This window comes from Salmo salar, chromosome 01, assembly GCF_965601325.2.
Source record: "Salmo salar chromosome 01, fSalSal1, whole genome shotgun sequence".
NCBI classification, from domain to species: domain Eukaryota; kingdom Metazoa; phylum Chordata; class Actinopteri; order Salmoniformes; family Salmonidae; genus Salmo; species Salmo salar.
Window position 1 is genome coordinate 149042037 of NC_138291.1, and position 243793 is coordinate 149285829.

The window sequence follows — 243793 nt, forward strand, 5'->3', positions numbered from 1 at the left end:
TTTGCTGTGTTTTGAGTCTTTTCGATAACTTCAGTCAGCTAATTTTACATTCACGTCATAGTTTGGGATGGAAGGCCAACGTTGGACAAAGGGTTTCCATTAGAATGTCTCACCTGGACTACCCAGTTTTCTGTCCTTAAGTCCTATTTGACAGTTGCATGTCAACTAACAGAGTGGACTGTCAACCCAGAGACACTGATCTCTATAGTACCACAAGATGACAGAACTCACTCCTCGTTCATCTAGCGCTGTGAAACCTTGTGTCCTTGTCACAGTGCCGTTTCACAAGTTCAGTGTCTCCTTTATCGCATTTCATTGGGTCGTCTGGACTTTTCCCGTGACCCAAAATATTTGTAACCAAGAGTTATATTTTCCTTATGTTGTGTGAATATTTTTTTTTGTCTTTGTACATTATTTTTTTTTCTCCATTGAATTAAAGATTCTAATATGTAGTCATAAAAATTGAATCCTCCGTAGTAATTGTATTACCCTAAACAATGATGTTTGTTTATGCAGGAAACAGACAGTCCCCTAACTCTGAGATAAACATGACTGTCTGCAATGTTTGGACCCCAAAAATAAACACAACATTTTGGAGAACGAACGCTTTTCTGAAGTCACTTCCCTCCGCCGTTCTGCTCACACACTCCAACCCCTGAGAGAATACTTTTCTCTCCTCAGGTTTTAAACTATTCCAAACTAAGGCACATCTTCTAACTTGTCCCTGCTAATGAAGTGAGTCTGTGGGGTTTGTTTCTAGGCAGGCTGTTAACAAGGTCCTTTAACGGGTAGACTCCCCTCTCTCCTCTTCCTGTCCCTAGAGGGGCGGGGGCAGTGACCCGGGACCAGTGGTGGGGATATGTGGAGAGCAGGGGACGTCCGTCATTAGAGACGCTGCTTGTTCTTGTTGCTAAGCATGGGGCCACTGAAGTGGAACTAATACTGAGCAGTAGCAGCAGAAAGGGCATGAGCAGGGAGGTTTGTGTTTTGCTGCTACATTAATTAAGCTCATTCTCAACACGGGACCCGCCACTCTCAGCCAGAGTTAAATAAGTCTAAGGGGGTGTTATGTGTGTGGTTTCATGTTGGCTCCACTTAGCGACCAGAATGTCCATCTAACTAATAGGATTTGTATGATATGGAGTTGATGTGAATGGAGAGTTGTATTGCCCCGTCATTGGTAAGTGAGTCATTTACTGGATCAGTCTGGATGAATCAGATGTCAGTTGAAAAGAGAAGCCTAACTTACACCTGGCTTTCTTCAGCTCGTTTCTTCTTTGTGTGAGACACAGTACATGTGTTGTAGTTGTAAAACCTCGACAGTCGCTTTTTTAGGATGTCTCTCTCCATCACTTATGACACCGTGAGGTGACAGCTCTCGATAATAGTGACAGCGTTGAGTTACAGCTGAGAAAGATTGCCTTCAAGTGTCTGACTGGATCCAGAATCGTACCTAGGACGCTTTCCTCTCCTTTTGAAGGCTGAAGGGCTCTTTGTGCCTTTTATATTCCCACATTTCAGCCAAAAGACAAATGGAAATGACTCATTTAAGTGTTTGCTTTAATATCAGTCTTTCAGAGATCAGAACATGTCATATGCATACACCTCATACCTGACGTATCACACAATGTGTAACAGTCCCTTAAACAGTATAATAGAATCATAACGGCTGCTTTCCATTACTTTATCTGACAAGGGAAACTTAAAGTCACCTTTCTTCTTTGACTAAACTGAATTGTATAGCAAGTGCTGGAAGTAAATACAAAGAGGCTGCTGTCTACTGTATTGTGTCTCACACATAGGCCTGTATCACAGGTTGAAGAGTTCAACTCTTCAACATAGGAATGCTACTGTATCATCTTTGGAAAGATAATCAATCAACAAAGAAGATAAAGTGAGATGCATGTAGAAGGCATTGGCTTACTTTTGTTCTGACTAAAAAGTGAAATAGTTTACTGGCAGTGCACATAATCATGAGTGTTTGTGTTTGTTTAAGTGTCTGTTTGGCTGAGAGTGTATGAGAGTATTTCAGGGTTTGGTTATGCAGAAATTATAATTAGTATTTTATTTGCATTTTTTGTAAGAAATACCGGTAATAACTACTGTGCAAAACCATTAGAATTAATATTTATGTTTCTTGTTATGAAATATTCATTAAGTTGGTATAAAAAAAGAACAACGAACAAGAGTGGGGAGTGAGGTGTGTAGTGTGTGTGTAGTGTGAGGTAGGTAGTGTGTGTGTGTGTGTGTGTGTGTGTGTGTGTGTGTGTGTGTGTGTGTGTGTGTGTGTGTGTGTGTGTGTGTGTGTGTGTGTGTGTGTGTGTGTGTGTGTGTGTGTGCAGTGTGGTGTAAGGTGTAGAGTGTGGTGTGTGTGTAGTGTGTGGTGTGTAGTGTATGTGGTGTGTAGTGTGTGTGTGGTGTGAGGTGTGTGGTGTGAGATGTGTGGTGTGTGTGTGGTGTGTGGTGTGTGATGTGTGTGGTGTATAGTATGTGTGTAGAGTGTGGTGTGAGGTGTGTAGTGTGTGGTGTGTGTGTAGTGTGAGGTGTTTAGTGTGGTGTGTGTGTAGTATGTGGTGCGTGGGGTGTGTAGTGTGTGGTGTATGTGTGTGTAGTGTGTGGTGTGTGTTTTGGAAAGTGGCTGTAGGTCCACATCGCCTATCACACAAGAAAGCTACTGACAAAACCCTTGGATTGAATATCTGACATTTATTAACAAAAGCAGCAGCAATAGCCTCTTCCTCCCCTTGTTTTTTCAACCATCCCTTCCTCACTCCCTCCTCTGCCTGAGGTGATATGAGTCCCCCTGTTCACCCGGTCTCCCCATCTCTCACATTCTTTCTCCCTCTCTCTCTCGCGCATCCCTACCTTTCTCTCCCTCATTTCCCCTTCGTTCCATCTACCCAAATTAAGAAATTAATGAGGGATAGGTTCTTTACCAACTGCCCCCGCAATGTTTACCACTGATGAAATTATAATGTAGGCCTGCTGTATTATTTATAAGCCAATTAGGGGAAGTGTTACTTGATTTGATGGGGAGCCGACACACAGAGTACATTTAACTAATAGAGAGAAAGAGAGTAGAGGAGAGGAAGGAGGGAACGAGAGAGAGAGAGGACAGCTGAGGCTGATGATTCCGTACGATGCTCTAGGATTACGTGGCTAATTGCCCTGCTTTATCTGTCTGTCACGGATAGCCATGCATATTTCAACGTTCCCAAACACTTTGATTGTTTGCACTCATGTTGGGGCTGTAACAAGTAGAGCAGAGGCCAGAGTGGAGTGTAGTTAAAAACTGGCAGCAGGGGAGCTCGGAAGGGGCACGGGGCAAGCGAGGGGGGAGTGGGGGGGCTATTCAAAACTCTGTCATTGTGACAAGTGCAGGGGAAGTTTTGACAGGGAGGAAAGGGCAAAAAATATCTGAAAAGCATACTTCAATCAATCAATCAAATGTATTTATAAAGGCCTTTTTACATCAGCCGATGTCACAAAGTGCTTATACATAAACCCAGCCTAAAACCCCAAACAGCAAATTCAGCTTAAAGGGATAGTTCACCTAAATTACAAAATGGTATTCTTATTCTGTGAGCAGTCCATGGACAAGGTATGACAGCAATCCATGCTTTGGTTTAGTTTCCCTGGCACTGTTTCCATATGCTGTCATTTTAGCATATGTGGCACAAATCTTATTCAAGTCCTGGTACCAATATTAGCATTTTTTTGTGTATGATGTTGAGCCATGTTGAACCAAAGGGCCTCAAAACTGTAGACAGGGATAAATAATGTATTTTATCTAAATGTGTCCTTATATTTTCCCTTGCTGGCTTCCACATGGACATCTATAAGTTTAGCATGTTTTAAATGTGTGCCACCCCCTGCTGTAACATTGTAACATTCTGCTGGAGCCCCAAAGGATAGCTCAGAGGAAGAAGCATCTCTCTCTGACTGATCAGCAATTTGAAAGTCGATCAGACACTTATGCAAAGGAGGGGAAACTGGAGCAAAGGCATGGTTAATTATCTGATGAGGGAAGTTTATCTGAACGGTTTCTTTTCCTCTCCTCTTTTATCCTGCAGGATCACATGGCACCTCTTTACATAACAAAAGAGCTACCTGGCTGACCTGCTTCAGTTAAGCTACATCCTGATCCGCGCGCATGCACAAGCACACACACACTCATCTCGTGTCATCCCAGGCACACCTGGTCTGAGAGAGGCTGTCTTAATTAAATAGGAAATCTAACTTCTGTACTCTAAATTATAACTCTCTGATGACAGTATCTGAATTGAATATCGAAGCTGCTTTGGATGGAAACAGTGTCCACAAACACAGCTCATGTACATGTAAACTAAGACCTGGCTGTTGGGTCTTACCAAAATATTGATACAGCAGTCTAATTAATTCACAATTAAAAGTATTAGTGGAGGCTTTGTGTGCTGGCAGAGGCCGGGTTTCCTCCTTTAGGGAATGAGGGGTAAGAGGATCCACCCTATGTGCCAGGCCATCCTTGTCCTCCAACCTCTCCTATAGGACTGTGGTTTCTCCATTAGAACACATAGGGTGCTTTCAAAATGGCTTCCTACTCCCTATATAGTGCCCTACTTTTGACCAGAGCCCTATGGTCACTATAATGCACTATATAGGGTGTCATTTCAGACCTAGACAAGGGCCCTACACATGGGCACACACGTCACCATGTTGACTTATTCATCCCTCCTAAAGCCCATGTAACGGGATAGCCGTTAATTAATGTAGCTGTCGGGTAAATGGTTGCCGCCGGTCAGATCAACATCCTCCCGTTCCATCAGTAACATTATCAAAGCCTTGTTTTCATGCCAGGCCTTGGGCTCAATTAAGATAATGTTATGCAAACGAGGTCTCCCTCCATTAGCCTCATCACTGAAGGGCCCTTAATGGCATCATTGAGGCACTCCAAAGGACAATTACTATTGCACCGCCCGCGCCTATGAGATCCCCCATCATCTCTAAATATGGCGTCACAGACTTGAGTCGTAACTGGAGGGTGAGGAGTCATGGCAGGGAATCGACCCAGGTGGGTGTCTGCCACCCCCCAACCAGCTGGGGAGCAGGGACTGTGTTGCTAGGTGGAGGTAGGACAAATAGTCCACCTGTAGTCAGGGGAGTAGGGATTGAAGGTGAAAAGGGTTTAATTATGTCTAACCTAAAGAGCTTGTTCCTCTTCCTATCGATCAACAATTTAATATTTTGTAAGCTTACATGCACAGAGAGGATAGTAGGTAAATCCTTTGAATTAATATGAGGACTGTCTGGACCATAGACATTAAGGTCTGGACTAATGAAATATTAGTATTACACAATCAGATTTTAAAAATAGGCTATAAGATGCTGATTCTACTTGCTCTCCCAAAAGAGTAATTACCACCATCTCTACAACACTAAAGGCGTTAGCATGCTTCAGTTCGGCTGGCGGCTAGCCGAACAAGTGTGCTCGCACACTCACAAGACATTCAAATCAAATCAAATCAAATTGTATTTGTCATATGACCCCGAATACAACAGGAGTAGACCTTACAGTGAAATGCTTACTTACAAGCCCTTAACCAACAACACAGTTGTAAGAAAATACCCCCCAAAAAGTAAGAGATAAAAATAACTAGTAATTAAAGAGCAGCAGTAAAATAACAATAGCGAGGCTTTACACAGGGGGTACCGGAACAGAGTCAATGTGCGGGGGCACCAGTTAGTTGAGGTAATTGAGGTAATATGTACATGTAGGTAGAGTTATTAAAGTGACTATGCATAGATATTAACAGAGAGTAGCAGCAGCGTAAAAGAGGAGGAGGGGGCAATGCAAATAGCCTGGGTAGCCATTTGATTAGATGTTCAGGAGTCTTATGGCTTGGGGGTAGAAGCTGTTTAGAAGCCTCTTCGACCTAGACTTGGTGCTCCGGTACCGCTTGCCGTGTGGTAGCAGAGAGAACAGTCTATGACTAGGGTGTCTGGAGTCTTTTACAATTTTTAGGGCCTTTCTCTGACACCGCCTGGTATAGAGGTCCTGGATGGCAGGAAGGTTGGCCCCAGTGATGTACTGGGCCATACACACTACCCTCTGTAGTGCCTTGCGGTCGGAGGCTGAGCAGTTCCCATAACAGGCAGTGATGCAACCTATCAGGAAGCTCTCGATGGTGCAGCTGTAGAACCTTTTGAGGATTTGAGGACCCATGCCAAATCTTTTCAGTCTCCTGAGGGGGAATAGGTTTTGTCGTGCCCTCTTCATGACTGTCTTGGACCATGTTACTTTGTTGGTGATGTGGATGCCAAAGGAACTTGAAGCTCTCAACCTGTTCCACTACAGCCCCGTTGATGAGAATGGGGGCGTGCTCTGTCCTCTTTTTCCTGTAGTCCACAATCATCTCCTTTGTCTTGATCACATTGAAGGAGAGGTTGTTGTTCTTGCACCACACGGTCAGGTCTCTGACCTCCTCCCTATAGGCTGTCTCATCATTGTCGGTGATCAGGTCTACCACTGTTGTGTCATCGGCAAACTTAATGATGGTGTTGGAGTCGTGCCTGGCCATGCACTCATGAGTGAACAGTGAGCACAGGAGGGGACTGAGCATGCACCCCTGAGGGGCCCCTGTGTTGAGGATCAGTATGGCTGATGTGTTGTTACCTACCCTTACCACCGGGGGGCAGCCCGCCAGGAAGTCCAGGATCCAGTTGCAGAGGGAGGTGTTTAGTCCCGGGGTCCTTAGCTTAGTGATGAGCTTTGAGGGCACTATGGTGTTGAACGCTGAGCTGTAGTCAATGAATAGCATTCTCACATAGGTGTTCCTTTTGTCCAGGTGGGAAAGGGCAGTGTGGAGTGAAATAGAGATTGCATCATATGACCAGCCTTTCAAAGCATTTCATGGCTACAGACATGAGTGCTACAGATCAGTGTTCTTGGGCACAGGGACTATGGTGGTCTGGGAGAGGTTGAAAATGTCAGTGAAAACACTTGCCAGTTGGTCAGCGCATGCTTGGAGTACACGTCCTGGTAATCCGTCTGGCCCTACGGCCTTGTGAATGTTGACCTGTTTAAAAGTCTTAATCACATCGGATACGGAGAGCGTGATAACACAGTCATCCAGAACAGCTGATGCTCTCATGCATGTTTCAGTGTTACTTGCCTCGAAGCGAGCATATAAGTTATTTAGCTCGTCTGGTAGGCTTGTGTCACTGGGCAGCTCTCGGCTGTGCTTCCCTTTGTAGTCTGTAATAGTTTGCAAGCTCTGCCACATCCGACGAGCGTCGGTATGATTCGATCTTAGTCCTGTTTCTTATAAGCCTCTGGGTTAGAGTCTCGCTCCTTGTAACGGCTGTCTTCGTCGTCAGATGAAACAGAGAAGTCATCGTTGGAAAAGGTGGACCAATACGCAGCGGAGGATGTGTTCATCATTAGAATTTTAATAGAACAACGTGAACACTATACAAAAAACAAGAAACGACAGCAAACAGTTCTGTTAGGAAAACACACTAACAAAATACAATTACCCACAAAACCCAAAGGAAAAACATGCTCCTTATGTGTGACTCCCAATCAACAACAACGAACTTCAGCTGTGCCTGATTGGGAGCGACACACGGCCCAAAACACAGAAATACAAAAACCTAGAAAAAGAACATAGAACGCCCACCCAATGTAACACCCTGGCCTAACAAAAATAAAGAACAAAAAACCCCTCTCTATGGCCAGGGCGTTACAGTACCCCCCCCCCCCCCAAGGTGCGGACTCCGGCCGCAAAACCTGACACTGAAGGGGAGGGTCCGGGTGGGCCTTCCTACGGCGGCGGCACAGGTGCGGGATGTGGCCTCTGCACCACCCTCGGCATCGCCCTCTTAGGTGGCGGACCTGGCCGCGCCGAAGGTCTGGTGGGTGACCCTGACTGCGCCCGGCTGGCGGGCGGTGATGGTTGCACCCGGTTGGCGGGCGACCCTGTTTGCGCCCGGCTGGCGGGCGGCGATGGCTGCGCACCGGCTGGCGGGCGGCGATGGGTGCGCCCGGCTGGCGGGCGGCGATGACTGCGCCCGGCTGGCGGGCGTCCCTGGCTGCGCCCGGCTGGCGGGTGTCCCTGGCTGCTCCGGTGGCACTAACCCAGGATTCACCAGGCTGAGGAGACATGTTAGAGGCCTGGCCCTAGGCGTAGGCACAGGACTCACCGGGCTGGCGGACGGCTCTGACTGCTCCAGACAGGCGGGCGGCTCTGGCGGCTCCGGACAGGCGGGCGGCCTCGCGGCTCCGGACAGGCGGGCGGCTCTTGACTGGTGGGCAGATCTGGCGGCTCCTGACTGGCGGGCAGCTCTGGCGGCTCCGGACTGGCGGGCAGCTCTGGCGGCTCCGGACTGGCGGGCAGCTCTGGCGGCTCCGGACTGGCGGGCAGCTCTGGCAGCTCCGGACTGGCGAGACCCACTGGAAGCCTAGTCCTGGGAGGTGGCACAGGATGGACCAGGATGGGGAGTCCCACTGGTGGCTTGGTCCTAGGAGGAGGCACAGGACGGACCAGGATGGGGAGACCCACTGGAGGCCTGGACCTAGGAGGAGGCACAGGACGGACCAGGATGGGGAGACCCACTGGTGGCCTGGACCTAGGAGGAGGCACAGGACGGACCAGGATGGGGAGACCCACTGGTGGCCTGGACCTAGGAGGAGGCACAGGACGGACCAGGATGGGGAGACCCACTGGAGGCCTGGACCGAGGAGGAGGCACAGGATAAACTGGGCTGTGGGGGAGCACTGGAGTTCTGGTATGTACGCTCGACATGCTTACTCCAGGCTGAATGCCCACTTTGGCCTGGCACGGGCGGAGAGCAGGCATTGGGCAAACTGGACCCTCCCAGCGCTCTGGAGACACAGTACGCAACGCCGGCGCAGGATAACCTGGACCGAGGAGGCGCACTGGAGACCAGACACGCTGAGCTGGCACCATCCACCCTGGCTCGATGCCTGCACTCGCATGGCACTTGCGGGGGGCTGGTATGTAGCGCACCGGGCTATGCACGCGCATTGGGGACACCGTGCGCTCCACAGCATAACACGGTGGGGCAGCCTCTCATGTCTGCTGCGCTCCCTTTCCTCATACCAGCGCCTCTCAGCTCTCGCCGCCTCGATCTCCCACTGCGGGCGGCGATAATCCCCAGCTTGAGCCCATGGTCCTTTCCCGTCCAGGATTTCCTCCCAAGTCCAAGAATCCTGAACGCTCCTCTCCTGGCGTTTCTCCTTCCTCCGCTGCTTGGTCTGTTGTTGGTGGGTAATTCTGTAACGGCTGTCTTCGTCATCAGATGAAACAGAGAAGTCATCGTCGGAAAAGGTGGACCAATACGCAGCGGAGGATGTGTTCATCATTAGAATTTTAATAGAACCACGTGAACGCTATACAAAAAACAAGAAACGACAGCAAACAGTTCTGTTAGGAAAACACACTAACAAAATACAATTACCCACAAAACCCAAAGGAAAAACATGCTCCTTATGTGTGACTCCCAATCAACAACAACGAACTTCAGCTGTGCCTGATTGGGAGCCACACACGGCCCAAAACACAGAAATACAAAAACCTAGAAAAAGAACATAGAACGCCCACCCAATGTAACACCCTGGCCTAACAAAAATAAAGAACAAAAAACCCCTCTCTATGGCCAGGGCGTTACACTCCTTGAAAGCGACAGCTCTACCGTTTAGATCAGTTGCGAACGTTGCCTGTAATCCATGACTTCTGGTTGGGGTATGTACGTACAGTCACTGTGGGGACGACGTCATCAATGCACTGATGTGGTGTAGTCCTCAATGCCATCGGAAGAATCCCAGAACATATTCCAGTCTGTGCTAGCAAAACAGTCCTGTTGTAAAGGTGGTCTAGAGTTTTTTTCCCTCTGGTTGCACATTTAACATGCTGATAGAAATTAGGTAAAACTGATTTAAGTTTCCCTGCATTTAAGTTCCCGGCCACTAAGATTGCCAGCCACTTTTTCGCTTGAAAGCCGAGAAAGAATAAGCAATAGTACTGTTTGTGCATTTTGAGATGCCGTAACCAGTATACATTTCCTCGAAATAGTCAGAAATAATCTAAGATAACTCAAGAAATCTGTCATTAATCTTAATTGTGCAATTTTTCGTCTATCTAAGATGTTTGGTGCCATATTTCGCAATGAAAAAATGTGCATGAAAATGAATCGTCTCTCATTGAATGACAGCAAAGACTACTGAAGAATCCCTACTGTTGACCAATCAACGACGAAGGGGCGTAGACTTCAGCTAAGGACTTCGGCTTGCCTGAAGAAAAAAAATTGATGTGCCCAAACAACTGAAAAAAACCTTACCCCCCCCAAAAAAAACGTCACAAAATGTTGCCATAATATATGCACAAACCTTTCCAAAGTTTTTCGGCTGGGAAGCATGCGGACTCCTTAAGACATCCTGTCAGTTCTCACCTCCACCTCCACATCTTACACTTACTTCACATCCACCTAGCTAGCAGAGGCTAAGCTGACCAGGTGTCTATCTTGACCCTGGTTTAATGATTCCTCTGATACACATTGAGGCACATCATTCCACAACATAGCACAGCTTTGCAGCTGAAGGCCCACAAACCTCCCTCCTACCTCTCAGAGAAAAGACTGTGTGTGAGCGTGGCTCCTTGGGAATTTTAAGAGTCAAGCCCCTCTAAATCTCCCTGTTTCTACTTTGAAAAATCAATACCATAAATATCCTGTGTGTCCCTCTCGACTCTGCCGTCAGACCAGCACATCCCTCACATCCAGGTCACTGGAGCGGTGAATTTCACCCTCACCTCGGGCTATGTTTAAAATAATCCCTGTTTTTGGGCTTTAAATGGCCAAGGATCTCAGGTGTAGCTTTTGAAACAGGGAGGGGAGAGGGAGAGTCATGTTTAACATATGCTAATGGTGAGTGCCAATGGCTAAGTCCTGGCATCGACCCGCGTAGTGTGTGATTAGGGTAGTGAAGCTGAGCCTATCCTAGAAACAGATCGAACAGCCAAAACTCTCAATATGGATGCGCCTGTGCTCACAGCAGCTCACTGCCAGCCACATCCAGCTGCTTCTATTGATTTCTGCCCTCAATTATATAATGGAAGCTCTGTTCAGGATTTGAGCTAAAATCACATAGTTTGGAAAGCCAACGTCTCCCATAAATCAAGCGTTTTCCCTCATATCAAATTGGATTTTTATCGACAGTGTTTGACAACCTCTACGGAGACTTGTGTGTGTGTGTGTGTGTGTGTGTGTGTGTGTGTGTGTGTGTGTGTGTGTGTGTGTGTGTGTGTGTGTGTGTGTCTGTGTGTGTGTCTTTCTTTCAAAATTAAATGTTATTTTTAGTTGAGTTCTAGGAACAGAAAGAGGAATTGACTTGAAACTTGATCATGCAGTTCAGCAGGCCACATCTGAGGCCTTTACAACAAATATGTTTTTCAAACCCTTGCATTAGTTCTCCTACACACAGCTCTTATTTATAATTGGGGAAAACACATGTTTTGGCTGTTTGTTTGGGCTTTTGATACCTACTAATACAACTTTATTCTATTGTTATTAAAGTCTTCTGAATGAGGATAGTCTCTGTCTATAGTTAGATGAACAAATCAAATACATTTCATACACACCTGTGTTATATTTCCATTTCAGGGGTTTTTGGTATTTCCTGTGATAGTCAGACAAACGAATTGCCACAAACTGTAAACTTATATTGGCATACCCATCCACGTTCATTTAAGGCGACTCGGGACAAAATGTTAAGAGGATGAAATAATGAAAAGTTATAGCACTTGCCCTCGTGCCTCCTGGGAATTTAAACTAAGAGTAACTGATACACAGACAACCAAGTAAACTGACAGGTATAAGCGCTGTACCGTTCCAGCGTGTCCTGCTCATTGACAGCCTCGACCCCATTTCAACTCACTGTCCTTTCTGCAAATGAGAGCACCATCATTATCACATAGTGCCATCAGACACCTGAGGAAGACAGGTGGGGGGGTGGGTGGGGGGGTGGTAATCGGAGATGCTAATCTAGCTACGCCAGGGTTTTTGGAGGATAATTGTAGCCCTGCCGCAGCTCAGGTGATGATGCAAAAGATCCACACGAGTTAAGACCCCCCCAAGATGCTCTGTTTTACTGCTCTTCTTCCTCTTCCTCCGTTCCCTCTTGCCACCCCCCTCCCCCCTCTCTCTCTCTCTCTCCACCTCTGCTGTATGAATATTCTCTGGCACGCCTAACAAACCCATGGTAAGAGGCGGTGGCTAGGCGGTGGGGAAGGGTCGCGGGCGTAGCTTTAGCTGGAGTAATGAGGCCTAATCCCCTGCTGACTAGGGCCTGTTTAAACAGCTACTGCCTGAGCTACCCAGTAATGGAGTAATTAACCCCAGCGCCCTCTCCTGCCCAGCAGCTCTACACCTCCACCAAGTCTTCTCAGCTCCTGCAGCCTCAGCAGCACTACACCTCAACTACCCCTACTCTACACAGCTCCAGCAGCCCCTGTTCCAGCCTCAACCACAGAGAATGATAGAGTAACGGAAAACTGCAAGGGATGGAATGAGAGAGGATCAATGTTGAGGAGAGATAGATATGGTAGAGAATAACCAATGTGAAGGACATCAATATTATATCCCTCACTAACAGGTTCATATATCATCCAGGTATACAGTGTGAGAGGTAGGACTATACAGTTAGTGTTGAAGTATTAGCGTGGTAATGATGGTTAATGGTTCAGGGCTCCCTATTAACACTGTCATGATGATAAGTACGTACATGTTGTCAATGTCTATTACAGGCCAGAACAGGCACAGACAGCTATCCAGGTACAAAGCACATCTCCACTGATCTGTTTTCCATCAAATCCGACACAACATTTTCCTTGTATTTGCTTTTAGTGGGCTCACAAAAACAATGAGGCACAATCCAACAGCGTACACAACACACAATATCCCAGTGTGCCAATAGAAAAAGCCTTGTATGTGTCTGTTGCTATCTCCAGCTGGCTTATGCAGAGAGAGGCACGGGCGTTTGAAGAAAGCAGCCACCACACATTATGCTAGATGAAATGCTATCGTGCGTGGTCGCTGAGTGGTTTGTGTCATTAAGAGAACATGTCAAATAGAGAACTGAACGCACTCATAAACCTGCCTGGCGTTGCTTCTCTGAGGGAAGGCAAGATTAAGGGAATGTTCAGAGGCTCTTGTCTGTCAAGACTTGAAAGATCCCAGCGACACTCCTTGTATCTGCCGGCACGGCGACCAAATCGTGCACACTCTGCCGCCTCTGTGGCTGTCAAAGTTGTTCTGACATCCCCTTTATCAGGTATACAAGCTTTAATCCAGACACAGATAAATAAATCAACACATACAGGGGCTGCTGCTCTCCTTAGCACCTCCTGGTGGCGGGGCAGGAGAACAACAAGGAACGGGGCTTTTTGGTGCCAGAACATCATTAGTATTGCTGGAGGTGACAACAATGAAAGGGCCAATTACATTGTACATAATTGGTGATGATAATAATCAATGGCAGTAGACTCAGACAGGCAGAGTACTGGATTAACGAGCAAATGAGTAAAGCAATATATTTTGGACGATCAAGTCCAATGAGTCCACACGCCTGAAGAAAATAACCTGAAAGACAGCGTCTGTGGCATCAGACAGGATCTCAGCAAATTGGGCTCATCTCCACCCGCGTGGCTTGTGGCATGAAAGAAAACGGAATTGAATTTCAAAGTGTATCTATCAGCTTGTACAAACAGAGGAATGTGTTGCGTTTCCCATTTTTCGGCGGTGGAGAATCTAGAGATCCATTTTGACGCCGGGCGCAACATCTGGAGGAGACAGACGAGAGAAAATAGAAAGAACAGAGAGTGATAAATTAGAGCTGACAAGCCGACATGCAGGTAGAGACGCAGCACATCAGAGCCCAGAGCTGGATGGACGTACCAGGCCTGTTTGGATACCACAATCCTAACTCTGAAAACACACACCAGAGAGGGTTGTCTGTTTGTCTGCAGAAGCAATCTGAGAAATTGACAATGAAACACCAAAGAAGGAGAGAACGGGGAGGAAGAACAACATGTGCCCCGATATGAGTATCATAAGTTAGTCAGAAGTGACTTTGCCGAAGGGGAGAAAACCCCAGGAAAGACACTGTTTTTGTGTATCTGTCTGGGTGTATTTCAGTAGATTCTTTGTATTTAGTTTTAACAGTGAAAGTGAAGCAGACAGAGATCAGCAGCAACCAAAATGATGTCTGGGCTGAAAAGTGAGATCTGTTGTTTCATTGTTCTGTTTGTTTGTTTGTTTTGTTTTGAAGACAGGTCTAGCAGTGGAAGCACATCCCTTTCAGAATACAAAAGATGCCTCAGAGGCAATGTAAGTGCATTTTTATGCTGATGGCTGCATGACACGAATAGGGGTGAAACTGCTACTCTGCTCGGTGAGAGTAGACAGAGCAGGTACAGTGAGGAGAATAACTGAAAAGGATGGAGATAATACATCTAATAGAAAAAATATGAGAAGATGAGAGGACAAAAAAAATCATTTATTTCCTATAAGAGTAGTGGTGGATTACCCAGGGGGCCCTGTAAATTGTGAAAAATTAAAGGAGACGGATTCAAACTGTCCAATTTCCACATCAAACAAGCCATGGCTCCATGCTCCTGGAGAGGCTGCTTCACACACTGCCTAGCCTCAGAAAGGTGCCCCACCCAGCCCCCCTCCCTAGTCCTTCCAACACCACCACGGTTTTATACCCTGCTACCGGTTGATATTCTCCATTTCCTCAGTAACCCCGCTCCCTCTCCAATTCCCCTAAGCACTGTACTGGTTACACTAGCCACTGTCTTTCCCCTGTCTAATTATACCCTTGTGAGTCTATTAATCAACTTGTGAATTATTTAAGAAGGAGTGCTCTTCTGCCTGTAACTTGCTTTGACACTGTGAGGGAGAGAGGAGAGAGAGGAGAAAGGGGGATAAGGTGGGGGAATGAGAGTTAGAGAAAGATGGGGGAGGAAGGACGGGTTGGGTGGAAGGAAGGGAAGGAAGGAAGGAAGGGAAGGAAGGAAGGAAGGAAGGAAGGAAGGAAGGAAGGAAGGAAGGAAGGAAGGAAGGAAGGAAGGAAGGAAGGAAGGAAGGAAGGAAGGAAGGAAGGAAGGAAGGAAGGAAGGAAGAAAGAAAGAAAGAAAGAAAGAAAGAAAGAAAGAAAGAAAGAAAGAAAGAAAGAAAGAAAGAAAGAAAGAAAGAAAGAAAAGAAAGAGGGGGGAGGGAGGGAGGGAGGGCAAAGAATATGGAGAGAGAGATGGAATCAGGGTCTCCCGCATTGGCATGTCCCTCAGGACCACCCTGCCTCTGCCACTCTGTGCAGCGCGGCACCAGACGAGACAAACCTGCGTCAACATTCACTCTGTTTTTTCCACCCTCTGTTTTCATGCATAAGTTTTCATCACAAACAGGAATTCATGAATATATGGAGTGATACAGTGAGAAATAGAGAAAGAGAGATGGCAGAAAGACAAAGAAAAAACAGAGAAATGGGAAAGGCGAGAAGAAGAGATATTGTCAGAGGGCCACAGAGCGCCAAAAAAAGAAATGTAGATGGCACACACACACACACACACACACACACACACACACACACACACACACACACACACACACACACACACACACACACACACACACACACACACACACACACACACACACACACACACACATATTACAGGGTGAATGGGCACCTCCAGTGTTTGACAGGGGCCTGGCTGCGTCTCCCCTGTGCAGGTGTGTGTGCTGCTGTGCTGGTTGTTAGCATGCTGTATCCTCACACTCCCATGGTCCTCTGCTCCTGCTCATTTTATCAGCTGAGAGGTGTGTTACCTCCTTAATGACTCCCATTGCCACTGCCACCCACCAAAAGCAGCCAGGACAAAAAGAAAACATCCCCGTAAGTGAGATCATTATTATTTTCCTAATGCTACGTGCTCTCTGTCGGACCCCTGGTGCATAACACAATGCCCACAGAATTATAATGAATACGGTCAGAGGTTTTTGATAAATAAGTGAGTTTGTTTCACCGAATGTACGACGGTCTACTTGCTCAGTAAATGTGTGTGTATGTGAGAAAGGAGTGTAATAATTCAGAGATTATGTAAAATCTAAAATTGTTGGCTACATCTAGTGTGTGTGCGTGCGTGCGTGTGCGTGTGTGCGTGTTTTTGAGACAAAGAAAGACAGTATGCGTGAGTGTGTATCAGTTTGTATCCGTGGGGTTCATTGTTGTCTCTGGTGGCTGGTGGCTGATGGTTGGTGGTTGGTGGCTGGTGGCTGGTGGTTGGTGGCTGGTGGTTGGTGGTTGGTGGTTGGTGGCTTGTGGCTGGTGGTTGGTGGCTGGTGGCTGGTGGTTGGTGGTTGGTGGCTGGTGGTTGGTGGCTGATGGTTGGTGGTTGGTGGCTGGTGGCTGGTGGTTGGTTTGGTGGCTGGTGGTTGGTGGCTGGTGGTTGGTGGCTGGTGGCTGATGGTTGGTGGCTGCTGGCTGGTGGTTGGTGGCTGCTGGCTGGTGGTTGGTGGCTGGTGGCTGGTGGCTGGTGGAAGGTGGTTGGTGGAAGGTGGCTGGTGGTTGGTGGCTGGTGGTTGGTTGCTGGTGGAAGGTGGTTGGTGGCTGGTGGCTGGTGGCTGGTGGTTGGTGGCTGGTGGTTGGTTTGGTGGCTGGTGGTTGGTGGCTGGTGGTTGGTGGTTGGTGGCTGGTGGCTGGTGGTTGGTGCTGCTGGCTGATGGTTGGTGGCTGGTGGTTGGTGGCTGGTGGCTGGTGGAAGGTGGTTGGTGGTTGGTGGAAGGTGGCTGGTGGTTGGTGGCTGGTGGATGGTGGTTGGTGGCTGGTGGTTGGTGGCTGGTGGAAGGTGGTTGGTGGCTGGTGGTTGGTGGTTGGTGGCTGCTGGCTGGTGGTTGAAGGTTGGTGGTGGCTGGTGGTTGGTGGCTGAAGGTTGGTGGTGGCTGGTGGCTGCTGGCTGGTGTCAGAGTGGAGGAGGCAAATGTGGTTCCACACCAGGCCATCGCTCTGGGATGTTTAATAAATTAATAAAAGTTGCTCAAGGGAGTGCTGCTTGGGAATGCCCTGAGAATGGTCGTGGTTGGCACTCTTCTCCACCCCGCGGTCTGTCGGGGGCCCATCCGTGTTTGCTTTAACTAACTAGCTGTGACTGAGGAGAGTAGGCTTTAGAACTCTACAGGAAGGCCTAGTGGGAGGCTGATGGCGGTGGATGGAGGGACAGAGGAAGGAGAAGAGAGACTGGAGAGACCAGAGAGGGTGAGACAAAGTACAAGTGGACAGAAGAGGAAGAAAGACAAAAAACAGTGGTGATGAGACTTGTTTGTAGCCTAAAATAATATTATCATTATTTAACAGTTACTTTACACAACAGATCTATTTAGTTTTTTTTTGTCCAGCGATATGTTCCAATTAAACACAAAGAAAAAGTCTTGCATTCCTAAAATCTAGAGAGAATCTGCATATTTTCATCTCCTTTCAGGAAAAACAAAGGGAAAAATTTAAATATATTATCATCTCTTAAATATCCTTTTAAAAATAAACAAGACAAACAAAAACAAAACACAACAAAAAAGCCCTTCTCTTCTGTCTCTTCCAATTTATCTCTATTTCTCTTCTATCTCTTTTGGCTGATGAATCTCTGAGGAAGAGAAGCAGAGAGGGAAGTCATTTGCATATAAACTGTGAGAGGCAGGGATTGTCATCGGCGGCACATTAGACGCAAGGAGCGCGAAGGGAGACGATTTCCATGTGCAAATTTCAGCCCCGCCAAACTCTGTGTGCATTATTATTTCATCAGCGCCTAGGAAGAGTCCCTCTGTTCCAAAAGCCCAAGTCCCCACGGACACTTGAAGATTCCGACCAAATCCCTCCGCCTAACTTCTCCCCCATCAGCCCCCACTGACTGTCTGTTTACACTAGGTCCATGACGTTGAAAGAGTCGACCACCCCAGAAATGGGCAGGGATCAGATCACAGGGAAGTCCAGGAATAACGAGACAACAGGTGCGACCAGCGACATTGGTGTTCACACATTAATTGCTTGTAAACTGTGAGACTGGAGGCTAGCAGGCTTTCAAGTTTTAAAGGAGATTACAGCCAATTAGTGGGGCCTCTGAAACCGTGGGCTGCCTGGGGAATAAATGCTGATTCCTAATGTGGGGCAGCGAAGAGCAACAAAGGAACAGCCACAGTCTCCCATTTGGAAACACACACTTTGCACATGTGGGACGGAGCAATTTAGTAACACCCACTCTCACACAAACATGCCAGTGCAAAAAATTCTAAAAAATATACAGATTGATAGCAGCAGTTGATGAAAGTGCTGTTGCGACATTAAAAATGCATGGAGTAATACTGAATACATCAACACACACACACACACACACACACACACACACACACACACACACACGCGTGCACACTCCCAAAGAGACAGATGGAGAGAGACAATGAGATAAATATGTTTTAAAAGGTGAAGGGAACGTTTGTGGGTTGGGGTACTTATTTCATCCTTTTAAATCAATTTGTCAAATTCTCTTAGGGCTGTGTTACCCAGAGAAGTCTGTGTTTCCCTGTTAACTGCCATCTTTAATGTCTTTGTCTGACGTGCTCCACCGTACCACAGCACACTAGAGACTGAGCACAAGGTGATGCAGAGCCCCGATCCCACGTGGAGAGACTCACTGAATGATTTCAGTCTCTGTTGCATGTGTACCCTTCTTCCACCCTGCGCCCCTGTTAAGCAGATGTATGGCCAATGTTCTAGACTCCAGCCTCAGTCTAATGATACTGCATCTCCCATCTGTGGAGGCTCAATGACTGTACTAGAGAGGGTTTCTACCACAGGAGAGCTTCAGGTAGAAGTTAATAAAAAACTGAGGCCCTAACATGACAAAGAGGGAGAGAAGCCAATATAGAAACAAAGGTAGAAAGCAGTGGCACTTTATCACAGGTACTTCCCCTCTCTCTCTGTGCCTCTGCTGCACCAGGGGAGTATTTGTTGTGAGCGTGACCCTCTCAGGAAAGTTAACAGCTGTTTCCAGTCAGCTTTAGTGGTGACAACAACCATCTTTCACCGTGATGGTCCTCGCCTTTAATGCATCGCAATTAACCACTTCCTAATTAGAACTAATGACTGTCTCGTTAAGCTCTCCACAGCTAATTGCTAAACTGAACCACAGGCAGAGAAAAGCCACGAGGAGGCAGAGGAAAAAATGAATAGGAGTGTTGTGAAAAGGAGGGCTGTCCAGAGGAAGCTGTTGGATATTAACCTCCTTATCAAACTGCATATTTAATTAGTGATAATCAATACTCAAGGCGATGGTTTTATCGCAGTTTATACGTCTATCAAGCATCATAAATACTTAATGCTTTAAAAAAGTCAGCTGCCCCCCCCCCAACCCCCCCCCCATGTATATTTCCCAAGTTTACGGCAATCAGGCAAATCAGATATGATTAATTATAAATTAAACTATTATAGCAGCGTGCTTCAGAACCTCACGTTCACAAATTGCATCCATAACTGGGTTGCAGATAGATGTGATCTCTGGGTAGTCCTGCTTCCAGAGCGGAGCAGGGTTCTCTGGGCCTGGCTTATTCACATGCAGGGCCCATTCTGATTCAACAGCACCCTGTAGTTGAATTTAGATTTTAAAATAAGACTCCAATAGATGGAGAATCAGATGATTTCCAGCATATCTGATAGTTTCCGCCTTACCTTGCCTTTGAAAATTCTACCCGAGCCCCGTGCCGTGCACATCTCATTAAAGCTGATCCTCGAATTACAGAAAAAATAACAGAGGGGGAGAAAAATGAAGTGAGAGAAAATACAACAACATCCCCAGATTTCTCCTCTTTGCGCAGGACAGAGAGAGAGGGGGGGGGGGGGGGGGGGGTCAGGTTCCAGGTTCCGTGCCTCCCAGCCTCGCAGGCGACCGCGGGGGACCAGGAGCCACATAAGGAACACACCACGTTAGCACAATGACTGGAAAACCGCATACTTGGGATTTGTTCCCTAAAAATACTCTTTACACCAAGAAGAGCCACCCAGGAACCCATCTCAAACCACGCTGCCTGAGGACTATGCCCCCCAAACCCTCCTAACGGGATAATATGCTCACTGGAAACAATAGAGTTATTCTGGTGCGGAGTGGGATTGAGCGGTGGCATCCCGGGGTAGAGGGCTGGAGGAAGGGGGTGTCAGGGAGGTGTAGGGGTAGGAGGGGGTGCTCTAATGGGCTTGGGGAGGCTGCCAGGGCCTGTTGGAGGCCCACAGGAGGCCCTCCTCTCCTAGCCTGTGGTCTTGCCTTGGGCAGGCCTGCCATAGCAGCAGTCAGGTGGGCTGACAGACTTGAGGGAGGCAGAGGGGCCCGCCCCAAGAGGGCTGCCATCAACCCCCTCCCACCTCCGCCACACAGATGTTATGGTATGGGGAGCAACAAGCTGTGGTGTGTACAAACAAAGACAGTGTGATTTGACGACATTCATTTTCAATGGAAGACATCAAAATAGAAAGAACTGAGAGACAGTATGTACAATCACACTTTTGGCACTAACATAATTATTATATATTTGTATATCATTCCCAAGTAAACAAGTGCAATATTTTTATGTAACAAAATGTCATGCCTTGAGCTGTAGTATGTTTTAATTCCCATTTTAAGCATGTGTTTACACTCGCCCTGCAAGATTAAAAGTGTCATGTTTTCTCATGGAACACGGAGAGGACTTTGAAGTTTAGTGTTCATATTAATAAATTCATATATAATAATTTATGGTTATTTATCAACATGAATTAAAAATGAATTTGTGTCTACCTCCTAACTCGAATGCATGTTTAAAGTATAGCATTTATGTGTGTGGTCAGCCCAATAGTCGTGTATTTTCACACACACACACACGAACACACAGACACACACACACACGTTTATGAGGTCCACTACCATGTCAGTTTTGGACTTGTACACTGCTGCCCTCTCACCTCTCTACCCCTACAACCCTAGGAGGTGCAGATCAGGGCGGGCAGACCCAGCTTTCTCCTCCTGACCGAGCCCTGGGTCTGTGTGTGGAGCCTCTGGTATGACTCTCAGCAGGGGAAAATGCAGCTTTATCAACGCTGCTCAAACATTCATTACACAGCTCTCCTGCAGCGTGTTCCAAAGGGAGACAATGCTGCCTCTCCAGCTCTCACTCTCTCACTAAAGCAACCTATTTACACAGAGATGGCAGGGAGGAAACTTCAAAGTTAGGGCCCGGGGTCCAGATCCACACATATCACAGTGGAGGGACACCACAGGAGCAGCACTCTCTATTCAGCTGGGAGGTCATTACGGGTCCATGTTTACGTCCAGACACTGATGTCTGTTGCTGTTTTAACATTTGGAATTTGCTGCTGCTGCATGCATCCACCGCAGCCAAAATACCTTATGTGGTGGTGTGTGTGTGTGTTGTTGCTATAGCTGTGGTTTTTGTTGGTAGTAATGAAAGAGACACAGTAGACACAGGGGATGACCATGTGAGAAATTATTGTGATTTTATCTCCTGAAGTCGCTGGAGGCTCCGGGCCGCGGATTGTCGCTGGAGGCTCCGTGCAGTGGACCGTTTCAGGAGGTTCCGGACTGTGAAACGTCGCCGGAAGCTCCGGACTGTGAAACGTCGCCGGAAGCTCCGGACTGTGAAACGTCGCCGGAAGCTCCGGACTGTGAAACGTCGCCGGAAGCTCCGGACTGGGAACTGTCGCCGGAAGCTCCGGACTGGGAACTGTCGCCGGAAGCTCCGGACTGGGAACTGTCGCCGGAAGCTCCGGACTGGGAACTGTCCCCGGAAGCTCCGGACTGGGAAGGCGCACTGGAGGACTGGTGCGTGGAGCCGGGACAGGTGGCACCAGACTGGTGACACGCACCTCAGGGCGAGTGCAAGGAGCAGGCACAGGACGTACTGGGCTGTGGCGGCGCACTGGAGACCTGGTGCGTAGAACCAGTGCAGGATATACTGGACCATGGAGGTGCACTGGAGGTCTGGAGTGCAGAGCTGCCACAACCCGTCCTGGCTGGATACTCACTTTAGCCCGGCAAGTGCGGGGCGCTGGCACAGGATGCACTGGGCTGTGAAGGCGCACTAGCGACACAGTGCGTAGAGCTGGCGCAGGATATCCTGGACCGAGGAGGCGTACTGGAGACCAGGAGCGCTGAGCCGGCACAACCCGTCATGGCTGAATGCTCACTTTCGCACGGCAAGTGCGAGGAGCTGGCAAAGAATGCCCCGGGCTGTGGATGCACACTGGAGACACATTGCGTATCTCTGCAAAACATAGTGCCTGACTGGTCACACGCTCCTTAAAGCGAGTGCGGGGAGTTGGCTCTGGTCTGAAACCTGGCTCCGCCAACCACCCCGTGTGCCCCCCCCAAATTTTTTTGGGGGGGGCTGCCTCTCGGGCTTCCGTCATGGTCGTGAACTTCGGAGTCGCCGTTGATCCTCCCTTGCTGCCTCCGTCTGCTCCCATAGAAGGCAATCCATTCCTGCCTGGATGTCTTCCCACGTCCAGGATCCCTTTCCGTCCAAGATATCCTCCCATGTCCAGGATGTCTGCTCCTCCTGGCCACGCTGCTTGGTCCTTTTGTGGTGGGATCTTCTGTTACACTCGTTGTTGGAATGAGACCAAGGTGCGCGTACATTTTACTTTTATTAAAAATGACACCGGAAAAAACAACAAAATACAAACACGAACGTAAAGCTATATGCAGTGCAGAAAGCAACTACACACAAACAAGATCCCACAATCTAAGGTGGGAAAAAGTGCTGCCTAAGTATGATCCCCAATCAGAGACAACGACAAACAGCTGTCTCTGATTGGGAACCATACTAGGCCAACAAAGAAATAGAAACATAGATTTCCCACCCTAGTCACACCCTGGCCTAACCAAATAGAGAATAAAAGGGATCTCTCAGGTCAGGGCGTGACAATCACACTATAGAATGATACTATAATCATACTAATCACACTATAGAATGATACTATAATCATACCAATCACACTATAGAATGATACTATAATCATACCAATCACACTATAGAATGATACTATAATCATACTAATCACACTATAGAATGATACTATAATCATACCAATCACACTATAGAATGATACTATAATCATACTAATCACACTATAGAATGATACTATAATCATACTAATCACACTATAGAATGAAATGCGTGTAGGGTAGCATTGCTTGGTTAGGGCTGCTACACACTAGTACAGATAATTGGCAGCAATTAAATAGATAAATTATTCAACAAGTCACTTCAAATGGCTTATTTATCGCATTAGACTATAATCAAATACCTCCAATGTAGTATATAGTAACATATAATGTCCTCCTCTTGAAGACCCCTGGGTTTAATATCTCAGAATTATTTACAACTCCAATAATAATATAGAAAAACATGAAGATAAATAATGACAAACTGTAACATATTACCCACGTCAAAATAAAGAAAATAAAACATTTGCAATGATAATAAAGTGATGATAACAACATTGAGCACTCGCAGGAAAGGCAGGAAGAGGGTTAAACAAAACCTTGAAAAAGAGTCTAATTCTCTAGCTCCTGCCCCAAATCCTTGCAGTTACCCCCACAAACTTCACAAGAAAAAAGAAAATAGCATGCATATCATTCATTAGCAGCAAATAAAAGAAATTCTCTCTAATAGTGCCCCCAAATCCCCAAGCTCCCTGCAACATGGAGCGGGAAATAAAGAAATGGGGGAGAAAGATGCAAAAGGAAGCCTTCTCCCTCAAGTGCTTGTTAGGCCCAAATTATTATGGCGATGAATAATTTTAAAAATAAATAAGGAAATAAATAAATAAAAAAGGAAACATTTATAGATCTAAGTATTATCAGAGGAGCTGCGGGTTGTTGCCAAGCTCTCCGGGCCGTTTGAAATCTGCCTTTGTTTTTCACTTTGATCTTTAACTGCTAACCTACCTATCCATCGCTTCACCTGATCCCCTGCTAATCCTTTACCCACTTCCTCCTATATCCAACTTTTTAGTGTGCCATGGCACTGCCCGCGCTAAATGGTAATCATCAGCATTAACATAATTATTTTCCTTGCTTGCTTCCTCAACAATCATTAACATTCTGCATGGGGAACCAGTGGAGATACTGTACGCAGCGATAGAAGAGTTGGAGAGAATGGAGAAAGAGTGGAGAGAAATGGAAGAGAAATGACTGCGGATAGACAGACAGTGAGAGATGGACAGAGAGAGTAGAGTGGTGGCCAGCTCCTCTCCTCCTCACACCTCTCTCTCCTCTTCTCCAGGGGGACCCAGGAACCTGACCTGCAGTGCAGGGATGTCCCAGCCCTGAGCCCTAAGCCTGGGGTCTGATTGGTATTGTAATGAGCCAGTTTTACTATCTTCTCTACATCTCCCAGTACCCCAGTCCCTACCGCACCGTTCCCAACCGAAACCCCCTCCACACCCCCCCACATCTCCCTGAGCCCCTGAGCGGCTCGCTCCATTCCGTTTCATCACACATCAAACAGGCCTGACGCTCTCCGCGCCATGCGGTCAGGACCCAGGGACTGCAACATCTGCACAGGGAGGTGAGTGCGGGACACCGGCCTCCGAAGGGGGTGGGGTGGGGGGGGGGGGGAGACACGCCGAGTGCAGAGCAGATGTCATTGGGACCTGAACAGCAGGTTGGGGAAAGGCCGCAGGGAGAGAGAGAGAGACTGTGTCACCACCCACCCACCTCTAGCCAATTCTAGAGAGAGAGAGAGAAAGGAGAGGGGGGAGACCCCCCAGTCCTGTCACACACACCCCTCCCGGCCCTCCAGCAAGGCCCCCGTCCCTCTACCCTCTTTGACAGTACAATTAGGTAATTAGTCACCCCGGCACTAATCATTATCTGTGTGTTTTTTTTATTACAAAAGCCTTGTCCTCCGTGGGCACTCCCTGAGGGTAGGGGTCCTGTCGCGGAGCTGCACTGTGGGGACACAGAGGTGGTGGGGATCCTGTCACGGAGCTGCGCTGTGGGGACATAGAGGTGGTGGGGATCCTGTCACAGAGCTGGGCTGTGGGGAGACTGGGGACATAGAGGTGGCGGAGCAGAGATAGACGTACTCAGGGCCTTTGTCTCAGCATTCCCTGTGGCACAGAGCCAACACTGATCCACCAGCACACAGAAAGGCCACCCTTTAATGGAGACAAAGATACTCCTCTTTGAAGAGGGTCAGAGTGGCTCTCACATCCATTAACACCGGGACTGTTTCGTCATCACTGTCTGTCCTGGCTGGCAGCCCCAGAGCTGAGGGCGAGTTCACAATGATCTGCCCTGTGCAACACTGGCATTTCCCCGCTGTCAATGAGTCATCAAAGTGCTCTGTTAAAAGTAGTGGTTGACGTCAACGATTCCACTAGTATTAACACCAGGTGAAGCATGTTGCATCTTTACAAAAGACACATGTATACAACATTAAAATGTCACTTACAATAAATGCATGCAAATGCATCAACACTCCCTTCTGAAATGGTCCAATCTCATTTTTACATTACATTTTAATCATTTAGCAGACTCTCATCCAGAGCGACTTACAGTTAGTACATTCATCTTACGGTAGCTAGGTGGGACAACCACAGAGCACAGTCATAGAAGGAGGGTATGTTGAGACATTTTTTTACATTCAGCATCACTAAATCAAGGAAATATAGTATTCTTTCTAACAAAGATATCTAAATATATTTCAGGAAGTTGTGTTTCCCTGGAAATAATCAGAGTTCATGTAAACATAACCGTTTTGAAAATATAGCTTATTCCACGAATGGAGTAAATTGAGCATAGGGACAGGGTAAGTTGAGCCACCTTTTGATGTGCCAATTTAACATGGACTCGGGGATAGATGTAAATGTAAATCCGTCTTCTTCCATTTAGTATGATATGTTACGTTTCATATGCTTGTTACAAATTGCAATTCATATATGTTACGAATTGCAATTTGTAGGGGAGACCAGGGTTGGTTGTCACACGTTTGACTAATTCATGTATTTCTCCACACCAGTATATCTTAGAAAACTATTTTAAATATTAGAAGAAAAAATAAGGTCTTGGATTGAAATGAGGACCCATTTTATCCTCATATCTTCTACCAACATGGAGTTAAAAGCCATTAAACACACTCTGTCCACTTGTGACAGCCAGCCCCATCCTGGGATTGATTGACACACAGTATGGGGTTGGTTGTCACAATGTCTGCCATTTGTTTTTCAGCATCAATTGAAGCAATTTACTAAGTATTACAAAATGTAAAGACTTTAATTATTGAACAGTATTTCTATCTAACATAATTCAAAAAAACACGTTTAAAAAAAATTCAACATAGAGTTGTTGAATATTTGCTTTGACGTTGTAGTTCTTACTCCACTCAAATCGTTATATGAATTCTAAAACAAACAACAGTAACCATCTGATATTTGGATGAAAATAAAAGTGAAAGTGGAAAAAGTAAAGCTGTAAACATTTGTATTAACAAATGTTATTTTTGAACAAGAAAGGCTTTTTCAATGAGGAACTGGTGTTTGTGTGTGCGTGCATGCGTGCATGCGTGAATGTTGTTCACTCAGTTGGAGTCATATGACTCACAGTTTTGACAAGCAGGTTCGGACTGGACCAAATCTGAACCAATCAGAGACGTCTATTTTTTATACATTTGGACAGCATAGTATACAGTAGACCACTGCAGTGTACAGTACAGTACTAAAGTAAAGTAACGTATATCTCAGTACAGTACAGTATAGAGTACAGCACAGTAGTATAGAATACAGTATAATGTACTGTATTGTATCCTACTGTATTCTACTGAATTAAACTCAACTCAACTATACTATACTCTACTTTGCTCTACTGTACTTGAATATACTGTACTCTACTGAATTCAACTCAACTGTACTGTACTCTACTTTGCTCTACTGTACTTTATTTGAATATATGGTACTGTACTGCAGTGCACTGCATTGCACTGAACTGCACTGCACTGCACTGAACTGCACTCTGCTGAATTAAACTCTACTGGACTGTACTGTGCTGTGCTGTGCTGTACTGTGCTGTCCAAACTTGTGAAACATAGACATCTTTTCAACATCAACATCATTTAGCTTACTGGGTGCATTGTTACAATGAGGAGGGTTGTCAGACTGTGACAAGCAACCCCAACATCAATGTGACAACTATCCCCAACCACCTCCTAACTCTGATTATGATGCTGGATTTTGAGTAATAATTACTGAGACAACCAATCCCAGTCTCCCCAACAATATGTTACGAATTTGTAATACGTATATTATGTTACGAATTCAACTTTGTTGTGGCTAATGTTGCCTAGGTGGCTAATCTTAGCTAGGATAGGGGTTAGGGTTAAGGTTAGGGTTAAAGTTTCATAGCTCTTTCACACATGTACATGTTTATTTTCTTTTTTTTAATCAATGCACCTATTCAGTGTCATTCGGTCAATTTTTTCATCCCTTTCTGCTGCTCAAATGGACTTCTTCCTTTCTCTCACTTCCTTGGCTGCTCTTTCAAGAACCTCCAGTTGGGCTAGTCCCCTGCTTACAGTTGTATACACAGGGGATGATGATGTCTGCTCTGTAATAATAAATATGCACTATCTTGAGTTCAAATGCTTGACAAATTACAAAAATACTATGCATATTATGCATAAAACGGACAAAATGTATCATCATTTGTATGGGGCGTGTTGAGCCCTTGGCTCAACTTGCCCCTGGACAAATTGCACAATTTACCCAAAAGCAACCATTTTGATTTTATTAGCCAACACAGCTACAAGGATTCACTTTCAAGCTAGGTTCAGGACCTCATATTGTAGCTTATAGGGACCACAACCGATGTCTTAAAACTATCTGCTTTGTTTTAGATACAAGTATCATGAAACCTATACACTATAAATTCATTTGACTTTGTGAAAATCAGTTTTTTGGACCTAAACTGCTTACCACTTTTTCCATGTGGTTTCTTCCTTCACAGACTCCATGAAATGACAACCTCTTCCTGTGATATTTATTTTACTAAGCAAGTCAGTTAAGAACAAATTCTTATTTACAATGACGGCTTACCCTGGTCAAACCTGGACGACAATGGGCCAATTGAGCGCCACCCTATGGGACTCCCAATCACAGCTGGTTGTGATACAGCCTGGAATCAAACCAGGGTCTGTAGTGACACCTCTAGCATTAAGATGCAGTGCCTTAGACCGCTGTGCCACTTGGGAGCCCATGATTTCCTAGAAAAAAAGTATGGTTTCCTAGAAGCAAGGGGTGGCTCAACTAACCCTTTGGCACGACTTTCCCCATTCTCACCTAAGTAAAACATTTTTCTCAATAAAGCCGCTGTCGGATTACTCAAGATACTTTTTCAGGTGTTTTGGAAGATGGGCAGGGACTCAGCTGTCCTAACGTTAGGGGGAAGCTTGTTTCACTATTTGGGGGCCAGGACAGAGAAAAGTTCTTACTGGGATGAGCAGGAGCCGACCCCTCGTAAGGGGGGTATTATTCTCAACAGCAGGGTTGGGAGTAACTGACATGCAATCTGATTACAAAAAAACTGTAATCAGTTATGTTACCAGCAAAAACATTGTAATCAGATTACAGATACTTTTGAAAAACTATATGATTACTTATTGGATTACTTTTAAATTCAGAAAGGATGTTTGCAGAAAAAATACATTATGACACACATACATTTCTGTTTTCTCAATGACATTCAATTCAGCATGAAAAAAAAGGGGCAAGTCTAAGTTTACTCCACCAGAGTGAGTCTGACCACGAGTCAGAGACCACTATGATAAAAAACAAATGCGATTGATGGATCCTTTTTGTCTTCTTCTAATGACGCTTAACGGGAAAGTAATCCAAAAGTAATGGAAAGTAATCAGATTACGTTAATGAGTTTGGGATACCAAAAGTTACGTTACTGATTACAATTTTGGACAGGTAACTAGTAACTGTAACCAATTACATTTAGAAAGTAACCTACCCAACGCTGCTCAAAAATAACCACAAGACTGGTCTGGAGTGAGATTTTGTTTCTTCCACAGAGTTCCCAAAATGTACACCACTTTTGTAGCCTAAATCCAAGCTAAATCATGCTACGTGATTCAGTTCATATTTTGTGGCTACCATTTCTGGACTCATGATGGGAGTGCTTCGGCTCTGAGCTCACTTGTTTACAGAGGAAAGTAGGCTACTGTATCTAATCCTGAAAGTTTGGGAAGGCCTGGTCAGGCTGCTCAATGGGCATGAAGGGCAAACCTGCTTGACTGACCTTTCCCCAAAGGTCTGAGCCAGAGAGACCAGCCAAATATCCCCCCTTCCCTTCTCTTCCCTCCATCCCTCCATCCCTCCTCCACAGACTCCTACTGCAGCAGAGAGCTGGATGAAATTACATAGCACATTCAACTATGCCACAACACCATCCTTCATCCTGCTCGCCTGTTTCCGTTCGTTTTGTTTTACGGTACTTGTCTGGTGGAGTTGTGGCCCTCCACGGTGCACGCAGAGACAGCCGTTGTGTTGTTCTCATTACCATTTATTTTGCCACACAATCGAGCCCTGACTCCCAACAGCTGTTTTCCATGACAGAATAAATAAGGGCTTGTTCTTCTGACACAGAGGAGAGGGATAGGAGGAGGACAGAGGTCTAGCATCTGCACAGATGAGGTAACATATCAACAAGAGGACAGAGCACAATGCTCATTAGTAAAGTCATGGTGGAAAGCATGGTGGTTGTCTGTCAAAAAACAGTGTTTCAGAGGTGGTGTAATTAGGAAAGCTTGACATACAGTAGGAGGCTATATGCGTACACATTTGTATATATATTACATTTCACCATGAACCATGAATAAAACATTCATACTTCATATGCAGTGATTCTTAACTATCAAGACAAGCATCAAACCCCAGAGAGAGAGAGAGAATTAGTCCCTTACTTTCTTTCTCCTCAATAACAAACCAGCACAAATGGTGCACAAGTGCCAGTGTATGTGTATTGTGGGCAGTAACCTTTATTAGACACAGCAACATACAGTACACAGTAGCTGGGGAAGGCGCTACAGCACATTATCACAGTGTGGGTAATGAGAGATAACTTTCGCACCACGGAGGTAGCAAGCGCAGAGCCAGTCAATCCATCACCCCATGCATTTTTTATCAGTCGCAATTAGTCAGAGGCTGTTTCTATTTCCCATTCATTTCATTTGGAAAAATGTACATGAAATAACCAGAGGCCAACTGTAGGGGCTAGCGGCAAGCAGCGCCACAATAAATAGCAGGTTTCTGACATCTTGGGGATTAACTAATGACTAGGCTGCTTGTCAGAAAGGAGGGCTAGTCAGTTACATTTAACGCAATGTAGGCTATTGTAAATTCTCCTCACTACCCATGTCTGTCCGAAGTTTGATGCCTTTACTCAATCAGTCAATTCTCTGAGCTGAACATCTCTTAGATTCCGTAAGTACTATAAGGTTGATTTAATGTGATAATGACAAAAAGCTAGACAATCAATGGTGTGTCCATCTCTCCTTCAGTGTGTCTCTCCCTCGGTGTGTGATAAGAAAGGGAGGAGAGGTGGGGTCTGACAGACTGACCTCTGCTCTGATAGGGTGAGAACAGGGAAGATGTAGCCATTGCGCTGAGAGTTGCCTGTTGTGATTGCCAGGTACAAAGAGACATCAGAGAATCATTCTGTGGGAGCTCCATGTCGTTATGTAGATAAACAATTTAAAATTAAATAAAAGGATACCTACTATAAAGTTCATATCCTGAGGCGATAGCATCATTACCAGACTAAACAAAATAAGTAAAAACAAAGCAATCTTCTTCAAAAGTAGAAAAAGTCAAAAGATGCCAAGCTTAGGGGTAAATCGTCTTTGTCTTAATTATTTAACTCTGTGAGAACGATTTCATTATGTAACCACGAAAAGCAACATGGCTCAAATTTAATGACAGCTAATTCTTTAAACAGAGAGAGTTAGACACCAGACGGATGATGATTATTCTTGACGACTGACGAGTGCTACTGACAGACCTTATATCCTTCATGAATTTACTGTGGTTTCAGGTACAACATTGGGGGGTGGACTACAAAACCTCCCTACTGGGACAACCCTTACTCCCTGAGCAGTCTGCCAATGAAGAAACCAGAGGTAGTAGTCTGGAGGGAATACTTAAGGTCAGTCCACAGAAGAATGCAACAAAAAACAGACAATGAATAAATGGGCCCCATACAGTGTTTGCCAAATCAAATGTTATTTGTCACATGTGCTGAATACTTACTTACAAGCCCTTAACCAACAATGCAATTTTAAGAAAAATAAACTAAAGTAAAACAAATTTAAGAGCAACAATAAAATAACAATAACGAGGCTATTGTCACAACTTGTCACCTGTCTTGTGCTTGTCTCCACCCACCACCAGGTGTCTCCTATTTTCCCCATTATACCCTGTGTATTTATATCTGTCTGTTGCCAGTTTGTCTTGTCAAGTCGTCCCAGTGTGTTTTTCCTTCTCTCTAGTTTGTGTTCTAGTCTTCACGGTTCCGAGCTGTTTTTGCCTGCCCTGACCCTGAGCCTGCCTGCCGTTCTACGCCTGCCTGACTTTTATTAGGATTACTGTTCTCTCCCTGTCCTGGACCTGCCATTTTTCTACCCCTTGTATATAATACATCTCTGAGACTCGAACCATCTGCATCTGGGTCTCATCCTGTGTCTTTATAGTACGTACTGGCCCAGCAGACTCTGACCAGCTCCGCAATGCGGTCTGCCTGCAAGGAGCCACCATTGGAAGACACAAAGCGCTACTTCAGAACCTGATGGAAGGACTCCATACCTTGGCGGAACGCTATGACCAGGGTTTTAACTTTACTGGAGCAATTCCGCGGACTATCTATCGGGCAGCAAGCTAAAACTGAAACCTCCCGGATGCTCAGTAACCCCGCAACCAGCGGTGGTTTTTCCCAGCTTCCCGAGAATCCCGCTTACCTCATCCGGAGCGCTACGTTGGGGATCCTGGAACCTGCCGGGCATTTCTCTCCCAGTGCTCCCTCATCTTTGAGCTGCAGTCCTCTTCGGTTTCCTTCAGATCGTTCGTAGATAGCTTATCTCATAACGCTGATGTCTGGAAGGGCTCTCGCTTGGGCTACAGGGATGTGGGAGCAACAATCCACCATTTGCCTTCGTCTGGAGGATTTGGTAGCGGAGGTGAGAAAGGTGTTAGATTCTCTGGTGTCCGGGAGAGGCGCGGCTCAGAAGCTACTTCAACTATGTCAAGACTTCCATAGTGTGGCAGACTATGCGGTAGACTTTCGCATGTGTGCCTGGAACATAGAGTTTCTGATTGACACCTTCCTTCATGGATTATCAGAGGAAATGAAAGGCGAGCTCGCAGCTCGGGAGTTACCTATGGACCTCGACCCCCTCATAGCCCTGACCATAAGGATTAATGGGATCATTCCGCTAAACTTACCTGTCATCCCGGCTCCCATCGTACCCTGACTTTCATCCGACAACGTTTTTGGTGGCCCACCATGGTTCCGGACGTCTCCGCATTCGTCGCCGCCTGCAGTGTGCACACAGAACAAGACTCAGCGGCAAGCTCCGGTTGGCCTCCTTCAACCACTCCCCGTTTCTCACCGCCCCTGGTCCCATATATCCCTGGACTTTGTCACTGTCTCTCCACGTCAGACGGCAACACCACCATCCTTACGGTTGTGGATAGGTTTTCCAAAGCCGCACATTTCATTCCCTTTCCCAAGTTGCCCTCAGCTAAGGAGACGGACCAGCTTATGGTGCAGCATGTCTTCAAGATCCATGAGCTTCCGGTCGACATGGTCTCCGATCATAGTCCTCAGTTCTCGTCCAGGTTCTGGAAGGCATTCTGCACCCTGATTGGGTCAATGGCCAGTCTGTCCTCCGGGTTTCATCCCAATCTAACGGCTAGTCGGATTGAGCCAATCAAGACCTGGAGATGACTCGTCATTGCCTCGTCTCTGCCAATCCCACCACCTGGAGCCAGCAACTCGTGTAGGTGGAGTATGCCCGCAACACCCTTCCCTGTTCGGCCACTGGTCTCTCGCCCTTCGAGTGTTCCTTGGGTTACCAGCCTCCGCCTTTCCCTGAGCAAGATGAATAAGTCAGCATACCCTTGTCCCAGATGTTCGTCCACTGCTGTCGGTGTACGTGGAAGAGAGCCCAGTCCGCTCTTCTTAAGACCACCTACAGGTATTGGCGACTGGCTCCCCGCGATTGTCTCGGGCAGAGGATATGGCTCTCCACTCGGGATCTGACCATCAGGGTGGAGTCCCATAAACTTTCCCCCCGCTTTATCAGCCCTGTTCCCTATCTCTAAATCCTTAGCCACACTGCTATTTGTCTTTGTTTCCCTGCACCCTCCATATACATCCCACTTTTCATGTGTCTAAAATTAAACCTCTCTCACAGCCCTTTGTCTCTTGTCTCGTCAAGTCGTCCCAGTGTGTTTTTCCTTCTCTCTAGTATGTGTTCTAGTCTTCACGGTTCCGACCTGTTTTTGCCTGCCCTGACCCTGAGCCTGCCTGCCGTTCTACGCCTGCCTGACTTTTATTAGGATTACTGTTCTCTCCCTGTCCTGGACCTGTCATTTGTCTACCCCTTGTATATAATACATCTCTGAGACTCGAACCATCTACCTCGTGTCTGCATCTGGGTCTCATCCTATGTCGTTATAGCTACAGTACCAGTCAAAAGTTTGGACACACCTACTCATTCAAGGGTTTTTCTTTATTTTACTATTTACTACATTGTAGAATAATAGTGAAGACATCAAAACTAAGAAATAACACATATGTAATCATGTAGTGACCTAAAAAGTGTTAAACAAATCAAAATACATTTGAGCTTCTTCAAAGTAGCCACCCTTTGCCTTGATGACAGCTTTGCACACTCTTGGAATTCTCTCAACCAGCTTCATGAGGTAGTCACCTGGAATGCATTTCAATTAACAGGCGTGCCTTGTTAAGTTCATTTGTGGAATTTCTTTCCTTAATGCATTTGAGCCAATCAGTTGTATTGTAACAAGGTAGGAGGGGTGTATATAGCCCTATTTGGTAAAAGACTAAGTCCATATTATGGCAAGAAAAGCTCAAATAAGCAAAGACAAATGACAGTCCATCATTACTTTAAGACATGAAGGTCAATACGGAAAATTTCAAGAACTTTGTTTTTTAAAGTGCAGTCGCAAAAACCACCAAGCGCTATTATGAAACTAGCTCTCATGAGGACCGCCACAGGAAAGGAAGACCCAGAGTTACCTCTGATGCAGAGGATAAGTTTGTTAGAGTTGGCCTCAGACATTGCAGCCCAAATGCTTCAGAGTTCAAGTAACAGACACATCTCAACATCAACAGTTCAGAGACTGCGTGAATCAGGCCTTTGTGGTCGAGTTGCTGCAAAGAAGCCACTATTAAAGGACACCAATAAGAAGAGGTTTGCTTGGGCCAAGAAGCACGAACAATGGACATTAGACCGGTGGAAATCTTTTCTTTGGTCTGATGAGTCCAAATTTGAGATTTTTGGTTCCAACCGACATGTCTTTGTGAGACGCAGAGTAGGTGAACGGATGATCTCCGCATGTGTGGTTCCCACTGTGAAGCATGGAGGAGGAGGTGTGATGGTGTGGGGGTGCTTTGCTGGTGAAACTGTCTTTAATTTATTTATAATTCAAAGGAACCCTTAACCAGCATGGCTACCACAGCATTCTGCAGCAATACGCCATTATATCTGGTTTGCACTTAGTGGGACTATCATTTGTTTTTCAACAGGACAATGACCCAAAACACACCTCCAGGGCTATTTGACCAAGAAGGAGAGTGATGGAGTGCTGCATTAGATCACCTGGCCTCCAACATCACCCGACCTCAACCCAGTTTAGATGGTTTGGGATGAGCTCGAAGGAAAATCAGCCAGCAAGTGCTCAGCACATGTGGGAACTCCTTCAAGACTGTTGGAAAAGCATTCCAGGTGAAGCTGGTTGAGAGAATGCCAAGAGTGTGCAAAGCTGTCATCAAGGCAAAGGGTGGCTACTTTGAAAAATCATTTTGTTTAACACTTTTATGCTTACTACATGATTCCATATGTGTTATTTCATAGTTTTTATGTCTTCACTATTATTCTACCATGTAGAAAATAGTCAATAGAAAAACCCTTGAATGAGTAGGTTTGTCCAAACTTTTGACTGGTACTGTATGTATTTTTTCTCAATGAACTGACCAATAAAGCTTCAACTCTTCCATAAGTTGAAGCTTCCCTTAAATTGGCTGTCAAATTACCCTGGGTCTCCAGCCCTCGCCACATGCCTTCGCCGTCCTCCCCCTTTGACCTTCACCCGTGCTGCGGCCCCAAACGTCATGTATTGATTCTGTTTACTCCTCGTCTGCCTCCACTCCATCCCAGTGTAGGAGAGGAGCATCGTTTGCCCCGAGGCGATCAGCAGGGCCAGGCTTGTTCCAGCCTTTGATCAACGTTCAGCCAGAGGATTAACATATGCATGCTCTCTTCCTCCCTTTGTCACCACGCTTGATCATAAGTCTATGGCCTCCCCTCATTCCCTCTGATATGGGCTGAGCCCAATGAATCAATGGCCGTGCTTTAGGTCTCTTGTTGAACATGGGTGCCAATGATGGATGGATGTCTGTGGGTAAAGCTCTGTTTATTAAAACGCCATGGCTGATTTGTTAGGCCACCTAACGTGAGATAATGACAGAGAACATGTGTGAAATGATACTGTAAATACTGTATACTATTGCATATAACACAGCACACATTCCAAACGGACCATGCCAAAAGCTAATTAAGTCAATAGTTTCCTTAGTGTTCATGCTGGCTAAAATGGACCAAGTATAAAAGACACTGCAGCGCAGGGGTGCATCTGTCTCTGTCATGCCAGCCCTAGCTGTGCAGTAAATGTACTAATTGCAATAATTTGGGCCTACTACAGTCTCCCCAGTTTGTTTGCAGTGCACTAGCTAGTGGACGAGCTAGCTGATAGGCTGAATGGCTGTGGAATTGGGACATAGAGTCCTTATCAGGTGGAGGTTTTCCATTAGCTGAGCTGATACTGCCACGCTTATTACAACCTAATTAAACATAAGGTGTCTAAATGTCCAACATCCTGCCCTGACTACTGTAAATGTTCTCATGGCAAACCTTTTGGTTGTCATGTGAAAAAGTAGCCTCTATAGGTCATAACACTACTAACCATGACTATTGATTCACATGAGCGCCATTTCCACTGAGCCTTTCAATGGAGCCGAAAAAAGGCAAATTGAAATAAGAATTTCTAGGTAGCTGCGCCACATGCAGTGAATGAAAATACAGATTCCAGGCAACGAGGAGGGAGGCAGCCAAAACTGTACGAGCTCTCCCCCTCATCAACCTGCAGGTCTGAGCAAGAACCAAGGTGCTGGAGCCCAGGCCCTATTAAAACTGGAGCCCAGCTTGCCGTAAGGATGCATGTCTTCTCGTCGTGGAAAAACCAATCCACACGCCCCAACAGTGAGACAATCAGCCATGCGCTGCGCGGGGTGAGACAGGAGTGACCTGCTGTTTCCTTCACAGCAGAGGTGAAGCCCACTCTACACACTGATGAGCACTTCCACAAACATCAAACAGGCCGCGGAAGACCTCCCCGCGACCTCCCTCCACTGCCCTGTCTCCTGCTCTCTCCTTTTATTTGGGGTTGATGTGGGAGGACGGATCGTCAAATATCGATCATGGTGTGCTCCGTAAAATTCTCCCTCCAGGTTTGAGAGGTGATTATAGGCCCAAGCCCAGCTGATGCAGAAAGTGGTGAGTGTGTGTATGTGTGCGTGTGTGTGTGTGTGTGTGTGTGCGTGCAATGACAATCTGAAGTTCCTTGTGTCAGAAAGAGAAGCCTAGGAGGGCAGTCCTTATTCTTTTATTCAATCTCAGATGCTGCTACCCAATATGTTCCAATCATCCAGAGGACACCCCAAAGAGAACAACTAAAGGCACAGACGTAAAATACTGTAGGCCATGGAAACACTGAGAATAATGCATACTCTATAGAATCCAATCATCAAAATTCTAATGGTTTGTATCCATCCCACAAACCATCCCCCATAAGATGCAGCTAGATTCCAAGTGTTTGCAATAGGAATGGACTGTTATTAATTAAGGTTGTGGGTAGTTTTTGACAGCGGCTCCCGAGTGGCAATCGGTGTGGATCTTGGCGCTGACCTGGCCCAGCGGGGGTACGCGCTGCGTCTTTGAGGAGAGGAGGGGATAGAGGGGGGTAGGAGGGAGTGAGGCGAAGGGTGGGGGCTGGCTCCATGCCGGCAGCAAGGCCTGCCACGTCTGTGTGCCTGCTTTGAAGTGTCACCTTGAGGGAAGAGCCGATGGCCGGGAAGCAGGGAGGGCGGGAGCCGTGGAAAGGAGTGGCACTGTTGGCATTGCCAGACACGGCGTTTTAATATTACATGGGCTCCCGTCCATCTCTCTACACACACAGGACATTCCTTATGCTTGATTTAGTTTGAAAGTAGATCTTTGGGTTTTTTCTCCTCACCGTGCTGTGGCTCAACACCTGTGCTGGTTTTGTGTTCACTCTGGCAATAACAAATGTCAAGCTCTCAAAACAGAATATCTTTAGTAAGACCTAATATTATGCAGCATAACAGCAAATAGTTAATTTGACTAGATGTTTATGTTCTGATTACTAGATGAACAGTATGTCTACAAAAACGTGGTAGTGGGCTTGAACCAAACATTTAACTTGGCTGCAGAGGTAACATTACAGCCTGGAAAACTTACTCATTAGTTGGAGAGAACTTGAATTAAGGGGTGCATACTCCATTTGATAATGCTGCTGTCATAAACGTAAAATATTTCAGTGATGCTAATTGCTAAGCTAATATTACTCACTTGCCCATATAATTGCTTTTTTAAATGAAAACTCAGTATCATTATAGGAAAAACTCAATCTTTCAGCAATCTTCCCATGTCTCTCCTGGCAAGAATCAGTGTTCTAGAGCACACCAGAATATCAAGCACTGTGTCAGTCAATACACTGGCAGTGTGCTGCGGGGAGAGTGAAGAGAGCTTCTCTGTTTGACTGAAGTTTTAACAGAGAATGAGGAAATAGGTGTTTTGAAGTGAAGGAAAAAAACACTTTCTACCCACTTTAACAACCGTCCCAGTTCACAAATAGCAGTTTTAACTCCCCTGATTAGCTCTGACATCTGCAGCCTTTCATCTTCCCCTCCATCTTGTTTTTTTAATCACATTAACCCAAACGGGCATCCTTTAATGGCCTCTTTTTTAGGAAAGCTGAAAGAAGAAAGATAATTAAAATAATTAAACCATAGGGATTGGCCTGTGCATGCTCCTCTTCTCTCCCTTCTCTCTTTTCTTTTCTTCTCTCCTTTTTTAAGTTTTGAATCTGCTTTGCTTACTGATTCAAGAGCGAGAGAAAGTGGGAGAGCCTCACCACCCTCATTTAATTGCATTAACTCTCCTCTCAGAGGTCCAATTTTTTCCACCAAAAAGAGCACCCAATGTAGAGTCTGATGCAGAGGTGCATGTCAGCTGTCTAAATGTGATAGTGGAGGAAAGGCATGTGTAATAAAAAAATACTTTATAGTGCATATTTATTTAGTCTATTGTAGTGTGTTTTGCATAAGGCCTTGCTTAAAAAAAATGAAAAAGTATCCTCTTTAATGATTATTTATTCATGGCCTTTTAAGCTTTTAATGAGAACAAATGAAGCCGTTTTCCACAGTGTCAGAATGTAGTATGCTTACCAAAAATGTTCTTGTTCAGCATTTTTCTTCCCGTGTGTGTCCATGTGGAATAAACACAAACATTTAAATATAACTAGACTTTTGGAGGGAGACTTAAAACATTGATTTTAACTTGATCCTGCATCAATTCCTTATCTTCAAAATTTCCCTAGAAATTCTGATCCAGCTCTAATCATGATACTTACCGCAGCATTGTATTTTCTGTCTTTAAATTATATTTCTATGAATGTAGATTATTTCAATCATTTAAGAAAAAAGCTCAAATTAGTACAACTGAGTTTGATGTCCAGTGCAATTGAGGGAATGAACCACCTCAAACTCATTACTATAATAAGATTGAAAAGTCTATAGGCACTTGACAAAGTTCTAACAGTCTTACTCGAGGAAACCCTTCTTCTGGACTGCTTCAAATAATCTTTCCTGGTCATTAAATATGCCGTTATGATGTCGTTAGGAAAAGGAGGAATTTAAGTATTGCTAAGTTTTAAACTTCACTGGCCACATGAATCTAATAGATTCACCAGTTCATTTGAAAATGTGGATATAATGCATGAGATAGTTCTGTAAAAAGAGAGATGGCGTCCTGTATTTATAGATTTATTGTCTGCCTGCAATTTAATGCATCAATGTTTTCTGTTGCTCAAGCACCTGTGTTTGAACCTTTTAATAAAAATCTGCAATTTTGTGTAAAATTAAGGTTTGAAAATCAACTGTGTGTTATAGGAAATGTAGCAAAGTCACAGAAATACAGTACACTGCATTACAGGTGTATATTTCTGAAAATTATTAAATCATTTCCAAATAATTATCTTAAAAGGAATGAAACCACAGGACTTTACTGTTGCCAAGAGACAGACATTCTCCTTGGAGCCCAATCCTTACTCTGCATAGCCTGCTGTCTATTTCTCTGCAACTCTTTTCCTCATTCAGATCATTTGTACAGGGCTCATTTCAAGTTGGCAAAAAGAGAAGAATCCCTTTGCTGGAAATACTTAAGATTTATATTTAAATTTTCATGAAATCTTTGAGAACATTGAGGAGCAATTTCACATTTGCACTGACATCTAATTTCTTGAGTACAGTCTGAAATCACAAATTGCCAAGGATTCCCTCTGTGCCCAATTATCCTGCATCAATTTGCCTGACCCCGCCGAGTACTGGTAAATTAATCATACCATTTTTTTTTTATTCACTCATGAAATACATAGGCACACGTTTGATAAACGAATCGTACTTGCTCAGTTATACCCACAATGATTCCCTTCCTTTCCCGAAACGATACACACATAGGACCGTAGCATTAACCCATAAAACTGAGCTTTGTCGACGACTCACACACACTGAATATCTGCATTCAACAACTGTCACTATTCAGTTAATCTCTTTGCCCAATATGTTAATATATGGACTAGAAATGTACAAAATAAAAAACAGTTTCGGGTAATAGGAAGGAGAGAAATGCTGAAATAGGTAATAGGCTGAAAATAGGCAGCCATTAAACTATTTAGGTTGAAGTGTTATACAATTGAGATAGAACGTAATAGCCATGTATCAAACTATGCTGTGTTTTTGTACCACTAATCATCACCATAGATTTGACCAGGAATAATACAACAGCTAAATAACAGAATTTAACATTTTAAATAGATCATGTAGCTACCACTGACAGTATTTTGAACTTGGCAATAATTGTCTAAGGACTTGTTAGCTCCAATCATCAACTATACATCACATCTACCAGACCGGCTTACCTGTTGATTGAACCACTGCAGGAAAAGGCTAAGTGTTTGGAACAACAGTGCTCTCTAGTGGGGAATGAGATAGAGAATGATGTTTAGTGGTCACTTTTACCCTTGGTTGAAGTTAGGGACATATCTACATTTACTGGGGGTGGGTGGCTGGTCCCACATAAATATTGTCACATGACCCTCCCCTTGTACTGTAAAATAAATTGAACACTCTGCCCACTCATAGAATTAACTCCAAATAATGTTTACGACCACAAATAACAATAACGACCCTGTGTTTATAAACATGGATATCTACTTTGCTTTTGTGCAACAGTCAATACCACTTAGGGCTACTGGCCAGAAGGTTGAGGGTTTGCCAACCACCACAGAGGAGCTCACTCTCCCTGCCAGTTTCATTAACTGATGATTAGATCTGGATGCAAACAATGATCAGCTAAGGAGAAATCTGATTTTCAACATTTTGATGCAATATTTAGAATTATATAAAATATATGCAACAACTTTTCCACCAACAGGTTTCTGTGCCAATGCATCACACCACCAATAAACAAAACATACTGACATGGTTTGCGTTTTCAACACCAAAATAAGTCAATCTTGACAAACAGAAAACACATCCCTCCCTACCTTGTAGGCTAACCCAGTATTGAAGGCTTGGCTTGAAAACTCAGAATGTCATTGAACTTTGTGTTTTGTAACAGATGTCTCTTTCCATTCATCAAAATGCCTCTGCAAAGTCTGGAATGATTCATTGTATTTGTCAGTAAAAACAAAAATACATATACAGAAATAACTGGGATTGCACAATAAAGTCGGAGACTTACACTACATGACCAAAAGTATGTGGACACGCGCTGGTCGAACATCTCATTCCAAAATCATGGTTATTAATATGGAGTTGGTCTCCCCTTTGCTGCTATAACAGCCTCAACTCTTCTGGGAAGGCTTTCCACTAGATGTTGGAACATTGCTGCGGGGACTTGCTTCCATTTAGCAACAAGAGCATTAGTGAGGTCGGGCACCGATGTTGGCCGATTAGGTCCGGCTCAAAGTCGGCGTTCCAATTCATCCCAAAGACGTTAGATGAGGTTGAGGTCAGGGCTCTGTGCAGGCCAGTCACGTTCTTCCACACTGATCTCGACAAACCATTTCTGTATGGACCTCACTTTGTGCACGGGGGCATTGTCATGCTGAATCAGGAAAGGGCCTTCCCCAAACTGTTGCCACAAAGTTGGAAGCACAGAAGCATCTAGAATGCCATTGTATGCTGTAGTGTTAAGATTTCCCTTCACTGGAACTAAGGGGCCTAGCCCAAACCATGAAAATCAGCCCCAGACCATTATTCATCCTCCAGCAATCTTTACAGTTGGCACTATGCATCTGGGTAGGTAGCATTCTCCTGGCATCCGCCAACCCAGACTCGTCCATCGGACTGCCAGATGGTGAAGTGTGATTCATCACTCCAGCTGACGCTTCGCATTGCGCATGGAGATCTTATGCTTGTGTGCGGCTACTCGGCCATGGAAACCCATTTCAAGAAGCTCCCGACGAACAGTTCTTGTAATGACATTGGGAACTAGGTAGTGAGTCTTGCAACCAAGGACAGACGATTTTTAGCACTCGGCGGTCCCGTTCTGAGAGCTTATGTGGCCTACCACTTTGCAGCTAAGCCGTTGTTGCTCCTAGATGTTTCCACTTCACAATAACAGAACTTACAGTTGACTGGGGGCAGCTCTCGCAGGGCAGAAATGTGACTCACTAGCTTGTTGGAAAGGTGGCATTCTATTACGGTGCCACATTGAAAGTCACTCTACTCTTCAGTAAGGCAATTCTACTGCCAATGTTTGTCTATGGACATTGCATGGCTGTGTGCTCGATTTTATACACCTGTCAGCAATGGGTGTGGCTGAAATATCTGAATCCACTAATTTGAAGGGGTGTCCACATACACTAAATATACAAAAGTATTTCCATTTCCAGGACTGAATGCATGTCTAATTTACACATCTCCATCTGGCTTTTTTATCAGAGCTAAATCTATGGGCTATTATGTTTTTCTGTCATGAATAATGTGCGGTAGCCCAACCTGGTCTCAGAGCATTTTGTATTATTCTGTAAGTAAATCCGAGACACTCCATTTACATTTGGTAAAGTTACATAAAACAGATGGTTACTTAAGGCAAAAACTAAAAAAAAAAATATATATATATCATCCTCAGCAATCTACACACAATACCCCATAATGACAAAGCAAAAACAGGTGAGATGCTTCTAAAACTTGGAGTCCACCTGTGGTAAATTCAATTGATTGGACATGATTTGAAAAGGCACACACCTGTCTATATAAGGTCCCACAGTTGACAGTGCATGTCAGAGCAAAAACCAAGCCATGAGGTCGAAGGAATTGACTGTATAGCTCCGAGACAGGACTGTGTCAAGGCACAGATCTGGGGAAGGGTACCAAAAATGTCTGCAGCATTGAAGGTCCCCAAGAACACAGTGGCCTACATCATTCTTAAATGGAAGTTTGGAACCACCAAGACTCTTCCTAGAGCTGGCCGCTGGCCCAAACTGAGCAGTCGGGGGAGAGGGGCCTTGGTCAGGGAGGTGACCAAGAACCCAATGGTCACTCTGAAAGAGCTCTAGAGTTCCTCTGTGGAGATGGGAGAACCTTCAAGAAGGACAACCATCTCTGCAGCACTCCATCAATCAGGCCTTTATGGTAGTGGCCAGAAGTCAGCCGCTTCTCAGTAAAAGGCACATGATAGCCCGCTTGGAGTTTGCCAAAAGGCACCTGAAGACTTTCAGACCATGAGAAACACAATTCTCTGGTCTGATGAAACCAAGATTGAACTCTTTGGCCTGAATGCCAAGCATCACATCTGGAGGAAACCTGGCACCATCCCTATGGTGAAGCATGGTGGTGGCAGCATCATGCTGCGGGGATGTTTTTTCAGCAGCAGGAACTGGGAGACTAGTCAGGATCGAGGCAAAGATGAACGGAGTACAGGAGATATCCTTGATGAAAACCTGCTCCAGAGCGCTCAGGACCTCAGGCTGGGGTGAAGGTTCACCTTCCAACAGGACAAAGACCCTAAACACACAGCCAAGACAATGCAGGAGTGGCTTCGGGACAAGTCTTTGAATGTCCTTTAAATGGCCCAGCCCGAGCCCGGACTTGAATCCGATCGAACATCTCTGGAAAGACCTGAAAATAGCTGTGCAGGGACGTTCCCCATCCAACCTTACAGAGCTTGAGAGGATCTGCGGAGAATGGGAGAAACTCCCCAAATACACGTGTGCCAAGCTTGTAGCGTTATCCCAAGAAGACTTGAGGCTGTAATTGCTGCCAAAAGGTGCTTCAACAAAGTACTGAGTAAAGGGTCTGAATACTTATGTAAATGTCATAATTTTTTATACATTCGCCAACATTTCTACAACTTTTTGTTTTGTCATTATGGGGTAGTGTGTGTAGATTGAGGAGAAATAAGTATGTAACGTATGCTATAAAGTGAAAGGGTCTGAATGCTTTCCGAATGCACTGTAGTACAGGTATAGCCTACAACATTAAATTATTTACAAAATGATTATTGACAAAAGTGCGAGATTATTATGTCAATTGGCAGCCAAGCATTGATCATCATGTCACCAGAATAAGACCCTTGATATTTATTGAAAGGAGAATCAACATTATCACTGTGCACTTTCGCCACTCTGTGAAGTTCATAACTTATTTCATCTGTACCCTAATAAACTGCATGCTTTCCCAAGATGTGGTGACATTTATCAGACATGTAGGTTACTTTACTCACATAAAGGTTTGATTGAAACCTTGTTAATGTCAAGCCATTTTGAGGACGCTGGAATTACATTTTGGATGAACAGGTTCATGGCTACAGGAGACTTGAAGTTGCCTTATCAGATTCAAACATTGTGACTGGTTGAGTTTTTGCCACATATAAAAGGTAATACATTAAAGTGAAATGTTAAATATGTAGGCTATAATGAAGCGTTACGAATAGCCGCTTTGATTGGAGAGGAGGCAGTGCATGTGTTAAGCTTTCCTGAAAAACTGGGCCTGCCGGGAGCATATGTGGCCACATTATTTTTGGACGACTTGGGAGAATGATCTGCAAGACAGAACATTCAGTATCAGAAGTAAAAATAGTCAGACTGGCCTGCTAGTGTGCCTTTCTAGTCCTTATAAAAATGTTGTTAGTAGACCAAATTGAATGACATATTCAAATCACAGGGCATTTGCGCCGTTATTCAAATGACATTTTCACTGGAGCCTAGAGTAGGATAGAATGTTGTACTCACTTGAAAGCAATAATGCAATTATTCATTGCATTGTGGTGTTGTAGGCTAGTCTGGATTTTTGAGCTGTGCGTCTCATGTCTTCACTGTTCTTTCATGCGCTTGGCCTCGTGCACTTGGCCTCTCCGCTGTCTATCAGTTATTCCTATTTGTTCTTGTCGAATAATATTTGTTTTTAAATGCAGCTTTGAATGTTGTGTGGTATGACTGCTAGGTAGCCTATTGCAGATCCTAACAAACAATCCACCTACCACGATTGCCACTATGAATGGTGTAAAGAGGGCAGGATGGACTATATTGACCTTTAGTGTAGTAAAAAGGTTAGCACATGGTAAAGAATAGTGCATAAGGGAAGTACCAAAACACCTTGATATAGGGGAGGCGCATGTAAGCAGATACGAAAATGTGGCTAGGATGGGAGAAATATATGGTAAACCCTGCAAAAGAGAAAATGTAAAGGGGAAAAAATTAAATAAATACAAAATGTAAAAAAATAAAAAATACCCTCATTATTGTATTTTTTTTAAATACCTCCCCACCCCCCAGTAAATTGCAATCTGTCCCTTAGTTTTATGATTATAGAACATTTAATGAAAAAGAAAAATATTAAGAGGATCTGTAGTGCAAAACATTGAAGACGATTTTTATTTTTTTATTGTTCACAGTTAAACACAAGCAACTGCTTTAAATAACTTTGTTTTTTGCCTTTTTTCAAAATCTCCAACTCCAAAAGGAGTCCCAACTCAAGCTTTCCATTCAGTTCACGCTTGATTGTACCATCTATCTTGGTTTGTTGTAGTTCCTACTACTATACTGTACTGTTGGCATTAAAGTGGATTGTTGAACATGCTTTTAGATAGCAAGGCAGAGGGAATGACAGCTGAAGTTCAGTGGACAACAGGATTTATGACCATTTCAACACATGGAAGGACCCAACTTTCAATGTCCACATCAAAGTAAAATTCTTCCACTTTTTACTGCCATAGGTCAGTAGGACCAATAAGAATCAATTGGCAGAGACTTCTGTTTTTGTTCTGTTCTCAGAAAACAGATGACACATGTAAACCTTTTATGCAGCATTCGAGAGACACCGAGACACAGGGTTGGGGAGTAACTGATTTAAAATTAACGGTAATCAGTTGCGTTACCGGCAAAAATGTTGTAATCAGATTACAGATACTTTAAAAAACTAGATGATTACTTTGTGGATTACTTTAAAAAGGATGTTGTGAAAAACATGAACATCTTTCTGTTTCTCAACGACATTCAATTCAGCATTGAAAAAAGGCGCAATTTAAAGTTTTGTTCCTCTGGAGCAAATCTGACCACAAGTCAGAGACCACTATGACACGTCAAATGCGTTCGATGGATACTTTTTGTATTCTTCTTATGCCTCTTATGGGGAAAGTAAAATCAGATCACGTTACTGAGTTAGGGTTATCCAAAAATGACATTACTGATTACAATTTTGAACAGGTGACTAGTAAGGGATTACATTTAGAAAGAAACCTATCCAGCCCTCCCCAGATACATAACGCATCAACTAGAATAGAAACACGAGGTGAACGTGTCATTCTGAAATGGTTGTATTTAGTATCTGATTAAAATGTTTGGCACGTTCAAAGTGTCTTTCTGTAAGTGATCTCGAACAGAATACACTGCTTTATACAGGTAGATGTATTGCAAATTATTTGTTGGAATGAACATAGCATGAGTATGACCTAAATTCAAGATGTGGATATCGTGAGCAACATTAGTTGCAGAACCTTGCAGGTATTTTTAACTCTTAACAAAACGCTGTTGTCATATCAATATTCCAGTTTGATAATAAATGTTATTGGAAGTTTCAGTAACGTTCATCAACACTAACAGGAATGAAAATTGAATATTTCCCCCAAATCCTTCTCCTTACAGGTTGCAAAGCCCCTTGCAAGGCTAGGACTACTTGGGGAAGGGAGTGATCATGAAATAATAAATCATTTAAAAAAAACTCTACTTATAAAAAAGCATTTCTAAATGTTGCAAATTTTTCTTATTGCAACTTGACTTAAACAACATACACTTGCATACATACAAATTAGGCACAAACACACTCAGTCTCTGTCTTCAACACATGGGTTGTTCTGCGAAGGGTGCCCTTTGATATTTTAAGTAGACATTCTTTTGCACCGATATTGAATTTCAAAAGCCTGTTATATTAAATGAAGTGCCCTTTACTATAGACCACATGGAGAATTCAATAAATCCAATTTTTTTTATATGAATAAAGACTTTTCAGCATTTTGACATGTCCCTCCGTGCACCTTGTGACTTCTAGGAAGATTTTAATCCACTTAATCCCAACATTTCTCCAAATTTTCACCATCATTGTAATGCCCTAGTTACTTTGACAAAGTAATTTCTGAAGATCATTATTTATTTAATGTGATTGGTGATTAATTTACGTCTGTCCCGCATTTTAAGGTCAACCCTGTTACATGAACTTGAACTCTCGTTTTAATTTGAAACTATTCCTTTTTTTTCTCTTCCCAATAGAAACATTGAACATTTAAGTCAATACAGTGTAAAAGCAGTTGAATTGGTTCTACTCTTTTCTGTCATTTTCTGTTTTTTTGTGGCGGAAAATTGAGTGGGTCAAGCATAACACATCAACCCTGTCACCCTTAGATACAGGCTAGATATGTTTTAACAAGAAGTAAAAATGTGAAGCTTGTATTCAATTACTACTCTGTTTCACACAACAAGCTTCCATTCCTCCTGTCACAAGGGGATTTATGGCTGATTTAAGATGAAATAGTCAACCCTGTTACTTTATTTGTCACTTAATAGGCACTTACTATAGTAATTATTTTATCTCTTTAATTTAACATGTGCTCTTTATGACATAATGTTAAAATTAGGTGAAATCCGTCGTTTTTTTGGCATGGTTACACCGAATTGGTGAAACGACCCACATAAAGGACATTTCTGTCAGGAATGCAGGCCTAATGAAATTAGCATGGAAAAGCAATCCTCTTGCGTTGTATATAAACTATACTGTAGCAACAGGCAAAATCCCTGATTCCTCCCCAAGAATAGCAGAGGAGTTGGAATTACGGACAACAATCCCACGCTTGGTACATCTACTCTCCAAGCCTTGAGGATCACCCCCACCCCACTCCTCACACAACATCGGTACAGGTGCTCAAGAGGGACATTAGTCAACCTAAACCAGGCTTTCAGAAACATCCCTACAAGACTCATTTGTTTTGTGGTTTTTTATAACATCAAGTAACGGATTTGGAAATAGGGTGTCTCTTTATGAAATTGTTTGAAAAACTCCCAAATGTATAAGTGAAATCAAAGCAGATAAAGATAATGTGGTCTCTGCTGGTATATTGTAACATTACATCCTTATTTAAACCTTCCTTCCCATCTTTACATTTGATAAGGGAGTAAATCAAAATCAGTGGTTCAAATCCTGTTGTCCACTTGAGGGAATGGGATAAATAACACTGAATTTAAAAAAGAGCTTTGTCTTGAACTCTTACTGTCTGGAGCTCTTGCTCCGGCCGACCACTCGTTCTACTCTCCATCCTCTCTCAGTTCTTGTATTTTAACTGTGCTTGTGATGCGTTTCGTTGTAGTCCATGATCCTTAGTTGCTGTCTGGGTCGTGCTGAACTGGCCGCCACCACTCCCCCTCCCCTTGCTCCTCCCATCTTCCGTCTGGTAGTCTCCTGCTTGGTAGCTCTCTGCTTGGTTTCTGGCGGGTGCTCCTTGGCGGGCACAGTGAGAGGGGCACCCAGTAGAGAGGCAAGGGCAGGGGAAAGGGTAAGGTTAAGGACAGGGTTAGAGACAGGACACGTCAGAGAATTCCCCAGTGGGGGAAATGAGGGCTCCACACACAGCTCAGTCTTCAGGCCCTGTGATAGGCCGGCCAGGCGGGGGGGTGGCGGCTCCTCGTCACACTGGCTTTCGCTCTTGTTCCGGAACAGCTCTCGCGCCCGCATGCCCAGGAAGCTCTTGGCGCTGGGGTAGGAGCCAACAGTGAGGGGGGTGGCGTCGGCGGGCAGTGGGGGGGCATAGGTACAGGAAGGCTCCACAAGGAGAGACTTGGGGACTTCCTGGGTGCCGTTGACTGAGTTGACAGGGGGCATCTTAGGGGGGTTGTTGGCCTTTGGTTGCCCTGGAGGTAAAGTGCTGCCGTTGCGTTGTGGGGACTGAGGTGGTCTGCCGTTATCTGACCACTCATTGGTTCCTGATGTGACTGGTGCATCTGGCTCCATGATACTGCCATTACCATAGAGACAGGGGAGGAAAACATGGAAGGGGATTACTTTCAATTATAAACTGGGTGGTTCAAGCCCTGAATACTGGTGGCATATCAGAACATATACTACTCTAATTACATTGGTAACCAGTTTATAATAGCAATAAGGCACCTCAGGGGTTTGTGGTATATGACCAATATACCACGGCTAAGGGCTGTGTCCAGGCACTTGCGGCGTGCATAACAACAGCCCTTAGTCGTGGTATATTGGCTACATCCCACACCTCCTAGGGCCTTATTGCTTAAATATACATTTAGCTTCTAAATGGCACACACACACCAATCTGCATGTGCATTCCATAAAGTTAAGCAAAAGGAACTTCAACAGTTTGACTGCCATCTCACCTAGAGTCTATAGGAGGGCCAGGATCGTCACAGCTGCCCCCTGCTGAGGCTGTGGTCAGGGTGGCATGACCCTCCATCTCCAGTCTACTGTAGAGCTGCAGCAGCTCCGTCTGCAGGAGCTGGGTCACTCTCCTCTGGGCCTGGTACCTGCTGTCTGATGCCTGCAGCTCGCCCCTGCATAGAGAAAGATAGACATGATCATATTACACACTTAGAGACAAAAGCAGAACTAGCTGCTGTGCTAACACATACAGTTGTGCATAAAAACCCACAAACCAACTGCGTTGATCCAAAGCTTGACACCTTAAAACAACACAATGAACCTAAATCCCCATTGTAAATAAGTCTAGAGGACTTTTCCACCTCTAAACCCGGAATGCTCATACTTGGCCCGGCCCTTGACGTCGTCCAGAAACTTCTTCTGCTCCACGATAAGGTGTTCCTTCTTGGTGAGCTGTGTCTCCAGCTCGCCCACCCTCTGCTGCGCTGCCTCCAGCTTCTGGCCCTGCTGCAGCAGGCTCTGCCTCAGCCTCTCCACCTCCTTCCCCCAGGACACCTGCACCATCTGGGCCTCCTACAGGGAGAAAGAGGGTGGTGGTGTGGGGACTGTTAAACTAGTCTGGCCAGGGTTTGCTCAGTGGCCTCCATGAGAGGTATCGTCTGGTCATAGAGCCATAGTACCCATAAAACCTAGTGGTCAAACAGGGAAATAGTTGCAATTGTTTTCCACCATTCATTTTTCCGTAGTGGATTTTAGAAACACTTAAAATAAGAGCTGTGTTTCGTGTAGGCTTACCCTGGCGTGACGTTTTGATAACTGTGTAAATCTCCCTCGGACAAGCTGCTAATGCGGCCATCATACAGAACTACAAATGCCATGATGATCTGGATGAAACTGCCGAATCGAGGCAAAGGTAAGAATCTCTGGATTAACTAATGTTAACTACATGTAGTAATGAATAAATTGGCAAAATTTCTATAAAATGTACAATTCTGTGAACGGTCTTGGGTAAGTTTTAAAATTAAACAATACCTGTTTAGCAAAGGTGTCAACTAGAGATGACGTGCAGGAGCTGGAGGGGATTTGTAGTCTTACATGATGTCTACTTTGATGCTAATGAGCATTTTCAAACCTGAGAGTAAATAGAGCCGAATATATATCAAAGTCACCTTGTCTGAGAGAGATTTACACGGTTATCAAAAATCCCCAAAGGAAAAATGAAAGGTGGAAAAACTATTGGAACCATTTCCCTGTTTGACTGCTAGGTTTTATTACGACACATACTATGACACATCCACTGTGGGGCTCTATAGGTTGTTGTGCCTCTCCAAATACATACGCCCCTGACAACTTTTACCACAATGCAATAGAACACAATACGGAAGACAGGTGTTCTGTCATGGCGCAGATATCGATAGCAACTTTTTATTAATACAGCAGTACTGATTCTATTCCTCTTTTCCCCCTAAGTTCCTCCTATATGTTCTCAGTGGCCCTTGGTCCCTTACCATGGCATTGTCTGAGCCTGTGTGCTGCTGCCGCTGTACAGCCAGCTTGTGGGCCTCCCCCAGGAGCAGCAGCTGCTTGTTCAGGAAGCTCATCTGCTGCTGGGTGCGCTCACTGGTGCTCAGCTGAAGGACACATGGGACAACCAATCAGAATGGAGACAAACCTCTCAAAGCCCTCGGTTTGGTTTATTTATGGATACACTATGTTCTTAGTCCCTTTATCTTTGCACATACAGCATCTGATTTACTACAAGTGGCAAGCAGATTATCCATGTTGATTGATTTTACAACAGCAGAGCAAGTAGAACTAGATGAGGTGCCTCACCTTGGTAGTCATCTGGTTGAGAAGGTGCCCCGTGTGACACACCTTGTTGTTGGACCTCTGCAGATCTGCCTCCAGCTCATTCATCTTCTTCTGATACTCATTCAACTGACTCTGGAAAGGATCATCAGAGAGGGTACAATACAGTGTATGGACGATTTGATACACATTATTCTATGTGTGTGTGTGTGTGCGTGCGTGCATATGTGCACGATCTGTGTAAATGTAGTCATGCATCTACCTGCAGTTCCTGGTTCTTGGTGTAGTAGTCGTCCCGGCCCTGCTGGAGCTGGCGGACCTGGCTGTGTAGTCTGGTGACCACGGTCTCTCGATCGTCCCACAGCTGTCTGCAGCGCTGCTGCTCCACCCGCAGACTCTCCTTCAGAGACACGATGTCCACACTCTGGAGGTTCAGCTGGTCCTTCTGCAGGCAGATACAGGGAGAGAGGATGACAGACCGCTCACCGTTTCTGACTAAATCTACATCGGCAAAGGATTGAATAAAACAGTTCATTTGTGAAACTTTTTTTCACCATATGCAACAGAGGAAAAGTACATGAAACAAAGTCGGTGAGTGAAATGGATCAAGAGCAGGCTCCTGTTTTGTGATACTTATCAAAACATCTACTTCATGATACCTTCAAAGATAACCGTCTTAGAAAGCCACGATTCCAACTCCACTACCCCCCAACCAATTCACACTAGTTCTGAGAAGTTACAGGACAAATCCAGGAGGGGAGGATCTGGTGCATTTATTACCATGGCGTTGTTCTGTTCCTCCAGTGCGGTGGCGTTGATGACGCGTCGCAGTAGGCGTCGGTTGCGGACGGCGTGCTGCTCTCGCTTGTAGCGTTCGTACAGCAGCTGGCTGTGCAGCAGGAGCAGCTGGCTACGCAACGTGTGCAGCTCGTCCAGCGGAGCCGAGCCTGGGGGAGGGAGGACAGGCACACAGCAGATTAACAACAACCAGGAAAATGATGACCGTCATAAAATGATCATTATCAGGATAATACTGAATTAATTTGGTTCTTCTCATGCAATGTCAACAAGGAACTTTGAGCACATTGTTTGCGGGAGTTAATTGTTAACTCCACATTGTATAAGTTGTGGTTTATTTCACTGGGTAGATGTGAAGTTTATGATGGATTGATTGCATTTCTGACCCTCTCCTAACGCTATTCTGTGCTCAAACAGTAGTACTGTTCATTACGTAGATATAGCTTTGTTTCTATGGTTCATTAGCTCTAATTTCATCAGGCCCACATACACAGTACATAACACCTACATAAAGTAATATCTTGAACATTGATTATTCATAATCCTTTAGTTATGTATGAAAGTGGTACGACTAGTTCACTGTATGTAGTCACACTAACACTGAAAAAAGGGAACTGAGTAGGTGTATATGAAATAAAACTGGCACCAAGGCCTCTCAGTCATGAGGGAACTTACATAAGTTAACCACAAGCACCATGTGGAGTTGGTTTCACACACACACACACACACACACACACACACACACACACACACACACACTCAAAAATACATGATTTATATAAACTTATTCAATTCCAATGCTCTAACTTGGCAGGCGGAGACGGAGGTTTGGCCCATACACAAGACTGTTATACAGTGATCAGCAGTTGGAGATGGTTAAGACAGACTTTTGTTCCCATCCAGGGAAGATGTCACATAGCAGCTAGGATCATCTCAACTGCTTCTGTACCTTTTTAATACTATTCTACCTAGGAATGCATGATATATCGGTGAATATATCGGAATCAGACGATATTAGCTAAAAATGCCAACATTGGTATCGGCCCGATGTCTAGTTCAACACCGATGTGCAAATCCGATGTCAAAGCTGACGTGCATACCTTTATAACGAAGGTACATGACTTAATGACGCCAGATAAAATGTTGAGCTATATGTGCAACACAGCCTTCCTAACCTAGCCCACAATGTCTGCTGTGTGAATCGAGCAGTCAACAAGTCGAGCAGTCATTTGAAACAGTAAGAACATTTCATTCAGACAACTCAAAAGGCAAAAAGCAAAGATAATGGAATTAATTTCCCTTGACAATCAACCATTCTCTGTTGTGGGTGATGTTGGCTTTCGCCGACTGGTTGACCACCGGTACACATGTTGCCCTACCGGAGTTACACAGTTATAGCGTCACTGCTATTAGCTTCACGACATACATACTATGGAACGCCGTTTGGGTCTTTGCGTGTCAAAAAAAGATTGGTCAAATAACACTATTTGACACATTAAATAAGCTTTTAATTTGACACGTCAAATAACACAGTTCTATTATAGAATGTTGTGTGGGCTGAATTTGCATGTGCAAGCCAGGTGCCACCACTACTATAAGTCGCACTGTCAAAGCTGTACAAAAAGTCTGCAAACACCGGCCACGAATGATGTGTTTACAATACCGCGTTGGTAATAAAGCATTATTTGTTTGACCGCAACTTCTGGGGTAGCTAGCTTTATCTTGGTACCTAGCTAGCACCAATACAACCAGCCTGAAAACAATGACCAGTAGAAAGTGCAGTCATTTTGATTATTGTTAGCAATAATTTAGGAATCCTTGTGAGTAAGTATTGGCTAGGTTGTCACTTGTTGTTCGCCTATTGAAATTTAACTTCAGTTCATGAAAATAGCTAGCCAGCTACTTAACCCTGTTGCCCAAAGCTAACGTTATAAGCAGCCAGCTAGCTTCATCTGGCTAGTAAGGCTTGACTGGAACAGGTTATGTGTTGTGAAGCTAGCCACAATATGGATTAGGCACAATAGTGGAATTTGCGGTTTGCCTTCAAAATAAAAGTACCTCATTGAAAGTGCTGCAGAAGGTTACAATTGGTGGAAACATGCCATATGTAGACTAGATAATTTAAAACAAGGTTGGAATGTGAAGCAATGAAATGGGTATCAGTCTACTCGGTGACACCCACAGAACACAACTGTGAAAAGTTTACGCAAATATTAGCGTTGTAGCTCTTATCGCGGGACTGTGACTCTGTGAAATCACCTCCCCAGTCAGCCTATTGTGTGTATTGACATTCATATTGCACTGTACAGCTTTACCTAAGGATTTGGGATCAAATGGGGTATCAGTCGACTCAATACCCAAGATATATCAGACTCCAAAACATCCACACAGTATTGTTTTTCCTCAGGAATAGTGTTCAATACACATAGGTTGACAATACATGTGGCTCAATTCACAATTGTTTCAGAGTCCCGCAATAAGACCTACGACGCTAATGTTCTCTGGGTGTCACTGAGTAGACTGATACCCAATGTCATTGATGAACAATCCATAGGTAAGGCTGTACAGTGAAATTAGAATTGCATTGAGGGCATACTAAAGTATGATTTCAAGATGTAAAATTAAAAAATTGTCTTTTGTTGATTTTATATAACATTCCAACCTTGTTTAGCATGATCTATTCAATTATAGCATAAATCTACTATTTGTATTCATTTGCATCACTGTCAATGACATACTTTTATTTGAAGGCTAACTGCAAAGTCCACTATTGTGGCTAGCGTCACAGATGGTCCGCCCACCATTAATCAAATAAGAACTGTCTTATAAATTAGGGTTTATTTTACATGACACCGAGCTATTGTAACAGTGTAGGTTCCGTCCCGCTCTTCGCCCCAAACTGGGCTCGACCCTTGCACACATCAACAACTGACACCCACCGAAGCATCGTTACCCATCGCGCCACAAAGCCGCGGCCCTTGCAACGCAAGGGGAAACCCTACTTCAAGTCTCAGAGCGAGTGACGTCACCGATTGAACCGCTATTAGCGCGCACCACCGCTAACTAACTAGCCATTTCACATCGGTTACACTATATAGTTAGCTAGCTAACTATATAGCTACTGAAATATGTCTTTTTGCTATGTTTTTGGGGAAGAACTAGCTTTAAAAATATATATGTTTATGACCAGCACTGTAGGTTCACGAGAGCATCATAGCATACGTATCGATGAATCGTACGACATACGAGTGATAGTGTAATCAATGTGTAATAACAACATAAAAAATGTATGAACGAGCAGTGCAGTCATATTCAGGCCCTGATTGGTCAACAAGCTTATTTGACACGTCAAATAGTGTTATTGACACTCAAAGACCCAAACGGCATTCAATAGTAAGAGAAATCCTGGTTGAGAATGAAACGACTGAACAACGAAACAGCACAGCAAGTAAGTAAAATAAATAGGTTTTGATTATGTTTTACAGGTAATGGGGACATATGTAAATGCCATAAAAATAACTTTTTGGTCAGTGTGGTGTGTGTGTGTGTAACCTTTAATTTAACTAGGCAAGTCAGTTAAGAACAAATTCTTATTTACAATGACGGCCTAGCCCGGACGATGCTGGGCCAATTGTGCACCGCCCTACGGGACTCCCAATCACGGCCCGATGTGATACAGCCTGGATTCGAACCAGGGACTGTAGTGACGCCTCTTACACTGAGATGCAATGCCTTAGACCGCTGCGTCCATGTGTGTGTGTTAACTATTTAACTGTACTAGAATGCTTAAAATGCTGCTAAAATTAAAAATATCATTATCGTTTCTTTTGGTTAGGAAAATATTAGTTATCGGTATCGGCCAAAAATGTCATATCGGTGCATCACTAATTCTACCTCCAAAGGCTCTTATGAGTAGGAGAACACTGTCAAATAGCCTCAGTTTCTGACTGATGTAGGAAAACTACATTATAGTCATTGTAGGGTAAACACATCATGAGGCCTAAATGTCCTGAAAGTTTTATCAGTGTTCCACTGTTGCACTAGCTGAAAGTACAGTGCTGCTGCTGTACTCTGGTGGTGGTTGTTTACCTCCAAAATGTGTCCAGTCAGCTGACTTGCTCGGCAAAGGTAATCTGTAAGAGAGAGGGAGAGTCATGACTATTTAAAATAACTGGGTCAGTTCAACAGTCAGCATTGGGACAGTACATCAGACTCAGACAGCCCCATAGAAAGATCTGAATGGTAGATCCCAGTCTTCTGGACCCATCTGGGCTTGGAGACACACCTTTCTGTGTACGGGGCCTCTGTCCCAGTCAATTACATCCCTCAAGCAGGGCATGGCCTACTATTGAGCTTTGGGATAGATACTAAAGAGGTGGGGGCGGTGGGGGATGAAATGAGCAGAGCCAGATTGTTCTGTGCAGAGCTCCAACTCTGCTGACACTGGTCCCTTCTGTTGTATTATTGGCTTAGGAGCGAGGACAGTGTGTGTGAGTGGGGGGGGGGGGGGGGGGTCAGACAATGCCTGTAGTTGTCCTCAACTGAGTTTTACCCGTGGGCCAGGGCCAATGGACTGGAAAGGACCCAGCCCAGTTCTACACAGTGAGCTCACATCACATACTCTGGCTTTCCCTTGCCTTCAACCTTTACAGCACACTGAAAGCCATGTTCTTGGACTAGGTACTAAGACGACCCATAATCAGATGGTTTTGATGGAGACTAATAAGCATAAAGTTGGTCATGCAGTTGTGATCTCACACAGATATTAAAAGCTGGACCCCTCACCTGTTGAGCACCTTGTCGTGGGCGTCGCTTCCCTGCTGAACAAGACGATCCAGCACCTCCAGGGGGGAAGCCGACACCCTCCCCTCGCCCTCCTCCTCCCTGTCCTCCAGCCCCTCCTGCCGCTGGCACAGCCTTTCGAGAGCAGCCCTGCCCAGGGCCTCCGATGTCCTCCTCCCCACAAAGAGGGATGCGGCCCGGGGCAGAGCCAGGTCAAACAGGGCCTCATAGGGCAGGGAGGGGTTCTTGATGGAGGGGCTGGGGGAGAACAGGCCACCGAACTTGGCCATCTCGTACTCCGGGGCAGAGGGGCTCTGGTGGAGTGGGTGTTCGATGGGGCTGAAGGGACACATGGGTTGGAAAGACCAGGAGTGCTCTAGGGCCGAGCCCCTACTATTGTCCCCACCACCATTAGCGCCCTGGGCATTCTCCAGTGCCTTGTCTGGGGTGGACACCGCATGGTGGGGGTCCCGGGGCAGCATGAGGCCACCCAGTGGGGGGTTGGGCAGGGGCTTCTCCTGGGTACCTGTCAGGGTCTCAGTGGTGCGGTAGAACGGCGAGTCAAAGCCCCTCAGGGCAGCCAAGTCTCGCTTGTCCTCCGTGATCTCCAGGAGCTCCTCTGTGATGGCAGCTAGTGTGTTTTTGGAGAGGTAAAACAGGGGACATGAGGACGCTTGTAGTGAAACAGGCTTTTGAGTCATTGGTGCATTAAGACTATTGCTATGAAATGTATATGGTTCACTCTCATTCAACTGACATTTTATGTCAGCCTCATTTAGACCAGCACGCTCCTTTTCTCAGTCAGTGTACTCACCCTCTTCCCTCTCCTTCTCTGTCCTCAGCTGAAGCTCCAGCTCCTGCTCCTTCATAAAGACTGAAAGTTCTGTCAGCGTCATGGAAATGGGCTCACCACCACTTGCATCTAGTAAACAGAAGACAGACAATAAACATACAGTTTTACATAAAACAATCTTCCACCAGAGAACATGGATCGACAAAGGTTAAGAACCAACGACTTGGTAAAAAGCATACAAATGTAATATCCAACTCCACATTTTTGATGACGACTAACCTCTGTTGTTGATGACCTCTCCACCTTTCTCAGGATCTCTGATTGGTTCTTGCCTCACCAGGCTGGGTTTGGATGCTTCTACAGGGCCGCCATGCTGAAAGTGAACAGTTTTTATTGTAATTTGTATTAAACCTTTATTTAAGCACGAAGTCCCAAGTTCCCTTCTTACTACACTACCAAGGCCAATAATGCCCATCGTGGGCATGGATGTCATACTCTACCTTCCGTGGTGGACTAGCGGTGTTGGATGTCAGGGGGATGGTGGGGAACTCATCAGAGAGGCTGGGGGGCGGGGAGGTGGTGGCAGGAGTACTTGAGGCAGGCGTTCCTTTCCCTCCTGCTTACAGAAAACAGCTATTAGGAACAAATACCAACATCACCAATACATGTAGGGATCACTTTCTAAGCATGATCGTTATATCATAAGATTCAATATTGTTTATCAAATCCATATTAAAACAAGATATTGTAATAGGCCTTTTTACACTACACCGGCTTGAAACCGGTTTCATAGAGAAACTGGTTCCATGACACATATGCTACATTTACATTTAAGTCACTTAGCAGACGCTCTTATCCAGAGCGACTTACTACATATACACAGGCAGTCCAATTCTGACTTTCATGCCCAATTATTGGCAAAAGAGCTGATCTGATTTGTCAAAAGACCAATTTGTTAAAAAAAGATTACACAGACAGCCCAATGTTAAACACCTCCATATTTTTAGGGTGTAAAGATCTGGTTTCCAATCCGACTTCCCCAAGCCACATCTGGACGTAGTTTGGGGGAGACACTTCTACACCACATAATCCCGAGTTGTATAGTGTAAAGACAATGGCTTTCCGACACCACTCTATTTCTATGGTGCAGACACACATGAAGCTATGTAAGGAGTGCAAAAAGATCCGTTTAAAATCTGATATTGAAGAAAGACAGTGCTTCACATATTTTAAAGGTTTCTAAAGCATGTTGGTTATATCATACAAGTCAATATTGTTTATGAAATCTATACTGAACAAAAAGGCAACATGTTGGTCCCATGTTTCATGAGCTGAAATAAAAGATCCCCGAAATTTTCCATACACACAAAAAGCTTATTTCTCTCAAATGTTGTGCACAAATTTGGTTACATCCTTGTTAGTGAGGATTTCTCCTTTGCCAAGGTAATCCATCCACCGGAAAGGTGTGGCATATCAAGAAGCTGATTAAACAGTATGATCAATACACAGGTGCACTTTGTGCTGGGGACAATAAAAGGCTACTCTAAAATGTGAAGTTTTGTCACAACAATGCCACAGATGTCCAATTGGCATGCTGACTGTAGGAATGTCCACCAGAGCTGTTGCCAGATAATTGAAGGTTAATTTCTCTACCATAAGCTGCCTCCAACGTAATTTTAGACCGGCCCCACAACCGCAGACCACATGTAACCACGCCAGTTCAGGACCTCCACAACCGGCTTCTTCACCTGCGGGATCGTCAGACCAGTCACTCGGACAGCTGATGAAACTGAGGAGTATTTCTGTCTTTAATAAAGCTCTTTTGTGGGGAAAAACTATTTTTGATTGGCTGGGCCTGGCTTCCCAGTGGGTGGGCCTATTCCCTCCCAAGCCCACCCATGGCTGTGCCCATGCCCAGTCAAAACTCTATAGATTAGGGCCTAATGAATTTATTTCAATTGACTGATTTCCTTATATGAACTGTAACTCGGTAAAATAGTTGAAATTATTGCATGTTGCGTTTATATTTTTTGTTCAGTATGTTGTATAGATGAATTATCCCTTTTCACCTGATGTGCTGTGGACGCGGTGGCCTGAGAGGTAAGAGGCACTATGGGAGAGCTCTGGGTTGGGTGACATGCCCCTGGAGGAAGGGGGTGTGGCCATTCCACACAGGGAGGAGGGGCTCCACAGTTCTTTTCCCCCACAGGTGGAGTTGAGTTCACAGCTAGAGTTCTGAAGGAAGACATTCACAATTAAGCACCTTACTGGGATTGCTTTCAATTAAAATTGTCAAAAATAAAAAGCATAGTTCCAATAGCTTCTTAGCAAAGAGCATTTTCTCATGCAAGAATTTTACTAGGACTGTCGAAGTGGTCTGAGTGGGGAGGAGAAAACTGAAAACTAGCTGTTATTGGCATAGAGGTTTGGAACTCTTTCTATTGGTATATTGGTCTATTAACTAACTTACCACCTGCCACCAGGCAGGTCAAAACTCCATCCCACCAAAACAGGCGGACATTTCAGGTGGTCTTTTCAAACAGTTCTTACACTAAAATGGCATTATCAAAATGTTCACAATTTCACAGTATTATTCCAACCTCATATTGTGGAAATGCATATAAAAACACAAGAAAATCATGTTTTTGATTGCACAGGGCTTTAAGAATTAATTCCACAAATTGTTGATAATGATGTGATATAGTATTAATTGTACCTGGAAATTAGGCTACATTACTTTTTACAGGATTTCAGGCTCCTACAGACAAATCCTCAGCCAAACAGACAGACTCAGAGGGCTGAACAACACCAGGATGCCCTGCGTGGGCCACTCACAAATAGAGGGACAGACAGCGTCGCCAGGGCAACCAGCCCATGTGACAGACCATGGTGGGATGGCAGGACGGGGGTGTAAGGGCATGTTTTCTGTTTTCTAAAGCCTGACACCACCGCCCGCCAGTCTTGCCCACTCTGATGACTCAAAGCCTCTCCTCCCTCAGCTCTCCCTCTATAAAGCACTCCCTCCCTCCTCTCCAAAAACAAGGGGGCGATTCATAGGCTCGGAGGGGAGAGCGGGGGGGCCAGTGGGTTCAGGGACAAGCGATTGACTAAGAACATCTGACACAGCCAATATATCAAGTGTAAACACCCTCTGCAAAACAACAAGAAATGCATAGAGAAGAAGCAGCAGCAGCAGCTGCTCACTCTGGCTGACACTGGCCTCCAACAAACACTTTCTATCTAGGAACTAATCTGGACACATTTGCTATGGGTCAGTGCAGTGAAAATGTGTGCAACAGAAATGCTGTGTGTGTCTGTGTTACCTGACGTCTGGAGGTCTGGGGGCTGCGATAGGAAGACTGGGTCCCTGACAGAGGGAGCAGGGACAGGGGTGGTGGTTGGGGCTGGCGTGGGGTAGAGAAGGGGGTCAAAGAGGAGCTTCCTGTGGGGAGAAGAAGAGGAACAGTCTGACTCACTCTTACATTGATGTGTTAAATCAATCTCCATTCATTCTCCACTTATCAACAAGACCATAATCACCTCATGACAAATCATTACAAACCAACTATGCCGTCCGGCAGCCAAACAACGCTAGAAACACATTTTTTCAGATGATTGATAGTTAGAATTCACACGACTGAGTGAAAAAACTGGAAACAAATTATGAACATGAACAATACTCCGTGAGAACACCAAACAAACTTATGTCATTCCTATCCACCAAAAGGAGGTGAGAGGTGTGGGTTGGGTGGGGGGGGGGGGGGTGATCTCACCGAAGCTGCTGTGGAAGTCTGTGTAGGGGCTAGAGGCTGAGTCTTGTGGACAAAGCTGCATCTGGGGGTAGAGGTTCTCAGGCATGGTCGCATAGCCCTCCTCACACGACGCTTCCTTGGGGTCCAGAGAGACTTTGGCGCATTCTATGACAATGTCATGGATCTCAAATCTCTTCCATCTGCAGAGGGACAGAACAGTCAATCTAATTGAGAAAACAATGTAATAATAATTTATAATTTGTTCATACAGCAGATAAGCTCTTGATTTGGTTGACAAAAAAATTGTATATAAAACGAGAGTGAAGCTTGAGAGCTATGATTGACTGGCCTGGTGGGATCAAGCTCATGGTCCTTAGTTCCAGTCACTAGTTCCGGGTGAATACGGACGTGTTCCAGCATCGGCTGCAAAAAAAATGGGAAAGAACAAAAAAATAATTACGGAACCATTTAGATACACCATCGTATTATACATCTATGGGTAGAATCTCTTCCTGAAGACAAATCAACATAATAAATTGAAGATTGATCAAATGAAACAGCTGTGATCTCTCACCTTCACCACTTCCTCAAAGGTGTCCACGTTCTCCTTCATGCTGTAGTGGGAGCGCAGGTAGGACACAAAGTTGCAGGGGTACATGCCGTAGAGGCGGTGGAAGAGCGAGTAGACGCTGGCGTGCAGGTGGATGAGGTACACCTCGGAGACGTGGCCTGGTGTAGGCAAGAAGAACAGAAGGAGAGAACATGATGTCAGGTCAGGGGCAGCAATGTAAACAAAAACAGTCCATCTAAAACCATACCTGGCTTTCTACCATTTCCAATATTCTCATAGAGAGAAAAATTCTCTATGAGAGAATTAATTCGCATAATACAAAAATCCGCCGGTTTAAGCTAGAGGTGGTTTTTTTTGGCATTGGATGCGTCTCAAACCACTACATGTGCCAATCTAACATTTCTGCATCTGCGGTGAAAGGTGTCAGAGATAGAGCGGTGTCTGTCAGACTATGAGACATACCAAAAATCGGCCTTCTCACAAAATCGTCGGTAGCCTCCGAACAGTTTGGCCTGCAAACTATTATGACCCCTTTATGGAAATATGACAAGACTTGTCTGAAGGTCCCCCAGAACCAGTTGAAAACATTTATGGAAGTACAGTATGGTGACTGTTTAGTGAAACAAAATAAGGGGTTAAATACAAAAAATGTTTCCTGATCTGTCTTATCTCTCCCAGATATAGGATAGACACTTCAGAACAAACTTCCTTTAGATTTTTTGGGGGGGACTATCTGTTGTTCCATATAGTGAATCTGTTATTCAATGAGTTTGAATGGTCCAATAGCAGTAAGGCCAAAAACTATTTTTCAAATAACTTCAAAATCAAAGAGCAAAATTATCCTTGGTATGACCTTCTTAAAACAATTCCATATAGAAATTTTTTACATTTTAGTCATTTAGCAGACACTCTTATCCAAAGCGACTTACAGTAGTGAATGCATACATTTCATATTTTTATTTTTTATTTTTTTTGTACTGGCCCCCCGTGGGAATCGAACCCACAACCCTGGCGTTGCACAAACACCATGCTCTACCAACTGAGCCACAGGGAAGACCCTGTAGCTTAGTACTGCCCCTGGCTTAGACTTAATAAAACAGCTCCTCAGTCTTTTTTTGATTACCTGGGTTCTTCAGGTTCCAGGAAGCCAGGCGTCCAAAGATGTCAAAGAACTCATACAGGTGTTGTTTGCCAGCCTGGGGGATCATGGGTAGCAGAGTGATCAACACCAGGACTCCAGTTATGAGGACCACAACGTCTGAATCCGTCTGGACACCAAGGAAAGAGAAACATTTAACATGAGGATACAAATTAAAGAGATCCAAGACACTTGATATAATACGCCTGTGCTTCCATGTATTCCTAGAACAAAAAACATCTATTAAAGAGACCTCTGTGGCTATCTTTCCCTCCTACCTACAATAAAACATTTTCAATATTTTTCTTTTTTTATACCTTGAGGCATTTGAGCAGCGAGAGCAGCAGCGGGTAGCGGGCGATCTTGTGGATCCAGGACGGCTGCTTGCGGACCACGTGGCCAAGCAGAGTGAGGGTGGGCAGCCGGCAGGCCTGTTTGGTCATACACTCGTTCATCTTGTCCAGCAGGTGCTGAGGTGGGCAAATTAGAAACAGCATTGGGCTTTAAGACACTCATTCTATTCATTGTTACTTAATGTTTTATGATTTGTTTTGATAAATTATGGAGAGTTAAAGTTACTTAACAACAGATGAAAAATGGGAGTACATTACTCTCTTCAGATAAAGGGGATGGGGGTGTAAGGCAGGTCTCACCTTATCATGTGGCTCTCTGACTGACGAGAGGATATGCATGGCCTGGGCCGAGTTAGTCTCCAAGAAGTAGTCCACCAGTCCATTCAGCAGCATTGACCCTCGCTCTGCACAGAGGGGAGAATGAACATAGTTCCAACATCCACATTAAGGCCCACAATATGGCTGCAAAATAGCATTTGCCATAGCCCTCTATTACAGAGTACAGGATAAAAGGATGACTGACCAAGTCCAAAAACACTATTAAAAGCAGAGTTCTCACCAGTGCTGAGGTGCTCATTGATAAGGCCTTTGATCTCCTCCAGTTGGCGGATGTCAGAGGACTCCAGGAGAGGGAGGAGGTCCCCAACGTTGGGCTGCTCTCTGGCCATGTTGACAGCGGAGGGTGAGGTGGTGGCAGACAGTCTCCGTCAAGGCCTGAGGAGGGCAGGTGTCCCAGTCGTCTCTCTCACAGCGTCCTGCCTGGAGGGCTCCCTGGGCCTCCGGCCAATACAGTCTCCAGGCACCACTACAGGACAGGGCACGCAACAGGACAGTAAAGGGTCAAACCTGACTCAGCACAAGTCAGAGAACTTCAGTGATACTTTTGGTCATTTAGTGTATGTGGACAGCTGCTAGTCAAACATCTCATTCCAAAATCATGGGCATTAATATGGAGTTGGTCCCCCCTTTGCTGCTAAAACAGCCTCCACTCTTCTGGGAAGGCTTTCCATTAGATGTTGGAACATTGCTGCGGGGACTTGCTTCTCTTCAGCCACAAGCACATTAGCGAGATCGGGCACTGATGTTGAGAGATTAGGCCTGGCTCGCAGTCGACCTACTAATTCATCCCAAAGGTGTTTGATGGGGTTAAGGTCAAGGCTCTGCACAGGCAAGCCAAGTTCTTTCACACTGATCTCGACAAACCATTTCTGTATGGACCTCGCTTTGTGCACAGGGGCATTGTCATGCTGAAAGAGGAAAGGGCCTTCCCCAAACTGTTGCCATAAAGTTAGAAGCACAAGCACAAGATTTTTACATCGATACGCGCTTCAGCGGTCCCGTTCTGTGAGCTTGTGTGGCCTACAATTCACGGCTGAGCTGCTGTTGCTCGTAGACATTTCCATTTCACAATAACAGCACTTACAGTTGACTGGGGCAGCTCTAGCAGGGCAGAAATTTGACTAACTGACTTGTTGGGTGGCATCCTATGACAGTGCTACGTTGAAAGTCACTGAGCTCTTCAGTTAGGCCATTGTCAGTACAATGGCCTAACTATGGAGATTGCATGGCCGTGTGCTCCATTTTATACAACGGTCAGCAACGGGTATGGCTGAAATAGCCAAATCCACTCATTTGAAGGGGTGTCCACACCTCTTGGCCATGTAGTGCATGTAGGCTATTAGATAAAACATTCTAGAAAAGCATCAATTGCAGCCCAATACCACATAATTATGACCCTCACATAGCCTAATCTAAAAAGTCATACAGTGTACTGACAAAATGTAGGACATGAGCAATGTTCTAAATGGCCTTTAGACTAGCTACATACATATTGGTATTATTAGGCTAGTTACAATGCAGTTCCTAAGTGCAAAGGGTATAAATAAGGAAACCGGTAGGTAGTGTGGTAGATAGTGTGGTACAATGGTAGTTTTGATAACGCCATGTGAAATCTACCACACTAGTTCTAAAGCAGTGAAACAGTGACAAATTCGAAGAAATTTGCTCTGACCACATTTGGCCCACTGGAACAGACAAAAACATAATATTAATAATCTCTATGATATCATCTACCACAGCGGTTTGTCATAACATTCTGTGAGTGTTTTCACAGAACTTCTCCTTTCAGTGACTCAACCTTTCAAAGGAAAAGAGGCCATAAATAGTCGTAATAGACAGGTCATTATCCCCAGGGTGTCCAACAGCCCTGCTAATGCTTTATAAGGAGTAATGAATCAGCCATAGAGGTCTTAACACCGCTCTCCCCTCAACATCTAGCCTAGCCTACACAGTCTAATGAAGGCAAGCCACAACACAACCAACAGGAGCAGAAAGAAACTAAAAATCAGAAGTGCATACTACGTTCATTGAAGCTATATTCTCAAAATCGGGCCACACCCCTGGTCTCAATATTTTGGACAAAACGGTAAGCATTATTATTAACTCATATTCCCACTCCAGTGACATGATTACGTTAAGCCTATTTCTTACCCTCCATCCTGTAACTAGGCTACTCTCCTGTTTGATTCTTTACTGTGAGTCAGTGTGTGCACCTGCTGAGAAGGTTGACTGGCAGCCACAACTGTTAGACATCACTGTTCTGAGGCTCTCCCCCAGTAGTCTCCAAGTTGTCAATTAGCTCCTTTGTCTTAGTATTGGGCTGGGTGTGTTGAATTAAATTAGAGTGTTTTCAATGTTTGACGTCTTGCAGGGCCAGGGCCACAATCAGTGGCACAAACAGGAACAACCCCCAGAGTGACCTCAACAAGCAGCAGCTCCGGGACACTCAGGAAGAGCCTTTATGCAGCCCCATGAACTTCCACATAAACACCAGAATTTACATTTGGCTGTGTACAAGCTGTTGAAGGGTAGGTAGCACAAACATAACCACATGTAACATATGGATTGGAATTAGTATACACATCAAAAGTCCCAATGCAAAGTTACATCTCACTTTTCTCTTTTTCAAGTTACTACATAAAACTGATCTGAATTCCGAAGAATGCCAAAGTCATGTCGGAAAATGTCAGAAGCCTATTCCCTATAATATAAACTCCAATAGAAATAACTTCAAATATATAACTTCACTCATGACTACTGGTTTCAATAAATGTATTTATTGTTACAACTTGCAAAGTCGCTAGCCAACTAGCCTACTAACGATATGTTAGCAGTGCATGAGTCAGACAGTCGCTATCAACCCCTAGCTTGCAGCTACATTAAAGTAAACCAACGTTTTGGAAATGCATAACTCCATCTTACCAGTTATCAAAGAGTGTTAGCTATATGCAGTTATCTTAGCCAGCATCTTAGACTAGCCAACCACCACAGTTATGGTCAGCAATCTAGAGCCCAACTCCTGGAGACCAGCTAGAACACAAAAACATAACCGCAGATTAAAAGCAAAGAGAGAACAGAGACTTACAGATTGATGGCTGGGGCCTATCCCATGGCAAAACTTTTAAAGGAGCGCAGATTGAGATAGCTACCAATGCAGGGAGGTGGGCGCCCCACCGGGCTGAAGGAGTAAGGGAAATCCAAAATAGATAGACACCAGATGTCCGTGCTAAACCAAGGTGGAAAAAAGATACAAAACTCCCATAGCCTACTTCACAGAGAACATGTCAAAAAGCAGACAAAACAAAAAGGAGAACAGACTAGGTACTACACAATTAAAGCAAGCAGGTATGATTTTCTCCGTTGTGAGCCCACAGCAAAAAGCCATCATAGCCTGTGTTCTAACGGGTCCCCACTAGACAACACAACCATAAGGTCCGTGAAGAGCATGCTGCATGGCCGCACGTGCCCCATCTGCTCCTTGTTTACATCACACTTCCTCGTGATTGGTGGATTGTAACTCACCACAAACACTTGGTCTGAAATGCAATTACATGCTAGCATGGCTAGTGGCTAACATTAGCCAGCTTGAGCTAGCTACCGAGCTAGCGTCTGAACTCTGTAGCACCGAGTACTTCACTGTCTCCGTGGGGAAATTTTGTTGCAGTATCATGTACACATTTAAAGTGCTGTTTAAATAGAGTAAAAAAATAAAATAATTGACAATACAAAATAGCTACATAAAAAAAAATATATATATATAAATATAATGGCGCCGACAGAGATGGTCACCTCGCTTCAGGTCCTAAAGAAACTATGCAGTAATTAGTTTTATGTATTATTTCTTACATTGTTAGCCCAGAAAATCTCAAGTGTTATTACATACAGCCGGGAAGAACAATTGGATATAAAAGCAACGTCAACTTACCAACATTACGACCAGGAATATGACTTTCCCGAAGCAGATCCTTTGTTCGGACCTCCACCCTGGACATGGAATCTTATCCCTGAGGCCGACCAAAAACAGTGCGGTCGCCACAGGAGAGGCAGACGGAGCGGCCTACCGGTCAGACTTAGAAGGCGAGCACACCATCCACCGTTTCCGAACATATTACTCGCCAATGTCCAATCTCTAGACAACAAGGTGGACAAAATTAGGGCACGAGTTGCCTTCCAGAGAGACATCAGAGATTTCAACATTCTCTGTTTCACGGAAACATGGCTCACTAGGGATATGATGTCAGAGTCTGTACAGCCACCCGGTTTCTTCATGCATTGCGCAGACAGAAACATCTCTCTGGTAAGAAGAAGGGTGGGGGTGAATGCCTTGTGATTAACGACTCATGGTGTAATCATAACATACAGGAACTCAAGTCCTTTTGTTCACCTGACCTAGAATTCCTTACAATCAAATGCCGACCACATTATCTACCAGGGTGGAGGGGTGAATGCCTTGTGATTAACGACTCATGGTGTAATCATAACATACAGGAACTCAAGTCCTTTTGTTCACCTGACCTAGAATTCCTTACAATCAAATGCCGACCACATTATCTACCAAGGGAATTCTCTTCGATTAGTCACAGCCGTGTACATCCCCCCCAAGCAGATACCTCGACGGCCCTGAAAGAACTTCACTGGACTCTATGTAAACTGGGAACCATATATCCTGAGGCTGCATTTGTTGTAGCTGGGGATTTTAACAAAGCTAATCTGAGAACAAGGCTTCCAAAATGATATCAGCATATCAAATGCGTGACACGAGCTGGTAGAATTCTGGACCATTGCTACTCAGGTCTATCCAACGCTGGTCTGACCAATCGGATTCCACACTTCAAGATTGCTTCGATCACGTGGACTGGGATATGTTCCGGGTAGCCTCAGACAATAACATTGACGTATATGCTGACTCGGTGAGGGAGTTTATTAGCAAGTGCATCGGTGATGTTGTACCAACTGTGACTATTAAAACCTTCCCTAACCAGAAACCGTAGATTGATGGCAGCATTCGCGCAAAATGCAAACCACCGCTTTTAATCATGGCAAGGCGACTGGAAACATGACCCGAATATAAACAGTGTAGCTATTCCCTCCGCAAGGCAATCAAACAAGCAGTGACACTATAGAGACAAAGTAGAGTCACAATTCAGTGGCTCAAACATGAGACGTATGTGGCAGGGTCTACAGTCAATCACAGATTACAAAAAGAAAACCAGCCCCGTGGGACATCGACATCTTGCTCCCAGACAAATTAAACAACTTCTTTGCTCGCTTTGAGGACAATACTGTGCCACTGACACAGTCACTACCAAAGCCTGTGGGCTCTCCTTCTCCGTGGCCAACGTGTGTAAAACCCTCGCACGGCTGCTGGCCCAGACGGCATCCCTAGCCGCGTCCTCAGAGCATGCGCAGACCAGCTGGCTGGTGTGTTTATGGACATATTCAATATCAATCCCTATCCCAGTCTGCTGTGCCCACATGCTTAAAGATGACCACCATTGTTCCTGTCCAAGAAAGCTAAGGTAACTGAACTAAATGGCTATCATCCCGTAGCACTCACTTCTGTCACCATGAAGTGCTTTGAGACTAGTCAAAGATCATATCACCTCCACCCTACCTGATACCCTAGACCCACCTCAATAGGTCCACAGATGACGCAATTGCAATCACACTGCCCTATCCCATCTGGACAAGAGGAATACCTATATAAGAATGCAATTCATTGACTACAGCTCAGCATTTAACACCATAGTACCCTCCAAACGCGTCATTAAGCTCGAGACCCTGGTCTCGACCCTGCCCTGAGCAATTGGGTCCTGGACTTTGACGGGCCGCCCCCAGGGGGTGAAGATAGGAAACATCTCCACCCCGCTGACCCTCAACACTGGGGCCCTACAAGGGTGCATTCTCAGCCCTCTCCTGTACGCCCTGTTCAGCCATGACTGCATGGCCATGCACGCCTCCAACTCAATCATCAAGTTTGCAGACGACACTACAGTGGTAGGCTAGATTACCAACAACGACGAGACGGCCTACAGGGAGGTGGTGAGGGCCCTCAGAATGTGGTATCAGGAAAATCACCTCTCACTCAACGTCAACAAAACAAAGGAGATGATCGTGGACTTCAGGAAACAACAGAGGGAGCACCCCCCTATCCACATTGAAGGGACAGTAGTGGAGAAGGTGGAAAGTTAAGTTCCTCGGCGTACACATCACAGACAAACTGAAATTGTCCACCCACACAGACAGCATGGTGAAGAAGGCGCAACAGCGCCTCTTCAACCTTAGGAGGCTGAATAAATTTGGCTTGTCACCTAAAACAAACTTTTACAGATGCAATCGAGAGCATCCTGTCGGGCTGTATTACTGCCTGGTATGGCAATTGCTCCGCCCACAACCGCAAGGCCCTCCAGAGGGTAGTGCGGTCTGCACAACACATCACCGGGGGCAAACTACCTGCCCTCCAGGACACCTACAGCACCTGATGTCACAGGAAGGCCATAAAGATCAAAGGACAACAACCACCCGAGCCACTGCCTGTTCACCCCGCTATCATCCAGAAGGCAAGATCAGAGCAGGTGCATCAAAGCTGGGACCGAGAGACTGAAAAACAGCTTCTATCTCAAGGTCATCAGACTGTTAAACAGCCTTCACTAACACAGAGAGGCTGCTGTCTATATAGACTCAAATCTCTGGCCACTTAAATAAATGCAATAAATGGATTTAATAAAAAGGTATCAGTCACTTTAAATAACACCACTTTAATAATGTCTACATATCCTACATTACTCATCTCATATGTACAGTGGAAGTCGGAAGTTTACATACACCTTAGCAAAATACAATTAAACTCAGTTTTTCACAATTCCTGACATTTAATCCGAGTAAAAATTCCCTGTTTTAGGTCAGATAGGATCATCACTTTACTTTAAGAACCCACAACCCTGGCGTTACACACACCATGCTCTACCAACTGAGCCACAGGGAAGCCCATGTGTCAGAATAATAGTAGAGAGAATTATTTATTTCATCCCTTTCCCAGTGGGTCAGAACTTTACATACACTCAAATAGTATTTGGTAGCATTGCCTTTAAATTATTTAACTTGGGTCAAACGTTTCGGGTAGCCTTCCACAAGCTTCCCACAATAAATTGGGAAGATTTTGACCCATTCTCGTAACAGAGCTGGTGTAACTGAGTCAGGTTTGCACTTTTTCAGTTCTGCCCACAAATTGTCTATGGGATTGAGATCAGGGCTTTGTGATGGCCACTCCAATACCTTGACTTTGTTGTCCTTAAGCCATTTTGCCACAACTTTGGAAGTATGCTTGGGGTCATTGTCCCATTGGAAGACCCATTAGCGACCAAGCTTTAACTTCCTGACTGATGTCTTGAGATGTTGCTTTAATATATCCACAACATTTTCCTTCCTCACGATGCCATCTATTTTGTGAAGTGCACCAGTCCCTCCTGCAGCAAAGCACCCCCACAACATGATGCTGCCACCCCCGTGCTTCACGGTTGGGATGGTGTTCTTTGACTTACAAGCCTCCCCCTTTTTCCCCCAAACACTTTAAGGGGCATTGCACTGATAATGGCGCTGACTAGGAAAACGTTCCCGCTGTTCTTAGTGCCAGTCTGCACGTTCAAACTAAAACAATGTAACTAATAATGGCATCTTCATGCTTTTGTTAACAAAATACTGATAAAAATACTCTTTGAAATTGCCAATGTTTATTTAGTTACGGATCCATAACGAATTACTATGGGAATAAATATCACTGAATTACAGAAATATTGGAACAAAGTTGTCTATTGAAGGTAAACAAATTGTTGCTTACTGAAAAATACTCTTTCAAACACACACGGTCACATTGTACAGCGCCATTATGGCTATTAGCAGGTAGCTGGACAATAGACTTACCTAGAAGGAGGGTAGGGGAGAATTATATCGTCAAATGTATTTCTTAGGTTGGCTATATCCCAACCGGCCATGATTTGTTGCAATTTCAGTTTAATCCACCAGAAAAGCCTAAACAAATAATACAACAAAAAGTATTATTACGTATCACAGCCGACTGTGATTGGGAGTCCCATAGGGCGGCACACAACTGGCCCAGCGTTTCTCTCCCTCTAAAAACAGAAATATATTTTTTGGCCTTTACAAATATTATTTGGCCCTTCATTCAGATTACAATCACTCACTTTCATATTTTGGAGGTTATTTTGTTTTAAAAAAAATCGTTATATATTATCAAGTTTAAGAAACAGTCATATAGCCGGCACTTACATAAAGCTGAGTGACTCACTCATTCATAGCTTTGGATCAAAATAAATAAGTACCAACAATCTTTCTGATAGTCTTTAATAAAGAAATGTTTTGGTTATCCTGACCTGGACACCATGTACAGTATTAAAATAGCCCATTATGGCCCATTAGCAGGACAATATACCTTTACCAACGCCTCTCTGTATTTTGATACTTTGTGGATGGGGCCTCCCCAGCGGCACAGCTGTCTAAGTCACTGCATCACAGTGCAAAATGCGTTGCTACAGATACCCGTGCCGGCCGCCACCGGGAGACCCATGAGCCGGCTTTTGATTTAGAATTCACTATATGTAATTATTGGCGGAGAGTCACGTCATATTTTTCAATATACTGTAGGCGACATGAGTCTTACTAGTGTTGAGTAATGTGCTGTTAAAAGTGGTGTAGATCTTATTTAAAGAGCATATTGAAGTTAGAAGCAAAAGGATTTGAAGCAATAGCCTACAACTATTTTAGCACCGTTTCACGCTGCTCTGAGACAAGCATAGGGACTGGTCTTCATAAATCGATGAGATTTTTATTTTGACTGAATCTCCATTTGGGGATTGGTTAGACTACAATTATACAATTAGGGTGTAGAAATGTTATGCTCTTAGTGCAACCTTTATTTAACTAGGCAAGTCAGTTAAGAACAAATTCTTATTTACAAGGACAGCCTACTCCTTCCTCCCCATCGGGGAATTGAACCCCGGTCTCCCATGTGCCCGCACGACACGGGGATTCTTTAGCTTAATAGCCCAGTACTGTAGCCTACTCCCGACAGTCTTGTTGTACAGCGCCATATTTTCCATTCCATCCTAACGGAAACTCAGAGGGTTTTTCAGTTTTTCTTCAAATAGAACACCATAATATTAATCAAATTAATTAAGCAAAATTTCTTAAAATCAGTTCCATATACTATGTTCTATACAGCCACTATTGAAGGCTATCAAATGCTTCTTAAAAAAGGCCGCTGTTGGTCAAATTAGCATTAATGGTACCAGTGGTTGGCACTTAAATAATGTGCCATAGAATTCTGCGGCACCATGCACGCTGTGCCGCAGTACGCTGCCACTTTTAAAGGACAAACCACTGTACAGGGTGTGGCTCAGGTTTAAAGTAATTTTTGAGTCTTGAGGGCCCCGACCTTAAAAATCTCATCCAAGCATGTATATTTCTATCCAAATACCTTGCGTGCTGTGGTGAATCCTTCTTCACATATTTTCCTGGCTGACAGTGGAATTGCCAAACCAACAAACAATACAAAAAGGTAAAATACTATTGCCGAAAGATTTGTAAAACAGAGTCAGTATAGTAGTCAACATTAAAAGTCACCAGCTTTTTGAGTAGAGAAGATCCTCCATGTGACGTTGACAAATAGTACATTGTGGATAGTTCAGAAGATATCCGTAAACACGTTCATAAATATGTAATAACTCAAAAACACAATGTTTGTACTTACAAGTAACCAGATTGTGATGTCAACTAAGTTAGTAAGTCTTTGACCACACTATGACGTTAAATTGGTGGGGTAAAAACTCATGCTTCCTACCGTTTAAGCGCCACCCTCACTCTCTCTCATAAATAAAAAGAAACAAAATCTATTATAATTTATATTTAAGTAGGCAAGTCAGTTAAGAACAAATACTTATTTACAATCACGGCCTACCCTGGCCAAACCCGGACCATGCTGGGCCAATTGAACGCCAACCTATGGGTCTCCCAATCACGGCCGGATGTGATACAGCCTGGATTCGAACCAGGGACTGTAGTGACGTCTCTTGCACTGAGATGCAGTGTCTTAGGCAAGAGGTGTCACTACAGTGCAAGAGGCATCACTGAAGCATTATAGTTAGCTCAATTAATTTGAAGCAGCCATTAGGCAAGTTCTATGGACTCAACTGGACTAGAATTTTATAATAATTCTGTTATTTCCTAGTTGTGCTCTGTGCTCTGCACAACCTGAGACAATGGACCTGATGCTAAGGGAGGGAGGACGATGAGTTAGCTAGGCTATTCAGTGCAATAGACTACTTGCACAAAGGGAGACCCTATCTAGCCTACTACAATTTGTATCAACTTATTTCAGAGTAGCTGTCTGCAGTGCTTTCCGAAATTTTATAGACCCAATTGTCTTTTTCCACATTTTCTTGTTAAAGACTGAATTTAAAATGGTTTAAACTGAGTTGTTGTCACTGGCCTACACTCCATAGCCCATAATGTCAAAGTGGAATAATGTTTTTTAATTCAAGCTGAAATGTCTTGAGTCAATAAGTATTCAACTTCTATGTTATGGCAAGCCTAAATAAGTTCAGGAGTAAAAATGTGCTTAACAAGTCACAAGCTGCATGGGCTTGGTGCAATAATAGTGTTTAACATGATTTTTTAATGACTACCTCATCTCTGTACCCCACACATACATATAACTGTAAAGGTCCCTCAGGTCAGGCAGTGAATTTCAAACAGATTCAACCACAAAGACCAGGGAGGTTTTCAAATGCCTCGCAAAAAAGGGCACCTATTGGTAGATGGGTAAAATAAAAATAACAGACATTGAATATCCCTTTGAGGTATATCCCTAATTACACTTTGGATGGTGTATAAATACACTTAGTCACTACAAAGGTACTGGCGTCCTTCATAACTCAGTTGCTGGAGAGGAAGGAAACCGCTCAAGGATTTCTCAATGATGCCAATGGTGACTTTAAAACAGTTACAGAGTTTAATAATGGCTGTGATAGTAACAACACATCCGCCACGCTGATCCTCAAACGGGGGCCCCGCAGGGGTGCGTGCTCAGTCCCCTTCTGTACTCCCTGTTCACTCATGACTGAATGACCAGGCACGACTCCAACACCATCATTAAATTTGCTGATGACAACACTGATCTCCGACGAGACAGCCGATAGGGATGAGGTCAGAGACTTGGCCATGTGGTGCCAGGACAACAACCTCCCCATCAACGTGATCAAGACAAAGGAGATGATTGTGGACTACAGGAAAAGGAGGGCCGAGCATGCCCCCATTCTCATTGATGGGGCTGTAATGAAGCAGATTGAGAAGCTTCAAGTTCTTTGGTGTCCACATCACCAACAAACTAACATGGTCCAAGCACACCAAGACAGTCGTGAAGAGGGCACAACAAAACCTATTCCTCCTCAGGAGACTGAAAGGATTTGGCATGTGTCCTCAGATCCTCAAAAAGGTTCTACAGTTGCACCATCAAGAGCATCCTGACTGGTTGCATCACTGCCTGGTATGGCAACTGCTCGGCCTCCGACTGCAAGGCACTACAGAGGGTAGTGCGTACGGACCAGTACATCACTGGGGCCAAGTTTCCTGTCATCCAGCACCTCAAAACCAGGCAGTTTCAGAGGAAGGCCCAAAAATTGTCAAAACACCAAACGGTACCGGAGCACCAAGTCTAGGTCCAAGAGGCTTCTAGACAGTTTCTACCCCCAAGCTATAAGACTCTTGAACATCTAATCAAGTGGCTACCCAGACTATTTGCATTGCCTCATCCCCCGTCGACTAACCGGTGCCACCGCACATTGACTCTGTACCGGTAGCCCCTGTATATAGCCTCGTTATTGTTATTTTACAGCTGCTCTTTAATTATTTGCTACTGTTATTTTTTACTTAACACTTATTTTTTTGTAAAACTGCATTGTTGGTTAAGGGCTTGTAAGCATTTCACTGTAAGGTCTAAACCTGTTGTATTTGGCACATGTGACAAATAACAGATTTGATTGGAGAAAACTGAGGCTGAATCAACAACATTGTAGTTACTCCACAATACTAACCTAATTAACAGAGTGAAAAGAAACAAGCCTACATAGAATAAAATTATTCCAAAACATGCATCCTGTCTGCAACAAGGCACGAAAGTAATACTGCAAATAAATCTGGAAAAGCAATTCCCTTTTTGGCCTGAATACAAAGTATTACGTTTGGGGCAAATCCAATGACACACATTACCGTACCACTCTCTATATGTTCAAGCACAGCGGTGGCTGCATCATGTTATGGGTATGCTTGCAATCATTAAGGACAGGGGAGTTTTTCAGGATAAAAAAATATATAGGTAATGGCGCTAAGCACAAGCAAAAACAATGGTTCAGCCTGCTTTGCACCAGACAGTGGGAGATTAATTCCCCTTTCAGCAGAACAATAACTTAAAACACAAGGCCAAATCTACACTGGAGTTGCTTATCAAAAAGGCAGTGAATGTTCCTGAGTGGCCGAGTTATAGTTTTGACTTGAATCTACTTGAAAATCTATGGCAAGACCTGAAAATGGTTGTCTAGCAATGATCAACAAGCAATTTGACAGAGTAAGAAGAATTTTCTCAAGAATAATGGGCAAATGTTGCACAATCCAGGCACCAAATGTGCTTCTGCAAAGTATTGACTCAGGAGTGTTAAAACTAAAGTAAATTAGATCTGTATTTCTTTCCAAAAATTCACTAGAATTTCTATTAAAAAAAAATCATTTTGTCATTACGGGGTATTTTGTGTATAAATGGGTGAAAAAAAAATATTATTTATCAATTTTGAATTGAGGCTGTAACAACAAAATGTGGAATAAGTCAAGGGTTATGAATACTTTCTGAAGGCACTGTCAATCCCAAATACACAAAGAAAATAAATAATGATTATGTTATGGTAGCTAGCTAAGCCTTTTTATTTACAGTTGAATGCAATGAATTAATTAGCTATTGTATGGTCATCTACTGTAGCTAGTAGTGTTGCACAGTATACTGACATTTAGGTACTTTTTCAGTAATAGAACATAAAAAACAGTTTGGAACTAGAATTTGTCACTTTACAATGCAAGAATCCAGCCTACAGCTGGAAGCTAGTGGTAACTTTCCTTGCTTGCTCACAGCTGAAGCTAAAAAATCTATTCACTATCCTAGGACTTTGTGATACCATAACGCAAAATTTGCTGATTTTAAAGCTGATGCCACCAAAACCATATTAATTTGCAGTTGCTCTCTCATGTCTCTTCCAAAGATGATCTATTGTCTCAGCGAACTGACAGAGAATCTCAATTGCATTCAACTCCTCAAAACCAATTGTTTGAGAAAGTCATAGGTCCTTCGCCTCTGACCTTCTCCTCCAATGGGTTTTAAGGAGGCAAGAAGAGAGGAGTATGCAATATGATTCCTGTGTGTGTGGATGTGTTTAACTACTCTTGTGGGGACCAGAAGTCCTCACAAGAATAGTAAACAAACAAAAATTTGATCAACTGGGGACATTTTGTTTGTCCCCACAAGGTCAAATGCTATTTCTAAAGGGTTAAGGTTAGAATTAGGGTTAGGAGCTAGGGTTAGGTTTTGGGGTTAGTTTTAGGGTTAGTTGACTCATTAATGCATACATGCCTCTGAAATGTTGACATAAAAAATTACAATGTAATGATATTTAACTAATATTCTGTGACTTCGGCTAATATGCCTTCTTTTTTGCTGTGGTATCGAGTATTGTGACGTATCAAGTATCCTAGTACTAAACCTGGTATCGAAGTCAAAATGTTGGTATGGTAACAACAGAAGATGCTTAGTAAAATTAGGATTGCAGTAGCTTTAGCCTAATAATGGACTAAAGGAGCCTAACATAACTCTTTATAGTCCAAGGACCTTACATGTTCTGTTTAGAGGTGAATTGACTTTGACAGCCAAAACAGACTAATAGTCCATCTAAACGTGAATCGACTGTCAATTGCGGTACTGTTCTAGAAACAAAGCACTCTACTTCCATATCACATAAAAATAATTTCACAAAGACAAAATATACACTTACTGTAGAGCAAGAGGTTGGTGACACCTTAATTGGGGAAGACGGGCTCAAAGTAATGGCTGTAATAATGGAACGGTATCAAATACATTAACATGGTTTCCATTTGGTTAATACAATTCCATTCCAGCCACTAATATGAGCAATCCTCCCCTCAGCAAACTACTGTGCCGTACACCGTTTTAACTGGTTTTAACACAGTATTTTTCAGGGACAAGTCGGCATCCATCCTCGTTAACACACAGGTGTTCGAAGACGCAGATAGCCAATTAGCAGTTACGAGAAAAAAAAGTATTACTGATATGAAAAATACGTCCCTTATGTTTCCAAAACTGTACGAATTCAATGCGTTTTGACGTTCAGAAAGAACGTCGGGCTCTTAAAGTATCTTCTGGCCGGAGAAGTTATCTTCAATGGGCACTGAAGGTAGTTAGCTAGCGTCTATGAATGGGTTAGCTTTAGCCTAGCTAGCTAGCTTGATGTGAGATGTAGCTACGTTACGCCTCAATATTTGCTCAGGAGGTGACGCAGAAAGCAGCTGCAACATTTCAAGAAGTTGCAGCTGAATACAAAATGGTTAGTTACATCATTCACTGTAACTAAACTCACCATGACAGTCAAATGCTAGCTAGTTGGCTGTGTCGCCAGCAAGCAGGCTAGCTATCTGGAATGACCACTGACTGTCGTAAACAACTCAGGGGAACAATGGGCAGGGTTCTTGTTGTTTTAGCCGATTGTTTCACAGGAATTATTATTGGTAAGCTGAAAACGATTTCAACAGATGCATGTTCATGAAAGTAGCGATGACTCAAACCATTATTGTCAGTGTCTGTAGAAATATAATACACGTTATATAGCTAACGGTAGCTGTCATTCAGAAAAACAAGTCATTACCGACAACTACCAGGAGAAAAAATATATATATATTTGACAGTCATGAAAGAGCATCAGAAATTCCTAATAATGCACATGCCTTACACTAACGATTTTTTCCCCGTTTGAAATTCACCAATATATATTTCTATATATCAATAACTGGACCTGTTTACCTGTTAGAGTCTCTACACTCCACAGGGCGCCGCCATCTTGAACACATCACAGCCCATCCTTCTTTAATCGACCTCCGCTGACTCGCACACAAAGTAATCCCTTATTAGCGAGCCATTCAGAATCTGACACTGACTAGTCTATTTACCTAAATAATGCTACAGCTAGGCTCATTTAAATATTTCCATTCCGCTTCAATCATATTTCAGTGAACCACACTCCTCATGTGCTCACTCCACGATAAATGTGGCATTGTTTTTGTCATAGGTGGAGGGATGAATTTATGTGTACTGCGGTTTTCGCGTGACGGGCATGAGTCAGGTAGTGAGCGCATGCGCTGAATAGAATGGTAACTTTCTAAGAATGGCCGGATTCGACTATGCTAAAACACAGTGTCATTTAAAAATCTTCCCAGTTTGAAATAGTTCCCAATCCTTTTATTTTTATTAACAACAAATCAATACAAAAAGTACATGGCGAACACAAGTATGTATAAATAATATACAAAGGACATCTGTGCTAGGGGGTACCACATCCCATTACACAAGGACCTAAGGGACATAGACACACATTTATAATTCTAACATCTTTTTTGTTGGCAGAGTATTTAATTCAGGGGCGGAAATCGCGGGGGGGACGGGGGGGACACGACCCCCCCATCTTGGGAAAAATATGATTTGTCCCCCCCAATATATCACTGAAACATAACTATGTAATTTAAATAATATTAATAATACGCAATGAAAGCAATTGTGCTGATTATAGACACTTAATAGCGCGTTTTTAAGTTTCAAAAGATTGCGACCCCCCCACCCCTTTCCTCACAATGGTTTGATCCACTGGGAAGGTAACAGAGGGGTCGTAGCCACTGTCTGAAAGGCACTCAATGAACGTAACTGACGTGAGGTTAATCCAGTCAATCGCGCACACACACTAGCTGAATATGCAGAGCTAGCGCGCAAATATGAACTATTAAGCTAGCTAGTACCTATTCCATTTATGTGACCTCGTCAAAGATGGAATCTTTGCTATCGTCAATTTATTCCGAGATCAGCATGCAGATGATGTAAGTTAGTGCTTCAAAGTCCCTGTGATAAGGTTAGCGATAAACTGAAGTCCAAACTGAACAGAACCACACTCTCTTCTACCATTGTCTTAAATATATTTAATGGTCTCGTTGCAAAAGCTAAATTGTCGCAAGGGAACTTTTATTTATTTATTTTATTTAACCCGGGTAGCAAAGATTATAGCAAACACCACTGAAACAGAATTGGTGTTCGCCAGCCAATATGAAACAAACTATTAAAATTACAAAAGGTTGCAGCATATGTTGTGTAAATGGTGAACTCATACAGCTGTCAACTCTTGTCATTTTAATCAGTTTCACATTTGCTAGCTACCTTTTAGATCGAAGCCCAAATAGAATGATAAAAGATAAGATGATAGAAGCCCATCTCCTACTGTAAATAACCTACACACTGTGTGTGTGTGTAGCCAGCCAGCCAGGTAGAAAAATGGCAGAAAAATAAAAGACGGACATCAGAGTATTTTTCAGTACACCAAAACGCAAAGTAAAAACCCTAGTAGCCTAATATCTCAAAGACTAGTTGATAAAATGTTCATAAGAAAGAAATGAAATTCTAATGGAAATGTTTCACAATGATGTCATTAGGCAGAGCAGGCAACAGATGGCACACAGACAGCAGAGTTGGGGACAGATATGCAGGGACAGACTGGCAGAGACAGGGAGTCTCAGGTAAGTTTGTTGAGTCTTTGTTTGGCAACATTATGAAAGGTTCTCCATTTTTTTTACTTGTAAAATAGGAACATAATTGGAAAATGCCATGGATACCCCCACTCTCAACTTAAACTGGTGACTGAACTAAGATTTGTTAAAGGCAATGGTATTGCTGTTGTGAGTAGTTGTGTAGTTTTGGGTACCGGTAGTTAGGAGTACGGCAAACACCTTATTTCTTTGGTTCCTCAATATACATTTACCATATTACAATGTAGGCTATGTGTCACAGCACTACTTTTGGTGTCCCCCTCAGGAATTGCTCTTGAGAAAATTTCATGTAATTGTCCCCCCCCAAAGTTGATATCAGATTTTCGCCCCTGATTTAATTGTCTTAAAATATAGTTCAATTTATTTTTGCAAGATAACAAAATGTGGTGTTTAGTTTGTAAATGTACATTAGTGAATATGAAATTTGGCCAAAAGAATAATGAAATTAATTATATAAGATTGTTTCAACTTATTTCTATCATAAGTAAAGAATCCAATCAGTACATCTCTCCATAATAGTGTAAGATCTTCATAAATGTATTAAATTATAAATCTACTGATGTCATGCCACAGATTCCTTACATTAATACAATGCCAAAAAAGATGCAACACTGTTTCTGTGTGGTCATTACAAAAGGTACAATTTTAATTGATGTTTTATTAAAACATCTTCATATAGTGGTTGGCAGGATAATATTTCTGAATAATTTTAAAGGAAACTTCCTTCATTTGTTTAAAAAGTAGGTGTGTGTGGCATCATCCAGTATAAATAAAAAAATATGCATGAAATGTATGCATTCATTACTGTAAGTAGCTCTGGATAAGAGCGTCTGCTAAATGACTAAAATGGAAAAGGTAAAAATCATCCACACTTTTTCCCAACAGATATTATCAATAAAACCATTCCAATAAGGCATTACATAAGGTATAGATACAACATCCTGTTGAAACAAGGCTCATATGTAGCTCTATTGTTGTTGAATGGACTTAAAGAAAAACAAATCTTTCCTACTGATGAGTCAACAGGGTTGCACCTGAGGGAATGGCATCTAAAACAATTGCAAAATCTTTAGGTGTTGCATGGATCTTGTAAAGTGATAAGAATGCCTTATAATGAAGTAAAATACCCTTACAAGTTGGCTCACCAATTGGATTATTATTTCGGAACCAATATTCTAAAAACGAAGAAGTATTTTTTTTACAATATGTCCCCATTATTCCATATACAATATCTTTTTGGGGAAAAAAAACAATCCTTCATGGCACCGTTCAATGGCCCGTGACGTGATGGGCAAAAACGGTGAAGGAGGAGCACCATTCTCAAATCTAACAATAGCCTAATCTGCGTTATCTCCGTCAAAAAGGCAGCATGGTGCATCGTCCTGAAACATCTCTTTTCCATGAAATACATGTTTGAATTTTCAACTTCATTTTCGTTAGGAAGGCAGATAACGCGTTTTTCTAAAAAGCAATCACATGCATGTGAAAACACAGAATCCTACTAATTAGGCTACTCCACGTTCTTAACTTCGTCACTTTTGTTTTAGTCAATTTCGCCATGGGATTTGAACGGGGAACCTGGTTCCAAAAGAAATACTATCAACGTTCACCCGTTGCAAAACACTCCCGGGCTAGATTAAAAGAATCCCCTCAGTAATGCCGGGTTCACGTGTTGTCGAAACTCGGAAATTCCAGACTTGCTAACTGATTGAACGCCGCACGTGTATAATTACAAGCAGTTAGCAAGTCGGAAATGAAAGAGTTTCCTAGTTCCGACTCCCATTGAAGAAGAAACGTAAAATGGTTTGAGTTAAAGTTATGGTTAGGATAAGGTTAGGGTTTAGGGTATGGTGCTATCCCAAGGATCCCGGAAAGACCATAATCATAATAGTAGACAGGGCAAACTTTTTTCTTTTTAAAACATTTCTGGAATATTATCCAATCAATGAATCATAGCCGATTCTTGTGCTCACAAATTCAAATGTGCAACACAGAAATATTTTCTAAATGTTAGCTGATGGTGTTATTACATTATACAAACCAAGCATCTCTTAATTTATTTACCACTCAAAGCAGTTTAACTATCAATATGATTTCCTTGACCACAGCTATTAGTTTAGATAAAGAAAGATTTGTGAACATAAATCTAATGCAGGAGATCCCAGGTTTTGCTGGAGAGAGGGAGACATGGTTTTATGGGGAGGCATTGTTTAACTGTTCCATCAGATGTTGCCTCCCTATAAAACCATGCCTCCCTTCTTTCTAGCCTATTAGTAGCTTTCTATGGACATTACATTTGATTAACTAAATGTTGTCGTGAAAAGTGCACAGTAGGCAAGGGCTACAATGTAGTAGTGAACAAACAATGGCAGCATAATGTTGTTTATGAATTTGTATATTTAAAAAGAAGCTTAAAATAATACAGGAGATACCAAAACCCAATAGTACATTATTGGCTTGCACATAAGGGCGCTACTGCCCCACAATGCCGCTTGATAAACCAATAATCAAACCATTCAATATGCTTGCACTGCCCTTTTCTGGGACCAGAAAATATCCCAAGATGATCAAGATATTGTCAATAAAAACATTGACTCTGTGACAGAGGCGCTCTTGGCGGTGGAGGTTTCAGTGGAGGCCTACAAATGGATGGATCCAGTGAAATGCCCAATGTGAAGGCTTTTATTAGTGAAGAATTAAAGGCGACAAACTACACACTTTTAGGACAAAAATAACAAACAGGACTATAAAAGGACACAGAGTAAACTCAAGATAAACTAAAAAAACAAGCTGACCAGTCAATAAATACAAGACCATGGTGATTGCCTACGGAGCTGTGAAGGGAACGGCACCTCCATACCTTCAGGCTCTGATCAGGCCCTACACCCAAACAAGGACACTGCGTTCATCCACCACTGGCCTGCTGGCTCCCCTACCTCTGAGGAAGCACAGTTCCCGCTCAGCCCAGTCAAAACTGTTCGCTGCTCTGGCACCCCAATGGTGGAACAAGCTCCCTCACGACGCCAGGACAGCGGAGTCAATCACCACCTTCCGGAGACACCTGAAACCCCACCTCTTTAAGGAATACCTAGGATAGGATAAACTAATCCTTCTAACCCCCCCCCCCCCCCCCCCCACCCCTTAAAATATTTAGATGCACTATTGTAAAGTGGTTGTTCCACTGGATATCATAAGGTGAATGCACCATTTTGTAAGTCGCTCTGGATAAGAGCGTCTGCTAAATGACTTAAATGTAAATGTAAATCAAAGAGGCTTCAATCATACCTGAAACATACCCTGAGTATGGCAATGTTACCCCTGTCTCCTCAGAAAGGGAATGACCTGGGGTTAATAGCATAGCTGGAACACTCAATCAATAGGACCATACCATTATTAACAAATCAATAATTATCTGGTTTAAGGATGGAATCTTATTTAAAAAATAAGGTTACACATCCACAATTACCCTATGCTTCAATTAAGTAGAACCCTGCATTAAGCAGTAATATACTGTGATAGCCTACACTTCCCCTTGGGACTTGGTCACCTTTACAATCAACCACCCAGGATAATTGGTGCTCCCATGACATGCCCTAACTGAGCATGGCAATAGAAATACAAGGCACATAAGATGTAACTGGGCCTATTTCTCTTGATGAAGGCTTAATCTCACAATCCTTCCTTCCCCAACATTCTTCAGACATTGTGTCAGTCAAACCATCCTGCAACTAACTCAAAATTGTAGGCTACTGGTCATCAAGCCTCTTAAAACTATGAGTTCACTTTTATGGATTGATTTATAGGCCGACTGCTCTGAAACCAATTCAATAGTCTATACACAGAGCAATAAAGCAGACTCAAATGTTTGCAAGCAAATATCTGTTTTACCCTCAACAATAGCCAACAGCGGTCAACCTATCCTGCAAACGAAAATTATCAATCAAGCCATCCGCACTGTAGAATTAGTGTGCGCGCATGCACTGCACATTATGCTATTACGGGGAATACGCTTGACAGGAGTAATTTATAATTGACAGCAGTGAATTGTGTGATGATGATGATGTGATGTTTATACCCAGTAACTTCATTCAAAAAGTGAGGCAAATTGTATTGACTTTATTCAAACTTTTGGTTTCAGTTTGGTAGTATCATGCATCATCCCTGGAAGCACATGCCTCCAGTGTCGGAGTTAAGGGTGGGCTTTAGGGTGCCTGGCCCGCCCTACCGTACCTCCTTGCCCATCCAAATAAAATATTCAAATATTGATAATTTATTTGACCGAGACGTGCGCAAACAGAAAGACGCATCAATCTCAGTTAAATCATTCGAACAAGCGAAACAGTGCCCCTCTGTCTCAGTATGTGTAGACCTTGTATCTGATACGGTCTGGACCAAAATATCATGGCATGTCATACCATTTCTGACCAGACAGCATCAGATACCTGGGCTACATATAGAGGGGCGCTGTTTCGTTCGCTCGGATGCTTTCTGCGGTGATATAGTTTCAGCAGAGGGGAAGAGGCGATTTCTCCGGTGGTATAGTTTCAGCGGAAAGGAAGAGGGGAAGCGAGAGACCTCACTCTCGCTAAAATCTGTCCAGTATAAGCCCAATGCATTTTTATAGAAATAATATGCAGACTTAAGCTTGTCGCCTGCCTTCCCACCTTTGGGACAACGACTCCCATTGTTAGGGCGGCAGACATGAGCATCTCGTCATTATATACAAGAATCTCTGGTTTCAGCCTCTTGCGAATTTAAAAGGAAAGTTGCCGGGTGCACAGTGTGCCCTGTTAGGATGCTGGAAGGCCCTAAAGTAAATTGTTTCACCAAAATTATATAATAATTATATAATCCTGTCTAAATAAAGTCATTCAAAATACTTCACCAGGGAGCATGACTTAGCCACAGAGGTTCATTAGCTTATTTAAAAAAAAATAGCTGTGGATTGTTTCAAATCACAAGTGTGTTTGGGAAGCCCGCAAATTGGGTAGTATTGAGTTGCGTCTGTCAGTGAAAAACGTCTAAAATATGTGTGATGATCATGTGTCTTGAGTATAATTTAAAATGTTGCATCAAGAAGAAGGTGGGGGGGCAAAGATATGGTGCATCTTTCTCCAGAATGCATATGTAGGAAGATGCCCATTTGGCAATGTCTCGTTTCTGATTGTCTTAACTCAGCACGTCCATCACTCATTGGAAACGTCATAAAATAGCTTTCTGTCCCGAGCTCACTGGTGCAGGAAACTTTGAGAGCCCGGAATAGGCTAGTTGATACAATGTCGCAAGTTCATTAGCAACAGCTTCTGGCTGGACCCTGTGATGATTTGATGCAATGTTGAACTTCACTAGCAATAGCTCAAGTCAAGACAGATAGAAAGGGAGGCGGAGAAGGTGGAGATGCATGTGACTGAAAGAACCAACATTTTCATCAGGATATTTTCTGCTGTTTTTATTTGTCGGCTTTAGGCCTATGTATTTTAGTTAGTTGATGATGAAAGTTATGAGCCTACTGCTGCATTGGCCTATAGGCTATCTCTGAGTTCTATGCTCTCATTTCTTTAGCCGCCAATGGATCACAGAGGATTAATGCATCCATATGGCAGAGGCTAGTGCTCTCACCATAGTTGCATTTTTACTTTAGATTTTACTTCAGATCTGTATGATTAACCACGTGACAATGATTTTGAGAAACAAAAATGTTAGGCCCTATTATTGAAATGAAACTGTTCCACGAAAATGTGCATATAAAAATAATCATACCTGGCATGCATGGTAGAAATGGTAGGATAAATCAAATCCCCAAACTTGAAACTCATGAGCTGCCTATTGTCTTGTACTATTATACCCATTTAAAAAGCACGTGCACACATAGGAGGTCGCGTGGAAAAATGGGCCCGCCTATGGAAATCAAAGGCCCATCCAACTGAATCGTTCTGACGCCGGGTCTGCATGCCTCCCAAACGGTAGGAAGCACATGCCTCCCAGGAGGTAGTTCGGTTAGTCCCTATTTAGTGATTGTCACGACTTCCACCGAAGTCGGTTCCTCTCCTTGTTCGGGCGGCGGTCGGCGTCACCGGTCTTCTAACCATCGTCGATCCACTTTTCATTTTCCATTTGTTTTGTCTTGTTTTGTTTTCCTACACATCTGGTTCTCATTTCCCTCATTAAGTGTTGTGTATTTAGCCCTCTGTTCCCCCGCCATGTCTTTGTGTGGAATTGTTTGTTGTAAGTGCTTGTGCACATGTTTACTGGTGCGCGTCGGGTTTTGTACCCATGTTGGTTATTTCTTTATGCCGTTGGTTTTGAAATTAAACTGCTCCGGCTATTACCTAATTCTGCTCTCCTGTGTCTGACTTCACTGCCACCAGTTGCGCACCCCTTACAGTGATTGAGATTGCACATAACTCTGATTGCATTTGGAAATCATGAAATGGGTCAGAAAAACAGTCTAGCAACAAATAAACATCTAAGCACTTTATAAAGGCACAGATCTGATACAAATCATATTCTGATTAATAAAGCCATGATTAGATTATGATAATGATTATAGACTATTGTCAAATATGAAACTGTATTCTATTTGAATGGTTATGATTTTAACTGAAGAGTTCAATATTCAAATATATTACCAATATAAGTAATTACTGGGTTAGTTTCATCTCATAAGTATCACATATTGGAAACTCAATGAACGTTTAGCATACTATTTCAAATATGTACTATTTTGGAAATACACATACATCACATAGGTAATAATGGAATTTATCCCATATTGGAGACTTAATTAAAGGACATTTTCAAATACTTAGTCAGCAACTACTCATACAACTACTCAATCAATCAATTAATCACATTTATTTTATAAAGCCCTTTTTACATCAGCAGTTGTCACTAAGTGCTTATATACATACCCAGCCTAAAACTCCAAAGAGCAAGCAATGCAGATGTAGAAGCACAGTGGCTAGGAAAAACTCCCTAGAAAAAAAGGAACCTAAGAAGAAAACTAGAGAGGAACCAGGCTCTGAGGGGTGCCAGGTGGAAATTATAAGAGTACATGGTCATTAAGGCCAGATTGTTCTTCAAGATGTTCAAACATTCACAGATGACCAGCAGGGTCAAATAATAATCAGTGTAAGTAAATGTAAGTTGGCTTTTCATAGCCGAGCATTCAGAAGCTGAGACAGCTGAAAAACAGAGAGTGAGAGAAAGAGAGCGAAAGAGAGAGAGGGTCGAAACTGCAGGTCCGGGACAAAGTAGCACGTCTGGTGAACAAGTCAGGGTTCCAAGTACTCCACTATCTATGTTATGCACTAGAAGCATTTTTACTTTAACATTTTGGAAATGCACCTCTCCAAACCTATTTACATTGCATATGCGATAATGGCATTTATCCAATATTGGAGACACAATTAAAGGGCCTTTTCAAATACTTTGCCAGCAAACTCAATGGATTCATGTAGAACAACTACTCTACTCTCTATGTTATGGACTAGAAGCATTTTTAGACATCTGTGGCATTGTGTTGTGTGACATAACGACATATTTTAAAGTGGCATTTTATTGTCCCCAGTACAAGGCGCACCTGTGTAATATTATTATTTATTTTTATTTAACTATTCAGTTAAGAACAAATTCCTATTTACAATGATGGCCTACACTGACCAAACCCGGACGATGCTGGGCCAATTGTGCGCCGCCCTATGGGACTCCCAATCACGGCCGGTTGGGATACAGCCTGGATTCGAACCAGGGTGTCGGTAGTGACACCTCTAGCACTGAGATACAGTGCCTTAGACCCCTGCGCCACTCGGGAGCCCAATCATCATGCTGGCAGTAGGATACTCAGAACATTGAAGCCATTGATCAGGAGTCAGGTAATGATTCACAGTATGGGTAATGATGATAGGTGGTTGGTGTGTTAACAGTTCACACATCCAAGCAGTCCAAAGGTAACTGTCAGTACTTACTTTCTAAATGGTACAGTAAAAATACTTCTAGTCCATAACATAGATAAATGAGTAGTTGTTCTCTATTAATCACAGAGAACAACTACTATTAATCAATTTGCTGACTACATATTTGAAACGGTTCTTTAATTGAGTCTCCAACATGGGATAAATGCGATTATAAACCATGTAGTTTGGATGCTGATTGGCTGAAAGCAGTGGTATGTCAGACAATATACCTTAGGTATGACAATAAACAAATATTTCTGTTCTATTTACACTGAACAAAAATATAAACACAACATGCAAAGTGTTTCATGAGCTTAAATAAAATAAAATGTTCCATATGCACAAAAAGCTTATTTCTCCAAAATGTTGTGCACAAATTTCTTTACTTCCCTGTTATTGAGCATTTATCATTTGCCAAGATAATCCATCCACCTGACAGGTGTGGCATATCAAGGAGCTGATTAAACAGCATCATCATTACACACATGCACCTTGCGCTGGGGACAATAAAAGGCTACTATAAAATGTTCCGTTTTTGTCACACAACACAATGCCCCAGATGTCTCAAGTTTTGATGGAGCGTGCAATTGGCATGTAGACTGCAGGAAGGTCCACCAGAGCTGTTGCCAGATAAGTGAATGTTAATTTCTCTACTATAAGCCACCTCCAACGTCGTTTCAGTGAATTTGGCAGTACGTCCAACCGGCATCACAACAGCAGACCAAGTGTATGGCATCGTGTAGGCGAATGGTTTGCTGATGTCAACGTTGTGAACAGATCAAATACTTTTTTCCCCTCACTGTATATTAGCTCCAATTAACACTCAATGTTAAATGCTAATTAGCAACAGAGAAGACCTTTGCAAGACCACACATTCCTGCAGGATGCTCCTGCATGTCATCTCTAGCCAGCACTGTCAGCTACCGTTCACCAGTGCGATCAGAGAGCTGTGCCCAATCCATGATGAATTCATGTGCTGCATTGAAATGAAGTGAATAAAGTGTTAAACATCTTCCATCTCCTTTCTCTGTCTTAGATAGTCACTAACTACACTATAGCTAGCTAGTTAGCAGAGCAGTAGATCAAAAAAGAATAATAATTTTGGATTACTTAGCCTAGGTAATTGTTTGTAAAGTATGTCGACTTTGGTGTCTATTTCAGACCTTATGGCATTTTTTTCAAGGATGAGCATAAGAGCATTAAAAGGGGAGAAGACCACTATAAGTCTGGCTAAGTACAGCTATAGTGAGGGGCAACTTACCAGTTTGATCAGGGCCATCGTGAGGGATAACGTTTATCCTGTGTCGGTGAGTGTAGCTATTGAGTTAAGTTTGAGCATCTTAGCAATACAATGTGTTCTATACAGCTGTCAACATTCTACAAGAGATCAATTATATAATCAATAACCAGATTACCCCGGATACCAGACTTGAGTGATAACAGTTCTAGAATGTCGTCATTAATGAGAATGAATCTAAAAATCAAATGACATTCAGAATTGACTTTGTTTCGACATCTAGGCTGTATTGTAGTTTCATGACCAGAGAGAAATCTTCAAAAGCACAGTATTTATTTATTCAGACTGGTACATCCATTCACACAGCCTTGATTTATAGGATCCTTCCCACTATATGATTGATATATCAAGTGATAAAATCCCAAGTTATGAATTAAGTTTATTGAAAAACTGCACTTGTCCTCTATAGCAGTAATGTCAGTCATCAATATAGCACATTTCTTTCAACAAATGCATTTCGAGGTGTTCAAAGTCATGAATTGAAAGATATGTGTCACTTAACATCCTTCCTCTTGGCAGGTCTCTTTAGGTAACCAGGGGATTCTCTATACCACATGCAAATGCCTCCGTGGAGCTCATAAGTGTAGCCATGCAGCCTATTTTGGCAGTTCACAATTTCAGCCGTACGGATGTGGAATATGAGTGGAGGAAGCCAGACGTGCCCAACCAGGTGCAGTCAGTGGAGGACCTGTACCCAGCCGAAGACTACAACCCTCTGTCCCGAGAGCCAACAGAGGAGAATCTTCAGTGGCTAAAGCACCTTCTCTGTGGCAGGTTCAGTGGAATGGCATGTCTCCTTGAACCTGAGCCAGAACAACCGATACAGACAGGGATGACAGGGAGGGTATCGGACATTGTTAAAAAACAAGGGCACCTGGGGCATACAGGCATCCTGGTTGGCATGGCGCTGTCAGTGGAGAGCAAGAGGCTATAGGGCAGGCAAAAGTTGGACAGCGTACCAAACACAACTGGCACACCATGCGGAGAGGGAGGTTGACGGCACCAATTATGGAGGAGTGGTTAGGGCCAAGCGCGCTACTCCGTCACTGCTTAAAAGGCTCCTCAGATCAGTCGTTGGATGGGGTGTTGTCTATAAAATGGGGCACAGATAACAAAGAGGAGGGCATCAAGGTATTCAAAACAGCTACAGGGAAGTATGTGCAGGAGTCAGGGCTTTGGGTCATAGGGTCTGGGATCCTGGGTGCCTCACCGGAGCAGCACCACAGCAGTGGTGAAGGTAAAGTGTCCCTATGGTGCAAGGAATCTTACCATTGAAGAGGCAGTGAAGTCAAACAATTTGTATTTCAATGAGAGCACCAGGTCCAAAGTGCGCCGCCATGGGTCTCCCGGTCGCGGCCCTGTGCGACAGAGCCTGGACTTGAACCAGGATCTCTGGTGGCACAGACCACTGCGCCACTTGGGAAGCCATTACATACAAGTTTTGCTCAAAGCAGCCAACTAAAGTAATGGAGTTAACTTTATGATGGGCAAAGGGAGAATTTATATCTGTGATGCTCAAATGTGACCGACCGGCTCGATCTTATGCAGCAAAATTTGAAATTGTGTTTATTACATTTGACAAAAGTAGATACCCAGAGCAAGAAAATGGTATGTCCTACACTAAAGTTGAGGAACAATGGAAAACTAATTCTGTTTCGAAAGTTGATAAACTTTTGATAAACCCCACTTTTGAGAAAATAGTCCTTGAATGTTTTGGTACACGTACTGGAGAGCTCTTCTTTGTCTACACCCTTTCAGCATTGTTCACCCCCTCATAAGCCTCTCTTTAAGGATTCACATGTGAAGCCGTGTACAAAACAACCAAAGATTTTAAGACTAAAGGTCGGTTTATACTACGTCTATCGGCATGTTTGTATACAGTTGTCATTCATTATTACAGGAAAATAAACTTACAACAAGATCATTATTTACAAGTTAATGGCGAGCTATTTACAGAAAATAGCTTACGGTTGTGAGTGTGACAAATTAAAAGCAGTGCATTCTACTGGAGGATTTTAGAACTATGGACACTGTCTCATTGGCTTAACGTTATATCCTAATTTGACTTTGATGCAAGGTCATGTTGTTCATGTAAAATAAAATCAAAGTATCCTGTGCGTGTGACAAAGTTTGTCACATACACAGGATACAGAAGGCGTAAACATTACAGTGAAATGGGACTTGCATAGTGGAATGTTTTGTTTTTGTTTAGACATGTAGCTAACTAGCTAAACAATGAGCCATAATGCCAACTAATATAGTTAATACCCTGCATGAATCTACAGGTAGCTAAATGCTAACCAATGTCGTGTCTTTGGCTATGCCGGATTAAGGAATATGACATGCTAACCTATAAAATTCTTTCTCTGTAATTAATATTACCTGATTAAGCTAATCATGTAAATGTAATTAACTAGAAAGTCGGGGCACCACGGAAGAACGTTTATAGAGCCGTTATCTTCCGAATAAACTCTTAAAATACTTAGTAATCTTTTACATCGATAGCCGTCATCTTAATCATCTTATTTTCAGTCTCATAATGAAAGTTGTAAATTCTTGGTTATCTTCACGAACCCTGGCTAACAAGTTGAATCAGCGATACAAAATTGGGTTTAATTATTTATTTACTAAATACCTAAACTAATCACACAGAATTACAAATACACAGAATACAAATGATGTCATACAGAAAACATCCCTGGTGGACGGAACCTGTATGATGGCTGGTTACACAAAGGAAAGGGGGTTGGGCTTGAATGAAAGAGCGGGAAGACTTAGGAACAAAGAAACAGCAGCTATGCTATCGTAAATACATTATCTTATGCATTCTAAATTACCGGCCATTTGGAAAAGGAAAATGCAATAAATATTTACTCTGAGCTGCGCTTCGGTAGATTGGTCGTAGATGCTGGCCGGGTTGGCCAACAGATCTTCCTGTCCTCGGAAGAATGTCTCTGGTGGTAAATTGGATATGTGGTGGTATCTTCGTCTGTTCGTTGTTAGACTGGATCCGTCGTCCGTCCTTTCCTAGCCCACGTCTACAGCGGCCGCTGCTAACTCAACGGCTAGGAAGTATCACTTCTGTAGTGAATAAGCTCAAAGTTCATACCATTCGCCACCAAAGCTCACGCCGAGGTTGGCTTAGTTCTGTACTTGACGTGTGTCCTAACGTAGAGGCTGCAGACCTCACGTACTGGAACATGTGGTTATCTTTTCGTCAAAGGCTTATATAGTGGAGAGGGGGAAGGATGTGTTTCATCGTTTATAACCCTTGTCTCTTCACAGGGGTGGGCCACTGATCAAGCAGGGCACTTTCCTTATGAAAACCCAATTCTCTCATTTGGAAGCTAAAATTACATTTAATCTCCTAACAAACAATTTCAATATCAAACATTTCAATTGCATAACAATTCCATGTGACTCTGATAACTAGAGGGTGTATACTTTCCCAGGTACAGTTTATGTCGTCCTGTCATCGGTCAATGTCTCAGATGACAACCGAACTGACATCCATACTCATTACATTCCAAAGCATATTTCCAACTGGTTTTATTACCAAAATATGGTTCCTTTCCCCATTTGTTTGAGGTTCCCAGACTCTCTATATTTAACAGGACAGCAGTCCTTCAGGCCAGCAGTCCTTCAGTAGGGTCAGAAAGAGAGGGGAAGGGAGAAAGGTATTTATGGGGGGGGTCATAAACCTTACCCACAGGCCAACGTCATGACACCAACTAAGTTTAATGTTAGTTAGCTAGCAATGCAAATGGCTCTGAGATACAAATAATATTACTACACAGATCATACACGCAACGTTAGTTAGCGAGCCAGTCAGCCAGCTAATGTTAGCTAGCTAGCTAACGTAGACAGGTCAAGGCAGACAGGAGTCAGTAAACCAGATATGGGGCAACAGTACCGGAGCGCAGGCAGGCTCAGGGTAGGCAGAGGTCAATAATCCAGAGGTGGGGCAAAGGTACAGGTCGGCAGGCAGGCTCAGGTTCAGGGGCAGGCAGAGTGGTCAGGCAGGTAGGCTCAGAGTCAGGACATGCAAGGGTCAAAACCAGGAGGGCGAGAAAAAGAAAGACTGGGAAAAGCAGGAGCTGAGACACAAAAATGCTGATTGACTTGACAAACAAGACGAACTGGCAACAGACAAACAGAGAACACAGGTATAAATACATAGGGATAATGGGGAAGAAGGGCGACACTTGGAGGGGGGTGGAGACAATCACAAAGACAGGTGAAACAGATCAGGGTGTGACAAAATCTAAAAGTAAAAGAAAGGAATTAAGAAATATCTTGACATTAGGAAGAGCAATGTCTGAGTTGCTTTGACTAAAATACAGTATAATACAGTATATACATATGAAATTATTAAAACAGTATGTTTTGTGATACAGTGAAAAAGAAGTGAAATAATCTGTCTGTAAACAATTGTTGGAAAAATTACTTGTATCATGCACAAAGTAGATGTCCTAACCGACTTGCCAAAGCTGTAATTTGTTAACAAGAAATTTGTGGAGTGGTTGAAAAACGAGTTTTAATGTCTCCAACCTAAGTGCATGTAAACTTCCGACTTCAACTGTAGGTATTCCTCTTGTCCAGATGGGACAGGGCAGTGTGCAGTGCAATGTCGATTGCATCATCTGTGGATCTATAGGGGCGGTATGCAAATTGAAGTGGGTCTTGTGTGTCAAGTAAGGTGGAGGTAATATGATCCTTAACTAACTTCATAATGACAGAAGTGAGTGCTATGGGGCGATAGTCATTTAGCTCAGTTACCTTTGCTTTAGTGGGTACAGGAACAATGGTGGACATCTTGAAGCAAATGTGGACAGCAGACTGGGGTAGGGAGAGATTGAAAATCTCCATAAACACTCCAGCCAGCTGGTCTGCGAATGCTCTGAGGACACGGCTAGGTATGCCGTCTGGGCCGGCAGCCTTGCGAGGGTTAACACTCTGAAATGTCTTCCTCACGTCAGCCACGGAGAACGAGAGCCACGTATATGGCACTGTGTTATACTCAGAGCGGGCGAAGAAGGTGTTTAGCTTGTCCTGGAGCAAGACGTCGGTGTCCGCGACGTGGCTGGTTTTCCCTTTGTAATCCGTGATTGTCTGCAGACCCTGACACATTTGTCTTGTGTCTGAGCCATTGAATTGCGAACGCACTTTTTCTCTGCACTGACATTTTGCCTGTTTGATTGCCTTATGGAGGGAATTATTACACTGTTTGTGTTCAACCATATTCCCAGTCACCTTGCCATGGTTAAATGCGTGGTTCGGGCTTTCAGTTTTGCGCAAATGCTGCCATCTATCCACGTTTTTTGGTTTGGGTAGATTTGAATAGTCACAGTGGGAACAACATCCGCTATACACTTCCTGATGAACGCAATCACCGTGTCTGTGTATAAGTCAATGCTACTCTGAGGCAACCCGGAACATATGCCAGTCCCCGTGATCAAAACAATCTTGAAGCATGGATTCTGATTGGTCAGACAAGCGTTGAATAGACCTTAGCACGGGTACTTCCTGTTTGAGTTTCTGCCTATAGGAAGGGAGAGCGTGGGAGGGTGTAACAATGGTCACGAGTTTTTGTAGCGCGAGTACTACAGGCAATGTGTTGGTAGAACATCAGACCAAAAGACAGATTTCCACCAGTTTAATGTCCATTGCTCGTGTTTCTTGGCCCAAGCAAGTCTCTTATTCTTATTGGTGTCCTTAAGTCGTAGTTTCTTTGCAGCAATTCAATCATGAAGGCCTGATTCACGCAGTCTCCTCTGAACAGTTGATGTTGAATTGTGTCTGTTGCTTGAACTCTGTGAAACATTTATCTGGGCTGCAATTTCTGAGGCTGGTAACTCTAATGAACTTATCCTCTGCTGCAGAGGAAGCAACTTTGAAGCAACTTTCAAAGTTCTTGAAATTTTCCGAATTGACTGACCTTCATGTCATAAAACCTCTCAGAGGAAGGTGGGACGAAATCGTCCCACCTACGTAACAGCCAGTGGAATCCTGTGGCGCGTTATTCAAATACCTTAGAAATGCTATTACTTCAATTTCTCAAACATATGACTATTTTACACCATTTTAAAGACACGACTCTCGTTAATCTAACCACAATGTCCGATTTCAAAAAGGCTTTACAACGAAAGCAAAACATTAGATTATGTCAGCAGAGTACCCAGCCAGAAATAATCAGACACCCATTTTTCAAGCTAGCATATAATGTCACATAAACCCAAAACACAGCTAAATGCAGCACTAACCATTGATGATCTTCATCAGATGACAACCCTAGGACATTTTGTTATACAATACATGCATGTTTTGTTCAATCAAGTTCATATTTATATCAAAAACCAGCTTTTTACATTAGCATGTGATGTTCAGAACTAGCATACCCCCCGCAAACTTCCGGTGAATTTACTAAATTACTCACGATAAACGTTCACAAAAAACATAACAATTATTTTAAGAATTATAGATACAGAACTCCTCTATGCACTCGCTATGTCCGATTTTAAAATAGCTTTTCGGTGAAAGCACATTTTGCAATATTCTAAGTAGATAGCCCGGCATCACAGGGCTAGCTATTTAGACACCCACCAAGTTTGGCACTCACCAAAGTCAGATTTACTATAAGAAAAATGTTATTACCTTTGCTGTTCTTCGTCAGAATGCACTCCCAGGACTTCTACTTCAATAACAAATGTTGGTTTGGTTCAAAATAATCCATAGTTATGTTCAAATATCCTCTGTTTTGTTTGTGCGTTCAAGACACTATCCGAATGGTAAAGACTGATTGGCTCAAACACATTAAGAAGGAAATAAATTCCACAAATTAACTTTTAACAAGGCACACCTGTTAATTGAAATGCATTCCAGGTGACTACTTCATGAAGCTGGTTGAGAGAGTGTGCAGAGCTGTCATCAAGGCACAGGGTGGCTACTTTGAAGAATCTCAAATATAAAATATATTTAGTTTGTTTAACACTTTTTTCTTAAAACCCTTGAATGAGTAGGTGTGTCCAAACTTTGACTGGTACTGTATCTGCATATCTAAAATCCTACTATGTGGATGGGACATTTCTGCTGGGATGGAGGAATTATCTGAAATGTTAAACTAGATGATCAGGACAGTCTAGGGTACTATTTGCCTGAAGATGAGATATACGACTGTTTTTATGATTCTAATTCTCAAGAGGAAACTTAAAACCCTCAGCAGTGAGGTCACTGAGGAGGACCTACAGTGATAGGGCGATCGTCTGAACGGGACTGACATACAGTACATCTAGATTTTGGCCACTGGCCAGCAGAGCGGGATTTCTATGAGCCTGGGTAACATTCAGGTCCTAAATCTGTGGCATGCGATGTTTGTAAAGGCAAAATTTCACTACTGTGTTAGGCTAGTTTGGCACATTTTCTACTCGCCATTTCACTGCTGTATCAGGCTAGTTTGGCACATTGTCTACTAACCCAGTCTGTAGAGTACTAGCTTCAGGCTAGCTTAATTTCCATCCCTGCTGACATTTATAACTGACTTCACAGGTCATCTGATTAGTCTTGTACAACAGATGCACTCGTGGAACAATACCATAGGTGTCTTGTATGGGAAGACATTGAGCCCACAAGTCCTTTGTAAACTAGCTACCCAGCTACTTAACGTTAGCTCACCGTTCGTGTAGTCACACTTTTCCAAGTGGTGACATAATAGCTAATGTTAGCCCACCGGGGCAGGGATATTTAGTTAACGTTTAGCTAGCTAGTTACGTTAGCTCATTGTTCGTGTAATCAGACTTTTCCCCAGACCCCACGGGTGGTGACATGATAGCTAGTCCAACAGAGCAGGGATATTTAACGTTAGCGCTAATGGTTACCATGTAGCCTGTCGGGAAAGTCCGGCTCCACCACAGTGAGATATGGTACAACGTTAGCTAGCTTACATTAGCTAATGTAGCCAACTAGCCAACCAAGGTGCCTAACTAGCTAGACCAAGAGGCAATATTTAGATAGCTATATCCCTGCCATGGTGGGATAACTTTAGCTAGCATGTCACCACGTGAAAAAGTATGACTACACAAACCGTGAGCTAACGTTGGCTAAGGTCACAAAGGACTTGTCAATAATAAAAGGTCACAACAGTCATTATGTTAGCCTATGCTGATTGTATTTTTACTTGTAAGGAAGGTAACGTGTGTTGCACACATCAGTACAGTCAGTGGTTATCTAGCTAATTTTCAAAAGCATCTAACTAACCACAGATCTTTGACCTAACCAAAATAGCTTGTTAGCAGCTAGCAAACAAGGCTTAAGTTATCACATAGCTCCAGCATCGCCTCTCACTTACCAAGGTCGAAAAATGATAAAATGCAAGTGTGCTTATCGGAGTGGTGGTTGCAATCCGGTACATAGCACAGAACCCTCCTTGCTTCTGATCGACGAAGAGACCTAAGATTAGCTAGTTAGCTACAAAGGCCAGGGTAATTAAAAAAAGTATAGTACTGTAATTGAAAAATGTTAAGGTAGCTAGCTAGGTAAATTGAAAAATGCTAAACAAGAATACACACGAGAAATACACAATATCAATTATTTACCCGAGACACTAAAAAGGCTATAATATCTACTTACTTGGTTACTTGTCATGAGAGTTTGCATGAAGAAATGTGGAGGTTTAACTTACCCTGCGCCTTGAGTGAATACGTCAAAGCTTGCAACAGGATGTGTAGTAGTTCTGTATGATAGCTACATTATCGGTTGCCAAAAATTTCTGCAGGCCCACCCACCAATTAATTTTGGGCTACGCCCCTGCTCCCAACATTATAATTGGAATCGGAAGTATAAACTCTAACATTCTATTAGCTAGAAAGGTAACTCCAAACACATTTACGCTAATAGCAGCTGTTAAGCTGGTTAAACAAAGGTTAGCCATGTGTTGGCAAAAATATCTGTCCAAGTTATGAAAGCAGATACTCCAGTGAGTGTAATTTGCTCAATATTAGGAGTTGACAAATAAAGCCGACATCATTAGAGAGAAGATATTCTCATATGTTATACAGCATGTATCTAATTCAAAATGCGTTTATTCTGTTGTTGCTAGCGATATTAAGAAAAACATTGAAAACATATATATATATACTTTTTTACTACTTTTTTACCATATATAAAAAAAGATTAATATTTTTGCGGTCCCATTGCAGTACCTCCGCAGGCCCTAGGATGAATACTCCTGCTCTAGAGTAGTCGAGACGCCCGCATGAGAATAATATATTGACGTAAAACAGCCACATGATGTCGCAAGTATGCCTCTGCACTTCATGACATCGTGAGTTCATGCACTGAAAAGGAATTCTTGTCTTGGCAAGATATAATTAGTGTAGCTTACAAATGTGACGTTAATTGTTTTATACATACTGTTATTGTAACACATATATTTATATGTATATATCTATACTTCATTGTATTATATTTTTCAAAATAATATCCCTGCCCTCAAGAGAAATAGCCTTCTTTATGACAGTTTGGATAGAGTAGACCAACTGACAAAAGTTATGACAGAGTTTAGATAGAAACAAATCTATGTCGGTAGGCTAACTGATGAACAGCTATACACAAAATACAGTACAGTGCAAACAAGACTGTGTAAACATGAATAATCGCAGGAGACTGGTTTGGTGTGTGTATCTATGGAGGTGCTGGGGCCCAGTTTTGCTTATTTAAATCTTAGCCACCCAAGATGTATTGGCAATTTCATTTACACAACAGTGAGAATGAAACTACTACTGTAAATCTTGTAAATCAAATATTGCAAATTGTAGGCTAAGGAGTGAAACATTTGGATTTTATTTATTTTTGTTTCTCTAATCCATATTAAAGTTTGTAAAATATTCTGTCACTAATTTGAAACAATTTGAAAACCATTAGCCCTATATGTGGCCAAACAAAATACAATCATGAGGATGACATGATGTTCTAAAATTACTTCAATTTATTTGTGAACTGTTTGAAACTTGAAATCGTTTGTAACAGTTCGAGGGACTGTGTCCAGGGCCCAATGTTTTTCTACGCAAATTTCCACCTGCGAGTTGGCTCTCTCATTGGTTGAAACCACAGTCAGATTCCTCCACAATATTATCTGATTGAAAATCAGGGAGGGGAGCAAAAGAAAGAGCAGCAAGTGTGATGTCTTAAAGTGGTTTGGATTCTGCCTTTTGCGAAAGGATTTTAGGAAATATTTATTCTTCGACTGATTGGATGATGTTTTAAGACTGGGGAAATAATTAACCTAGCCTATATAATAAGAGCACTATCCTCCCTACTTCTTATAAACAAACGGTAAGTAGACTACAGCAGGTGCATAATATTATAATGAATATTCCCTGCAGCCTATTATTAGAAGTTTTGAACATTCTTAGAATGAAAATGAAAACGGATTCATGTAGGCTATAATGGAATTAATGCATTTTACAATTAACTTGTCCAAGTCAGTAATGCTTTAAACGTAATTAGCCTATCATATGCTTTTGGAACTAAACTTTTTTAAAGTTCTGTATTTTACAGCATTATATTTCAAGATACATACATAGTTAAAACGATAACTGAAAAAGACCTACTGATAGATCATTGGACTTCACAGCATATTATGGAAATGAATGAGTGGACAAGTGTGAATGTATTTGGCTATTTTATGTTTCAAATATTTACATTTAAAACATGAGTGTTAACATACAGTTAAACAACCTACCTTAACTGAATAAACACAAATGACGCAATGTGTCTAAGAATTATGTCATGGTAATTACATTTTTGTTTCCCTCGCACAGAAACGCTCCATCAAATATGTTATATCAGCCTAATTAAAAATCTTGAAAGTTCACAGACTAATAAACTGTACATTATAAAATGTTAGGCCTAGCCTAAAACATTTTGAGCTGTCTATAAGCGTTTATCATAATCTTTTTTTCCAACAGCGTTGTCATGCCACGATCCTTTTTGGTGAAAAACAAGAGGTGCGCATCTTACAATGTGCACCGCTCTCATGAAGACGAAGTCGAACCGAGGGAACCTGAATTTACAAGTAAGAATGTCAAGATTATCATTGCGACACATCAAGACTTTAACAATTGTATAACGACACGTGTATAATGATTTGCCAGTTATTTCATCAATTGTAGTTTATAATGAATCAATTGACACAGTGACAATGTCCTGGTTATTTTTTCACTTCCCTGACCATCATAAACTAGTATTTTTTGATTATCTGATTAAATGAAAGCTATCGCTAAAAATAAATAATAATGTATAAATATTTGACTTGAGAAAAGTGAATCCATAATGATGCGTTGCAGCATCAGATTTTTATAACGTTATGCTAAACATCATAGAAAATACATTACATTTGAGGACAGATGCAACACCTGATGGACTAGAAAAAGTATCTCAAAAGCAAGGGATATACAAAAGAGACATTATTCTGAAGGATTCTAAGCCTTCAGTCTACACTGTACATGTATGTACATATTTTCAGACAAAATAATTGGACTTTATGTTGACACTCATTTAATCCTATTTGCAATTGTGACTTGACAGGTGTGATCTCGTCAGAACCACGGAGTCCAGAGTCTCCAGTCAGGCCTCAGTCAGTGGGTCAGCCCTCACCTCCTGAACCAGACCCCTATTCTTATATCAAACATGAGCAGGAGCCTGAACGCCCAGTCCCCTCTAACCCTAAGCCAACAGGACAGCCTGTTGCCCCTGCTCCACGACCATACTACTTATCAGGTGGGAGACCCTCCAACTGGGCTGGGATGTTGTGAAGGGATGACATGATGCCCCCCCCAAAAATAGTTGGGAATAGAAAAGAGTAGAACCATATTGGTCCAAAATGGGACAACATATGATTCAGAAGGTTTTTCAGAGGAAGTGTTCATTGACTCAATCATCTTACTCCGTTTACCCTCAGAGGCTCACATGGCAGAGTTCCCTCCCTTCTACAAACCCTCCTATGCCTGGGACTCTGTACCTGCGCCCTATGACCTCCGTCAGATGGGCCCCCCCACCTACCTCCTGCAGCACGCCAGCAGCCTGTACGGGGCTCAAGTCAGCCACAGCCCTGAGCCACAGCAACCTCTAGACTGCAGCACACACTACTCCCTCACCTCTGACACGTATCACTGCATCACCTGTGACAAGGTACGTATGCAGGAGTGTGGTCTCAGCTCTCTCTTTACGCTGTGACACTGACAACAGCTAATGGGCCTATACAAAATTAAACTGCCACAACACACAGCATACAGAGATTTCACAAAGCCACCAGAGGGAAAGTTGCGCATGTGGTCACATATCTCTATTCAAAACATCACATCATGTAGTCTTTTAAATTCATCAGTCTTTAAATTGACATCGACATTGTGACCAGCCGGTTGATAACTCCCCTGTCCTCGTCTGCCACGGCAGGTGTTCTCAACCCCTCATGGTCTCGAGGTTCATGTCAGACGCTCCCACAGCGGGACCAGACCATTCGGTTGTAGCATCTGCAGGAAAACCTTTGGCCACGGCGTCAGTCTGGAGCAACACATGAACGTCCACTCACAGGTACCCAAAATGCACTGTTGGAGATGGTTAAGGAAACAAGACAGACAAACAGATATGTTCTTTGTGTACTTCCATGGAAAAGTAGCCCAAGGTACTTTCATGAGATTTATAATATTTGAAATGTGATGATAAAATCAATCTTGTTGCACAGCAGGAAATGCAAACTTGTAGTGTATTCAAGGTTTAAAAAGGCATCTAGCTTCCTGAGTGGCGCAGCAGTCTAAGGCACTGCATCGCAGTGCTTGAGGCGTCACTACAGACCCGGGTTCGATCCCAGGCTGTGTCGCAGAGGGCAGCGACCGGGAGACATATGATGCGGCGCACAATTGGCCCAGCGTCTTCTGGGTTAGGGGAGGGTTTGGCCGGCCGGGATGTCCTTGTCCCATCGCGCTCTAGCGACTCCTGTGGTGGGCCGGGCACATGCACGCTGACACGGCTGCCCGTTGTACGGTGTTTCCTGCTACACATTGGTGCCGCTGGGTTCCGGGTTAAGCGAGCAGTGCGGCTTGGCAGGGTCATGTTTTGAAGCACGCATGGCTCTCGACCTTCGCCTCTCCCGAGTCCGTATGGGAGGTGCAGCGATGGGACAAGACTGTAACTGTCAATTGGATATCACGAAATTGGGGAGAAAAATTGGTAATAAAAAAAAAAAAAGATATCTAAAGTTTGTAATTTCCACTTAAAAATGTCAGACATGATTTGCCATAAGAAAATGTATCAACCCCTACAACAAATATCCATTAAAAATGATCCACATAATAATTCTCATTTCCTGTTGCTGCAGGATTATTTTCCTGCTGTAACAAACTGGCTCAAATTAAGATCCTACATCTGTACCTGTTTCTTTAAACAAAGGAAAGAAGTTTTGAATGCAAGATGTGTGGAAAGACGTTCAAGCGCTCCTCCACCCTCTCCACCCATCTACTCATCCACTCAGACACCAGGCCCTACCCCTGTCAGTACTGTGGAAAGAGATTCCACCAGAAGTCAGACATGAAGAAACACACCTACATCCACACAGGTGAGGAGAGAAGAGCATCCACATAGCACCAAAGTTAGGGATCCAATTACTTATGAGTGTATTGTAATTTCTCAGAAAACTAAAAGACAACTTTAGCGATTGCCTCACTCTATAGTTCTCTGCTTTCTAGGTGCTGTTAACATGAATTGTTTCCAAGAGTAATAACTACTGATAAATCAAAAAAAGAAACTTAAACAAATGTCCATCTGATTTGCATATCTGGTTATCCTACTTTGCCGAGGCCTCTGTGAAAGGAACTCTGTGCAGGCAGAATATGTCTCAAATGAATGTTAGACAAATCTGAACAATGGCACGATTCTTTCCTCCCAGTCATTGATACTGACTTCAGCTCTACAGCCCATAAACTCAGCAAAAAAAGAAACATCCTCTAACTGTCAACTGCGTTTGTTTTCAGCAAACTTAACATGTGTAAATATTTGTATGAACATAACAAGATTCAACAACTGAGACATAAACTGAACAAGTTCCACAGACACGTGACTAACAGAAATGGAATAATGTGTCCCTGAACAAAGGGGGGTCAAAATCAAAAGTAACAGTCAGTATCTCGTGTGGCCACCAGCTGCATTATGTACTGCAGTGCAACTCCTCCTCCTTACCCACTCTTCCACCAAGGCACCTGCAAGTTCCCAGACATTTCTGGGGGGAATGGCCCTAGCCCTCATCCTCCGATCCAACAGGTCCCAGACGTGCTCAATGGGATTGAGATCCTGGCTCTTAGCTGGCCATGGCAGAACACTGACATTCCTGTCTTGCAGGAAATCACACACAGTACGAGCAGTATGGCTGGTAGCATTGTCATGCTGGAGGGTCATGTCAAGATGAGCCTGCAGGAAGGTTACCACATGAGGGAAGAGGATGTCTTCCCTGTAACGCACAGCGTTGAGATTGCCTGCAATGACAACAAGCTCAGTCCGATGATGCTGTGACACACCGCCCTAGACCATGACGGACCCTCCACCTCCAAATCGATCCCGCTCCAGAGTACAGGCCTCGGTGTAACGCTAATTCCTTTGACGATTAATGTGAATCCGACCATCACCCCTGGTGAGACAAAACCCTGACTCGTCAGTGAAGAGCACTTTTTGCCAGTCCTGTTTGGTCCAGCGACGGTGGGTTTGTGCCCATAGGCAACATTGTTGTCGGTGATGTCTGGTGAGGACCTGCCTTACAACAGGCCTACAAGTCCTCAGTCCAGCCTCTTTCAGCCTATTGCGGACAGTCTGAGCACTGATGGAGGGATTGTGCGTTCCTGATGTAACTCGGGCAGTTGTTGTTGCCATCCTGTACCTGTCCCGCAGGTGTGATGTTCGGATGTACCGATCCTGTGCAGGTCTTATTACACGTGGTCTGCCACTGCGAGGACGATCAGCTGTCCGTCCTGTCTCCCTGTAGCGCTGTCTTAGGTGTCTCACAGTACGGACATTGCAATTTATTGCCCTGGCCACATCTGCAGTCCTCATGCCTCCTTGCAGCATGCCTAAGGCATGTTCACGCAGATGAGCAGGGACCCTGGGCATCTTTCTTTTGGTATTTTTTAGAGTCAGTAGAAAGGCCTCTTTAGTGTCTTAGGTTTTCATAACTGTGACCTTAACTGCCTACCGTCTGTAAGCTGTTAGTGTCTTAACGACCGTTCCACAGGTGCATGTTCATTAATTGTTTATGGTTCATTGAACAAGCATGGGAAACAGTGTTTAAACCCTTTACAATGAAGATCTGTGAAGTTATTTGGATTTTTACGAATTATCTTTGAACGACAGGGTCCTGAAAAAGGGATTTTATTTTGCTGAGTTTATATACTGTACCTCATGCGTTACATGTTATCTGTTTTTATACTAGATGGGGAATGCAAAATATCGCTCACATGTAGGGGCATTTAATACAAAATGAAACTGTTTGATTTGATTCTGATTGATTTGATGGCATAGTTTAAACATGTTTTTGTATGTGCCTATTTAGGTGAGAAGCCCCACAAATGCCAGGTGTGTGGCAAGGCGTTCAGCCAGAGCTCTAACCTCATCACACACAGTCGTAAACACACAGGCTTCAAGCCCTTCGGCTGTGAGATCTGTGCCAAGGGCTTCCAACGCAAGGTGGACCTCCGCAGACACCATGAGAGCCAACATGGCCTGAAGTGAAGCGGTTGAAAACAATGGATGGAGAAGAGGAGGAAAACGTGCCTTATGCCCTTAGCAATGCAATATACCAAAGAAAGAAAAAGAAAGACCAAACATGATGTCCCTTAGTGGTAGGCATCTTGGCATCACGACACAAAAATGGCCCCTACGGACACAAGAATTGTACATGTATAGTATTGAATATTATCCTTCTTGTGAAAATGCATTTTTAAGTAAATCAGAGCTGGCAGCTAACAAGTAGAAATAAGACAACGCAAATTATGAAGGTACTTAAGTATTTGCTATCACTTAAGGAGAAACAGTAGCCTGACTGACACGACCCATGTGACTACACAACGAGGAAGAGGACTTTGAATGCTCGTGTCAGCCAGACTAGAGGAACAGTCCTTTGGAATAAAATGGAATTCAACTGATATGCATCCTTTGGGTGCATTATGATGTTTTAGACTTATCACAGAGGCCTTTGAAGTCAAATGTGAAGAGAGAGAGGTCTCATGATTTTGTTGCATAATGTATTTAAGAAAAAGCTTTATATGTTCACAAACAGTATGTGTGCCATTCATATTTATAAATTAATCTTATGTCAAATAAAATGAAGCAATGGTATGTATGAATGAACAAATGCTCTCCAAATAAACTGTGAGATGTTATTATAAACCTTGTCATCATTGCGAGCTGTGGAGAAAAGAAAACTCACGCTCCGCCCATATTTAACAATCATACATTCAATCTCATGTGACAAATAGACAAACATTCTGAAGAAGAAAGAAACTGGCAAACGGTAAAAAACACGCATTGTGTTAGCTTAGTAAGATGAGATGGCTCATGGTACAGATGTAGGATCTTAATTTGATCACTCTTTTGTTGCTGAGAATTTCCCTGCATAGCAAGAAATGAAAACTTGTAGTGTATTCAGGGTTTAAAAAAGATTCTAAAGTTTTTAATTTCCACTTATAAGTGTCAGAGTTGATTTGCCCTAATGAAAAATCTATCAGCCTCTACAAAAAATGGCCATTTATTATAATCGACAGATTAATTCACATTTCCTGTTGCTACAGGATTAGTTTCCTACTGTATAGCAAACTGGATCAAATTAAGATCCTACATCTGTAAACCTAGTCTTTATGTGTAACCGTTTTGCCATAGGGCAGGTTGCATGTAGACAGTCTTCCAACTGGCTCTGTAGCAGTCCTTTGCAAGGAAGAGCTCATGTTGCCTGGGGCAGAAATCTCTAGTATGAACAGTGAGAGATAGAGTAAGGCTTCATTCAAATCTATACCTGGAACAACATGCAAATCTCAAGTCCACCAGGTTCTCAAATGTCACACAGCCAAAGTAATGGACTTCCCATGCATGCCACCATGCTCACTAAAGAGAGGAGAGGGAGGAAATGAATTTGTTTTTCCTCATTCTTGATCAATCCCTCCAATTCTTCCAAAATCTCAGTCACTAATGTCCAAACTGCTTAGGCCTTCCTCATGTATGATGCATGTTCTTCACACCCGTAAGCAAAGGTCTGCACATTCCTTTTAATCTGTAGTCAGTCACACTGTTGGTCTTCAAGTGCGAAGAAGAATATTCCCTCTGTGTTGTGATTTGGGATATACTGTATAACAACAGACAGACAGAGGATAGAGTACTCAAACACCCTCTACCCATACCGTACCACACCCATCCATTCTGACGGGTTTGCTTTGACAAACACATTGCACTTCTCATGAAGACACCACCTTCCTCAAACACCAGATCCTGTTAGGCCATTTAAGCTTTTACAGGCAAATCAGATCATTGCTTAGTTAAATATGTCTTACACTATAGAAGTAGCTGGCCAAGTATTACTAATATGTATTCAAGTCCCACTGTATGCTGTATCCCATTATAAGAGTTTTCAGGTCGCTATGCCTCAAAAACAAATTTAAACCTGAGTTTAACAACCACACAACCATACACAGAAGAATTACCAATAAATATATTTCAGGTGATGAAGAATACTTACTGAAGGTAAGAAATACAACACACATACACATGGACATGGTCACAACAGCAGTATGAGTTTATGTTGCAGAGTTGTCACAGAAATCAGTGTCTTGATGCGGAATGAAACAGGCAGCCTGTCCACTGTCTGGTACAGTTGGTAAACAAATCTGTGGTGCCATGCAAATGAGTATTTATATTACCTAGGCAACGGGGTCCGTTGTGCTCAGGAGGAACAGTTAGGGCTGCATCCTGGTGTGAGGATACAGAGCAAATCAAAATCCTCCACAGGTAGCCAATGGCAGAGATAGGAGCAGGACGGGCGGGCCTAAACAAACAGGACATGTGTCCTGCAGAGGAGGGGCGTGACCCAGACTGTAGCCTGGGGGTAAAAAAAGGGGGATATTTGGGGACTAGGTCCACACACGCACCTGAGCTGCACTTCCCTTTTTAACATTCACATACAGGTGTGTGAATGTGTGCTTTTTATCATTAAGTACAACAAAATGCAGGGTTTTAAAACAACACAATATAGTAACTTCTCAATAATAATTAGATATTCAGTATTTGATGGTTCTATTATCTCCTTTTCTATCTCAGGTACCTTTGACTGGGATCTCTCTCTCTCTCTCTCTCTCTCTCCTCTCTCTCTCTCTCTGTGTCTGGTGCCTCCCCCTCTTTATTTGCATCTCCTGTGCCCTAAGGCACCGTGGTATCCTAATCCTGCAAAGTACTAAACTATATGTTTCTCTGGAACTTCAATGTTAAACTGTCCACTCAAAGTTTAGCTCAAATCTGAAAATGTTTAAACACTTCCAGCTCAACAAAAATCTTAAACTAAATCAAGACAAATTATTTTATCCCTCATTTGAACTTGATGCATCCACAGAAAATAAAAAAGGCTAATAAAAAGTAAAATGTATGTTAAAACTATCAGATAATGAAACAAAAGGTGAAATCAACAAAGCAATTGTGCAGCACTATTTAGTCTAAAGGCCAATGTCCGCTGCCTTGCCAGCGAGCTTATGGAGGAATCAGATAACAGAAACCGACTCAACACATTAACAGAAATAAAGAAAAAAAAATGTCTAAATCTGTTCTACCCAGCCAAGAACATGTAATGCAGGAAAACAATCATCTGCACACAGTCTCAGTCCCGTCCCCCCCCCCCCCCCCCCCCCCCACACACACACACACACACACACACACACACACACACACACACACGTAGATAGAGAAGCCAAAAGATGGGGCACAGAGTTGAATTTGACTTGCAAATAAGTATGCAAAATATCCCTGGTCTGTGCTCTGGTAAAGTGTGTTTCAACCTGAGGCTAAATGTTAGGGGAGACATACTGAAGAGCGGATGTCTCCCATGGGCTGGTCTATTTTATGGGAACCCTCCACTGAGGACACTTAAGTTAGCAGACACTGAGTATTTACTAAGTCTCAATCAATGGAAGCCATTACATCCATGTGCAGCCATATCTTAATATCATATACAGTTAGCAATGCTTGACATAAACAAGCCCATAGAAAGTATGAATTGACTCCATACTTTTTTTAAGTTACACGTCTCAAACTATATGAACTTCCCCACTCTCAATCAGCTAAAGGAAAGTGCCTTTCATCCATGTTTATGACATCAGACGCAGGAGGTGGATGGTAGGAAATAGAGCTAGAGACATAGAGAGGGAGTGGTGTGACCAGGCCGAGCCTAACACACACAGATTACCGAAGAAGACAAGATAAAGGACAATCGGTATTTAAATCCAGGGAGTGGATTATTTGTTTGTGTAAAGCATCCAATTGGAGGTAAAGCCATGCTCTTCTCCAGGACCCAGCTGGGAATGCTGAAGAGGAAAAACATTGACGAGGCTCGAAGCTGGATGTTGTCTACTTTTGCTAATATTACATTCATATCTTCCTTTAGTTTGGCCTTTACATGTTTAGCCTTGAATCTCAATGCTATTAGACCAGTGAACTAAAGGAGAAGTGAAACTGCTTTCTTAATTTTGCCTGGACACAGGAAGTAGGTCTCTGGTCATGTATAAGAGTGACAGGGTGGTGATACCAGTTGATTGACAGTTAGCAGGCGGAAGAGTGTGGTGGATCAGAATGAAAATAGTGACAGCAGCCATCATAGCCACAGCTCTGAGGCACTTTGTCATCCAAATATGGCATTGTCTCTCCAACCGCCACACAGTCAGCTGCAAGAGATGGGTTTCTGACTGTACATGATGCATTGAGAGAGAGGGAGAGAGGGAGAGAGAGAAGGGAGAAAAGATGAAAAGGGAGTGAGAATGACTGCGCAGGATCAACAAGAAAGAGAGTGAAAATTAAAAAGAGAGCGAGAAAGAGGAGGAAAGAGAGAGGGTGAAATCTGGGGCCATGCAGCAGGCATTGAAGGGCAAGCCGGGCGTGGTAGGTGTGTGATAGTCTTATCATGGCTGCCCCACACTGTAACAGTCGGAACACGCTAGAGGCAAGACAGGGAGGAGTGAACAGTCCCTTGACAGAGATAGCACCCAACACAGGCGTAATCTGTGAGACACAGGGCTCGGCAGCACGCACCCAGAGACAGAGAGTTGCTAGATCCCACTGTGTGTGACACCCCAGCTCCACCACACCACACGACAGATTGTCACTCCCAGCATGCCCTATTCCGCTGCCTCATCATCTCCCACAAAGCACAGAACTTCATAATATGGCCCGACGCAGGAAGCACAAACGCCTTATCTGACTCTCCTCTAGAAAAGCATGGCACTAGGATTCTTATTCAAACAGCTGTCACACCAATATCCTCTCCATTTCAGGGATGGTGGGAAATGTAGTTATTTGTAACATACACTTTGACTGCGTTGGAATGAATATAAAGTGGTTCAACTGAAACAGGAGGTCAAAACAAAAAACTGCCTATCCGAGGGACACCAGCCATCATCAAGGCTACAAAAAACAAGAAGCCGATGGAAAACATATACTGTTTATTTTGAGTCACACCATATTAGCTTATATAATGCCCTAAAGGCACAGAAGTGGGAATTTAAAAAAGTAAACAGAAATGTCTGTCACTAAATTCTGCTTCTTCCCTGCCTAAGCAAGTCCTGTCTGAATCTGGCATCATAACTGAGAAGAATGGGATAAGTGACACTTTTAATAATATTTTTATCTCTGCAGTCTTTTTATTTGAGAGATGGTGTAGTTGACCCTGGTTAGTCAATTGACAACTCTTCCCTCTGCCAGCCTCTAGCTGACTCAACGGTTAACCCATCAACTTCTAGTGAAACTTTATTTTAATTTCTCTCAATTTACTATCTCTGATGTGCTAGATGCCTTAATTAAGATTGATGTAAAAAATAAATAAAAAAAGAACAATAATACACTGGGGCTGATATGCTTGATCCATTTTTGCTGCAGCTCTCTGCCCCCCCATATTTTAACCTGACGATTATATCTGGTACTATCCCCAAAGTTTAGAAGGCATCCATGTACTCCCCCTTCACAAAGGTGGTGACCCTTGTGACCTAAATAATTATCGGCCTATTTGTAAACTTTCTGGCCCAGCTATGTACACTATACAGTGCATTCGGAAAGAATTCCGACCCATTGACTTTTTCCACATTTTGTTATGTTACGGATTTATTCTAAAATGTATTAAAATGTTTTTTTCCCTTCATCAATCTACACACAATACCCCATAATGACAAAGTAAACAGAGTTTTTTTTTAATTTTTGCAAATGTATTAAAAATAAACAACTGAAATATCACATTTACTCAGTCCCATAGGCCGAAGTACAATTGGCCCAGCGTCGTCCGGGCTAGGGGAGGGTTTGGCCGGGGTAGGCCGTCATTGTAAAATAAGAATTTGTTCTTAACTGACTTGCCTAGATAAAGGTTAAAGCTTTGGTAGTGATTACAGCATTGAGTCTTCTTGGGTATGACGCTACAAGCTTGGCACACCTATATTTGGGAGTTTCTCCCATTCTTCTCTGCAGATCCTCTCAAGCTCTGTCAGGATGGATGGAGAGCTTTGCTGCACAGCAATTTTCAGGTCTCTCCAGAGATGTTCGATCAGGTACAAGTCCGAGTTCTTGCTGGGCCACTCAAGGACCTTCCAACTTGTCCCGAAGCCACTCCTGCATTGTCTTGGAAGTGTGCTTAGGGTTGTTGTCCTGTTGGAAGGTGAACCTTCGCCCCAGTCTGAGGTCCAGAGCACTCTGGAGCAGGTTTTCAGCAAGTATCTCTCTGTACTTTGCTCCGTTCATCTTTCCCTCGATCCCGACTAGTCTCCCAGTCCCTGCCGCTAAAAAAACATCCCCACAGCATGATGCTGCCACCACCATGATTCACCATAGGGATGGTGCTAGGTTTTCTCCAGACATGACACTTGGCATTCAGGCCATAGAGTTCAATCTTGGTTTCATCAGACCAGAGAATTGTGTTTCTCATGGTCTGAGAGTCAATTAGGTGCCTTTTGGCAAACTCCAAGCGGACTGTCATGTGCATTTTACTGAGGAGTGGCTTCCATCTGGCCACTCTACCATAAAGGCCTGATTGGTGGAGTGCTGCAGAGATGGTTGTCCTTCTAGAAGGTTCTCCCATCTCCACAGAGGAACTCTGGAGCTCTGTCAGAGTGACCATCGGGTTCTTGGTCACCTTTCTGACCAAGGCCCTTCTCCCCCGATTGCTCAGTTTGGACATGCAGCCAGCTCTAGGAAGAGTCTTGGTGGTTCCAAACTTCTTCCATTTAAGAATGATGGAGGCCACTGTGTTCTTGGGGACCTTCAATGCCGCAGAAATGTTTTGGTACCCTTCCCCAGATCTGTGCCTTGACACAATCCTGTGTCGGAGCTCTACGGACAATTCCTTCGACCTTATGGTTTAGTTTTTGCTCTGACATGCACTGTCAACTGTGGGACCTTATATAGACAGGTGTGTGCCTTTCCAAATCATGTCCAATCAATTGAATTTACCACAGGTTGACTCCAATAAAGTTGTAGAAACATCTTAAGGATGATCAATGGAAACAAGAGCTCAATTTCGAGTCTCATAGCAAAGGATCTGAATACTTATGTCAATAAGGCATTACTGTTTTTTATTTGGAAAAAATTCTAAAAAACAGTTTTCGCTTTGTCATTATGGGGTATTGTGTGTAGATTGAGGAGGAAAAACATTACATTTAATCCATTTTAGAATAAGGCTGTAAAGTAACAACATTTTGAAAAAGTCAAGGGATCTGAATACTTTCCGAAGGCACTGTATGCTGCTGTTACTGTTTATTATCTATCCTGTTGCCTAGTCACTTTATCCCTACCTATATGTACATATCTACCTCAATTACCTCATACCCACTGCACATCAACTCGGTACTGGTACCCTGTGTATATAGCCAAGTTATGGTTATTCATTGTGTATTTATTCCTTGTGTTATTATTTTTCTATTATTACATTTTTTTTGCTCTCTGTATTTTTGGGAAGGGCCCATAAGTAAGCATTTCACTGTTAGTCTACACATGTTGCTTACAAAGCATGCGACAAATACATTTTGATTTGAACTGCACTTAAAAATAAAACATTCTTAGATTTTTCTCAGAGCTCAGAAATGATGCTCAGAAATAATGCGTTTTAAGCATTGTTATGGACTTAGTACATCCAATTTTGTTGTTTTCTATTTAAAAAAGTGTGACTTTGAGAGCAAAAACCTGAAAAAAAGAAACAAATCTGAAACCTGTGATTTTCTGACTCTGTTGGCAGCCTCATTCATCTATTTCAATAGTAGGCCTACTGTTAGTCTACTTGCACAGTACAGCTTGGATTGGCCTGACTGTGAAAGACCACTATTGGATTTATAATTTTAGGTAATTCAGAGTGTATGTCAATGTTTCTCACAAAATCTTTCAAACAGAGCGCCTTTCCTTCACCGGGCAGGTTGATTGGGAAATTTGACAAAATTATAGTATACCCACTTCTTCAGGCACCACTACACCAATGCTCCCCTAGTCTGTTTTTTTTTTTTTTTTTTACTAATAAATAAAAGGGAAATCTGAGGACTATACCATTTTAGAACCTTGGATGTCACAGACAACGTGGTCTCAGAGCATTTCATATTATTCTGTACGTAAATCCGAGAAACTACATTTTGTATGGTATGTATTAATCCATCATCCACTTTGTATGATATGTTACAAATTGTAATTCGTATGATATGTTATGTATTGCAATTCATACACTATGTGCAATAATTCAATTTACCCTTGCACTCTTTCTAAACAACGCATTTTTTTTTTTTAAATGGCAAAGTGTAAAGTCTACCAAACGCCTTCCACTCAGTTTTTTAACAGATTCTAGTTTTGGTAACAAAAAAGTCTACGGAGATAAAATGTTTCACAGATTAAAGAATTAGCAGAATGTCGGCAAAAATCCATATGGTCCATCTATTCCCACTTCCGGCAACTGGACTTCCTCTCATCACCATATTTGATAGTGAGTGGAAACGCCAACCGTGTGCTTAACATTTATACATCCGGTTACATATCGGGCTCATTGTTCTATGTGGTTTATCCTTGTAGCTAGTCTGGCTCTCTACTGTCCCCTTTTGTCTTAAAATTGCTTTACACACTTTAGGTCTAGTCGAGTTCTAGCACGAAATATTACCTCTTTAACACAATTGTTCGATTACACTTGGGGTTTTATTTTAACAAAATAAACTATGGTCTGACATCAAACATACTAATAGGCCTACAGCTACAATTGCTAAATTCATCCAGGTCTAACAATTCTCAATATTTGGTCGGAACTTTAAACACGTCCAATTGTTTCCACCCGTAGGAGTTTATTGGTTGAAATGTTTGAATTGTATACAAACCAGAAAAACACAATTCTATCTGTGAATTGTGTTGCTAATTAGCCAGCATAAGGGCATTCAAATAACATACTCAGCTCAAACGGTGAAACTTATTTCTCCAAAGGTGAGATGGCAGCATCGGGGCTGGACGACTTGAATTTTACAATGAAAGCGATAACCGGCACGCGCCGGTCAGGCTCGGGCAGCGCAGGCGATGAAGCTACCACTGTCGGTGGGTGCCTGGGAACTCGGCGACTCTTCCCCTATCACAGGACAATAGACTCGTTTGTGTGGAATATCCAGGGATTATCTCCAATGTGGACAATATGCTGGAAACTATTGGGGGTATACAAGAGGTGTCCAGGGTGAGCAACCTACACACGTCAATCAACGCATGCGCGACTAGTCAATCACTTGATAGCTGTTACTCAGCTTGCAATGTTTATGGATGTATAGCTAGCTAGTCCTGATGGGCTATGTTATAATTCACACCGTATTCGTTTACTGTACTAACTGACGTGATATTGTTGCAGGGATGGCTGACTTCCACTATCTTGCGGTGCATTCAGCATACATCCCTCTACAATAAGATACTTTTGCGTAAACCAGAGAATAATGAGTTCTTTGAGCAGCCTGTGCCCCTCTTCATTCCTCCACCCATCTTCTCTCGCCTGGACAGTGCTGTGGACTACAGTTACCGACCTGAAATCCAACACAAGTAAGCATGGACACTGGGGCAGGTGTGTGAGCAACACTACACACAGTTTCACCCTCATCACAGGTAGTGTGTTAAGCTCAGAAAAAAATATGCTAAAGGACATCACCATGTTATGTAGTGTGTCAGCAGTAATGCATTAGAATTCCCCCCCCCCCCCCCCAATAACGTTACACAATGACGTGTTCAACAACAGGAGCAAGACAGGAAGCCCGTTATAAAGATGCAGGTGCTAATAGATATGGCCATTGGTGAACCCATAGGGGTGCCATGCAAATATCTGTCTGTATTGATGAATATTAGCTAAATCATTGTGAACTTGTCTTCCGTGCAGAGAAGGCTATTGTCCCCCGACAGTATCCAGGAATAATCTGATTGGTTTGAGTCGAGCCCGTCGGCCTCACAACGCCATCTTCCTCAACTTTGACGACAAGAATGTCTCCACGGAGCCCCTGGAGGCTGCCAAGTTCAACTGGAAGAGGGTGTGTGTTCACCCAAGTGACATAAAGGCAGAGGAACAATTAATAAGGTCAGTAAACTTTGCATTGGGCTTCTGAGGTTGTTACTCTGTTACTTTTTCACAAGCTGATGTGAAGTCTGCATGAACCGGTCACACACAAGGGATGATGTTTTCACGTTTAAAAAGTTGTAGTATTATTGTTTAACCTCTATGGAATCGGTGTCCCTAAAGCGGGACGGTTGTTGCTAACGCGCGCTAATGTGATTAGAATGATGTGTCCAATTAACAGTAGCTATTACAGTGAAAAAAATACCATGCTATTGTTTGAGGAGTGGAAAACAACAACAAAAATTATCACGGCAACTGTTTTGATACATTCACCTCTGAAGATAAATAATGTACTTATATTCAGTAATCTTGCTCTGATTTGTCATCCCGAGGGTCCCAGAGATAAAATGTAGCGTAGGTTTGTTTGATCAAGTCAATTTTTATGTTCAAATGTAGGAACTGGGCTCTACAGTTTGACCCCTCTGCTGTACACCCACCCCGCCCGGCCATCTAGATGTGTGACAGTTAGTGTATAAGCCAATGATCGATCATGTGTGACATTCCTGGGAGTGTGTAAACCTACATTTTTTAATTACCATAGCATTTCTGTATGTTTTCTATAGTTATGTACTTGGAACTGTATCAATTGACCAATTCGGCACATTTGGGCAAACTCCTGGCAGACTTGATACAAAATATGTGCAGTAATGTAATTCTTCCCTGGATCAGTCTGAAACTTTTCACACACACACACACTGCTGCTATCTGGTGGCCAAAATCTAAATTACACATAGATTCCAATCTGAAAGTATGGCCTTTCTCTTGCATTTCAAAGATAATGGAACAAACCCAAAAAATAGAAAACACATGTTTTTTTTATTGTATTTTCTTTTACCAGATCTAATGTGTCATTCTCCTACATTAAGTTCACATTTCCACAAACTTGAAAGTGTTTTCTTTCGAATGATATCAAGAATATGCATATACTTGCTTCAGGTCCTGAGCTACAGGCAGTTAGATTTGGGTATGTCATTGTAGGCGAAAATTGACAAAAAGGGTACCATCCTTAAAAGGTTTAACACTGATGCGTTAATCACAGATGCAAAGGAACATAACTTTTTTTTCAGTTTGAGCCTTTCTTTTTTCTCCTAATGCTATTTCAAGACCGATGCGTTTACTTGAGTGTTAGCCCATAGGCTTGTTTGTATTTTATCTCTATGATTTAGCCTATACTCTTTACATCTCCATATACAGATGATGTTCCTACAGTATATGCCCATGGAAAATGTACACGTATAAAGTCTTACTTAATAATGTTGCGTACATTTCTTTGATGTCCCCTCTGTGTTATCTTTTCCCAAACCACACTGTGTGTAGATGTTTGAGAGCCGGCCCATCTGGTCCCGGAACTCGGTCAAGGCCAACCTGGGCATCCACCCTGATAAACTGAAGCTGCTGCTCCCTATCGTGGCCTACTACATGGTGAGGACATCTAGACTGCCAGTGGTATTCAAAGTCGGGGTAGTGGGAATTGCAATGGTGACGCCATGTAAAAAAAAAGTTGGATAATAATTAAGAGTATGGGACAATATACAAACTTTTTTTTAGATAATTTGAAAGACAATTTGAGTAAATGTAATTATTACTTCTCTCACTTTTGATGAAAGAAATTACATTTGAATGAATTGAAGGTTATTTGTTGACGTTAAAATTGAAACATACTGATTTTGACTTAGGGTTGTGTCAGGGTCCGCTGCAGTACCAAGCACGGTGAGGAGTGGTGGCAGGGTGGAGGTTTGGTTCAAACTAATCGTAAGGGACTCTATACAATTTAATCCTACAGTCTTTGTTAATACAGTCCTCATGCTTTGTTTTATGAGACCCTGTCTGTTTCCCCCCTTGTGACTGTCTTTAAGATATACTATAAATGACATGCCAGTGAAGGCTAAGAGGACCACGTTCAACTATACCCTGCCAATCACACTCAACAAAGCAAGTGAGCAACTGGGCATGTGGGTGTGTGTGAGACTGTGTGTGTGTGTGTGTGTGTGTGTGTGTGTGTGTGTGACTGTGTGTCTTAGTGATGATTATCTAGCTAATGTCCCTATTTGTTGTACAGTTCCCCAGGCTGCTAATGTTACAGATTTAGCCCCGAGGGCCCTGCTGGGGGACATAACGCTAATATAACCAGGTACCAGCTCAAGGTATTGGACCAAAGACTTCCCCACAAGTTACTCACACGCTCTACATGTTACACTGTACTTATTAGAATAATGACACTAATAAAACCTCACATGCTAACTGCCCTCTACCCTGTCTCCTGTTTGTCCAGGAGTCGTCGTACATATTTCGAGATGGGACCCTGCCCCCCCACAGGCAGATGTTCTATCAGCTCTGTGATTTGGACGTGCAGAGGTAGGATCCAACATGGAATAAGGGCGATTCCATAAGAGATTGGCCAAAGATATTTATTTACATTTTAGTAATTTAGCAGACGCTCTTATCCAGAGCGACTTAGTTAGTGCATTCATCTTATGACACCTTAACATTCATGATGTTAAGAAAAGGTTTCAAATGACATCAATAATGGCTATGTCTACTGAACAAAAATATAAATTCAACATGGAACAATTTCAATGGATTTACTGAGGTACAGTTCATATAAGGTAATTAGTCAATTTAAATAAATTCATTAGGCCCTAATCTATGGATTTCACATGACTGGGCAGGGGCGCAGCCATGGGTGGGCCTGGGAAGGCATAGGCCCAGCCACTGGGGAGCCAGGCCCAGTCAATCAGAATGTGTTTTTCCCCAAAAAAGGGCTTTATTACAGACAAAAATACTCCTCAGTTTCATCAGCTGTCTGGGTAGCTGGTCTCAGACAATCCAGCAGCTGAAGAAACCTGGGCTGGCATGGGTACACGTGGTCTGCGGTTTTGAGGCCGGTTGGACATACTGCCAAATTCTGAACATTCAATTCTCTGGCAACAGCTCTGGTGGACATTCCTGCAGTCAGCGTGCAAATTGTAAGCTCCCTCAAAACTTGAGGCATTGTGTTGTGACAACTGCGTATTTTAGAGTGGTCTTTTATTGTCCCCAGCACAAGGTGCACCTGTGTAATGATCAGGCTGTTTAATCAGCTTCTTGTATGATTTATATTGCCTGCGTATTAGCACCTCAGGTGGATGGATTATCTTGACAAAGAAGAAATACTCACTAACAGGGATGTAAACACATTTGTGGCCAAAATATGAGAGAAATAAGCTTTTGTGGGTATGGAACATTTCTGGGATCTTTTATTTCAGCTCATGAACATGGGACCAACACTTTACATGTTGTGTTTATATTTTTGTTAATGGGTAAGGCTAAAATGTCATGCATTTCCCAACTTTGGTCAATTATTTCTCAATAATCATTGTGGATACAGACTTCAAAGATATGCCTAACATCCTTCCCCCAAATGAACTTTCTATGGTAAGATTCAAAACATCAGAAATATCTTTGGGCCTATCTTGTTTGGAATTGCCCATAGAGTAGAAGTGGCAAAGATCTCTGCATTTTGTTGTCTGTTTGTTTCTAATGCTTCTGGCTCCTTGCTCCTGGCTCAGCATAAGAAACGTGGTTCATCGGAACGATGGCCAGGAGGAGGAGGAGTGTGACGAGAGGGACGGCTGGTGTCTCTCCCACACCTCTGATGACCTCCGAGATATCATGTCCTCCATGATGAAACAGGTCATCCGCGCTAAGAGGCCAGGTAAGACCTCTCTCTGTAACACCGACGTAGCACCCCTATGGCCAACCTGGCCTGGAATCAAACCAGGGAGTGGGTCAGAAACCAGTCCATGGGGAATAGTTATTTAAAACAGGTGTTGTTGGGTGTGGGTTGAAGTGCATGAGAATTTCAAAGACTGGGATAAAACTGTTACTAACAACCTGTTTTCGCTTTGTCATTATGGGGTATTGTGTGTAGATTGATGAGGATTTTTTTATTTTATACATTTTAGAACATGGCTGTACTGTAACAAAATGTGGAAAAAGTCAAGTGGTCGGAATACTTTCCGAATGCACTGTATCTGGTGTTGAAGTGTTCGGATATTTTCCATGCCAGTGCTGTGCGTTTTCCATATGCTATGAGGTGCTAATAGTTTTTTCCCTACGTTTCTTTTCAGGGCTGATTTTATTTTAATATTACCACCCACCAGAATGTCATTGTTTATTAATCAGAAACACCTGCACAGTTCGTCTTCTACGCAGGCAATATAAATCGGGTCTGCAAATGTATAAAATTTCACTTATTTTTGCGTTAATCTGTATTAAAAATATACAGTGCCTTCAGAAAGTATTCGTACCCCTTGACTTTTTCCACATTTTGTTGTGTGTTACAGCCTGAATTTCAAATTGATTAAATGTAGATTGTTTGTCATTGGCCTACACACAATTAGTGCTGTTGCGGTGACCGTATTACCGCCACACTGGCGGTCACGAGTCATGAAAGCAATCAAATTCCACGTGACCGTTTAGTCACTGTAATTAGTCTTCTCCAAGCTCTGATGCTGCTGATGGTCATTAGTAGCCTAACAAACTCGCTAACTGCCTGGTACTCAGCACTCTATTGTCCCTCTAATCACTTTGACATCAATGCAAATGTATATTCGAAAATCTAATCAAACACTTCATGAGAGCTCATGTTGCACAACATTTCTATAGGCAATTGTGTGTGAAAACAGAGTGATGGCCTCTACTAAACAGAGGAGGATCCCATCATCTTTCTGTAGACTAGGCTGACTATATATATTTTTTCAACTTTCCTAATATTAAGCACATTGTTTATCGTTACAACAAGAGTATAGCCTACCTGGCTGGCATGAAAATGAACCACAGGAAAAGCATCCTCCATTCGCTATTTAAGTGCATAGATTACATGTTATTTTTTCCGCTGCCCCTGTTTCGAGACAGGTGCATAATGGTCCATTCTAAATCAAAACAAATTACACACATATATTATTTAGTATATGTAAAGACAAGATTAATTCAAGAATAGTCTGATGGGTGACAATATTAGCCTATCACTTGTGAATTATATATTATCACTTGTGAATGACTCAGAGTATGCTATTCTTTTCTTCTGAAATAGACTACATTTTCTTCATATCATGCTGCTTTAGATCTGTCTAAAATAAATAGATTTATTGTGAAGGTGTAGGCTATATTACATTGATTTATTAGACTTTTTAAAATGTAGATCTTCCAAAGTTCTGCATCAGTGGCTTGTAGGAAGCCAGGAGATGCTAAATGTGTTTTTTGTTAATTAACTGTCAATTACCTTGAGACTGACAGTTATTTGCTAGACAATCACCATCTGACCAAATTTTGTGGCCGCCACAGCCCTACACACAATACCCCATAATGTCAAAGTGAAATTGTTTCTTTTTACAAATTAATTTACAAATGGAAAGCTAAAATGTCTTGAGTCAATAAGTATTCAACCCCTTTGTTATGGCAAGCCTAAATAAGTCCAGGAGTAAAAGTGTGTCTCACATAAGTTGCATGGACTCACTCTGTGTGCATTAATAGTGCTTAACATTTTTGAATGACTACCTCATCTCTGTACCTCACACATACAATCATCTGTAAGGTCCCTCAGTCGATTCAAGTCTTTTTTTAAAGCAGACATTGAATATCCCTTTGAGCAAGTTACTCTTGGATGGTGTATCAATACACCCAGTCACTACAAAGATACAGGCGTCCTTCCTAACTCAATTGCCGGAGAGAAAGGAAACTGCTCAGGGATTTCACCATGAGGCCAGTGGTGACTTTAAAACAGTTACAGAGTTTAAAGGCTGGGATGGGAGAGAACTGGATGGATCAACAACATTGTAGTTACTCCAAAATACTAACCTAATTGACAGAGTGAAAAAAAGGACACCTATACTGAATAAAAAATATCCCAAAACGTGCATCCTGTTTTCAATAAGGGACTAAAGTAAAACTGCAAAAAATGTGACAAACTTCATGTCCTCAATACAAAGCGACAAATTCACCTTTCAGCAGAACAATAATAAGGACAAATATACACTGGAGTTGCTTACCAATACGACATTGAATGTTCCTGAGTGGCCTAGTTACAGTTGACTTAAATCGGCTTGAAAATCTATAGCAAGACTGGCTGTCTTGCAATGATCAACAACCAACTTGACAGAGCTTGATTGAATTAAAAAAATAATAATGTGCAAATATTGTACAATCCAGGTCTTAGAGACTTACCCAGAAAGACTCACAGCTGTAATTGCTGTGAAAGGTGATTTTTAACATGGATGGACTCAGGGGGTTGAATACTTATGTAATCAAGATACATTAGTGTTTTTATTTTTCATGCATTTGTATTTTTATTTTTTACAAATGTTAGAATTTCTCTTCAACCTTGACATTAAAGAGTATTTTGTGTAGATCGTTGACAAAAAATGACAAATCCATTTTAATCCCACTTTGTAACACAACAAAATGTGGGAAAAATCAAGGGGTGTGAATACTTTCTGAATGTACTGTATATTTGGTAAAATTGCATGTGATATGATTGCATTTTGGAACCCCATCACCCCAAGATGAATGGTTTTGACCATGCTCCACTACTTTGATTGGTGCAACTAGAATCACAAGTGTCTATCCTATAATGAAAAGGCACCTGTGGAAAAAATTCCACAAACTTCTATTTTGTGCTGCTGTTACATTTGTATTGGTGTTTCGTGTCCGATGCGCTCAATGTGTTGTTCCATATAATTTGCGGCATGCGTCATGAGCAAAGTCATTGTAGCCCATCATTTCACTTCACTTAGCTTTGAGAAACATGGCATTAGTACGGGCTGACAACGCAGCGATCCCGAGTGTCGCAGTGGTCTAAGGCACTGCATCTCAGTGCTAGAGACTACAGACCCTGGTTCGATTCTAGGCTGTATCACAACCGGCCATGATTGGGAGTCCCATAGGGCAGTGCACAATTGGCCCAGCGTCGTTAGGGTTTGGCCGGGGTAGGCCATCATTGTATGTAAGAATTTATTCTTAACCGACTTGCCTAGTTAAATAAAATAGCCTGTTAGTAGCCTACCAAAGGTTGCACTGTGTCCATTACAATGTAGATAACGCATCTCTAGTCGAAACCACTTAATATTTGTCTATCCATATTACACTTATTTCTATGGCGGATTTGCGGCAGCAATTTTTGGAAGATGCCAAAACTGTAGAGAGAACAATAGATGGCAAAGTCAAAGATACTGGTTTCCCCTATCCATCTGTGGCAAAGTTTTCCCTAAATGCTTATGAAGAATCCAGCTCCAGAACAAGCCATAGTCTAGCCAGCTGGCTAATCCTTTCAATACGGTGTAGCAACAACTGACAACATTAGCTAGCTACGTAAGGTTAGTATGCTAGCTAGCTACACTGATAGCTGTCAGTGCCGTACTTGTTGTTATTTCTCCACTCCACACGGAAATCACCACCGTTGCCACCCCTAATTCGTGAATATGTATTAGCAGCCTGCATCATTCTTTGGAGGTGGAACATAAACGACAATTTCTGCTATAGGACAAGAATTACGTCTTAATAGGGCGTAATTCTCTGGTGGGGTTATTTAACAAATTAATATTTAAGTTTTGTCTATGACATCCATCATTGATACATTATACATGTGTTTTCTGTAGCACCATACCCTTCTGGGCCTGAAAGTTTTGCTACCAGGCAAAAGGCCCCAGAGAGTGGAGAAGATGGTGATGAGGAAGATGAGTTTCATCCCTCAGAGGGAAGTGACAATGAGATGGAGACAGAGATGCTGGATTATATGTGAGAATGGAAGCTGTCCATACCTACCCTGACAGAAATGGACTGTGGAATTGTACAAACTTGCTTCATTCACTGTAAAAACATACAATTGTGTGTATTTTGTTATGTTTCCAAATTAGTGTCAGTGAATATGTTTAAAGGGAAACTTCATGTTCATCTCCAGCACCACCCCAACATCAAGTATGTGAAAATGGTGTGTTTCTATGTTTTGTTATGAAGAAGATACAGTTGAAGTCGGAAGTTTACATACACTTAGGTTGAAGTCATTAAAACTCGTTTTTCAACCACTCCACAAATTTCTTGTTAACAAGCTTTAGTTTTGGAAAGTTGGTTAGGACATCTACTTTGTAGATTTTTCCAACAATTGTTTACAGACAGATTATTTCACTTATAATTCACTGTATCATAATTCCAGTGGGTCAGAAGTTTGCATACACTAAGTTGACTGTGCCTTTCAACAGCTTGGAAAAATCCAGAAAATGATGTCATGGCTTTAGAAGCTTCTGATAGGCTAATTGACATAATTTGAGTCAATTGGAGTTGTACTTGTGTATGTATTTCAGGCCTACCTTCAAACTCAGTGCCTCTTTGCTTGACATCATGGGAAAATCAAAAGAAATCAGCCAAGACATCAGAAAAACAATTGTAGACCTCCAAGTCTGGTTCATCCTTGGGAGCAATTTCCAAACGCCTGCAGGTACCATGTTCATCTGTACAAACAAGAGTATGCAAGTATTAACACCATGGGACCACGCAGCTGTCATACCACTCAGGAAGGAGACGCATTCTGTCTCCTAGAGATTAACGTACTTTGGTGCGAAAAGTGCAAATCAATCCCAGAACAACAGCAAAGGACCTTGTGAAGATGCTGGAGGAAACAGGTACAAAAGTATCTATATCCACAGTAAAACAAGTCCTAACTGACCTAAGACGGAATTGAAAAACTGAGTTTAAATGTATTTGGCTAAGTTGTATGTAAACTTCTGACTTCAACTGTAAGTGTTTCCAATGACATCAGCGGTGTGCATCATGCGATTTTTGACCAATTGTGAGTAGGCATCGCCTACTAATTGGTTGTCATTGGAAACACTTATCTTTCTCAATTTTTACCATAGAAATGGGTTGTTTTCACATGATATTGAGGTGGTGCTGGAGATAATATGAAGTTGAAAAATTGGGAAGTTTCCCTTTTAGGTTGAGCAGTGATCTTTCCCTTTATTGTCCACAATGGAAAGATCAATTGAGGAGAAGTGTATCAGTTATCAATAAGCTATCAGTTGGGTAGCTTATCTGGCTGTGCACATAACCATAACCAATGGAAAAAGCTACACGAAACACACCTCAAAAAATCTGCTATCTAACTCGGTCACCGTGGATATTTCAGTCCATGCTCAAGGTCGCATACATTGCCTTCAAAAAGTATTCCCACCCTTGACTTTTTCCACATTTTGTTTTCTGACCACCTGAATATGAAAGGTATTACATTGAGATTTTATCATTAATCGACACCTAATACCCCATAATGTCAAAGTGGAATTTGGTTTTTAGACAAATGAACAAAAAATGAAAAGTTGAAATGTCTTGTGTCAAGTATTCAACCCAATTTATATAGCAAGCCTAAATAAGTTCAGGAGTAAACATTTGCTTAACAAATCACATAAGTTGCATGGGCTCACTGTGTGCAATAATAGGGGTTAACATGATTTTTATGATTGACTACCTCATCTCTGTACACCACACATACAATTATCTGTAAGGTTCCTCAGTCGTGTAGGTAATTTCAAACAGATTCAACCACAAAGACCAGGGAAGTTTTCCAATGCCTCACAAAGAATGGCACTGATTGGTAAAATACAAATTTACACTGAATATCCCTCTGCGCATGGTGAACCTGTTAATTAGGCTTCGGGTGGTGTATCAACACAGTCACTACAAAGATGCACGTCTTTCAGAACTGTGTTGCCGGAGATATGATGGTGATTTTAAAACCGTTACATAAACTCAGCAAAAAAAGAAACGTCCTCTCACTGTCAACTGCGTTTATTTTCAGCAAACTTAACGTGTAAATATTTGTATGAACATAACAAGATTCAACAACTGAGACAAACTGAACAAGTTCCACAGACATGTGACTAACAGAAATGGAATAATGTGTCCCTGAATAAAGGGGGGGGGGGTCAAAATCAAAGGTAACAATCAGTATCTGGTGTGGCCTCCAGCTGCAGTGCATCTCCTCGTGGACTGCATCAGATTTGCCAGTTCTTGCTGTGAGATGTTACCCCACTCTTCCACCAAGGCACCTGCAAGCTCCCAGATATTTCTGGGGGGAATGGCCCTAGTCCTCACCCTCCGATCCAACAGGTCCAAGACATGCTCAATGGGATTGAGATTCGGGCTCTTCGCTGGCCATGGCAGAACACTGACATTCCTGTCTTGCAGGAAATCACACACAGAACAAGCAGTGTGGCTGGTGGCATTGTCATGCTGGAGGGTCATGTCAGAATGAGCCTGCAGGAAGGGTACCACATGAGGGAGGAGGATGTTTTCCCTGAAACGCACATTGTTGAGATTGCCTGCAATGACAACAAGCTCAGTTCGATGATCCTGTGACACACCGCCCCAGACCATGACGGACCCTCCACCTCCAAATCGATCCCGCACCAGAGTACAGGCCTTGGTGTAATGCTTTTTCCTTCGACTATAAACGTGAATCCGACCATCACCCCTGGTGAGACAAAACCGCGACTCGTCAGTGAAGAGCACTTTTTGCCAGTCCTGTCTGGTCCAGTGACGGTGGGTTTGTGCCCATAGGCGACGTTGTTGCCGGTGAGGACCTGCCTGACAACAGGCCTACAAGCCCTCAGTCCAGCCTCTCTCAGCCTATTGTGGACAGTGTGAGCACTGATGGAGGAATTGTGCCTTCCTGGTGTTACTCTGGCAGTTGTTGCCATCCTGTACCTGTCCCGCAGGTGTGATGTTTGGATGTACCGATCCTGTGCAGGTGTTGTTACACGTGGTCTGCCACTGCGAGGACAATCAGCTGTCCGTCCTGTCTCCCTGTAGCACTGTCTTAAGCGTCTCACAGTTCGGACATTGCAATTTATTGCCCTGGCCACATCTGCAGTCCTCATGCCTCCTTGCAGCATGCCTAAGGCATTTTCACGCAGATGAGCAGGGACCCTGGGCATCTTTCTTTTGGTATTTTTCAGAGTCAGTAGAAAGGCCTCTTTTAGTGTCCTAAGTTTTCATAACTGTGACCTTAACTGCCTACCGTCTGTAAGCTGTTAGTGTCTTAACGACTGTTCCACAGGTGCATGTTCATTAATTGTTTATGGTTCATTGAACAAGCATGGGAAACAGTGTTTAAACCCTTTACAATGAAGATCTGTGAAGTTATTTGGATTTTTACGAATTATCTTTGAAAGACAGGGTCCTGAGAAAGGGACGTTTCTTTTTTTGCTGAGTTTGTGTGTGATTATATATAAATAATCTAGTGTCACAATTCCTGACATTTAATCCTAGTAAAAATTCCCTGTTTTAGGTCAGTTAGGATCACCACTTTATTTTAAGAATGTGAAATTTCAGAATAATAGTAGAGAGAATGATTCATTTAAGCTTTTATGTCTTTCATCACATTCCCAGTGGGTCTGAAGTTTACATTCACTCAATTAGTATTTGGTAGCATTGCCTTTAAACTGATTAACTTGGGTCAAACGTTTCGGGTAGCCTTCCACAAGCTTCCCACAATAAGTTTGGTGAATTTCAGCCCATTCCTCCTGACAGCTGGTGTAACTGAGTCAGGTTTGTAGGCCTCCTTGCTCGCACACGCTTTTTCAATTCTGCCCACAAATGTTCTATAGGATTGAGGTCAGGGTTTTGTGATGGCCACTCCAATACCTTGACTTTGTTGTCCTTAAGCCATTTTGCCACAACTTTGGAAGTATGCTTGGTGTCATTGTCCACTTGGAAGACCCATTTACATTTACATTACATTTAAGTCATTTAGCAGACACTCTTATCCAGAGCGACTTACAAATTGGTGGATTCACCTTATGATATCCAGTGGAACAACCACTTTACAATAGTACATCTAAATCTTTTAAGGGGGGGGGGGGGTTAGAAGGATTACTTTATCCTATCCTAGGTATTCCTTAAAGAGGTGGGGTTTCAGGTGTCTCCGGAAGGTGGTGATTGACTCCGCTGTCCTGGCGTCGTGAGGGAGCTTGTTCCACCATTGGGGTGCCAGAGCAGCGAACAGTTTTGACTGGGCTGAGCGGGAACTGTGCTTCCTCAGAGGTAGGGAGGCGAGCAGGCCAGAGGTGGATGAACGCAGTGCCCTTGTTTGGGTGTAGGGCCTGATCAGAGCCTGAAGGTACGGAGGTGCCATTCCCCTCACAGCTCCGTAGGCAAGCACCATGGTCTTGTAGCAGATGCGAGCTTCAACAGGAAGCCAGTGGAGAGAGCGGAGGAGCGGGGTGACGTGAGAGAACTTGGGAAGGTTGAACACCAGACGGGCTGCGGCGTTCTGGATGAGTTGTAGGGGTTTAATGGCACAGGCAGGGAGCCCAGCCAACAGCGAGTTGCAGTAATCCAGACGGGAGATGACAAGTGCCTGGATTAGGACCTGCGCCGCTTCCTGTGTGAGGCAGGGTCGTACTCTGCGAATGTTGTAGAGCATGAACCTACAGGATCGGGTCACCGCCTTGATGTTAGTAGAGAACGATAGGGTGTTGTCCAGGGTCACGCCAAGGTTCTTAGCACTCTGGGAGGAGGACACAATGGAGTTGTCAACCGTGATGGCGAGATCATGGAACGGGCAGTCCTTCCCCGGGAGGAAGAGCAGCTCCGTCTTGCCGAGGTTCAGCTTGAGGTGGTGATCCGTCATCCACACTGATATGTCTGCCAGACATGCAGAGATGCGATTCGCCACCTGGTTATCAGAAGGGGGAAAGGAGAAGATTAATTGTGTGTCGTCTGCATAGCAATGATAGGAGAGACCATGTGAGGATATGACGGAGCCAAGTGACTTGCTGTATAGCGAGAATAGGAGAGGGCCTAGAACAGAGCCCTGGGGGACACCAGTGGTGAGAGCACGTGGTGCGGAGACAGATTCTCGCCACGCCACCTGGTAGGAGCGACCTGTCAGGTAGGACGCAATCCAAGCATGGGCTGCGCCGGAGATGCCCAACTCGGAGAGGGTGGAGAGGAGGACCTGATGGTTCACCGTATCAAAGGCAGCAGATAGGTCTAGGAGGATGAGAGCAGAGGAGAGAGAGTTAGCAGTGCGGAGAGCCTCCGTGACACAGAAAAGAGCAGTCTCAGTTGAATGACCAGTCTTGAAACCTGACTGATTTGGATCAAGAAGGTCATTCTGAGAGAGATAGCAGGAGAGCTGGCCAAGGACGGCACGTTCAAGAGTTTTGGAGAGAAAAGAAAGAAGGGATACTGGTCTGTAGTTGTTGACTTCGGAGGGATTGAGTGTAGGTTTTTTCAGAAGGGGTGCAACTCTCGCTCTCTTGAAGACGGAAGGGACGTAGCCAGCGGTCAAGGATGAGTTGATGAGCGAGGTGAGGTAAGGGAGAAGGTCTCCGGAAATGGTCTGGAGAAGAGAGGAGGGGATAGGGTCAAGCGGGCAGGTTGTTGGGCGGCCGGCCGTCACAAGACGCGAGATTTCATCTGGAGAGAGAGGGGAGAAAGAGGTCAAAGCACAGGGTAGGGCAGTGTGAGCAGGACCAGCGGTGTCGTTTGACTTAGCAAACGAGGATCGGATGTCGTCAACCTTCTTTTCAAAATGGTTGACGAAGTCATCCGCAGAGAGGGAGGAGGGGGAGGAGGATTCAGGAGGGAGGAGAAGGTGGCAAAGAGCTTCCTATGGTTAGAGGCAGATGCTTGGAATTTAGAGTGGTAGAAAGTGGCTTTAGCAGCAGAGACAGAAGAGGAAAATGTAGAGAGGAGGGAGTGAAAGGACGCCAGGTCCGCAGGGAGGCGAGTTTTCCTCCATTTCCGCTCGGCTGCCCGGAGCCCTGTTCTGTGAGCTCGCAATGAGTCGTCGAGCCACGGAGCAGGAGGGGAGGACCAAGCCGGCCTGGAGGATAGGGGACATAGAGAATCAAAGGATACAGAAAGGGAGGAGAGGAGGGTTGAGGAGGCAGAATCAGGGGATAGGTTGGAGAAGGTTTGAGCAGAGGGAAGAGATGATAGGATGGAAGAGGAGAGAGTAGCGGGAGAGAGAGAGCGAAGGTTGGGACGGCGCATTACCATCCGAGTGGGGGCAGAGTGAGAAGTGTTGGATGAGAGGGAAAAGGATACAAGGTAGTGGTCGGAGACTTGGAGGGGAGTTGCAATGAGATTAGTGGACGAACAGCATCTAGTAAAGATGAGGTCAAGTGTATTGCCTGCCTTGTGAGTAGGGGGGGAGGGTGAGAGGGTGAGGTCAAAAGAGGAGAGGAGTGGAAAGAAGGAGGCAGAGAGGAATGAGTCAAAGGTAGACGTGGGGAGGTTAAAGTCACCCAGAACTGTGAGAGGTGAGCCATCCTCAGGAAAGGAACTTATCAAGACGTCAAGCTCATTGATGAACTCTCCAAGGGAACCTGGAGGGCGATAAATGATAAGGATTTTAAGCTTGTAAGGGCTGGTAACTGTGACAGCATGGAATTCAAATGAGGAGATAGACAGATGGGTCAGGGGAGAAAGAGAGAATGTCCACTTGGGAGAGATGAGGATTCCAGTGCCACCACCCCGCTGGCCAGATGCTCTCGGGGTATGCGAGAACACGTGGGCAGACGAGGAGAGAGCAGTAGGAGTAGCAGTGTTATCTGTGGTAATCCATGTTTCCGTCAGTGCCAAGAAGTCGAGGTACTGGAGGGTAGCATAGGCTGAGATGAACTCTGCCTTGTTGGCCGCAGACCGGCAGTTCCAGAGGCTGCCGGAGACCTGGAACTCCACGTGGGTCGTGCGCGCTGGGACCACCAGGTTAGAGTGGCAGCGGCCACGCGGTGTGAAGCTTTTGTGTGGCCTGTGCAGAGGGGAGAGAACAGGGCTAGACACACATAGTTGACAGGCTACAGAAGAGGCTACGCTAATGCAAAGGAGATTGGAATGACAAGTGGACTACACTTCTCAAATGTTCATAGAAAGTTAAGCTTACGTTGCAAAAATTTTATTGACTAAAATGACGAAGATGATACAGTACTGCTGGCTGGTGAAGTAGGCTAGCTAGCAGTGGCTGCGTTGTTGACTTTGTTTGAACGTGTAGCTGGCTAGGTAACCTCGATAGTTTCAGTACTACACCTTATCATGATACAAAAGCAACTATGTAGCTAGCTAACATAGCACTAATCACGACGTTCCTTTGTAATGTATGTAGTTTCTTTTTGTGACCAAGCTTTAACTTCCTGACTGATGTCTTGAGCTGTTTCTTCAATATATCCACATAATTTTTCTTCTTCATGATGCCATCTTTTTTGTGAAGTGCACCAGTCCCTCCTGCAGCAAAGCACCCCCACAACATGATGCTGCCACCCCCGTGCTTCACGGTTGGGATGGTATTCTTCAGTTTGCAAGCCTCCCCCTTTTTCCTCCAAACATAACAATGGTCATTATGGCAAATCAGTTCTATTTTTGTTTTGTCAGACCAGAGGACATTTCTCCAAAAAGTATGATCTTTGTCCCCATGTGCAGTTGCAAACCGTAGTCTGGCTTTTTTATGGCGGTTTTGGAGCAGTGGTTTCTTCCTTGCTGGGCGGCCTTTCAGGTTATGTCGATATAGGACTCGTTTTACTGTAGATATAGATACTTTTGTACCTGTTTCCTCCAGCATCTTCACAAGGTCCTTTGCTGTTGTTCTGGGATTGATTCGCAGTTTTTGCAAAGTACGTTCATCTCTAGGAGACAGAACGCATCTCCTTCCTGAGCGGTATGACGGCTGCTTGGTCCCATGGTGTTATACTTGCGTACTATTGTTTGTACAGATAAACGTGGTTCCTTCAGGCATTTGGAAATTGCTCCCAAGGATGAACCAGACAGGAGGTCTACACATTTTGTTTCTGAGGTCTTGGCTGATTTCTTTTGATTTCCCCATGAAGTCAAGCAAAGAGGCAGTTTGAAGATGGGCCTTGAAATACATCCACAGGTACAACTCCAATTGACAAAACAAATACATATATATATATTTACCTTTATTTAACTAGGCAAGTCAGTTAAGAACAAATTCTTATTTTCAATGACGGCCTAGGAACAGTGGGTTAACTGCCTTGTTCAGGGGCAGAACGACAGATTTGTACCTTGTCAGCTCGGGGATTCGATCTTGCAACCTTTCGGTTACTAGTCTAACGCTCTAACCACTAGGCTACGCTGCCGCCCCCATGTCAATTAGCCTCTCAGAAGCTTCTAAAGCCATGACATAATATTCTGGATTTTTCCAAGCTGTTTAAGGGCACAGTCAACTTAGTGTATGTAAACTTCTGACCCACTGGAATTGTGATACAGTGAATTATAATTGAAATAATCTGTCTGTAAACAATTGTTGGAAAAATTACTTGTCATGCACAAAGTAGATGTCCTAACTGACTTGCCAAAACTATAGTTTGTTAACAAGAAATTTGTGGAGTGGTTGAAAAACTAGTTTTAATGACTTCAACCTTAGTTGTTTACATACACTATCTATATCTCTCTCAGGGTATTCAAATCTTACCCTACGAGGTCCAGAGCCTGCTGGTTTTCTTTTCGACCTGATAATTGCACCCACCTGGTGTCCCAGGTCTAAATCAGTCCCTGATTAGAGGTGAAGAATGGGGAAAAACAGCAGATTTGAATTTGAGGGTTATAGACACTAGTATACATGGTCATCTTGAATCAGTTGAAAAATAGACATTTCATCTACTGTACCAGAGCCCACCATGGAATCTACTATGACAACGTCCCTCCCAAGTTAATTTTTCTCTGTTACCATCTGTCTGGGTAGAGGGGAAGATACGTGGTGGTCACTATGACTCAGGGTAATGGACATTGTGAAACCCTGGCTGGAACAGAACAGATGGGAGTGGTCTCCTGTATAAAAGGTGTGCTTACAGGTGTCTCTGGAGCAACATGATGAAGACACTGGGTATTTTGGTTGCCTCTGCCCTGTTCCTGGGGTCCGCCTCGGCCGCCACTGTAAGTCCATTTTAGTTTATTTGGTGTAATTAAAGAAATATATATTTTTTCTTCTGAAACCCATTTCCAAATATGATATTTGTTAATAATGTAGGTGTTTTAATGTAGCTATAATGTTTTTTTTTTAACTATCTGTGGTTTTGATCCCCTTGTAGAGGTAAAAATGATACAGTAGAAATATACAGTGAGCTTAAAGTATTGGAACAGTCACAAATGTTTTGTTTTGGCTCTGTGCTTCAGCACTTTGGAAGTGATACAATGACTATTAGGTTAAAGTGCAGACTGCCAGCTTTAATTTGAGGGTATTTTCATCCATATCGGGTGAACCGTTTAGAAATTAAGGTTCCCCCATTTTAGGGGACCAAAGGTATTTGGACAAATTGACTTGTGTGTTCAAGTAATAAAAAGTTAATTCTTTGGTCCCGTATTCATAGCACGCAATGACTACATCAAGCTTGTGACTACGAATTTGTTGGTTGCATTTTCTGTTTTGATTGTGTTTCAGATAATTTTGTGGTAAATAATGTACTGTTATTTTTTTGTCACTTTTATCCATGATTACAGATTATCCTGAATCAGTCGTAAATAATGAGTGAGAAAGTTAGACTCGCGTGTCATACCCCCAGGACATGCTAACCTCTCATTTTACAATAACGGGAGGTTAGCAGGGGGGTGTATCTGTTATTATCTATTCTTATTTATAATAAAAGTAACTCAAATGCCAATACATTATTTTCCATTCATTTCTATGGGTCACAAAAATATCTGAAACACAACCAAAACAAACAGCAAATGCATCCCACAAATTTGTAGAGTCACAAGCTTGATTTAGTCATTGTGTGCTATGAATATAAGACCAAATACTTTCTAATACTTTAATACACAAATAAGTGAATTTGTCGTAATACCTTTGGTCCCCTAAAATGGGGGGACGATGTACAAAAAGTGCTGTAATTTTTTAACTGTTCTCCCGAAATGGATGAAAAAACACTCAAATTAAAGCTGATAGTCTGCACTTTAACCTCATGGGCTTTATTTCAAATTCAAAGTGGTGTAGCATAGAGACAAAATATACAAAAAAATATGTACATTTCCCAATACGTTTGGACATCACTGTAGTTTCACAAATAAAATAGGCTAAATATGAAATTGTTTATACTAATAAAGTAACCAATAGTGAAACACAAAGGGTTAAGAACTTCACCTGCATTTGTACTCGCACTGCAGGTTTTTTGACATCTTTATCAACAGGTTGATAAGCAATGTGAATTCAACAGCTGAACACCTTTTTTGCAACCGTTCACTAATAAAAAAACACAACAATGACACCACTACATGCATAAAACAGCAACACTGAATACATTTGTGCATAATAAAAACAGTTTCACACTTGCATATATTACTGAATATGTAATGAGTTGGTATCTGCTCTTTTGGGTGTGCATGTGTAGCTTGGAGTGGTGTACACTGAGGGAGGCATGGTGCAAGGGAAGAAGGTAAATTCTGATGGACTCCTCCGCACCATGGATGTCTTCAAAGGAATTCCCTACGCTGACAAGCCCGGCGTTTTTGAGAAGCCCAAGCGTCACCCTGGATGGGATGGTGGGTAACAAATAACAAAATGCCTCCGATGTCCATCCATAAGGCAAGGAAAATAATTGAGTAATACAGAAGCAGATTGTAAAATAAATATTGGACAGCCGTATTGGACCATATCAGACCTTAGCCTTCCTAACACTCATCTCAGTTGACTGTGATTCTCCCTGTGTCTCCTTCCAGGTGTTCTTAAGGCTACAGAGTTCAAGCCGAGGTGCATGCAGCTGAACCTGCTCCAGTCTGACACCCGTGGCCAAGAGGACTGCCTTTACCTGAACATCTGGGTCCCTCAGGGCCTCAGTGGTATGTAACATGCACCTGTGTCTTTCACCCACACCTGTCACAAGAGTAGGACGTCTTTATCCACATATCAAAACATCATACAGTATGGTCTGCTGATGTTTAATAATAATATAACTATGGTGTAATTCTACAAATGTATTGAAATATATCTCCTCCCTTCCTAGTTTCCACTGGGCTGCCAGTCATGGTTTGGATCTTTGGAGGTGGTTACCTGGTTGGAGGCTCTATGGGCGCTAACTTCTTGGATAACTATCTGTACGACGGGGAGGAGATTGCAAACAGGGGCAAAGTTATCGTGGTGACTCTTGGATACCGTGTGGGCACCCTGGGCTTCCTCAGCTCTGGAGATGCCAGCGGACCTGGTAGGTATCAACCAAGGCTTTGCCTGGCTGGCTAGGTGGGTGGTGGGTGGGTGGCTTTGGTGACGTGCCGCATCAGCTGATGTATGACATTGACCTTTTCTTTATGTAGTAATTCTCAGGTGACTGAATCCACTATATGATAATACTGAGTAAGAATACGGTGTTCATCTAACCTTTAATCATCAACTGGCTCTATCAGAAACTTTTGCCATTGTGTGGGAGCCAGATGTACAATATGTTAGTAGGGAGAGTACTGCTGCTGGCTCACAGAGCTGTCTTCCATGTCAGGTAACTATGGTTTGTGGGACCAGCACGCTGCCATTGCCTGGGTGAACAGGAACATCCGGGCCTTCGGAGGAGACCCCAACAACATCACCGTCTTCGGAGAGTCTGCCGGCGCTGCTAGCGTCAGCTTCCAGGTGTGGGACTAAGAAGAGAACTAACAGTTTTAATACAGAGCTTTCAGGGCAAAGGTAGTCATGTCGAAGTACAAAAAAGGCCAGTACAATGATGTTTCTTCAGTCTCAATGTTATATACTCTTCATTATAATATCATTATTATTCAGTGTCTTCCTGTCATAAAACATACGTTTACTGTCACAGTGTGTAGTTTCTGGTAACTCGTGTCTATGACATTAGTTTACCACATTTGATACGTTTAACAATGAGAACAGGGAGACTTCTAATACCTTATTCTGAACCATGATGTCCTGTACAGAGTGATGGTCAGCTGAGTTCCTGAGACCTCTGTGATCTAATAAACAGGGTGATGGAAAACACTTGTACTTTAGACCATTTTAAGTTGTACCTTTTTGGATTGTTAGATAGAGTATATGTAAGCATTAATCAGGTTGCTCCTGTTATGATTGTAAGTAAAGATACTGTAGGTAAGGATATGGCTTTCGTCTTGGGTCCTCCGTCCACAGTATTAGCAGATTAGCAAATGCAGAAAATGCAATGTACTAATTTGAGTTTGAATGTACTTTATGCCACACAGACGCTTTCTCCCCATAACAAAGGGCTGATCCGCAGGGCCATCTCCCAGAGTGGAGTTGCTCTCTGTCCCTGGGCCATCAACCACAACCCCCGTGCCTTTGCAGAGATGGTATGTGTACTTCAGTAACATTGGGGGGGTATGAAACTGACAGAGATGCATGTTGGTTGTTAAAGGGTGGTCTCATCCTCCCCTCTCTCTTTAGGTTGCTGGGAAGGTGGGCTGCCCCACTGATGATCAGATGATGGCCTGCCTGAAGCTCATTAACGCTAAGGAGCTCACCCTTGCCGGTACCCTGTCCCTGGCTGGTTCTCCCTCCAGTGAGTATTCACTGAGGTTAATATAAGGGGCTGTGGCACACTTTGAGAAAGATGCTAAGGAGGTTGTGGTTTGCATGCATTGATGCCTGTATAGATGAGCATTAGCCTGACGCTCACATATATCTCCTCAGCCCACCATTTTACACAGGAATTTGGTGATGGCCATGTCCTACCCATAGCGTTAAAAGGTATGTCTTTCTCTGCCTGCCTCCTCCAGCCCCCATAGTGGACAACCTGGCCCTCTCCCCAGTGATCGATGGGGACTTCCTGCCTGATCACCCAGGGAACCTGTTCCACAACGCTGCTGACATTGACTACCTTGCAGGGGTCAACAGCATGGATGCCCACCTATTCACTGGATTGGATTTACCCGCCGTCAACAAGCCAATCGCTAACCTCCCTCTGTGAGTGACTTTGGGCTGATTGGTTACCTGGGAGGAGGAGGGTACTCTGTTCAGTGTTGGCCATGTGCATTGTGTAGCTTAAATGGGACCGCAGATGTACCCACAAAGCATTTTATAGAAGCAACCAAGTCTAACTAACAAGTAGGAATAGAATAAAACGTATTAAAAAGAATAGGGTTATCAGTTTGGGCAGGTCCCTAACACAGTTGACTTAAGAAGGGGTTGTTAGATCTCTTGAGACTAATCTCTCACTTCCTCACTGCAGGTCAGATGTGAAACTGCTCCTGGGTTCTTTGACGAAGAAGGGAGAGGCCTCTATCAATAGCGCTTTCGCAGAGTACACGGCAGACTGGGGAGATAAGCCCAGTCAGGAGACCATTAAGAAGACTGTTGTTATGATCGAGACTGACTACGTCTTCCTGGTTCCTACCCAGGCTGCTCTTTATCTGCACGCCTCCAATGCCCAGTGAGTCTACCTCCTTGTTACTCTAGCACAGCCCTTCTCCCCCAGTATGTGCTGCTTCCTATCCCAGCGTCACATATCGGATATCTAATCATTCCCCCTCTCCTTGCCCTATCTTAGATCTGCACGTACCTACTCCTACCTGTTCTCAGAGCCCAGCCGCATGTCCGGGGTAGTCCTACCTTTCCCCAGCTGGATGGAGGCTGACCACGCTGAGGACCTGCAGTTTGTGTTCGGCAAGCCCTTCACCACGCCCCTGGCATACTGGCCCAAGCACCGCAATGTCTCCAAATACTTTATCGCCTACTGGACCAACTTCGCCAGGACCGGGTAAGAAGAGCTGCAGAGCAATCATATACAGTAAACACACCCTGTGCGGGATAGATATATATACAGTATCAGCCAACGTGTGGGCACACCTACTCATGTACATTGTAGAATAATAGTGAAGACATCAAAAGTATGTAATAACACATATGGAATCATGTAGTAACCAAAAAAGTGTTAAACAAATCAAAATATATTTTAGGTTCTTCAAAGTAGCACTCTTTGCCCTGATGACAGCTTTGCACACTCTTGGCATTCTCTCAACCAGCTTCACCTGGAATGCTTTTCCAACAGTCTTGAAGGAGGTCCCACATATGCTGAGCACTTGTTGGCTGCTTTTCCTTTACTCTGCGGTCCAACTCATCCCAAACAGTCTCAGTTGGGTTGAGGTCGGGTGATTGTGGAGGCCAGGTCATCTGATGCAGAACTCCATCCCTCTCCTTGGTCAAATAGCCCTTACACAGCCTGGATGTGAGTTGGGTCATTGTCCTGTTGAAAAACAAATGATAGTGCCACTAAGCGCAAACCAGATGGGATGGCATATCGCTGTAGAATGCTGTGGTAGCCATGCTGGTTAAGTATGCCTTGAATTCTAAATAAATCACTGACAGTGTCACCAACAAAGCACCCCCACACGTCACACCTCCTCCTCCATGCTTCACGGTGGGAACCACACATGCAGAGATAATCTGTTCACCTACTATGTGTCTCACAAACACACGGAGGTTGCAACCAAAAATCTCATCTGGACTGATCAGACCAAAGCACAGATTTCCACCGGTCTAATGTCCATTGGTCGTGTTTCTTGGCCCAGGCAAGTCTCTTCTTCTTATTGGTGTTCTTTAGTAGTGGTTTCTTTGCAGCAATTCGACCATTAAGGCCGTATTCACACAGTCTCCTCTGAACAGTTGATGTTGAGATGTGTCTGTTACTCTGAAGCATTTATTTGGGCTGCAATTTCTGAGGCTGGTAACTCTAATGAACTTATCCTCTGCAGCAGAGGTAACTCTGGGTCTTCCTTTCCTGTGGCGGTCCTCATTAGTGCCGGTTTCATCATAGCGCTTGATGAATTATTCTGAAGAATATCAAATTTGTTTAACTCTTTATTTTTTTTATTTTTTTTTACTGCATGACTCCATATGTGTTATTTCATAGTTTTGATGTCTTCACTATTATTCTACAATGTAGGAAACAGTCAAAATAAAGAAAAATCCTTGAATGAGTAGGTGTGTCCAAACTTTTGTGTGTGTGTGTGGCAATTTAAAAGATAATACCATTTCAAATTCTAAAGTGATATTATCCTCAGGAAAACGATGATAAATCGAATGTTCTCACCAATGTTTTTCTTACCATCCTCAACCCCTTTCCCACCACAGAGACCCCAACAAGGGGGAGTCCAATGTGCCTGTGACCTGGCCTGCATACACCACCTCTGGGCAAAAGTATCTGGAGATCAACGCCAAAATGAACAGGAACTCCGTCCATGAGAAGATGAGGGTGCGCTTTGTGAACTGGTGGTCTAACACCCTTCCCTCCATCTGAGGTAGTTCTCACTGAGCACAGGCTCCCTGATGCATAATTGACATCGTGCTACATTCACAGCTATACAGGTTGGTCTTGTTATTTCACAAATAAATGCAAGGCTACTAGTACCACCAGAGGATTTCTGATTGTAACAATTTTTTCTTCATATGTAAATTAATGTAATTAAGAAGTCTACCCTGTTGTCTGTTTTTAATACTGTCCAGTCACCACTGAAAGGTGTTTTTGTTTGTATTTATCAAGAAATGGTCGTATATGTACATTATAATCCCCTTACTATATATATATATTTCTCAAAGACCGATGGTGATAGAAATAGTAGCATGTTGGGGTAGACCTATTCACCCAAGTTGCATCAGAATTTACAGTGGAATTGTTTTTCTCTGATTAGTTGCAGTACTTATTTTTGCCACCATAGATCACTGACAATTTACTAAAGGAATATAGTTCAATCTGAGATTAGATGAGTTGCTCACAGTCACTAAGGGGTTGACATTTTTGGGAAGAAGGTGCAGTTAGAACCAGAGCCTATAAACTGAAAAACCCTATTACAGAATCTTGACCAGTGGCATGAACGCGTACCCAGCTTCAGCCCAGCTTGCAGCTTGAAACAAAAAGGGAATCAGGTGCTTAGCCGAGGGACTTGAAAATTAATACAAATATTCTTTACCACAGGACACTAAAACAATTGATTATCCTGGCAAATAAAGAAAAAGGAGGCGAGCACTCCGTTTTTGCATAAATCATCCGATATTTATTTACGGGACATGGACAGGTGTAAGCATAAATCCTAGTCCCCAGATTCTAGGAGATAGTCCGGTGTCCTATTGTGACATAGCTACATGGCTGACATATAGACAAGACCATGTGTGTGCGAGCGTTGCAAAATAAATGTACACATACAGTACCAGTCAAAAGTTTGGACACCTACTCATTCCAGGGTTTGTCTTTATTTTTACTATTTTCTAGATTCTAGAGTAATGGTGAAGACATTGAAACTATGAAATAACACATGGAATAATGTAGTAACCAAAAAAGTAAGTAGCCACTCTTTCCCTTAATGACAGCATATACCCATGTGGGTGATTGAAAGATGAACAAGGTCCACACTCCAGTCCAGTTGGAGTTAATGCACCTTAAAGGGGGTTGCCAACTGCCTTATCAAATCAAACAACCACCCATATCTCACAGTTTAGATTAATTCTTTGTCAGTGATGAGCACCCAACAATACCTGTACATGTAATATTTTTTGGTGGGTATGAATAGAAAGAGAAGATGAAGGCATATAGTAAAAGCAGTGGTGTAAACATAGCTGGCGCTAGCCTTTTGGGGGCCCTAAGCAAGAATTGGTTGGGGGCCCCACCACCTTGTTGCAAAAACATTTTAGTGGCCTCCTTATGACAGCAGTGAGAAAAAATGAAGTTTTAAAGGTACACTATGCAGAAATTTCTCCATTCCCTAGATGCTAAAAATTGTCACAAAATAAGCCAGTATTGTATAGAGAATCCTTGTACCATGAAATATATTTTTAATAATCCAAAATATTGTATTTTCGGCTGTTTGAAGCTGGTGTACAAAAGTAAAAGATGCAAAAATAAAACTTAAGAATAGGAAGCATAGAAATAGTGCACATAAACCAGATCTACTGTGTCTTAGACTTTCAATTACAATGACAGATCTGTAAGTCACATTTTAATGTGAATTTGGTTGGTTGCCCAAAAAGTTACATATTGCAGCTTTAAGGTTAATTTCCTGCAATTCTACACATTTTGTCATGGTGCTTAGATAGTGTTGCAGGTTTAAACCATGTTTTCTGCAATTCTACAAAATGTTCCATTGGCTTATGCCTGGGTATAAAGACTATTGTGTAACACTCATCCCAAGCTTGACTTCTCATCTGTCGGAGGCGTGGCCTATTACCCAAGTGTCGCATCTCTTTTCCAAGGCGCTCTGCCTTACGACAATAGCCTATAGAACATTTATGCCACACCTGACAAGACTACAGTACGACAAACTATTAAGTCAGTCTTTTTGTGAAGCCACACTGCCGATCTGGCACAGGAACCAGTGCGACAGCGCTGCAGTGGCCCGAACCGGAGGAGAGGTTTTCATGGTGACGCCAGAGGGTGACAGCCAGGGACAAACACCCGTATACTCTGTCTGGAGATCTCCTTATAGGCTAAATAACACGAGGGGATGGAGGGTCAAAGCATGTCTCTACTCGGCAAGATAATGGCAGTTATAGGGATAAGCGTGGTAGCAGGTCTCATCGTGCACGTGCGAGACCCGTTGGACTCAATTTTAGGAGGTGGATACCCGGAGCTGTGGAGGAAAGCGGGGCTGGCAGGTGCCCCAGCCCGGGCCGTGGCTTGCATCTTCGCCGGGGTTTCCCTTCTTGCTATGGGCTGGCTATATAGACTACTGTTTGCCCCCCTGGAACTGCTCAGAACTCCCGACGAGGTTGGATACATTGCCGAAGACGGTCGCTCCCGCGCCCAAGCGGCAAACGAAGTGCGTCGGAGACGGAAAACTGGCGAACTGCCACCCGTTTATCCCAACGGCTGGTATCGAGTATTGGATTCTCACATGCTGGAGCGAGGGGATGTCAAGAACGTAACTGTTTTAGGTATTCACAGCGTCACCCACTACAATACAGACAAACCAACAACACATTCCATTAGACGACAATATGTCAGTCTCTGAGAAAAGCAAATAATTTGTGCATATCTACATGCTTTTTTTTGTTGCAACACACACACACAATGTCTCAGTAGTGCACCTCACAGTTGAATTAAAGGCTACGCATCATAGGATAAAAATAGCCTGTCTCACTCCTGATTGTAATACATGTGGTTGTCACGTCAGGCAGGACAGTCCAATAACGAATCCAGGTGGAGATGCTGACAATGCACCTGTCCTTGTTTAGGTATCCCTTCTCTCTCCCTTTTTCTCGCTGTGTAATGTGTATCCACTCATGAGTAAAAAAAACATCCTATCCATTTGACGTTAAATGAAAAAATATGTAGCCTACCTGCAATTAACAGTCCAAGACTCCTCTGACTCACATTTCCTGTGTGAACATTGTCACATCAAAAAGCCACACTACGATGTGCATAGGCCTATGAGTGTCCTACCAACATGATTAGGCTACGTTTTGAAGCACTTTTGATGCATGATTTAAGCTTACACCATTTGTATACAAAGTCTCATATGACAACATAAACAGTGTAGGTGCTTATAGTAGCCTAGTTATGATCAGGTAAGTCAGAGGATGTTTAAAAGTAATTATTTCAATTCAACTATTTCCATCAGGCCTATTTGAAATGATGGAATCTCTACTGTGTAAAATAAAGGGACTACATTTGGTCTTATTCTCTAAAGTTCAGCTTTGGTTCATTTCCTTAGGTGTAATAACACATGCAGTTTAATTCTATTGACTGAACACCTGATTTTAGGTTACAGTCCATTTCCTTGTCTCAGCTCTATATCCGCTTGCTGAGTGGTGGTGGTTGGAATAGGGAAACAATAAAAGCGCCCTCTTTTGCATGGACAACCTGGGGTTCCAAGAGCCACACAAACTATGGACTTTTTGTACATTCAAGTATGCATAGTTTGTTGCCTCGTGCTGAGTGTCTGACACCAAAAAGTCAGCTGGTGAATGTGTGGAACACTGAAGATGAATTTGTATATGAAATCAGTCACATTTGACATGCACTAATCAGTACATGTGGTTTTGTATGTAGCCTACTGAACATCTTTGCATGTCCTCAGAAAAGATGCAGTCACAAAACTGTACAAAAAAATACTAATCCCCATGAGGAAGACATTATACTGATCATCTGTTACCATGTAGAGAACACTATGATGATACGCCATTGACATTCTCTTCCTCATTCTTTTTCTTCTTTGGGATGCCCTTTTTCTCTGGCTGCCTGCTACTCATAGCTCTATCATGGGATCTAATCAGTAACCTACTTTAGCCAAAGAAAAGATCATGAATAGCATCGTAACAGTAATTAGATGCCTGTTTGACCAAAACCAGTTATGCATTGAGATTCACTGCCCTTTACACAGAAAAGCTGTAAAAAAATAAAAAAAATAAGAGTCTCTTAGGCAAATAATATAACTTCTGAAAGGAATGCCATGTATTATTCTGACTCTGGTGACATCTGTATTGCATGATCCAGTCAGCATATTTGTAACCCTGTGTGATATGAGAGCAATAAATGTGTCATCAGTGTCTCCAGACAGTTATATAATAGATTCTACTCTCTAATTAGTCACAGAAGTAGACGCAATAATGCAGAACTATTTGGACATATTTGGACAAACAGGGTTCGACACAGAGTAGCCTATTGTGATTGGATTTCTAATCATTACTCAAGAATTAGGTTCTACTGAATAATTATTAAAATAATTACATAACCTCTTTTAGCTGACTGCACTCTGCACATTTTGTCTGCCATTTCTCTGCCATCATCTTGAATTGGTTTGAACTTTGAATATGTGATATCTTTAGAACCTGCCAAGGCAGGTCTCAACAATCCAACATAGATACATATCATTGAAGATTGTTTGACATGCGCTCACTGTTGACATTCCAGTGGTCGTTGCCTTGTCAATGCAATGCCTCACCTGTTCATTGTTCTTCATGTGCAGTTAGATGTAGCCATGCCAATTTGCCAGGAGAAACCCTATATTGTTGGAAGGCCCATTTTGGTTTTGTGTTGACATTTTCAAATAATCTGCCTGCCTTCCTTTGTTAACCAAGGACCATTGAACAGTTGATGACTTGGCTGTTAGGAAACATTTCATCTGAAAAGCCAACCTCCTTATTGTTTACTGGGACCTGATCACCATCAATGTGTGTTTGCTTCAGCGTCCTGGAGATGGATGCCATGACCACTAATGTTTTATTTTAGTTACTCCATTCTTTCATCTGAAACTCTGCTGTGTGTCTCTGTCTGTGCTGACCTGTGACAACAGCGACTCAGTCATTAAATCAATACATTCTTACTACAGGGTGACGCAACCATTTCAAATAATTAAAGCAGAAGGCCCAAGGGTTGGTTTTGTTGCACAAGCCTCTGCTGTGTGTCAGGCCTGACAACACACCTTAGCTGCCCCGACCTCCAAAACTAATGCTCTTCACACACCAATGCATTGTGAGGCTGACTACTTCTATTCAAGGCCTGAGATTAGGCTATTTAAGAATGCTCGTCGAGTGGGTGACATGAATTAAAGTCACACAACCTGTCAAATAAAAACAAGTTCTTAGGTGAGACCCACTGATTCGCTAAGTCAACTGTTTTAGTTATCCTGCAATGTTTTCTTTCTGCAGACACAAGAGTTGGAAAAGTCTTGTGTCAAACCTCAAATTAAACTCTTGGCCCTCCACTTCAGTGCTATTTGTATTTCATTCACATGTACAGTACGGACTATAAATTAAGATTAATGTGAGACCAGTACTGTTGAAGTTTTGACCACCCAGATGTTTTTAATTAATTAATTAATTAATATTATGTTTTTACATTGGAGATTCTTCCATCTCTCCACATTCTCTATGACAGTGTATACTGCCATACTGGGAAAAAGTGCTGATTTAGGAATTATTTATCTTTAATTATCTGTCAGCAAGAGTTGATAAATCTCCCCCTGTTATGGGATTAATTATTCTCCAATTCTCCCCAGGCACATTAATCTACATTCCCCCCCAAACACAGTCTCATGAGAGTAACTGGACGAATATGCTGTAAGGGCCTGATTCTGACCCGAGTTAAGCACATGTAAATGGAATGCAATTCCCTTTTTATCCACTCTTCTCTCTATGGTATTCTGACCTTGAATTTAAGCATAAGAATAGCAGGCTGTTCACCTGCTATTTGTTTGGGGTGGAGATTGAATAAATTAAGGTGTGGTGGAGGTGTGTCTACAGATATGATGCATTCTGACCTTGATTTAATTCCCTAATCATTTTTACGCATTTCTACGCACTTTTACGCATGAGGAAACCATGAATAAGGTCTAGCAAAACCACTGGTTCCAACTGTAAAAAGCATGCGATAGAAATAACACCGTTCTCTATGCACTGTGATTTACAAATTGTTAAGAGCTATTGATAAGAGCTAGGTAAATGAGTAATCTGTTTGGATAAAATAATTGTACATTTTATGTGACACTTGTTTTAGATATTTTTGACCTTATAATCACTGGAGACAAATGTGAAACCAATCATATGGCAGCAAACTGAAGCATACCAACATAGCAACTTTTAGTAGAGTTTATGAAATGCTGTGCCATTATACAGAATTTAAATTGTACTGCCTTTTAACTTGCAGGAATGGGCACTCTCAAAATGTCATGATTATAGGCTACCAGAACTTTTTTGGTGTCCTATTTTCTATCATGTTAAATATTAGCCACTATCAGTATCGACCGTCAGTTGGCTTAATAACCACACATATTCAACTGCCAATTTACTGTTAGTTCCCCTCAGTTGGTATAGCCTACATTATCATTCCATTTAATTCCATTGTTTTGTTAACCTTCATTTGCTTCCTCTGTAAACGCTGTCGTGGCCATGTGGTTATTGCTGAGGATCATTAGTAAAAGTTGATAATGTAAAAAAAAAGAAAAAAAAAGAAGAAGACAAGTAAGCTAATTAAATCGTTATGGAGCGGAGCGACTACTATTACAGACCAAGCTGTAATAGTTTGAACTGACGCATGGCTCAATACTTGGCCATGTCTTCACACAGTTCCATAGTTAGTGCTGTCAATAGGCGAGGGTATAGCCTACTATTGTACACTATTCTCCCTATTATAATTATATGTACACTAATCTTCCAACATTAACATGGGTTGAAGAACTGAATGTGGCAATTGTCAGAATGAATCAATCCACCATTTTCTTTCGTGCGTAAAGGCTCTCCAAACCAGATTTTTATGATTTATACTGTAAATACTTTCCTAAACTTAAATAATCTACAAGATCAGAGTATTTTAAAACTACCACTTGAAACGGACGAATATGCATATGTAACCGATGTGAAATGGCTAGTTAGCTAGCGGTGGGGCGCGCTAATAGCGTTTCAATCGGTGATGTCACTTGCTCTGAGACCTTGAAGTAGTTGTTCCCCTTGCTCTGCAAGAGCTGCGTCTTTTGTGGCGCGATGGGTAACGATGCTTCGAGGGTGGCTGTTGTCGATGTGTGGAGGGTCCCTGGTTCGAGCCCAGGAAGGGACGGAAGCTATACTGTTACACATATATGGTCTCAAGTCTGTCGACAAAATTCTAACTGAAAAGGTACACCGTATTTAAAGGGATGGCTTAAGATAAATGTACTGAAAACCTTATTGAATGAAAACTCCACTAGAAAATATTTTGGCCAGCAAGTGGAAGGGATTTCAGCGGTTTAATGAAGTTTATTCAGAGCGCGCAAGGTAGCCACACCTGTAGAGCGCATTACGCTACTGAATAAGGTAAGTCTGAATACCAGATACTGACAAGGCGTAAATTACTAAATCGGAATCAATCCCTAAAAGCATCACCATTTCTACAATTTCTATGGTCACAAAGCATGCACAGGTATGCACATGGAAATGTTAGGTGAAAGGGATATTGGACTGATGGGGCAGAAACTTGACAACTGTTGATGACTAGGTGACACCTGGTGATTCAGAGTAACGTTACAGTGCTGCCATGACTATCACACTTCCCTAAAAAAATATGCATGCCATTTTGTGATAATAGTTACGACAAATTACATGGCATCCGTGTGAATTTATAGCTAAGCTATTATTTATATTATGGCACCACGTATCATTTCAGGCTACCTCGACTTATTCCATCATGACATCAACGACAACATGCTCCTTATTTGACTGTAGTTAGCTGCAATCGTAGCCAGATGCAGCCCATAATTGTTGAGTCCGGGCAAATGTTGCAGCCAAACTGCTTCAAATAGGGTGATTAGCCTAGGTAGCTAGCTAGCTAAATGACAACACTATTAATTCTAGAAGTATCGACTCTATTTCTTAATTCAGAAAGTAGACTTCCCCTCCGCGTTACATCTATAGGCATGAGCTAGCTAACATAAGATAGCTAGCCAACATGCATTGTTTATGACATGCCACGATTCTGCTTACTTTACATCTGACAGATATCTAGCTACTGTTGCTAGATAATGATGGTTTACACTGACTACCCACACCCACTCACATACAAGCTGCTGCTACTCTGTTTATCTTATATCCTGTTGCTGACTGCAGAACAAAAATATAAACGCAACAGTCAATTGAAATAAATTCATTAGGTCCTAATCTATGGATTTCACATGACTGGGAATACAGATATATATCTGTCAGATACCTTTACAAAAAAAATGGGCCTCAGGATCTCATCACGGTATTTCTGTGCATTCGAATTGCCATTGATGAAATGCAATTGTGTTTGTTTTCCTTAGCATATGCCTGCCTATACCATAACCCCACCGCCACCATGGGGCACTCTGTTCACAACGTTGACATCAGAAAACCGCTTGCTCTCACAACGCCATTCACGAGGTCTGCGGTTGTAAGGAGGGTTGGACATACTGCCAAATTCTCCAAAACGATGTTGGAGGCGGCTTATTCCACATTAAATTCTCTGGCAACAGCTCTGGTGGACATTACTACAGTCAGCATGCCAATAGCAAGCTCCATCAAAACTTGAAACATCTATGGCATTGTGTTGTGTGACAAAACTGAACATTTTAGAGTGGCCTTTTGTCTCCAGCACAAGATGCAGCTGTGTAATGATCAAGCTGTTTAATCAGCTTCTTGATATGCCACACCTGTCAGGTAGATGGATTATCTTGGCAAAGAAGAAATGCTCACTAACAGGGATGTAAACTAATTTGTGCCCAAAAGGTCTACTACACCTGTTGTATACAGCACGTGACTAATACAATTTGATTTGAATTTTAGACAAATAATGTTTTCGTGCGTATGGAACATTTCTGGGATGTTTTATTTCAGCTCATGAAACATGGGACCAACACTTTACATGTTGCGTTTATATTTTTGGTTCAGTGTAGTATGTTAACTAACTAACCAACTAGGCAGTTATCAAAGACACTCAGTCAGTAACTTACAATACTTTTCTGACGAACTGGACATTACTTTAGCCAATCTCGGCCTACTCCTTCTTGCCTACTCCTGTCTATAGGTCTCCTACTAGGTTCAAAACAATATCAAATAAACTCTGTGGCTGTAGTCCAGTGCTTCATTGTCAAAATAAACCACTCGCAGACTGCCTTCTGGTGCAGTCAATGGCTCAACGTTCCTAAAGCATTCACCTGAATCTACGTCAAGCCTGGACAACATTCTATTTCATATTGTTATGGTTAAGGTTCCAGGGGGTGTGGTATATGGTCTATATACCACAGCTAAGGGCTGTTCTTAACCACGACACAACGCAGAGTGCCTGGATACAGCCCTATTGGCCATATACCACAAACCCCCAAGGTTCCTTATTGCTATTTTAAACTGGTTACCAATGTAATTAGAGCAGTAAAAATAAATGTTTTGTCATACCTGTGGTATACGTTCTGATATACCACAGCTGTCAGCCAATCAGAATTCAGGGCTCGACCCACCCAGTTTATAAAATTTATTATATGTCCAATTTACAATGTTGGATGTAAAAAAAAATAAGTGACACATCAGATTCATACACTACTCGTTATTGGTTTTTTTTTGCAGGAAATCAAATGTATTTATATAGCCCTTCTTACATCAGCTGATATCTCAAAGTGATGTACAGAAACCCAGCCTAAAACCCCAAACAGCAAGCAATGCAGGTGTAGAAGCACGGTGGCTAGGAAAAACTCCCTAGAAAGGCCAAAACCTAGGAAGAAACCTAGAGAGGAATCAGGCTATGAGGGGTGGCCAGTCCTCTTCTGGCTGTGCTGGGTGGAGATTATAACAGCACATGGCCAAGATGTTCATAAATGACCAGTATGGTCAAATAATAATAATCATAGTAGTTGTCGAGGGTGCAACAAGTCAGTAACACAAGAGTAAGTGTCAGTTGGCTTTTTCATAGCCGATCTTTGAGAGTATCTCTACTGCTCCTGCTGTCTCTAGAGAGTTGAAAACAGCAGGTCTGGGACAGGTAGCACGTCCGGTGAACAGGTCAGGGTTCCAGCAGGTCTGGGACAGCAGGTCTGGGACAGGTAGCACGTCCGGTGAACAGGTCAGGATTCCATAGCCGCAGGCAGAACAGTTGGAACTGGAGCAGCAGCACGGCCAGGTGGACTGGGGACAGCAAGGAGGTAGTCATCAAGCCAGGTAGTCCTGAGGCATGGTCCTAGGGCTCAGGTCCTCCGAGAGAGAGAAAGAGAGAATTAGAGAGAGCATATTTAAATTCACACAGGACACGGAAAAGACAAGAGAAATACTCCAGATGTGACAGACTGACCCTAGCCCCCCGACACATAAACTACTGCAGCATAAATACTGGAGGCTGAGACAGGAGGGGTCAGGAGACACTGTGGCCACATCCGATGAAACCCCCCGGACAGGGCCAAACAGGTAGGATATAACCCCACCCACTTTGCCAAAGCACAGCCCCCACACCACTGGAGGGATATCTCCAACCACCAACTTACCATCCCGAGACAAGGCCGAGTATAGCCCACAAAGATCTCCGCCACGGCACAACCCAAGGGGGGGCGCCAACCCAGACAGGAAGACCACGTCAGTGACTCAACCCACTCAAGTGACACACCCCTCCTAGGGACAGCATGGAAGAACACCAGTAAGCCAGTGACTCAGCCCCTGTAATAGGGGTAGAGGCAGAGAATCCCAGTGGAGAGAGGGGAACCGGCCAGGCAGAGACAGCAAGGGCGGTTCGTTGCTCCAGCCTTCACACCCCTGGGCCAGACTACACTTAATCATAGGACCTACTGAAGAGATGTGTCTTCAGTAAAGACTTAAAGGTTGAGACTGAGTCTACGTCTCTCACATGGGTAGGCAGACTATTCCATAAAAATTGAGCTCTATAGGAGAAAGCCCTGCCTCCAGCTGTTTGCTTAGAAATTCTAGGGACAATTAGGAGGCCTGCGTCTTGTGACCGTAGCGTACGTGTAGGTATGTACGGCAGGACCAAATCGGAAAGATAGGTAGGAGCAAGCCCATGTAATGCTTTGTAGGTTAGCAGTAAAAACTTGAAATCAGCCCTTGCCTTAACAGGAAGCCAGTGTAGGGAGGCGAGCACTGGAGTAATATGATCAAATTTTTTGGTTCTAGTCAGGATTCTAGCAGCCATATTTAGCACTAACTGAAGTTTATTTAGTGCTTTATCCGGGTAGCCGGAAAGTAGAGCATTTACTTGACTCAGTAAGCATATCATTAGTCCAACACATAAGGCCTATTGGATTGATGCTATCTTCTCTTTTGGAGCCTCTTTAGTTTCTCTACTTCCCCAAATGGATTTACCAAGATCCTCCTCTCTTTTTCTCTCCCCTTTTCTCTGTGCCAGTTTTCCAGCCACCAGTAAGAGCCTGTCCCAGATTCTGCTGACCCAAATCAATATTTGTCAGTTCCGGTCTGTTCATTTTTTTTTTTTGTTGTTGTAAATAGCCACACCTGTTCCTGAAATCTGTCAGTCCAGTCAGTTTCACCATTTTATGCAGTACACAGTCAGTCTAGGACACTCTTCTCAATATATCTCAGTCAACATTTGCACACTCTCTAATTCTGTCCCGGCCTGCAGACAGTGTGGTTGCAGTCACGGCCTACTCTACCCATCTGCTGTCATTTGGGCGGCAGGGCGTTATCCAGGTTTCCGAGGGTTTAACCGGGAGGGCCTACTCATTGCCTAGCATTGCCAGGGCTGCTGAATCCTATCCTTAGTGACGGTTGGGTGGCTTTAATCTGAAGGTAATCTTAGCTCCGTGGGGTCACAGTCAGGAGCTAAGCCAGCTAGTTTGCTGCTTGGCCTCTGGTCCCGTATCCAATCCCACACTGTCTCAATCTGATGGCTCACTATGCAGTGGGCTGTGGCTTAGTGTGGTATACGTGCTTGTGGTATATGTGCCTGTAACTTCCTGATCGGTCCTGTCCAACTTAACTATATATACTGTAGGTCGCACATACAACACACCTGCCCTTCTCTGATGCAGTGACACAGTTCAGGAAACAGGGGCCATACCTCAGATGAGCATTTAACGCTGACTTTGTTGAAAATATGATTGTGAGAATATGACATATATGTTATTGACTCATACCCAGTCCATTCTTTTCATTTACTGTACTGTTAAGCTTGCCAACTCAGACCGAGCTCATTCCAGGAAATGAAATAGGGCCTTCAACATTGTTTACAATTGAAAGAAAGTGTACCAAACGCAGCTGTTTCCAATTGTTTATAGGTATTTAGGTAGCTATTTATTTAATCTCCTAGAATAGTTTCAGTGCTTGCCAGGAGTACAGGTTGGTTACAGAAGAGTTCAGGCCAAGCCAGGTGGGTTGGCAACCCTATGGATACGTTTGTTGTTGCCCTGAATACATTGTTTACTGGGGACACCCTATGGATTTAAAGAGCAATGCAGCCTTTTCAGAGATTTTATTAGATGTCCTTCAAAGAGTAAAATGCTCATTCAATAAATTAGGTGTCTTCACATTTGTGTGTCTTAATTGACTTTAAGTTGATATTTCAAGTATTTTATTATAGTAGGCATCTAATTTTAAGACCCAGCTCTCACAGCTTAGTTTTGACCTCCTTTCCCAAATCTGTTTTCCTCCCAGGTGAGCAGGTGGCAGTGTTCCGGGGCACAGAGGGCAAAGCCTACGTGGTGGATGCCTACTGCCCACATCTGGGGGCCAACCTGGCAGTGGGGGGACGTGTGGTGGGGCAGAGCATAGAGTGCCCGTTCCACGGCTGGCAGTTCCGGGGGGAAGACGGAAAGTGTGTGAGGATCCCCTATGCAGAGAAAGGTGAGAAGCCACGACCAACTCAATGTAATTTAACCATGTTTATAATGTATCCAGCTAAAATAATGTGGGATTTTACTTCTGTCAAATGCAATCTTTTGTGACAGCCTTAACATTAGTAGCTGATTTGATTCTGGGTGCCGAGATTGTAAACAGTGTAATGTCTTACATTTTAAAAACAGATTGATTTGTCATTTAGAGTAATATAATGATTTTGTTTATTTTCCCTCTGTGGATTGTTAGTGCCAGAGTTTGCTAAGGTGCGCTGCTGGCACAGTATGGAGACCAATGGTCAGCTTCTGGTGTGGTTCCACTGTGACGGAGAGGAACCTGGCTGGACAGTACCGGAGCAGGGGGAGATCACACGAGGGGAATGGGTCTACCGGGGCCGCACTGAGCACTTCATCAACGCACACATAGAGGTCTGTTGTAGATGTGTGTGATAAGAAAAAGTCTTAATTTTATACTTGTGTATTTTTTTTTTACCATATGATTACTTTAGGTCAATGTGTTCTTTAGTAAATCCTGAAGACTTTGTCTTATAAAGAGAAAGCCAACTGTGCCTTTTCCTCTCTGTGACTGCCACCTGTAGGAGATCCCTGAGAATGCAGCAGATATTGCCCACCTGGCCCACTTGCACACACCAGGCATTGTGAGTGGGGTTGACCTGCGCTACACCAACAGCAAGACCTGGGAGTTTGTGAGGCACGACTGGAAGGTAAGGGCTTCCTGACCATGAGACCTTACCACTCTGGGCCCTACTTATATAAACGTTTAGAACCTCTTTAAATGGTGCCTCAATGGTGTGTCCTTACAAATACTTGTGTGTGTGTGTGTGTGTGTGTGTGTGTGTGTGTGTGTGTGTGTGTGTGTGTGTGTGTGTGTGTGTGTGTGTGTGTGTGTGTGTGTGTGTGTGTGTGTGTGTGTTCCAGGTGCAATGGGAAGCTGAGTCTGAGCCCACTAAGCACTGCTCCCAGATGCTGGTGAAACATGCTCTGACTGTGTTTGGTCGCCACTGGCCTCTACTGGACATGGATGTAGTGGCTCGACAGGTACAGATAATCACAGACAGACAGACTAGATAGTGTTTGGAAAATTGTGAGCCTGAGGTGCTGAATTCAGTCATAAAATACAGCTGAAGTCATCATTGTCAACAAGTGTGTGAGCCAAGACCACCCAGTGCCAAGACTGCTCTTCGTTTTACAGTCTCCGTTAGCTAAGATATATATCACCGTCTCAAAGGAATAAACTGACCATGCAGACATCTTTGTCACCTCTTGTTTTCGCTTCACTGTGCTTTTGGATTTGTGTATACATGGCTGCTTCCAAACGAGCTGCCTCAGTCACTATGGCGACGTTGAACAACACCTTTGGCTGTGTGGAGACGACCTATAACTCTGTCTTAGGTCAACTGCTGTTGGACAGTGTGGTGCCTGGTTGCTGTAGAGGCAGAACATAGAATAGTATCAAAACTCTCATCATAGAAAGCAATTAACATTCACCTTAGTATTGTATCAATAACAGTGTTTCAGTCTGATGTGTCCAGCACCATAAATCAACTACGTTTTTTTATGGATGGTCCATTTAGCTCTGTCCAGAATTGTGTCTACACTATGTTTAGTACATGGACATGATGTGTATGTGTCAGTAATATATGTCTGTGTGTTCCAGGTTGGTCCAGGGGTGGTGTTCCTGCTGTTCGACCACAGTTTCCTGGGTCGGGGTGTGATCATGCACTGTGTGACGCCCGTGGAGCCTCTATTGCAGTGTGTGTCCCACACCATCTTCTACCAGAGCAACATCCCCCCACTGGTGCCCAAGTTCATCCTGAGGGCAGAGTGCATCCAGGTACCATGTATCCCCACCATGTTGCCCAGCTTACTCCTGCCCTCAGACTCTCGTACACACGTTGAAACACACAGGAACTGTACTGTACAGCCAATGATCAAACTGTTCTCAATGTGGTACATCATATTCCAAAACCATGAATATCATGCATGTCAATTCATACAGATTATTAGTATCCTTAATAATATTCAATTCATCATAATCTGGTGAATATACAGTATGGTAGAATACATGGTAGACTTTGAAATGTGACTTTTAAAAAGTCACTAATTGGCAGTTTTTTGCTTTTTATGTGAACATTCGTGTCAGATTGATCACTACTTATTTCAGGTTTTGATATAACTGACCCCTTGTTGTTCTGACTGGTTTATGTCCCAGTTTGAGCGGGACGTGATGATCTGGAACAATAAGAAGTACATCTCTAAGCCCCTGCTGGTGAAGGAGGACTCTGCCATCCAGAAACACAGGCGGTGGTTCAGTCAGTTTTACAGTGATAACAGTCCTCGCCTGCGCTACCAGCACAACACACTGGACTTCTGACCTCTCACGCACTGAAAGAAGCACAGGAAAGCCAAAGGAGGTACTGGTCCAAAAACACGTTCAATGTCCAAAAGGTATTCAAATATAAAAGAGAAGAGGACACCCTTGGACTCTGAATGGGGATCAATTTAACACCAGAAAATTGTTAGTCTTTTGTAGCAGCCATAATGTCAATTCAGTCAGCTCTTTGATGGTTAATGAATTGTGGGATCTTGTGATTAAAAGCAGCATTTGTTATTGTTTTGATAACTGAGCTGCAACCAAGTGCCCAAAGGGACTCTTGTTCTTCCAAAGCCCCGAAGTCGTGCTCCACATTTTCACTTAATTGGACTTCCGTAGCAAGAAAAAATGCTGGTGGGAGGATTCATCTTCTCCCCTTCTTGTTGTATTTCAAACAAAGCAACTGAATGCCCTCACATCTCCCATCAGAGTTGTACAGGTGTAAAAAGAGACCAGACTATCTTTGGCCAGTTCAGTGTACGAAATGAACACTCTCCTGTGGGAACTTGGTGAGATTCGCTCTGGCCTCGTTTAAGTGCCAAGCTATAGCTATTCTGTGATCCTATAGGAGTGATGGGACCTGAGGACTGCTCCCTTTTCACTCTTCTTTCTTTTGATTTATTCTGATCGCTCCTGGTGTCTTCAATCCAGTTTATCCACATCTCAATCGTACAGGATTCAGCCCATATTCCTGTGAAGACCCACAAGAACCAACCAATATGAATAGATATGCCAGAATTGCCTAGCCTTTATTGTCGCTGATAGTAAGAGTCTATACTGTGTGAATGAACAGGAATGTATTGGAAACCGGTGTGCTGTCTGTACATTGTTATATGATTCCTGCAGGCTTCAGTTTGATCTCTGTACCTTCTGGCATTATAGACCTGTGACTACCATACAAAATAGGTCAGTGTAAAAAACATAACTCTCTATAACTTAAAACATGTCATTTCTTTTCAGCCTAAGCTCTCAAGGAAACTCCAAATCAGGCAATCAAGACTTGTGAGGACATCACTGTGTTCCAAAATGAGTGCTTAAAGCATTAATGTTTAATGAAAGCTGGCACCCAGCCCCAGCTTCAGGCCCTTTCAGGAGTGTTTGTGTCCCCTGGTGAATATCTTAAAGCTCAGTTGCTGATTGACCCTGCCAACTGATAGTGGTTCCCTCACGTTCCCCCTGAATAGATTGTGCAGTTCCTTTGTACTATGCACCAGTGCAGTATATGATGACAGTATTGGAATGTTGGTACCAGGTAGTTACCAATATGTTGCATTTGAATCGTTTGAAATAAGTATTAGAAAGTATCAAAACCAGGTGGACACAGTAAAATGAAGTACTACCGCACACTGTGTAGACATGAGGATAACAATTATAGTCAAAGGTCATTACTCAAGACAGTATGCAGAATATATTTACATGTGGATCGCTTATTGACAAAGCCATTTTGACAAAGCATTTAGCAGAGATGTCCTATAAGAAACTCAGTGTTGTTGTTTGTAGCTTGTTCTTTCTCTATTACATATCTGTGAGTCCGGTTTGTGATGAGGAAAGGCGGGGTTATCCAAGGAGTTTCATGGCTTCATACCGCAGTTGTGCACTATAATTTGCACTCAAATGTAGCAAATATCATGTGGCAAAATTGTTTGATTGAGTTGCTTCGCGCCAGACTTAAAACATGCTCGCTAATGAAAAAAGCTGTGAGAGTGCTAACATGGTGTTACTGTGCTAATGATACAGTACATTATTACCATATTAGTGCTTTGTGACTATGCAGGTCTATACAGACCATTGGTATGTACTTGCAATTATATGATTCTGTCTGTCTGCTTTGATGGAAGCGTGTGCACAATGACCCGTGAATGAGTGTACTGATAGCGCTGAATGTGCTTTGTGACTGTGTTGATGTTCTGGGTCAGGGGTCAGGATAAGTGTGACTGTTCTAACTGATCTCAGTTGTCCCTTTATGGCCAATAGTCACAGTTACCCCAAAGTGGGGAGGTTGGTTTAGAAAAATGATTAGCGAAGGTAGAATAGCACAATAATACATGTTTAACCCACCTTTCTTCATATGACACACACAGCAGATTGGAAAGATTATTTTTGTAAATGCATTGTCTAGAAATGCAGCATTTATGTAAATCAGCAGAATAAACATACTCAAATCTATTGTGTTTGCTCTTGCATTATTGCAGTTGTAGACAAACTCTTCCAAAGCGAGCTTTAATGTGTTGAACTGAGTGGAATGCTCAGTGTACTGCTTGGCCACTAGCACTTCTGGACACTTGGGCTTATCACTGTGAAAGTGCTTATCGAGGTTAGTTTCACTGACGGAGAGGCTAGCAGTACGTCAACACTACTGCCTACTTTCACATTGAGTCAAGCTTTGTCCAGGTAGAGTGTTGTGACTGAACTTTCTTAGCTAAGAGATCTGGGTTGTACATGCCACTGGAATTCTGCTCAGCCTGATCTGAAACTTGACACAGAATACTGTTTAGTTTTATCTAACAAAATATGGATGGAATAGCGGGTGACCTTGAAACGGGGCAAGCAGGGAACGACGTGACACACGAGGAAATGATTTGTTCTGTTGTTGGAGCAAGGTGTCCTGCAGTGTTAAGTATTGTTGAGGAAACCAAGGAGGTAGAGACGGAGAGGGACCAGGGAGAGGATGGCTCAGTGAAAAAGCCCCTGCTTCTACAACAGCATGTCCTGGGAGAGGTCAAGCAAATTCACAGACCAGTCACCCAAACAGGGCCAGCGGATGGGGCTGACCAAAATACATCTGTTCAACAAGAGCTCCATTCTGACAACACAGAGCAGCCTCAAAGCAAAGGGACAAGTGTCGGGAGTCAAAGAAATAGTGACAATCTAGGGGACAATGAGTGCCCCATCTGCAGTGAACTGTACGACTCTCAGGGAGACCATCGGATGGCTTTGTTGAACTGTGACCACACGTTGTGCCATTGCTGTCTGGCCACCATCCTTAAGCGTGCAGCAGATCCTAGCCGGGTGCAGTGCCCCTTATGTCGACAGAAAACTCCTCTCCTTCACTGGGAGATCCAGAGGATGCAGGAGGATATGATGTACCACCAGGTCAGTAGCTCTGAACATGGACTCATCATCACAGACACTCTGCCTGAGACCATTCCAGCCCCACGACTCTGCTTCGCCATGGAACAGAGGCTGCAGACTCGCATGGAGTCAATATTGCTGTGTGGATGCTGCCTGTACCCTCCTCGTCTGATTCAAATGATGAGGCAGATGCAACAACACTGTCGATGCTGCTACCTGATATTCCTGGTGCTTCTCTTCCTGATGGAGATGAGCTGTCTGCTGGTTGTCTTCCTTCCTGTTATTGTGCTAGTGTTGTTATTCACTCTAGTGAAGTAGATAGTTGATAGTTCATCTATACACATTAATCTCCTCTAACATCCATTGTATTTCATTATTTAAAACAGTGTTGTCTGTCTTACCAATGGGCCTTTAGTTTTACAATCATCAATGAACCATGTGTTTCTCTCAAATTTCTCAATAAAGGAGGAATCCTCCATGGAACTTGGCATAATATTAGACTGGGATTGAGTGATTTCACATAAAGGATACAAATGAACAGTGGTCCACACTTCTTGGAAGCATGGTGAAACTGCCTCCATCTAAGGATGAACAAGGTCAGAGTGGCTTAAAAATAGACTCAAATATTTCAGTGCATCTCTTGCAGTGTCTGGGCCTTCTGTTTTCCCTCTGGCCTACTTTAGCAGTTTGATATCTACTGTGTGTTCCTCCTGTTTATTTCTAGCCACTGTAGTCCAGCTTGTTGTATTTTCATGATATGTACTTGGACGTTTTCAATAAGATTGAGTTGGTAAGAAATCCTGGTTTTAGATGCTTGATTGTTCTGACATTTAAATTGCCTCAATTACACTACGTCACCTTTTAGAATTGTTTTTTTGTTCAACCCCACACCAAACAATCAGTAAGTAAGCCACCTCTTTTCCATTAAAGTATACCTCTACTAAATTAATGTTTTCTGACAAACAGAACAGTAATACTGCCGCTGGCCATTGGGACAGGGCCACAAAAAACAAGGGAGGACTGCTCATCAGTAATTTATGCAGGAAACACATCAGACATGCCTCTTCAGAAGGCACACTTAGGCAACCCGCCTCTATGAATTACAGTACTCTATTTATGCTAACATATTGACAGCAGAAGAATGCTTTACTCCCACCTCTCAATCAACTAATGTGGCTAAACGGTCACAGAACTTGATGAACACACACCCATGTAGATGAACTTAGCAATGCAAAGGGACGCTGGTGCAATACTTTTCAGAATGCTCTTTTAAAGGTATACTGTTCATTATTGGTTCCCCACCTGAAAGGAGTACCTGTGTTCTGCTACTACTGATTCACATTGCAACATGTAACTAAAGGTTATGGCTGGCATACAAATAGATTGCTGCCAGGCTATGTGTTAGTGTGTAGGAGGGACGTGTGTGTGTGTGTGTGTGTGTGTGAGAGAGAGAGACCTTCCACTGTGTAGGTGGTATGTGTATGTATGTACTTGTCTCTGTGTGGGTGGATGATCGTGTGCGTGCATGTGAGAACTCTAGAGAGTGTGTGTGTGTCTCATTGGAGTGGAATGAAACTCTTGAGTCTGTTTGCTTGTATACGTCTGTTCTCCGCCAGTGCACATCGTTATATAACGGCTGCATTGCAGGCTGGCCCTGCTGTATTGATGTGTGAGTGGTGGGTGGGTGGAGGGACACTAAGGGCTACTACAGGAATCCAGCAAACAAGAGTCCTTGTTGCTGTTGGCCTTCCCTCTGAGTGGCTCTCATTAGGCAGCGTTTAACACACACCCACAGTGCCACAGTCTAACAGCTATCCCAGAGCCACAGCCATGGATAGTCATACTGTATATCTATATGGCTCTGAGCTATCTGAAAACCAGTCGTGCTGTTAAATTGTTCTATTCTTGACACCCGTGTTAAGAAAGGTTACTTTATATGACATATACAGTGATGTAGTTATTTAAACCAATCGAGAAGCCTGAGGCAGGGGTAATGTCCCTCCCCCTTTTAAGATGTTGTCATTGATCTAAATACAATTTCATACTTAATAGATCTATTGAATAAATCTATACTAATAGTTTTGTTTCCATTCCTGTGGAAACCACACACTTCATAAGAGGGCGATGTGTTTCCTATGCCTAATTATGATACAGTGCATTCGGAAAGTATTCAGACCCACTGACTTTTTCCACATTTTCTTACTTTACATCCTTATTCTAAAATGTATTAAATGAAAAATGTTCCTCATGAATCTACACAAAATACCCCATAACGGCAAAGCGAAAACAGTAAAAAAAAATGTTTTTTGCACATTATTAAAAAATAAAAAACAGATGCCTTATTTACATAGGTATTCAGACCCTTTGCTATGAGACTCGAAGTTGAGCTCATGTGAAATGAGCTGAGGTGAAACCTGTTTCCGTTGATCATCCTTGAGATGTTTCTTCAACTTGATTGGAGTCCACCTGTGGTAAAGTCAATTGATTGGACATGATCTGGAAAGGCACACACCTGTCTATATAAGGTCACACCGTTGATAGTGCATGTCAGAGCAAAAACAAAGCCATGAGGTCGAAGGAATTGTCCGTAGAGCTCCGAAACAGGATATTTTTGAGGCACAGATCTGGGGAAAGGTACCAAAACATTTCTGCAGCATTGAAGGTCCCCAAGAACACAGTGGCCTCTATCATTCTGAAATGGAAGAAGTTTGGAATCACCAATACTCTTCCTAGAGCTGGCCACCCAGCCAAACTGAGCAATCAGGGGAGAAGGGCCTTGGTCAGGGAGGTGACCAAGAACCCGATGGTCACTCTGACAGAGCTCCAGAGTTCCTCTGTGGAGATGGGAGAACCTTCCAGAAGGACAACCATCTTTGCAGCACTCCACCAATCAGGCCTTTATGGTAGAGTGGCCAGATGGAAGCCACTCCTCAGTAAAAGGCACATGACAACCTGCTTGGAGTTTGCCAAAAGTCACCTAAAGACTCTCAGACAATGAGAAACAAGATTCTCTGGTCTGATGAAACCAAGATTGAACTCTTTGGCCTGAATGCCAAGCGTCATGTCTGGAGGAAACCTAGCACCATCCCTACGGTGAAACATGGTGGTGGCAGCACCATGCTGTGGGAATTTTTTGCAGCGGCAGTTACTGGGAGACTAGTCAGGATCCAGGGAAAGATGAACGGAGCAAAGTACAGAGATCTTTGATGAAAATCTGCTCCCTAGCCCTCAGGACCTCAGACTGGGGCAAAGATTATCCTTCCAACAGGACAACAACCCTAAGCACACAGCCAAGACAACGCAGGAGTGGCTTCGTCTCTGAATGTCCTTGAGTGGCCCAGCCAGAGCCCGGACTTGAACCCCATCGAACATCTCTGGATAGACCTGAAAATAGCTGTGCAGCAAAGCTCCCCATCCATCCTGACAGAGCTTGAGGAGATCTGATGAGAGAAACTCCCCAAATACAGGTGTGTCATGCTTGTAGCATCATACCCAAGAAGACTCGAGGCAGCAATCGCTGCCAAAGGTGCTTCAACAAAGTACTGAGTAAAGGGTCTGAATACTTATGTTAGTGATATTTACGTGTTTTTTTAAATATAAATTAGCAAAAATGTCTAACAAAGAGTTTTTGCTTTGTCATTATGGGTTATTGTGTGTAGATTGATGAGGGAAAAACAATTTAATAGAATAAGGCTGTGACCTAACAAAATGTGGGAAAAGTCAAGGAGTTTGAATACTTTCCGAAGGCACTGTATGTCATCTCTAGCCTATTTGTGTGCCTCTCAGAGGGCCATCTCTGCATTCGTAATTTATAATTCAGTAGACAGTTAGATCAATTGTGACCTCATTTCCAAAATGTCTCTTTCATTTGAAAATATATGTGCACGTGACATTTACATTTGCTAAACACACAACATGTGACGGTTGTCGTAAGAACGGGGCCAAGGCGCAGCGGATGTTGAGTTCCACATATTTATTACAAAGTGAAACTTTAAGCAAAAACAATAAATCAATAAACGACCAACGAAACGTGACTACGTGGTGCACATGCACAAACACAAAACAATATCCCACAAACACAGGTGGGAAAAATAGCTACTTAAATATGATCCCCAATTAGAGACAACAATTACCAGCTGCCTCTAATTGGGAACCATACAAAACACCAACATAGAAAATAAAACTAGAACACAACATAGAAATATTAAACTAGACTACCCCCTAGTCACGCCCTGACCTACTACACCATAGAGAAACAAGGGCTCTCTATGGTCAGGGCGTGACACCACAGGGCTCACAGATTATTTCCTGCTAAATGAAAAATTAATTGACTATTGATTAAAGGAGATAAAACAGATTAGATTTAACCACTAATCATCTGGTTTATAAACAGCCCATCCCTTTTACAACCCTGGTTGACCTTATAGGCTAGTTAACCCAGAAACATCCGATTTGACTGGGAAACATGTGGGGTTTAATGTGGGCAGAAATAGGATAGGCTATTGGCAGGCCTACATTCCAATTGCAATGGCATTTTGTCTAAATTAACCTGGGCTAGGCTACTATGCTTTATCAGTTTTCCAGTGTGATGTGCATAAAAGTAATAGCTGTGCCATAATCTCTTTTATGTTCAATAAATGTGTTAGGTAATATGAATTTTCTGAAATGTAACACTGTGGGGAGAGAGGCTTGTTTCCTAGGTTACCAGGATGGTTGAAAATTTGCTTAGCAAGACGGATATTCTTGTGCCTCACATGGTTACTTGGACACTAGGTTCCCTCTCTCCATTCAGACATTTCAAATGACATTACCCAACCCCACAATCAGACAAAACATCTAACAAGTATACACATATGTCAATACAAATGCGATAAAACGACACATTCATGTCACACTTTTGGAATTAGTCAAGATAAAATAGTTTATTAGACACAAATTGTAGATACAACTCAATAAATTATTCAGGCATTTTTATCTATATATATCCCTATGTCAGGGACTTGCAGTAGACAAGCGTCATAAAAGTACTCTGGTTATGTTGGAGCGTTGGAGGTTTTGCAAGATTTACGAGGTTGAAATATGGATAACATGGTTACATAATTGATTGGATGTTTGGATGTAAAGAGGGGGAGGTGTAACCTAAAATGGGTGGTCCTGGTCCACCTGAGTATGTGGAATTGTGTTGATTTACAGTGCGAGCCAGTTCAACTGAGACCGGCGACCCATTTCAGCGTAATGAGCAGGCTCGGGTCCATCTGCTCCGTGCGCTGTAGCAATGCCGTTGGAGAAAAAATCCACACATTGGAATCGTCTGGGTCACTGGATTATTGAGGTGTCAATTTTCATTGACACCTCAATTATTTTTGTTCTGACACACAAATGTTTTCTTGATTGTCATTGATCCCCTATTCATAATCTAAGATGAGTGTCCTATAATGAATAACATGTTGAAAACAAGATACATTTATGTTCTATGATTAGCTTCATTTATTTTATTTATTTTTCATTCTAGCAGCATAAGGTCAACGCAAAATCAAAAGGTAGACGGCGGAAGCGCGCACCACTGCGCGCGCACAGCTGTCAGCACCAAGGACAGCCGCAGCCCCAAGCGTCGCATCAGTCTGATAATCACTTCACAGCAAAACCCCGCACAGAGCCCACGGAGGACCAGGAGAGGGATACACAGCGCATAAAGGAAAACGCATACACCGCAAAATATGCTCTGACTCGTTTCTATCGACATTGGAAAAAAGAAAATGGTGGAAATTGACAAAGAAAATCAAAATGTTTGAAGAAAGACTGCTGACAATTACGAAGATAATCCAACAGCGGTTGAGGTCCTGACCATGAACATTCCTCCGCATTTCCCATAAATCAGCTGTCCAGATTTTCCACATTGTACAGGGGGACGGTGGTTCCTGTCTTTTTAACCGGGTGAACCGTGCAGTCCAGAAGCCGGGCAAGCCGACCCGCCAACACGAGGGAGAGACGCAACCGGGGTCCTCTGTGCGGTTTGATCGTTCACACGATGCGTCTGTTTCTGCTGGCGGTGTTCCTCTCGTGCTCCTGTGCGCGGGGCGGCTGCGAGCCGAAGATAGTGAACATCGGAGCAGTCCTGAGTCAGAAGAGGTACGAGCAAGTCTTTAAGGATGCGGTGACCCAGGCGAATCAGATCTACGGGAGAGATAAATTCAAGTTGACCGCCATCTCCGTAACGCACAAACCCAACGCTATCCAGATGGCTCTCTCCGTCTGCGAGGACCTCATCTCTAACCAGGTATCTCAGGAGGGATCCGTTGTCCCTGCATGTCCCTGCATGGGTGTTAAATGATTAACTGCCTAATTAGATGAGTCATTTAGCCAGGACATTTAGCCATCTATTCATTGGTGCAAAATGTCCATCATATCAATCAGAACCATTTATAAGGCTAAAATGATTATGAAGCCTACTATATTTAAGTTGCGCAAATTAGTATGAGGCCTATGCCCACTATTAGGAGGGAAATGAATCGTCCTATTTAGTGTGATGCAGCATTATCCTGTGTCTGTTTCAAGTGAGCTGGCTGACGTGAGTAATAGGGCAGATGAGGTCGATATATTGTGATCAGTGACCACTTCATTAGCAATAAACAGACAATGCCATCTGCCTAGACTATAACCTCAACGCCTGCCTGTGAAACACTGTGCCAGTGCCACCTGCTTCTATTGCATATTTCAAGCAGATTGAGCTGACTGCATTTTATATATTTTCCTTAACGAAACTGTTTATTTGCAACAACAACAAAAAAACGGGTAATTTGTTACACAATTTTAATAATCAATACAGAAATGTCATTACTCTCACAATATCTCTTAGAGCCTAGCCCTTTAGGCTATGATAACAATACTATGAAACTGCTCCTTTTCAGAGATCTGTCACCTCTGGTAATACCATCGAGCTTCTGAAAGAAAATGGAAGCTGAAATGAAATGATATGTCAGATATGCATATGACGTTGTTACATAAACAGTAGAAATGAGTAACTACCAAACCTGAACTTGTGACCTAACATGAAAAGTAAATGGCCTGAAAATGGTCTGTTGGACGTGGCCAAATCTCTATCCCCATATCTGTAGCTTATTAGTCAGACAAAGCTATGTATTCAAGGGTTAATATAACCTATTCAATCAGATACGCTTTAACGACATCGGCATAGCAGTTGTTTTGGCGGTGTTTAGAGGTGGAACTGCATTGTCAAATCCACAAGCAGCTCCTGGCATTACACCTAAAGCAGACATTTCCATTGGCTGCACGGAGTCGCATTAACAGAAATCCCATGCAGTCTTGTTTACATGTTCGAAACGCTGGATTACACTGATTAGGATGAGAGGCCAACTGCACTTCAGTGTGCACAGCTGCAAATCCACTGAAATGAACTAACTAACCAAGACTGAAATCAGTGACTCATCATTAAATGTATACTGTGAGATTCTGGCATTTAGGCCCTTGTTCAATTTAGTCAGAGTCAGATGGACTCGTGGATACCATTTGTATTTCTCTGTGTGCAGTATGAAGGAAATTAGCAGTACTTTCACGAGCCAATGCTAACTAGCGTTAGCTCAATGCGTTAGCATTGGCTTGTTAAACTACAGCTAATTAAAAAAAAAAAAAATTATCCACGAGTTCATCTGACAACAAGGGATTAAATGCCAGAATCTTGCAAGTATCCCTTTAACAATGACATTTTTTTACTGTTTCTATTTTCACCGCTGGTGCCATGTGACGAAATGTTGCCTTTAAGAAGGCTAACATTGCCGCATGCGTAACGGCCCACTGCATCAAAGCATTTGGGGGGTAGCAGTTGTGCATGTCTCGCTGGTCTGACGTTATGTCACCGGCCTTATTAGGGGAGAAGGGCGTTTAGTTTGTATTATGTCAAATTATGATTTGATCATTTGAAATTGGTAGTTTTAACTGTTTGGTTCATGTTCATTGCTAGATCAATAACTTATGCAGACTGATGTTGTATTGGTTAGACACAGGAGTGTATGGTATGCAATTGTTTTTGCCTCTAGTCTGGAAAGAATAACTGGCTTTTTCACTTGAAGTGCGATTCTTCTTTAAGTCATTATGGCCATTGCTCAGGACATGTGAATACAACTTTTGCAATTTAATCCTAACAATGAAAACAACATTCATAAGTTATGTATTGTGATGTTATCCCTTTGAGAGTTGTTCCAACACTGAAACACATTACTAAAATCCTGGTCCATCACATTCACATTAAGCGTTACGTTGCTTTGGGAAGCAGCAATATCATGTAGTGAAGAGAGCTGAGGTGTGAAACACACCTCCCCATCCCTCTTTCAAATTCTCACCCTCTCTTTCACACACAGACACACACACGCAGACGATGTCCCTGGGCCTCTTCATTGTAATGATTGTAATTGTTAGAAATGGTTACGTTAGAAACATATCTCTCTTCGTTCCACGACATCTGAGTTCCATTCATCATCACAGAGGGCTGCAGGGATGAGAAAGATGTCAGTATTCTACATGTCAAATGCCGGTAACAGTGCCTGGTAACTGCATAGATGGAGATCTAACCATGTGAGAGACTCAATGAGAGGGTCTATGACAGATGGTAGATGCCTGGAAGCGCTCTCTGGATGGTAGACCTCATTTGAGGCTCAACCATACGGGCTGCACGCACCGAACCCTCATGCCTGCATGTTTTTTTTCCGCCTCAGTTGGATCAATGTTCCATTTCTCAAGAATCCTATTCATCTAAGAATTGATATACAGTTGCTCAGTAAAAAGCTGTTAGTAGAGTGCCATTTAGCTTTGAGCCATATAAATATCTATCTACTGAGCAGCCATATTGCTAAATGAGGATGGTTTAAGAGGAGAAAGCTGATATGGCATTTCCATGTCGCAGTGATGAATCAATATTCCATACACTTTTTTATCCTTTCAACTCTCTGTACAGGAAGTGTGGTTATCTTTCATTCCCATACTTGTGTCTGCAGGTGTATGCCATCCTAGTGAGTCATCCTCCCCAGTCCAATGACCACCTCACCCCCACGCCTGTGTCCTACACCGCAGGCTTCTACCGCATCCCTGTGGTGGGCCTCACCACGCGCATGTCCATCTACTCCGACAAGGTGAGAAATTAAAAAGAGAGAGAGAGGGAGGGAGGTAGGGAGTGAGAAGAGAGAGAGTAAGAGAGAGAGAGGGGAAGAAGAGAGAGATGGGATAGACAGAGAACGAGCGAAAGAGAGAAAGAGAGCGAGAAGGGGAGACAGAGGGAGAGAGGGAGAAGAGAGAGAGGGAGGAGAAGAGAGAGAGAGAAAGCGAGAGAGAAGGGGGAGGGGGAAATGATGGAGAGGTCCCTGGGAATGGAAACCGATAAGAGAGACAAATTCTACTCCACTACTTGGCTAGCTACCAAAATAGCAAAATGGCCTTATGAATATGTTAGAAATGTCACTAAAACCGTGGATGACAAGCAATTAACTTCCTCTCACTCTTCTTCATTTTCTTTCTCCTCAGAGTATCCACTTGTCCTTTCTGCGGACTGTCCCCCCGTACTCCCACCAGGCTCACGTGTGGTTCGACATGATGCGAGAGTTTCGATGGAACCACATCATCCTGATTGTCAGCGATGACCACGAGGGGCGGGCCGCGCAGAAGAGACTGGAGACCCTACTGGAGGAGAGGGAAACAAAGGTGAGATGCTCAGGCTCGCAGGACCCCTAGTGCGTGTGACCGTGTGTGTGTGTGTGTGTGTGTGTAGTCTTTGTTAAACTCTCAAAGGACTTTTTATGTACTGTATGTAACTGTTTTCCTTTATTTTGTGTGAACACATCTCTCACTGACCATTGTGTGAACATTGGCTAACATCAATATGCTAGAGACATCTACAGCGTCTAATGTGGTCTGATCTGAGTACATCTTTTACTCATCTCATGTTGCTTTTCACCATAGTCAAATTCTCCTGTGTCAATCCACAACGGGAGCCAAATAGCACACTTTAACCTGGGGCTTTGCAAAACATCAATGACTCCCAAACATAATGATGGTCCACAGATCCTTCATGTATATTTGTGTTGTGATATTACGTGTGTAAGGAAAGGAGCTAATCTACCCAGTGTTACGCTCACTTGGAGGCTTGTAAAGTGATGGACGGTTGACATGCAGTATATCAGATTGTCCCGAGACACTGTCTGAAAGACCTATCTTTGGTTTTACTACATTTACATCTAGCAGACACTTACAGGAGCAACTAGGGTTAACTGCTCAAGGGCACATCAACATATTTTTCACCTAGTCGGCTCAGGGATTCAAACCAGCAACCATTAGTTTACCGGCCCAACGATCTTAACCGCTATCTGCCGGCAAGGTCCTTGTCCTTGTCAGATAATGGACTGTGTGACCATGCAAGTGAAATGACACATATAAATGTTGTAACCATGAGCATAACTTTAGCCCGTAGTTACCTCTGGCTCTGAGGCTGTGTTACTTGGAATGTAGCTAGCTCATTAATACATGTGCTGATCCACCTAAAGCTTAAAACAGACCGGTGATCATGTTCCCTAAAGGAAAAGAGAAGGAACAATTAACACATTGTTGAACATACATTTAGTATGTTTCACCTCGAGATGTGGTTAATGCTTGTTCTCTTCAGGGACTCCTTCCTGTAATTGTGTGACGGAGTGAAATGAGTCCTGATTTGAAGAGTAATTTAATCAGAGGCTGATGAAACGGTTCATTTGACACATGCTCATGATAATCCACACCGAAGGGAGATGGGACATTTTAAACACGTTGTGGTTAATCAGTTACTCACACATGATAAAGATTGATTAGGAGTTACTAAGTATAGTTTATGTTGATAAATCATCTTGTTATTAAGGATTATGACTTAATTGGATTGTATGTATGACTTTACCTGTGGAGTGGTATTGTCTATGGTAAAGACCTAAATTACTGTAGATGAAAGAATAGTTGGTTAACTGATAGCTACTTGCTCCTTCCTTCCTGGAATCCATCTTGTCCGCCCTTAACTATCTCTCTCTCTTATATAATGCCAAAAGCAGAGATTGGATAGATTTACAGTTACCAGATTGAAGGAATCTATCAATGTCACAGAAACCTTGATATGGTAGACACTACGATATGACGATGTAAGGAAGTATCTGTGTTCTCACAGTTAAAAGCTTGGACTGTGATTTTATCAGTGGTTGTAAGAAATTACTCAGCTAGCCAGGTTGGCAGAATGTTTGTCACATTTGAGGAGTTTGTGTCATTTCCTCCTTAATGAAAAATATTCTAGTTATTCACATTTAATATTCTGTATCGTGCAGATTATTCACACTGTATTTGCAGGTTTCTATGCTGTGCTGCTGTGACAAGCCACAGGGGCAATTTGATGGGGTTCTCTAGCACAGCCGGTAGAGAGACTCTTCTAGCTGTAATGGATTCAATTAGAATACTAACATTAGTGACACAACATACAATATCATACTACACTGAATAAGCAAAAACAGGGCAGTCAGAGAGGAGCTCCTTGGGGAAAACAATGGCAGTCATCTAGACAGTTTTTATTTTGCCAAGGCAGTATAATACCACACAGAGATAGCTGCAAGATGGTGGAGGGCTAGAGCAAAATCAATTTGGGTTTTTACATTTGAAGTCATTTAACAGACACGCTTATCCAGTGCCACTTACAGGATCAATTAGGCATAAGTGCCTTGCTCAAGGGCACAGACAGAGTTTTCACCTAGTCAGCTCAGGGATTCAAACCAGCGACCTTTTGGTTACTGGCCCAACACTCTTAACTGCTAGGCTACCTACAAGATGAGTTGATTTATATTCTAAATAAGGACCGTGGTCACAGTTTGATTGATGCTTGTTTTGCAATGTCATGATTCATGAGTGTGCACTGACCTTGACACACTAGAAGACATTTTCATGCAACATTTGGAAAGGGGAGCAGTGTTTTACAGAGCAGCGCTGACCACAACAACCTCAGATTACATTTGAGGCAGAACAGTTCTTTATTCCTTTCAAAGAAGTGTGAATACAGTGGAGGAAAATGGGATTTACTTCAGATTTGCTTGTCAGGCAGTATAATGAACCAATGCGTCAGAGTCACTGTAGCATTTGGGTAGCGGAGGACGTAGATCCAGAGCGCTCTGCCTCCCAACGGTCTGAGCTGAGAGTTCAGGCATCAGGGGAGGCAGGTCTATCAAGCAGAAGATGCTATGTTTCACTGCGAAATGGCTCCCTAAGGCAAAGAGACTGCCTTGCGGCTCCTTTCACAATATACAGGAGCAGAGTGGAATTCAAAATGGAGAGAACCTTAGGGGCATTAGTTTGCAGAATCAGACTTTTTACGTGTTGGGATTGCTTTGATCTGGAACATAGACCTCTCAATCTAATTGTTGTACAGAGAGTATGACTGTTTCTGGACCAATGCTGGATGATGGTTTAAGGGTCTTGAGTTGTATTTGAAAGGTGCTGAATAAGGGAGTATGACATAGCAGTAAATAGGATTGCTAGTGGTCAGTGGCTGTCATTGATGTTTTTTGCAAGCCCCAAGGGATCCCAATTTGAAGCAGAAAAGTTGGAGATTTGTTGGAATGCTTTACTGCGATCCATTTTCAACTGTTTATAATATTCTTCTGTGTCTGCATATTTTCTCTGTGCACATTACTCATCAGAATAAAAAAAGGAACTATGAAAACCTCGACCAACTGTCCTATGACAACAAGCGAGGACCTAAGGTATATTTGCATGGTCAATGCACGCCGCCCACCAACTTTTCAAACGTAGCAACTAGAAACCAGCCCAACCAGTCACCAGCCGACCCAGAAATGCCCCTATCTTGGAAGCACGTGTTTCTTTTTACTTTGAGACCTTATTCCTATGATTTCACAGAAGAATGGTTTTGTTATGGAAAGACTATAATTTTCCGTAAAAAAATAAACAAATGAACAGCGCTCCGCTTCTATCATATTACTTTTTTTCCTTCAACTAAAGGAATGCATGTTCTAAACAAAAAAAAAGATTGCAAGTTTATTCCTTTGTGGAGATCCGGTAGTGTGGGACAAAACACTTTCCCAGATTACTACTCCCTTCTGTTTTGTAGCACCTGTAGTTTTCAACAGTTTTTGGTTGGGGGAAAGGTTCCCCTCACTCCCCTTCACCTGTTTTTAGTTACTGGTTGCATTGACCTTCTTCTCCCCCCTATCTAACATGCACGTCCTTCTTTGGAGTCTTGATAACCCTCAGTTTGCATGCGAAAAATGCAAACGTTTTTTCCCCTCCAAGCTTTTTTTTAGTTGAGCCGATTTCCATGGATCGCTTTCCTTTTTTTCCTCTCTCTCTTTTTCAACAAAAAATCAACAAAACCAAACAAAACAGGTAAAGAGACAGCATGGTTTCTGAGGTGGGGGTAAGTAGCTGGCTTGACTTATTTTGTGCCCCGATCACAGGCAGAGAAAGTCCTCCAGTTCAGCCAGGAGACTAACTTAACTGCTCTGCTTCTGGAAGCCAAAGAGCTGGAGGCTCGTGTCATCATCCTCTCCGCCAGGTGAGACTACAGCACCTTCCATTTGTCCCATCAGTCCCCTCCCATCATAGCTGACCTGCCTCTACTACTGAATCTAGTTCATTCTGATCACGATCCTTAACCTAAAATGATCATAAGTAATTTTCCCGGCTCCTAATTTGACCACAACAAGATTTAAAATGACTTATATTTAACACTTTTTAGATACTTTTACTGCTAAATGCTGGCATGATATCACACAGTAGTGATTTACTGCAACGATTTGCGTTTAGATTAAAGATAAGTAACCATGCCTGTGTCACTTAACATCTCTGTTTTCAGTGAAGAGGACGCTGCTGCAGTTTACAAGGCTGCCCGTTTCCTCAACATGACGGGCTCGGGTTACGTGTGGCTGGTGGGAGAGCGGGAGATGTCGGGTAAAGCCCTGAGTGAGGCACCAGATGGTACGTACCATACACTGCTACCCAACAGCCACTCGGAAAACACTTCATAACGCTGGCCTTTTTCTGGAGTCACCTTTAATTTAACCTCTATGATTAGGGAGACAACCATAGATGAACGATTCATTGTTTAACAATGTATCATGTGTGATCATTTCTTGAGTGTTAAGCATTTAAACGTTTAAGCATTTGATATGTTTAAAGGTTTTAAATGAGTCACAGTAGTTTACACTATAAGCTCTTAAGATACAGTGTTGGGTCCTGTATCTCTGAACCTATTTCTTTATCTATAGTCATAACTATTGATAGGTTAACCCGTACATACAGTGTGTTTCTTAAAAATATGTTGGGTTATCCAAAGCTTCCCGCGCTGCCTTTATTGTACTATCCTGACATATTAATAGCTTGGTTCTCATGAGTTTATAAAGGGAGTTTTGCAACCCCCACATTGAAGTGTAACTGAAATAGAATGGTAAGCTACAACGGTCTTGCTTATGTCCCGGAGTCTGCACAATTCTCACGTAATATGTCACTTTGTGGTCACAAACGTAAGCGTCAACCCCAGGCACTCCAACACCCCCTGCCCCCATTGTCTTACGTTAGGTGGTGTCACTCCTACATAACGCTCGTCACGCAGTGCCGAGACGGTAAGCAGAGCTATCTGACGTAAGACAATGCTCAGACCTCTGCAGAAGATTCTTCGTCAGTAATGTCTAGGGTTGCAAAGCTACCCGTAATTTACCAAAGTTACAGGAATCTTCAGTAATTTTTGTAATTAACAGAAAATCTATGGCAATCTATCATAACGTTGGTAATTTCTCCATTACTTTCTAGTAGATAGACCATATGGTTCAAGAGAAAATAGCCTAAATAACGAAAAAAGCATCTAATCAACAATGGCATTAATTACCTGTGCAACTCTTCCAACTATTGACTGACACCAGTTTGACTCCAAAACATTGACAATAAATACATATTGACATAGTAAAATAAGTGTATAAAGAATATTTCATGCTGAAACCTTCATATTATACAGCAATGGTATTCACTAAGTTGATGGTTTATACACTGCTCCAAAAAATTAAGGGAACACTAAAATAACACATCCTAGATCTGAATGAATGAAATAATCTTATTAAATACTTTTTTCTTTACATAGTTGAATGTGCTGACAACAAAATCACACAAAAATAATCAATGGAAATCCAATTTATCAACCCATGGAGGTCTGGATTTGGAGTCACACTCAAAATTAAAGGGGAAAACCACACTACAGGCTGATCCAACTTTGATGTAATGTCCTTAAAACAAGTCAAAATGAGGCTCAGTAGTGTGTGTGGCCTCCACGTGCCTGTATGACCTCCCTACAACGCCTGGGAATGCTCCTGATGAGGTGGCGGATGGTCTCCTGAGGGATCTCCTCCCAGACCTGGACTAAAGCATCCGCCAACTCCTGGACAGTCTGTGGTAAAACGTGGCATTGGTGGATGGAGCGAGACATGATGTCCCAGATGTGCTCAATTGGATTCAGGTCTGGGGAACGGGCGGGCCAGTCCATAGCATCAATGCCTTCCTCTTGTAGGAACTGCTGACACACTCCAGCCACATGAGGTCTAGCATTGTCTTGCATTAGGAGGAACCCAGGGCCAACCGCACCAGCATATGGTCTCACAAGGGGTCTGAGGATCTCATCTCTGTACCTAATGGCAGTCAGGCTACCTCTGGCGAGCACATGGAGGGCTGTGCAGCCCCCCAAAGAAATGCCACCCCACACCATGACTGACCCACCGCCAAACCGGTCATGCTGGAGGATGTTGCAGGCAGCAGAACGTTCTCCACGGCGTCTCCAGACTGTCACGTCTGTCACATGTGCTCAGTGTGAACCTGCTTTCATCTGTGAAGAGCACAGGGCGCCAGTGGCGGATTTGCCAATCTTGGTGTTCTCTGGCAAATGCCAAACATCCTGCACGGTGTTGGGCTGTAAGCACAACCCCCACCTGTGGACATCGGGCCCTCATACCACCCTCATGGAGTCTGTTTCTGACCATTTGAGCAGACACATGCACATTTGTGGCCTGCTGGAGGTCATTTTGCAGGGCTCTGGCAGTGCTCCTCCTGCTCCTCCTTGCACAAAGGCGGAGGTAGCGGTCCTGCTGCTGGGTTGTTTCCCTCCTACGGCCTCCTCCACATCTCCTGATGTACTGGCCTGTCTCCTGGTAGCGCCTCCATGCTCTGGACACTACGCTGACAGACACAGCAAACCTTCTTGCCACAGCTCGCATTGATGTGCCATCCTGGATGAGCTGCACTACCTGAGCCACTTGTGTGGGTTGTAGACTCCGTCTCATGCTACCACTAGAGTGAAAGCATTCAAAAGTGACCAAAACATCAGCCAGGAAGCATAGGAACTGAGAAGTGGTCTGTGGTTACCACCTGCAGAACCACTCCTTTATTGGGGGTGTCTTGCTAATTGCCTATAATTTCCACCTGTTGTCTATTCCATTTGCACAACAGCATGTGAAATGTATTGTCAATCAGTGTTGCTTCCTAAGTGGACAGTTTGATTTCACAGAAGTGTGATTGACTTGGAGTTACATTGTGTTGTTTAAGTGTTCCCTTTATTTTTTTGAGCAGTATATTTGAGATGCTTTACAGCTTTGTCATTCTATTTTTTATTTTAAAATCATCTATTTTAATTATTTCATAAACAGTATATATACAAAAGTATGTGGTCACCCCTTCAGATGAGTGGATTCAGTTATTTCAGCCACACCTTTTGCTGACAGGTGTATAAAATCGAGCACACAGCCATGCAATCTCCAAAGACAAACATTGGCAGTAGAATGGCCTTACTGAAGAGCTTCATCATAGGATGCCACCTTTCCAACAAGTCAGTTTGACAAATGTCTGCCCTGATAGAGCTGCCCGGTCAACTGTAAACGTTGTTAATGTGAAGTGGAAATGTCTAGGAACAACAATGGCTCAACCTCGAAATGTTAAGCCACACAAGCTCACAGAACCGGACCGCCGAGTCCTGAAGCAAGTAACGCGTAAAAATCATCTGTCCTCGGTTGCAACACTCACTACCGAGTTCCAAACTGCATCTGGAAGCAACGTCAGCACAAGACCTGTTCATTGGGAGCTTCACGAAATTGGCTTCCATGGCCGAGATGCCGCACACAGGCCTAAGATCACCATGCACAATGCCAAGTGCCACGCTTCACCATCTGGCAGTTCGACGGACGACTCTGGGTGTCTTGACTGGCTTGCACAGAGCCCTGACCTCAACCCCATCGAACATCATTGACATTAATTGTAACGCCGACTGCGAGCCAGGCCGAATCGCCCCACATCAGTGCCCAACCTCACTAATCTTCTTGTGGCTGAATGGAAGCAAGTCCCCGCAGCAATGTTCCAACATCTAGTGGAAAGCAACCCAAGAAGAGTGGATGCTGTTATAGCAGCCAAGGGGGGACCAACTCCATATTAATGCCCATGATTTTGGAATGAAATGTTTGACGAGCAGGTGTCCATATACTTTTGGTCATATAGTGTATTTTACATGTGACCAGGCCAGAGAGAGAGGGCCAGAGATAATTACAGATGATTGTGATAATCGGAAGTACCCAAAAGGGCCACTAGATGTCTTCTGATAGATTACATAAAATCCTTGAAAGATACTGCAATTCTGGTAGTTTACTGGTGAACTAGTAATATACAAGTAATATACCCCACCCCCCATTGCAACCCTAGTCATGTCCATGTCTCGGCACCTGTTGCTGTCTTAAACTCACCTCTGTGGCTTCTTTCAAGAGTCTGCAAGACTACTGGACCAATTGCAATGAAAAAACTTAGCTGAAGTTGGATTGTTAATATGATTTCTATATCTATTCTCTAATTTAGTTGATGTAAGTTTGTTTGGTCCCACACATACACTATAGCTTTCTGCTTGTGGTATTTTCCAACCAACCCTTATAAAATGGGTGATAGAATTGAATTGATCCAACTTCAAGGGAGTCTTTTTTTCATGCTGGGAAAAGTTCACTAACAACCTCACAATATGAATCCATTCCTCTCTGATGATGCTGCCTCTTCTCAGAAAGGAATAAAAAGAAAATCAGCTAAAATCTATTTTGATCACAATGAAGTTCATGGTTCAAAGACATCCAGTGCTTGTTTGTTCCAGTACTGGAGGATTAAAATTGCTTTTACAAATAGAGCAACAGAGAACATGGTGCTGGATCAAAAACTTGCGGTTGGACCTTTTCTCAGGATGGCTGAACAAGAGGTTCCTATAAGTTTTTATTGTGTGTATTGCAAAAGGATCCTGATGGTTGGTAGTCTAGCAGGTCACTGATTGGATTTGTGCTGCTGTTGGCGTGATGTGAGCAGGTCTCATCGGCCTCCAGCTCATCAACGGCAAGAACGAGTCGGCCCACATCAACGACGCAGTGGCAGTGGTGGCTCAGTCCATCCAGGAGCTCTTTGAGAAGGAGAACATCACGGAGCCGCCCAAAGGCTGTGTGGGAAACACCAACATCTGGAAGACCGGGCCCCTCTTCAAAAGGTACATTTAGAAAGTCATGATATATTGTAATTCAGGAAGACACACATACACACACACACACACACACACTTTCTCACTCTGTGTATTTCCCTACACTCTCACACTCACATCTACTTTAATTTCTCTGTCTCAGGGTTCTGATGTCATCAAAGTACCCAGAGGGCCTCACTGGACGTGTGGAGTTCAATGATGATGGCGACAGGAAGTATGCTCACTACAGCATTCTCAACTACCAGAAGAGTCGACTCATTCAAGTTGGGATTTACAATGGAACACAGGTAACTTTATTGCAAAAGTAATTCTTGCTGTTTCTACTGTGATCTTCCTATCTATTGCTATTACAGCTCTCTATTAAGCAGTATGCATGGTAATTAGAAAGCATTGGTTTTATTAGCTAAATGCTAAGCTGTAGCTAAAGCAGCTGACTCTTTCGTATTGGACTCCCTTGTGTTTGGCCCTCATCAGCTCCACACATTATGTCAGCACTCCTCTAATTGTGGTGTCATGACCCTGTAGGTGGTGATGAATAATCAGAGGAAGATCATCTGGCCGGGGGGAGAGACAGAGAAACCGCGGGGCTTTCAGATGTCCACAAGACTAAAGGTACCGCATTTCACCCTCCTCAAACAATGATGTTCCCGATATACAGTGCATTTGGAAACTATTCAGACCCCTTGACTTTTTCCACATTTTGTTACGTTACAGCCTTATTGAAAAATGTATTACATTGTTTTTTTCCCCCCTAATCAATCTATACACAATGACATGACAAAGCAAAAACAGGTTTTTAGAAATGTTTGAAAATGTCTAAAGTATCACATTTACATATGTATTCAGACCCTTTACTCAGTACTTTGTTGAAGCACCTTTGGCAGCGGTTACAGCCTTGAGTCCTCTTGGGTATGACGCTACAAGTGTGGCACACCTGTATTTGGGGAGTTTCTCCCATGCCAGATCAGGTTCAAGTCCGGGCTCTGGCTGGGCCACCCAAGGACATTCAGAGGCTTGTCCCGAAGCCACTCCTGTGTTGTCTTGGCTGTGTGCTTAGGGTCGTTGTCCTGTTGGAAGGTGAACCTTCGCCCCAGTCTGAGGTCCTAATTGGTGGAGTGCTGCAGAGATCGTTGTTCTTCTGGAAGGTTCTCCCATCTCCACAGAGGAACTCTCGAGCTCTGTCAGAGTGACCATTGGGTTCTTGGTCACCTCTCTGACCAACGCCCTTCTCCCCCGATTGCTCAGTTTGGCCGGGCGGCCAGCTCTAGGAAGAGTCTTGGTGGTTCCAAACTTCTTCCATTTAAGAATGATAGAGGCCACTGTGTTCTTGGGGACCTTCAATGCGGCAGAATTTTTTTTGGTACCTTTCCCCAGATCTGTGCCTCGACACAATCCTGTCTCGGAGCTCTACGGACAATTCCTCCGACCTCATGTATTTTGCTCAGACATGCACTGTAAACTGTGGGATCTTATATCGATATGGGTGTACCTTCCCAAATCATGTCCAATCAATTGAATTTACCCCAGGTGGACTGCAATCAAGTTATAGAAACATCTCAAGGATGATCAATGGAAACAGGATTCACCTGAGCTCAATTTTGAGTATCATAAAAAAAGTGTCTGAATACTTATGCAAATAAGGTATTTCAGTTTTTTGTTTTTAATACATTTGCAAAAAATCCTGAAAAGCTGTTTTTGCTTTGTCGTTATAGGGTATTGTGTGTAGATTGATGAGGATTAAAAAAAAAAAAAGATTTTTTAGAGTAAGGATGTAACGTAACAATATGTGGAAAAAGTCAAGGGGTCTGAATACTTTCCAAATGCACTGTATATATAAAGTAAAGCAACGTTTTATATCTTACAGCATCTTCAATGTAATGGGTCTGCGCAGGATTCTTTCTCTATCCTTCTATCTCGTTTTCTCTCTCTCCATCATTTCTACCATGGGTGTGTGTGTGTTTTATGTGTTCCTTGAGGAGGGGTTGTTGTCCGGAGGGTTGGTGATTTAAAGGTCCCTCAGGGTCAGTGTGAGCTAAACGCCCACTGTGTGATAAACAGTGTGCTCTCCCGTCTGTTATAGATAGTGACCATACACCAGGAGCCTTTTGTGTATGTGAAGCCCACTGAGCAGGATGGAACCTGCAAGGAGGAAAAAACATTAAATGGAGTGGCAGATATTAAAAAGGTGATCTGCACTGGACCAAATGAGACCATCCCAGGTAACACAACAGGGACGTTTATGATATCACTGTGCTTTTACTACGCCCGCTAAGTACCAACTGGAAATGCATACATATATATACAGTAGGTATCTATATATGTATGCATGTAGCTGAGTGTGCCTTTGTGTGATTGTTGGCATATTGGGTGTGTGTGTGTGTGTGTGTGTGTGTGTGTGTGTGTGTGTGTGTGTGTGTGTGTGTGTGTGTGTGTGTGTGTGTGTGTGTGTGTGTGTGTGTGTGTGTGTGTGTGTGTGTGTGTGTGTGTGTGTGCTCGCGGGTGTGAGTATGTAACGTGAATATGCTTGAGTGTTTGCTTTAATGTTTGCAAACAGTGTGGGCATGTGCCAGCCTGTGTTTAGTGTGTGAAGTCTGTTTGCAGTGAACATGTGTGTAGCTATATTATTGTATGTGTGATTTTGGTTGAACAGTGTGTGTGTGTACTGTTTGGGCATGTATGGTATTATTCAAAAATATTAAAAAAGAAAGAGAGGGATTTTCTCCAGATTGATTGTAACTTGCAACCCTCTGCTGGTTGGTTACAGGACGTCCAATTGTACCTCAATGTTGTTATGGATTCTGTATCGATCTACTTATCAAGTTGGCCGGAACCATGAACTTTACCTATGAGGTGCACCTGGTGGCTGATGGGAAATTTGGAACACAGGAGCGGGTCAGTCCCTATAGATACTCAGAGTTCACTCTAGATAGAAAACCTCATTGGCCCAAAATGTATTGACCAACGATTGTCTATTTACATACAATTATATTACATTTTATTATGTTATTAAGTTATGAAGCAAATCATATCTCCTATCTCGGAGATGTGCTTTTTGAATTAAGTTCATGCACTTGTAACGTTTAGAAAATGACACAATCATCTTACAGTATGTTACTGCACTCACAAAAATGGTTTTGTTTGACATAATCACTAACTTTCCCTAACTAAATCACTAACTAAAAGCAGTCCGAGAGAACCATGGAAAACTAGGGTCCGACTACATTGGGGACTTTAGCTCTGTGTTAGAGGGACAAGGTGGTGGTGAGAGTGAGACCCACGCTGACCTGTCAGGATCTACCGAACAAGCAAGATGAGCTGAATGGAGCTTCTCTGGAGAGCCAAGCTCAGTTACCACATCTCTGAGCCAGAAAACACCATTCAAACCATTTCTGCTAATATTCATTTGGGTTAAAGGCACCCAGGGTTTTAAGAAAGGGCTCACTTGTTGTTTCTGTTTCTGATAAAGGACACTACATTCTGAAATTCATTGTCATGTTGGGTTGGTTGTTAACCCTTTACGTCCACTTACCACAGGTGAACAACAGCAACAAGAAAGAGTGGAATGGCATGATGGGAGAGCTCCTGGGGGGTCTGGCAGATATGATCGTTGCCCCGCTGACGATAAACAACGAACGAGCCCAGTACATTGAATTCTCCAAACCTTTTAAGTACCAAGGACTAACCATCCTCGTTAAAAAGGTATGTCCCCAAATTCCCCCCAAAATGTATGAAGAGTGTGAATTGCAAGTTCATCCAGACTACACCTGACATAGTCCTCATTGCAGATGGGGTGGTAGTAGACTGCAAATGGTTAGTGAATGAATGTCTGTGCTGTGTGTTACAGGAAATCCCTCGCAGTACACTGGACTCGTTCATGCAGCCGTTTCAGAGCACACTGTGGCTGCTGGTGGGTCTTTCGGTGCATGTGGTGGCGGTGATGCTTTACCTACTAGACCGGTTCAGGTACAAGGGGATCCATGTGTGTGTGTCCGTCTGTCTATCTGTGTGTGTATATGTGCGTGTGTGTGTGTGACATACTCTACCTCTGCTTATGCTCCAGACCTCTCCAGATCTTCTCTCACTGGGGACGAGGGGACAGAGGTGAAGACTGGCTCCAGTCATTCCACTGCTCTGTTCATCTGGCCTTCTCTTTCTGTTTTCTTTCTGTGCTCAATCTTGCTCTTGCTTTGCCACTCACAGACTCCCTCCCTGTCTGGGGTTGCCAGGGTTTTCGCCTCTTGTCTGCTTGTGTATGTCTCACTTCATATCCTGCTCTCTCTCTAGCCCGTTTGGGAGGTTTAAAGTAAACAGTGAAGAAGAAGAAGAAGACGCCCTCACCTTGTCGTCAGCCATGTGGTTCTCCTGGGGAGTTTTGCTTAACTCCGGTATTGGGGAAGGTAGGAGAATACTATCACAAAAGGCCAGATTTACTAATACAATAGTTACTTATCTAGCTACTTAGTGTACTATTTCTACAAATACTATACAGATCAGTTTGTGATACTGATACTCACTGGGCAAAAACTGGTTGAGTCAATGTTGTTTCCACATCATTTCTACCCCAAAAATCTATGTGATGACGTTGAATCAACGTGGAAAACGAATTGGATTTGCAAAGAGTCATCAACGTACATTTCATATTTTTGTTACCCAACTTTTAACCTAAATCCAATGACATGGTGAAATGTTTTGTTGATTGCACATTGAATTTACGTTAGTTGACAACTCAACCAAATGTACATCAAAACAAGACGTTGAACTGCCGTCTGTGCCCAGTGGGTATTAACAGTATAAATATTAGTGTTGCACGTCGATAAATAATGTCATATTTGAGAGACGCTCCACCATACAGTACCAGTCAAAAGTTTGGATACACCTACCCATTCTTTATTTTGACTATGTTCTACATAGTAGAACATAGAACACCAAAGCTATGAAATAACACATATGCATTCATGTAGTAACCAAAATAGTGTTAATCAAATCAAAATACATTTTATATTTGAGATTCTTCAAAGTAGCCACCCTTTGCCTTGATGACAGCTTTGCACACTCTTGGCATTCTCTCAACCAGCTTCACCTGGAATGCTTTTCCAACACTCTTGAATGAGTTCCCACATATGCTGAGCACTTGTTGGCTGCTTTTCCTTTACTCTGCGGTCCAACTCATCCCAAACCATTTCATTTGGGTTGAGGTTGGGTGATTGTGGAGGCCAGGTCATCTGATGCAGCACTCTATCCCTCTCCTTGGTCAAAAAGCCCTTACACAGCCTGGATGTGAGTTGGGTCATTGTCCTGTTGAAAAACAAATGATAGTCCCACTAAGTGCAAACCAGATGGGATGGCGTATCGCTGCAGAATGCTGTGATAGCCATGCTGGTTAAGTGTGCCTTGAATTCCAAATAAATCACTGACAGTGTCACCAGAAAAGCACCCCAACACCTTCACACCTCCTCCATGCTTCATGGTGGGAACTACATATGCGGAGATCATCCATTCACCTACTCTGCGTCTCACAAAGAAACGGCGATTGGAACCAAATATTTCAGATTGGGACTCATCAGACCAAAGGAAGGATTTCCACCGGTTTAATGTCCATTGCTCATGTTTCTTGACCCAAGCAAGTCTCTTTTTATTATTGGTGTCCTTTAGTAGTGGTTTCTTTTCAGCAATTCGACCATGAAGGCCTGATTCACTCAGTCTCATCTGAACAGTTGTTGTTCAGACGTATTTGTTACTTGAACTCTGTGAAGCATTTATTTGGGCTGCAATCTGAGGTGCAGTTAACCTCTATGGGCTAGGTGGGACGCTTGCGTCCCACCTACTCAACAGCCAGTGTAATCCCGTGGTGCGATATTCAAATACCTCAAAAATGCAAAAACTTCAATTTTTCAAACAAATGACTATTTTACACCATTTTAAAGACAAGACTCTCGTTAATCTAACCACACTGTCCGATTTCAAAAAGGCTTTACAACGAAAGCAAAACATTAGATTATGTCAGCAGAGTACCCAGCCAGAAATAATCAGACACCCATTTTTCAAGCTAGCATATAATGTCACATAAACCCAAACCACAGCTAAATGCAGCACTAACCTTTGATGATCTTCATCAGATGACAACCCTAGGACATTATGTTATACAATACATGCATGTTTTGTTCAATCAAGTTCATATTTATATCAAAAACCAGCTTTTTACATTAGCATGTGACTAGCATTCCGACCGAACACTGCCGGTGAATTTACTAAATTACTCACGATAAACGTTCACAAAAAAACATAACAATTATTTTAAGAATTATAGATACAGAACTCCTCTATGCACTCGATATGTCCGATTTTAAAATAGCTTTTCGGTGAAAGCACATTTTGCAATATTCTGAGGAGATAGCCCGGCATCACAGGGCTAGCTATTTAGACACCCAGCAAGTTTAGCACTCACCAAAGTCAGATTTACTATAAGAAAAATGTTATTACCTTTGCTGTTCTTCGTCAGAATGCACTCCCAGGACTTCTACTTCAATAACAAATGTTGGTTTGGTCCCAAATAATCCATTGTTATATCCAAATAGCGGCGTTTTGTTCGTGCGTTCAAGACACTATCTGAAAGGGTAAATAAGGGTGACGAGCATGGCGCATTTCGTGACAAAACATTTCTAAATATTCCATTACCGTACTTCGAAGCATGTCAACCGCTGTTTAAAATCAATTTTTATGCCATTTTTCTCGTAAAAAAGCGATAATATTCCGACCGGGAAATCATTTTTTATTACAAAGAGAGTGAAAGTAAAAGCATGCTATCCCCTCATGCACGAGCCTCAGTCTAATGGCCCTCTGATAGAGCACTTGCCAAACGCGCTAATGTGTTTCAGCCTGGGGATGGAATTACATCGTTCAGCTTTTTCCCGCCTTCTGAGAGCCCATGGGAGCCGTAGGAAGTGTCACGTCATGCCAGAGATCCCCTGTATTTGTTAGAGATGGTCAAGGAGGGCAAGAAATGGTCAGACAGGCCACTTCCTGTAAGGAATCTTCTCAGGTTTTGGCCTGCCAAATGAGTTCTGTTATACTCACAGACACCATTCAAACAGTTTTAGAAACTTTAGGATGTTTTCTATCCAAAGCCAATAATTATATGCACATTCTAGTTACTGGGCAGGAGTAGTAACCAGATTAAATCGGGTACGTTTTTTATCCGGCCGTGCAAATACTGCCCCCTAGCCCCAACAGGTTAACTCTAAGGAACGTATCCTCTGCACCATAGGTAACTCTGGGTCTTCCTTTCCTGTGGCGGTCCTCATGAGAGCCAGTTTCATCAAAACACTTGACGGTTTTTGCGACCGCACTTGAAGAAACTTTCAAAGTTCTTGAAGTTTTCCATATTGACTGACCTTCATGTCTTAAAGTGATGATGGACTGTTGTTTCTCTATGCTTATTTAAGCTGTTCTTGCCATAATATGGACTTGGTCTTTTACCAAATAGGGCTATATTCTGTATACCACCCCTACCTTGTCACAACACTGATTGGCTCAAACGCATTAGGAAGGAAAGAAATTCCACAAATGAGCTTTTAACAAGGCACACCTTTTAATTCAAATGCATTCCAGGTGACTACCTCATGAAGCTAGTTGAGAGAGGAGAGTGATGCATCAGATGACCTGGCCTCCACAATCACCCGACCTCAACCCAATTGAGATGGTTTAGGATGAAGTTGGACCGCAGAGTAAAGGAAAAGCAGCCAACAAGTGCTCAGCATATGTGGGAACTCCTTCAAGACTGTTTAGAAAAGCATTCCAAGTGAAGCTGGTGGAGAGAATGCCAAGAGTTTACAAAGCTGTCATCAAGGCAAAGGGTGGCTACTTTGAAGAATCTCAAATATGTTAACATCAGAAGCCACCTCCCTAAGTTTGTTTTATTCACTGCTTTAGCATAGTCCGCCAACCCTGATGTCCTAGCCGTGTCTGAATCCTGGCTTAGGAAGGCCACCAAAAATGCAGAAATTTCCATCCCCAATTACAACATTTTCCATCAAGACAGAACTTCTAAAGGGGGCGGAATTGCAATCTACTGTAGAGATAGCCTGCAGAGTTCTGTCATACTATCCAGGTCTATGCCCAAACAGTTCGAGCTTCTACTTTTAAAGATCCATCATCTCTCCAGAAATAAGTCCCTCACTGTTGCCGCTTGTTATAGACCCCCCTCAGCTCCCAGCTGTGCCCTGGACACCATATGTGAATTGATTGCCCCCCATCTATTGTCAGAGTTCGTACTGCTAGGTGACCTAAATTGGGATATGCTTAACACCCTGGCCGTCCTACAATCTAAGCTAGATGCCCTCAATCTCACACAAATTATCAAAGAACCTACCAGGTACAACCCCAAATCACTAAACATGGGCACCCTCATAGATATCATCCTGACCAACTTGCCCTCTAAATACACCTCTGCTGTTTTCAACCAGGATCTCAGCGATCACTGCCTCATTGCCTGCGTCCGTTATGGGTCTGTGGTCAAACGACCACCCCTCATCACTGTCAAACGGTCCCTAAAACACTTACATTTACATTTTACATTTACGTCATTTAGCAGACGCTCTTATCCAGAGCGACTTACAAATTGGTGCATTCACCTTATGATATCCAGTGGAACAACCACTTTACAATAGTACATCTATATCTTTTTTTTGGGGGGGGGGGTTAGAAGGATTACTTAATCCTATCCCAGATATTCCTTAAAGAGGTGGCGTTTCAGGTGTCTCTGGAAGGTGGTGATTGACTCCGCTGTCCTGGCGTCGTGAGGGAGCTTGTTCCACCATTGGGGTGCCAGAGCAGCGAACAGTTTTGACTGGGCTGAGCGGGAACTGTGCTTCCGCAGAGGTAAGGGGGCCAGCAGGCCAGAGATGGATGAACGCAGTGCCCTTCTTTGGGTGTAGGGACTGATCAGAGCCTGAAGGTACGGAGGTGCCGTTCCCCTCACAGCTCCGTAGGCAAGCACCATGGTCTTGTAGCAGATGTGAGCTTCAACTGGAAGCCAGTGGAGTGTGCGGAGGAGCGGAGTGACGTGAGAGAACTTGGGAAGGTTGAACACCAGACGGGCTGCGGCGTTTTGGATGAGTTGTAGGGGTGAGCAGGCCTTTCTAATCAACCTGGCCCGGGTATCCTGGAAGGATATTGACCTCCTCCCGTCAGTAGAGGATGCCTGGTTGTTCTTCAAAAGTGCTTTCCTCACCATCTTAAATAAGCATGCCCCTTTAATTTTTTTTTTAACTAAGAACAAATATAGCCCTTGGTTCACTCCAGACTTGACTGCCCTTGACCAGCACAAAACACCCTGTGGCATACTGCACTAGCATCGAATAGTCCCCGCGATATGCAACTTTTCAGAGAAGTCAGGAACCAATACACACAGTCAGTTAGGAAAGCAAAGGCTAGCTTTTTCAAACAGAAATATGCATCCCGCAGCACTAATTCCATAAAGTTTTGGGACACTGTAAAGTCCATGGAGAATAAAAGTACCTCCTCCCAGCTGCCCACTGCACTGAGACTGGGAAACACTGTCACCACTGATAAATCCATGATAATCGAGAATTTCAATAAGCATTTCTCTACGGCTGGCCATGGTTTCCACCTAGCTACTCCAACCAACAACTCTGCACCCCCTACAGCAGTCATCATACCGCTCAGGAAGAAGACGCATTCTGTCTCCTAGAGATGATCGTACTTTGGTGCAAAAAGTGCAAATCAATCCCAGAACAACAGCAAATGACCGTGTGAAGATGCTGGAGGAAACAGGTACAAAGGTATCTATATCCACAGTAAAATGAGTCCTATATCAACATAACCTGAAAGGCCGCTCGGCAAGGAAGAAGCCACTGCTCCAAAACCGCCATAAAAAAGCCAGACTATGGTTTGCAACTGCACATGGGGACAAATATACTTTTTGGAGAAATGTCCTGTGGTCTGATGAAACAAAAATAGAACTGTTTGGTCATAATGACCATCGTTATGTTTGGAGGAAAAAGGGGGAGGCTTGCAAGCCGAAGTACACCATCCCAACCGTGAAGCACGGGGGTGGCAGCATCATGTTGTGGGGGTGCTTTGCTGCAGGAAGGACTGGTGCACTTCACAAAATAGATGGCATCATGAGGCAGGAAAATTATGTGGATATATTGAAGCAACATCTCAAGACATCAGTCAGGAAGTTAAAGCTTGGTCGCAAATGGGTCTTCCAAATGGACAATGACCCCAAGCATACTTCCAAAGTTGTGGCAAAATGGCTTAAGGACAACAAAGTCAAGGTATTGGAGTGGCCATCACAAAGCCCTGACCTCAATTCTATAGAAAATTTGTTGGCAGAACTTAAAACGCTTGTGCGTGCATGGAGGCCTATAAACCTGACTCAGTTACATCAGCTCTGTCAGGATGAATGGGCCAAAATTCACCCAACTTATTGTGGGAAGCTTGTGGAAGGCTTCCCGAAACGTTTGACCCAAGTTAAAGAATTTAAAGGCAATGCTACCAAATACTAATTGAGTGTATGTAAACTTCTGACCAACTGGGAATGTGATGAAAGAAATTAAAGCTGAAATAAATCATTCTCTCTACTATTATTCTGACATTTCACATTCTTAAAATAAAGTGGTGATCCTAACTGACCTAAAACAGGGCATTTTTACTAGAATTAAATGTCAGGAATTGTGCAAAAACTGAGTTTAGATGTATTTGGCGTATGTAAACTTCTGACTTCAACTGTATATCTCCTTCACTAATGTCACGACTTCCGCCGAAGTCGGTCCCTCTCCTTGTTCGGGCGGCGATCGGCAGTCGACGTCACCGGCCTTCTAGCCATCGCCGATCCACTTTTCATTTTCCATTTGTTTTGTCTTTGTTTTACACACCTGGTTTCAATTCCCCAATTACATGTTCATTATTTAACTCTCTGTTTTCCCCATGTTTTTGTGAGTGATTGTTTTATGTATGTTCGGTCCGTTATTGTGGGCTCGGTATTACGACATGTTATTGGAATATTTGAGTAAAGTTACTTGTGTTACTCATCTCTGCTGTCCTGCGCCTGACTCCTCTGCACCAGCTACACCCAGACCACTACAACTAACTTTAAGTGTCAGTTGTCAGAGCAGCTTACCGATCGCTGCAGCTGTACACAGCCCATCTGTAAATATCCCATCCAACCAACTACCTACCTCATCCCCATATTTGTTTTTGTTTTTCTGCTCTTTTGCACACCAGTATTTCTACTTGCACATCCTCATCTGCACATATATCACTCCAGTGTAAATTGCTAAATTGTAATTACCTCGCCACTGTTGGCCTATTTATTGCCTTACCTCCTTACTTCATTTGCACACACTGTGTACAGATTTTTCGCAGTAGTAAATGAGAACTTGTTCTCAACTGGCCTACCTGGTTAAATAAAGGTGAAATAAAATAACAAATACAAATATAAACTGTATTTTGAATTGTTTAACACTTTTTTGGTTACTACATAGTTCCATATGTGTTATTTCATAGGTTTGATGTCTTCACTATTATTCTACAATGTAGAAAATAGTTAAAAAAAAAAATAAAATTGAATGAGTAGGTGTGTCCAAACTTTTGACCTGTACTGTACATTCAATATATTGTCTCATAGAGTGAACGTGTTATAACTTTTTATGGGCTTTGCTTATCCAGGCGCGCCGCGCAGCTTCTCAGCGAGAATCTTGGGCATGGTGTGGGCCGGCTTTGCCATGATCATAGTGGCATCGTATACTGCCAACCTGGCAGCCTTCCTGGTGCTGGACCGGCCTGAGGAGCGCATCACCGGCATCAACGACCCGAGGGTGGGCATCAAGAAGTAGTCCTGCTTTAAATACATATAAATACTCTTTCAGTACATCTCCACCTCCATAACCTATGGATATTAGGTAGCATACTGTAAAATGGGTGGAAGTTTAGCGAGGTGCGTAAGTTATTGGGGTGAAAATACTATAAAGTAAGTGGTTGTGCAGTGTCAAATGTTGAATTCTTCCAGACTTCCAGAATTGGTAAAGTGTATGTGAGTGTTGAATGTAAATTCCTTCCAATCTCCCTATCCTTCAACAGCTGAGGAACCCATCAGACAAGTTCATCTACGCCACTGTGAAGCAGAGCTCTGTGGACATCTACTTCCGGCGGCAGGTGGAGCTTAGCACCATGTACCGCCACATGGAGAAGCACAACTACGAGAGTGCCGCTGAGGCTATCCAGGCCGTGCGCGACAAGTGAGTCCTGGCCGGGCCGGCCTGGCCTGGGCGTGTCGGCCGGAACTGGTCAGATAGTCAGTCAGGTCAGAGAGAAAAAGAGAGAGGGCCAGTCAGTCAGACCTGGGGGTTCTGGACCTCTGGATCAGCGAGACACAGAGGGTCTTACTGCAGCGTTCCCTCTGGTCCAGGCCCATCATCCAGCCAAGACAGAACCAGGCTCAGACTCAGAGCAGGGCCGCATGCACTGTGTCAATAGCGTTCTAAAGATGAGCTAATGTTGAGCTGAGGAGCACCCTTTTTCAGGCTTTATCCAAGACGAGCGTCTTTGAGGTGGGGAATCCAATGGGGGACGCGCCGTCGTCCGTCCGGCATTGGATTTCATTTTTCAAGCGGCGGTAGACATGGATGGTAATGCTGACTCACACGCTTTGTGTGGCCAAAGGGGAGCCGTAAATGTGTGTTGTGACAATCACTGTACTGTTGCACCGTAACCCCCTCCTCCCCCCTGCCTCCCTCCCCCCAACAGCAAGCTGCATGCTTTCATCTGGGACTCTGCGGTGCTGGAGTTTGAAGCCTCGCAGAAGTGCGACCTGGTGACCACGGGAGAGCTGTTTTTCCGTTCGGGCTTTGGCATAGGCATGCGCAAGGACAGCCCCTGGAAACAGAATGTGTCCCTGGCCATTCTCAGGTCTGTCCCAGCCCAAGCAGCATTGTTTTTATGTTGTTCTTTTTTCTCTCTTTTTATTTTCCTTTTTTGACCATCCGACACCGCTGTGTCAGCTCTCTTCTCTCTCTGTATCTCCCCATTCCTGCTCTTTGTCTGTCTGTTAGTCTATCAGTCAGTCTGTGTTTGTGTCGTCTGTGTTACTAGCATTCTGGGATTTCTCTTCTGGAGTGTATGGCTTGGCTTTTTGTTAACTGTCTTACCTCTTTGCCCACTCCCCCCACCCCTGCAGTTCCCATGAGAATGGCTTCATGGAAGATCTAGATAAAACCTGGGTGAGATACCAGGAGTGTGACTCACGGAGCAATGCCCCAGCCACACTCACCTTTGAGAACATGGCAGGTAGGGTTTCCCTTTTGGGTTTTGAGAAACCTAAAAGTGATTGGACAAAAACTGCAGTGGTAAGGTACTGTAGCCTTTTTTTGTCCAATACCTTTTTTCCTGTATTTTTTTTGTTACGTGAAGTGTGTTAAAGTTGTTTGTTGTGGTTTACTGTTGTTATACACTGAGTGAACAAAACATTAAGGACACCTGCTCTTTCCATGACATAGACTGACCAGGTGAATCCAGGTAAACGCTATGATCCCTTATTGATGTCACTTGTTAAATCCACTTCAATCAGTGTAGATGAAGGGGAGGAGACAGGTTAAAGAAGGATTTTTAAGCCTTGAGACAATTGAGGCAAAAGATTTAAGATTTAAGTGCCTTCGAACAGGTTATGATAGTAGGTGCCAGGTGCACCGGTTTGTGTCAAGAACTGCAACGCTGCTGGGTTTTTCATGCTCAACAGTTTCCTGTGTGTATCAAGAATGGTCCACCACCCAAAGGACATCCAGCCAACTTGACACAACTGTGGGAAGCATTGGAGTCAACATGGGCCAACATCCCTGAGGAATACATTCGACACCTTGTAGAGTTAATGCCCCGACGAATTGAGGATGTTCTGAGGACAAAAGGGATGAGGGGGATGCAACTCAATATTAGGAAGGTGTTCCTAATGTTTTGTACACTCAGCTTCGTTGTTATAGCTGTGATCCTAATATAAACTTACAAGGTTTGCAGCGGACGGCGTGAAGTGGAAGCAGGTTGAAGAAAAGACGGGCAACCGTTGACGTATAGACTAGATTCACACAGACACAGTCATGGTCAGTGGGTTGCGGCTGAGTGTCAGAGTGGCGACTCACCACCCATCCCTGTGTCTGTCTGTCTCTGTCTGACAGGAGTGTTCATGCTGGTGGCTGGAGGCATAGCAGCAGGGATCTTCCTCATCTTTATTGAGATCGCCTACAAGCGGCACAAAGACGCCCGCAGGAAGCAGATGCAGCTGGCCTTTGCGGCCGTCAACGTCTGGAGGAAGAACCTGCAGGTATGGCATCTCTTTCCCCCCGTAAGCACTGGCACCCGGGGGGGGAAGGGCAGAGATGGGCTGAGACACGCCCAGCATAGCCCTTCCTGCAGGTTCCTCCAATACAGGTGTACGACCAATCATTTTTTTCCGTCACTGTTAGCATCCTGTCTGACCATGTTGCCTACTGGTGATAGTCACTCATGGATTGCTGTGTCACATTCAGTGATGAAGCTGTTCCCAAGGCATTACCATGGGCCACCGTGGGTCCATCTTCCAGTCCCTTAGACCAACGGCCCCCATGTCTCCTCTCTGTGCTGCAGGACAGTAAGGAGGCCTCTGGGAGCCAAGCTGTGGGCGCATCGATGACTCCATCGTTAGTACGTAACATAGACAAGAGCCATCTCCACCCCACGTCACCCTTCGCTTTTATAATTAAAGTTCAGCTAAAATCAAAAGTAGCTTTAACATGAGAAAATCTGAAACAAAAATATGCATTCCACGTTCATGGCATGAGCCAGTTAAGCCTTACACTTACCTTAGCACGTATGCAACGCAAGAACGCAATTAGCTACGCAAAATGGCCCTTCTGCGTACTTGCGTTGCAAAAAATATGGAAAAGTGTGCAGCCCAAAATCTATAATGCAACGCAACTACGCAGAACGGCCATTTTGCGTAGCTAATTGCGTTGTTGCATTGCATGCCTGTGTAGGGTATAAATTAGGCTTTATGCACTGCTGCTATAACACTTTTAAGCTTTGTAAGGTCAGATGATGAGGACATGCAGGGGAATAAGGTAATAAAGAGATTCTCACATAACTATGAGATACTCAGATAAATCTCATGCTTTTTGATAGCTGTAACAGTGTGCTGTTACACTATCATTTCTGACCCCGACTCTCCTACGCTTGATGTTTATACTTCTCCAGTATTCACATCACTCCATCCACCAGAATCCCCGCTCCCCTACACTGTTTATGGACACAGAACATGAGAGTCCTCTCAGGAAAAGCCTGCGGGTCAGTAACTTGCTTCAAAACAGTGGCCGTCTAAAGCTAATCAGGCAAAAACCATTCCAGCTACAGTTGAGTTATGCGCTCGCTCCTCAGTCCGTCTCGTCGCTGAAGAACATGATTTGCCCTTAACTCCAATATCTTCCGCTGTGAAGCGTTGGTGGCCTTCCAACTTCCTCTTTCGCCCTTACTTCGCATCATCCTGCCCCCCCCCCCCCCCCCCCCCCCGCCGCCCCCACCCTCACTGCGCTGGCTTTCCAGCAGCAGGAGGAGCGCGGCGTGGGGGTACGGGGGAGGGGGTTGACGGGAGCAGACGAGGCGGCAGTGGACACTGTGAGCCTGTGATGTGGCTCTGGCATCCAGCCTCCCCATGCTGGCTCTTTGTTAAGCACTCACAAAAGGTCAGTGGTACACCTGTTGTATTGACAGCAGGGCTGGAAGAAGGTACGGTAAGATCACAGTCTCCAGTGTGTGTCAGCAAATCAATGTCCTTCCGAGACTGTCTGTCATCTACCTTACTACTGGATGTAACTGTTGTCTTCATGTCTGTGTACATGTATAGGCACATACAGCAGACAAATGCATGCAGGCGCCCGCTGAGAAAGGAAAAGGACACACAAACTGTTGGTCTGCGTAACATCTGTGTTTTAGACAAGGTTTTATTGACACAGTTTATGAATAGTTTTTGCACTAGTGAACAAAGATGGCTCCATCCATGTAAAACAAACACAGCATCATTCTCAATAGGGCCTGGAGCTAATGACAGTTTTCTGCTCTTATTCCTTAAATGGGGCATTATGCTTGGATTAGTAGAAATTAGATCGTGCTTGGAGTAGTAGAAATTAGATCGTGCTTGGAGTAGTGGAAATGAGGTCATGCCTGGAGTAGTGGAAATTAGATCATGCTTGGAGTAGTAGAAGTGAGGTCATGCTTGGAGTAGTATACGTGAGATCATGCTTGGAGTAGTATACGTGAGATCATGCTTGGAGTAGTAGAAGTGAGGTCATGCTTGGAGTAATATACATGAGATCATGCTTGGTGTAGTAGGGGTGAGGTCATGCTTGGAGTAGTAGAAGTGAGGTCATGCTTGGAGTAGTAGAGGTAAAGTCATGCTTGGAGTAGTAGAAGTGAGGTCATGCTTAGAGTAGTAGAAGTGAGGTCATTCTTGGAGTAGTAGAAGTGAGGTCATGCTTGGAGTAGTAGAAGTGAGTTCATGCTTGGAGTAGTAGAAGTGAGGTCATGCTTGGAGTAGTAGAAGTGAGGTCATGCTTGGAGTAGTAGAGGTGAGGTCATGCTTGGAGTAGTAGAAATTAGATCGTGCTTGGAGTAGTGGAAATGAGGTCATGCCTGGAGTAGTGGAAATGAGATCATGCTTGGAGTAGTAGAGGTGAGGTCATGCTTGGAGTAGTATACGTGAGATCATGCTTGGAATAGTATACATGAGATCATGCTTGGAGTAGTAGAAGTGAGGTCATGCTTGGAGTAATATACATGAGATCATGCTTGGAGTAGTAGGGGTGAGGTCATGCTTGGAGTAGTAGAAGTGAGGTCATGCTTGGAGTAGTATACGTGAGGTCATGCTTGGAGTAGTAGAGGTAAAGTCATGCTTGGAATAGTAGAAGTGAGGTCATGCTTAGAGTAGTAGAAGTGAGGTCATGCTTAGAGTAGTAGAAGTGAGGTCATTCTTGGAGTAGTAGAAGTGAGGTCATGCTTGGAGTAGTAGAAGTGAGGTCATGCTTGGAGTAGTAGAGGTGAGGTCATGCTTGGAGTAGTAGGGGTGAGGTCATGCTTGGAGTAGTAGAGGTGAGGTCATGCTTGGAGTAGTAGAGGTGAGGTCATGCTTGGAGTAGTAGAGGTGAGTTCATGCTTGGAGTAGTAGAGGCAAGCAAATCATTGAAGCAAATACAGTATGTTATTAACATTATTCATATTGTCCTCATGTCTCTGGAGGCCATCAATGTGATGACTTACTGAGCTTCAACAGAGGAAGTACAGTAAAATACATAATTCACACTATTCAGTACACACTATCATAATAGCAGGGTTGGGTGACAATTTATGTGAACTTTCCTTTCTCTGTAGGTATCTCCAACTAGGTGTCCAGATGTCATTTTGACTGCTTGTGTGTTTGTTGGTTTGTGTGTTTGTATGTTTATATTTGTGTGTGTTTTTATTCTTCTGTGCATATGCAAAGTGTTTGTATATGCCCGCTTTCCAACACAGGTACCTCCAGAGTATGTGCACTTCTGAATAACCTGTTTGAGTCTGTCATATCCTTCACACTGTTTCTGCTCTGAATTGATTATGCCTTAGTCTCATCTCCAACAACTAACCAACCATTCCAGGGTTGGGCTAAATTCCATTTGGAATTTCAAGTCACTTCCTGAATTGATTGAATTGAATTGGAATTTACCCAAACCCTCACCACCTTTGTTTGCTTGTATCTACTGAAAAAGCACCATGAACTGAATCTGTCCTAATCCCTAGTTTAAAAGCAGCTGCAGTATCTACTGTAGCCGTTAGCTTTTTCTGTTGTAGCAGGTCTTATTCAGAAGTGCACTGCCTAAAAGTGGAGGAGATATTAGGAGTGAGATCAACGAAATGTCAACAAGAACTAATGCACTCCAGTGGCTGTTGTTTCCTATTGGAGACAGGCAGCCGCTGCACATGCGTCCAGTGGGACTCTTTCTCCGTTGGACCAGCATGCTTTGCATGACCGGGACTGTGCAAATGCAGCACTTCACCAGCGGTCAGTATCGCTTGATATCATGTGAGACCTGGATAGTCTACGCTGAAAAGTACAAGAAGAAGAAACAATTTTGACAAAAAAAATAAAAATACTAAAGACTAGAAAAAATCAATGCTTTGAGTTTCCTGGGCAATGAGCATTGTCTTGTTTATATCTAAATGTCTCTATGCCTCATCATTACCTCATTGATGGAGTTTTAACATGAGGTGACTTTGACCATTGACTAACGTCTAGATGTCATCTTCCAACAGGAAATCCATTTTATTTGACTTTTTTCTCACTCAGAGCGGAGTGGTGACATGTCCATCACTCCTCAGCCAGTCAGCTCCATCAATCTTCCACACCATCCAATAGAACAGCACCTCTTAATGCTGTGGCATTAAGAGACTGGGGATGGCTCAAACAGAGACCCAGTCATGTAACCTGATGACAGGGGATGTTCTGTGTTGGTCCAGTGCTGGCCTGGGTTGAATGTCATGCTTTATGTTATTTGTCTCCTCCTCAATCTCTTTCCCTTACCAACCCTGCCAAGCTCTTCCCATCCTCCCATGCCCCTTTCTGCATGCTCTCAGCTGAAATTCACACTGCCCTGCCCTAAGGTCCTCCCCATACCCTACGACTAATTCACCTTACTCTACATATCATACCCATTCATCTAGGCCTAGGCCTTCCCTAACCCCTACGACTAATGCATCCTACTCTCTACATCTCATACCCATTCATCTAGGCCTTCCCTAACCCCTACAACTAATGCATCCTACTCTCTACATCTCTTACCCATTCATCTAGGCCTTCCCTAACCCCTACGACTAATGCATCCTACTCTCTACATCTCATACCCATTCATCTAGGCCTTCCCTAACCCCTACAACTAATGCATCCCTCTCTCTACATCTCATACCCATTCATCTAGGCCTTCCCTAACCCCTACAACTAATGCATCCTACTCTCTACATCTCTTACCCATTCATCTAGGCCTTCCCTAACCCCTATGACTAATGCATCCTACTCTCTACATCTCTTACCCATTCATCTAGGCCTTCCCTAACCCCTATGACTAATGCATCCTACTCTCTACATCTCTTACCCATTCATCTAGGCCTTCCCTAACCCCTACAACTAATGCATCCCTCTCTCTACATCTCTTACCCATTCATCTAGGCCTTCCCTAACCCCTACGACTAATGCATCCTACTCTCTACATGTCTTACCCATTCATCTAGGCCTTCCCTAACCCCTACGACTAATGCATCCTACTCTCTACATCTCATACCCATTCATCTAGGCCTTCCCTAACCCCTATGACTAATGCATCCCTCTCTCTACATCTCTTACCCATTCATCTAGGCCTTCCCTAACCCCTACAACTAATGCATCCTACTCTCTACATCTCTTACCCATTCATCTAGGCCTTCCCTAACCCCTACAACTAATGCATCCTACTCTCTACATCTCTTACCCATTCATCTAGGCCTTCCCTAACCCCTACAACTAATGCATCCTACTCTCTACATCTCTTACCCATTCATCTAGGCCTTCCCTAACCCCTACAACGAATGCATTCTACTCTCTACATCTCTTACCCATTCATCTAGGCCTAAGGCCTCCCTAACCCCTACAACTAATGCATCCCTCTCTCTACATCTCTTACCCATTCATCTAGCTAACCGTCCCCACCCAGACCTCACAACGACATGGCCAAAACCTCACATACTACCTACCTACCTCACCAAAATCTCTTGTACTTCTCCATACCAGGCCCAATCCCCACTCTAACTCCATTTACTAATGTACTGTATATAGTACATATACTATTCCATATACCACTACCCCACTCTTTAAACCATTTATTTCACTCCCTAGGGTGTGGGGGGAATTTCCATTATACCCGAGCACAGGTATAATGACTCAAGGGGCTTAAATTATATACTACCTATCTGTTGTTTATCTTAGTTGGTATGCATTTTAGCGGCTCCCCTGCCTTGTAGAGCACCTTTTTGTTTTTACTGCATGGCTTTCAATGTGGTTGTTTCCTTTGCCAGCTTTTCTTCTCGCTCGTTTGGTTCCCTTGGCTTTGCTTATGGATCTTAAAGTAATAACGATCTAATAGCAAGACGACGGATGTTTATTTATTTTTTCTTTTCTCCCCCTACGCAGCCCTCTTCCTCTCTAGAGACTCAGGATGTAAGAATACCTTAATATGAGCTTTTGCACACAAACACTCTCTCTGCCATGTACCTATAGAGGACTGAGAGTAGCTGTGGGGCACTTTGATGGGATGAGGGAGGGACGTAACACAACTGATGTGTGAATATCATGTAAGGATATTGTTAAAATGGGTTTGGGAATAAGTGGGAGGGAATAACAAGCTTTTCTAGACCTTGGACAGGGATTTGAACATCCAATGAATTCAGTTGATTCTGCTGACTATGACATATCATAGACATGGTATACCGGCTATTTTGTTGTTCCTCAGACCTGGCTAATGTATATTTTCTCTTTGAAAGGGTGTGTGTCTTGGGTGAAGGGGGTGGAGGTGACTATTTGATGTGTGGGTGTGTGCAAGTTGGAGTGAGTGTGTGAGTAGGATGTAGTGGATGGTCAAAGCAGCATAGCACAGGTATCGTCAACACATGCTCCTCAAACCATTCCAATGCATTTCTAGAGACATGGGGGTATTTGGATGTGTCAGTGCTTGGCTAAGGATTTTCCATCATGTCCAGTCCCACTATGGTGAAATGGCCTAGCCGACAGTGTAGAGGCATTCTTACATGATTGGACAGACTACAGTCCCAGTCCCACCCTTGAAAGCGGAGCAAATCTCCTGTTGCCTCCAATGTCCAATAGAGACTACTTTGGGCCAGGACACTCACCCTCATATCGCTTCAGACAGTGAAAGGGAAGGGGGAGGGAGGGTGTGGAGAGAGGGTGAGTGGGTGGATGGGTGAGACTGAGACCAAGGTATCACTCCACCCCAAGAATATGAATAACTGTTCTACATATATTTATTTTAGGATAGGAAAAGTGGTAGAGCAGAGCCCCCCGACCCCAAAAAGAAAGCCTCTTTTAGGTCCATCAGTACCTCCCTGGCCTCCAGCATCAAGAGACGTAGGTCGTCCAAAGACACGGTAAGGAGATGAAGAAGGGAACATCATCTTCCCTTACTCTTCCCTCTCTTCTCTCTCTTTTTCTCTACCTCTGTCTCCTCTTCTCTTCTCTCACAATCTCTCCCTCTTTTTCCTGTCTTTTCTACCACCATTCCCATCTCTTAATTGCCAGAGAGCCCCATTCCTCTCACCCATCCTACATGGCTCAGCAGCAGCCATGGCCACATGTCTGTCAGTCTGCCATCGATCAGCCATCCAACCAGACGCCATCTGTAGGCAGACAGGATGCAGGATGCTAGGCAGCAGTGCAGGATGTAGAGCAGGTCAGGGGTTGGAGCTGGTGTGCTGGCTGTGGGGAGAGCAAATGCAGGGCCAGGCTGGGCTGGCTTCGTGGGATTAGAGGGTGTAGTACTGGAGGAGGGGCAACGCAGCAGTCTGTCTTGCTTGTTTGGGCTGCTCTTCCTTCCTGCCAATGATATGGACGTGGTTTTGACCAATTTGTCTCTTGGTGATTTTGTAATTGTGTTTGTCTCTTGTTCCTTTGATTGCCTGATCCTTCTGTTCAATCCATCTTTTATACACTTAAATCCTGCACTTCTTCTCGTTTTGTTTCAGTCGTTGTTGGGTTTTGATTTCAAAGCATGCGCCAACGTCCTGCCATTTGCCAAAGTCAGTCAACCGTTCTGAAAACAAACTAACATGTCGATTTTTACCAACAGACCATCTATTTCAGGGTTTTCCCCATGGAGTCATGTTATTAGATCTAGTCTGTCTACTTTTGATTTGTCATGTTTACTTTGTCATGTTTGTAACCATATTGTCTGACGAAAGGATTTATTTCAATGTCCTTGTGGTGTCCATTTTGCATGCTTTTTAGGGCCTATTTCTAGGTGGTGAATGCAGGTGGTTCTATTGTGTCTTCCTCTCTTTGCCGCCTTTCTCGGCTTGAGATTCTTTGAAACATCACGCTTTTATTGTATAAGCAGCTTAGACCCACTGTAAAAAGAACTCAGGCCTTATCTACCTCTCTTTCTATGGGGGCCTTGCTGCAGTACAATAAGAGTGTGACGCTCTCTCATTTCCTCCACAGTCCAGTTGGAAGGGCCTGCTCATTGCTGGTGAGGAGGCTCCTCCACAGTGGCCTGACAATCCAGTGACCTGCAACATTCTCTGTCCTGCTGTTCACCCAGACATAGCTGGCTGATGACCAAATCTGAGTTAACCAGCTATGGTCAATTCGGATTTAGCTTAGAGTTTCACAGTAGATATCAAAGCCTTTTGTTTTTCCTTGACTACTTACTGGCCCAATCAAACATGTCGAAAAGGTCTCTCTTGGTCTGTGTTTCTGTTTGATTTCTCTCTCTTTTCCCCTTGGTCTTATATCTAGTATCTCTGACATTTATATTGATGTTACTTGTTTGATCCAAATCAATACTTACTCTCTCTTGGAGTTTTTTCTATAGACTTGGTCTCAACTATTGGAATGGAGAAGATGGAATGACCATTGTTGCTGTTTGTGGGAGGGTTGGGATGGTGGTTTGGGAGTTATCATGCTCTTACGCACATCCATGGTGAAAAAGAGAGACCACATAGGTTATAATAAGATTATAACCAAAGATGTACCATCCTCAGTCTTTGACTATTATTTTGATTTTATATAAGTGTTCTTCTTTTATATTAATGGTTATTAATGGACTTTTGAGTGTCAGTGTCCCTCACCCACATGCCACACTGCTCCTCTCTCCCTCCCTCTACAAGCATGTGAATTAATGTTATTGTTGTCAGTAGTAGTAGTAGTACTAGAAGTAGTAGTTGCAGTAGAAATAGTAGTCGTAGCAGTAAGATATATTATTTTAGTAGTAGTAATTGTAGTAGTTCAAAAGTCATTGTGGTAGTGGCCATAAGTAGTGATGTATTGAAGTGTCTCGCTTTTGCTGGTCCACCTTCGGCCAGTAGGGGGTGATCTAAATGATACCACTAACAGCAGGCCTCGAAGTAGGTCCACGTGTGGACATCTAAACAGGGGCCTATACACCTTGTGATGATGCAACTCTTAGATCTAAGTGATAAGTCCTTTGTAACTATTAGTAAAAAATCATCAGTATTTTTAATTTGTATTACCCTATGATGATGTTGACCCTTGACTTAGCGTGGTAGTTGCATCATAACAACTTATATAGCTCAATATGCTTGAATGCTTGAAGAAAAGCATCAACACAGATTCAAATGAGAGACACAATCACCAACACCTAAAATAATCGTTTGAATTTGCTGATTTGCGAAATTGACAGGCATCAGAAATTACATTTGGGATTTTTGTGAAGATGGATGGAGGTACACGGTGGATTATGATTGGCTTGTACTGAAGTGTCCCTGTTCTGAAAAGGAAGACCTCTTAAAGTACAAAAACATGTTTAAGCCATTTGTCTTATCACAGTTTGAAAAGTGTTGTGAATTAGGTTTCTCCAACTTTTATACTATAAATCAGAATCCATGGCAAAGTAAGTTGGATTTTGATTTGACATGCTGGAAACAACGCTGATGAAAACAGCATGTCTCGTAGAGAGCATGATTCAGCACAGTGGTATGGTATGGAATTATAGGAAGGCAACAAACTTCACAAAAAACAATCCCTATATTTTGCAAGATCAGTTAATGGCCATATTTGCAATGGATAAGGAACAATCCACAGCAATTGCAGTGGTTAGTGATACTGCTACTTTGCCAATTGCTAAAGGAACCATCCTTACCATTTTCAAGTATGTTACCTGCCATGAAGCTCATGACAAAATACACAATCAATGACATTAGGTTACACAATCCCAAAGTCACAGTTGCCATAGTAACTGAGCACCTGCATGGAGCTGGGTATGTTGCTACCCAGCACTGTAGATGCCCATTAAAACCAACCACTCTGCTTCTCAGGAGGAGTACAGTGAAATATGGACTGGAAGTAAGAGTCCAACTGGATAGCGATGTGAACCAGCCAAGATTGCACTAGGGCTTAATCATAATTAATATTTTTCTCTCAGCTTAGCTGCTAAAAATAAAACCCGGTCTGCATGCAAATGACTGTGGGTAAATCAGCTGTCTTATTTTATCCAAGGGGGTAAATGATTGCCAAGTCAGTCATGTAGGGTTGAGATTACCTTTGGCTGATTCAAATGTGCTCTACCCTCTGGGCCTTACCTCCACTCCACTGTAGTCATATGATAACCCTCCTCAGGCAGAGCAAGCAACTAGCACAAGTAGACTCCTGGCTGCACTGTACTAATCTGAGGACACAACAATGGAAGCAAAATGTTTCCACCTTTCCTAACCACACTGCCTTTCGGGGGTTATAAAACACCTCTGCTTTGACTGAAATGGAGCAGAGCTGTTATTTTCTATAGCAGTTTTGTTTAGGGATTTTGTAGGGGACTGACTAGGGCTCTGTTGTTCTCATGTTCTCTCCATCTCTGCAGCAGTACCCACCCACCGACATCACGGGCCAGCTCAACTTGTCCGACCCATCTGTCAGCACAGTGGTGTGAGAGGGACAGAAGGAGAGAGAGAGGGGGGGGGGGGGTGAACGGAGAGAGCCTTCCCCCAGATCGCTGCATTGTTGGATCCATCACTGCTGAAGCTTTTTGTCCCATTGGCTTTGCAGTGGAGAAATGGAGCCTACGTCTAAGAAAGGACTCCCCTGATCATATTCTCTGATCATGGCACCTGTTACAGCTGTCTGGCATTAGTTAGCTCTAGGGTTCTGAGCTTACTGACACATACTGTGTTTTTATCTGTTTTCTCTATTCATGCTCAATTTATGCTTAAAACAGTCCAATCTTTGTCTAATTTACTTACTGCAGACATAGTGATGCTGGATACTACTACTATTTAATATATCTACATGATACATTTTACTGTTTTAAAAATCTTGTTTAGTTAGATTACTTAAGTATACAAACAAGTTAAGTTCTGTACATATCATTTAACTTACAAGGAGGGACTATAACACGTATTATTATTTCACAGTATTTAACAGCAGGAGGTGGCAGGTAGTTTAACGGATTAGGGTTAGTTAGGCCAGTAACCGAAAGGTCGCTGGTTTGAATCCTCAAGCTGACTAGGTGAAAAATCTGTCGATGGTCCTTGAGCAAGGCACTTAAGCCTAATTGCTCCTGTAAATTGCTCTGGATAAGAGCCTCTGCTAAATGACTAAAATGTGAACAGCATAATAGGTACACTTTGCTGGATAACAACTACAGCATTTTATTAAGAAATACTTATTTTAACTCCATGTTTAAACATTTTAGATATGTCTTTGTTAAATTGGACACGTTTAAATAGTGAGATATTAACTTTTGTGACAATGTAATCCTTAAAAGCAGCAATTCTAAAGATGGAAGCATGCATGTATTGTAAATGCATAGATGCAACTGAATATTTATGTAACTAATGTCCATGGTGTTAATATTGCTGCTGCTGTTTGTTGGAATACTCCGTGGCACTTTACAACACACTTAAAACCATTTTCTAATCACTCACAGTTCTCTGAGATACAAAAATGGTGAACTTTGTTTACATTGTATTGTTTGCCCCTTAATCATTTTATAACTGTCTGCCAAATGCATGCTTGTATATATTATATCCAGCCAGTATTATCCTTTGGTGCCGCTTGAAAACATTCTGCCTGTAATGTAATGTTCACATTTACCTGTATTTGGTCCAATGAGGTCCTTACACCTTTGATATTGGGAAAGTGGCAATGCTCTATTCTTATTTGAAAGGGATTTTTAGTCACGAATCTAATCAAAACTACAGGAAATACTCTCAAAGGGGTGCACATTTTTGCTTTTTCCCTAGCACTACACACCTGATTCAAATAACCAACTCATCATAAGCCTTTGATTGGTGGAATCATGTGTGTAGTCCTAGGGCAAAAACAAAAATGGGAATCCTTTTGGGTCCCCAGGACCAGGATGAAGAGAAACATTCTCTAAGTCATTGTTTTCTGCCATATGTTTGGGAACCCCCCTCTATCTTCCTCTTCGCTGTCCTCAGTCTTTCTCATCGCCAGTGTCAAGGGGTTGCATCAAAGGGCCAGGTTTTTCACCCAACCAGCACTTGGTCTTTCATGCAAAACCTCCCTGTGCACGGCAGTCTATCTTCAATTTGCTCTTTGAGATCTTTTACATGAAAGGAACCCATGTGAATTGATAACTCAGCTTAACTTGCAGTCTTGGTGCTGTGAGGTTAGGCACCGTTATCTTGGTTAAATGCAAAACGGGCCATTTCCCAGGCTCTGATGTTGAGAAACAAAGACAAAGTGTGGCATGTTGAAACAAAGACTACAGTACCATTCTGGCACGGCAACGCACAGCATTTTAACCTGAGGGCTTCCCCATACTGTTCCCATCAACAAGGCTAATTTGAAATATGATTATGTATTCAGTATGCAAGTACATACAAATGTATATGAATAAGAGTAGAAAACAGCTCAGAAGAGAGATCATGGTCTAATTGTTATAGTATGATCCACAGCACAAAATGGTTAAATCAACGTTGTTTCAACGTAATTTGTCAACGTATTGTGATGTGGAATCTATGTGGAAAATACATTGGATTCGAAAAAGTTATCAACTGTTATTTTGAGGGTGACATTTCAACCACAGAATTATGTCATCATTGTAACAAAATTTCCACATAGTCAACCTTGAATAAAATATGTTGAATTTGAAACAACATCAGATCTTCAATGTTATATCCATGTCAGAAAAAAAACAACAGGCTGGGCTGTACCTGGTACTGGAGAGTTGATCCAGCTACCCGTTGGTCCAGGGTTTTAACCAAGCCCAGCCCTGCTTAGCTTTGATATTTTCCACTGACTACTACCAATATGCTATCGTGAGAATGATTGTTGAGAGATCTCTTAATAGCTAAATAGATTCACTGTTGCAATCAAAGTAATTCCAAAGGTCATATAAGCAATGTCGTCCCCCCCCCCCCCCCCCCCCAAAATCCCGGCACTGAGCAAATTTCAGGTTTTCTGAGCTCAAACTTGAATGTTGTGAAAATTCTGTGTAACTTCCAGCACGCGTTTACTGTGAACACTGAGGCTGTACCCGCTTTAAGTTACAGTTTTAACAGTGGCCAAGTAGGCTACTGTGGCTATTTGATCATAATGTTGGCCTACCAGAGTGGCCTACCATCAAAAACAATGAAGAAATACATCTCATAATATTTTAACATGGAAATAGCTGTTCTATCATTCAGCCTACAGTAGCAGCCAATATGTGGTGGTCAATGTAGGTCTACATTCCATGCAGGGCTTGACATTAACCTGTTTATCCTCTTGTCCTTCAGAAAAGGAGGTGACTGAAAATGTTTTTGTGTTGTTTGATGTAACAAAAGAAAATGTGTTATTATTTCCATACCATTATTACAGAGAATCAGACAAATTATGCTACCCTCTGCTTATTGGCTACTTAGCTTATTCAAGCCTGTCTCAATATACAAAACTGCCCCTTTAAGACAAAAAAAGCTCTTTACCTGACTCGCTTTTCAAAGATGTCTAGGAATATGCACGTTTTGTGGTCTTATAGGAAGCAATCACTCCCCTATTGCTGACTACAAATTATCTATAACTGGGCTAATAACTCACTAACTAGCAAAGGATATGAACAAAATGTGCACAAGTGGCTACATACAGCTCTTGCTTTGATCTCAAAACAAGTGCATCTACTCAAGACCACAGCTGTAAACACAGTCCAGTTCAAAGTAAACGGCACAGATCCATATATGCCAATGGTCTATTTGTATATAGGCCTACTACAGCTCTGATTGGTTATGCCGCATGGGTCTGTGTAGTGTACAGGCTTAGTCGTGTGCAATAGAATCCTACTCCGATGAGGTCTGCCTACAACAAAATCTCTTGCATAGTTAGTTTTGTTTCAGGATGTTGCATTAAAAGTGGCTAATATTGCGTTGATTTGACCACAATTGGCACAGTAAAGGGAAATGTTGATAGTGTTAACTAACAGGGAAAACTCTCGACAAACTGGATATTGAATTGTGTTTAGTTGTCAACACAACCAAATATCAACATTTGAAGGAGATGTATCTTCTGCTTTGGTATTCCCATCTGTGCCACTGACATAGTTTGGCTTGAATTCCAGTTTGCCTACAAATAAAAAATGCATTTGTTGGATTCATGTCCCCTTCTCAACCAAACTTTAAATAAAGTTTGATTTGATTTAGTCCCATTCTTTAAATTCTATTTTTGTTTTATATGGATACAAACTGGAATTAAAGACAAACTACTGGCACAAAAGATACATATTTTTGAAATGTTGATATTTGGTTGTGTTGACCAAACACAATTCAATAACACTTTAGCAATACAGCAAATAGCCTAAAGTTAACACTATCTTACAAACTAATATAACAGTATTTATTCAATGTTAAAATTAGTAACACACCAATGGCCACATTTTGAGGTTACTGTACTATAAATGTCCTCTTATGTCATCATAGAAAGTGTGCATGTTCAAGATGATAGCATGCAAAGGTTGCAGGTCTGTGGAGAGCTTCACAATTGCTATAATAACATGCAGAATCTCGAACAGCATTGATCAGTTCCACCATTTTTTATGTAATCTCAATTGCAATCCAGGTCATTTGGTTGTGCTATTACATGAAGCGCAGTGATAACACATTATATTGTTGTATAAATACAGATTATCTGACATTGTTTTTCCATTTGAATTTGGTTGGGCTTTTAGATGGTTGAAAGCATAGTAATAACACTTTTGGAATTCAACACATTTCTGGCTGTCTTTTTGAGTGGCTCTCAAACAAATATTACCCAAATGTCATACAAACAGAAAAAAAGTAATTAATAATTGTATGAATTTGTTTGGTGACAAAGTTTTTGTAGAAACACATAGATTGTAGTACTTCACTGGAGAAACAGTTAACACATTTGTTAATATATAGCACTAAAACAGCATTTAATTTATGAATGTGAAATTTGATCATTTAAATAGTTGCTTCTAGTCATTTTCTCATTCTGGCCAATGCATGCTTAAGTGTTTTTATCAGTATTGTTTTTTTGGTTCTTGAATGCTTATTGATATTGACCATACAGATTATGTTTAGTTTTCTGAAATGCATACTTTGACTGCAATGTAAATATAATTTGGTTTGTTATTGATGAAGATGAGGAGATTGACATTCTAGTACCACAAGTGCAATACAATGTCACGCACACACAAACACACACTCAAACACTGTATACATTTTGAAGTTTTACCTCCTCAATTACGAAGATGATATAAAAAGATTTTAAATTAAATTATCTTGTTTGTATAGATGCACTTGTAAATAAAATCTACCTATTGCCAAATGCAATCAGAGATGCTTTTGTTTATGCAGCGTAGCCTACTACACACATTGCAATCTATATTTTCTGCCGACACTCAAAGGGTGCACTTGGGTTAGTTCGCTTGGCACGTCGGATGAGCGTAGAGACGTGATACAGTATGTTATGTTCTGTTAATTTAGTGTGAACCCAATCCAAACGGAGCACGGGCGAGCTAAATCAGGCAAGCTCATTTTCAGTGGCCGCAGTTGGGGCCTAGGACAGAAGAATGCTGACGTGCATGCTCAGGTAGAATATTTCCAAGTGGGTGTAGCTTAAGTTTTGTGCGTGTTTTTTTCAGAAGAGATAGGGGTCATGAATTGTGTTTCTAGTTAGGCATATGGCACAATTTTAGAGCGAATACATGTGATACCACCAGATTCCACCGTCCACACCTGTTTGCAGGTGAACCTCATCACCTGAATTCTGTAGTTTGTAAGGTAAGAAGTTTTACTTTACTTTCATACACCCAAGTACTTCTCTGCAGCTGCCACCACAACATCTATTTTCTGTGATTTACATTCCATTTCTGCGGTATAGTTGATAACCATGGCTATGAACGCTAAGAAACCAACCTTACTGAAGCACGTTATTTCTATCACTCTTTATTGGACTTGGCCTACACACAGGGAGACACAGGATCCCTCGCCCTGGCCCTTCTCTCTTCACTGCCTCAGCATGTGACACCTTCTGTACAACTCTGATCCTGGCAACCTCAACCTGCCTTTCTCTTACCGGACATCTCTGATCTCCAGCACCATGCGTGTCCCTACAGTTAACAACACACAAATATTTTCCACCGATACTACACATTCCTTTGTCTCATGCCCTCCTGCACACTTCTCACATTTGGAATCTCCCTCCTACACACTGCAGCACATGACTATAAGTTTGACACCTATAACACTGTAATAGGTTCGGGACAAAAGCTCTCAAGGGATAACAGACACATACTAACTTGACTTTGTCGGTTAAAAAGACTGCATCAAAACTCAGCAGGACAGACAGTGTCTTCTCTGTTTCACCACACTCTCCACGGGGTCTGCGTCACACCAAACGGCGGGCATCACAGACACCCGGAATCTTCCATTGCAGTTGATCCTCCTCAACACTTAACGCCACTGCAGTTACTGTATCACTCCTTTCAACGGCGCTCCGCTCCGGAGAGCAAAGCAAGTCACAGTTGTTGTCCCTAGGTACATGGTGCAGAGCGCCCGCTCCCTCTGGACGGAAGAAACAAAAAAAAAATTACTTCTAGTTATTTTCACCGTGTAACGAAAACGCTGGGAGTCAGGAAGCAGGTGCGGTTGGAGAGTTTAATAGAACACAAACAATAAACAATTCAAAAACAGGAGTAGCGTCGGGACATGGAAACAGAGTCAATAACGCCTGATGGGAAATAACAACCGTGATATATATATATATATATATGGGGAGTAATCAGGAAGATGATAGAGTCCAGTTGTGCCTGAACATGAGGCGCAGGTATGCGTAATGAAGGTTGCCAGGTGTGCGTAGTAATGGGTTGCCTGGACCGGTGGTTAGTTGACCAGCGACGTCGAGCACCGGAGAGGGGGAGCGGGAGTAGACAGTACCCCCCCCACCCCGTCACGCACTGCTCCAGCCGCAAGACAGCGCCGGCCTAGAGGACAGCCCCGAGGGTGAAGAGAGGGCTGGTTCGGACGGCGAAGGTGGAATTCTCGGATGATGTTAGGATCTAGAATGTTGTCCACCGGAACCCAACACCGCTCCTCTGGACCATACCCCTCCCAGTTCACCAGGTACTGGAGCCGACCCCCATGACGTCTGGAGTCCAGAAGGGATCTGACAGCATAGGTGGGAACTCCCTCGATGTCCAGAGGAGGTGGAAGGGGTGTCGTGGGGGATGGCCTCAGCCAGGGGACCAGGAACCATTGGCCTGAGGAGAGAAACATGAAAGGAAGGTGAGATCCGGTAGATAGTGGGAAGCTGTAACCTATAAGTCACCTCGTTGACTCTCCGGAGGACCTTGAACGGCCCCATAAACCGGGGGCTCAGCTTCTTGCAGGCGGAGTGGGATGTTCCTGGTGGACAGCCAGATGCGATTACCAGGATGGAACACGGGCGCCTCACTGTGGTGGTGATCCACCTGCTCCTTCTGGTGACGGACGGTCTGCTGGAGCCTCACATGAGCATCACTCCAAACTTCCTCTGCATGCCGGAACCATTCGTCCACCGCATGGGCTTCGGTCTGGCTCAGAGTCCACGGAGTCAGGGCTGGCTGATAACCCAGGACAGACTGAAAGGGAGTAAGCCCGGTGGAGGAGTGAAGTAATGTATTCTGTGCGTATTCCACCCAGGGAAGGAATCTGGCCAACTCCCCCTGCCAGTCCTGGCAGTGACTCCTCAGGAACCTCCCCAGCTCCTGGTTCATCCTCTCCACCTGCCCGTTGGACTGAGGCCGGTACCCAGAAGTGAGGCTGACCATGACCCCCAGTTTCTCCATGAAAGCCCTCCATACCCGTGACGTGATTTGGGGGCCAGGGTCGGAGACAATGTCCTCCGGAAGGCCATAGTGCCAGAAGACCTGCTGGAACAGTGCCTCAGCGACCTGGAGAGAGGTAGGGAGACCAGAGAGAGGAATAAACCGGCATGATTTTGAGAAGAGGGGGAGATTAGTGACAAAAATCAATGGTTAGATGTGACCAGGGACTCTGAGGCAGGGGAAGGGGAAGGAGTCTCCCTGCTGGAGAATGCAGGAGGGATTTAGTTTGGGCACATACTGAACATGAGTTGACATAGTGAGCCATATCCTGCGCCAAGGTGGGCCACCAGTATTTATTGGAGATGGAGTGAATTGTGGGGGTAGTACCTGGATGTCCAGTGGTTTACCATCAAGTGCTTGAACCAGAAATGGAGAGGAGAGCGGGTATGAGGGGATGTTCAGAGACGAGACAAGGGCCTGGTCAATAAAATTCCCCTGTGGCACCAGAGTCCACTAGAGCAGTAGATACCACAGATAAGGAACAGGTTGATAGTGAAATGGGTACAAGAAAGGGTTTGGTGGAAAGTGATGATGGTGGAATAATCACGCCAAGCCAAGAAGACAGATAATCACGGAACCGTCCCTTTGCTCTTGTGGACCCTGGGTTGGGATGTATCGGACACCACTGAAGCTGGAGCCCCAGCTGTCTCCGATGGTGTCGCTCGGCAACGGGAAGGCACATGGCCCCTACCTCTATAGGTTCAGGCTCTGAATGGTCAATGTAAGAGGGAGAGAGGTGATGCCGACGCTCTCGAAGAAGGTTATTCAGACGGATGGCCATCACGATAAGTGCGGCAAAGGAGAGGGTGTCATCTCAGCACGCCAACTCTGTCTGGACCTCTTCGCACAATCCTCTTCTGAATAGGGTGCGGAGCACCGGCTCATTCCATTCGCTGGATGCTACCACTGTACGTAAGGCGAGGGCATACTCCGCAGCGGTCTGGCCTTCCTGCCGCAGTTGAAGTAAGCGCTCGCTTCCATCTCTGCCTCGGGTGGATGGCCGAAGACCTCCCTGAACAGAGCCAAGCTCCTCCTCTCTCCCAGACGGCCATAGCCCACTCCAACGCCCATCCAGTCAGCAGGGATATAACCGTGACAACCTTGGACCTCTCGGTGGTGGGAGCTCCCATCAGATGAGTGCAATAGAGGGAGCACTGGAGTAGGAAGCCACAGCATTTTGATGGAGTCCCATCTTATTGACCTGGACAGACTGCTGGATGGGCTGGGATATTGGCTCGCTAGGTCAACTGGTGGTAGATAATCCTCCGCCCGAGGGAGGTGATGCCCCTTGTGTAATGTTGAGACGCTGCAGAACGCAGAGGACCTCTTCCAGTTGAGCCAGCTGGTCGTGATGTTGGCAAAGTAGGTTTCCCTGTTCGCTGACCATCTGGGAGAAGCCTTGATCAACGCTGCTTCCATAATATTGAGGCGCTATTTTGTAACGTAGATGCTGGGTGTGCATAGTGATGGGTTGCAAGGACCTGTGGTTAGTAGACCAGCGACGTCGAGCGCCGGAGCGGGGAGAGGGAGTAGACGTGACACACCGACTCAACAGACCCAAATTCTTCTCCATCCTACCTGACACCACATATGGATCAGCCAAAAGGCAAAGATACATTTTCTCCCCAAAAAACGGATTCCCACTGGGCCAGAGTCATTTTGTCATATTTTCCTATCTTACCACTCTTCAGACACGTCAACCTCCACACTTTGCAGCTCCCGAATCTGCTCCACAATTTTCTTAAATGTCATCCTCTATCTCTTCAACTCCTTCAAACTCCATGTCACTCTCATCAGTTTTACGTTATGAGCTACGAAAGTATGATTTTCCATTTTCTACTTGACACCCAACATCTTCTCTTTCCCCAGGGTTTTTCCCTTTTCCCTCGACCCTCCCGCCATCTTCCTCTTGTCAGTTTCGCCTTCCGAACTACAGTAGCATGATTTCCCATTTTTGTATTTCTCTCTCAACATCCTCTCTTGTCCCAGGATCGTTTTCCTTTGTATCTTCAATTTTTCCTCTTTCTTCCTCAAGTTTTCTTCTGAGCTACTGAACTACAGTTTTCCATTTTTGTTCTTGACACCTATCAACCTCCCGTCCACGTCCTCCATATTCGAAGCCACCAGGACTCAACTTTCTCCGTCACGGACAACACTGCCCTTCCGTGATCAGCCCATTGTGTTTAGCATAACATTAAATAATCTGGTAATCTGTTATTTTTTAAATTTAACCTTTATTTAATGACAGCCTACGAAATACTAGCGGCCATGACTGAATTCAAACATGATTTGGTTTTGGGGTGAGGTTTGATGTGCGTGTCTCTGCGCGTGTGTGTTCTCAGGTGGGAAGAGTTAGACAAATTGACCCTGGGCATTATGATCAGGTCATTTGGCTGGGTGACATCATGAGGCATGACATGTCCGTGCAGCTGCACTCTGAATTGATGATTACTTGGGTGCTGCCAGCTGTGTGCATGTGGGCAGGGTTAAAATAAACCCAACCCACAAAAAACTCTTACGGTACCCTTCATTGCGTGACATACAATTTTTTCCTATTATCTCACAAATCTCAATTTTATATGAGACTTGACTTTATGACCAAAATTATCATATTTACAATTTGTAGTCAATTTTGACACTAGAATACATTTTTCTGACTAATATTGATGCCACATAGACCATTTACGAAATGAGAAGTTGCTTTTTAGGGGCAGTCACACTTTAAGAAAAATACTGTATGTTGAAGGTATTCACCCGCAGGCTTGTGTGCCATTCCTGTACAGACTAGCCTACTTCTCTTGTATTAAAGGTAGACTCAGCGATATGGCGAAGATGCAGAAAGTACTTGTTAAGTACCGGTACTTGTGCCATTCTTCAGGGGATTAATCACTGATGTTCCCATGGAGGCATGAGCCCAAGGGATGGAGGGGATGTAAACACATCAGACGGCTCGTAAAGAACATTATGAGAGATGACATCGGGTTAAAATCATGGGCAAAACAGGACAATCCCTGTTTAGGTCATTAAAATTGTTTGACTACTATCATACTATATTGTATGGTGTCTTATTGTCCATCAAAAAAGTGAGGGCAAATCAAAACATTGTCATTATCGCAATTGTTGTGGAATAAAGTTGCCATGTAGGCTTAGTTTATAATGCCAACCCTAATTTTTCCAACACTAGTGCAATGTTGTACTACTCCACCATCTTGATTTACTACAAAGGTCAGAGATGCACCTTGCACAGCCAAATCAAATCAGTTTTTATTTTCACAACAGTCTATGACTAAGGTGGCTGGAGTCTTTGACAATTTTTAGGGCCTTCCTCTGACACCGCTATCATGACACTAAGCGAGACCCAAATGCAGACACAGGAGGCAGATGGTTGGAGTTTAAGATGTTTAATAAATCCAAAGGGAATAGGCAAGAGAATGGTCGTGGACAGGCAAAAGGTCATAACCAGATCAGAGTCCAGGAAGTACAGAGTGGCAGGCAGGCTCGAGGTCAGGGCAGGCAGAATGGTCAGGCAGGCGGGTACAGAGTCTAGAACAGGCAAGGGTCAAAATCGGGAGGACTAGAAAAAGGAGAAAACGCTGGTAGGCTTGGACATACAAGACGAACTAGCACAGGGTGACAGGAAACACAGGGATGCATACACTGGGGAAAACAAGCGACACCTGGAGGGGGTGGAGACAATAACGAGGACAGGTGAAACAGATCAGGGTGTGACAACCGCCTGGTATAGAGGTCCTGGATGGCAGGAAGCTTGGCCCCAGTGATGTACTGAGCCGTACACACTAACCTCTGTAGCACCTTGCGGTCGGAGGCAGAGGAGTTGCCATACCAGGCGGTAATGCAACCAGTCAGGATGCTCTCGACGGTGCAACTGTAGAACATTTTGAGGATCTGAGGACCCATGCCAAATCTTTTCAGTCTCCTGGGGGGGAATATGCATTGTTGTTCCCTCTTCACAGCTGTCTTGGTGTGTTTGGACCATGATAGTTTGCTGGTGATGTGGACACCAAGGAACATGAAACTCTCAAACTGCTCCATTACAGCCCTGTCGATGAGAATGGGGGCGTGCTCTGCCATCCTTTTCCTGTATTCCACAATCATCTCCTTTGTCTTGATCACGTTGAGGGAAAGGTTGTTGTCCTGGCACCACACTGCCAGGTCTTTGACCTCCTCCCTATAGGCTTTCTCATCGTTGTCGGTGATCAGGCCTACGACTGTTGTGTGGGTGTTGTGCTTGGTCACACAGTCATGGGTGAACAGGGAGTACAGGAGGGGACAAAGCATGCACCCCTGAGGGGACCCCGTGTTGAGGATCAGCGTGGCAGATGTGTTGTTGCTTACCCTTGCCACCTGGGGGACGGCCCGTCAGGAAGTCCAGAATCCAGTTGCAGAGGGAGGTGTTTAGTCCCAGGGTCCTTAGCTTAGTGATGAGCTTTGAGGGCACTATGGTGTTGAATGCTGAGCTGTAGTCAATGAACAACAGTTACTTTTGTCCAGGTGGGAACGGGCAGAGTTGAGTGCAATAGAGATTGCTTCATCTGTGGATCTGTTGGGGCGGTATGCAAATTGGAGTGGGTCTAGGGTTTATGGGATCAAGGTGTTGATGTGAGCCATGACCAGCCTTTCATAGCACTTCATGGCTACAGAACGTGAGTGCTACGGGTCGGTAGTCATTTAGGCAGGTTACCTTGGTGTTCTTGGGCACAGGGAGATCTGCTTGAAACATGTAGGTATTACAGACACGGCCAGGGAGAGGTTGAAAATGTCAGTGAAGACGCTTGCCAGTTGGTCAGCACATGCTCGGAGTACACGTCCTGGTAATCTGTCTGAATGTTGACCTGTTTAAAGGTCTTACTCTCATCGGCAATGGCGAGCGTGATCACACAGTCTTCTGGAACAGCTGGTGGTCTCATGCATGTTTCAATGTTGCTTGCCTCGAAGCGCACATAGAAGTAATTTAGCTCGTCTGGTGGCTTGTGTCACTGGGAAGCCCACAGCTGTAATAGTTTGCAAGCCCTGACACATCTGATGAGCGTCGGAGCCGGTGTAGTAGGAAGACATTGTCATTATTGCACTTGTTGTGGAATAAAGTTGCCATGTAGGCTTAGTTTATAATGCCAACCAAAATATACAATAACTCAATCCACCATGGGGACCTTACCCAAATAGATGGTTTAGTTTCATGTTCACGTTGTTGCTCTGTACAGGCTAGTATAGTCAAATAAGGGCACAATCTGCAAGTCATGTTTTTACAGCACTGAAATGCAAATATAAAATGGAAACCTTGCTCACAGGCAGCTGACAATAACAAATGTCACCATTTAGACCGGTTAGTGGGGCTGTGCACGGACCTTTCAGGGGCAGGTGAAATGAAAAAAGGGTGAAACGACTTTAAAAATTAATATCTCGAAAGTCATAAAATACACTGTATGTAGCGAAAAAAAATTTACATTCTTGAGCATAGGCCTATTCATTTCTGCAACAACACACTCATTACATATTGTAAGCAAGCTAACTACAATGCTTCCTAAAGACATGATTGATATCGGGAAAAGAGGGTGGGATATCAGCTGATCATTGATGTTCATGATTAATGTAAATCTGATAGTTACTTAAAGAAGTCCCAATGACTTGCGGGCAGTGGGTTCAGAACAACAACGACAAAAACTGTACATCAAAAAAAGAAACAGTATACTGTACCAGTCAAAAGTTTGGACACACCTACTCATTCCAGGGTTTTTCTTAATTTTTACTATTATCTACATTGTAGAATAATAGTGAAGACATCAAACTATGAAATAACACATATGGAATCATGTAGTAACCAAAAAAGTGTTAAACAAATCAAAATATATTGTCACGGGCGTCGTAGGAATTAGACCAAAATGCAGCGGGAGTCTGTATACTCATCTTCTTTTTTATTGGCAGAAAGAAGGAAAAACAAAAGTATACAAAAACAACGCCAACAAACAGTCCTGTAAGGCATACAGCTATACACGAAACAACTACCCACAAAACCCATAGAAAAACACCCCTACTAAATAGGACCTTCAATTAGAGGCAACGAGGAACAGCTGCCTCCAATTGAAGGTCAAAACAATAAACTAGACATAGAAATAGAAAAAATAGAAAATAGAACATAGAAATACAAAACATAGAACACAACCCAAAAACCCTGACAACACAAAACAAACACACCCCTGCCACGTCCTGACCAAACTACAATAACAAATAACCCCTTATACTGGTCAAGACGTGACATATATTTTATATTTGAGATTCTTCAATGTAGCCACCCTTTGACTTGATGACTGCTTTGCACACTCTTGGCATTCTCTCAACCAGCTTCATGAGGTGGAATGCATTTCAATTAACAGGTGTGCCTTGTTAAAAGTTCATTTGTGGAATTTCTTTCCTTAATGCGTTTGAGCAAATCAGTTGTGTTGTGACAAGGTAGCGGTGGTAGCCCTATTTGGTAAAAGACCAAGTCCATATTATGGCAAGAACAGGCTAGTATTACAGAAAAACAACAAAACATGTGGTTTTATTTATTCATCACATAGATTGATCAAATTAATTTATAAACATTCCTACTGCCCATCACCGGCAGCTAAAATCAAATCAAACGCTGTGTTTGTCACTCTACACTCGCTCTCCTCCTACACTGACGATAATGCACACACTAGAGTATCTAGCCTTGGGCTCCCGAGTGGCACAGCGGTCTAAGGCACTGCATCTCAGTTTGGTTCCAGGCTGTATCACAACCGGCCGTGATTGGGAGTCCCATAGGGCAGCGCACAATTGGCCCAGCATTGTCTGGGTTAGCGTTTGGCCCGGGGTAGGCCATCATTGTAAATAAGAATTTGTTCTTAACTAACTTGCCTAGTTAAATAAAATAAATACATTCTGGCTAGGCATCTCTTTGCTCCATGCACCTTGGAAAGAACCTTTACCTGATCCAGTCAGGCATTCACTAGATAAGCTACACTTTACCTGGTCCAGTCTGTGTGCCCCCTGAGCAAAATACTTCTGACAGATCTTTTTTTATTTATAATTATGAACAAATGTGGGCTTAAAAATGTTGTTCAGTAATTTATTTTGGTAACAAACATTGGAGTAAAACAAGATTATATTTGGGGTTCTGATGGGGTATGACAGAACTAAGCTCATGAGGAATTTAGAAATGATATGGCTACATATAATTAATTTATTGATGTGAGTTGTATAAAGCCAAACCCATTGTGAAGTTACCTCACTCAAGCTGTTATCTCTTCTCCTTTGCCTTCACTGCCAAGCCAGGCATCGCACTGGAGATTTCATCTGCAAGAAGAATAACTAGTTTCAACACATGGCCAAGCAACGCCGTTATATTTTCGCCCCGGTTGCGCTTGTACTGTTTGGAATAGTAGCAATTTTCCTTCTAACTATTCCCACCGAGGACTTGACCGAACCTCCGGAATGTATGGTAAGATTCGTTGGGTTATTTCTGTGTTCACAAATTTTATGCGGTGTTGTGAAATGTAAGATGAACCCATTTCCAACGGTGCAATGGAGTGTGCTGTGCGGTGTCCGGTCCTCGCGCGCCACTGCTACGCATTCATAATATAAATTGCATAGTTTATGGGACAGGGTAATTTATAAGTCTACTATAATACTGTTGATAAGAAAATTATGTTGACAAGCAGTCAACAATTGAGTAAGTCTATACACCTGATACGTAAAATAATACAAGAAACGTGTAGCAATTCAGTTAGCCTACAGTACCATCTTAGGTTTATAGGCTTAAAATGCACTTTCTGTACACTTGAATAAGGTTGATGGCCAACCTTTCTTAGCTCCTAACAAATAATACACCAGTTATGAGAGGACAGTCACTGAAAAGTTATAAAACCTGTTTGGCCATTAATGTGTCTCTGTCCCCTTGTCATTATAGCCTTATCTTCTGCCGCATTCAAAACAACTGGGAACTCGGGAAATCTCCGACTTTTGTTTTCAGTGCATTCAGGACAACTGGGAACTCGGAACCACAAAACGAGCTCCGACTGGGAAAAATACATTTGAACGGTCATCCAATTCGGACTTCCAAGTTGGAAACTCCGGTATCTTTCTAGAGCTCCAACTTTCCGACCTGAAGACCACTGACGTCGTGATTTGACCTCGTTTTCTTTTAGTTCCCAGCTGTCTTGAAAGCACCATTCACTGTTCCAACATGGGTGTGAGTTGCTGACAACCTAGTGACACTACCAAAGATTTGTATAACTAATGCAAGATAGACCAGAGCCTGTCGTTTCCAATGGGAGCAAATTAATCATAGGGTGCAAAACAAGCAAGGATTTGGGCAGAGCCAAGCACGTGCTAATGAGATCCTATTGGCGCTTTCTAGCATTTATTTGCAGATTTACGTTAGGGAATGCCTACTCTGTGAAGTGCGCTTGTGCTATAACTCAATTTTCCCTTGCACTCTTTATAAACAACGCAATGTTTTTGAAACTTTGGCAACGGCTAAAGTGTAGTTATGGAAACAGAAAACTGTATAGAGATCAAATGTTTCATCATGAGAAAATTAGCAGGATGCCGGCCAAAATCCATCTTCTCCCACTGCGGGCCACTGGGCATCCTCTCATCACCATATTTGGTAGTGAGTGGAAATGCCAACTGAATGCTTTACATTTGTACATCCTGTGAAATATCTGGCTCATTGTTCTATCTGTGACACTGTTTTGTGGTGTCCGAAGCAACCTGCTGACAATGACCGTGTTCGAGAGCATCAAGTCCATGAGGCATTGTTGGCGAGGGGCTTCTCCTGACGCCTGCATTACATTGCAGACAGGGTCCTTGGAACTCCCCCCTCCCCCACACCTCTTTCTCTCTGTGTGTGTCTCTCTCTGTCTCTGTCTCTGTCTCTCTCTGTCTGTGTGTGTGTGTGTGTGTGTGTGTGTGTGTGTGTGTGTGTGTGTGTGTGTGTGTGTGTGTGTGTGTGTGTGTGTGTGTGCGTACGTGCGTGCGTGCGTGCGTGCGCTCTCTTCACTGCTCATGGAGCAGCCCCCTGGACTTCTTCAGAATGCTTTTTACATGGATGGCATGTAAAACTAACGACACAATTGTGGGCAACTTGGTGTGTATGTGTGTTGGTTCTGGTGTAGTCTGGCGTGGTCTGGTGTGATGTTTGTAGTCCAAGTCCAACAGTCACATACCCTCATGCATGCCTGGGTCTTTGTGCTATGTAGAAAGGAGCCTCCACTCGCTTGAATAGACATTGCCAATGGCTCAACCCCCTGTAAGTTTGGGTGAATTCAAAAATCTCAAAGAGAAGAGTAGTTTAATGCAGCTTGAACCATAAAAGATGATAACTAGTACTTCTTACATGTGTTACTGACAGTCTGTTTATGTAAAGCATATGAATCAAACCTCTACTGATTCTCATATAAATCTTATGAATACCCTTCAAGTTGTATGAATACCATACATTGTGTTTCAACAACAAAAAATAAGGGAAAAAAACTGGCCTGCAGATGGACTGGCCTGCAGATGTTCTGTCCATTAACAACCTAGAACCATGGGAATGACTACTAGTGCACATTTTGTCAGTGGTGTATATCCATTATGTTTCTTTTGGTGCATATCCATGTTGTTCTGTTTTTGGAAGACTCTCCCTCTTACCTCCCATTAGCTAGGTTTCCATCCAATTGGTGAAAGATTTTCATGCAAATATTCTAAAATCTGCATAAAGAAAATGTGCACATTTTCCCACCAGCGGTGTGTTTGCACCATACTGACTTGTTGCAGATAAAAATCAGTGTGTAATGACGTAGTGCACACAAAATGTACTTTTTCGCTCAAGTTTTCATGTACTGAATAAAAAAATCTGAAGTCCCCTATATCATCACAGCTGGAGATTACTACAAGTCGTCTTTGTGTAGCCCCTATCGCCTCTCTCTTATTATTTTCCCATACCAAAGCCGTCAACCACACCTCGCTGTCAGCTGGTGAAATTGTTAACAATCAGTCTGTTTAGAAAAAGTTTGAAGGTCTCATCCTGTTTCCACCCCTCTGCCCCATCAATCATGTCAGCAGATGAGCTCGTTTTAAGCAGAAGAGTTTTTGCGGGGGTTATTGGGAGGTTAAAACAGGAAGATGTATTCCTCGGGTGAAACATACAGGCCATGCCAATCAGCTGTTTCGCCATTTAGTAGATACAGATAGTTATACTTAATGCCAGATAAATTGTCACCGCACTTGAGTTATTAATGTCAGCTGTGTAGACAAACTCAGTGGCCTTGTGGTTAGAGTGTCCACGCTGATATTGGGAAGTTGGGAATTCAATCCCCAGCAGAGTCATACCCGATGATCGGGTATGCTTAGAATTCCGTATTAAATTCAGCGTTCAAAACATCTGGGAGCTAGGAAATCTCAGACTTGTGTGTGTTCGAAGCAACTGGGAACTCAGAAAAAAACTGGCCTCTTTCTGGAGCTCTGACCTGAAGATCACTTCGTCATAATTTTTCTGAGTTCCAGTCCGAGCTAAATTCTTGCTTGAGAAATTGCTCTTTGCTATGAAGCTTATTTTTTTTTTTTTTTTTTTTTACCATTTTAAAGGTCCAATGCAGTCGTTTTTAACTCGATATCAAATAATTTCTTGGTAACAGTTAAATACCTTACAATGATTGTTTTCAATTAAAATGGTCCAAAAAATAAATAAAAAAAGCTTCTTGGTCTATTAACTATTTTAGAGCATGGTGTCACCATGGAAGGCCAAAACACCATCCCACTAAAACAGGCTTAAATTTCAGGCTGTCTTTTCAAACAGCTTTTACAATAAAAGGGGATTTTCACAATTTCACAATATTATTCCAATCTCATACTGTGGAAATATATATAAAACATAGGAAAATCATGTGTTTAACTGCACTGATAACAATCACAGTAAGGTACTTAATTGTTGGCTAGAAATGTGATATTTTTGATATTGAGATAAAAATATTACTGCATTGGACCTTTAAGGAGATAGATAGGGGTTAAAGGCCATGCGATAGACCAGTCTCCTGTCCAGGGGGTGTATTTGTAAGCTTACATCAAGCTGCCTCAATCTACAGAAACAGGAGATACTGCTCCTATGAGCTGTTCCGGCTTCCACAAGCCAAGGTTCGTGTCAGGATACTTACTTAATGTGCACTGTATGTTACTCATTTCTGTAGTATTATCCCATTTCCTGTTTGCAGTTTCACACATGCATGCTGTGAGAGACATATACAGTTAGGTCCAAAATGATTGGCAGCCTTGATAAAATTTGCAAAAAAAGACTATAAAATAAATAATAAAAATACTGAGCTATATTGTATGATCAAAAAAATTGGGAAATTATATTATTTTATACTAATACAATTTCTCAGAGAAAGAAATTTAGAGTAACAAGTAACACTTTTTTTCTCAAAAAGATAGGGTTTAAAATGATTGGTACCCCTGTTTTCACTACCTTTCAATACCTCACCTTGCGAGGATAACGGCACTGAGCCTTTAAAATATATATATGTGTATGTGTATATATATATATATATATATATGTATGTGTGTGTATATATATATATATCAAAAAAATAAAGGGAACACTTAAACAACACAATGTAACTCCAAGTCAATCACACTTCTGTGAAATCAAACTGTCCACTTAGGAAGCAACACTGATTGACAATACATTTCACATGCTGTTGTGCAAATGGAATAGACAACAGGTGGAAATTATAGGCAATTAGCAAGACACCCCCAATAAAGGAGTGGTTCTGCAGGTGGGGACCACAGACCACTTCTCAGTTCCTATGCTTCCTGGCTGATGTTTTGGTCACTTTTGAATGCTGGCGGTGCTTTCACTATAGTGGTAGCATGAGACGGAGTCTACAACCCACACAAGTGGCTCAGGTAGTGCAGCTCATCCAGGATGGCACATCAATGCGAACTGTGGCAAGAAGGTTTGCTGTGTCTGTCAGCGTAGTGTCCAGAGCATGGAGGCGCTACCAGGAGACAGGCCAGTACATCAGGAGATGTGGAGGAGGCCGTAGGAGGGCAACAACCCAGCAGCAGGACCGCTACCTCCGCCTTTGTGCAAGGAGGAGCAGGAGAAGCACTGCCAGAGCCCTGCAAAATGACCTCCAGCAGGCCACAAATGTGCATGTGTCTGCTCAAACGGTCAGAAACCGACTCCATGAGGGTGGTATGAGGGCCCGACGTCCACAGGTGGGGGTTGTGCTTACAGCCCAACACCGTGCAGGACGTTTGGCATTTGCCAGAGAACACCAAGATTGGCAAATTCGCCACTGGCGCACGGTGCTCTTCACAGATGACAGCAGGTTCACACTGAGCACGTGACAGATGTGACAGAGTCTGGAGACGCCGTGGAGAACGTTCTGCTGCCTGCAACATCCTCCAGCATGACCGGTTTGGCGGTGGGTCAGTCATGGTGTGGGGTGGCATTTCTTTAGGGGGCCGCACAGCCCTCCATGTGCTCGCCAGAGGTAGCCTGACTGCCATTAGGTACCGAGATGAGATCCTCAGACCCCTTGTGAGACCATATGCTGGCCCTGGGTTTCTCCTATTGCAAGACAATGCTAGACCTCATGTGGCTGGAGTGTGTCAGCAGTTCCTGCAAGAGGAAGGCATTGATGCTATGGACTGGCCCGCCCGTTCCCCAGACCTGAATCCAATTGAGCACATCTGGGACATCATGTCTCGCTCCATCCACCAACGCCACGTTGCACCACAGACTGTCCAGGAGTTGGCGGATGCTTTAGTCCAGGTCTGGGAGGAGATCCCTCAGGAGACCATCTGCCACCTCATCAGGAGCATGCCCAGGCGTTGTAGGGAGGTCAAACAGGCACGTGGAGGCCACACACACTACTGAGCCTCATTTTGACTTGTTTTAAGGACATTACATCAAAGTTGGATCAGCCTGTAGTGTGGTTTTCCACTTTAATTTTGAGTGTGAATCCAAATCCAGACCTCCATGGGTTGATAAATTGGATTTCCATTGATTATTTTTATGTGATTTTGTTGTCAGCACATTCAACTATGTAAAGAAAAAAGTATTTAATAAGATTATTTATTTCATTCAGATCTAGGATGTGTTGTTTAAGTGTTCCCTTTATTTTTTTGAGCAGTATATATATATATATATATGTGTGTGATTGGAGAACACATTGGGAGTGATCGTAGACCATTCTTCTAGACCAATCCTCCATGCAGAATCTTTCCAGGTCCTTGACATTCTTCGTCTGTGCTTATGGACTGCCCTCTTTAATTAAAACACAGCCTGGAGACTTAGATGGCCATTGTAAAATGTTGATTTTGTGGTCAATTTACCATTTCTTTGTGGATGCTGATGTGTGCTTGAGGTTGTTGTCTTGGGGATGCATTTGCAGCCAAGTTTCAGCCACATGGCAGAAGCAACCAGGTTTTTAACAAAAATGTCCTGGTACTGGGTAAAGTTCATGATACTTAACAGAACCAAATAGCCACATAGCAACAAAACCGACACGTGCGCAACTATGGAGCAAAACAGACAGGGTTGGCTTAGATTGTTGACAACATGTAAACTATATTTAGTCTCCAATGTATATTGAAAACATAAATACATTTGCACAATGAGCACTCATTGTCTCTCAAATACATCATTACAGTTGTTGGTTAGCTAGGTAGTGAATTTTATCCATATTAGCATAGACATGACATCCGTTAGAACACCTCAAAACAAAACATGGTATCAAGAACAAGATACAATGAGCTGAAACGAGCCACCTACGATTCCCCACGACATCTTCTTGTCATTGTTGCTAGCTATCTGGCCATCCAGAATCACAACAACACGTTGTCAGCTAACCTATCTATAACATCGAAGATCCACTACCATATTTTAAAGTAGGTATGGGGTTCTTTTCTGCATATGCATCTTTCTTTCGACGCAAAACCTACGACTGGTGTGTATGGCCAAAGAGCTCTATTTTCATGTAATCTGACCATAGCAACAGTTCCAATCCAAGTGTTAACTACAGGCGTTTACATTTGTTGGATGACATAAAAAATTGTGTTTAGGAATATTATATTCTTATTTACAACAAAAGTGACTCTAAAATGATGCACTACATTATTTATCATTCATTTCTATCAGGTACAAAATAATCTGAAACACAACCAAAATAAACTGCAAATGCATTCAAGAAGTTTGTGGAGTCACAAGCTTGATGTAGTCATTGAGTGCTAGGAATATGGGACAAATACTAAAGTTTTGACTACTTTAATACACATATAAGTGAATATGTTCAAATACTTTTGGTTCCCTAAAATGGTTGGGACTATGTACAAGTGCTGTGATTTCTAAACCGTTCACCCGATATGGATGAAAATACCCTCACATTAAAGTGCCGGAGTGCAGAGCCAAAACAACAAAAAATCTGTCACTACTTTTGTACCTCACTGTAGCTCAGTATTTGTATTTTTTATTTTATATAGTCTTTTTTATTCGGCTTTATCAAGGGTGCCAATAATTATGGTAATGACTGTATATTACCATGTAAACACACATGCACATTTAGCATGAGGCAAAACATACAGAGACGGGAAAGGTCGATTGAAGGGGGGATTGAAGTGGAAAGAATGTAGATTAAGTTAAATTATTCTAGTCATAGGGGGGGTGTGTGTGTGTGTGTGTGTGTGTGTGTGTGTGTGTGTGTGTGTGTGTGTGTGTGTGTGTGTGTGTGTGTGTGTGTGTGTGTGTGTGTGTGTGTGTGTGTGTGCACGCTGTCACAAAAACAGGAGGCTTCTGGTCTGAAAGCAACCCATGTTTGTCTGGTCTGAGAACAACCCATGTTTGTCTGGTCTGAGAACAACCCATGTTTGTCTGGTCTGAGAACAACCCATGTTTGTCTGGTCTGAGAACAACCCATGTTTGTAGATCATGAAGGAGCTGTTTGGAGTGTGTAAACTCCAATCCTGATTGTGCTTTGAATCGTCAACTCTAAACATGTTGAATTGTGTGTAAATGTTCAAATGAGAAAGGCAACAATAACTTGCCAAACACAGTCAGCGAATGAAACAAGTTTCAACAGCCTTGTCAGAAAAAGAGAGCAATTCAAATTGAATTATGTTGTCCAAAAGTGAATGTTTAGAGTTGATGATTCATAGCACAATCAGGATTGGAGTTTACACACTCCAAACAGTTCCTTCATGATCTGCTAACATGGGTTGTTCTCATCCTCTCTCACTTGCTCCACAACTTTCCATCTATCTTATCTTGAAGTAAACATGCAACCAACATTCTTGCTGCCAAATATATACACAAGTCATAAAAGCCAGAGGCCACCATTTGAAAGAAGAGGTTTATAGTGAATCAAGTTAATGTCTTCCAGATGCCGCTATCCCTATTAAATGTCTTTGCATAGATGGATTTCAAACACCTGATCATTTGTAGCCTTTTATTGTTTGGAGTAGAGTAGACCCAATTAGGTTGTCTTTCCTTTGACATTATTGACATTATCTGAATCAGCCATTTTTCTCAATCTTTTCCCCTCTGTCTTTAACTTTCCTCTCCTCTGTTCTCTCTAACCCTCTCCCCAGTATGGGATAGTCCTGGATGCAGGCTCCTCCCACACAGCCATGTACATCTACAAGTGGCCAGCAGACAAGCAGAATGGCACGGGTGTGGTCACTCAGCACAGTGAATGCCATCCAAAGGGTAAGAGTGTCCCAATAGAAGGATTCTTCCAGGTGTTTGTCTGCTATTTACCTAGTGTTTACATATAAATTACTTTAAACGTATTAAAAAAAGCACTATTACCATTTGTTAGTAACCAATTATTTGAAGTAATCACCAGAAAGTACAGATTTACATTTAAAAAAATTGTCATTTGCAGACAGATACAAAATTATAGTAAAATAGTGTGTTACCCAAAGCCTTAAACCCTAAAATCTCAATTCTACTTTTGTTGGAAAGAAACATTGTTTTACATAAATGGTGTGGAAGTTTTTTGGCACTCCAGTTGGCAAAGAACAGTTCCCATTGTGTGCTGTGTGTGCGCCTTTCGGGTAACTCGTCACACAAGGCTAGACATAAAGAAGCAGAAAAACATGGATGCCTAGCAACGGTGGATTTGTCAGTAGTTCTGCAGTGACTCAGTGTGCTGTGTGCTTTTCCAGTCCTGTCCTGCATACATGACTTGCGTGTTCATATAGATCACAGTTGTTGGCTGTTTTCATTAATGTGAAGTATTTGCAAATACACCAGCTTTCCTGAAGTTCATGTAAACAATACTTTCCAGGTAGTAAGACTCCATAATCTCAATTTTCTCTCTTTTTATATACAGTAGCTACTGCATGTGTGCATGTCTCCCCACCATCGTTTTCTATTACTAGTCGATTTGATCAATGTTAAATGAAATATAGTTACAAATATACTTCTACAGCTTTGTCTAGGGAGAGGAGTTATTTCCATAAACTCAGATGACTAGACCACCAAATAAGTGGATGGAATGAGTAAAATTGTGATAATGTGTGGTCTGACTATATTACATATTACACATTTTCATCTGGATCTTCGCAACTAGCTAACCGCAATCCCGGGTGACTACTCTTGGCTAGCGTTTCCATCCCGGAGCAAGCACCAATTAGCCTGAAGCTAGCTCGGCTAGGGCTCCTGTGCTACCTCCGAAGCCCACTCCTGGGCTACAATATCCGGACCCCTTCTACTGCCGGTACGGGGCACGGAACCCCACCGATCCTCTACGACGGAATACCGACATAATCTGCCCGAGGATTCCAACAGGCCCCTGAGGCGCAACGTCCGCTGAAGGCCCATTCTGCTAACTGCGGCCTACTAACTACCTATAGCTACTTGGAACCCTACTAATTCCACGACTGGTCTATCGACGTCACTGCACGAAGAGGCAAAAACAGACTTACCCCCATCGCGACGTCTCCCAAAGGCTAACTTGCTAGCACCGGTCTGTTAACTGCTAGCTTGCTTGCCCCGGTCTGCTAACTGCTAGCTTGCCTGCCCCGGTCTGCTAACTGATAGCCCCGGTCTGCCAACTGCTTGCTTGCTAACCCGGTCTGCTAACTGCTAGCTTGCCAGCCACGGTCTGCTAACTGCTAGCTTGTTTAGCCCCGGCCTACTGTTAGCTTGTTAGCATCGGCCTGCTAACTGTCTGAATCGCCGTGTCCCCAGTCAGCCTAACCAATCACTGGACCCATATGTTCACTTGGCTACGCATGCCTCTCTCTAATATCAATATGCCTCGTCCATTACTGTCCTGGTTAGTGATTACTGTCTTATTTCACTGTAGAGCCTCTAGCCCTGCTCAATATGCCTTAACCAACCATGTTGTTCCACCTCCTACATATGCGATGACATCACCTGGTTTAAACGTCTCTAGAGACTATATCTCTCTCATCATTACTCAATGCCTAGGTTTACCTCCAATGTACTCACATCCTACCTTACCTTTGTCTGTACACTATGCCTTGAATCTATGCTATCGTGCCCAGAAACCTGCTCCTTTTACTCTCTGTTCCGAACGTTCTAGACGGCCAGTTCGTATAGCCTTTAGCCGTACCCTTATCCTACTTCTCCTCTGTTCCTCTGGTGATGTGGAGGTTAATCCAGGTCCTGCAGTACCTAGCTCCACTCCCACTCACCAGGTGCTCTCATTTGTTGACTTCTGTAACCGTAAAAGCCTTGGTTTCATGCATGTTAACATTAGAAGCCTACTCCCTAAGTTTGTTTTACTCACTGCTTTAGCACACTCTGCCAACCCGGGTGTCTTAGCCGTGTCTGAATCCTGGCTTAGGAAAACCACCAAAAACCCTGAAATCTCCATCACTAACTATAACATTTTCCGCCAAGATAGAACTGCCAAAGGGGGCGGTGTTGCAATCTACTGCAAAGATAGCCTGCAGAGTTCTGTATTACTATCCAAGTCTGTACCCAAACAATTCAAGCTTCTACTTCTAAAAATTCACCTTTCTAGAAACAAGTCTCTCACTGTTGCCGCTTGCTATAGACCTCCCTCTGCCCCCAGCTGTGCCCTCGGTACCATATGTGAATTGATTGCCCCCCCATCTATCTTCTGAGCTCATGCTACTAGGTGACCTAAACTGGGACATGCTTAACACCCTGCCATCCTACAATCTAAGTTTGATGCCCTCAATCTCACGCAAATTATCAATGAACCTACCAGGTACAACCCTAAATCCGTAAACACGGGCACCCTCATAGATGTCATCCTAACTAACTTGCCCTCCAAATACACCTCTGCTGTTTTAATCAAGATCTCAGCGATCACTGCCTCATTGCCTGCATCCGTAATGGGTCTGCGACCAAATGACCACCCCTCATCACTGTCAAAAGCTCCCTAAAACACTTCTGCGAGCAGGCCTTTCTAATCGACCTGGCCGGGGTATCCTGGAATGACATTGACCTCATCCCGTCAGTAGATGATGCCTGGCTATTCTTTAAAAGTGCCTTCCTCTCCATCTTAAATAAGCATGCCCCACTCAAAAAAAATTTGAACTAGGAATAGATATAGTCCTTTGGTCACTCCAGACCTGTCTGCCCTTGACCAGCACAAAAACATCCTGTGGCGTTCTGCATTAGCATCGAATAGCCCCCGTGATATGCAACTTTTCAGGGAAGTTAGGAACAAATATACACAGGCAGTTAGAAAAGCTAAGGCTAGCTTTTTCAAACAGAAATTTGCATCCTGTAGTACTAACTCAAAAAAGTTCTGGAACACTGTAAAGTCTATGGAGAAAAGAACACCTCCTCCCAGCTGCCCACTGCTCTGAGGCTAGGAAACACTGTTACCACCGATAAATCCACTATAATTGAGAATTTCAATAAGCATTTCTCTACGGCTGGCCATGCTTTCCACCTGGCTACCCCTACCCCGGTCAACTGCCCGGCACCCTCCACAACAACCTGCCAATGCCCCCACCATTTCTCCTTCACCCAAATCCAGATAGCTGATGTTCTGAAAGAGCTGCAAAATCTGGACCCATACAAATCAGCCGGGCTAGACAATCTGGACCCTCTCTTTCTAAAATTATCTGCCGAAATTGTTGCAACCCCTATTACTAGCCTGTTCAACCTCTCTTTCGTATCGTCTGAGATTCCCAAAGATTGGAAAGCTGCCACGGTCATCCCCCTCTTCAAAGGGGGTGACACTCTAGACCCAAACTGCTACAGACCTATATCTATTCTACCCTGTCTTTCTAAGGTCTTCGAAAGCCAAGTTAACAAACAGATTACCGACCATTTCGAATCCCACCGTACCTTCTCCGCTATGCAATCTGGTTTCAGAGCTGGTCATGGGTGCACCTCAGCCACGCTCAAGGTCCTAAACGACATCATAACCGCCATCGATAAGAAACATTACTGTGCAGCCGTATTCGTTGACCTGGCCAAGGCTTTCGACTCAGTCAATCACCACATTCTTATTGGCAGACTCAACAGCCTTGGTTTCTCAAATGATTGCCTCGCCTGGTTTACCAACTACTTCTCTGATAGAGTTCAGTGTGTCAAATCGGAGGGCCTGTTGTCCGGACCTCTGACATGGGTGTGCTACAGGGTTCAATTCTCGGGCCGACTCTCTTCTCTGTATACATCAATGATGTTGCTCTTGCTGCTGGTGATTCTCTGATCCACCTCTACGCAGACGACAACATTCTGTATACTTCTGGCCCCTCTTTGGACACTGTGTTAACTAACCTCCAGACGAGCTTCAATGCCATACAACTCTCCTTCCGTGGCCTCCAACTGCTCCTAAACGCAAGTAAAACTAAATGCATGCTATTCAATCGATCACTGCCCGCACCTGCTCGCCCGTCCAGCATCACTACTCTGGACGGCTCTGACTTAGAATACGTGGACAACTACAAATACCTGGGTGTCTGGTTAGACTGAAAACTCTCCTTCCAGACTCACATTAAGCATCTTCAATCCAAAATTAAATCTAGAATCGGCTTCCTATATCGCAACAAAGCATCCTTCACTCATGCTGCGAAACATACCCTCGAAAAACTGACCATCCTACCGATCCTCGACTTCAGTGATGTCATCTATAAAATAGCCTCCAACACTCTACTCAACAAACTGGATGCAGTCTATCACATTGCCATCTGTTTTGTCACCAAAGCCCCATACACTACCCACCATTGCGACCTGTACGCTCTCGTTGGTTGGCCCTCTCTTCATACTCGTTGCCAAACCCACTGGCTACAGGTTATCTACAAGTCTCTGCTAGGTAAAGCCCCGCCTTATCTCAGCTCACTGGTCACCATAGCAGCACCCACTCGTAGCACGCGCTCCAGCAGGTATATCTCACTGGTCACCCCAAAGCCAATTCCTCCTTTGGTCGTCTTTCCTTCCAGTTCTCTGCTGCCAATGACTGGAACGAACTGCAAAAATCTCTGAAGCTGGAGACTCATATCTCCCTCACTAGCTTTAAGCACCAGCTGTCAGAGCAGCTCACAGATCACTGCGCCTGTACATAGCCCATCTGTAAACAGCCCATCTATCTACTTACCTCATCCCCATACTGTATTTATTTATTTATCTTGCTCCTTTGCACCCCAGTATCTCTACTTGGACATTCATCTTCTGTACATCTACCATTCCAGTGTTTAATTGCTATATTGTAATTACTTCACCACCATGGCCTATTTATTGCCTTAATAACTTACCTCATTTGCACTCACTGTATGTAGACTTTTTGTTTTCTTTTGTTCTACTGTATTATTGACTGTATGTTTTGTTTATTCCATGTGTAACTCTGTGTTGTTGTATGTGTCGAATTGCTATGCTTTATCTTGGCCAGGTCGCAGTTGCAAATGAGAACTTGTTCTCAACTAGCCAACCTGGTTAAATAAAGGTGAAATAAATAAATACAAATATTACATACAGTAATGTATCATGTTCCCGCCATGCAGGTGGAGGAATCTCTAGCTACGTGGGACAGCAGGGAGCAGCAGGGAGAAGCCTCCAAGGTTGTCTGGACCAGGCCATGCAGGATATCCCCAGAGCCAGGCACCACCTCACACCTGTCTACCTCGGAGCCACCGCTGGCATGAGGCTCCTCAAGTGAGTTATAGTGTGTTAATGAGTGTGAGTGCACAAGCATGTGGCTGTATCAAGGCACAAGGCGAAACCCAAATGCAGACACAGGAGGCAGATGGTTGGAGTCGTACAATGTTTATTAATCCAAAGGGGTAGGCAATAGAATGGTCGTGGACAGGCAAAAAGGTCAAAACCAGATCAGAGTCCAGGAGGTACAAAGTGGCAGAAAGGCTCGTGGTCAAGGCAGGCAGAATGGTCAGGCGGGTGGGTACAAAGTCCAGAAACAGGAAATGGTCAAAACCAGGAGGACTATAACAAGGAGAATGCAAAAAGCAGGAGAACGGGAAAACCGCTGGTTGACTTGGAAACATACAAGACGAACTGGCACAGAGAGACAGGAAACACAGAGGAAAATAAGCGACACCTGGACAATAGCAAGAACAGGTGAAACAGATCAGGGCGTGACAGGCTGTGTGTGGGTGTGTGTGCGTATGAGTATCTTTGTATGCAAATAAACAGTGGGTAAGGATCAGTGCGGTAAAGTACTTCAATAAAAATACTTAAAAGTATTACTTAAATATTTTTTGCCGGTATCAATACTTTACTTTACTATTCATTTTTTGACAACTTTTACTTTTACTTCAATACGTTCCTAAAGAAAATAATGTACTTTTTACTCCATACATTTTCCCTGACAGGACAAGAAAATGGTCCAATTCACGCACTTATCAAGAGAACACGTGGTCATCCCTAGTGCCTCTGATCTGGCAAACTCACTAAACACAAATGCATCATTTGTAAATGATGTCTGAGTGTTGGAGTGTGCCCCTGGATATCTGTAAAAAATGTAAACAAGAAAATGGTGCCGTCTGTCACGCCCTGATCTGTTTCACTTGCTTGTCTCCACCCCCTCCAAGTGTCGCTTATTTTCCCCGGTGTATTTATCCCTATGTTTCCTGTCTCTGTGCTAGTTCGTCTTGTTTGTCAAATCAACCAGCGTTTTTGTTTCTCAGCTCCTGCGTTCCCAGTCTCTCTTTTCTCGCCCTCCTAATTTTGACCCTTGCCTGTCCTGACTCTGAGCCCGCCTGCCTGACCACTCTGCCTGCCCCTGACCTCGAGCCTGCATATCGTCTTGTACCGTTTGGACTCTGACCTGGTTTATGAACTCTCGCCTGTACCTGACCTGCCTTTTGCCTACCCCTTTTGTCATAATAAATATCAGAGCTCAACCATCTGCCTCCTGTGTCTGCATTTGTGTCTCGCCTTGTGCCCTTATAGTGCGAACTGGCCATGACAGACCCAGCAGACTTGGACCAGCTCAGTCACTTTGTCTCCCTGCAGGGAGCCACCATTGGGAGGCATGAGGCGCTACTTCGGGACCTTTTGGAAAGGCTTCGTTCCCTGACGGAACGCCTGGGATGGAGGCGGCTCAAACTACTGCAGGTACATCATATCTCCCGTAGTGTGGCAGACTACGCAGTAGATTTTCAAACATTGGCCGCCGAGAGTTCCTGGAAACAGGAGGCTCTTTTCGGCACCTTCCTCCACGGACTGTCGGAGGGAATAAAGGACGAGCTCGGGAAATACCGCTGGACCTCGATTCTCTCATCACCCCTTTCGATTAGGATTGATGTGCGCCTACGAGAACGCCGGTGTGAGGTGAGGTAGGGCCTCGGGAACACTCGTTCATCTGTTGATGTCGGTGCATGCCCTAAGGAATCCGAAAATGTGTGTATTTCCGAGGAGAGCCGAAAACACCCGAGGTTCCTCGAGAATCATCGGCGATGGGTGAGTTGGATACTCCAGAGCCCATGCAACTGGGAAGAGCTAGATTATCGGTTGGGGAATGCTTACGTAGGCTGAGTTCTAACTGTTGTCTGTACTGTGGAGGTGTGGGACATTATATAGCCACCTGCCCTGTCAAGAAACCCTTTTCTTTAGTGGGTACAAGTACTCTGGTGAGCCAGACTGGGAGTTCCCTAATTCCCATCACCCGTACACATTTTTTTGTAATTCTGCTGTAGGGAGACCAGTCTAAGTCTCTCCGGGTGCTCATTGACTCTGGGGATGATGAAAGTTATGGATGCTACCATAATTTCTGAATTAGGTATTCCCACTCAACCTCTCTCTGTCCCCATGGATGCAAGGGCACTGGACGGCCACTCAGTTGGAAGAGTCACCCATAGCACAGTGCCTGTTCAGATACGGGTTTCAGGAAACCACAGTGAGACCATACAGTTCCACCTCATCGATTCACCCCATGTTCCTGTTGTTCTGGGATTTTCTTGTCTCCAAAAACACAACCCTGTTATTGACTGGACCACAAGTTCCACCCTGTGTTGGAGCCCGTTTTGTCATTCCCACTGCTTTAAAGCAGCACAGCCGTCCCCGAGATGTCATCCTCAGGGCGTAAGCAAAGCCTCAGATGTCTCTGCCGTTCCCATTAAGTACCACGGCCTACTTCTCTTCCCCCGCACCGTCCTTATGATTGTGCCATTGATCTTCTCCCCGGCACCACACCACCTCGTGGTCGGCTATATTCTCTATCTGGCCCAGAGACCAAGGCCATGGAAGAGTACATTGAGGAATCTCTGGCTACTGGAGGCATCTATCTGTCTGCATCTCCTGCCGGCGCAGGGTTTTTCTTTGTGGAGAAGAAGGACAATACCCTGTGTCCGTGCATTGACTACCGGGGTCTTAATGATATAACGATCAAGAATCGTTACCCCCTACCTTTCCTCGGCTTTCGAACCTCTCCAGGATCGTTTTGTGTTTATCTACCTTGACGACATCCTGTTTTTTTCCCCGGTCTGCCCAAGAACACGTTCTCCATGTCAGACAAGTCCTTCAGTGCCTCCTGGAGAACCAGTTGTTTGTGAAAGTTCACCACAGCACCCATCCTTGTCCATCCGGACCTGTCTCGTCAATTTGTGGTAGAGGTTGATGCTTCTGATGTTGGAGTGGGGGCCATCCTTTCCCAGTGATCTGCCCAGGACCAAAACCTCCATCCCTGTGCTTTCCTGTCCAATCGTCTCAAATCGGCAGAAAGGAACTACGACGTAGGCAACCGAGAGCTTCTGGCGGTCAAGATGGCGCTGGAAGAGTGGTGGCACAGGCTGGAAGGAGCAGAACAGCCATTTTTGGTTTTGACTGACCATAAAAATGTGGAATTTCTCCGTACAGCCAAGCGCCACCCCTGGTGGGCTTTGTTATTTACAAGATTCAACTTTACCATTTCCTACCGCCCAGGGTCCAAAAAAATGTGAATCCTGATGCCCTCTCCCGCCTATACAGTTCCTCTCCCACACCGCCGGTCTCTGAAACCATGCCTTGCGGCTTCAGTGGGTTGGAGTATTGAAACCCTGGTTCGCAAGGCACAATGTTCCCAGCCTGAACCTGAAGGGGACCCGGCTGACCGGTTGTTTGTCCCAAACTCAGTCCGGTCCTGGAATGGGCTCATTCCTCCAGGCTGACCTGTCATCCAGGTTCCAGTCGAACCCTAGCCTTCATCCGACTACGTTTCTGGTCTTCCACAATGGTTCCTGACGTTTCTGCCTTTGTCGCTGCTCAGAACAAGACCCCACGGCAAGCTCCTTCTGGCCTCCTGCAGCCACTACCGGTTCCTCATCGTCCCTGGTCTCGTATATCTCTGGACTTTGTCACTGGGCTCCCTCCGTCTGATGGCAACACCGTCATTCTGACGGTAGTGGATCGGTTCTCCAAGGCCACCCATTTCATCCCTGTCCCCAAACTACCCTCTGCCAAGGAGATGGCCCAGCTCATGGTGCAGCATGTCTTTCGAATCCTTGGACTCCCGGTGGACATTGTCTCTGCCCGCGGTTCTCGTCTCAGTTCTGGAAGGTGTTCTGCCTATCCTCCGGATTCCATCCCCAATCCAACGGCCAGTTGGAGCGAGCTAACCAGGACCTGGAAACCACCCTACGATGCCTGGTCTCAACCAACCCCACTACCTGGAGCCGGTAACTGGTCTGGGTGGATTATGCTCGAAACACCCTTCCCTGTTCAGGCACTGGACTCTCCCCTTTTGAGTGCTCCATGCGGTATCAGCCTCTACTCTTCCCTGAACAAGAGCAGGAGGTCCGCGTACCCTCAACACAGATGTTCGTCCGCCGCTGTCGACGTACCTGGAGAAGAGCTCGGGTGGCACTTCTCAAGACCAACTCCAGGTATCGTCAACAAGCGGATCGCCGGACTCCAGCTTCCCGCTACCGCATTGGGCAGAGGTTATGGCTTTCCACACGGGACCTGCCCATTCAGGTGGAGTCCCGCAAACTGTCCCCCCATTTCATTGGTCCTTTTCCCATCTCTAGAGTCCTTAGTTCCACTGCTGTCCGTCTCTTGTTACCCCGTACCCTCCGTATTCACCCTACTTTCCATGTGTCTAGGATTAACCCTGTGTGTCACAGCCCTTTGTCTTCTGTCTCTAGGCCCTCCCCTCCTCCCCGTGTCATCGATTGCCAACGCGGCATACACGGTAAAACGCCTCCTGGGTGTTCGACCACGGGGCAATGGTTTCCAGTACCTGGTTGATTGGGAAGGTTACGGCCCGGAGGAGAGGTGCTGGGTTCCCGCTAGAGACATCCTGGATCCAGCCCTCATCACCGACTTCCATCGCCGACACCCGGTCAACCAGGTATGCGCCCAGGTAGGACGCCAGGTGGCGCCCCTAGAGGGTGGAGATACTGTCACACCCTGATCTGTTTCGCTTGTCTCCACCCCCTCCAGGTCTCGCTTATTTTCCCCGGTGTATTTATCCCTGTGTTTCCTGTCTCTCTGTGCCAGTTCATCTTGTTTGTCAAGTCAACCAGCATTTTTGTTTCTCAGTTCCTGCTTTCCCAGTCTTTCCTCGCCCTCCTGGTTTTGACCCTTGCCCGCCTACCTGACCTCGAGCTTGCCTATCGTCTTATACCATTTGGACTCTGACCTGGTTTATGAACTCTCGCCTGTACCCGACCTGCTTTTTGCCTACCCCTTTTGTCATAATAAATATCGGAGCTCAACCATCTGCCTCCTGTGTCTGCATTTGGGTCTCGCCTTGTGCCCTTATACCGTCTGCTTTGCTTAATATAAGGAATTTGAAATTATTTATACTTTTGATACTAATGTATATTTAGAAATTACATTTACTTAAGTATATTTACAACCAAATACTTTTACTCAAGTAGTATTTTACTGGGTGACTAACTTTTACTTGAATAACTTTCTATTAAGGTATCTATACTTTTACTTATGTATCACAATTGGGTACTTTTTCCAAGGATTTCCCGCTCCAGGGCAGACAGGCAAGAACAGGCCCCCACCTTTAAGCTGCCAAGCTCCTAGAAACACGATCACACCTGTTTCAGACACACGGTCATATTCATACAGTCTGTTTTAAAGACACACACATTATGTTCACACTAAGTTATACTAAGACTCCCATACCCATGCAGACATGTACACATAGACATGTGTCATGCTCTTGTTCACACCTGTTTCAGACACATGCAATGTTAACAGAATTTAGGTCAAAGAAAAACATACACACACATTTACACACAAATGGCACAATAAGAGTTTCTAACCCATGCAAATATGGACATTTCTGCTTCTCTTTGTGTTATCAGGGTAAAATGTGAGTCGTTGTGGTTCTGAGATATCTAATAGGAAATGAGTCAACAACAAGCTTGAGAAAATTTGCATTTGTCTGGTAGATGTGGTATTGTTGTCATGCTGAGTCATGTTTTTCATTCCATTCCCCATGTTGATCCTGAATCTACAATATCTGAACTAGTACATTTCACTTTGTCAACAGTATCTCCAGCCCTGTCCAGTCAGCCCAGGTTTTACAGGAAGTGGGTCATAAAATCCAGTCCTATCCATTTAACTACCAGGGGGCAGCCATCTTAAGTGGCCAGGAGGAGGGAGCGTATGGTTGGGTCACTGTCAACTATCTCTTGGAGAACTTCATCAAGGTACCATGGCCCAGCTTTCACCTTTCACCTGATTTGAAAATGGGGTCACAAGAAACACTAAAAAAAAAACAAAAAAACATTGCTCTTGGTTCATATAACCGGGGTTACATCAGTAACCTCTGGTAGCTGCTAGATGGGGTTGTAATAAACTCAGCGGTTTCTGTTTCAAAACATTGCACCCCATCACTGAAAGATAAATCTCAGGAATAACCACAGGCCACGCAGGACTCATTAGAACTGAGTGGACAAGACCAGGCACTAAATCAGACTGGGGGAAAAATAACAATCATTAATTAGGTTTCCATCCAATTGGTGACAGATTTTCAATATGTGCATTTTCCCACCAGAGATGTTTTCCCTCAAATTGACTTATTGCGTATAAAAGGTTTTGGGTGATGACGTAGTGATAACGGCAGCCTAGCATTGATGAGCATGTCACCAGAATAAGACCCTCAATATTTTTTGGAAAGGAGCATCAAGCTCATCACCTTGCACTTTCACCACCCTGTGAAATTCATCATCATTTATTTAATCTGTAGGCTAGTAAACTGCATGCTATCCTGACGAGTTGTCGTGGGAGGATCACACAACATGTCATCGCCTGACTCCAAATTTACTTCGATATGATGGTTATTAAATCAATATTTGCCCATAAAAGAGTTTCCACCGACATTTCTTGCACAATTAATTTTACCGACACAAAAAGATCCCACCTTGTCTAGCGTATTTTGTTTTGTTCACATATAGAAAGTTTACCAACAAATGGGTTTTTCTCCATCAAGCCTGTCATTACATGTTTTATCCAACATGTACTTTACTGGCTTAAAAAGGTTGGATGGAAACCTGATTAGTGACTATGTTCTTTTCTACACAGAAAATCATACAAATTATTGACTAATGATCTTCTGAATTTCCAAATACATTTCTGATGCATTTCAGTCACTTCTAACGATACTTCCTTTATATTGAAGTACTGTCAGACTGATTTGTAATAGAGTGTCATAGCCCCAATTAAAAAAAGTAAACATTGGCCGTTGATTACATCACCCTTTTTTTTACATGGAGGGGTCAAACTTTTTTTTTTCAAAATGAGGTTGCGGCCCAAAACAGTTTGTGTATTCGGTTGTTTGAATATAAAGATTCTGCATTAGCATTGCTATCTATGGTGGTTGTAATCGATCCCTGCCTTATTAATTTCTTTGCACGCAACCATAAGCACTTAAAAACGTAAGTATCCTGTGTTAGTTTCATTCCAAGCTTTTGTAGGCATTCTTTGAAAATGTACAGTACCAGTCAAAAGTTTAGACACACCTACACATTCGAAAAAAACATTTAAATGTTTTTTTGTACATTGTAGAATAATAGTGAAGATATCAAAACTATGAAATAACACATATGGAATCATGTAGTAACCCAAAAAGTGTTAAAGAAATGTTAATATATTTTGTTTAAGATAAGATAAAGATAAGATTTGTTGAAGAAATCGTAATAGAGCACTCTACTAATCAGGCGTTTATGGAAGTGTGGCCAGACAGAAGATACTCCTCAGTAAAAGGCACATGACAGCCAACTTGGAGTTTACCAAAAGGCACCTTAAGACTCTCAGACCATGAGAAACAAAATTCTCTGGTCTGATGAAACCAAGATTGAACTCTTTGGCCTGAATGCCAAGCGTCACGTCTGGAGAAAACCTGGTACCATCCCTACGGTGAAGCATGGTGGTGGCAGCATCATGCTGTGGGGATGTTTTTCAGCAGCAGGTACTGGGAGACTAGTCAGGATCGAGGCAAAGATGAACGGAGCAAAGTACAGAGAGACCCTTGATGAAAACCTGCTCCATAGTGCTCAGGGCCTCAAACTGGGGCGAAGGTTCATCTTCCAACAGGACAACGACCCTAAGCACACAGCCAAGACAACACAGGAGTGGCTTCGGGACAAGCCTCTGAATGTCCTTGAGTGGCCCAGCCAGAGCCTGTACTTGAACCCGATCTAACATCTCTGGAGAGACCTGAAAATAGCTGTGCGGCCAACCTGACAGAGCTTGAGATGATCTGCAGAGAACAATGGGAGAAACTCCCCAAATACAGGCGTGCCAAGCTTGTAGCGTCATACCCAAGAAGTCTCGAGGCTGTAATCGCTGCCAAAGGTGCTTCAACAAAGTACTGAGTAAAGGGATACTTATGTAAATGTGATATTTCATTATTTATTTTTGTATAAATTAGCAAATATTCTAAAAACCTGTTTTTGCTTTGTCATTATGGGGTAGTGTGTGTATATTGGTGAGGGGAAAAAACGATTTAATACATTTTATAATAAGGCTGTAACATAACAAAATGTGGAAAAAGTCAAGGTGTCTGAATAGTTTCCGAAGGCACTGTACATAGATGACTGCATCTGCTGTGGAGACAAACTACCCACACACCTCTCCTGTTACTTTGTTTGTCCCTGTGTGCCCACTGTAGTATGGCTTTGTGGGCCGTTGGCTGAGCCCGGGCAGACAGACGGTGGGGGCGCTGGACTTTGGTGGGGCGTCGACCCAGATCACCTTTGTGACCAAGGATGAGGTGGAAGATGCGAGGGACAGGATGAAGCTACGTCTGTATGGCCATGACTACTCCCTGTACACACACAGCTTCCTGTGCTACGGACGAGACCAGGTCCTCAAACGCCTACTGGCTCACCTGGTGACGGTAGGAAACATTCTGTTTGGCCACAACAACATAACAACAACCTTATACAGTACAGCAAGGGCCCAAAGTCTTTCCCAGTCATGTCACATTTTCAGGAAAAGCTCTTGGTGCCTGTTACAAGATACTATCATAGTGTAAATCAGGACCATTGAAATAAAGAAACTTTGTTATTAATCATTAGAAACCCACCCACTAACATATCACCCCCTGATTGTTTTTATATAATTGTTTTCTACCACAGATTTAATTCACTGTGTGTATTTGAAAGTGATCCCAGCACAATTGCAACAATAGATATTGGCACTCAGTACCATAGTACTCCATGCCTGTAGCTTGCTCTCTACTTGTTATAGGGATGTGTCAAGTTACTGTAATAATTTCTCACACTCACCCAATCCCTCTCCCTCACCCTCTCTCTCTCAGGCTCAGGGTCACACAGGGACAGTGGCCCATCCGTGCTTCCCTGCAGGCTACAGCGTCACCATGAAGCTGGGGACATTATTTGACTCTCCCTGCACGGTGGCCCAGACACCCAGCTACAGTTACAATCCCCAGGCAACCCTGTCTGTGAAGGGCACTGGCGACTATGATCACTGCCTGGGCAACATTACTGAGATCTTCTCCTTCCACAGCTGCCCCTTCTCCCAGTGCTCTTTTGACAAGGTGTTCCAGCCCAATGTCAGTGGCAGCTTCATGGTGAGAGACAGTTTACAGTGGTTAAATCAACCCTAACCCTAGCTTCATGTCCACATCTGGGTTCAACCTTAATCCTAGCCTCAACCACAACCACAAACTTAACCTTTACCCCAACCATAGCTTCATGCCCACATCCCGGTTTAACCCTAAACCACAAACCTAACCCTAGCTCTAATCCTAGCTCCGGCCCCAACCCTAGCTTCAGCTCCAACCTTAAACCCAACCCTAGCTCCACCACCAACTTTAACCCCAACCCTAGCTCCAGCACCAACTTTAACCCCAACCCTAGCTCCAGCTCCAACCTTAACCCCAACTCTAGCTCCAGCTCCAGCACCAACTTTAACCCCAACCCTATTTCCAGAACCAACTTTAACCCCAACCCTAGCTCCAGCACCAACTTTAACCCCAACCCTATTTCCAGCACCAACTTTAACCCCAACCCTATTTACAGCACCAACTTTAACCCCAACCCTAGCTCCAGCACCAACTTTAACCCCAACCCTAACTCCAGCACCAACTTTAACCCCAACCCTAGCTCCAGCACCAACTTTAACCCCAACCCTAGCTCCAGTACCAACCTTAACCCCAACCCTAGCTCCAGTACCAACCTTAACCCTAACCCTAGCTCCAGCACCAACTTTAACCCCAACCCTAGCTCCAGCACCAACTTTAACCCCAATCCTAGCTCCAGCACCAACTTTAACCCCAACTCTAGCTCCAGCACCAACTTTAACCCCAACCCTATTTCCAGAACCAACTTTAACCCCAACCCTAGCTCCAGCACCAACTTTAACCCCAACCCTAGCTCCAGCACCAACTTTAACCCCAACCCTAGCTCCAGTACCAACCTTAACCCCAACCCTAGCTCCAGTACCAACCTTAACCCTAACCCTAGCTCCAACCCTAACCCTAACTCCAGCTCCGACCCTAATCATAACTCATTCCTTTTTCTCTCTCCCTGTCCATTTGTCCATCAGGCGTTCTCTGCCTTCTTCTACATTCACCAGTTCCTACAGACTACTACAGGAATCCCTGTCACCACCCCTGCCCAACTGGAAGAGGCAGCTCATTCTATCTGTAACATGAGCATCAATGAGGTTAGCAGCCTTGTGTGTTTCTGTTTCTATCTGTCCGTCCGTCCGTCTGTGTGTGTGTGTGTGTGTGAGAGAGAGAGCGAGAACATTTGTGTGTGAAGGGAAGAGAGCATCCATGCATGTGAGAGAAAGTGTCTCTGTTTGCATGTGTCTCAATGGATGATGGTTTTGTATGCGTTTCATGTATTTCATGGCTATGTCATCCCCATTTTTATATCCTGTTTCAGATGTTGGTGCTGGCCCCAGATCAGGAGCCTCGTCTGCAGGACTTCTGTGCTGCCTCTGTGTTCACCAAGGTGCTCTTCACGAGAGGCTATGGCTTTGATGAGATCTCATTTCCCCACATTTCCTTCCAGAAAAAGGTGAGCTTGCTTGTTGGGAATGTTTTTTTATTCTCTATCTCTTTCTTTTACTCCAGATATCAGCATAATCCTTGACATTACACAAAGTCATATCAGCAAAGATATTACAGTATGAAGATAGGCAGAAACTGCTTCTCCAATAGAAATGCCCGATCACACTTGTAGGCGATGTTGGCTAAGCTCAAGCATAGGAACAGGTCTAATCGTCGTCTCCCACCAAACTGTGCATGTGCAGGCCGTCAAATCAAATGCACTCCTTCGATATAAAGTTGTTTTTGACGAAAATGAAAACATATCAGTTTGTCACTTTCACAAGGTTAGAGTAATTCAATATTCAACCACTTAAGACGGGGCGGCAGGTAGCCACTTATGGACGGCAGGTAGCCTAGTGGTTAGAGCATTGGGACAGTAACTGAAAGGTTGCTAGATCGAATCCCTGAGCTGACAAGGTAAATATCTGTCATTCTGCCCCTGAACAAGGCAGTTAACCGACTGTTCCTAGGCTGTCATTGTAAATAAGAATTTGTTCTTAACTGACTTGCCTAGTTAAAAAAGGTTAAATTAAAAAAAGACATTGGCTTGAATCTAGGTAGTGCTTTTAGATTTTGAGAACATTTTAATTTAAGGAAGACATTTTCACCAAGTGGTCTGTTTCGTAAGAGTTCCCAGAAATCTCACAATGTTGCGTCTCTGGGTTTAGAAACTCTATGATATCAGTCTTTGTCATGCATCGTTTTTGAGGCTGCAGCCTCTCCATTGAAGCTTTAACCTCTGAATGTCCTTAACTAGTGCACCAAGTGCGTATCAGAATGCTCTGAGTGTACCCAAGCTGACTGAGGTGTGTGTTTGTGGTGTCAACAGGCAGGGGATGCCTCTGTGGGCTGGGCCCTGGGCTACATGCTCAGTCTGAGCAGTCTGCTGCCGGGGGAGAGTGTGGGCCTGAGGAAGGCCCTGAAACCTGGAGCCTGGGCTGCCCTGCTCTTCCTCTTCGTCCTTCTCCCCGCCACCGCCCTGATGTATGTTTCCCTCCAAGCCTGCCGCAGGAAGAAGAAAGGAAGCAGTGACACTGCCAGCTAATCATCATAAGGGACTTCCATTAAGACCTGCTTTCACTTTGTTTAGAGGAAAGACGGCAAACTCTTTGTAAGGGTGCTGGTGGTACAATCCTGGACCCAAGAGTGCGTAGATAACTGTATCATGAAGAAGATATAATGTTGTATAAAGTGTTGATCATCTTTACACTGAGATATAACAAGTGAGTTCTCCCCAGCTGTCAACACATTTTATATATCCTTTTTTTATGTATACTTTAACAAACTTTTTTTTTTGTACAGGTATGCATTGTAGGCTATGATTAATGTTCAACATCACTCTCACAACATGTTACCCAACATTTAAGTATAATTTGTTTCTGCTTTATATTCATTGTGTATTTTGTATTCTGATAACAAAAAAATCAACTATGTTTTGTACATGGAGTGGCCTTTGTAGAAGATATGTTAGTATTCATGTGTTTCATACGTCATATTGACTACAACTGACTAAAACTACAAGTACCATCATACCATCCCCCCTTTTATTTCCGGAAGTGTGTTACAGACCATTTACCATAACTGTCCACATTGATCATCACAGAAAGAATTGTCTACTCTTTCAAATTGAAGAATTATCAGCTGTGCGAGATAGAACTCTACGTTCCATTTCGTGAAAGTATTTTCGTGAAAAAATGTGTACTCAAACGAAGGCTGCTGCTCTCATTGCGAACATTCCAGAGGCAGAAATCGACCCGACTGGTGTGTTCAAATACGTTCTCATTCGAGTACACAGTAAAGAAGACGGCGACGACTCGAGCGTAGATATTGTACGAGGATATGCCTGGGCCGAATATCATGGTAAGAGGTCCAATATTGTCATGTTTTTGTCTTTCAGAGTTGGCGCTAGCTAGCTAGCTAGCTGCTGTATGATTCATGTCCATGTTAATTTCCAATTCTACATAGCCTCGTAGCTACTCATACTGTACTGATGCTTACGAGCCAGTAGGTGGGGCCTTTGTCACTGAAAAATGCCAGAGCGTTCGGTATTGGTTTGCCGCCACTGTACAGCAGAAAAATTACACAATTTGACTAGTTTTCTTTGCACGTCACAGTGCTTTCGAAATATGTTGTATTTTGAGAGTATTTTCAAGAGCCTTGTTCTTAAACTTTGAGTACAGCACTGATCTTGTGTTTTTGTCACGGCAGCGGATATCTATGACAAGGTAGCAGAGGAGCTTGAGAAAGGAGGGCACCTAGACTGTGAATGTATTGGAGGAGGAAGGATTAAGCACGACTGCCAGTCAAAGAAGATCCACGTCTATGGCTACTCCATGGTAAGAGAATGCTAAATAATGTTATTTCAGTGGAACTCATGTACACCTATTGATTGGGTCTTCTAGTACATTTGTGACCATAACAATTCATCCACATATTATATACCAACATTTTGATACATTTTCTAATATTGTAAGACTGATATTGCATCTCTTAAGTTTTGTTATTTCCTAGCGGCCAAGTTATCCTCTCAATTGCCTTCTTGTTGTTTGCAGGGCTTTGGCAAAGCAAATCATGCTGTTTCCACAGAGAAACTGAAGGTGCGCTATCCTAAATACGAGATCACCTGGGCTGATGAGGGATACTAACCTACACTGGACCCAACTTGTTCTTGGTTCAGGCCTAACTCCTTTCTGTGTCAATAAGTGTGGGCCAATAGTACACAGCAGAACCTCAGTGGCATCACATTATGTGAGATCTGAAGACAAACCTGTCAGTACAAAGCTGAAACTGGGACTAAGACTGACACAGTATCTAGTTGCTGACTAATATAGCCAGAACAACAGTGCTTGATTTTCTATTTTGTTTCAGTGAAACAATAGATGGAAAACATATTACTTAACAGAAATCTTTTTATGTTTAAACATAAAATGAATAAATGTTTATGTTGATTTAATAAATGGTAATGTATGTTTTATTAACATGAAGTCATGTACATCATACAATACTGGTACCTGAAAAGGATAAAGTATGAAATTCCATCTCCGGTCATGGAATCATAAAACCATTATCATGTTGAGCAATGTCGAATTCAAAACACAGGGGAAGTAACACACCATCTTTCAAAATAATTCCATCCGGTTTCAGAACAGAAAAACTCCTCTGTCATTTCTTTTGTCTACTTTATCGCACTGTGCATCTATCTAAATAAAGTTCATGTTGTTTTGTCAGCCCGTTAACTTTAAACTGCTGACGTGGGTAATGTGGGTATCAAATAAGGTCAGATGAACTCGGTGATCTGAAATGCATTAACCTCCGATGTTGCCATACAGCTTCCATGCAGCTATGCCAAATAATGTTAGGCATGTAAGAGCTGTCACACTACCACATACAGTAGTATGTGTTAGAGGTCGACCGATTATTGTAGGGCAAAAAAAGGCCGATACTGATTACTCGGCCGATTTGTGTGTGTGT

At 43.4% G+C, this 243793-nt stretch overlaps 10 protein-coding genes across 20 annotated transcripts in view; 9 read left to right on the forward strand and 1 right to left on the reverse strand.

Annotated features, from left to right (window-relative positions):
* The window catches only part of LOC106565445 (general transcription factor 3C polypeptide 4), a 6343-nt gene extending 5739 nt beyond the window's left edge, over positions 1 to 604 (forward strand). Inside the window, exon 5 of the mRNA XM_014132596.3 lies at positions 1 to 604. This exon is cut by the window's left edge and continues 1999 nt beyond it. The gene's annotated coding sequence lies outside the window, so the exon portion shown is untranslated.
* Positions 605 to 45606: 45002 nt separating this feature from the next.
* Positions 45607 to 79388, reverse strand: LOC106565454 (hamartin). Of its 4 annotated transcripts, none has more exons than XM_014132609.3 (22): positions 79130 to 79388; positions 64202 to 64447; positions 63943 to 64046; positions 63607 to 63759; positions 63275 to 63419; positions 62155 to 62309; positions 61930 to 62003; positions 61602 to 61780; positions 61152 to 61270; positions 59898 to 60063; positions 58329 to 58444; positions 58108 to 58201; positions 57850 to 57957; positions 57039 to 57666; positions 56343 to 56386; positions 52236 to 52402; positions 51718 to 51900; positions 51480 to 51590; positions 51155 to 51277; positions 50032 to 50219; positions 49646 to 49819; positions 45607 to 49260 (listed from the first exon to the last, which is right to left on the reverse strand). In XM_014132609.3, exons 2-22 carry the CDS (start codon positions 64308 to 64310, stop codon positions 48585 to 48587), a joined length of 3816 nt encoding a protein of 1271 aa, XP_013988084.3. In that variant the 5' UTR covers positions 64311 to 64447; positions 79130 to 79388; the 3' UTR covers positions 45607 to 48584. The 4 variants fall into 4 exon arrangements, with proteins under 4 accessions (XP_013988084.3, XP_082811460.1, XP_082811459.1 ...); XM_082955334.1 differs by lacking the exon at positions 79130 to 79388 and adding an exon at positions 78690 to 78883; XM_082955333.1 differs by lacking the exon at positions 79130 to 79388 and adding an exon at positions 67907 to 68396.
* Positions 79389 to 100288: 20900 nt separating this feature from the next.
* On the forward strand, positions 100289 to 106590 carry LOC106565457 (zinc finger protein Gfi-1b). The gene is made up of 7 exons (XM_014132656.3): positions 100289 to 100494; positions 101130 to 101236; positions 101749 to 101940; positions 102122 to 102351; positions 102616 to 102753; positions 103609 to 103774; positions 105755 to 106590. Exons 2-7 carry the CDS (start codon positions 101137 to 101139, stop codon positions 105931 to 105933), a joined length of 1005 nt encoding a protein of 334 aa, XP_013988131.2. The 5' UTR covers positions 100289 to 100494; positions 101130 to 101136; the 3' UTR covers positions 105934 to 106590.
* A 7441-nt stretch (positions 106591 to 114031) lies between these two features.
* Positions 114032 to 132900, forward strand: LOC106563376 (general transcription factor 3C polypeptide 5). 4 transcript variants are annotated; one of them, XR_014375713.1, is made up of 9 exons: positions 114032 to 115117; positions 115286 to 115470; positions 115802 to 115996; positions 117353 to 117457; positions 117712 to 117787; positions 117892 to 117971; positions 118095 to 118179; positions 118308 to 118390; positions 119584 to 123630. XR_014375713.1 is itself a non-coding variant. In XM_082955336.1 (9 exons), exons 7-9 carry the CDS (start codon positions 118356 to 118358, stop codon positions 123810 to 123812), a joined length of 324 nt encoding a protein of 107 aa, XP_082811462.1. In that variant the 5' UTR covers positions 114032 to 115470; positions 115802 to 115996; positions 117353 to 117457; positions 117712 to 117787; positions 117892 to 117971; positions 118095 to 118179; positions 118308 to 118355; the 3' UTR covers positions 123813 to 132900. The 4 variants fall into 4 exon arrangements, 1 of the variants encoding a protein (XP_082811462.1); XR_014375701.1 differs by having other exon boundaries at positions 115432 to 115470; XR_014375707.1 differs by having other exon boundaries at positions 115432 to 115470; positions 117712 to 117745.
* On the forward strand, positions 132880 to 139388 carry LOC100136561 (bile salt-activated lipase). The gene is made up of 11 exons (XM_014132669.3): positions 132880 to 132961; positions 134413 to 134563; positions 134741 to 134860; positions 135025 to 135222; positions 135511 to 135641; positions 136220 to 136327; positions 136422 to 136536; positions 136754 to 136940; positions 137206 to 137406; positions 137524 to 137733; positions 139107 to 139388. The coding sequence occupies exons 1-11, from the start codon at positions 132896 to 132898 to the stop codon at positions 139270 to 139272; spliced, it is 1653 nt and encodes a 550-aa protein (XP_013988144.1). The 5' UTR covers positions 132880 to 132895; the 3' UTR covers positions 139273 to 139388.
* Positions 139389 to 139533: 145 nt separating this feature from the next.
* zgc:92275 (Rieske (2Fe-2S) protein) lies at positions 139534 to 156800 on the forward strand. Its single transcript, XM_014132683.3, has 7 exons — positions 139534 to 141899; positions 152061 to 152249; positions 152490 to 152668; positions 152839 to 152964; positions 153179 to 153298; positions 153918 to 154094; positions 154473 to 156800. Exons 1-7 carry the CDS (start codon positions 141470 to 141472, stop codon positions 154632 to 154634), a joined length of 1383 nt encoding a protein of 460 aa, XP_013988158.1. The 5' UTR covers positions 139534 to 141469; the 3' UTR covers positions 154635 to 156800.
* A 127-nt stretch (positions 156801 to 156927) lies between these two features.
* Positions 156928 to 158189, forward strand: LOC123725416 (uncharacterized). Its single transcript, XM_045690743.2, has one exon. It carries the CDS (start codon positions 157146 to 157148, stop codon positions 158022 to 158024), a length of 879 nt encoding a protein of 292 aa, XP_045546699.1. The 5' UTR covers positions 156928 to 157145; the 3' UTR covers positions 158025 to 158189.
* Positions 158190 to 162800: 4611 nt separating this feature from the next.
* Positions 162801 to 205825, forward strand: LOC106565473 (glutamate receptor ionotropic, NMDA 1-like). Of its 4 annotated transcripts, XM_045690752.2 has the most exons (22): positions 162801 to 163983; positions 166715 to 166849; positions 167238 to 167414; positions 170411 to 170473; positions 171185 to 171282; positions 171583 to 171704; positions 176094 to 176268; positions 176402 to 176546; positions 176785 to 176871; positions 178340 to 178478; positions 179024 to 179151; positions 179794 to 179958; positions 180104 to 180222; positions 180544 to 180656; positions 187951 to 188099; positions 188362 to 188519; positions 189028 to 189189; positions 189458 to 189567; positions 190446 to 190591; positions 196490 to 196516; positions 197347 to 197460; positions 200904 to 205825. In XM_045690752.2, the coding sequence occupies exons 1-22, from the start codon at positions 163735 to 163737 to the stop codon at positions 200970 to 200972; spliced, it is 2850 nt and encodes a 949-aa protein (XP_045546708.1). In that variant the 5' UTR covers positions 162801 to 163734; the 3' UTR covers positions 200973 to 205825. The 4 variants fall into 4 exon arrangements, with proteins under 4 accessions (XP_045546708.1, XP_045546716.1, XP_013988210.1 ...); XM_045690760.2 differs by lacking the exon at positions 170411 to 170473 and having other exon boundaries at positions 162805 to 163983; XM_014132735.3 differs by lacking the exons at positions 196490 to 196516; positions 197347 to 197460 and having other exon boundaries at positions 162806 to 163983.
* Positions 205826 to 215630: 9805 nt separating this feature from the next.
* LOC106565521 (ectonucleoside triphosphate diphosphohydrolase 2) lies at positions 215631 to 241852 on the forward strand. 2 transcript variants are annotated; one of them, XM_014132755.3, is made up of 9 exons: positions 215631 to 215844; positions 223980 to 224097; positions 229347 to 229497; positions 235289 to 235448; positions 237911 to 238138; positions 238562 to 238834; positions 239812 to 239931; positions 240156 to 240290; positions 241152 to 241852. In XM_014132755.3, the coding sequence occupies exons 1-9, from the start codon at positions 215728 to 215730 to the stop codon at positions 241365 to 241367; spliced, it is 1518 nt and encodes a 505-aa protein (XP_013988230.1). In that variant the 5' UTR covers positions 215631 to 215727; the 3' UTR covers positions 241368 to 241852. The 2 variants fall into 2 exon arrangements, with proteins under 2 accessions (XP_013988230.1, XP_013988238.1); XM_014132763.2 differs by lacking the exon at positions 223980 to 224097 and having other exon boundaries at positions 215717 to 215844.
* Positions 241853 to 241863: 11 nt separating this feature from the next.
* Positions 241864 to 243549, forward strand: LOC106565536 (14 kDa phosphohistidine phosphatase). The gene is made up of 3 exons (XM_014132783.3): positions 241864 to 242182; positions 242531 to 242658; positions 242875 to 243549. Exons 1-3 carry the CDS (start codon positions 242017 to 242019, stop codon positions 242965 to 242967), a joined length of 387 nt encoding a protein of 128 aa, XP_013988258.1. The 5' UTR covers positions 241864 to 242016; the 3' UTR covers positions 242968 to 243549.
* The last annotated feature ends 244 nt before the right edge of the window (positions 243550 to 243793 follow it).

Bases quoted from the DNA above. Each gene is read 5' to 3' on its own strand.
- LOC100136561 (XM_014132669.3), top strand. From the start codon at position 132,896: ATGATGAAGACACTGGGTATTTTGGTTGCCTCTGCCCTGTTCCTGGGG. The intron at 135,223-135,510 runs GTAGGTATCAAC...CTTCCATGTCAG, and splicing joins TGGAGATGCCAGCGGACCTG to GTAACTATGGTTTGTGGGAC. The intron at 136,941-137,205 runs GTGAGTGACTTT...TCCTCACTGCAG, and splicing joins CCAATCGCTAACCTCCCTCT to GTCAGATGTGAAACTGCTCC.
- LOC106565457 (XM_014132656.3), top strand. From the start codon at position 101,137: ATGCCACGATCCTTTTTGGTGAAAAACAAGAGGTGCGCATCTTACAAT. The intron at 101,941-102,121 runs GTGGGAGACCCT...GTTTACCCTCAG, and splicing joins ACGACCATACTACTTATCAG to AGGCTCACATGGCAGAGTTC. The intron at 102,352-102,615 runs GTACGTATGCAG...CTGCCACGGCAG, and splicing joins ACTGCATCACCTGTGACAAG to GTGTTCTCAACCCCTCATGG.
- LOC106565536 (XM_014132783.3), top strand. From the start codon at position 242,017: ATGTGTACTCAAACGAAGGCTGCTGCTCTCATTGCGAACATTCCAGAG. The intron at 242,183-242,530 runs GTAAGAGGTCCA...TTGTCACGGCAG, and splicing joins TGCCTGGGCCGAATATCATG to CGGATATCTATGACAAGGTA. The intron at 242,659-242,874 runs GTAAGAGAATGC...TGTTGTTTGCAG, and splicing joins ACGTCTATGGCTACTCCATG to GGCTTTGGCAAAGCAAATCA.
- LOC123725416 (XM_045690743.2), top strand. From the start codon at position 157,146: ATGGATGGAATAGCGGGTGACCTTGAAACGGGGCAAGCAGGGAACGAC.
- LOC106565454 (XM_014132609.3), bottom strand. From the start codon at position 64,310: ATGGCCAGAGAGCAGCCCAACGTTGGGGACCTCCTCCCTCTCCTGGAG. The intron at 62,004-62,154 runs GTGAGAGATCAC...TTTTTTTTGCAG, and splicing joins CCTTTGAGGAAGTGGTGAAG to CCGATGCTGGAACACGTCCG. The intron at 60,064-61,151 runs GTAACACAGACA...GTCTTCCTTCAG, and splicing joins CCCAGACCTCCAGACGTCAG to AACTCTAGCTGTGAACTCAA.
- LOC106563376 (XM_082955336.1), top strand. From the start codon at position 118,356: ATGTTCTATCAGCTCTGTGATTTGGACGTGCAGAG. The intron at 118,391-119,583 runs GTAGGATCCAAC...CTCCTGGCTCAG, and splicing joins TGTGATTTGGACGTGCAGAG to CATAAGAAACGTGGTTCATC. The intron at 119,730-123,669 runs GTAAGACCTCTC...TGTTTTCTGTAG, and splicing joins CATCCGCGCTAAGAGGCCAG to CACCATACCCTTCTGGGCCT.
- zgc:92275 (XM_014132683.3), top strand. From the start codon at position 141,470: ATGGAGGGTCAAAGCATGTCTCTACTCGGCAAGATAATGGCAGTTATA. The intron at 152,250-152,489 runs GTGAGAAGCCAC...GTGGATTGTTAG, and splicing joins GATCCCCTATGCAGAGAAAG to TGCCAGAGTTTGCTAAGGTG. The intron at 152,669-152,838 runs GTCTGTTGTAGA...TGCCACCTGTAG, and splicing joins TCATCAACGCACACATAGAG to GAGATCCCTGAGAATGCAGC.
- LOC106565473 (XM_045690752.2), top strand. From the start codon at position 163,735: ATGCGTCTGTTTCTGCTGGCGGTGTTCCTCTCGTGCTCCTGTGCGCGG. The intron at 171,283-171,582 runs GTGAGACTACAG...CTCTGTTTTCAG, and splicing joins GTCATCATCCTCTCCGCCAG to TGAAGAGGACGCTGCTGCAG. The intron at 189,568-190,445 runs GTAGGGTTTCCC...TCTGTCTGACAG, and splicing joins CACCTTTGAGAACATGGCAG to GAGTGTTCATGCTGGTGGCT.
- LOC106565521 (XM_014132755.3), top strand. From the start codon at position 215,728: ATGGCCAAGCAACGCCGTTATATTTTCGCCCCGGTTGCGCTTGTACTG. The intron at 235,449-237,910 runs GTACCATGGCCC...TGCCCACTGTAG, and splicing joins TCTTGGAGAACTTCATCAAG to TATGGCTTTGTGGGCCGTTG. The intron at 238,835-239,811 runs GTGAGAGACAGT...TTTGTCCATCAG, and splicing joins ATGTCAGTGGCAGCTTCATG to GCGTTCTCTGCCTTCTTCTA.